The sequence below is a fragment of the Sceloporus occidentalis genome, unplaced genomic scaffold, assembly GCF_023333645.1.
Source record: "Sceloporus occidentalis isolate IW3139 unplaced genomic scaffold, rSceOcc1.0.p SCAF_3, whole genome shotgun sequence".
In the NCBI taxonomy this organism is placed as follows: Eukaryota; Metazoa; Chordata; class Lepidosauria; order Squamata; family Phrynosomatidae; genus Sceloporus; species Sceloporus occidentalis.
In genome coordinates this window covers 78986173-79274108 of record NW_028316983.1, presented here as the reverse complement: position 1 = coordinate 79274108, position 287936 = coordinate 78986173, and the positions used below count along the sequence as shown (strand labels likewise).

The following is a 287936-nucleotide window of genomic DNA, read 5'->3' as shown; positions in this document are numbered from 1 at the left end:
GTTCAAGAAGCAAAATGGAACTTGAACTAAACTAGCTCACCATACTGTTAAATCTAAAGCTGAGCTGGGGTGATTTCTCTGACATGCATTTTCATTAGCCAGAAATGTCCCTGTATTAGCCTTGCTGTTTCAATATACTTTTAATGCATGTAGTTTCAAAACAACTAGATAACAGAGTATGTTTTTGTGTAGTAACAGCTGTCCATTATTGGACCAACTCTTTTTGCAAGAATATTTCTGAATGTAATCCATTGCTTTTTGTAGATTTGTGGTGACATTCCTGTGTGTATCTGTATGGACGTAATTCCCACTGATCTCAGCTAAATTTGATTCTCAGCAAACATGCATGGGATCAGAATTCACATTTCCTCATATCTGTGTAAGACAGATCCATATTATTAGGATGTTGATTTGGAAAGCCATACGTCAGTCCACAAATTAACCAACATCACATTTACATGAATCAAACAGCTAGAAACTGTACATGTTAAGTAGCGTTTGACTTCTGTTAAGCACAGTACCTAGAAAGTTACACTGAAGTTATTTTTAACACTTAGAAAGGCATATAACAATTTCTCAGTGCTAGTTTATATGTGCCTTCAAGTTGCCTGTCACCTTATGACAACTCCTCAGTTGGCAACTCATAAGAATTTAATGCACATAATGAAAGTAAACACAATGCAAAAGGAGAAAGGAATGGAAAGGGGGAAAGGGACTCGGTCACTTCTCCCTGGAAATCACTTACAAGGGTGTGGTTTCCCACTGATCCTTTGTCTATTGGCCCATTGGAAAGGATGGAATGTGTCTCCCTTCAGCTTTGCAGTCCTGAGGCAACTAGCTGTGGTACCATAGTGTTTTTCCTGGCAGATTGGGGATTCTTAGGTTCCTGCAGCTGTTCCTTCTTTGGACAGCTTGTTCCCCTTGTCAAAATTATGCAACTTTCTTCTGAGTAAACATGTATGATTGGGCTGTACATTTTAAGGAGGACTGGAATTTGGATTCATAAAAGTTTGAGATATACAGGAAACAGCTAAACATCTCTAAAGTTATTTCAACCCTGTGCAGACCAGCCATTAAGGCCAGCCTGAGGGCGGAGTCGGAGTGTCATGTCCATATGACTCTGTCCCCAGGGCACCATGATGCCACGTGCCGCACTGCACCGCAGTGTGTGCAACATCACAGTGCTCCTCTGGTGCTGTGTCTGCACGACATAGTGCTGAAGGAACGCTGTATAGCAGGGGTCGGCAACCTATGGCCCGTGGGCCGCATGCGGCCCACTGAGGCCTAGGAACCAGCCCCAGCCCGGCCCTGCCGTAGATTGCCGCCAGGGCCTTCGGCTTCCGGCGCAGGCACGCAGGGCCTTTGCATGCGGAGCAAGCGGCAGGCAAGGGGGGCAAGTGGCGGGCAAGGGGAGGCAATTGTCTATAGAAGCCTCAGAAACATGCATTTATATTAACATTTTTTTAAAAATCAGCAGATTTTTTTGCGTGTCCTCCATTTTTTTTATTTAAAAAAGTGTCCTCCATTTTAAATTTTTGTCCTACATTTGTCCCGGTTTATTTATTTAATTTTTTTTAAGAAAAGTATTTTATTTATTTATTTATTTATTTATTTTGCTTCGGCCCCCCGAGTTGTCTGAGGGACAGCAACCCGGCCTTTGGGTCAAAAAGGTTGCCTACCCCTGCTGTATAGCCTCGGCTATCGCACTCTGGAAAGGCCAGATCGGGGCTGCAGTGTGTCATGCAGTTGTCATGGCCCCGAATCTGCACAGCCCCTTTGTTACAATAATGTTGCACACTATTCTATACAATGTTGTATTATTTATTTATTTATGGTATTTATATCCTGCCCTTCAACCCTAAAGACTATCAGAGCGGCTTACAATTATTATTTTCAATTTGACGGTTTCTTGTCCTCAGGCTTACAATCTAAAAGACACGACACAAAAGGAGAAGGGAATGGTGGTGGGAAAGGGGATGAAGTCCAGTGGGTCTGCTCTCCTTCTGAGGCCTGGACCAAGGCAGATGGACTGGAGGGAGGGCTCTTCTTCTTTAGGCTAGCCCTGGTGGAGCTGGGCTTGCCTGTCCACTCTCTCACAGGCCGAAGGATGACAGTTATATAGATGGTGATTCTTCTTGGCAATTTAAAATTCTGTTTGCTCTCATTCCTTCAGTTTCTAACCAAAGTTCTGCTTCTGTGGATTGTTTGTGGAAGGGATTTTAGTTTTCTGTCCCTTACGTCAGTTGGATTTATGCACACACTGGAGAAGAAATAAAAGCAAAATGCAGTAAATGCATGGTGTATAATGTTGTCTTTTAATTTTTTTAACAGACTGCTGCCAACTATTTATTTCAAACTTAAAATGGTATCCAGCCAGGAAAAGTTAGCATTTCAGTTTGGACTAAAACTGTATGGCTGAGAAGAACACAGTATATTTATCTCCAGAAGCAAGGTGAGTCATTTAAATTAGCTGAATTCTAGTGAATTTGATTGCATTTGAAGCTCCCCCAAAGGAAGCAATGGCAGGGATGTGGTTCAAAATGAGTAAAGAAGGAATGATGAAAGTGTTAAGCACCACTGAATTCAACCACTTCTCCAATCACTATCACTATTCCACGGACCACAACTGCTCTTTGTTGAAGAATTCTCGCTTTTTCTAGCCATTCAGATTTGCTGACTGACAATGGTAGTATGCAGGACTTAGTGCTGATATAGATTGACAGATTGCAGTGATACTTAGGTACCCTTGAAGTCCTGGTCAATAGACGGAATCAAGACCTGACATGATTGCTCCTAAATGTCCTCTCCAACCCATTACTAATTGGGCCCAATGGTATACTGGGGATCTCGCGATATGAAACGGGAAGGACGATGGATGGCAGAAAACTCAGCAAGACATGCTATAGAGAACATCTTTGTTCCTATAAGGTGGCAATACGTGCAGCAAAGAAAGCTTCTGCAAATTTGCATCGAGCCAAACTGTTCAGGGTGATGGGAGGGTTAACTCAAGCACCATCCCCCCAAATCCAGTTCTAGAACCTTCAGCAGATTGCTGTGATGTTTTGAATGGTCACTTCACAGGTAAAATCTGTCAGATAAGAGCTGACTTAGATGCTGACATTGTAGCAGAGGTTAACAATGGGGTGTCTAGTGAGTATGATTACACTGGATCAGTTTCAGTTGATGAGTACCACTGATGTGGACAAGCTGCGAGGGCAAATTTTACATTTTCAGGACTCCTAGCCACACAGTTACACTGTATTTTTATTAACTGAATTTAAGAAGTTACTATCTTATTCTCAGATTCCAGCTCCCCCAGCTACATTTTATGATTCTGATTCTTATGGGAGTTTAATTCAGTAGCTTGCGGATCAACACGAGTAACTGTTTAAAATGCAATTCTTGTATATCAATAGCTTGACTTCAGAAGAAAACTAAACCTCTATGTATTGTACCACCACCTCTATGTATTGTACCACATCTACACTCTGACAGCTAAAATAATTACAGTCGGCCCTTCTTATACACGGATTTTTTATACACGGATTCAAGCATACACGGTTTGAAAATGTTCAAAAAAAGTATAAATTTACCTTGATTTTCCATTTTTTATAAGGGGCACCATTTTGCTATGTCATTATATTTAATGGGACTTGAGCATACATGGATTTTGTTATACACGGGGGATCTTGGAACCAAACCCCAGCGTATAACAAGGGTCCACTGTAATCGATTGACTTCTAATTTTTAAATTGATTAATTCTCTTAGCTCTCAGAGTATAAAGTTTTCTCTTCAGCTCTCCATGACAACCAAAACTGACTTAGCAGGTTTCCTGGACTGTATCCGTACTGGAGAAATAATAGTTTGACAATGCTTTTAACTGCTATGGCTCCATGTTACGAAAACATGAGATTTGTAGTCTGCTGTGGAACCAGCACTCTCTGAGAGAGAAGGCTAAATATATCACAGAACTACAAATCCCAGAATGCCATAGCATTGAGCCATAGCAGCTAAAGTGGTGACAAACCGCATTATTTCTGCAGTGCAGAAGCACAGCAACTTCTGGAATTCCTTGGGTGCTGTAGTGGGAAGTGGGGGAATTGCCAGATCTTGCTGCTCTGTTATTAGAAACTCATTATTGGATGCTACTCACTATAGTCCTACAGATTTACTGCATAAAAACTACAGGCTCACAGAGGGAAAGATGTAGAGAAGTGATCCCCAAACTGGGCCCTTTAATTGATTTTGGACTTCAGCTCCCAGAAGCCTCAGCTATGTTGCCAGTAGTCTGGTATTTTAGGAGCTGAAGTCCAAAATCCTTAAAGGGCACAGGAGGACCACTGGGATAGAGGATATGCCACTCTTGGAAGTTGAACAGCTGTAAATAAAGGGATAATTGGGGGGGGGTCTATTTTAAGGCATATTACAGGATTTTTATAGATTAAACAATATTTTTTTATTTTACAAAATTAGAACATTTTAATCCAGATTTAACAGTACAATTGCACTCTTTTCTTCAAAAATATTTCTGATTGCCAAACACAAACTAGATTTCCAAAGATTTGTATGTAGTAGGAAGCCAACACATTTGAGGAGTATAAATTGATCTGAATGAGATTGGAATATGCTTGTTTCCAAAATTAATGTCCTTTGAGATAAGTCTTGGTAATTCAATTGCTGGTTCAATTGCGTGTTCCCTTTTGGTTGGTCCCTGTAGTATAATTATTCAAGGATACTAGCCAATGGGAAGGAGCCATCTGCTCTGCATCGGTATCATCGTGGTAGCTATAGTGATACTGGGTCTGGAGAACTACTAAGAGATTTCTTAAGTTGCTGATGCTACTGAAATCTTCATAGAGTAGTTTTTAACAGCCTCCTAGATATTACTATGATATCAATAATTAAGTTGATTTGCTTAGGGACTTTTTTGACAGGGCTTATATCTGGAAAACTAGCTCAAAATGCTGATAGCTCTTCCACTGGGAAAGAGAAACAGCAACATTCTGTAATAAAAGAGTATTTTAGGGAAGAATTTGATGATGGGGGTAAGTGATACTTGCTTAATCTCTGTCCCATAAAATAAGTGTTAACTTCTCAGTCTTCTTCATTTGTGTATAGTCTCCCTTATTCAGAATAATTCTATTTGTTTGATTTTCTTGCAAGTATGATATAAAAATAAAGTTAATTGATAAGTAGTTACAAAATATCTCCTATATTGCATCATTTCCTTCCGATTTACATGTGGAGAATCGTAAGAAACAGAAACATGAGAGAAGACTCGATTTTAGGAAGATTTTTGAGAGTAGAACAAAAATTCAGAGTCAGCTTGGTTATGTACTTTCTGAGTAATGCTTTACAGGGAAAATGAGTGAACAAAAGGAGTCAGCAAGTGATATATCTAGGAACTGTGGGTGTGGTATATCTAGGTCTGATATTCTCTTCTGTCGAACTATAAAGAACCGGTAACCAACATTAGGTTGCAAAGCAGAATAAAATAAAGTTTCCATTATTTCTCCTAAACATGCCAACAGATTTTGATATAAAGTTGTTTGTGTGTTCTGTATGTTATAAAAAGGCATTTGATTTAACTATCCTAGCTTCTACCTCTTTCTTTGATATTGGCTGTTAACCATTCCTATCCTCACTGCAGTTTTATATATAATGTTATAATATAGGGAGATAAAGCCAAATACATAAATAATATAATAAGAGGTTTTAATTTGTTTTGGCATTGCTTAATCTTGAAGATTTGTTTCCTAGAAACAGAGAGACAAAAATAAGGGAGGGAATATAATATGTATTTCCTCCCTTCTTCCAGTCTTTTCTTTATATCCCTTGGGAAGAAAGGCTGCTGGAACTATCCCGACCCTTTCTTCAGATATCACCTTTCTAGAAGCTTATTTTGACTAATTGTCTCCATCCTGAATTAGCCTTGCTCACACCGAGGGTTACTTAAAAAATCAGTGAGTGGAGACGTAATTGAATCAGGCATGTTGCTCACATTTCTTTAAATATTTAGCCCTACATTCAGCAGCTTAAACAGGAGATACACCAAGTAATTAATCAACATGATTGAACATGCACTGGTAGCCTCTTGGGACCATAAGCAGTTGTCTCACTATCTAAATCGGATTAAATATAAGCTTTTGTGATACGAATTTCTGAGTAAAATAATGGGGTTGTTTTTAATCAGTAGGGTTGTTTTTAATCAAATTTAATTGAAGCTTTAGCAAGAATACCTTTAAAGATTTGTTGTCATAGCTTTACACTCCATTAAAAATCTTCAAACAATGTGAATAAGAAAGTTGTAGATAGTGGTGTACAGTATGGCTGCTTTAGTATAATTATGGATTTGTCAGTGAATTAAATAAGAAGTAAGTATCAAATCCCTGTTTCTTATGTAGTTGTCGAATGGTATGACAAAGGATGTTCATACATATTGTAGTCATAAGCCTTAACATTAGTCATATTTTACATCATGTGAAATAATAATTGTTTTACTATCTTTTAATTAAAAATCTACTGCTACTTTCCCTTTTTCAGATGAATGGCAGAAACGATGGGTTCAGTCTAAACACAGATCTGATTATGGTAAATTTCGCATAGGTGCAGGAAGATTTTATGGAGACAGAGAAAAAGATAAAGGTAAAATAATACATATCTATTCTCAAGAAATTGTGAGAAAGATTTATTTGGAATATTTTTAATGCTTTGCTGTACAATATTTTCAGAAGCCTATCTAATGCACGGCTTAGGGTGAAAATCTCTTCGCAACTAAGGGGACCACAGTCTCACAATGCATATGACTTCTGAAACTGGAGGAACTTCAAAAGTTGTTCGTGATCTGATGCTGGGGTCTACTGTTCAAAAACCAGTCAAAATTTTCAAAATAGCATTTTTGTCCTTACTAAGTATCTTTCATATACATCTTTTGACTTTGAATCAAGTATTTTACATCAGTTTGATTTAAACTCATATTACATATTACTTGTAAACAAAGTGTTGGATTCTCTCTATTTTTAATGGGCTAGCGTTGTTGTTGTAATTTATTAATTTGTATCTTGCCATTTTCCCAAACTGGGGCTCAAGGTGTTATACAAAAATGTACTGTTAAACACTTACAAAGATATAAGTAAAAACATGCAAAGCGATCATTAAAACACAATTATACATTCCATACAAATAAAACCATTTAAAATAAGTGCTTAAAAGACAAAAGTCAATAAAACATTATTAAAAAGCCCTCACAGTCAGTTCCTTAAAACCTCTCAGCCTAGAATAATTTTCAGTTGACAACAAAAAGACAACAAAGACAGAGGCAACATAACCTCCCTATGAAAGGAGTTCCACAGTCTGGGATAGTCACTGAGAAGGTCTTTTTCCATGTTCCCACCAGATGTGTTTGTGAAGGTGATGAGACCAAGAGAAGGGCCCCCCAAAAATCATAGTTCATGAGCAGGTTCATGTTAGAAGATAGTCCAACAGATAGCCTGAACAAGAGCACTTTGAATCATGTCTGGAAACAGGCAGGTAATCAGTGAATAAGGAAATCATATGTTTCCTGTAACCTATCCCAATCAATAGTATAGTTACCGACCCTTTGAACCAACTGTTTCTGAGCATTTTTCAAAGGCACAGAGCATGTTGCAGTAATTCAGATGGGTTGTAAGTAAAACCCATGTACCACTATGGCTAAATGAGACATTTTCAATAAAAGATATAGTTGGCACAGTGACCTTAACTATGCAAATACAGTCTTGCCCACCACAGAAACCTGGACCCAGGGATGAATTGGGTCACAGGCACATGGCTGCGCCACCATTGGGGACAACAGAGGCTTACCTGAAGTCCTGTTGCGCCTGGTGGTGGCACAGTTGCGTGCATGTGCCACCATTAGGGGCAACAGGGGCTGTCACTAATGGAGCGGCCTCGTGCCGCTCCATTAACGAGGACAATAGGACTTTAGTATCTGTGCATTATGGTATCCACAGGGGGTCCAGAATGGATCCCCCGCAGATACCAAGGTCCCACTGTATAATGAGCCAGGAAGGGCTAGGATCTAGCACACATGTGGTGACTTTCACCTCTCCAAAGATTCTGCACACATCCACAGGCGGCATGATTTGAAAAGTATCCATTATCACAAGACAAGCAGGTGCCTGAGTTATACCCAACAGAACTTCATCATCCCTAGCCTTTCAGTCAGAACGAATCCAAGCAATCTTATGTGCAAAGTGGCTGGCAAATTCTTCACAGCAAACTATTGAGTGATCTAAATTCCCTTGTGGACCAGGTTGTAAAGGATATCTTCCTGCTCAGAATAGCTCTGCTGGATGGTGTTTTGGAGACACAGTTGAGACAGACAAAAATATTATTTTGCTATGCATACAGCTGCAGCCTAAGCCTTCAAGTAGGCAGATGTTCAGTCAGACCTGTTCAAAGTCTTCCATCAACATTATTCTAGTCACTGTCTCAGTCATCTCATCTACCATCTCCAAAGAAAACCTGGGGGCTGGTTCATCTCCACTCCATGCCATTGGTATATGAGAATGTCAAATCCTTTGTTGAATTCCATCTCAAACCTCAGAACAGAGGTCTTTGAACAAAAGAACTACAAAGGTACATTGGAAAGAGAAGCAACAGAATTGGAATTCATCCATAAACTACAGTCCCTCAGTAATGGATTGAACAGGGATAATGGCTTCCAGGCTCACTACACACATTTCAGCACTATCTAACATGCCCCATCTTAAACAGGACGTCTTACACTCAAACTGGTCTTGCCTCTTAATTTCATACACATTGGCCAGTTCCCAATGTCTTTGTTCACCAATGACCATAGTTAAAACTGAACTTACTACTTCATTTCCATACACAAAGGATTTTGAATTTTAATTGACATTCTCACATACCAGTGGCATACATATATATCTGTGCTTGGTTTCCACTCCACTAAACGCATCTGAGGAAAAAGACTGAAGTCTATGAAAGTTCATGCTGCCAACTTATTTCTTTCAGTTAGTCTCAAAGGTGCTACAGGACTTGTCAGAGGCTTTCCCAGCAAACAATAACCACCAGTTAGCAGACACTAATCCTCTTTTGCATATCCTCCTACCCGGAGGAGACCATCAACAACAGAACAAGACACATATAAACAAGACACATAGGATATAAATACCTAAATAAATAAATATATTAACATGGGAATCACTCCTCCCCATCCAGAGTCACACAGTATATGTATACGTACCCACTCTTTCCCAGGTTAGCATTCTTTGAAGATGCCAGCCACAGATGCTGGCAAAAAGTCAGGAATAAAGTCTTACAGAACATGGCCACATAGTCCGAAAAACCCACAAAAAACTGCTACAGAATCTCTCCACATACTGATTCTACAGACTAACACGACTATATCTTTCAATTCTACCCTCTTGTACTGTAATAGTGTACCTCATTCATCCAGGGACGTAGCCAAGGGGAGGTTCTTGGGGTCCGGACCCCCCCTCCATTGGAAAAATGAATGGTGTGTGCTGCTGCGCCGCCGCACCCAAGCCCCATTATAATGGTGGCACTTAGTCTGGACACCCCCCTTCCTAAAATCCTAGCTATGTCCCTGATTCATCCCAACATTGACTTAAAACATTCTATTCAGAGTTTTCACAATCTTCCTTGAATTGGAAGAAAGGTTGTACCACCCACATACTGAAGACACTACAATGATCTCTCCCACCAACTTTATATAGGTCCAAAACACACTGTGGAAATAATCCAGTTTGAGACCACTTTAACTGCCCTGGCAGTAAAATGCTAGGGAATTCTGGGAGCTGTAGTTTTTTGAGACATTTAGCTTTTTCTGTCAGAGAGCTCTGGTGGCACAATAAACTACAATTCCCAGGATTCCCTAGCACTGAGCCAGGGCAGTAAAAGCTGGATTAACTCTGTAGTGTGGATTTGGACCCTAGATGTAGGATAGCTTTGGGGATAATCTGGAACTCATAGGTACACAAGTAGACAAAGACAGGCACCATGTTTTAAGTTCCTCCCTCTAGAAAAGACTAGAACTGTCATAACACTGTACCTCCAGGTTCCACACACAGAGGCAACCCAGAAAAGATACCATAACTGGTGATATTTAAAGCCATTAAATGATTCATCAGAGAAAGAAAGTTGTACTCTTTCTGTGCAGCTATATATTCCTGTGTTTGAACCCAGAATGGAAAGGATCTGAATAAATAATTTCAAAGGGAAGAGTTTAATTTTAAAAAAATATAATATTTATACCACATTGATGCTAAAATCCTTTACATACTTACCTGGAAATATGCAGAATTGAACTCACTGAGACTTATTTCTGAGTACAAATGTATTGGATTGTAGGTGTGTTTCACTGAATGTTCTTCCTCATCAGATATTTCAGCTAAAATACCTTTAGTTATTGAAAATGCATAAAATTAGTATTTAAGTTCTTGTACCTTTTAGCCAGAAGTTCTCATGGTGTTGAAAAACATTTCAAGAATTCTCAAATAATAATTTCCCTAATAATTAACATTTTATGTATTAGTGATCCCAGCTTTCATTAGCAAAATACTTGGAAAGAAATTGTTTATAATATCCATAGCCTACATATTACTTAATTGTCCTCACAATTACATTTGTGAAATCACACAAAGAAAAATTGTGTGCATTTGTATAAGAATACAACTAAAACTTTTAAAGAGTGCCTTTATTTGGTTGTTTTACTATAATTTCTCTTTATAGGTCTGCAGGCAACTCAAGACACTAAGTATTATGCAGTATCAGCAAGGTTTCGACCCTTCAGTAATGAAGGTCAGACTTTAGTGCTACAATATACGGTAAAATATGACCAACATGTTGATTGTGGTGGTGCCTATATTAAACTTTTTCATGAAGACCTGAATCAAGAAGTTATGAATGAAGATTCACCATACTATATTATGTTTGGTAAGTTCTCTTAAGTGTCTCTTGATCAGTGTTGAGACAATATCCATTTCATGCAATTATGTTGTACAAACTGAAGAGAATTGGGATTCGTACTCTGAAATTTTTTCTCTTCCATATTGCTTAATACTACAGTATATTTACCAGTAATAATAACTGCATGCTGTCTATGTGCAAAACATATAAGAAGAGATCTTCTGGTGTTTTATTTCCAATACTGGCCAACCAGATGCCTCTGGAAAACCTGCAAATGTGGCATAAAGTTAATAGTCCTCCCCTCAATATTTCTAGCATGTAATACTAGCTGTGTAATGCTGGCTGTGAATGTGGATATTATCTTTATCTATTATAACTAAGATTCAAAACCATCAAAGATAGTGCTCATCCACCCATTTTATACCAATCAGTTCATTATGTTAACTGTGTATTGTGTGAAGAAGTATTTCCTTTTTTCCCATTCTGAATTTACCAATAAATTTAATTGGCTGACTTGAGTCCTTGTAAGAAGAACTGGATGACCTGAGTTCTTTTATTGTAAGAAGATAACACAATACAGCTCTTCCCATACTAGCTATCAATTTTAAATCCTTTTATCACATCTCTTTCTTCATTACAAGACCTCCACAAAGCCATAGGCTTTTTATGTAGGTACTGCTCCATACAGTATAATTTTGGTCATTCCTTTCTGTATCTTTTCCCAGCCTGTGAAGTCTTTTTTGAGAGAGGGATGGCCAGAAAGGTATTCTCTGTTAGTAACTACTGGTAACTGTGTTATAAATAACAAGTAAATTACAAATAAAGCTACATCATGTAACCTACATTAAAATAATGCTAATATTAATGATTAGTACACAGTATTGTTTTTAATTTATTATTTAATAATCTTCTGCTAAACCTCATTTCCACCTGCTCTCCTGCCTTATATTTTGCTACATGCGCAAGCTGCGTTGTAAGAAGCAGTATTATGTCTTGCTAGATGCATAAGTAATATTGTTGGTGAGTGCTTTTGCTTTTTTCAACTTTGGCTGGTAGCCAATAATGACTCTTGCTGATGAAGATGCATCTTGCCACAGTCTTTCACATTCTCATGACATCCAAATTAGACTACTGTAACACCCTCTTGGAAACAATCCAGAAACTTCCATTAACACTCTTTGAGCATGGTTGATAGTATGCTTCTATGTTCAGTTCGACATGCTACAAAATCTGAAATGCTTTAGGCCCTGCATACCCTATGGACTGCATTGTTCTGTATTCAATCCCTGCTGGCTCTAGCCAGCCTCCAGGTTCCTGGTACAGATCCCATGACCATTAATGGCAAGGTGGATGGCTGCTGGGAACAGAGCCATTTCAATGGGTGATACCCATACTGTGGATTGCCAAGCAGAATCTCACATGCGCCAACATTAGTCCTTCAAGTAACTTTAACATATCTGTTTATAAAGGGCTTTGACTGAATGTTTTTAATTGATATGTGTTCGATACTATTCCCTTACAAAATTTTCTTATACTGAATGTTAATCTATTTTATAAATAGTTTTTTGTGGGTTTTGGGGGCTATGTGACCATGTTCTAGAAGAGTTTCTTCCTGACGTTTCGCCAGCATCTGTGGCTAGCATCTTCCAGCCAGCCACAGATGCTGATGAAACGTCAGGAAGAAACTCTTCTAGAACATGGCCACATAGCCCGAAAAACCCACAAAAAACTATGGATGCCGGCCATGAAAGCCCTTGACTTCACTATTTTTATATGTCTGTTTCATGGGTCTTCATAATTGGAAAGGTATTCCAAAATATATTATCTGGCTTCTGAATGTTTTATTTTATTTTTGGGGCCACTTTGAAAGTGCACTTGTGGGAGAAAATGATATAAGTTTTAAAAACAAAATGTGGATTGCAGGTGATTGAAAAGAAAAGGAAATACAGTGGACCTTTGTTATACGCTGGGGTTTGGTTCCAAGATACCCTGTGGATTGCAAAATCTGTGGATGCTCAAGTTACATTAAATATAATTAAATAGCAAAATGGTGTCTCTTATAAAAATAGGAAAATCAAGGTTTGATATTTTAAATTCATACCTTTTTTTTGAACATTTTCAAACTGTGGATGGTTGAATCCATGTATAAAAAATCCATGTATAAGAAGGGCCGACTGTACTATCAGAAGAGTGTCTGTATTCAAACTGTCATGAAACACGATGGGTACAACATTATTTGGTGCAACGTTATTTGAATTTTTAAAATATTTTGTTTTCTTGTAGGTCCAGATATATGTGGTGAAGACAAAAAGATTGTGCAGGTTATATTTAACTATAAAGATGACTACTACTTCATTAAAAAAAACATCACATGCGAGGTATAATAATTGTATTCTTGCTTTCTGAGAAACGTATTAGTGTCTAAATTTATTTATTGCAGTTCTTAACTTGTAATTATGTTTTCTACACAAGCATCAGTGAAATATCTGTTATATAACAGTTTGAGTCAAACAATGGCTTTTAAACTTAATTTAATATACAGTACTAAAAAACTTTCATAGGTTACAGCCTACTTCCAATGCTGCATTCACAAGCAATACAGAAAGCAGAATGTGTGTGTGTGTGCGTGCGCTGTTCTCAGCATCTTCATTTTACAAATGTAGTAATCTCTGTTTGTATGTATGTGCCTCCAAGTCACCTGTCAACTTATGGTGATCCCATGGATTTCATAGAGTTTTCTTAGGCAAGGAATACTCAGAGGAGGACTCATAATTAACTCCCCCTCTAACTCCTGATTTCTCTCTATCCAAAGTTTCACACCTTTCTTTCTGTTAGCTCTGAATGGTTCTTAAAATTGTGTTGGTTTTGTGTGTTTGTGTGCACCTTTGCACAAACCCTTTTGTTCATCAACACTGGTGTCTCTCTGCAGTTAGGACTTGTATACATAGGTGTAAAAGATCCTTTAAAATTCCCCAACTTCTCACAGGACTCCTGATGGACTAATAAATTCTCCCAAATATCAAGGAGACGCTATCACTGTTGGCACTGCCCCCCTCCCTTTTAAGTAATACTGGAGAATCAATTCCATTAAACTCATTGAAATTTAATATAAGTAAACATACTTAGGGTTGTATTCAGCCTTTATAAAGAGAAAAGATTCCTGCTACAATCTCTGTTTAGACCAGGAATGGGGAACCTCTGGCCTTTCAAGTGTTGACAAGCTATTACTCCATCATACATCACCATTGGCTAAAGCTGATTAGAACTGAAGTTCAACAACACTTGGAGGGCTTAAGGTTTCCTATCCCTGATTTGGGCTTTGGTTGAATGGTAGGGTATGAATGAATTAAGAGCCTATCTATTAAAACACACCATCTAAGCAGCAATATACATGGCTGTTCTTTCCTAATAATAGCATATTGTCAACTTTCTGGATCTCCGTAGTATTCACTAAATAAAGTGGGGCAGAATCAGGTTATTAAATAGCTCACTTTTCTGTTTAGTTTACATGAAATGTGGCAGGCAAAGCTGACCATTAGAATACCTGGAAATAATTCTATATTGACATGCAATAATCTTTATTCTTTTTCCTTTTTGAGACCGATGACTTTACCCATCTCTACACTCTAATAGTACGTCCAGATTTAACATATGAAGTGAAGATTGACAACTATGTGGCTGAGTCTGGTAACTTAGAAGATGACTGGGATTTTCTGCCTCCAAGGAAAATAGTAGATGCTGATATGCCAAAACCTGATTATTGGGATGAAAGGGAAACGATTGAGGACCCCATGGACAAGAAACCAGATGTAAAGTTTCAGTTTGAATATCATGGTTTCACACTGTATATGTTAAAATTAGATGCCCTACCAGTCAAAGCTTTTCCACTGATATGCTCTTGTTACCTACACTGAAGCTAGTGCATATTGTACCTGTATGTGTAGTTCTAGAATTAATGTAGTTTTAAGCCTAGTATTAGATGTAACAAGATTGTAGTAGCCATAGGCCTGTTACAGACTGCCAAAATAAAGCTGGTTCGGGTCTCTTTGGAGGTATGCTGTTTAAATGATGCATGCATCCTAAGAATCCGGAAGCTGCACCAAAGCTGCACTCCAGTGTTTAGGAATGGAGTGTGGTTTTGGCGCGACCTCCGGACTCTTAGGACCCATGCATCATTTAAATAGCATACCTCCAAAGAGACCCAAAGCAGCTTTATTTTGGCAGTCTGTAACAGGCCCTAGTTACCTTTTTATCATAATTAGTTTAGTAATTTAGTGGTATTTTGTTCTTGCTTTATAGCTGTAGAAAACAGGTCTACTAGTTTACTAGTCTGTGATGGAGTTGGGATTAAACTCTAAAATCAGACAAGTGTGTTGAATTTGCACTATCTTTAATGTTTTAAATATATATATGAGGGAACTGTTTTACATGAAGTTCTTCTATACGTTGTCTTTTAACCTGTGGAATAATGATTATCTACTAGGAAACTTCTTGAAGACTTTGCCCAGGCCTCTGTTGATAGTCATTGAATTGGGACTGTTGGATTAAATGGGTCTCTTTTCTTTTTTACATAAGTAAAAGTAAATGTCAGAAGAAGAAAAAACTCTAAAATCAGTACTGGATCTTAGTGGCATTTTGGCATTTTCATAGTCAGTCTTGTATTCACTGGAATAAAGAAAGTAGGGAAAGTCTACTTGAATTGATTCAGAAACATTTATCACAGTGACAATGATTAAAATTTATTGTTGTTAATCCCATTATACTATGCGATGCTCTGGCCTGCTCAGCTATATACATGTATAGAGAGGAGGTGGATATATAGCATAAAACATCTGCAAGTTCCTTTCCTGGATCTCCATCAGGAAATAATATATAACACATTTATTATAGATCTGTTTTGTGAACCATATAATGCAACTTTATATTTGAACTAGAATCCCTCCCACCCCAAACATATAAAACAACATCATATATAGTTTGGCACTCAGGACTAAACCTATATGCAACAATGGCACTATCTATCATCAAAGAATCCAGGACTAAAATACAACCTAACTGAAGAGGCTAGGCACTGTTTATAACTGAACATGACATTCAGCTAGAGAATCTCTCCCTGCTTTCCATCAACTACCTACTCTAAAAAAGCTGCTGGTGAGACTTGCAATTCCACCAAGGTCATATATAGTGACTGAATGCAAACATTCCAGATACCACATACTGCTATGTGGAGGGAAACTATTGATCTGTGTATAAGACCCAGGAACTATTAATCAGCAATCACCATCAAAATGTTGAACAACTATTGCTAAACATTTTAATTTTGGAAGACACCACTTTCCCAAAAACTGCTATATTTCCAACAGAGAAACCCAGTGATCCAACTGTGATTGAGAAGATAAAACGTTTGGATCCACACACAGGCCTGACAACATGATGCCATATGGCCTTAGTTTAGAAGACAACCCGCTCTTGCATCCAGCACAATCCTCTGAATTCGATCTTTAGACTCTGGGAATACTCTGTCATTGGATACTGTTGATCTCTCCCAGTCCAATAGACATCACAGAAGATTTCAGAATCTAAACATATTGTGCTTTTTGTGAAGGCCTGTTTTCAATAATTTTATTACATTTTATTAAATCAACTTCAGTTTTATAACACTCTTCTAGAATTGAGCTTCTTCCTGAAAATGATACACAGCTGCTATTTTTGAAGATTTCACACACACAAACAAACCCACCCACTCACACCCACACACACTTTCCCCATAATAATAGTGCTATCAGTGGTTCTGAAAAGTGCATACATTGGGACCTTGCCATCCACGGATTTGAGCATCCGTGAATGGCAAGCCCCATTGTCCCAATTGGCATCTTGTGCATGCGGCGCCACCATTAGGGACAACAGGACTTGAGGTCCCATTTTTTTCATATCCGCTAGGGTGGTGGTGATCCAGAACAGATTCCCTGCAGATATGAAGGTCCAACTGTATTTACATGTGCCAGTGGAGTGCATAGGCCTTTACTTTAACAGGGCAAGATAACTCTTTTTATTCTTTCCCAAATGAGAATTCTGTTCACAACTAGTATACATAGCCCATGCTGCTACCTGTAGTTTTCACTGTGCAGTAGAGCAACTCCATAATTTTTCTCCTTAATATCTAGTAATAGCATGAAAGTTTACTTGTCTCTAAAAAGTGCAAGAGCTAAAGCACTTTAAAAAGAGAGGCAATAAACAGGCCTCGTCCCTTTACAGTCTTTTGAGATCATTCAGACTTTATCTCTTAATGAATCTATGGCCCATTACAGACGGGCGTAAAGTGCATCCTGGGGACATACTAGGGTTAGGGAAAGTGCGTGCCTTACGCACGCATCTAACCCTAGTACGTTCCCAGGACGTACAAAATGGCGGCGCCCGTTCCACACAGGGGCCACCATGACTACGTCATGACCGTGCCGCCTCCAAATGGGGTGGCGCGGAAGTGACGTAGTGGGGCCGCGCAAGGGCGCTGGGGCGCCCTTTCTGCAGTCCCGTTTCAGAGCTCCTTCCATGATTTGCGTCGCTGGCGCAGCCTCTACATGGCTGCGCCAGCGACACAAATGAGAAAGGGGCCAAGCGGCCCTTTTCTCTGCATCCCCGCCACTGTCGGGTGTCCTTGGGGCCCAAGGACACCCCTTTCCATGAAGCCCCAAGGACACCCCTTTCCAGGCCGCGGGGAAGCGGCCTGGAAAGTGGCGGATTGGGGCCTCAGAGGCTGCCGCTGTGGCAGCTGAGGCCCCAATCCGGCGGGGAAAGGAACGCCTACAGGCTGCCCCAAAGGGGCGGTCTGTAACGTGCCTACGATGGGAACCACCTTGGATCCCACCTCTAGAAAAAGGCGTAAAACAAATCAATTTCAAACAGGACATACAGGAAAGCTTTCTGATAGTAATTACAGTACTTTGCAATTGAGAGACGAACAGAAGAACAGAAAGGCTGGGAATAATCAGGTATATTTTAGCATTCTTGAAAGTCATCAGCAAGAGAACAATTATGATAAAGTTAGTACTGTAATCAACCAATAGTATAAAATTACATCTAAAACTATATCATTAGTCTGTCTCATCTACCAAAGCATGTGTTAGACTTAATCATCTTAATAAATATTGTTTCAGGATTGGGAGCAGCCAGAAAGAATTCCTGATCCTGATGTGCAGAAACCAGATGACTGGGATGAAGAGATGGATGGGGAATGGTCCCCACCATTGATTCCAAACCCTGAGTACAAAGTAAGAGTGGTATATGTTTACATCAGGGTTTTAAAGTGTAGCCATTTGTTTTCTTTTTGTGGCCCTCCAAGTATTCCTTAAGCCTGCAAAGCTCACAGACCCCTCAATTTAAAAAAATGCTTCAAAATGTTACCTCTATTCACACTGTAGATGGTATATTTTTCTAGAATATCTGCTCCTAATGCAATGGACCCTTGATTTCCATTGGGGTTTGGTTTCAGGACAAACTTCCCTTATGGATACCAAAGTCCATGAATAATGAAGTCCATTTTTAAACAATAGTGGTAATAAAATGGTGGCCCTGATATAAAATAGCAAAATCAAGGTTTGCTTTTTTTATTTTATTTAAAAAAAGCCATGGGTGGTTGAATTCAGGGATGCAGAATCCAGGGATATGAAGGGCTCACTATACCCTCCCTTGATCCCCAAAACTACCAAAAAGTGCCCCAACCCAGAAAGTAGAAACCTGAAGTAGACTTCCAGTCAGTACTTGAAATAATTTCAGTACAATTCAGTTGTTTAGAATTGGTATTAATATTTTTATTGTAGTCTTTTTATTGAAGTTTCTCCTGGTATTGTCATTAGATAGGTCCTGCATTTAACTGTAAATTATTCATTACATCATAATCAAATGATAGTAGCATACAGTCAGCCCTCCTTATACACGGATTTATTATACACGGATTCAAGCATACACGGTTTTAAAATGTTCCAAAAAAGTATAAATTTCAAATATCAAACCTTGATTTTCCACTTTTTATAAGGGACACCATTTTGTTCTGCCATTATATTTAATGGGACTTGAGCATACACGGATTTTGTTATACACGGTGGATCTTGGAACCAAACCGCAGCGTATAACAAGGGTCCACTGTATTCGATTTTTACCAGATTTTTTTTACTCACGTTTTATGTCAAGTAGTACCTTAATTATTCTGGGTTCAAAAAGCACTATTCAAACTAATCTCAAACATTCTTTTTTAGGGCATTTGGAAACCTCGTATTATTAAAAACCCCAGTTACAATGGCATATGGGTCCAACCAGAAGTTGACAACCCAGAATATACACCAGATCCTGATCTTTACAAATATTTTAACATCAGTGTCATTGGCTTAGAGATTTTACAGGTATCTATATTGCACTGTTCAAAGAACTCACTTATTCGGGCATTGCATTGATGGAAAAACCAATACAGTTTCTAATTTCGCCCCTTTCCTTTATGTAGGAGAACACAAATGTCAAGCAGACCACTCATTCTGAAAATATTACATAAACGGACATTTTTCACTCATATTACAGTCAACAGTGGAATGGCTGTCTACAATAGGCATATGTTTTTTTCCGTTCATAGCCTTTCCTTGCAGAAATTAGTGAATGAAGACTTCCCTCAAAATTGGGACAATGGAACATTGTGCATGTATAGTGCCATTATAAATATGTGTTCATGTGCCTTTAAGTTGCCTCTCGACTTATGGCATCCCCATTAATTTCATAGGGTTTTCTCAGACAATGACTATTTCAGAGGTAGTGTTGTCAGCTCCTTCCTTTGAAATATAACCTACAGCAGCTGGTATTCATTTGTAGTCTCCCATCCAAGTACTAACAAGGGCAGACCCTGCTTAGCTTCCAAGATCAGATAGGATCTGGTGCCTTTAGGGTATTTAGGCTCAAGCAACCATTAAAAGCAAGTTTGAGAACAAAGAATGCAGCTGACCAGAAGGGTACATTTGGAAAAATGTCTCTCTCCAAAACTGCAGCATTTTTATGCAGCGATTGATTGCATATGCATATTGTAATGACATACTGTATTTTACTGGACTTCAGTTGTGAACTGCCTTAAGTAACTGACAAGCTGGAACATATTTGATGATGTCAGATTCTGTTATAGTCTGAGAATATAATTGGACTGCATTAAGTAACTCCCTTTCCTGTTCTAATTCCAACAGGGAAGGTCTGGTACAATTTTTGATAATTTTCTTATCACAAATGATGAACAATATGCTGAAGATGCTGGGAATGAAATGTGGGGTGCTACCTATGTAAGTAACTACACTGAATCTTACAAAAAGAAAATTAATTATTAAATTGGCATTTAATAATTAGCTTACAGTTGTAAACTGCTTAGACACTGTTTAGGCGGTATGAAGCGGTATATAAATGAAGTTTGTTTTTTGTTTGTTTTTTGTAATCATTACATTCAATTTATTGGTCCTCAAAGGTGTCCACTGGTTTCATCTTTTAATAAAAGCAGCATTAAATAATATAATATGTTTACTGTTACTAGAAAGAGCTACCATATATACTCATCTACAGTAGTGTCACTGTGTGTGTGTGTGTGTGTGTGTGTGCGGACTGCCCAGAAAGGGGGGGTGACACTCTCCAGGGCCATGCAGCTTCTCCTCCGCCTTCTCTGGAGATGCACGTATGCTCCCTTCCCTCTCTAGGGCAGAATGTAGTGGGGCCTTGCTATCTACGGGCTTCCTTCAGCAGATTTAAGCATCAGAGGACAGCAAGCTCCATTGTCCCCAACCATGGTGTGTGTGTCTGCAGCCAGGCTAGCAACCACGAGCAAATCACGCTGCCATTAAGACAGTGGGTCTTGAGGTCTCGTGTTTTTTCATATCCATGGTGCGAGGGGGCGTCCAGAACAGATCCCCCATGGATACAAAGATCTAACTGTAGTTCACTAAAATTTATTGCCACAGCTGATAAATACATTGTGCTAGTTATTCTGTAACTTCTGTATTGTTATGAAGTGTGATAGAGATATGGTTTCAGTTTTTAGCTAAACTGTTCACACTGAAATTAATGGATTGTTAAAAGGAGACAAAATACTCCTTTTGTATGTACTGATAGATTTTAAGCATCAATAATTGTTACAAGTTTGAATCTATTAATTTCATATAATTTGTTCTGATAAACAGGAGAGAGAATGGAAGAGAAGAGACGGACAAGATGTTGTGTATAACAAAATTAATGAAAAACAGGAACCAAAGGGAAAGGATGCCAAGAAAGAAAAGAAGGGAAAAGATCTCAATGTTAAAGATGAACTCTAATCAACCAAAACTTTTGCTTAATACTCAGTATGTTAATGACTTGTCTTTGATTTGGCCTGGAAATAGTTCAACTTCCAAAGATCCCACTTATTTTCTATACATTATTACTGGGTCCCTGAAATACAATGGGAAAAAAGTACTTATGAACACTTTTTATGTGAATAGGTGAGTACTGATGACAGAAGAAGAATCTGGGTCATCAGAAGTAAATCCTCCTCATTTTAAAGGGGCTTAAATTTAATAGGCCTATTGTGTTTTATCGAGGAGGCTCATTAGCATCTGCTATAGACACACAGACCACATAGATTAGGAGTGCTCAACATTTTTACAGCTTTTGCTTTCCATAGTCACTGAATAACGTGCTGAATTTTGCGTAGTTTGGTGGTGATACTCCCCTCCCCTGATTTTATGGAAATTCAGCCCCAACCCCAAAGGATTCCCTGAAATAAAATTATCTCTTAATATAAGCTATTCACTCTCCAAGTTTTCAAAGGATGGTCTTGTGGCAGCACCAAGGTGTAGCCCCTTGTAGTGGTGAGTGGAGGAATGCAGTCCTCTTATTTCCACAAGCTGCAGAACCCTAATATAGATGGAGGCAAAATATTTAGTGCACAGATGTAGAGAATAACAGAACCACTAAAGGCCAGAATGATGTCCCACTAAAGATGCCTTCTCAGCAACTTGGGAGTGCGGTGTTTACATGCCGCATGCTCCAATAATGCCTGGAAGTCAGCCGGAAGCCAGCCAGCTGCCCATACATAGGCGGCTTCAAGACACTCAGGCAGTGCAGTAGTTACACACTGCACACCAATAGAAAATCTTGAAGCTGCCCTCAAAGTGAGCCAGGGCTGGGAAAGCCGGCTCTTTCACAGCGCAAATAGGAGTGGATCTTATCTGCTCCTATTTGGGCCCAGTTTAAGGTGGATTGGGGCCACAGAGTATGTTTGAGGTTGACTGAAGTAGCAGCTGTAGTTTACAACCCCATTTACAGATTGCAAGGGACCAACATTATCTCAGACTTGGGGGACAAATTGCTACAGTAGTGGGAGATATTCTTACTGAAATTTTATTTTATTTTCTTAAAAGCTAGCACTCATTTGTAAACATAGAACCCAGCTGAGAGTACCAGCAACACATAATAATAGCCTGCCAGATTGTAGAATGAAACTAATACAAATTTCTAGGTTCAGGGCAGGGGTGGGCAATTGCCAGGGGATGGGTGGTTGCATTGGACCCCGTGAGACCTTGAAAGACGACACATACCCAGTGAACTGTTCCACCCCTGTGAAAATGTTATAAATTATTTTTGGGACAAAAAGCCCTTGGCACATGTTACAAGACATGGGGACAATTTTAAACTGTTGGGAGAGGACTGGTTATTTTAGACTCAAGAAGTGCCTTGTTTAAAAAAAAGGAAGTGGTCTGGAAATCAGCTTCCACTTAATAAAAAAGGCTCCACCTATGCCTCACATGGCCCAAGGGGCCAAAAACATATCAATGTTGTTGTCATGCTGTTTTTCCCTCCAAAATTGTGACACAACGCAGCTTATGAATTAAAAGAACAGTACAAGTAAATTGGGCTCCATAGCTTCTGGAAGATGTTTGAGGGAGGAAAAACATTTCAAATCTTTTTGCGGTGTTCGGGGGCTGAAATACTTGTAAGCTGCATGTGACCCTTGGCTCCCTTTTTCCCCACTCTGATTTAGGGGTTTATTAAACCACCAAAGAGGGGAAGCCAAAGTGGGTTGTCCCTTTGGATCATGATCACAGGGTACAAATATAAGTAGGGGGAGCTCAAATAATACATGAGGACAGATAAATGTATCATTAGAGATTGTGGCTGGATGTGGTGCTGGAAGTCGCAAAGCTGTTATTAGAGTAGGACAATTGGTTACATTGGTTTGATTTTTAAAAATGTTTTTTTTTAATGTTTTTGGGATTGTGAGGCTGACCGCAGCATATTACATAGAGGAGCATTATAATTACAAAGGACAGAGGGTCTGGTCATGAGTGACAACAACACTGAATGTTTGGAAGACTATTGAAAATGCATGCAATCTTTCCCTTTCTGTTTCAGTCCCCAACTTTAGTAACTTTGGCTTTTCTGCAGTCACACTAGTATGAAAGTGTTGTGGATTAATTTAGATTGGGTAATAAGAAGGGGCATCTTTTTTCCTTCGTAACTGTAGAAGAACATGCTGAGTTTACCTGTGTTGCTACAACCTGGGTGGTAAGAGAATAAGGAGTTAAGCCTAATTCAAGCATTCTTGAAGAATGTTGTTCAAGTAGATGAAGCAGAGATGGATAGCTGTGTGACTCTTGTTGATGTTTTGCTCATATAAAAGCATGTCAGTAGAGGAGAGAGACTTCTATACCGGAGACTCTTTATGATAGCAATGGCCTGTTACAGACAGCCAAAATAAAGCTGCTTCAAGTCACAGTGGAGATATGGTGTTTCAATGATGCATGCGTCCTAAGAGTCCAGAAGTCACACCAAAGCCACGCTCCAGCCCTAAGAACTGGAGTGTAGCTTTGGTGTGGCTTCTGGACTCTTAGGACGCATGCATCATTGAAACACCATACCTCCACTGTGACTTGAAGCAGCTTTATTTTGGCTGTCTGTAACAGGCCAATAATTCTGATTCCATCCTTCTGTCTTTTAAAAAGTGCTACATAAAAACTTGAATGTGAATACCTCATGGTGGGAGCTTGAGATGAGTGGTATTCTGTTGATGTATCAACCATCCTGCTGTGTAACATTCCCCCAGGCTGAACTGACAGAAACAGAAGCTTGCAGGACGTGCACATTCTGGTTGTGTGGCATATAAAGAGTTAAATAAAACTCTGAAAACATGTGAAGCCATTTATTCAGTCCTGTTAAATTCCCTTTCCTTTGCAGTATCTTGCAAAAAAAAAAATTCCTTTGAATTTGTTTTTAAGTAATTATGAGTTTCACTTAATAAATTGATAATATTTTTTAATTTACTTACTACATTGCAATACTACCTCTCCTTTTTAATATTTCTACTTTGTTCCACTGCGGTTTCCTATAAACTTTTATTATCTAACTTCTTATGATCTTCCTTCAATTTAAATTATATTTAATTTATTAAAATATTTATTACTCATTTAACTTAATTTAATTAATTTTAATTAAATATAATTAATTAAATTCCAGTTTTATACATTTTAAACTAAACATGTTCAAAGCATGATGATTACAGGACCCGTGCATTAATATTTTTAGTACTCCATACGGTTGCAGAAGACAGCCCATTCTTTCCATTTAACTCAAAATAAAAGTATTTTTAAATTTAATTTTAATCTCTCTGCCACACGTTGCCTGTAGAATTAGTCTGACTTTCCAAGAAAATATTGTGGGCTGTTCATTTGTTTGTTTTTAAAATCAACTATTTTGGCTACTGGATTATGATCTGAGTCTGTGATGGGGTAACTGTTTGCATCCACCATAGTCTGAAGCCACAATACAAATGTCAAAATATATACCAGTAGTCTACATGAGAACATCTGTTGTGTCATAGTGAAGTACATCTCCTGGCCAACTCCCACCCACAGCATAGCTGCTCTGTCCCTGGCTTCAGATGACAACTAGAATTCACTGTTGTGCAATTACACTTTACTGAGCTCTGTGCATACTTCATGGGAGGTCGAAGATTCTTAACTACATGCAGGTGTGAGTCCTTATTTCTTTTCCAGGCTAATCAGTCCTCATCAGAAATTACAAGTAAGCATAACACAGTTAAGGAATTCAATTCCCCAAACAGATGCTCTGTCCTATTAACTCTTTCACTTTCCTGCTCTCTAATTTATGCTTGTACCACCCTACCTCCAGTTTATCCTCTGGACCTGCCTGAAAGGGGGTGTGTGATACTACTGTACTTGCTGCCAGAGGTCCTGGCCTACATTCTGAATTGCCAAGCCTGAACTACATACCTCCCTCTCTTTTATCTCCAGACTTACAGTAGCTGATGTCAGGCACAAGGGAGAGGATGGATGTCAGTTTTCTTCAGCCTTACACTGGTTGTCAGGGAGAAAGGTTGTCATGCTAGAATGCAGCAACCTTTCCTGTCCATCCATTCCCTTTTACCTTTTCCTCAATTGCTTTCTCTCTTTCCTTATTCACTATTCTTACCAGCTTTCATCCTCTCTCTGCCCTTCTGAAATCTAGAGCTATTTTCAAAGGGAAGTTTTAATTTTTGTAAAGATTTAGCATCTCGATTTTTAAAATTGCTTTTTAGTTATTTAAGTTTTAAAAGTGCTTTTGACCTGTTGTGCATCATCTTGGGTGGATAGAGTGATGATAAATAAATGCTGTAAATAAATTAATTAATAAATATTGTTCTGGCAATACTGAACACAGTATGACCATCTTCTCTCTTTTCAGATAATTAACAAAATATATTGTGCTGTAAGATCTTGTTCAATCACAAATACAAAGCTCTGTGCCAAGGCAACAAGTATTTCCTAGGACTCCAAGGTGCCAAGGCTGAAGGGGGGTGGGGGTGGGGAGGCTCTAACCAAGGATGTTTTGGAACCAATATCTTACTTTGTTTTCCCCAATTAAAATAGTATTAAAAATGTGACGATTAATTTTAATTATGCTGGACCCCTTACTGTCGTTTTACAGGATTACCTTATCCTCTGCCATTAAACTGGTATAATTTAAAAGCTTCCCTTCTGCTTATATACATAGAATAGAGAAAGTGATCCAGCTGAAATCTCCTGGGCTTATTTACAAAGGTATCTAACATAAGCATGCTTCCTTCCCTATCTTCTGATGTGTATTCTCTTGATCTGTTTAGAGATAGTACAAACCATAATCAAACAGAATAAAACAGATAACGTAAGAGCATCCAACCTGAAATTACGTATGTACTTCAATGAGTTCTCTAAACTCAGGCTTGTTGAGCCATTCATATGAGTGAAGTATAGCATTATATTCCTTCAGCCTTTATTTTCCCCCTCAATGCTACATAATCTTAATTTAGTAAAAAAAAACAACTGTGCAGTATACAAGACTAATTTTAAAAATAGCTAAGAGAACAATACAGTTGAAAACAACATGTAATAGATAATTTTGATCAAGATACTTAAAGAGTCTCCTGGTCTCCACCAGTTTTCCTACAGTTGAGTTCTCTAATTATTATGACTTTCTTTAAGTGTCCAAGGAAATATTGGTGGAGTTCAATCTCCCCCCCCCCCCCCCCAGAATCACAGGCCTGTTACAGACGGGCACCCTAGGACGGACTCAGTCCGTGCTAGGGTTAGAAAGGGGCGTCTCTTCCAGACGCCCCTAACCCTAGCACAGACTGAGTCCGTACAAAATGGTGGCGGCCGTTCCACATGGCCGCCGCCATTACGACGTCACGACCGCACCGCCTCCAAACGAGGCGGCGCACAGCCTTTACATGGCTGCGCCCAGTGACGCAGAGGAGAAAGGGACCAAGCGGCCCCTTTCTCCTCCCCGCCGTCACCAGGTGTCCTTGGGGCTTGGCGAGGCGGGGGGGAAGCGGCCTTTTGCCGCTTCCCCGCAGCCTGCAAAGCGGCGGATCGGGGCCTCGGAGGCTGCCGGTCTGGCAGCTGAGGCCCCGATACAGCAGGGAAAGGGGTGGGTGCAGGCTGCCCCAAACAGGCGGTCTATAACCCGCCGCAGTTTTCTTTTTGTTTTCTTGTTCCACTTGAACAACCTGCTAAACTAGTCATTTTGATCTCACCTCTCTCATCAACCATGTCAGAGCCTTTGATTCCATTAAAACAATCCACTTTCTAGCTGCTTAATGAGTAATGACAGAATGTGCGATGCCATCCTGAGATGCCAGGAATAAATGGGAACCCCATCCAACCATTTATTTATTTATTTTCTCACAAAATGGGGTTAAAGGCAGCTACAATAATTTTAAAAGGACACAACTAAAATATTAATTACAAAAGTTAAAAAAAAGACAGAATAGTTTAAACCATTTCTTTAAAAACTAAAAATATTAAAGCATTAAAAACAGCACAGCAATTACACATACACCCTGCATAAGGAAAATTCAAACACCAAAAGCCTGTCTAAATAAGAACGTCTTCAGCTGCGGTGAAAAGAGAGCAGGGAGGGGGCCAAACTAACCTCCTGTGGAAGGGGTTTCCACAGTCTGGGTACAGCCACAGAGAAGGGTCTCTCCTGAGTCTTCACCAATTGTGATGGTGGTGGGGCAGGGAGAAAGCCCCCCCCCCCCCGCCTCGCCAATTTTAACACTCAAGGTTGGCTTGTATAAGGAGATACAGTCCTTCAGATAGTCTGGGCCCAAGCTGTTTAGGACTTTCAACATCAAAATTAGAACTTTGAATTCTGCCTGGAAATTGACTGGTAGCCAGTGCAGTTGTTTCAGCAGGGAGCCACATGATCGCTCTAGCCAGCCTTTCAACAGCCTAGCTGCAGCAGCTCTTTGGCCCTGCTAAAGTTTTCAGTTTCCAAGGCAGCCTACATAGAACCCATTACAGTAATCCAAATGGGATGTAACCAAGGCATGTGCCACTGTAGCCAGATGTGACTTAAGGAACGAGAGCAGCTAGTGTACTACTTTTAATTGTGCAAACGCTCTCTTGGCCACAATGAAATCTAGGCATCCAGACTAAGATACAGGAACACACCCAAGTTGCAACCTGAGTATGGACTTTATCACATGGAGCCCTTACCATGGGTAAAATGTTACAGAACTGTTGCAGAAGCACGAAGGTGTGATCGTCCGTCACACTTCTCAAACGTCATTGAAGCAATCTGCTTTTCTTCTGTTGTCAAAGTGTTCGTGAAAAGCCATTTTTGGAATGACTGGATATCCCGTTATTCAAAAAATGGCTTCTCCATGAACACTTCATCGATGGGAGAGAAGCTGGTCACCTCAATGATGTTTGAGAAGCGCGACGGACAATCACACCTTCATGCTTCTGCAACAGTTCTGCAACATTTTACCCACACTAAGGGCTCCATGTGATAAACCCCTAAAAACCATCCAGAAATCCCTATTTCCTGATCTGCCTTCCAGTTGACCAGGAGCACCTCTATCTTGTCTGGATTAAGTTTCAGTTTGTTCACCCTCATCCAGTCCATTATTGACAGAAGACATTAGTTTAGTACAGAAACAGCTTCCTTGGAATCAGATAGAAAGGAGAGATAGTTGGGTACCATCAGCGTACTGATGACACTGAACTGCAAAACTCCAGATGACCTCTCCCAGCATTTTCATGTAGATATTAAACAGCATAGAGAACGGAACTGGACCCTAAGGGACACCACAGGCTACAGGCCAGGGTATCAAACAGAAATTCCCCTACAGTAACTTCTGAGTTCATCCCTCCAAGAACTGGATCCACTGTAGAGCAGTGCCTCCAAGTCCCATCCCAGAGAGGCAGTCCAGAAGGATAACATGGTTGGTGATATTGAAAGCTGCTGAAAGGTCCAGTAGAACCAACAGGAACACACTCCTCCATCCAGTTCCCTACATAGATCGTTCTCCAAGCCAAACAAAGTTATCTCAGTCCCATACCCGGAAAGGCTGTTTGGAACAGTAAGTTAATTCTACTTTAGGTATACCTCCTCTAACAAAAATTAAAAAGACAGTTTAGAACTGCTTAAGACCCAAACCATGTGAACTTCCAACCCTATCTTCCATGTAACACTGGGCCCAAACACACAGGCCAAAATAAAGCTGCTTTGGGCCACTTTGGAAGTGTGCTGTTTAAATGACGCATGTGTCCTAAGAGGCAGATGCTAAGCCAAAGCCACACTCTAGTCTTAAGGACTGGTGCACAGCTTTGGCACAGCTTCTGGCCTCTTAAGATGTGTGCGCCATTTAAACAGAATATCTCCAAAGTGACCTGAAGCAGCTTTATTTTGGCCTGTCTGTTCAGGCTCACTGTTTATTTTCAAAATTGCACAAGGACAGCAGGACCTTTGAAGGTAAAGTGTTCTTAAGAGAGTGAGTTCTGCTGTGTCTTTGTGTGTACTTATCCTATCTAATTTTAATCTAGAGTATGTGTAAGTACTGTAATTGGGGACCCACTTCAATAAGAAGTCCCTGTAAACAGTATTGGCTTCTCCAAACTTAGCCATGCTTAAAAAAATCTGTGTGTCTTAAGTTAGCTACAACTAATTTGTCTCACTTAATTAAATGTCTGAGTCTAAAAAAGACAGCCACTTTGAATACAAATTTGTGCTGACCAGGGAAGAAACTGTTTTAATCAACCATACTGAAGTATTTCTCTCCAATTCCCCATAATAGTTGAAGAAAAAGTGTTAGCTCTTGCTTTTTCTGAAGTGATAGCATTTCACACCTCTATTTCTGTCAGAGCCCTTTATTGTGGAGTGTGTAAGCAGCAGTTTCACTTCTCACTTACACATTTGTTGACTTATGGAATTCATTCATGTTTGCAGAGAGCAACTTCAGAGGGCAATCTTGGGCTGAATATGTTAACCTCCACTGCAAAGCAACTCTAATTTGTTTCAGTGTGCCTTGTTCAGCAGAAGTGAAAAATGTGTAGATAAATCCCTGGCCTAGATTCAGATGGATCATATTATCCAGCATTTCTCAGATAAAAATAGGGACAGGTTTGAGGACATGTAACACCCTTACTCATGATATCTTCCTGAGAACCCTTCCCCCACCTCCACTACTGCACACAGCTAAAGGCCCTGCTCTGACTGCTGAAGGCTGCATTAATTTACTCTGACATTAGCAGGCTTTAACTGGCTTGGCTGCCAGGCTTTTAACTGGCATAGCTATCTTGTAAAATCAGCAGTTCTAGACAGGGGAGCAAAGTGGTGGATGCTCCTCACTACCAAAGCATGGGGGCATAGTGGTAGCTTTACCAGACTTTCCTGTCTAATCTGGCCAATACAGTGGGCTCCTGATATCCATTGAGGTTTGGTTCCAGCCCCCCCCCCCCCCTCACTGAGATACCAAAGTCCATGGATGTTCAAATCCCATTATACTGTATATTATATAATGGCATACTGAAATGGTGTTCCTTATATAAAATAGCAAAATCAAGGTTTTCTTTTTGGAATTTGTGTGTGAAATTTTTTAACTGTGAATGCTTGAATCCATGGATGCAGAATCCATGGATGCAGAGGGCCAACTATACTTACTGTTTCTCTCCACTGGGTTTGAAATTAGACATACCAACCCTATTATGTCTGGTATATTTGAGGGGACAAATTCTGGATCCTCTCTCAGAAAAATGTTGGGGCTTTTGACCTACTTCTTGGTCACCAGGAACACCACTGCCCCACCTACCATTAGATTTGTGTACTAAACAGCTATAGCTTTTGAATTTGATACCAGTATTCCATCCTATAGAATATCGAGATTTGTAGTTTGAGAAAGAATCTCTGCTAAAGAGCACAAATGCTGTAGTTAAAGGATTGCCTTTCCAATTTTGTGTAACATTTATACCAGTGATGGCAAACCTCTGGCACGTGTGCCAGAGGTGGCACTCAGAGCCCTCTCTGTGGGCACATGTGCTGTCACCCCAGCACAGAGTTTGCCAGAGTTTGTTACTAGAAAGCCAGAGGGATATGGCACTTTGCAATAAATAAGTGGGTTTTGGGTTGTAGTTTGGGCACTCAGCCTTGAGAAGGTTCACCATCACTGATTTATAATCTGCTTTCCAGCCACTAAGGATGGGTTTTGTTTTTGTTTTTTAACTATTTGAAACTAAAGAATATTTAACAGAGTAGTCAAGACTATATTGGAACAGGTTTTTGCTTTTAGAAAGAAAACAACTGCAACTCAAATAAATGCTGGAAGTATTTAATTATTTATGGGGGAGCAGAGTTTGTGCCCTTTGTAGCAATAGCACATTAACTGATTTTCAAAATTAAAAGAAAAAAATTCCAAAGGCAAAACAGTTGTTTTTATCAATCAAGGACAGATGCTAGAAAGTAAAGGCTGTCCTTCATAAGTAGGTCAGTTGGAGAATATGAACAATATGAAGAGATACATACAAACAGAAGAATGTAGCTAGTACAGAACATGACTCTCGGCAGGGGGGAGGGAACTCAGCTTTAATTTTTGCTTTTAAAAGCGCATTACCATGCATTTAAAACCATATGAGCAAATGGTGTGACATCTCATAACTAGGAAGAGAGCAAAGGAGTTCCTTATTCTTCACCAATGTTTCCTGGCCCCTATCCCTAGCCTTTGCCATCTTCCCAGATTTGATTTTTTTTTTTTTTTTTTGCAAAAGTGGTGGAAGGGGTGGTCAATATACCTTCTGTAGCATAATATATATAGTAATACTTACATTACAAAAATAACAATATCAGTAAGGCACTAATTATTAAGAAGCTTTTGCAAGAACAATCCTGTTTCCTAAACTTAATCTCAGGTATCAGGTGGTTCCCTGTAAAACTCTAGTCAAAAAGAAAGAAAACCATCCAGGTGTTGATAGTAACATCATAGCACCTGATCACTGACCAGGCTAGCTGAGGCTGATGAGAATTTGAGTTCAGTATTAGGAATAGCATAGGTTTCTTAGCCATGTTGTGATCTATGAGTGGATCACATCTGGCAAAACATATTTTACTGACAAGTAGGAAACTGGGCCATCTTAGAATATGTCTGAACTTTTAAATCTACAGGTGCAGTTTAGAAATAAATGTGTATATAAAGGCTTGTTAATTATGTTTTTCCAGAGACCAATCCTGTTAAAATATGTGTCGTGATACAGTACTTTATTTATTTCTGATTTCTGTATTTCAATACAGTCATTGTTTCTCAATTCTGTATTTCTAGCACCCGAATAAACTACTTCAGTCTATCATCCAGAAATATCAGTATACATCCACTAGTTAAATTAATCCATTAATACAGCCATTATTTAGGCAATTAAATAAATTATTTATTAGTTTTAAATTACTTAAAATTATGAAATTATTAGTTTTAAAATATCCAAAGTTAATAATAGTATTAAAGGAAATGCAGAGCAAATTCAACATAGCATGTGAAATACTGAGTATCAAATCTCTCTTTCCACCAAAGATTTGCCATTTCAAAATCTCACAATGCTGATAAATACAGCTCTTTGACTATGGGTTTATTTGCTACATCCGGGATTAGAGTTTTAGAGTTGGCATTAGATTTAGACTAAGAAGGGTAGATTATTTTATCCTATATTTTTCAATCCTGGTGATCTCCAGATGTATGGAACACCAAACTGCAGAAGGGTGCTTTAGCCATTGTGTTTTGGATAATTAGTGTACATTATCTAAATGTAGAAGCCAATAATGATCTAGCTATAAGATCATGCCCAAGCAATTTCTGACTAGCTGTGAGAGTGGCACAAGTATACACTTGCCCTCTTGACCCTTGCCCATCATGGCTGACCGTCCAAGGAGGTGATGCGATAAAAACATTGCTTCAACTCATACTAAACGCATCTTTCAGGGAGGGAAAATTTCCAGAAAAACTTAAACAAGCAGTGATTAAGCTGCTTTTGAAAAAACCCTCCCTTGACCCCCTGATTCAAAATAACTACAGACCAGTCTCCCTCTTACCATTCTTGGGCAAGGTGATCGAGAGGGCAGTTGCCACCCAACTCCAAGCTGTCATGGATTATTTCTAGACCCATTTCAAACTGGCTTAAGGGCAGAATACGGAGTTGAGACAGCCATGGTTGCCTTTGTTGATGATCTCCGTCTGGGCATCAACAGGGGAAGGTTGACCCTGTTGGTGCTCTTGGACATCTCAGTGGCCTTCAATACCATTGACAGTGGTATCCTCCTGGAACGCCTAAGAGAGATGTTTATCACACTATACTCTTAAAGTGCTACTATTCCACTTTGACTCCTCTAGCTGCCTCCTGTTGCATTCTGGGATTGGCAGTTTTAAGGAGGAGTATTTAGAATTCTCAGACAGAGAAGTTCTCTGCCTGAGAATTCTAAATACCCCTCATTAAAACTGCCAATCCCACAATGCAACAGGAGGCAGCTAGAGGAGTCAAACTGGAATAGTAGCACTTTAAGAATATAAGAGTTAGGTATCGGGGGCATTGTGCTCCAGTGGCTCCATTCGTACCTCTCTGGCAGATTCCAGATGGTGATGCTGGGGGACAGCTGCTCCTCAAAAAGAGAGCTGACATCTGGCATCCCTCAGGGCGCCATTCTGTCCCCCATGCTGTTTAACATTTACATGAAGCCATTGGGAGAGATCATCTGGAGACATGGGGTGCGGTGTTATCAGTGAGTAAGGATGGCGTCTCTCCTCTGAATACCTGCCTTGAGTTGGTAATGGGCTGGATGAGGGAAAACAAACTCAGAGAAAATGGAGGTACTAGCAATAGGTGAAGGAAATTTGTTGACCTGTCCTGGATGGGGTTACACTCCCCCTAAAGGACAAAGTTCACAACTTGGGAGTACTCCTGGACTCGTCACTACAGCTGTCACCTCAAATTGACGCGACAGTGAGGAGTGCCTGTTATCAACTTCAGTTGATACGCCAGCTGCGCCCCTGCCTGGACCAGAGAGACTTTGAAGCAGTAGTACATGCACTGGTAACCTCTCGTCTTGATTTCTGTAATGCGCTGTACATAGGGCTACCCTTATGCCAAGTTCAGAAGCTTCAACTGGTTCAAAATATGGCAGCCAGATTGGTCACTGGTACTTCCAGATTTGACCATATGACTCCTGTTTTAAAATCACTCCACTGGTTGCCAATCAGCTTCCGGGCACAGTATAAGGTGTTGGTTATTACCTTTAAAGCCCTATATGGCTTGGGCCTGAGTTACTTGCAGGAATGCCTCTCCTGACACAATCCGCCCCACACTCTCAGAATATCTGGGAAAAATCTACTGGAAATACAATCTACCAGATTGCACAGAATTTCCCAAAGAACTTTTGCTGCTGCAGCCCCTAAACTGTGGAACAACCTGCCAGAAGAAATCCGTCTTATCACTACCTTAGACGCCTTTAAGAAGACAGTCAAGATGGAGCTCTTCTGGTGGGCCTACCCTCCTGAGCTTGATTAGGACATTCCCCTTGAAGAAGACTCTTTGTATATAACCACTGATGTATTTATTGGAACTGGATATATTTATTGGAACTACTGGATTTTATGATTGCACTGTATGTTTTTATCAGGTTGTAACCCCGCCTCGATTCGTAGGGAGAGGCGGGGCAATATAAACAAAAATTTATTGTTATTTATTATATTGTTTGTTTGTTTGTTTAATTTGTATGTCACCTTTCTCCCACCCAGAAGAATATTATATTGTTACTTATCAAGTACCGGTAGACAACAATTTGGTACACAGGGATTAAGTGACTCACTACAGAGTAAAAATTATGGACATTTTAAAACCTTTTAAAAAATGGGAAGGTTTTTTTTTAAATTGTACCAGAAACTGTCTTGCCATTCCTAAAGTCTAATTTTAAAACAGAACTACTAATGCAAATGCATTGTTTCTTAAAATATACTTGTGGGGGGTACTGTCCATAGTACCATGGCAGGGGGTTGGGCGAGATAGCCTTTGTGGTCCTTTCCAGCTCTATAACCCTGTGTACAGGAAAACAAGTTATGTTCATTAAAAGATGTCCAGGGGGTGTCTTATTATGCTTAGACCAGATAGCAGCCTGAATTAGATCTTGACATTAAGGAAACTCCGTAAAGCTGATGAAGTAGGACAAACATTTTATATACGATTTCTGATGTCTCTGAAGCAGAGTGAATACTAAAATGTAGGGTGTTTTGTTGTTGTTTTTGTTGTCTTTAAGAAACACCATGACCATATTTGGCCCCACTTAGATAACTGATAGTGTTCCACGTAAAGATGTTGACAGGCAGCAAACAATTTATGAAACCAATGTTATTAACACGGCCTTAGTAATTTATTACTAAGAACTGGAGCTATCTATTTAGGCTAATTTGAAATGATTAAAGGAAAATTCATAAATTTAAAAGATGACAAAGCACTATGGTTAAGAATGTGAGAAAACAAGCCATTGGTTAAACACTCTTATCAGCCACAAATTCTTATGCATTTCCAACTGTGACTATTTGTTTTGTAAAATTAAATTAGTTGAAGAGAAAAAACGAAGGGAAAACTTAAAGAAATTAGAGATTATGAACCTAATTACATTTTACTGTACATCCGATGTAAAGGATATAGGTGCTGTCCTTGAGGGATGATTAAGCAGAAACTGGTTTCACAACATACCAGAGCTCATTATAGGGACATATGATTTAGGGTAACCCAACAACTATGCAGACATGTAAATCCAGCGTATTAAGTCTACATCTGTATTTTTTTAATCAAAACAGTGAACCGGACCCACAAATGAGGATTGTTTAAAAAAATCAACCTCTTATCTGCACTGAAACAGTATGAAGCTGTACATAAAAATAATTAAAACTAAGCTTCAATCATTAATCAGAATGGAGATTGCAGTCAAAAAATCAGAAGACTAGGACTTGGAAGTGCAGCTATGAAAGAAGTAGACAAGATCCTGAAGTGTAATTGAATACTACAATTAGGATTGTATATGCCATTGCATTTCCCATTTTAATGAATGGTTGTGAAAGCTGGACAGTGAAGAAAGTGGATAGGAAGACAATCAACTAATTTGAAATGTAATGCTGGAGAAGAGTTCTGTAGATACCCTGAACTGGTAAAAAGACAAATAAATGGTTCCTAGAGCAAATCAAGCCTGAAATCTCCTAAGAAGCCATGTTGACTAAACAGAGGTGGTCATACTTTGGCCTCATAATGAGAAGACATGACTCACTAGAAGAGACAATAATGTTTAGCAATGACCACAGAGGATACATAAATTAAAACTGGATAGGGAGGAAATCAAAATAAAGATTTCTTTTTGTACCTTGGATCAAACATTGATCAGAGCAGAGACTGCAGTCAAGAAACAAGAAGACTAAGAATGGGAGGGGTAGCCGTGAAAGAGCTAGAAAAGATCCTAAAGAGTAAAGATATACAAATTAGCACCAAAGTTAGAATCGTCCAAACCATGGTATTCCCCATCACTATGTACACATATCAGAGCAGGACAGTGAAAAAAGCAGATAAAAAGGAAATAAATTCATCTGAGGTGTGGTGCTGGAGAAGAGTGCTGAGGATACCATGGACAGCCAGAAAGACAAAGGAATTTATCACACTTGAGGAATTTCTCTTAATTTCGAATGAAAAGAAAGTGGGGCCAGAACGCATTTACATGAATGCACTAGTAGCATGCATTCGAACTGGCTTCCCATTGCTCGAAAATAGCATGCCATTGCCCGAATTTGCATGTGGTGGTCTATCACGCAATAACTTTAAACCCCATGATTGCGTTCAGATTGCCATTGGATTATACTTTCAATTTCCCTTGTCTGATAACGTCCAAAGTCCAAGAAATTTAACAAGAGATACAATGAGATTCATAATCACTGGGATGGTAATGCCCTGGTGCCAATGTGGGTAGCTCAGATGGCTAAAGTTTAAAAAGCTAAAGCAAAAGAATTGGCTGCCAAACTTGGGTAGATGTACCACATTTGACCTTGGTTTTTCTGTACATAAAACACTGTCTATAATACAGTACTGAAAGAAATTGTTCAATTGTGAAGAAATTTTTTTGAGCATGACTAAGAAGCATAAATTTACCTGTATGAGAGTGTTTTTTAGCATTTATTTAGTCATGCCCTCCATGTTTCTCAAATATCCTACATTCTGCAGTGCCTTGTCCTCATTTGCCGTGAGAATACATCTGGTCACCCTGTTACTTGAGGTTACGTCCCACTGAAGACTGTGGGCTTTTTGTTGTTGTGTGCCTTCAAGTCGTTTCTGACTTATGGCGACCCTAAGGCAAACCTTGGGCAAGATTTGTTCAGAGGAGGCTTGCCATGGCCTTCCCCTGAGGCTGAGAGAGTGCAGGGTGACCAGACGTCTTCCTTTTCCACCCGGCATTTAATTACCTTCTATCCAGGAGGAATTCCAAAACGTCCTCCATTTTGAGCATGACTAAGAATGAGTTTACATTTATATGAGTGTTTTGAGCTTTTATTTGCTTCCATGTTTCTTGAATGTCCTATATTTAGCGGTGCCTTGCTCTCCTTTGCAGTGAGGACACATCTGGTCACCCTATTACTTGGGAGTAAGTCCTACTGAACACTGTAAACCCTCATAGTTCGCGTGGCCTGGGAGTCTGCCGGACCCTGTCCGACCCAAACATTTCCCAAGCAACAGGGAGTCGGGCTCTTTGGGCCAAAACACACTGCAAAAATAATCCGGTTAGAGACGACTTTAACTGCCCTGGCTCAGTGAAAGGGAATCCTGGGAATTGTAGTTTGTTGTGGAACAAGAGCTCTCTGACATAGAAGCCTAAATGCCTCACAGAACTACAGTTCCCAAAATTTTCTAGCATTGAGCCAAGGTAGTTAAAGTGGTCTCAAACTGGGTTATTTCTGTAGTGTGTTTTGGACCTTCGTCATGGCTGGTTTCAACCTGCCTGAGCCCTAATAGTTGGATACCAGCAGATAAATGTGCCTCAGTGGTCCAAAACACACTGCAGGAACAACCCAGATTGAGACCACATTAACTGCCCTGTCTCAGTGCTAGGCTAAATGCCTCACAATACTACAGTCCCCAGAATTCCCTGGAGTGGTCTCAAACTGGACTGTTTCTGCACTGTGATTTGAATTTTAATCATGAGTGGTTTGAGTAGGTTTTGGTGACAATCAGCCTGAGCCCTAATAGTTGGATACTGGCAGATAAATAATAATAATAATAATAATAAGTTTTATTTATATTTCCCGCCTCTCCCTGCGGATCGAGGCAGGATTACAGCAATAAAAATATTCCAACAATAAAAACAAATCAAATACATACAATAAAACAGTAGCATTCTTATCAATACCATTCAATTAATTAAATCTTCATATAAAACATGCAATACTAATGGAGGTGGAGTATTTTATAACAGATTTGGTGGATGGGCTCGCCAGAAGAGATCCGCCTTGAGTGCTTTCTTGAAGGCATCTGAGGTGGTAATAAGGCAGATCTCTTCCAGCAAGCCATTCCATAACTTGGGGGCCATGGCAGAAAACCCTCTGTGGGAAGTTGTTGTTAGCCTAGTCTTTTACATACTCTAATGGTTTCTTCCCAGATGTTCTGAGTGTTTGGGGCGGATTGTGTAGGGAGAGGCATTCCCTCAAGTAACTTGGACCCAAGCCATATAGGGCTTTAAAGGTAATAACCAACACTTTGTATTGCACCCGGAAGCTAATTGGCAGCCAGTGAAGAGATTTTAATACTGGTGTTATGTGGTCAGACCTGGACGCTCTGGTGACCAATCTGGCTGCAGCATTTTGAACCGCTTGAAGCTTCCGAACTTGGTACAAGGGTAGCCCCAAGTAGAGCGCATTACAGAAGTCTAGACGAGAGATTACCAGTGCAAGTACCACTGCTTCAAGGCCCTTTTGGTCCAGGTAAGGGTGCAGTTGGTGTATCAACTGAAATTGGTGCCAAGCACTCCTAGCTGTTGCATCCATTTGAAATGACAACTGCAAGGATGGGTCCAGAATTACTCCCAAGCTGCGAACTTCGTCCTTTAGGGGAAATGTGACCCCGTCCAGGACTGGTTGACACACTGCAGGAACAATCCAATGTGAGACCACTTTAACTGTCCTGTCTCAGTGCTATGGAGTATTGGGAATGATAGTTTATTGTGGTACCAGCACTCTCTGACAGATAAAGCTACATGCCCCCCAAAACTACACTTCCCAGGATTCCCTAGCAGTGAGCCAGGGCAGTTAAAGCGATGTCAAACTGGATTATTTCTGCAGTGCGTTTTGGATCTCAGTCGTGACTGACTGGTTTGAGTAGGTTTTGGTCACAACCAGCCTGAGGCCTAATAGTTGGATAAATGTGCCTCAATAATAGTCCCAAACACACTGCAGAAACAATCCAGTTAGAGACCACTTCCCAGTGCTAGAGGATCCTGGGAATTGTAGTTTATTGTGGCACCAGAGCTCCCTGACAGAGAAGGCTAAATGCCTCCCCAAACTACACTTTCCAGGATTCCCTAGCATTGATCCAGGGGCAGTTAAAGCGGTCTCAGACTGGATTGTTTCTGCAGTGTGTTTTGGAGCTTGGGAGTAATCTGAGGTCTGAAGGGAGGAAGAGACTCCGTTCCTGGGAGCCAGCGATCCGGAGCCGGGCTTTGCGGCCTGCAGGCGGGAGGAGGAGGCGGGGCCTGGCTGGGGAAGTTGCTGCTGAAGTTGGGCAGAGAGTGAAGGAAGGAAGGAAGGAAAGGGCCATCCATTTATCCCTCCATCCCTTGCCGGCGGGGCCTTCCTGGGCCCTCCCTCCCCTCTCCTTCTGCTTGGCTGGGACTCAGGATGGAAGCAGCATGGCCACGCATTTCTCCTTGACGCAGGTAACGGCCGCTTGGAGGGGGAAAGCCTAGTCAGGGTTGCATCCACACTGGACAAATAACCCGGTTTGGCAACGCTTTAACTGCCCTCTGCCTCAAGGCTATGGAATTCTGGGAGTTGGAGTTTGTTGTGGGGCCCAGAGCGGAGCTTTGCTCCGCTCTGGGCCCACAACAAACTCCAACTCCCAGAATTCCATAGCCGTGAGCCAGAAAAGAGTCTGGACAACTATTATTGTTATTAAAATGTAAAGAAATGGGATGTGCCAGGACTGTAGGCAGCCATTCCTCTTAACTGGGAATCATATACTGTCAGATTTCATATTGCAGCTCTGCTCTGGTGCCACAACAAACACAGTTCCCAGTATGGATGCCCCTAAAGCACCCTCTTTTGCTTTGCAACTACTTCCAGGCCTTTTTGCCTCTCCTTTTGCTGAAGCGGTTTGTTTTCTTGTTGTGTGCCTTCATGGTAAAGTTTCTCTCTGAGATGCCCCAGGAGGGGTCTCTACACGCCTTCCACACTCTTTTTCTTGATCTCTTGATCCTGTTTTCATATAAAACTATTAGGCTTCCTTCTACCCTTCTTGAGCCTTCCTAAAATTCCCACCTCTGTGGTCTTGGCCCGCTTGTCATCGTGGGTTTCCTGCTCTTGTACAACTGAGACACTGCGATTTTATGCTTGGGGGTCACCACAACATAAGGAACTATATCAAAGGGTCACAGCGTTAGGAAGGTTGAGAACCACTGGGATAGATACTCACGTATAAGTCTAGACATTTTAGTAAAAAAGAAATTTGACTCCCAAAAACCTTACAAGACTTACAGGTCAATGTAAGTACTCTACTTTAACTCTTATAAAAAAGGAACCATTCCCTGGTGAAAGGCAAGAGTGTAATCTGTCCTGTAAGCGTGGATCCCCTCTATCTTCTTATCTATCCAGCCTTTAGTGTGAGCAGAAATTGTTATGCCTGCTGGAATATTTTAAGTCCTTTGCATTGTTTTCCTTTCTTTCATCCATTAGCTCCTTTGTTTGTTACCCCTAAGTTTTACCTCTGACTAGGGTAACTTTGGTCCTGTGAGTTTTGCTCTCTTTTTGCAGATACATTTACCTTCCCAGGCCTCAGAACAAACTAGGTGTGCTAAGCAGAGAACAGAAAATCAAAGGTGAAATTTAGGTTTGTGTTTGTAACTCTTGGATAGTTTATTTCTCCAGTTCTTTGGAGCATGCTAGCAAGCAACAACTTCAGCTTAAGTCTCAATGATAATACAGTGGTACCCCGGGATACGAATTCACCGCGTTACTAAATTTCCGGGATACGAAAAAGTTACATTGGAAAAAACTGTTCCGGGTTACGAAGGATTTTTCGGGTTACGAAATTAATTTCGGCGCGAAATTCAAATCGGAAGCCGCGGCTAGCGGCTTTCCAGCGCCTTTTCGGGTTGCGAAATGTATCGGGTTACGAACGGCGCCGCGGAACGAATTAAATTCGTAACCCGAGGTAGCACTGTATAGACATTCTGGTGAGGCAAGAGCCCTGCTTTAGAGCTCTTAGTTCAGAGGCATACTGTATATAGCCAACTATAAGTCGACCTCATATATAAGTCGAGGGCAGATTTTGGGGCCAAAATTATGGATTTTGACATGACCCATGGATAAGTCGAGGGTGAAACTTAGATGCATGCAACAAAGAATCTGAAGGATGCAGCAAAGGAAAACAATGTCAAAAACTTCCAAAATTCCAACAGTCATAACTGATTATACTAAAGAATGGATGGATGAGAAAACAGAGCGGGGTCAATGCTTCCAGGACAGATTGCGCTCTTGCTTTTCACCAGGGGATAGTTCTGTTTTTTATAAGAGTTAAAGTACAGTACTTACATTGACCCATGGATAAGTTGATCCAGGTTTTTTTGGGTCAATTTTTGACTAAAATTTCTAGACTTATACATGAGTGTATATACAGTATGTAGAAATTATTCTTGGCGAGGAAAGAATCAGCATTTGGGGCAGAGTATGAAGATGCAAAAAGCCAGCGTGCCATAGTGGTTTGAGCATTGTACTATGACTCTGGAGGCCAGGGTTTGAATCCTGGCTCAACCATGGAAAGCCATTGGGTGACCTTGGGCAAGTCACACACTCTCAGAGAACCCTGTGAAATGTTTACTTTAGGGTTGCCATAACTTGAAGGCAGTCAACAACAACAACAGTAACAACATGAAGATTCAAAAGCAGATATGCTTTCTTTAATTTTAATTGGTCTTGCAGGTAAAAACAGGGAATGCAGTAATCATGAATTAAATAGGTGCTGTGTATTTGTGCTCTCATTATTCTGTGTGTAGCTCAGGGTGTTTTGTATCAGTGTATGTATACCACAGACAACCGAAAAGACAAACAATTGGGTGCTGGAAAAATCAAGCCTGAACTCACCCTGGGAGCCAAGATGACCAAAATGAGGCTGTTGTACTTTAGCCACATTATGAGAATCATTAGAAACTGCAGTGATCCTGGGAAAGGTAGAGGACTGTAGAAAGAGAGGAAGACTGCAAGCGAGGTGGATGGACTCAATTAGGGAGACCACAGGCTTGACCCTACAGGACCTGAGCAGAGAGGTAGAGGATAGAGAGGTCTCATTCACAGGGTCACTATAAGTCAAGGTCTAACAACAACAGCTGTATTGAAGGAGAAATTTGGTGTGTTATTTCTTCACTGTTTTAATGAAGGATGGTTACTTAAGGCATACCTCAGTTAAGAGATTCTCTGGCATAGCTCTTTTCTACAAAATCTTTTCACACCTGCCCAGAGGCCCACTTCCTTCTTGTCTCTGGAAGTTTGTTTTAGCAGCATCAGCATTTAGCAGCATCAGATGGTGAAGAATTGCTGGAGAAACACAGCCTTTCAGTGTTGGGTTGCAGCAGATGTCTGCAGCAAAGAATGCCATAGGGCTTGAACTGGGAATGAAGAAGGTTCTACTGTAGCTGATCCAAATGTAGCTTGTGTACTTGCATACAACAGGCAAGGCAAAGAACAGCTGCCTCCAGAATCACTTACTGAGCATACATAAACAGCAAAACATAGAGAAAGGAGGAAGGCAAACAAATCTGCCTCACCAGATACCACTGCATATTTCTTTTTTTAAAATAGTTCAATACATTTGGACATTAAAAATGGAAATAATGAGAAAAGTGGAGGCTGGTCAAATTAAAGATGATCCCTGAATAGTTTTTTGAGGGTTTTTCAGGTCATGTGGCCATGTTCTGGAAGAGGTTATTCCCCAGATATATTTTCTTTCAAGTGGTCTCTATAAGGTTTTAATTTTTTTTAATTTACTAATCTAAGGTTTACCAGACCTTGCTTGTCTTATTCTACATCAGCATATTGTTAATATTTAATAAAAAAAATGTTGAACCATGCTGGATTGCTCTTCATTTATGTAGTTGTTGTTGTGTGTCTTCAAGTCATTTCTGATTTATGGTGACCCTAAGGTGAACCTATCACAGGATTTTCTTGGCAAGATTTGTTGAAAGGGGGTTTGCCATTACCTTCCTCTGAGGCTGAGAAAGTGTGCCTTGTCCAAGGTTATCCAGGGGTTTCCGTGTCTGGGTGGGGATTTGATTCCTGGTCTTCAGAGTCCTAGTTCAACACTCAAACCTCTTCATCATATTGGCTCTCTTTCATGTATTGCAAGAATCTAATCTTAGTCTTCCTATGTTATTTCATCATCTGCTACGTTTTCTGTTGAAGTAGTAATGCATAGGAACACATTGACTTCATTGATTGAGGAATACCTGTACTCAGCTGAGGCATTGCTACATACCTAGCAGTAGTAAACAAACGAATTGACAAAATGAAACTTAAAGCTACCATCTTACACATGGCTATTATTGAAGAGAAACTGAATTCTAAATATATACACAGTCCTCCATCCGTTCTGGCAGTCTTCGGACTCACTTATGCATGAGGGATGAACGGAGGGGGAGTGAATGGGGCCATTCCCGCGGCGTATGCCCCCAAGCACCCGTGCCTATATTCAAACCAGTGGGGCTTGAATATAAACGAAACTGTGTTTTCACAAGGGGGTCCGGAACGGATCCCCCTTGAAAGAGAAAGGGCGACTGTATTTGCATTTCAGTTCCTGTTGATATTTCAATCTACATTCCGTCCTTGGTTTATCTACAGGTAACATATGTAACTTTTGTAGTAATAATTACATAATTATATTATTATATAACACCAAGAAGTTATCTGTAGCAGTTTTATGAATGGTCACTGTCAATGTAACCATGGGCCCTCTCCTTACGCGGGGATCCATTCCAGATCCCTTCGCATAAGGGGAAATCAGCGTATGCTGGAGCCCCATTGAAAGTAATGGGGCTCGCGCCTGCAGGGCACAACAGTGTACGTATGCTATGGGCGCACACCCCATTAGTTCTTCCAGGGGGCGCGAGGGGCTTATGCTGAAAGCCGCGTATGGCGTGCCCACGTAAAACACGGGCGCACTGTATTTAATTTCCCTCTGATCTCACTCTGTTTGTTTTCTCTCATATGCAATGTTTATATATCTGAAATTCTGGATTATGCTTAATGCATCTGATGAGGTGAGGTATAGTCCATAAAAACTTGTGCTGTAATAAACCTATTAGTCTTTATGGCACCATGGGGTTTTATGGTTTTGCTGTAACACAGTTACATACTGACTATGGAAATTACCGGTACAGTGGTACCCCGGGATACGAATGCGCCGCCTTACGAAATTCCCGGGTTACGAAAAAAAATTATTTAAAAAAACTGTTCCGCGTTACGAAAGTTTTTTCGGGTTACGAAAAAACTTTTGGTGCTTTTCGGCGCTATTTCGCACCAAATCGCGGCTTTTCCCCATTAGCGCCTATGGCAATTCGGCTTGCGAAAGCCTTCCGGGTTACGAAAAGGGCAGCGGAACGAATTAATTTCGTAACCCGGGGGACCACTGTATATTAAAAAAATGGTTAGTATTTCAGGCTCCATGGGATTCTCTGATGTGCATTAATAGAAGTGAGAGGCTTAGAAAAACTTTGTGCTCTTATCTCAGTTAATTGGAATTGAGGTCCACTCTAAACTGTGGCTTCCATTTCTGGTTTGGAGATGAAAAACGTTGTGAGCTAAGTACAGGTTGCCTCTCTTTGATGTCTCTACAACCTCTAGTTACTGTAGTCTAGGTAGTGCACAAGGAGATGAGAGAGTACATAAGCCACAACTATGTTCTCTGTAATTAGAATAGAGTGGCTGTGATATTTGAACTATGACCTCTGTTTAAAAATGGATGGAATTCCATCAGAGTAATTTGATAGCTTGCAATAAGGGAGCAGTGTAGTGCAGCAGCTAGAGTGTATGTCTTCAGCCTATGACTTTCAGTGTAACTTACTTCACAGTGTAGATGTAGAAATACCAGTTTAAGATCTTGGTTGAGTTTTTAAGCTCAGCAAGGTGGAAACAGATAGATACCTAAGTATGATGAAAATAGTTTGTCATTGCTTTGAAAACAGGTGCCTCCAAAAATATCCAGTGTGCATTCAAATTGCTTGTGTGGCATTTATATGTAATGTGTGTTCCTTGCATCCCAAGACCATTTGTTTTCACATGAGATGTGTTGAAATAGATTTCACTGTGTTCAGCTATATGTGAGTATTTAGTCTATCACCATCTTCCAGCCTAACTTCTTTCACAGTGTTACAGTGAACACAATGTTCACAGTTAACAGGCTACTTAGAAAATACGGGTGGGGTGAATAATACGAATGTTGAACCATGTGAGTTGTTAGGGCTTGGCAGGGAAAGATAACTAGTGGTTCCTGTTTCATTTGAACTTAGAGAAGTTTTCTTGGAACTTACATGCTCAGAGCTCTATGTGAACTGAAGCTTTCTCATCATTTTTTGTGGGGGGGGGGGGCGGAATATGATATTGCGAAATCATAAGGTTTGCTTTATCACTTTGAAGTACATGAGACAGATTCAATTCATATGGTGCTGTCTTCATTGAAGGCTCCCTAGCCATACAAGAACTAATAGATTCACATTTTTTGAGATGTGTCTTTATTTTTTCACAACAAAGCTATAGTAAAATGTGATTGCAGAATGAGCTAGTAATAGTGTAGGGCTGAAATGTTAGGCTTCTTCGAGTTTAACAAACATATAAAAATTCTTGGCTACATTGTTATCCTATTTTTCTATACCTAGGTTCACTAAAAATAATGTAAAGCTGGAATATAAATAATATTTTAAAAAACAAATTAACAATAACAAAGCAACATGAAATGAATTATTAATTGTATGCCCACACAACAAAAATACTTGAAAGTCAGCATGAATCTGGAAAGTTTAACTGTTCTTCTTCTGAACTATATATTATTGGTCACTATGTTTTTAAATATAGCATCCAGTGGTGTCATGCATTCCATATTTAGAAATCAAGCAGTGTATCATCAGGCTTTCCTAAAGCATCCAGAAAAGAATGTTGCAGTGAGATGTTACCTGAAACTCATAGCCACCCTGATTGTATATGCCACACAGAATCAAATATACTGGAAGAAGAGAGTGGGATGGGAGAAGGAAAGTGGCATTACATTTACAATTAACTGGGTTTTTCTTTAAACATGAGCCTTTGAGAATATAAACCCACTGCTTCAGATTCAGAACAGAATGATAGTAAGGCCTCGGGTATAAAGCATAATAATACAGTTACTGGAGTGGAATAGAATCTAATAGGATCCAGAAAGATGCAAATCATGCCCCTTACCCTAAGTTTTCAAAGGATTAGGTGAGTTGATATAGGTCTTTCAGATCTTTATAGTGGTACTGTAAAGTTAGTACTGATGTGTGAAAACAAACCTGCTTACCAAAAGTTCAAAACTCTCTTGGACTATTCCTTTTGTTACATGTGCAGTAGCAAGAACTATTGGATTAATGTATGCAGTATGCCATGAAACCATTGTCTTTGTTTATACCTCTGCTAGTTATTCAGTTCTGCAGTCTCCCTTTTTAGTCTTCTTTTGTAATTTCCATGGCCACAACCTGTGAACCTCTTACTCCATGTCCCAGAAGGTTGAATTTTGCAAGTAGTTTTTGGATATTGCCATATCTAATGTTAAATTTGTGTCCGTTTATCCTCTTGTGTAGAGACTGTCCTGTTTGTCCAATGCAGAGTGGTATTGCTAGTATAGGATAAGTGAGTATATGGAAAAATGAGTATATGCACCTCTGATATTGTGAGTGATGTCATTGGCCCCTGTAATATTGCTCCCACAATAGATGTGAAGACAGAGTTGGTGGCAGGGTCGTGTCCCTGTATTACATCTATGTTATGTATCCTGTTGTAAGTGAATAGTTTAAGATTTGGAGGCTGTCTGTAGCCTGATAAAGGTCTGCTTGCCAGAGCTTGCGAGAGGTCTATTACAGTGGGCCCTTCCGGATCCCCTCGCATAAGGGGAATTCCTTGTATGCTCGTGCCCCATCTTCAGGATATGTGTATAAGGTGTATATGAAACATAAAATAAATTTAATGTTTAGGCTTGGGTCTCGTCTCCAAGATATCACCTTATATATGTGTGAACTTTCCAAAATCTGAAAAACTCCACAATCCAAAGCACATCTGGTCCCAAGCATTTCACATAGTACATAACCTGTACTACAACTTCTGGCAAAGTCAGCTGACTTTGACTTTGATAGCAGTGAAAGTTAACTAGTCTTCTGTAAAGCCCTTGTGCAATAAACTAAGAGAATGTAGTTTAATTTTGAATATGGAGTGGCTGGCATGCTCTCTCTATAACTGAAAACAGAAGTTATGTTGTAAATCTGTTGTGAAAGACATGGGAATGCTATCATAGAGAAAACCTTGCAAACAGAACAAGCTCTCTGAACACTTTTTCAACTAACTTTAGAAACATCTTAAGAAAATCAGGACTGAGAGAACTCAGTCTTGCTCTTGGGATTTAAAAGCAAATGTCAGTTAGTAGATTGCATGAGGGGAGATACTTTGTATTGGTAGATCATGATAATCTTTATTTACAGAGTCGTGGTAATATCAAGTTAGTTTAAAATATCGCTTATTCACCCTTATTATCCCTTTGTTATACATTTAATACTGAAAATGCTAAACTTTCCTAATATAGGCTGAGTACTACAGAACAACTTCCTCATTACTAATAAGCCTTATAAAAAGACCTTCTTAGATTTCTTCATAAAACATTAAATTCTTGATTACTTAAAATGACAGGGGCTGATGATATAACAGTTTTGAATTTGGTGTTAGGTGTTTAGATAGAAACAGCAGGCTTAAACAGACACTTTGAATTAGTGAAGCACTTCCTTATGGAAGGTGAACATTTCTTCTATGGTACACTTTTATCCACACAGTTGAAGTGTAGTTTTTTCTTTCAAACCCCCCCCCCCCCAAGCTAAGTAACTAATTTAATACAAGTAACTAGGAAACAATAATCACTGGATCCTGCTCAGTAATTTACAGGCCATCTTTATCCCTGATTCCTTAAGTTATTTTTTCTATAGCTTTTAATTAATTTTTTTTGCCATGAAAATGTCTATTTTAATTTTCTTAAACTATATTTTTCAAAGGTTTTATTGTTTTGGATGAAGGCCCTGGGCAAACCTCCATAAAGGAAATATATACAAATGTAGTCCTGGTGAAAATGGACACAGTGTATGGAAACATATATATTCTGAAGCATTGTTGATGTAAATAATGCATGGATCTAATGTTTTGGAGCTATCACTGAATCTATATAATACTTCAGTGTTTCCTACCTATCATGTAAATGGCTACAGATCTGTATAATACTGTGATCAAAGGCAGAAACCTGCTTGCTATTCCTTGGTCTTAGGTTATTGAAACTTCTGCTCAGTTTAGCCATGACCTCTGTGTGTTTGTGTATGCACTCACACCTTCAGGTTGCCTGTTGACTTATGGTGACCCCATGAATTTAATAGGGTTTTCTTAGGTAAGGAACACTCAGAGGTGGTTTTGCCAGTTCCTTCCTCTGAAAAATATAGCCTACGTCATCTGGTATTTATTGTTGGGCTCCCATCCAAGTACTAACCAGGGCTGATCCTGCCTAGCCTCCAAGATCTGTTACCTTAAAGGCATACCTTAATTTAGGACCATGGTCTGTAGTACCTGGAAATGTAGTTTATTGGTACTACAAAGTCATTATTGGTCTAAATACTAGAGGTCAAGGAAGGGGCAGAAGTCTCCAAAACATTGATAGCAAACAGGATGAGGTTTAATAAACCAGAAAATACTGGGAGAAGAACAAGCCTATCAGGTTGAGGAATCTGTCCTGGGCAAGAATGGCAAAGGAACTGCCAACTTGACCATAAGCTATTAATGTTCCTTCAGTGAAGTGAAATGAAGGAGCCATTTTAAATCTTTCTTCAATGTTCACACAGCTATATATGAATAGCTACTTGAAGGAGCACCTCCTCCCACACAATCCGCCCCGCACTCTCAGAACATCAGGAAAACATCTATTAGATTGTCCAAGAGTGAGATTGTCAATAACTCACAAGAGATCATATATATCGACAGCACCGACTCTCTGGAATAATCTTCCTGACGAAATTCGAGTCTGCCCTACTTTGGATACCTTCAAGAAGACATATTTATTTCTCTGTAGTCACTATTTTTGGTAGAAATGCATTTTATTTACTGATAGATTATATATATATATATATATATATATATATACACACATACACAAACAAACTGAATGTAATTATATTCTTGATGTACACCGCTTTGATAATTGGAAAAGTGGTATATAAATAAAGTTTTATTATTATTATTATTATTATTATATATGGTCTGGAAAGCATTATAGTGAAGAATATTACTGCATTGCATCTTCATAGTGTATTATTTGAAACATCATTCTTGGAACTGACAATTGAAAATACAGTAATAAAACGACAAAACTATTAGTGTAGCATATAGAAACGAATGTATAAAGGTCGCTAGGACAGTAGAAAATACACAGATATAGCAAATTCCAAAACGGAGCAGTTCCAGTGTTTGGTAGTTCAAAAAAGTGGCCTTAATTTTGCATTGAACTGGGAGATATACAAATGGGAGGGGAAACACCTGTGATAGTTGAAAATGCAGAGCTAACCCTAATAAATTGGTATGATTTTCTAGTTGCAAAATGAAAATATGGTATCCAGTTATGAAAGGTTTACAGGAATGCAACTGTGGCTTTGCTCCTTTATATTACTTGATAACATAGAATAAAGTCAAAGTTATTGAGTTATGGTGTTTCTAAGTTGTTTTTACATTAATAATCATATGTTAATCACAACACAAAAAACACAAATACTGCTTAATTCTGTATTCATTTTTGTTGCTGTTTTATCCTTACACATCAGCTTGGATTTTCACTGAAATTTTGTATGTACTTCTTAATAGTGAATACCCAATGATAGGTTCGCCGTAGGGTCACCTTAAGTCAGAAATGACTTGAAGGCACACAACAACAACATTAATAGTGTTGAAAGGCACAGATTTATTTAGTTAGTTGCAGAGAAGGATGACAAGTAGCGAGTTTTTTAAAATAAAAATTGAAGGAAATAAAGTTTAAACATCTTGGATGTGGCTAATTAGTGAAGTTGACCAATATCTATGGGGTGCTTGACAAAGCTATGCTGGCTTGTTAAGGGGGGAGAGATACTTTCCAAAGAGAATCAAGAGACAGCAAGGATAACGAGGGAATATTTTGGGGGGAAATGCACAAGCTGAATACCAAAGAGAATTTAAGCAAAGACTTTTACTATGTTTAACAGAAGTCCTTCCCCAGCATATACCGTATTTTCCGGCGTATAAGACGACTGGGTGTGTAAGACGACCCCCACCTTTTCCAGGTAAAATATAGAGTTTGGGATATACTCGCCGTATAAGACTACCCCTCTTCCAACGCAAACCAAATAAAAATTAAAAAAACCATCAGATTTGATTTCAATATGGTAATTTTAATTCAAATGCTTATGGCATGCAGGTACTTAGCAGGAAACCTGGTTGTATACAAAGCCTGCTTGGATTGGTCAGCTCTCCCTGCCTGCCCAGCCCTCCCTGTCTCCAAGACTATCAGAGCCGTAGCTGCTTTCATACGATCACCGCGTACAGCGGGGATGTGGCCGTGGACGTTTTTGAGTTCCCCACCAACATATGCGGCGACCGCAGATTGTCCAGTCCAACTCGGAAGTTTCAGCACCTGCCCTATAAGACGACCCCCAACTTTTGAGATGATTTTCCTGGGTTAAAAAGTAGTCTTATACGCCAGAAAATACAGTATTTCAAGTTTTAATTGGAAGAAACAAGAGTTTGATTTGTTTTGTATTTCAATGATTGATAAATGGCTTTTGGAGCTGGTGACCTGCACTATTTTAAAAATGTTAGTTGTGCTTGGACAGGACTTGTGTGAAAGGCAAGTTAGTGGTTGTTAAGTACTTGAGGCTTGGAGGTGAGTGTATTCGGCCTTCCACCTATGCTTTCCTGAGAGGATGGCAAAGGCAAACACCCTCTGAACACATCTTGTGAAGAAGACCCAGAGTCTGCTCCAGCCAGAAGTGGGTCTGAACCCCACCGACCACATGGCCTGCTCCCAAGTTGAGCTGTGCTTGCTGGGACTGACCGGTGCTTCCAGGAGCCAGATTATCCCAACTCCTTTTGGACTGGAGTGCAGCCGCAGCATGGCTTCCTGCTGCTTTGGAGATGTGTGTCCTCTAATTTACATGCCTCCAAAGTGGCCAGAAGCAGCTTCTTTCTGCCTGTGTGTTTCTGCCTAGTAATAGGGGCACATTAGGATTGCCATAAGTCAGAAATTATTTGAAGGCACACAACATAATAATAATGTAGCTGTTGTGAGAAGATGGTGGAATTATCATGTCTCTGGAAAAGCTCATCTCAGTGAGAGATGAATAGTCAGTGGGGGAAGGGGATTTGGTATGTGAACTGCTATGAATGGTTGTGTATGGTATCCAGGTAAACATTCATGTGCAGTGGGATCAGGGGCTCTGAGCAGGCAGGTGGACTTGGCAGACCTCCAAGTACAGTTTTTAGGTGGTTGTGTAGTGGTAGGACTCTCTTACATGGCTTTATGGTTTGAACCATGGACCTGTTAGACCTGCATAGGAATCTGTGAAATCAGTGACGGATGTCAGAAGTTGTCATTATGATTTGGCTGCTTACTGACACTTTTTAGAGTGTACTTTTGGTTGCTTTTGCCTTTAAAAAATAGTAACTGATCTCATCCTTTTTTGTTTGAGAGTTAAAATATTTCTTTTTCTGAAACTTTTACTAAACGTATACTGCAGACTTCAGCTGTTCTGTCTGTATGAGAACAAGAGAGTACAAGAGAAATTTACTGATTGTCCTATTGGCCGTTATGATTTTTATAATAAAATGGGTTACTTGCCAGAGAAAACAGATGTTAGATGTTCTTCCAGGCTTTCCCATTGCACGGAAAATGTGACTTGCATTTGTTGTTCAGATGTTAAAGTGGAAATGATAATTCTACTCATCTTGCATATGTAGAGGCTGCTTTGGAATTTTAAAGTTGTGTTGGTACAGGATGTGAACTACAATATGTTTCTGTTCAAAAGTAACAGCAGATATGGTACGCAGCTTGGAAGAAATATTTTGAATAACAATTCCCAGAATTCCCTAGCCAAAATGAATGTTGGATGTTATATCCCCAAGCTCTGGTTTGGCTTAGTAATGTACTTTAACAAAATGATATTGCTGTAGTTGAATCAATATATGAAGTTACACATTCCTCTTTTGGAGTAGAGACTAAGTTGAGAACATAGGTATAATGGTTCAGTATGGCAGCAATGGTTTAACAGAATTGTTCCCCATTCCTGATATTCTTGACTATTTAAATTGCTGGTGGCAATAGTTAATAATCTTGGCAATCTTATAATAACACAATGCAATAGTCTTGGCAGTCTTAATAATCTTGGCAGCACTGGATAACTTGAGTCCATGTTATAGTAGCAGTTCCAAGTTATTATGAATAGTGTTTCCTAATTTTGCATTATATATTCAGATGCTAATGCTATCTTGCCACAACATTTAAAAATAATCATCAATGACAGGAAATTCTAGTTTTCAGGAATGGACTATCTGCATAGATCACTTTTTTGTGAGTCTGGTAATAAGTAATTAAATTGTTTTTGTATAGCAGGGGTTGGAAACCTGTGACCTTTCAGAAGTTGTTGGCCTCCAGCTTCTATCAGGTCCATTTAACATGACCAGTGGTCAAGGATGGTGGTTCCTTTTTTATATACAGTATATGAGTTCAGTGCTCACAGTACAGTACTTCATTGACCTGGGGATAAGCAAACTCTTTTTTTTTTTTGGGGGGGGGGTCAATTTTTTGACTAAAATTTCTAGACTTACACATGAGCATATACAGTAACTGTGTGACAAAAGTCACAACCAGTGTCTCACTCTAACAGAGAATTTTCCTATCTAAGCACCATTGAAATGGAGTAGAAAAAATAAGCTTAAACTAAGTCTGTCTTAATGAATGACACTTCTGTTTCACTCAAATTCTATACCAGAGCATTGACTGCTCTAATCTAAGGATTGAATTCAGCAGCACCATGATAATCACATGCTTTAACATAAACAGCTAAACCTTATATGCAAATTCCACAGAAGTCTTTACAAGCAGAAACAGTCCAGTGGCATTTTAGATTCATACATATAGCATGAATTAAACTGTCATGGACAAAATCTATAAAAGCTCATGTAAAAATACATTTGTGAGTCTCGTTAAGGTTAATAAATCCTATGGATAGTTTAATATCATTTTAGCAATAACTATTTATACATTTTGCCTATGCCATTGTAAATTATTTGTACTGTAATTATTTGTGCTAATTTTTGTAATCCCCCTGGAATTCCAGTTTTGGGGGAAAGACAGGATATAAATGACAATATAATGATGATGATGATGTTTTATTGTAACCCTCTCAATTGAAAGCTCTTGCCACTTAAACTTTCAAATATATTTCCATGTATTTTAGTCAGTTATGCATGTTGTCACTTCCAGAATATGCATATAATTCTACTTTTACACTACTATTTTTGACAACAGAACTTAGAAGCTAATTTATCTGTTCCCTTTTTAATTAAATATCTTATTATTTTCACATTCTTTTGCTTTTATAGCTATCAAGTGCAAATCCTGTGTATGAGAAGTACTATCGTCAGGTAAGTGTGGTTAATTTCCTGTGCATTTACATTTGTATGAAATATTGCCTCCTTCTTCGTTTATTCACGGATAGTCCCTATTTGGAGAGAAAAAAGGATTTCCTTTTATGTTGATAGGCTGTAGAGTGAAGTAAATAATTAGGATGCAGAATTACTTTGGGGATATACTATACTTTCACCCATTATTTAACAGTTCTGTTGATGACATTCATTTTTAATACAAATAATTACTTATGCCAATGCAAATGCATAGCTATTGACTTCAGATAGTTATAGCAAAAGCTAACTGTTCTATTTAATCCACCTCTCACCCCGAACAATAATGTATTTATTCTATTATAAGAAGAATATGCTGTGTTGCATTATAATGACTCCTTGTTGAACTGGATTGAATAAAAGTCCTATCAATAGCTTAAGACGTTGTTTGAATGCATAGTTTAGCTGCACTGACCTTGCTTTCTGCCTGCTAGTATGGAAAGTTTCTCAAATTTGACATAATCATCATAATATGAATAAATATTAGAATGACAAGCTTATTTCCCTTGGATTCTATGGTGTGCACCAGGATCATAATAAAGAGCAGAAGTCTGTTTTGAGTTATTTTCAGTGCAGTGTACAGAGGTTTCTATAGCCTGTATCACTACAGGACTAGCACTGGATCTAGGTCACTTTTTACTTTTGGCAGTCATTGTCATTGTTGCTTTGGTAGAATGGAAATGCCCTTTCACTTAGCTATGAAGCTAAATGGGACTCCCCTGCTTTCTTAAACATTACACAGTCTTCACTGAAATCAAAAGATACTTGACTTCTGTCTTAGAAGTTCACTTGCAGAGGATATAGAGAGTGATATATTATGATAATTGATTACTTCCTTTTAGCACAGCCTGAATGATTTTATGCTGAGGTTGTTGTTTTGTCCCCATTTTTAGATTCTCTTCAGGGATGCTCAAAGTAACATTTGGAAAAAAAGCTTTGAACATGACTTAAGGTCTCTTTCAAAATTACAGCTTACAATCAAACTATCACATGTCTGTAATTAATGGTATCTTTTGGGGAATATAAGCCCTGGTCATTGCAACCATAGGTGAATTTACACTATAGAAAATGATGTGCTTTGACACCACTTTAACTGCCATGACTCCATCCTATAAAATCCTAGGATTTTTAGTTTTTGAGGCTTCAGCACTCTACGGCAGCAATAGCAAAAGGAATCCTGGTTGTGCAAGGAGCCCTGGTAGCACAGTGATTAAATGCCTGTATTGCAGCCACTCATTCAAAACCATAAGATTGCGAGTTCAAGACCAGCAAAAGGGCTCAAGCTTGACTCAGGATTGCATCCTTCCGAGGTCTGACCAAAGCAGAAGAGAATGGCACTATTATTTCTCTTGAGCTATTGATTCAGCCTAGAATCACATTGGCTTTTTTAGCTGCCCCATCATACTGTTGACCCATGCACAGCTTGTGGTCTACTAAGATTTCTAGATCTCTTTCACCTTTAACAAGCCAAGTGTCACCCACCTTGTATCTGTGCATTTCATTTTTTTCCTGCCTAAATGTGATACCTTACATTTCTCCCTGTTAACGTTCATTTTGTTAATTTTGGCCTAGCTCTCTAGTCTGTTAATGTCATTTTAAATTCTGATCCTGTCTTTTGGATATTAGCTACCCCTCCTAAATTAGTATCATCTGTAAATTTGATAAGCATACCTTCTACTCCATCCAAATAAAGATGATGAACACCACTAGGCCCAGGACAGAACCCTGTGGCACCCCACTAATCACTGTTCTCCAGCATGAAGAACAGTGCCTGTACATCCTTTGGGTTTGGCCAGTCAACCAAATATAAATCTACCAAACAGTGACATTTTACTAGCTTGTCTGAAAGAATATCATGGGGGAACTTGTCAAAGGCAAGATACACTACATCCATAGCATTCCCTTCACCTACAAAGTTTGTAGCTCTGTTAAAAAAAAGACCAGATCAGTTTGGCATGACATGTTTCTGAGAAACCCATGTTGCCTTTTAGTGATTACAGCATTCCTTTCTAAGTGCTTACAGTAGACTCTTTCCTAGTATTGATGTCATACGGTATATTAAAAAAATAAATATATTGGAGTGATTTCAACTCCCAAATCCTTGTTTAAGGAGAGAGTCAAAGCTCTCTTGCCTGTCTAGTTATGAGGGATACAGTACTTACTATCACTATTGACCCCTTGGAATCAAGTAGCAAAGCAGGTTGAGGAACTGTCCCCAGGCTGACCTTACTCATCTAGGGGCATAAATAACTATCCCAGTCTTTATGGTATTGAGATAACTATACCACTAACCATCGTACCTTTACCACTAGCCATTGTACCTTTTTGTAATTACTTATGGACAAGTTCACAATCCTGGATGCAGTGTACAGTGCTGTTGAATTATTTACATATCTGTTAATAAATTAAAGCAAAAACTTGATGAAAATAGTTTAAGCTGTAACAGTCCTTTAAAATTATTTTGCAGCTCTTAAAGACTTGCTTTTTAAGAGGTCATCAGTATTATCTCTTACTTTGACAGGTTGATCCTGGTAACTCTGGAAGGGTTTTGGCTTCTGATGCAGCTGTCTTTCTGAAGAAATCAGGACTGACGGATTTGATACTTGGGAAGGTATTGCTTTGTAAGAGGGCAAACTGTCATGTGCTGGACTTGTTAAGAATTAAAATGGTGTTACTTGCCATAAGTGGTATCAGGTGGTTTTCCAGACTTTTGGAGAGTTAGCTAAGGCGCGTTACAGACACGCCGAAGGGGCGTGCTAGGGTTAGGAAGGGGCGTATTAGGGTTGAGAAGGGGCGTCACTTCCTAACGCCCCTCAACCCTAGTACGGGCCGAGTCCGTACAAAATGGTGGTGCCCGTCCACCCGGGGGCCACCATCTTGACGTAGTGGATGCGTTGCACATTGTACGGCGCAAATGACACCGCGAGTGCGCCATTGGCGCCTCGCAGCGTCATAACCGCGCCGCAAAGAGAAGCACCATTTTGGGGCTTCTTTTTGCAGTGTGGAGGAGCCGCACGCTTTGTATGCTGGGGCTCCTCCATGCTGCAAATGGCGGCAGCAGCAGACCGCCTGTTTTGGGCGGTCTGTAATGCACCTAAGATGCTGAGGCCTATACTTACTTATAGGCTTAGCATCTTGGATAGCCTCTTTGTAATGTGGAATAAATCCTAGAGCACATTATCATACTCCTGCCATTGTACACATTGTGCACACTCCTGCCATTCACTTCTTGGAGTGCTTTAATACACTGCATTTCTCCCGCAATTTTTAAGTCTTCCAGTTGTTAAAGGAGTTAATGTCCATGAAAGTAGCTTTCCTTGACAAATACTGTAAGAATGTTTATTTCAGTACTGGATGAAATCATTATTCAGAATTGTCACAGTCCAATGAAGAGTTAATAAAATTTCAAATAGTTGAGAGAGAGAACTTTCAGTCTGCTTAGCTCACTGATGGATGGTGGCCAGTACATTTAGTATTTCTGTGAACTGACCAGGAGCTTCAACCAATTGCAGCTGCTTAATGCAGGTATCCAATTTGTTTTCAAACATCTGACATTTTGAAATGTCCCATCAATCCAAGATGAAAATGCATGGGTTAGATTGTGTTGGTATGCTAATAGAGATCTTTGTCTGAATATTCATGTACATGTACATACAAATATTTTATATGGCATGATTGTGGAACCTCCAGCTCTCTGGATTTTGTTGAACTCCAGTTCCTATTCCTCCCAGCCAGCCAGTCCCTCAGCTTGATTACAGTGTATTTTGTACTTGGTTAAGATTGAGCTATGACAAGGGCTGTAACTAAATAATAATAATAATAAATTTTATTTGTATACCGCTTTTCCACAGATCAAAGCGGTTTACAACCGTAGAAAACCATTACAACCATAAAAAACCATTACAAAACATCTCTAGATAAAAACCAATTATACAAAATTTAATACACAGTCATACAGCAAGGTAAGGCAGGGAATCAATGGCTTCAACATACACAACTTCATTTATCAGGGGGGAAGGCTTGACAAAAAGGAAGGTTTTAAGCCTTTTTTAAAATGTTCCTTCTTCTTTAGTGAAAACTGAGTACTAATATTGCTTCACATGCTTTCTCCATCAAATTGTGTTTAGGTTTGGGACCTTGCTGACACAGATGGCAAAGGTGTCTTAAACAAACAGGTAAAAATGTGAATTCTTTAATATGGTCAATGAATCTCAAGGGTATAAGAGGGCATTTTTTACAATATATGATGAATTAATATGGTTACATATTGGTCTTGTCAGTAGCAAGATAGTCTTTGAATTTTGTGTTAATCTACACAGAGATGCATGTTTGCTGCTTTCCATCTATCATTTTTCCATTCAGTAATTCCTGAAACAGTGTGGTGTATGTATATTTCCAGGAGTAGAAAGAGTACTGAAAAGCACAAGAGTGTGTGTGTGTGTGTGTGTGTGTGTGTATAAAAAGCAGAAAATAGAAAGGAGGCAAGCCCCACGTGTTGCTAGATGGTCAACTGTTCATTCTTTTAAAAAGCTCTATGTATTTTGGCCTATACAGAAGCATATCTTCAGATCCAGATCCTCATTCAGACCTAATGGAATCAAAGAGTTGGATTTTAGAATCCATTCCACCTCTTTTATTCCTTCAAAACATTTTCATTATTATTTTAAAAATTCTGTTACCCCCCCACCCTTCTATTTTTCCCCCAAAATTTTAAAATTTCACTATTCTTCATTTTATAGGTCTTGGTGTCTTTCCACATAAAAGTTTCTTAAATGCATATTCAGTGCATTCAAATCCCTTGTAGAACTGTTACAAAACAAGAGATATCGCAAACTAATCACCAACACTGTTCTCTTACATCAACTATATGAGGATCTGGATTTACAATCCTTAATATAAAAACATTATAGAATAGCTATAACAGAATATAACTAGCTGAGCAATTGCTCTAATAGATTGCATCAAATGTCCATGTGACTGATTTGAGCACATATTATTGGTTCTGCCTAGTAAGGATTTATCTGGAATATGTATAAATAACAAACCCAGTAGACTCTGTCTTGCTAATACTTTTCCTGCCCTTTGGAGAGTATTGTGAACAGCATCCAGTGATATTTTTTAACAGTATGTATGTTTTTGAGATGAAAAATAATGCAATTTTATATGTATTTAGCATAGTCCTATATTTTCTAATATTTATATTTTGGCTTTCTATTTATTCTCTAAAGAAGGCCTGCTTCTGTATGGACTGAAACACATAGGGTTTTTTAAAAGAATAATCAGTTGATCCTCTAGCAACACATGGATCTTGTCTACTTTGTTTTGCTTATATCTGCAGGAACCTACAAACATTGTTTCTCATGTTACTAAGGCAAGGACATGGAGTGGTTTATAAACTGAGGGATGAAGAAGGATGTGAACGTTTTTTGTCTCCATCATGCAAGAAGGAAACTGAGCACAGCACAGGCAGGAAGTAAAGCTTTCCTCTCCAACTTCTTATTCCACAGTAGCATCAGACCCTCTTTGCTTCTCCACCAGATACCTGTGGCAGCTTCATAGTTCTGATAGAAGATAAAAAATGTTGCAGGAAATAATGCTGTAATCTCTTCTGGTTATGACAGCTGTCCCCTGTTTGCTCGCCATAACAGGCTGAGTAATTTCATTTGTTGTGAAATTAAGGCCCGGGACAGACGGTCTTGAAATGCTGTGCTGCCGCTGATTCTAGGGTTAGGGACCGCGCACCAACTGCACAGTCCCTAACCCTAGCACGTGATGGTGGCGGCCTAATGGTGGTGTCCCATCTACATGGGTGCCACCATCTTGACGTAAGCGACGCACAGCATATACACGTTGCTGCGCGCCGCTTACGTCACAAGTATGCCATAGGCATGACGTCCACCCAGCGACCCAAAAAGAACCTGATTTTTCCAGGTTCTTTTTGAGGCGGAGGAACGCCCGGCAGTTTGGCTGCTGCGGCGTCCCTCCATGGGAAATCAGGCTGCCGCCAGCCCAGACATTCCCAGATGTATGTACCGGGCCAGAGTTATTCAATTATATAGATAATATTTTCTTGATACAGAAACTTTTTTTAAATGTACCTTACAAGCTACAGTTAACTGCTAATGGAAAATAAATCACTTAGAAATTTAGAGAGCACTGGTTTGGGGAAGACTGCATTTAGTGTCTTGGACAGCTGAGAATACTTAGGCTGCAGGGTAGGCAACCTGACATATATAGTGTAATATCTTCAGAATAAAAGAGAAGTTGCAGTGATAGAAAGTTGCACAACACATTTTTATAATCCTCTCAGCTAAACCTTTTGAAAAATGTGCAATATTTCTAATGGAATTAGAATGCAAGAGAATGCATAACCAAGACATAATGTCCTTTTGGTTTCATTAGCTTTATGTGTGTCCCCTCCCATGCTGCTGAACAATTATACATTTTAAATACTGTTTAGAGAACCATGTCAAGTTGCTTTGTGATACTTGATTTTCTTTAAAAAATATTTCTTCAAAATATAGTATATGTCAAGAGTTTGCATCACATATACAGTATAAAGTGTGTAAGGGGAATATATTGGATTGAAACGTGGATATTTATTTGATGCAGTGTGCTTTTGGCTTTAAAAAATCATTTTTTCTGGGATTAAAATGGTTCTAATTTCTTTCTCCTCCATAGGAATTTTTTGTGGCTTTACGACTTGTAGCCTGTGCACAGAATGGATTGGATGTTTCATTGAGTAGTCTTAATTTGCCTGTTCCTCCACCTAGATTTGTAAGACATATTTTAAATTTTTTAGTTTAAGTACTTATGTAGTATGCTTGCAGAATAAATCATATAAAAGTTGGCTCACTGGAGGAGATCCATCTTAAGTGCCTTCTTAAAGGCATCTACAGTGGTAATAAGATGGATCTCTTCTTGTAAGCTATTTATAGTATTTGTTTACACTCAATACATGAAGATTTTTAAGTTTTAAGATTTTAAAACTGTATTCATTTTTTTCCTATACGTATAGAATGAAAGAGACATACAGACATCACTGTTCAATAAACTTTAGTTGCCAATGATATTAATAGTATTAGGAATATGCTATTCAAATGTGGCAGTTATTAACACAGTACAGTCAGCTCTCCACATACGCAGAGATTAGGGGAATCAGACCCCTGCAAAGTGGAAAAGCAGTGAATAACTCCCCCCATGCAGAAGCCAGTTAAAGGGAGGGGTGGGCAGGGTAAGAGGAGCAGGAGTACACTCTCCTTTCCTCCCCTTCCCTCCTGTCCCTCTACTTGGCTCCCCACCCCTTTCCCAGCTGGATTGCTTATTATTTTTTTCCTTAACAAATACAAGACTGGAAATTGTTTCCAATTAGAAGCCAGGCAATTTGTCCACTGGATGATGATGCAAAAGGACCTAGGACACATTACTAATGAAAAAGCTCTTATACAACATGATGGTAACAAAAGGAGATAGCATAAAAGACCCCTTTGAAGAAAAATGGCTTCCTTTCACTGACTATATCAAGAATGTAAAACATCACCAATATGCCATTTACGATCCTGACCGAGAACTTTGTTAACTGAATAGAGTATCTCCGTTTATGTACAACTGAGTAGATTTGTTAAGGTATGTAATTTTAAATTAAAAATTAAAAAAAGAAAAATTAAAAGTAACTGAAAATAAGAAATATATACAATTACAATGTTAATATATAGCCTTAATTTCGTCACCAAATCTACATGTATCACAGTGAATAAAATGACCAATGGAAAATTATGTATTTTTATTTATTTATTGCACTTATATCCCACCTTTCACCAAAAATGGGATCCAGTGTTGCTTGAATTATACCAAATTATATTGGATGATTAAAGAAGAATGGTACAAAAGTAAAGCAATTATTTGATTTTGCACTATTCTTTTTGAATAACCTTGTACTTGTCATTCCTATTTAAAAATAATGGTAAATAGGTCCTATAGAAAGTTCACATTTGTTTCCACCCTTCTCTCATCTTTTGCTTTTGCTATTTGTGCTCCATATCATACTTTTAGTAAAGTGCTTAGATATTTGATAATTTACATGCAATAAGAATTTTTCTGTTATTAACAAGTTCCAAGCTAGCTTTTAGAGCTTAACTTGAATTACGTGTTCCAGGTATCTGGCAACATAAACAATGGATCCTAGGGTATGCATATCCCATCCTTTAAACTAATTGTTCATCCAGTTTAATTTTTTTTAATTTTTCTCCCTCACCCCAAGTGCAAGCCTGCTAACTTTGTGTCAAATTAGTATTTAACTTGAGCATTTCTCTAATATTAATTTGATTTGACCTTTCTTGCTGAATGAAGCTAAACCAGCTACCAAAAGTACATTGCAGGTTGATTATCCCTTATCCTAAATGCTTGGGACCAGAAGCATTTAGGAGTTGGGATTGTTTCTGATTTTGGAACATACAAGTAGTGTAGTGTGCACCTGTATTTACAAGACTGGAGAGAGAGACAAGGATCTGTGAAATGGGGGAGGTGTGGATTTCCTCACAGCACTATGCTTGAATTCCTTCCATTTCACAAATCCTCAGATCCTTTGCATCTTTGCTGCCAGCCAGTTACATTCATTTTGAGGTGATGGCTACCATGCATCTGTCATGATTTTTCTCTTTCCAGCCTTGCATCTTGCTCACTTGCTACTTGTGTTGTGTATGAGATATGAGGCTGGAGACAGACTGAGAATCTGAAAGACGAACAAGCAGGAGCTCCACAGCTGCTGCCTGAAAGGCAGAAGTAGACAGTTGGTGACAAAAAGTTTCAGTTTTTGGAAGATTTCGGATTTCTGTATTAGGGATGCTCAACCTGTAATTATAATTTTATTTTCTATACAGATGAGGAAGCTAGACAGGCCACTAGTGAAAACATGCCATATATACTCAACTATAAGTTGAAAAATTTATGCCCCAAAATTGACCCTAAAATCCTGGTTCGACTTATATATGGCTCAATACAGTAATACAGCTAAGAAAGGTCATGATACAAGCAGAGTTTAGATAATAAATCTTTCCCTGAAATGTTTCTGTCTTAACTTGACATCCTTGATTACTTATTATTAACCAAAACTGGAATGATCATAAGTGTCATAATAGTCATTTGTTGAACGTTGGTGTTCTTTGATTTGAATTAAAACTAAATGTATAAACAAGAAGAATTAACAGTCTCTTGAGGACTACACTGCTTCTGTTCTTTTCATGAATCATTTTTCTACATAGGGATACATAAGCTTTCCTCACTTTTTTCCCTAAATGGTTTCTTTTCCGATGTTTCTTGAGCTTAAGATGTGGGTGGAATTAATTTTTTTATGTGAGGTTTGATGCAATTCCCTTTTCAAAAGCCCATTCAGCCCTCTCAGTTATATAATAGGACAGAGGAGCCAGGGCCCTTTCACATTGCACAATTATAGTGCTATTATTCCACTTTAGCTGCCACAGTACCATCTTATGGAATCTTAGAGTTTGAAGTCCGGTGAGGCACTGGAGCACTCTGGCTGAGAATTCTAAATGCCTCTCGTTTCCATAGGACAAACCATGACAGTTAAAGTGGAATAATATTGCTATAATTCTATAATGTGAATTGGCTGAGGTGTCATGTGGGCTGTATTTGATTTACTGTAAAACTGTTCCATCTGGCTTCAGACAAACCATTCTTTAGTATTTTGTGGGGTTTTCAAGCTATGTGGCCATGTTCTGGAAGAGTTTATTCCTGATGTTTCGCCAGCATCTATGGCTGGCATCTTGAGACAACCTTTCTTTCTCTCAGAAAGGAAGGGACAAGAGAGAGCTTTGCTCTTCTCTCCTCTCCATTAATATTTAATAATAATAATAATAATAATAATAATAATAAAATATATTTATATTTCACGCTTCTCCCTTCAGATCGAAGCGGGATTACAGCAGTAAAAACAACTTAAAATACATACATAATTCAAAAACGTCAAGCAAAGAAATAAAAATAAAAGGGAAAAGGAGAGAGTTGTTACAGTGTTGCTCAGTCATAAGGATCAAGTCATATATTCAGATGTACAAATGAGATTAGAGGAGATCAGATGGATAGGTTCGCCGGAAGAGATCTGTCTTCAGTGTCTTTTTGAAGGCTTCCAAGGAAGTGATATGACGGGCCTTTTCTGGTAAATTGTTCCAAAGTCTAGGGGCCATCACAGAAAATGTTCTACAAGAGGTAGTTTTTAACCTGTTTTTGGGGTGTTCCAATATTTTTGTGCAAGATGTTCTAAGAGTGCAGGGCGGATTATGTAGGGAGAGGCATTCCCTTAAGTAACTCGGGCCCAGGCCATGTAGGGCTTTATAGGTAATAACTGACACTTTGTATTGCGCCTGGAAGCTAATCGGCAGCCAATGTAGAGATTTTAACACCGGTGTAATATGCTCTGATCTCGGTGTCTTGGTGATCAGTCTGGCTGCAGCATTCTGAATCAGTTGGAGCTTCCAAACTTGGAAGAAAGGTAGCCCCATATAGAGCGCATTACAGAAATCTAAACAAGAGGTTACCAGTGCATGTACTACTGTTTCAAGGTACCCCTGAGCCAGGAACGGACACAGTTGGCGTATCAGCTGTAGCTGATACCATGCACTCCTGGCTATTACTCTGTGTGTTGTTTCAAAATCAATGCAACTTGATTATTTTATATCCTGCTTTTCTCCTAAATGGGTATATGCTATTATCTTATATTTTGCATGGAATTATTTCTCCTAAATGGGTATATGCTATTATCTTATATTTTGCATGGAATTATAAAATATCAATCATATGATGTTATAGAATGATTTCAGAGATAATTTAAGAGGTCTTAGTTTATAGCAAATACATGCTGTTTAATGGAAGGATGATTATACCATTTAGGCACTCTGTTTTTAATTACATGTGGTGAGAATGAATGATGAATTTGAACATAACCAGAACTGGATGACAATTAACAAATAAAATAAGGAAAGTTTCTTTTAATTTAAATTTCTTTTAAATTCTCCTTTCCATCAGAATGATTCCACTAGTCCTTTACTATCTGGGGGAGTGCCAGCTGATATCCCGTGGGCTGTTAAGGTAAGTGAATTGTAACTTTTGCTGAAGTGAACGGTTCCTAAAATGGGTCTCAACACATCCCTACTAAACTGGTTTGTATTGGGGATGACCCACTGAGACCACTCTTTGCATTGCCCATTTTAAGAATAATAGTCAATTCTTCCTCGTAGTTGTGATTTGGCTTGGTTGAGTGATTGTTGATGGGCATAGAATGCACATCTGTTTCTCATACTTTGGGTATTTATTGACATTTTTGAAAATTGGGTGTGACTTTCTTGCTTCTTGCACTTGTTAGATATTTGTATGTTATTTGTTTTGGGGTTTTTTGTTGCTTTGAAGTATGTGCTAGTAGTCTGTGAAGCATAGATGGTATCAGTTACTTCTGAACAAAATTGGAAAAATGACTTTTGTCTGTAAGAGTTTTTAGTTATGCCTCTTGGTTTCTGTTGCTACATCTTTCTCCTATGCCTTTCATCAGTGTTCTGCTGCCAAAATAATTCTCTTCATTTGTTATTCTGGCCATGTAATGTGCCTCCCTAAAGCCTTGCACTGTTTCATATCTAGTCCAAGATCTAGCAGAAATTCCTTTTCCTAAGAATTAAATTCCTGTCATGGTTGTGCCATCATATGTCTCTGCTCTTACAACCTAGGATGTTCATGCCAGTGGTCTTTTTTCTTGAAACTACATTCCAGAATGATTGTACTGACTGGCACATGCATTTTCTAGCTATGGCTCATTCATGGCACTGTGATCGATGTGCATTTGTTTGAGAAGTTTAATTTTTTGCTTTTACCAATGTTCTTAATTAAGTACTTTGTCTTAATATTATTTCTGCAACCAGGTAGAAGACAAGGCCAAGTATGATGCTATCTTTGACAGCCTGATCCCAGTAAATGGATTATTGTCAGGTGATAAAGTGAAACCTGTTCTGCTAAACTCCAAACTGCCAGTTGATGTCTTGGGAAGGGTAAGAATGGCAGGCTTTGTAGCAATGCAGAAGTATATATTGTAAAATTGAAATATATATTTCTACTTAATATATATTTAAATTTTTAACAAACAAGTCTTAAAATGAGTAGCACATCTCTAATGTGATTGGCAGGACTGTGATGATACAGTCTGAGTGATCATACATGCCTTTCAGTACAGTGGGCCCTCTCCTTACGCTGGGGATCCGTTCCAGACCCCCCTGCGTAAGGGAAAATCCATGTATGTTTGTGCCCCATAGAAAATAATGGGGCGCGTGCACACGGCTGCAGTGCAGCACACACACAGGCGTGCACACCATTGTTTTTATTGATGTGCAGCTTCCCCGTAAGCAGGAAGCCACATATAGTGCATTCGCATATGGCGTTGGCGCACTGTACTAGTAGCAGCCAGTACGTAGCTGATAATCAGTTGTTGAGGATTAGCAAAGGGCAACATTTCAATTGGAGGGTGGTATACACAGAGGCAGGAAAAAACAGCTTGGTCCTGCTTTTTCCAAAAGTGGGTTGAAACCTCACTGCCCACAAGTTGAGCCAAATATGCACTGCCCAACCACATGGCGAGGTGTCAAGCGGTGGCTAGGTAATTTTTATTGTTGCCTTCCCATCATACATGTACAATGCTGCTAAAACACACTGCCTGAGACCTCCCAGTACCTCCCACATCTGCCCAGATGCCATCCCATTGCATAACCACCCCTTTGATTGGTCACACATGTGATGCTCTGCCAGTAGAGGACATTGGTGCATCGGTGTGCAAGTGATACATTGGCAAAGCACAATCATGGAGGCCTCCCGTGCATGGAGGCCCACCTTTCACCCCTTGCCCCCCTGTTGGACAGTCTGGTTTGTGTATGCTGTAATTACATCCATTGGAGTTGTTGCACTTTCATTTCTTTGCTTTGCAACATCCCTGCACTTGTGTCAGTGCACTTATATGCAGGTCTGACGAGGTACATTTTCCCAGCCAAGCTGGAGTATCTCAGCTTTTTTGCTCCAGTTTTTAGCTTCCAGCACAGCGTCATTTAGGTTACCACACTTTAGAGGTGTGCATCGTATAAACCCCCTGCCTTCAAAGTAGTTTCCATCCACTTTATTTTGCCTGACTGTTTCATCCCATAGTTCATCTAAAATAAAGTCAGATTTATAAAGGCACCTATTTTTTATTGTGACGAAAGAAGGGTGGAATATTCTGTTTCTGCTGACTGTGTATGTTTTGGTTAGGTTTGGGAGCTAAGTGACATTGATCATGATGGAATGTTGGATCGGGATGAATTTGCAGTTGTAAGTATCCATGTATTTATTTATTTATTGTCACTTACAAAGTGTTAACTGTATTTACTGAAGTTAAGGGGGGGATAGCTACGCTATGTCACTATATACAATATATTTTGCAAGGTAGCGTAAATCCAGATACTCAGGCTTAAAAACTGAACTGATACCTTGCATCCAGGTGATTGGAAGAGTGCAGAAGCCAGGCTCATCTCCATATGTCCTGCAGTATGAGACCCTCCATGCTTGAGTCACAACCCCAGAATCTTTTTTATTGTTAGGGTTTTGCTCTGGGAAGATAGGAAGTAGAAGAGGATTCATTGTGGCTGTCAGCATCTGCAAATGTTGGTGTAAAAAGAGCAATTAGAATAGGTTGGGTTATTCTATGTCCTGTTACCCCCATCTCCCTTTTTCTTATACTTCACATAGTGTAACCACTATCACAGACTGCAGGAACTAACAGTACAAAAATGTGCTCATCTCTTAGCTGTGTAACATTAATATGCAATCCCCAAGTATATATGTATCAACATATTCCCAGTACTATTCTCATTGAAAGGGAGAGTAAAGTATGCGTACCAAAGGCATTTCTTTTTTCTTTTCTTTTCTTCTTTCTTTTTTTGATCAAATAGCTTGTGAAACTCTCAGGATGCATTTTAAACCTGTTTTAAAATTATTTGGCTGGTAGATCTAATAAAAGACAAATGGTTTGCAAGCTTTCTGAAATGATTTCGCAGAATTCAGCACTTAGGCCCAGAATAGATGATTCAAATGCGCTGTGCTGGCGCTGGTTTTAGGGTTAGGACTGTGTGCCAACTGCATGGTTCCTAACCCTATTGACACAAACATGTAATACATAAAATTAAAGTACATTTTTCTTCAAAATTATTGTAGCAGTAGGCAAGAATTTGGCAAACTTTTCTGAAGGAGTATTTTTTAAAAACTTCTTTAAATCCAATCCTACCACTTTCTTCTTCTCTGTAACTCATAAGATAATGAAATCAACCAATAAGAGAACCAGTTTCCTTGCCGCTGAGGATATGTATTCTTACAGGCTCCCTCAATTTATGTATGAAATTTAGAAGGGATAAAACACAATAATTAAACTTTTACCTACTGTTAGTTATTAAACAGTAAAATTACTATTCTTTGTGACACAGAGAATATTTTTCAGATATAGTACAGTGTGCCCACACCATACGCGGCTTTCAGCTTACACTGAAGACGTGTGACAAATAAATGAATGGTGCGCTGCAAGCACAAGCCCCATTATATTCAGTGGGGCTCAAGCGCATGCGCTTTTTGCCTTACGTGGGGAGGGAGATCCAGAACAGATCCCCTGTGTAAGTTAATGGTTCATTGTATTTTATAACATTAATAGGCTCTCTGGATTGTATTTTTTTTACTGCATGAAGATGAAAGAGATCAGCTAGGTAGGAATATGTTAGTCACAAAGAATCTGGATTTGTAAGGTAATTGAGTTTCTAGCATCAGATGTTGTTGCAATAGACTTGGCATTGAACTTGCATAATAATAAATTAATAATGTGTCTTTCTTTTGTTTCTCTTGAAAAACTTTTGTTCAGGCCATGTTCTTGGTGTATTGTGCTCTTGAGAAAGAACCTGTGCCAATGTCCTTGCCTCCAGCATTGGTGCCACCTTCTAAAAGAAAAGGTGTGAATATCCCAGGTGCAGTACAGTTGGTGCCATCTTCAACATCCAGTAAAGATTCCCATCAGTCTATACCACCAGTAGGCCTCTTGCCATCCAAGGCACCATTAACACAGGTATACTTAGCAATTGGTAGCATTTTATTCTACTATAGTTATGAAATGTGATGGAAGTACATGTGATGGAAGTACAACCTATATATTGCTTTTTCCATAGTGGGTTGTATCACCTACAGACATGATAAAATACAATGAAATCTTTCTGAAAACTGACAAAGACGTGGATGGCTTTGTCTCTGGTGTGGAGGCTAGAGAATTATTCTTGAAGACAGGTCTACCATCTGCCATACTTGCACATATTTGGTAAGTTTTCTTTTCATTGTCATTTGTGGAAGATTGAAAACTTCCATTTTCTTAGTGTTGATGAAGAATAATTGGTAATTTTGATGTTCTGGACTTATGTAGAAAATATTATTGCAGTTATTACATATATTAAGGTAAAGTATAGTTATGTATGAGAGCCAGCATGGTGTAATGATTTGAGTGTTGGACTGTGACTTGGAGGGTTAGATTTCCCGCTCAGCAATGAAAACTCACTGTATGACCATGTGTGAGTCACACACTCTCAGCCCTAGAACACCGCATGATAGGTTTGCCTTAGCGTTGCCATAAATCAGAAATGACTTGAGGGCACACAGCAGCAACAGCAGTTATGTACGCAGTGTATAGATGGTATAAGGCAAAGCTCTGTAGGGAGGAATAAGAGAATGGAGTGTTGGGAATGTGCAATGATTGGTGGAATATCCAAGAAGATTTCAAAATAGCTAGTGTATTGGTCATGGATTGATTGTTGGATCTGTCAAGATTAGGAATTAGTTGGTGTCTGTTGTGCAGCAGTTAACCCAGGGTAGTGGTGTCCTGTGAGAATATAAAATTAATGTAATCTCTCACAGAAATCATGAAGGCATTTAGGAGGTCACCACAGCTGCTGGCCACATCTGTTGAGACAGGAGGAACTCCACACATTGGTGGCTGAGGATTGATTAGAACTTGTTAAGGAAGACAGTGTGTTTTAAATTGCAGCAGAAAACACTGCTATATCTTTCTATATCCATGTCCAACATAAAAAATAAAGAAGGAAATTATATTGTAAGAATCTCCTTGTTTCATTAGACCAAGGTCTGTCTAAATTCAGGATGCTTTTTCCAAACATGACTAGCCAGGTATCTCCCAGACTCAGATTTTCCAAGCAGAGCAGAAAGGGGATTGACTGTTGATATTTGAATGTCCATAGCATCTTCTGTTGTTTTATCTTTGCAATCCTGAAGGGATTGATGTATTTGTGAAACTATTTAACATAAAAATACTATGTGCACCATGATGCCAGTGCAGAAAGATGGTGGAAAAAGCCATAACAATACCAACTATAATGTCATTAATTATCTGAATTGGTGAAATTATGTAAATTTCAAGATATCAAGTGAAAATGATCCCTGGTGTATATGTGTGCTTTAAAGCCATCTTCTCCCTGGCTTTTACAGGGCTCTCTGTGACACAAAGGACTGTGGCAAACTTTCCAAGGAACAGTTCGCTTTGGCCTTCCATTTAATCAATCAGAAGCTGACAAAAGGCATTGATCCTCCTCAGGTGCTAACTGCAGAGATGATCCCTCCATCAGAGCGAGCCACTCTACAAAAGGTGATACTTTGGGTATTTGCAGGAGGATCAAAAGTACATGGACATACATAAAGAGCAGGTTTTAAAATATCTTGTGGCTGAGCAACATTAGAGTGCATGGTAATGTAGCACTGTGCTGCTTAACAGATACAGAATGAGTTCAGTACCATTTGCTCACTTTATTGGTAATTCCTCCTTCATCACATTGGCCAACCAAGCAGACACGTGAAGAAAAGCCTAAAGGAATTTGTTGAGAATAGAGACCTGTTTGGCCTTTATAATTAGAGAAATGCTCAACTTAATCTGACACTACTGTGTGCTCATAGCTGGGATGAATGAGATTTATTAAAATTATGAGGGGAATTTCCCCTAGGCTGTGAAGGCATGTGGCAGAACTACCCCAGTGTTATACTCAAGGGAAAAGGCCTCTTGCATGCTGGAGCCTCCTGCATATGCATAGAAACTACTGGCCAGGAGGTCCAGTCCCCCCTCCCCCCATATATATATATATATATATATACATACATACATACATACATACATGCATACATACATTTTTGTACTTTTTGGCATCATTGCAGTATCTTCATGTTAAGGAGTTGCATGATTCCTAACATTTTTGTGTTTACAATATACTATAATAATTTCAATTTGATTAATCATTGAATCTTACATTTGGTGGTTGTGTTGCTTATTTTTAAACAGTAAATACTAGGTGAACAACACATACATTAAATCACTTGTTTTAATTATCTCCTGGTTTTGTTGGCACTAGAAGGTTTCTTCTTGGTTGTGCTAAGCTATATTATCTCCAAAACAAACTGAACTTCTTGCCCAGAAATGGCACTTAAAGGGTTCTATTTTCTGTTTGAATTCAGTAATATCAAGTTTATTTTTTGCATTATTTGGGGGGGGGGAGCCTGCTTTTATATCTTGCTTTACTAATATTTTTTGTATGTTTGCTTTCCTCCTATGTCTTTCCTAGTTTGGACTATATTTTCCATTCTGCACCATTCTGCTTTACATCTTTATTATACTGTCAGTTTCTTAAATCTGCCATCTCAAGGTTAGAGATTCTTCACTTTTCCAATATTGACTGTTTAATAATGAGCATCTTACTCAGTCATGTTTTCTTTGAAACAGTAGCATGCTGCTTAATTTTCAGAGTAGTGCTATTTCTCATATAGCTGTTTTCATTCAAAGGTCTCTGCTCCATCTGAAAATTATATATAGAATGGTATGCTGGGTGTTTGACCTTAATACCTATATAAAGGAAACAGTACTAGAATTGTTTCATTTATAAGTACTGTATTTCTTTAAATCTCTCTTTGTTCTATATATGTGGCTATGGACTGAATATGCCATGATGCCTCAGAATTACACTTTTGACTTGTCATACAGTCTATGAAGTGTTAACACTGTAGAACAGGGGTTGGAATCATGTAGCCCTCCAGATGATGTTGGATAGCAGCTTCCATCAGGCCTAAATATCATTGCCAGTGGTGAAGAATGCTGGGGTTTGTAGTTCAGCAGCATCTGGAGGATTGTGTGATTCCTATGGCTGCTATAGAATAATGTAATTCATAAGTGGAGTGCATTCAGCACTAATCCACTGATAGTATTTTAGTAAAGTAGACCAGAGTTACACTGCTGATAGTTAAGGGAGGAAATATTCCAAACTTTATAAGGAATATAATGTAGACTATATTGAGGAGTTTAGCAGTGCTATAAATTCTGGTAGAGTAGAACTGTAGTTATAAAATTTTAAAATTGGTTTGAAATATTCTCAGTTGTACTTTGACAATTTCATTTTCTACTCACTGCTTTCTTTTGGAGCGACCCTTGTATCTGCTGTTTCATGAGCTGTATGTTATAAATTCAACTATGGAATATGAATACAGAACTCAGAACCATTTGCAAAATTCTAACTGACATAAATGCAACAATTATCAACAAAAGGTCATTACCACATAATGAATCATTATGAAAATTATGCAATATGTTATTTGGGCAATAGCTGCTGGTTCCATCCTTCAGCAGTATACACTGGGAGCATAAAGAGAACTAGCCATTGTAACCCCTATTTAGTACCAGATCTGAAAAGCTGGTAGGATCAAAGGAAGCACATGTAATTGTGAAATCTTTACATGTAATTACAGCACAAGTGCTTGTGAGCAAATCATGTCACCCTTGCCCTTTGCTAGGCACAGGAGGCCAGGTCAGCTGCTTGCGTCACTATATTTTGGGTTGGCAGTTTTGGTAAAGATCAGGGACAAATAATGTTTTCTTGTTTATCTTGCAGAACCTGCTGGGACCAAGTCCTGTAGCAGATTTTTCTGCAATCAAAGAGCTAGATACTTTAAGCAATGAAATAGTTGACCTACAGAGGTAAGAGAGCTTTAATAAAAATGTTTTTCAGAGTTTCTGTTTAATTGCAAGTAAATTTATTATTCCTGTATCTCACAGTTTAAAGAGAAAAGGAAAAGGTATCTATGAAAGCTGCTTCTTCAATTGCTCCCCAATCCCACCTCTTCAGCTGCTTTCAAGCTATTGTTCTGTTGGGTTCTACTGCTTAGCAACAGAGAGATGATATGTGTTTCCTCCCATCCTAATCCTGATCCTTCTCCTCAGGCCTTCTAGTCTTATTAAATCTGCCAGAGAATGGACTATCCATTATAAAAATTCTGACATTTTAAAATTCAAAGTAATTCATTACAGGATATGTTAATCAGGCATTCAACACATATTGACAGAAAAACCCAATGAGTTAATAACTAGTTAATTTGCTTGTTCATTTACAATTATTTCAAAGCTCTAGTCAAGATGCTGTGTAGCTTGCTTACTTTCATTTGAAGAAAACCAGAAAATGAAGCTGGGAACCCAGTTGACAAAAGTAAATGAATTTGTTGTCATGAGCTGGACCAAATGACTCATATAGTTTCCATTCTCTTACATTTAAATTATGCTGTCTGTTGTCCATAGTTGAAATTAAATAATTTCCAAGTTTGGACTTCATAAAAATGTATTATTGTTTGGAGTGCAACCAGAATTTATATCTGACTGTAACATAAACATAAAAATAGTAAGCACTGGCAAAAAATCATTTATAGAAATTGAATGATAAGAAAAAATAACTTAGAGGCACACTGCTATTTCTCACTGCCACTGAGTTCCTGATTCAGTAAAGAGTTGGGTGCAGAGTTAATCCCCATCAGTATTTGTTGAATGTAGAGGCTCCATGTATGTAAGACTTCTTTGTAGTAGTCCTCTCTCTGCTGAATATGGTTGTTCAACAACATAGGATCATGATTCTTAACTGTACCACAGGCCTTTCTGCACAGCTTCCTCTTTCTGATCTCTAATAGTTGACTGTCTTTTCATTAAGAGTGCTTGGATTATTTGGGACAAATTGCAGACAAAAGAATTCTCCTATATATGCTGAAAGACTGCTGTGTAGTACAATATAATTTAGCAGCCACAGTACTATACATCTCAAGATATCAACTGACATATCCACTCAAAACATACAGTGTCAGATACTGATGTCTTACTACTTCCTATACCCATTATACTTTGGTCAAACTGGGAGTGGAGGAAAATGCTTCTAAGGTGCAGGGATAACGGATATGGGTGTAGACAACATCATTCAAAAGAGATCATAAAGAAGGAGTAATATTTTAGGTAAAACAATATTTTAGATAATACAATATTTTATTAGCAAATGTTTGGAAATTCAGTTTGGGAAGGGGAAGAATGATTCTGGAATCTGTAGAGTGGGAGCCTTGCAGATATTTCCTCCTGTTAGTTCAGTAGGGATAGTGTCACTTGAAGCAGTTTTAAAATACTGTAATTGCTTTTTGTGTACAGGAAAGAGCCAGCTACAAAACAGTCCCTTCTAACCATCAACTTGATAATGTAATAAAAACAGTGGTATAAACCATTTCACATAATATGGTTATTTATATTTCATACTTAACTATCTTGTAGTCATACACAATTTCTTGCAAGATGACATAAGGTTGGGTTTGGCGGATGGGGGATGGCCCCCTCCCACTCTGTATATATCTGTAGGGGAGGTTGGGATGCTAATCAATATTACTCATTTTGAGTTTAGAGTCAGATTATTCTAATAGAAAAGGCTGAAAAGGCACTTTCATAAATCTAGCCCAAGAGATTAGAGGAGGGCAAAATTCTGTGATGATGTGGAGGATTTGGAACGTGTTCCTTACGTACACCACACAGCTAGAAAGGAGCAGTTCTACAAAAGCAAGTATGTAGCATGATGTTTCTCATGAAGAAAGTCTACAGTATGTTTTGAATGTATATTCTCCTCCCCATTTAAGAAGCATCTTATCTAGAGCTTGCTAAAACTGTGAAGCTGATCTTTTCACAAACTCCCAATAAATACAAACAAAGAAGTGTGAAGTAAGGTGGAGTGTGGCAGTAGTTGTAAAGGGGGAAATAAAGCATATTGAAGATGAAGAAATAGAGAAAAGATAAAATAAGGGAATGGAGATGTAAGAAGGCCAGTTAATGAAAAGGAAATGGAAATTCAAAATAAGATTTGTGAAATTTCAGTGATGAAAACCAAAGTCAGTCAGGTGGAAAATATAAAATTAGAGAAGGAATTTGTAGTAATCTTATTAGTAGTATTTCTAACTGCATCTGATTTGAAAGGTTAAGTTGTAAGAGACCCCTTCTACCATTTTTAATAAAGGTTCTCTCTACCTAAAGATACTAGATCTTGTCTGCTCTTGGAAGCTAGACAGAATCAGCCCTGGATAGTATTTGGATAGGAGACTACCTATAAATATTTCAGGTCCAAAACACACTGCAGAAATAATCCAGTTTGAAACTGTTTTAACTACCCAATGCTAGGAAATTCTGGGAAATGTTGTTTTGTGAGACATTTAGCCTTCTTTGTCAGAGAGCTCTGGTGCTACAATTAACTACAATTCCTAGGATTCCCCAGCACTGAGCCAGGGCAGTTAAAGCAGTCTCAAACTGGATTATTTATGCAGTGTGTTTTGGACCACAGAGGAAGGAATTGGCAAAACTACCTCTGAGTATTCCTTGCTTTAAAACCCTATGAAATTCATGGGGTCACTGTAAGCCAACAGGCAACTTGAAGGCACACACATTCACAAAACTTTTAATATTTTTGCAATTCACCAGATATGTGAATTTTATTCAGTTCTTAGAATTTCAGTATGTTTCCATAATATTCTTAGAAATTGCCATGAATTCTTATATAAGAACACAAGAGCCATGTTACATCAGACCAAAAGCCTATTTAGTTCAACATTCTCTTCACACTGTGGCCAGTCAGTTCCTTATGAAAAGCCCACTAGCAAGACATGATTGCAGATGTACACTCCATGTAAGCTCCATAGCACCTGGTTTACAAAATTATATTGTTTTGAAATATGTAGTATGTATTTGATTTTTAAATTATAAATCCAAAAGAAGAAGAAGAAGAACAGAGGGGGAATGGCTTAGTGTGTGAATAAGCAGTAAGTATTTTCATTAATCCAAGCCAAGCTTATTTCCAAAAACACATTTCCTTGAGGATATTTGTAGAATAGTTGTTCATACATAGCTAAAGCAATATGATATTGACCATTGAAAAATGGATGGTGAATTTTTACCTTTCAAGAACTGGTATATAAATTTTAAGCAACAGTAAAAGCACACATGATCCAGTCACATTGACCATTAGTTAAATTTCAGGTCTCATGCATGTATTTAAAAGTACGACTGCATCTAAAAATGTCCATTTTGTATTCTAATACAATATTAATGTGCTTGTACAGATTGAGTATTCAGAATTCTAAAATTTAAAGTACTCCAAAATCCAAAAGTTTTTTAGCTACAGCACAAGTGTTGTAACACGTACCTGTTTGTACATATTTGTGAGGCTGGAGAGCAGCATGACTGGAGAGAGGCCTGACGATCTGTGGAATGGTGATTATCCATGCCTGCCAACATTTCACAGATGTTCAGTCTCCAACCTCATTATGTCTCATTAAGTATATGCTGATACAGGTATTCCAAAATCTGAAAAAAAAAAGTCTGAAATACAGTATACTTCTGGTCCAAAGTATTTCCAATAAGGGATACTGAAACTATGACACCAACCAAAAAAAGAGGTAACCACTAAACATGAGCACATCATAGGCCATAATGATGTGTTATTTGTAATGTTACTCCAATTCTGGTGGTGATAGTCTCACTAGGTGATATCCTCACTAGAGGCCAGTAAATGCCCCCTCTTCATGAATTTATCCAGTCTCTAATTTGTGAAGTTGAATTTTTTTTTTTTTTTTGCCCTAATGCACACTACTATACACTTGCTTACTTTATGCTTGCTGTAAACAGCTTATCATGTTCCAGGTAAATTCTGTTGTGCTATAAAGTACAGGAAGATAATCTTCATGTTTAGTTTGCAAAATAACTAACATTTATGCCATGAGTACATTTTCTGATAGTAATATCTATATAATGGTTTGGTATTCCACTGTTTTGGTCAAGAACATTACTTTATTTAATTTAATAATAATAATAATAATAATAATAATAATAATAATAATAATAATAATCAGGAAGAGTGTTTCATGTATACAGAAGTGATTCCAGAATGGCGGAGAGAGATGGAGCTTGTAGACTTGGTATTGCAATAATGAAACCAGATTACTTTAGAATCATGTATGTGATGGCTTGTAAAAGTAAAATTATCTTGAGTGCAATATTCTGAAAATTCCCTTCCTTTCGAGTAAGATGATTTCTGCTATTCATTCTTTATTTCCCCTTTGGCTGATCATAAATAGTCACATTAATCTTTTATTCTATTTATGGTTGTAGTCTTTTGCCAAAGAAGTTAGTTCTCTTAAATATTTTGGCAAGAGAAAAATTCATTCATTTTATCCAATAATGGACTCAGGACCGGAACAGACCGGCAAAATATGCAGGCTTCCTGGTGGCTTGGGAACGTGATATTGCTTCTCAGCCTTTTAGCTAAGATCAAGTGGGAGTGTGGTGTATGGACAATGCATGCCCCAATGGCGCTCTTGCAGCATGACGTTTAGACGCTGCATGCCACAGGAGCTCCGAAAAGCCGCAGCAACAATGGAAAGGGCAGCTTTTTTTCTAACGCAAAAAGAACAGCATTTTGCTGCTTCTTTTGGGGCCAGCAAAACACCAGTTCGAGGTTGCAGCATATGGTTGCCATGGCCTCGATCCAGCAATCAAAGGGGCAGCCTCAAGCCTCCCCTTTAGGGCCGTCTGTTTCAGCCCTCAGTTAGCTGTCAAGGGTAATGAAATACTGTACATTAATTGCTACAAAGCTTAGGAGAGCGTGTAAGGATTTTTGAACCTCTTGTTAGTAGCTTTGGAGTAGACTGAGAAACTCAGACTCTGGAATATTAAGGAACAAAGAAAGCTGAAATTCATACATGTTTGGCCTGCTTCCAAATACGTGCTGGTTTTGTATTTTTCACCCTTGGTGTTAAGGACTACTCATTTTCTGAAAATATTGCTTAATGCTGGTGGGTTTTGAATGAGGAGATGTATCACAACAATGGTGCAAGTACATGGGTCCTTCATCTCTACTGGGATTTGGGTCCAGGACACACACACCCCATCGATAACAATGTGTGTGAATGTTCAAGTCCCATTGAATAGAATGGAATTGTAAAATGGTACCCCTTACATAAAATAGTAAAATCAGTTTGCTTTTTTGAATATATATGTGTTTTAAATATTTTCAAACCATAGATGACAGAATCTGTGGAAATGGCGGACTGATTATAATAAGAATGGCTTGAGTTCATCAAAATACCATTCTACAATTGAACAGTCTGTGAGATGTACACTGTACACAAAATGGAAACTACATAGTATTTGAGCTCTGTTGAAGTGGTCTGCACTGCATGGACACTTAGGCCAAAAAATATTTGTCCTTCTTTAAGATTCCTCAAGGTTTTATTTTTTTCTTGCATCTGACTAATGGACATGACCTGAATATTTCAAAATTTTCTGTCAAGATTAAACAGTAGTATTTCCTCCTGGATTGTAGAAATGAAAAGAGTGATACTCAATCAGTTTCATTATTTCTAAATTAATAACTGCTTGATCAAAAGTATTACCCTTGGGTAATCATAATTGTTCTCAGTCTTCATAGTCGTGGTCGTGAAACTAGGAATAGCCCACACAAGTGTATGCTTTCTTCTCCCTCTTTTGAATGAATAATCTTCAGAAAGTTAAAAATTTAACTACTCTTAAATGTTATACCAGCACTGATATTACTGTTTGTATATATATTAAGGTCATGTTCTTCTGATGGGCTTGGTGGAAGAGGCTGCTAGCAAGGCACAAGGACATGTACCTGGCTTTTTGGCTCTGGGGTGGGGTGGATAGGAGTGAAGAGAAAGATCCTTTAAAGGTGTTCTTGGAGAGTGGGAAAGACCCCTACAATTCTCAGAGAAGTTTATTATATTAATTATAAAAGTAGGGTTGTTAATTTTGTGCATATGGAAGATAATAACTCTACTTCCCAAAGGTGGGAGATCACAAAGCAGCATCCAGAAAGAGAGCTGTGCACGTGGAAGCCAATAACTCTGTTCTCCAGAAGCAGAGGATTACAAAACAGTGTCCAGAAAGGGACTTGTTTATATGGAAAAGTCAGCAGAGTTAATGTTCTTGAGTGTGGCTGTCCAGATGTTGTTAGACGGCACTTTCTCTCAGCTGTAGCCAACATAGCCAATGGAGTAGAAGGCTAGGAACTGCAGTCCAGCAGCATTGGGGGGGGGGGGGGCACACAGGTTATTCTCCTGTAGAATACAAAGATTCCTTTTATGGGCAGAAAATGTCTTCTCATGCTGTAGTGTGATCTGTGAAGGAAATGAAACTGCATCCAGTGTCTTATCGCACTGGTTATAGCTCATAAGACTTGTTGAGCATATAACATAGCATTCTGTAAATGGTTTGGCTGTCTTTTGTATAAAAGCATGCAAAGCTGTTTTGTTAGCTGTACTGCTCTAGTTTGTGGCTCGGTAGATTCAACTCAGGATCGAAACCTTCTGCAGATAACTGATTCCAGATGTATGCATCCAAAATGCTGGGGGAAATGCTTGCTGTGCTATTTAGGGTTTTTATGCTTATACAAACATGCTTATACAAATACTGTTAGAGTTTTAAGAGGGAGACATAGTAGGATGGCTCGTGGCCTACAATTACAAGATTTATACACACACACACACACACACACACACACACACACACATATATATATATATACACACATAGCAGTTCTGGTTCTAGGAGGGTTAAAGAGAAGGGAGCTGATGCAATCCCTCCCCCTTTTTACCAGACACTTGCTCCATAGCAACAGTGAGATCACTGAATACAGTATTTCATTGATTCTCGCTCTCCCCTCCTCAAGCTGGTATTTCCACCTATCCATGTTTGGGAGAGTGGCTCTCTTTTGTATTTTAATACTCGGCATATGCAAAACATTTATTTGGTACAAAAAGGGACCAAAAACAATCTCCTGTAAATTTAATGTTCTGTTATGCATTTAAAAGGAGATACTGGCTTAGGAGGCTGGATAACAGTACCTGGTGTAGTGGATGTTCTTAAATATTCTTGCATTGTTTGCTGGTCATCTAGGGAAAAGAAAAATGTGGAGCAGGATCTTAAGGAGAAAGAAGACACAATCAAACAGAGGACAAGTGAAGTTCAGGTAATTACTATCTGATCCGGTAATTGAAATGTCCTTTAGTAAGTACACTGCAAGGATTTATACAGAAGCTGATACAAGTATTATAATGCTTTAGGAACTGAAACTTGAGTATGAAAATGTAGCATTTTATTTAAGCTATGTGCTCATAGGGGGGAGCTGTTAGAATTTAAGCACCATGCAGCATAACACGTTAAGGTTTTGTTTGAGAAAGATAAGTGTCCGTACTTACTTACATATCCATTAGGCTGAATCCTGGTTCTAGTTTCTTAAGACATAAGGACCATTGACCTAATTGAAATTGCCCATGCATAAGTGATAATAGGATTGTACTGTATGCTTTTAAGGAATTGTTTGATACAAGTCATAGTGAGAATAAACCTTTTAGCATATAAAATTCTAACATACTGAGCAAAAGAAGCTTTAAAAGAAAATAAATCTGCCTGATTATGGCTTTCTCTGAAATTCATTTTTAGATGCAGCTTCTTCATTTTTTTTATCAACCTTTTTGTTAGCAACACTGCTGTTTTCTGATTGGGAAAAATGAAGCTGTATCTTGTACAAAGCTATTTCTTACTTAGTGAGCAGGTCTGCTGGTATGTGATAATAAAGGACTTTTTGTTAAGCAGAGGTATTTTCTTTAGTAAAATCTAATTTGTGGATTTTGTATTTTTTACATTAGATATGAAGTCTAAAATGGACCTAAAACTGCATCCCTAAAATATTTTTTCCCTTATAATGTGAGAATTTCATGTTTTCTATTTATTTCTGGAGGTTTATCTATAGAAAATGAATCCTAGGATTTAGAAGAAGAATGTGGAGATTAGGAGTGTGTTCCATTATTCATATAATATGTCAAACATGGTTTGATTTACATTTCATGTCACAAGTCACTATCCTTGAAGTCTTTTCTCTGTCCTATGTAGTTAAATTGTATGTTTCTCCATCAGAAGACTAAAACTGCAGTCATTCCCATGAACTTGTTGGAACTCAAAATGTGTAGGTTGGCAGTATAAACAGACCAAACCTGTTGTAGAACTGATATTTTATTTCACCCAGTCAGGCAAATGTTGTATATAATTGCTTTTCTACTGGTCTTTATGTACGAGCTGGGTTCCTTGCTTTATTTCTTCCAGTTGTAAGAATGATTTAAGGCAGGTGTGAGCATTATACAGCTTGTTGGCCACATTCACCCTCCAGGCCATTTTTGCCACACACATCCTGGTCATCAGTGCTGCTACTTCCACAATGGCTTCCTTGGCCACTGCCCAAATTCCAGGGGTATGCGCATGCCTCATTTCCCAGCAGAATTGTGTTTCCAGTGGGCTGTCAGGAGTGGAATGCTGTGAAAATGAGGTGTGTACTCCCAGTGCATTCTGTTCAACATATAACTGCATGGGTTTTGATATTGCCATGACAGAAGTAGCCTCAGGGCAGTGTAATCCCAAGTGGGATTCTTGGACCAAATAAAGGAGTTTGGGGAAATAAAGCTTCCCCATTCCTTATTCAAGTGAGAGCCTGGTGTTTTCAGTTAGGTTGTATGATAATAGACACAACCATTTTTCTCCCTCCATCTTTCCTTTTTGATTTTTTTTTTACAATGAGCTACCATCAGTGGTGGAGTTTCCTTCTTTAGAGGTTGTTAAACAGAGGCTGGATGGCTATCTCTTGGGGGTGCTTTGATTGTGTATTCCTGCATAGCAGGGAGTTGGTTGCCCTTGAGGTCCCTGCCAGCTCCATGACTCCATGATTCCATGATATACAAATAGAAAAGCAGTTGAGTTCAATTACTGAGAGAAAAGCAGTGTATCAATACATATTTTAATATTTTAATGACCTAGCTTATTTTTATAATAAAAGATTAAGTATAAAAATAAATTGTACAATGAACTTCTCTGAAATAGCCTTTTGTAGGTGACACAAAGTTCATTGACTTAGGGGCGAAATAGACAGGCAGAAGGGGTGGCTTGAAGCTGCCCCTTCCAAAGACAGATTGGGGCTGTGGGGAACACACATCACGGCCCCAATCTGCCTTTTCCTTGGCTGAAAAAGGAGTGGCAAAGATCTGCTCCTTTTCCGGCTGCCAATAAGCTGTTTTTTATGCCCTGCAGTGTCTTAATGCCGGCTGCAAGGTGCTCTGGTGGTGTGCAGTGTATAAACACCATGCTTTTGGAGCATCTTGGAGCCACCCACATGTAAACATCTGGGCAGCTTCAAAACATCTTGAGGGCATGCAGCGTGCCCCCAAACCACTGGGAAGCTGACTTTTAGAGCCAGTCTGTTCTGGCTCTTAGCTAAACTATTTGGTATTACATCTGAATTATGATATGATTATGGAAACTACCTGATGGCCCAGACTCTCTAGACTGCTATTTTTTGGGAACAAAATAATAAATTGCTACTCTAGTCATTTTTTAAATAGATTGCATGATTTGATATAAAAAACAAAACAAAAACATTTATGAAAACCAAACCACTTTTAGGCTTGTGTTTTGCTGTGTAGATAATCCATGCAACCCCTCTTGGGTACCTGTTACAGAAACTTGGACCTATTGCAGTTGGCCATCCCACCTAAAATAAAAACATAAATATCCTTTGAAATCCAGCCCTATGAGTAAGATCCTGCATGTTAATCAAAGTTAATCATTGATGGTCGTTGAGTTCCTCCTAAGGAACATTTCAGTTATCTCTGGTACCTTTTGGAGAAATCTGTTACAATTCATAATAAGAATTTATAAGACCTCCTATCATGCTATGATGAATTGCAGACTTTCCTCTCACTATTTATCTGTTTTTACTGGAGCCCATATATGGAACCAAATCTAAAAGGCATGTTTTCCCCCACACACCATCGCACTTTCCCCTTTTGTGCCAGATTTGTCAATCTAGACCTTCTATTTGCAGAAATCCAGTGACCAGTAACATTCCACTTAAGAAAGTGCTAAGGATATCAACAGCTGTTCAGAAGTTTAATTTCTTATTTTGGTCATTCTGATTGTCCTATAAATTTAATCAGCCTCTTTTTTCCATATTACCTGCTGTCATCTTTTTGGATTTTCAGCTTTCCTTTTTACCGTCTTGAATTTTTTTTCTTGCCTTTTCAATGTTCTGCTCACATCATAAGGTTTAAATCCCCCATGTACATGTCTATGTACTTTTCATTAGAAAGGAATTCATTAAAATGCTTGCATTTTGATTTTTTTTTTTAAAAAAACACCACCACCACCACCACTATAAACAGGATCTTCAGGATGAAGTAAAGCGGGAGAGCAATAATTTGCAGAAGCTATTGGCTCAGAAACAGGAAGCAGAAGAAATCCTTAATGGTCTTGATGAGGAAAAAGCCAAGCTGGAAGAGCAGCTTAACACCATCCGGCAGAAATCTGCTGAAGAGGCTGATTTGGTAGGCCTTGGCACCTTATTTGCTCATTTTGTGCATCTGTTCCCTGGAAGCATAGTTGTATATTCTATATTAGGAAAAGTAACATACTAAAATAGGAATATGTAATTAATATCAGATTGTGTGAAGAATTAGTTGCTGAAGATTAGCAAGATTTATTTTAAATAAGCTATTTAAGGAATGAAATGAATGAATATAAGCCTTTCCAAATCATAAAGAAGAAATCTTGCTACAATTGTGACTTTGCTCTTGTCACATGGGTCTCTATGCCATGAGTGGAAACCATGCAGTTCTTCAGTTGTTCTTGAATCCCTCTCAGCATTTTTCATCCAGTGGCTATGGTGGCCAGGACTCTTGGAAATTGCATTCCAGCAAAATCTGGAGGACCTCCCTAGTCTGTGATATTCCCAGAATTAATTTCATTGTTATGTTTTCTGCATACATTTTGACTTCTCATGGGAACTCTATTAAAATCTTTCCATTGTATTTATTGTGATAATCTACTCAAACTAGTGTGTTTGAAGTGTATTTAGGATTGAATGGCTCTAGTCTTAGATGGCTCTTATGTTTTTGATTCTTAAATTGAAGAAATAACTTTTTTTATTTATCTACAAAAAGAAAAAAATGTCTTGCTGTAGTTAAATTATTAGCTGTAGTAATTTTAAATCTAATAATCTGCAGGATTGCAAAGTTATTATATTAGTTCAGTTATAATATTTTATATTGTGAGCAAGCAATGGTTTGCCACAGTGGGTGGAAAATGGCTTTTTAAAAATAGTTTGCTCCCATTTTTTGTTATAATGCTGAGAAATTATCAAGTATATCAGTATTTGTTACAGTGTATTAAAAGGTAACTTACAGTTAGCCCTTCCCTTACGTGGGGATCCGTTCTGGACCCTGCCATGTAAGGGAAAAACCACATAAACTCAAGCCCCATTAGAAACAATGGGGCTTGTTCCTGTGGTGTGCACCTGGCGTGTTGCTGCGGCGCACGCCCCATTGTTTCTTCCGGGGCGCAGGAGAAGTCTTTCCAGCACGGTTTCCAGCATATGCTGGAAGTCGCGTATAGCGCACCCGCATATGACGCAGATGCGCTGTATTGTATTGCTTGGGGGAGGGGTTTCATTGTTTGTTTGTTTGTTTGAGGAGCACTTTAGGATTGATGAGAGAATTGCATAAAATCTGAAAATTTCCAGTCATCTTAAAATACCCTTTATAGGTAACTAGAAACTATTACTTGTTTTGCCACTTGTCATGTTATTTTTGAAACGTAGATTCAATATTCCCTTGGGAAAGAGGGATTCGTTGATACAGGCCTATATATCACTTGTAACTTGTTACTTCCAAATTTTGGTTTGCTATTACATCTGAGGTGGGCAAACCAGTGTCTATACCAACAAGGACAGATGAAAAGATGTCACAGTGCCCCAAAAATGAACAAAGGTTTGCACAACAGTCCCTTCTACCAAACTTTGTCTTTGCAGATAAGGGACACTGTATCTGGGCCAATTGGCTAATATGAGATGGTTGGGAATAGTTTTTGTCTTCTAAATACAGCTTCCTTTTCTTAAGCACGCAGTAAAATCATAAACTAGCAGTAGGCAACCTGAACCCAACATGACTCATGATTGTGACTTTTAAGATTTGTAGTCCAGCACATCTTGCCTACCCCTTGTCACATAAGTAAAAATCATTTGTTGTGTGCTTCAAGTAGTTTCTGATTTATAGGTCCAAAACACACCGCAGAAATAATCCAATATGAGACCACTTTAACTACCCTGCCTCAGTGCTAAGGAATTCTGGGAACTGTAGTTTTGTGAGACTTCTCTGTCAGAGAGCTCTTGTGCCACAATAAACTACAATTCCTAGGATTTCCTAGCACTGAGCCAGGGTAGTTAAAGCATTCTCAAACTGGATTATTTCTGCAGTGTGTTTAGGACCATAGTGAACTCTGACTGGGTTTTCTTGGCAAGATTTGTTCAGAGGGGTTTGTATTTGCCCTTCTGAGGCTGAGAGAATGGGATTTGCCCAAGGTCACCTATTGGACTTCCATGGCCAAGCATGGATTTGAATCCTCGTCTCCAGAGTTATAATAAATAAATAAATAAATCTTTTGTTTTTATCCCACTTTTCTGTGACGAGACAATCAAAGCGTCTCACAACACATTAAAACATCCACATTCAACATTATGTCCCAAATTTCCCCCCTTAAAACAGGATTAAACATGATACAATTAAAATTGGACATTAAAATATCTATTAATAACACAATAAAAAAATATAGCGAGGACAGAGCGGTAGGCTAATACATGATGTGAAGTGCAATCATTCTGTGGCTGGACACTTTTATTCAGGAAAGACCTGCCAGAAGAGATCCGTCTTGACAGCTTTTTTAAAGCTGTCTACGCTGGCAATTTGATGGATCTCGTCCGGCAGGCTGTTCCATAGTCTGGGAGCAATTACAGAGAAGGCCCTCTGGGAAGTAGCAGTTAACCTGGTTTTTAAAGGCTACTATAAATTCCTCCTCAAGGACCTGAGTGTGCGGGGCGGATTATAGAGTTGTAGTAAAATGCTCAAACCACTACACTATGCTTGTTCTCTTATAGACAAATCTTTATTCAAAGGCAAATATCCTGCAGTAAAAGGCAATTTTCCAGTGACGCTACTGCTTGGAAGACTGCAATGAAATATGTTTCACATATTTGGCTATATGCTTCTTTTTGTAGTTTTTTTTTTAAATGTGGGAGTGGGGAACATTTTTGTGCAGTACTTACATGTTTCAACTTTGGCTCTGCAGATTGCATCATTAAAGGCAGAAATAACTGATCAAGAATCCAAAATCTCAACATGTAAAGATGATTTAAATAAAGCCCAAGAGGAGCTTAACAGGCTTCAGCAGGAAACAGCAGAACTAGAGAAGTGTGTGGAGGCAGGAAAATCTCAGCTCGAACCTCTTCAGCAGGATCTTCAAGATTCACAACAAGAAATTACTTCAGTAAGAACTTCTCTAAAAGATAATTAATTTTTCTCAGTATCCTTTCCTTTTTTTTTTAAAAAAAAATCAATTGTTTTGATTCCCTCACTTGCCATATCTTGCCTCTGCTGTGTTGAGAATAACTGATTTTAAAGCTGTAGAATTCAAAGATATAGCTGTGTTCGTCTGTAGAATCAGTATGTAGAAAGATCTTGTAGCACCTTTGAGACTAACTGAAAGAGAAGTTGGCAGCATGAGCTTCCATAGACTCCAAATGCATCCGAGGAAGTAGACCTTAGTCTATGGAAGTTCATGCTGCCAACCTCTTTATTTCAGTTAGTTGCAAAGGTGCTACAAGATTTCTCCACATACTGATTTTAAAGCTGATATGTTGCTCAGTAAGTACGAATATATGGGGGAGCTAAATTATTATTGTATTAGTTTTTTAAATTTAAAAATGTTTAAATTGTAAATTAAAATTCCCTGAAATGGGGTCCTGGATCCATGTGATACACAATGCCCAGGATAGGGGCCAGCTTTGATGGCCTCCACAGAGGGAGACTGGAGGCCTCCATGTCAGGCACACAGAGCACTAGGTCGCTGTGCATGGTGGTTGGAGTCAGAGGTGTTATAAGGCCGCCATATGCACCTTTCTTTGCAGAGCTTCACAGCTCACCCTCCTGCCCTCAGTGCAGTGAGTTTTGCTGGTTGTTTTGGGGCTGGTTATGAAATTTCTCCTCCCTATTAACTTTTACTTTTATTTTTGCCTGCACCCCACAGTTTCTGGGGGACTTGGACAATTGCCTGTGGGTGATGTTGATAAACAGGCTTTCATGTGGCAGGTAGCAGTGGGAGATTATAAGGGTTTTGGTGTACCTCTTGGTACCCTTTTGATATAGGGCAGGGCTTGGCTCCAGAACTGTCTATGTACCGTATATACTCATGTATAAGTCAACCTCATGTATAAGTCGAGGGCAGTTTTTGGATCTAAAAATCATGGATTTTGATATGACCCGTGGATAAGTTGAGGGGCAAACACTGGAGGATGTTACATAAGATCTAAAGGGGGGAGAGGGGGACAAAGCACCACTTCCCTCCCTATATCTCACTCTCTGGACCTCTCCCAAGCATCAGTCTCAGCATGGAAAAGGTCAAACAAACCTCAGCATGCGCATGCACACACACACACTCTTCCCCTTACTAGAAGCATCTCCAAGGCTCATGGCTTGTGAAAAGGAGGACTGACCCCACTGTCTCTCTGCTTGTCACCCCCAGGACTCCAAGGTTCATGGCTTGCAGAAATAATGGAGGACAAAGCATTCTCTCTCTCTCTGCCTTTCACCCCCCAAGACCCCCCAGGCCAATAGCTTGCAGAAATGGAGGACAAAGCATTCTCTCTGTCTCTGCCTTTCACCCCGCAAGACCCCCCAGTCCCATAGCTTGCAGAAATGGAGGATAAAGCATTCTCTCTCTCTACCTTTCACCCCCCCAAGACGCCCCAGGCCTATAGCTTGCAGAAATGGAGGACAAAGCATTCTCTCTCTCTGCCTTTCACCCCCAGGATTTCCAGGCAAAACGGGGTACAAGCCTGGGCATACTTTCTGTATGTTCCTTTCCTCAGCAAGTCAGCAGCAGCTTCTTAGGTCTGGCTGCGCGGGAAAGCAGAGAGGGAAACACACACACACACACACACACACACACACACAGAGGGGGAGAGGAGGAAATGAGAGCTGGTGCCAGGGCTTCAAACAGGGAGCCGTTACAAGGCTACAGAGGAAGGTGGGCACTTCTTTTTTCACAAATTTTTTTAGCATTAACTCATTGACCCTTCCATAAGTCTACCCAGGATTTTGGAGTTCATTTTGGGGCATAAATTTTTCGACTTATAGTTGAGTATATACGGTAGGTCCTGGGACCTCAGGATGGGGGAAAAGTCTGCCACTGAGATGGGTTTGCTTTAATTTGTAAAGTCCTGGGACTTTGGTGGCAGTGACCTGGGCTGCCTTCAAGTTGATGACTGACCAGGGAGCAGCCCAGTTACTGGTTTGTCCCCAGGGATCAGGAGTTTTGCCCAGGGAAGGCTGAGGAGGTAGTGAAGAAGTCACAGCTGGCCTCAGCTGAACCCTTATCAGATTGCTCTCCCCTCTTGCTCCTTCCAGGTTCATCACACATAAATAATTTTAGTAATTCATTAATTCTGAGTATGAAACAAATTGTGCACTGAACCATCAGAAAGCAAAGGCATCACAGTCTGAACCACCCATATGGAACAATTTTGGATTTTGGAATACATAGGATTTTGGAGTTCTGGATAAGGGAGACTGAACCTGTACATATAAAGAATATATTTATTGAGATTTTGGGGAGAGTAAAAGATTTTGGAAAGAAAAGGGAGCAGATTGGGGTGGAAATATTTGTAAGAGACTTGGGAAATTTGCATAGACATCTAGTTTTCTCTCACATTTTTTGTCCTGAAGTGGAATTGAAGAACTAAATCCTGAAAATTGACATGTATAATCTAAATATATTGACAGGGTTATAATATTGTGCATGCTATTTTTATTCTCTTCTGTGCTGTTAGTCTCTTTATTTTTCTTCACAGATGCAAGCAAAACTCTTTGAACTCAAAGAGTTAGAAAACAGCCAGTTGAGTTGGAAATTTCAGCAACACAACACACTACTTAATGGGAATGCAGATCATTGTAGCCTCAGCAACAGCAGCAGTGAAACTGCTAACTTTAATGAGAATGCTGAAAGAGAGAATTCAGCTGATGCTGAACAAATAGATCATGACTCTCCTGTAAGTAGTGATGGACATATCCAACTTTAATTAAACAGTTGGAATAATTCAAGCTTCAGATTTTGTGAAGACAGCAAACCCATCCTTCCAATAAAGTCAGCATTTACTTCATTGAGATGTATTTATGGATTGTTGCATTTGTTAGCTCCTTTGGTCATTTGCTGCCTATAACCAACTGATTCTTACAGATGTCAGGGAGGACTGAATGTGCCAGCTTAAGTTTTTCTCTTGTTTTCATATTAGCAGTATTAAGCATAGTATCTAGTGAGGAGGCATGGTATTTTGGTCGTAGGGCCGAAACAGATGGCCGTATAGGGGCGGCTTGATGCTGCCCCTTTGGCCGCTGGATCAGGGCTGTGGAAACTGCATGCCATGGCTCCTATCCGGCTTTTTTCCAGTGCAAAAACAAGTGGCAAAATGTTGCTCCTTTTGTGCTGGAAAAAGGCGCCCTTTATGCCACAGCTTTTTGGTGCTCCTGCGGCATGTGGTGTCTATATGCCATACTGCTAGAGCACTGAAAAGCTTCCGCAGTGTAAACAGCCAGCTGGCTTCTTGGCGGCTTCCTGCCTTGGGGTCGTGTGTACACCATTGTCCCAAGCCACTGGGAGACCGGCCGTTTTTGCAGGTCTGTTCCAGCCCATAGACTCCTACCCATTTGTTCAGAATTTCCATTCTTTTAAGTTATTTGTGTGTAGAGGAGAGGGAGGGTGTTTCTTTGGCCCTTAGAAGCAAAGTTAGTTATGTTTTACATTCATGTTCGCAGGCTTAAGAACCAAAATAACAAAACTTGTAAAATGTCTTGGATTTTTTTTGAGGGCAGGCACAAGTTTTTATCACTTGTTTATAGTGCTGGTCCACATCTAAATACATCATATCAAATAATGGAGAGTGTCTGTGACCTTTGTGACAATGTTATACTGTTATTAAAATATAGAGATTCTCTCTGTCTCCTGATATTAATTGTACAAAAATTGCACACACTCTGCTGCTAGAAAAATAAAAGCTAACTCTGCACAGAGTACTCTAGGTTTGCTTTTGTGTTTTATTGCTCCTCTTAGCTGTTAGTACAGTCAGCCCTCCTTATCCACAGATTCAAGCATCCCCAGCTTGGAAATATTTTTAAAAAAGTATAAATTCCAAATACTAAACCTTGATTTTGCCATTTTATATAAAGGACACCATTTTACTATGCCATTGTATTTAATGGGGCTTGAACATCCATGGATTTTACTATTCATGGGGGTTTCTGGAACCAAACGCTAGCAGATAACAAGGACTCGCTGTAATGTACAAGCTATTCCTTTTAAGCTTTATTTTTTAATGTTGATTAAATGAGTATGGGATGTGGTGGTTCAGGGGTTAAGATGCTGACTCAGACAGTTGCAAGATTGGCAGGTCAGCAGTTCGAAGTCCAAGTGCCACGTGATGGAGTGAGCTCCCATCACGAGTCCCAGCTTCTGCCACCCTAGCAATTCAAAAGCATGTAAAAATGCAAGTAGATAAGGTACCACTTCAATAGAAAGGTAACAGTGTTCTCTGCAGTCATGCTAGCTACATGATCACAGAGTTGTCTTTGATAACACTAGCAGTGGCTTAGCAGTGGAGATGAGTGCCGCTCCGTACACACAATTTAACAGCCTTGTCAAAGGGGAAACCTTTATCATTTAAAAAAATACTGTTGATGTAGTAAGTGAACATGTACCATACTGTGAATAGTATCATTGACTGTGATTCTAGATCAGCTGCTTAGCTATGTGACTACCTTACTTATGCATCTAAGTAAAGCTCCCCAATCCAACTGCCCTATCCAGGTTTATTGGGTGACAGCCACTGCAGGGAATAGGTCTGTTCTCCTGTTGACTGGGATGCAGTTGACTAATGTTTCCAACTCCCCTGTTGCCATTAATCTTCTGTGCGACAGTCAGAAGGATCCTTGTCATAATTCCCCCTTGCAGTGATGATCGCTTATGGAAAGGGGTCGGAAACTTCAGTCTGCTGCTTTCCAGTTGACAAGAGAACATACCCCTATTGCTTGTAAATCTGAACTGGGGGGCTTTCGCAATTCCTAGGTATGTAGGGATCTATAGAATAGGAACCAGTTAGGAATATGTAACTTCTAACTGCTGTCTTAAAATGCATTCCTAACTGCAGTCATAAATTTCAGACATTATTTTTAGTACACAAATTTCTTGAGTCTGTAAGTTGTTGAATATCATGATCTGGAAAGGATCTTCACATATGTGGTTTTAATTTCCCTCCCCAAAGGCCAGGAGCAGTCCAGAAACAACATATGTAAAAGGAGAAGAAGAAATGAAAGAGGCCTTGCCACCAGACGTTATTAAAAAAGTGGGTTTGAACATTATTTTAAAACATAGATCTTCAAAAGCGATGGAATAGTATATATATATGTGTGTGTGTCTTAATTCTACAGGGGTGGAAAGAGAATAAGAAACATGCAAAGAAATGTAGTGCTTGCCTTGGATTAACCCTTGTGAATGGAAGAAGGAAGATTTTGCCATTTCCCCACTTCCTCTTGCAGCCACCCTGCATCCTTTCATGCTTTTCTCAAATGTCCTTTAGCACTGCAGAGCAGAATTTTAGATTAATGGGGGCAGACAAAATCATTACTACCTCCCAGAGTCCATGAATGGGAGGTTATCTTGAGTGGAAATCCAGTCTATTTTACTGGTTATCTGCTTCTAGTGGCTTGGTTAATATTTGGGAAATTGTGTCCTTTTCATCTTGGGCTCCATATTCAAAATGGGAGCCATGATGGGTTTAACATGATGAATGAAAATATGTATATTGCAAACCAAAAAAAAATGTTTTTTTGTTCCGCCCTAGGAAGATCCTTTTGATGAAGAATCCCAGCAGCTTTCTGAACAGATTGCAGGATCCAATTTAGACTTCTTTGAATCTGACCCCTTTGTTGGAAGTAAGTAATTTCTCCTTCAGCAATTTACTAAAAACAGTTAAGGATGATGAAATGGAATGCCACAAGCTGAACCATTATATAGTACAAATCAGGATTCCAAAATACTTTGGAACTGATCTAAAAGAAGGGCGAGCAACATCTATAGTTTTAGGAGCCATTTCTCCCTCTGAAACCTTTAACAAGCTTTACTTTTCCACTGCTGCTTAAAGAAGAAATATGTGCCACATACACTTTCTGCCTCTGGAGCACAGATTTACTTATAAGCAAAGGGACTGGAGAGTGTATAACTTGTTGTGAAAAAAAACGGCCCTTTTAAAGGAATAGAGCATATTTTTACTGCCAATTTTTATGGCAAAACCAGTGATGGGACTCATGTGGTAAACTGTATATTCCCGAACATTTGTCTAATGACATAGTTTTCATATTAAAAAGTTAATTCATGTTCATATTGTTTCATAGCAAGTTTCTCTGAGTAGTTTACAATAAAATAGTGTAATGTACAAAAATTAGGAGTGGAAAAACTTCAGCTAAGCATCTAATTCTATCACCACTCTGTTTGCAGGCGTAGGGTGCTACTTCTGCCAAAAGCTCACTGGCAAAGAAACCTTCTTAACTGTTATTTCTGTTTTAGCTCCACTTTGCACAACTTGTTACCACCCAGATGTAAATTACAACTCCAATCATCCCCAAGCCAAGCTGGCTGGGCATAATGGGACTTGTAGTCTAACACCTCTGCAAAATACTCCATTGAGAAAGACTGCTTTTAGCCCCTATTTGTTTTTGTTTGAAGTCTTCAGAATAGATGTTGAGGCGGAATCTTCCTGACAGTTAGGGCTGTTCGATAGTGGAACAGACTCCTTCGGAGTGTAATGGAGTCTCCTTCCCTGGAGGTCTTTAAACAGAGGCTGGATGGACATCTGTCGGGGATGCTTTGATTGAGATTTCCTGCATGGCAGGGGGGTTGAACTGGATGGCCCTTGTGGTCTCTTCCAACTCTATGATTCCATGATTCTAGATTAAAAGGTTTCATGACGTTTCATGTGCACCACTGAATGGACATTGGGGGAGGGTGTGACAAACTGAACCTTTCCGTACTGACAGTGTATCATAGAAAAAATGCCTTGTTTTGCCTTTCAAAATTGGTATGTGCATGATCAGTAGAACACTGTGTTCAGGAAGGCAGATAGCTGTGGTACCAAGAACCTTGCCAGTAGCTACCATGCAGTGATGCATCATTTGGATATTTTGTACTAAAATTATTTTTGTTAAATGTTAACACACTTGAATAGCATTCTTCCAAGGCAATTCTTGCTTTATAAGAACAGTTTTGGCAAATTGATGTGGAACTGACCTTATGTTGCATGCCAGTGTATAACAAAGGACTCAGGTACATTAAAAAGGTGTGTATATTCAAACTGCAACATAAAGATCCTCTGGAAAACCATGCCATACCTTCTCCCCCACACCACACCTGAACTATTAATTTTCTTCACCTCTGAAGCCTCTTAACATTTAAAAATCAGAACATGGTGCATTATTCCAAACATTATAATGGAGTGCTGTATATAGGTTTGCATTGTGGAATTACAAAATAGTCCTGCAGAGCTATGTAGGTTAGCCACAGAACCTTGGATAACAGATAGCAATGCTTAACAGATTTACCTGCCTTTCCTCCACATAAAAGAAAGGACAAACACTTCTACTTATACCTTTGGTTTGGCACTCTGGTGAAAAGACTGTCCATTTTTTCAGACTCGTATTGCGCCCACCATTAGGATTGTAAATGGAGTTTGTGAAAAAGTATATTTAAGGCAGTAAGGAACACATAGCCTCATATCGAAAGCTATGCTATATGGCACAGGGAATACTAGTTTCAGTGTACTTCTTTAAAAAAAATACTAGATTTGTAAGCAATATTTCTTCTTTTCATGAGGCCTCTATTTTCATCTCCTGATACACCAGCTAGTAAAAAGATGTGAAAATGGATCCATATAGGAACTCACTTCTCCCAGTCCTCTGGTGTAGAAGTTCATAATACAGACTTGGGAGCTTCTGCAGCAGTTCTTAGTGAAGGTATTGAGGTATATTTCTGCTCTTTATGGCACCGGGTTAAAACTATTAATAGTTCCATAGCAGGCCTGTGCATTTGTGGTTCCCCGTGGTTGAACAGCATTAAAGAACACAGGATTCTCTCTATGTGTAAATATAATGTTATCTTTACTCTCAAAATTCTGTACAAGGGATGGGATTTTTTTTTTACATGCAGTATTTCATTCTTTCAAATAGGTGATCCTTTCAAAGATGACCCTTTTGGAAAAATTGGTAAGTACTAACATTTGTTTTTCTTCCTTTTTCAATAATTCAGGAGGAGGATATATGAGGAATTTAATGGAGAAGAGTACTCATGTTAGAAGTGATTCATACGATGAAATGCAAATAAGTAATGAGTTCACATTTGGCAGATAATACCAAATAATAGTTACCTGCATGCAACTTACATTAGGCAACAAAAAGATGTTCCATACATGTAATGGAGAATGTCATGCTTTCATCTGGAACAAGAAATGACCGGTTTTGTTGTACAGACACATAAAGTTCCTACCGGCAGAAAATGCTTGTGTCTATAAGGCCTTGAGCCCCCAAAACATTTGTTGCCTTGCAGATGGACATGACATGCTATTATTTGACTAATCTTCTGATTAGTCCCTTTCCTTTTCCACTTCCCTATCTTTTTTAAAAAAGAATATTCCCCTCCATTTACAAGTTTACTTTTACTGTAAACCTGACTGATCCATAGAATGTACTTATTTTGCATGCAAGCAGTCCTGGCCTTTTGATAGATCTTCACCTACTCTTGAACAAATAGGATAGCTTGCAAGCACTTTAGTGGGAAAAGATATGGGAAGCAATAGGCCAGAATCCATGCTGGCAGTCTGAACAACCAGATTACTTGTTAGGTATGTTTATGTGAATGTGTACTCAAGGAAGGTAAGGCTTGCTTACATTAGCTCGCCTATGTATTGTGTAACTAGGGAGATCACTGCACTACACTGTTATAGTGCTGCTATTTCCCTTTTACTGCTCTGGCTGCCCCTTTTGCATTCTGGATTTGCAGTTTAGGGAAAGGCATTTAGAATTCTCAGCCAGAGAGCTCTTAGGCCTCACTGAACTACACACCTCAGAATGCAACAGGAAGCAGCCTGGGCAGTAAAAGTGGAATAGCAGCACTATGTATAGTGCAGTAATCTACTAAATATAGGTGTAGGTAAACAATAATTGCACAGAGTTTTGTAGTTCATGGGGACATGCTTGAATATGCAAAATCATTTGGGGAGCTGTGCATATTAATAGTTTCCATAAAATATATTTCCAGTGCCAAATATGTATTCAGTAATGCAACCTTGGATTGACTTTTTTTCTCAAAGATCCTTTTGGCAGTGATCCTTTCAAAGGCTCAGACCCTTTTGCTGCTGACTGCTTTTTCAAACAGTCATCTGCAGATCCTTTTGGAAGTGCTGACCCCTTCACTGTAACCAGCAACCACAGTAATTCCACAGTAAGTCTGGGAGAAGTGTTGTACTTATTATTATTATTATTATTATTATTATTATTATTATTATTATGCTTTATTTATATAGCTTTGTAGATATACACAGCACTGTACATACAAATGACTCTATGAACATTGTGAACTTTGATATGAAATGCCTTTAAAATTATACAGTGATCTTTTCATGTCTTTGCTTCTCTGAACTTGTGTATTTCAAATGAAATAGTATATAGCCATTCTCTACAGCTGTATTGCCATCCTTTTATGAGACTTTGAAGTCAGATGGTCTGCTAAACCTTAGACAACCGTGACTCACTTAGTCTACAATGATTAGATTATATGACAATTTGAAATTAGTAAATCAAATGATAATGTCACAGTTCATTTTTGAAAGGTGGTTTTTTCTTGATAGTTATATTGGTCCAAATGTAAAGTAGCTTAATGTATCCAGCAATTTGGTTTTGAAGAAGTCCAGAGGATTTTTGGCGTTATAATAGCCTTTGGATGCATATTATCTTTTAATCAGCAAGTATCTGAAGTTTTGTTATCCTTTTATCTTTTTGTCTTAATACAACAGATGTGAAAATATTGATTTGAAAACATTTTTTGAGAAATCATTGTGATTGCACTGCCTACATTGTGCATGGTAGCAATTTTAGCTTTTTCATGGGTCGCAACACAATCACTTTCTTTCTCTGTATGCAGTGAAGGAGACATCTTCAGTTGGGTTATCTCTCATTGCTGCTCATACTAGGCAAAGAACACATATCAGAAAATTAAGGGCCTCAACAGACTGGCACAAAACACCAGCCTCGGGGCAGAGTGGGGGTGTGGTGTCCGCATGATGCATGCCCCGATGCTGCCCTGATGCTGGCGTCATGCCGTGTGCCTGACAACATGGCAGGTAATGTCATGGCACTCCTTTGGCACTGCGTCCAGATGACACACACCAAAAGGAGCATGGGAAAGTGCCGCCATGGTGGCAAAGGCGCCCTTTCCATGGCGCAAAAAGGAGATGCTTTTAGTGGCTTCTCTTTACACCATGGAAAGGCCAGATCGGGGCCATGGCATGCCATTGACGTGACCCCGATCTAGCGAGGAAAGGGATGGTCTGTTGAGACACTAATTCTCCCTTTCTGGCTTCACTTCCTTGACTCACCAAAGTTAGGTTGTCTTTCTCTCTATTCATTTGAGACCATTTGTTCCTCTGTTTTTCTATTTTTTTCTTCTATTTTCTTCCAATTCCAACCTCCCGCATTTTAAAAGAAAGCCTGCTTGCTGCTGCTTCTTTGCGCCTTTGCTTTCACCTCCCCCCTCCCCCCACCTCCCTGCTTTGAGCAAGCATGGGCAAGGTTCATAGAAATCTCTAGGAAGCCTGCTCCAAAACCACAGTGGATGGTATTGGCGGGGGCATATCTATGTAGACAGGCCCAGCCATGTGCTCTCTACTATCTCTGGCAACTCAAGCTGGTTCCTTTGTCCCCCTTCCTCAGTGAGGAGAATTAAATCTGTGGTGGCCAAGGAAGTTCACCTTAATTCAGCTGCTTCTCTGTGGTGCTGGGCATCCAAGTGTATGGTCTAGCCTCCTCCTTCTCTGGCCAAGCATCCTCCCCAGCCTTCGTCCATGTCCTCGAATAACCAGCCCTACTTCTCAAGCCTCGGTTCATTTCTTTGATGAGGGCATGGATCAAATGTTTCCAGAACCCCGACTACTACTTTAACTTGATATGCAGGATCAGGAGGGGGATACCTCTTCTCTTCCTTCTGCTCAGGTCCTTGAGGGCTCTGATATGGGTAAACTGCTCTCACAGTTGCTTGTTTGACTCCAAGGACTTTCTTCCACTTTTGTCCAAAAGCTATTCAGTCTTAGGCCTATAAGATGCCACTTCTGACAGTCAAACCTCTTCTTCTGCATCAGTCTTGCTCAGAAGACTGTTCTGGACCCCCCTGCATAAGAGAAAAAATGCAGATGCTCAAGCCCCATTCAAATGAATGGGGCTTGTGCCCGTGGCGGTGGTGCATGGGGCGCACGCCACGGGAGTGAGCCCCATTCATGCGAATGGGATGTGCCGCCCCATGCGCTCCCGCGCGGCTTTGAATATATGCTCAAAGCTGCATATAATGCAAGCGCACTGTACTCCTTCTCTTACGGCAATGGACAGGACTCCACTTGTTGATTCCATTCTCCGGCAGCAGAAAAGGAGCCATCCATTAATCACTTAATTCCTGTCACTGGCCAGGCTAGGCAGTATCATGTCACTTAAATGAATCTCTATCAGTCCTCATCTCCTGCTTCAGTTGTTCTTCATTCCTTGTCCAGGAAAGGTCATATGTCTGTCTTCCCTGTTTTCTCTGGCCATATTTCTTCAATTTAAATGTCTTTCCTCCCCCCTCCTTTCTCAGTCCTATACTTTTTTAAAAAGAAAGAAAAATGCACTTAACCTTTGGTTCCCCACATGAATTCTTCTCCCTCACTAGTTCCCTCCGTTTCTATTGTTTCTCTCCCCCTTTCGTGTCCCCTTCTCAAATGTACCCTCAGGATGAGGAAAGATAAAGCCGAATCCACTAAATTATTATTATTATTAGCTTTATTTATAAAGTGCCATAAATGTACACGGCGCTGTACACAAACATGTAGCTCTCCTTCTAGGATCTCCTGCCCAAGGCTTGTCTGGGTAGTCTGGGGTGTGCATGTGCTCTTAGCTGCCTCTCCCCAGGAGCCCCAAAGATGTGCAAACAATAACATCTCCCCTTTCCTCCATGGCAATGGCTGCCTCCTCTGGAGCTGCCCATGCTAAGAATGCTGTCCCTCCTCAAGTCCCATGATTTCTCTCTCTCAAGGTCCGATCTCTCATGCAGACTCAACCTGGCTTCACCTAGCCATCTGGAGACTGAGCAGAAATTGTAATTAAAATTAGGATACCCCTGCAGGGTAGTCTCTTCCTTGCTGGACTCTCCCTAGGCATCCATAGTCTGAATATACAAGACCATGTAGAAGGCCTTTATTCTGTTGGTGTCAAAGAAAATGTGTCAGCTCTTACTGCTTAGCATTACCAGATATATGAGACTTCTTTCAGGTTGGCTTAAGAACAGGCTTCAAACCTAATACTCTCCAGAATCAAGTGTCTGCCCTTTCTTCAGCCCTGTCCCCATCTGTTAAATACTCTATTTCTCCCCATCCTCACATAAAGGAATGACACCTCACTCGTTCCCTCCTCAGTCCAACACTGTTTTCCTACCAAAAACCTCCATTTGGTTCTCAAGGCTTTTACAAACCCACCCCTTCAGATCACTCCACAGCATACCTCTTAAGCTTCTTTCTCTTAAGATCCTCTTCCTTGTGGTGTCCAAGCTTGGGGCTTTCTCTGCCCACCCACCCTGCTGCATTTCTGAAAGAGATTCTGTCACCATAACCTTGGATCTATTTTTCATCCCCAAAATCAATTCCGTTTTTCATAGGTCCCAGTCCATCTCACCATTTGCCCTACTCTTCTCATGTGTCCAAAAACACTTGGCACAAATTAGACATATGAAGGGCTGTTGAAACTCAGTGGATCTGTTCCCTTTGACAATATGAGGCATGGTTTGTCTCCTTCCTCTCCACTTCCTTGAGGAATAGAATCATACAATCATAGAATTGGAAGAGACCACAAGGGCCATCCAAATTGGGCCAGGAAGGCTGAGAAGATATGGAATATTCCTCTTCACAGCATCTCCTCCCAGCCTGAAATGGGTTAGGGAGACAAGCTAGCTTGACGGGATGGGGAAGAGTTTCTCTGCACCACTTCCACCCAGCCCAAAATGGGTCAGAGGTCAGATAGGCGAGCCAGCCAGAAGACACAGGATAAGGGTCCCACCTGGCAAGGAGCCTTTGCCAGATCTAGTGCTCTCAATCAGGGCAATAATTGCCAGGAGGCCTCCATCATTGCCACTGCAGGCACATTTGCCTGGCAAAAGATTTGGAACCCTACCAGGAGGGCAGATGGGAGGGTAGGTGTTTGGTCTCCTCCTTTCTTTCCATCCCTGGCCCTAACAGTGAACAGGACTTCAGCAGGTGTGGAAGACTCTATTGCAGCCTGAAAAGTATATGGTGATGTCGCCAGGGCTCCTGTTGCATTTCCTTGAATTCTTGTACTAAGTTGGTGTGGAAGGAAGCAAAAGTCCATTTCCTGCTCACTATATCCTGCTCTGACAGCTGCAGCTGGAACTGATGGTGGATGCAGAGAGGGGGAGTTAATCTTCTGGCATCACATGTTCCTTGCTTAGCATGGGTGGTGATGGGAGATAATGCAACTGAAGATGTCTCCTTCTGCATACAAGAATGGACCTCCATGGTAAACACTGGATGTGCTATTCCCCTATATAGTATTTTACTATATTTACTGATGAAGAAGGCTAGCATGATATATTTTGTACCGTTTGCTTGGCCCAGTAAAGGTACCCGCTTTGATCTACCCAGGAAAAGTGGGCTACAAATAAATGATTTATTTATTATTATTATTATTATTATTATTATTATTATTATTATTACTGCAAGTTGGATTTTAAATTTTTATTTCATGGTCAACACAGCTACTGTCAACATTTTTTCTGAGAAGTTATTTCAGTTGCTTGAAATGAATAAGAATCCAAAAACAGCTAAATATTGTACTCCTAATGGCTGTTGAGTCTTTTAAAAATCTTAACAGTTAATGAAAATTAGACTTTTTAATGAAATTAGTGTAATTGTTGCGAGTAAAACAAATGTTTTCTATTTGGCAAGTGTTGCTTATTAAGGATGGCTTCAGCTATGAGCCATGAAGAAATCGAGAAATTCAGGTTAAGTATTCAGCTGAAAATATTGATTTATATCTAAGTAATGCAACAATATTGATGGACTGTGGCAAGAAATCTTAACTTTTTTTTAAAGATTGAAACAATGAAGCATAATGATCCTTTTGCCCCTGGAGGAACTGCTGTCACTACATCAAGTGATCCAGGTAAGGAATTACAGATATCTCCAAACCATAAATACATAGATTAAATGTATTAGCTGCAAATTTTATGTTTGCATGGATCATGTTAATAGATTAATGTACCATTATCTCATCAAATTTGTAAAAAATCAAGTCTGGTCATGTAAACCATTCAAGTTTAATATTTTGTGCTTTTTCCAGTTAGTAATGCATAATATATTTGGTACACAATGTAGGAAATGATCTTGGTTTACAGCTGCATTTTGGAGATTATTGTGGCTGATACAGATATAATACTGTCCATTTTTAATACATTATTAATCCTTATTTTTGTAGATGTGATCATTATAGTTAATTCAAAAGCTAGGAAGTGTTACTTTCTTGGACTGAAACTCCCAGAATCCCCTAAGCAGCATGGAATTCCATGAACTGCAATCTAAAAAGTAACTTTTCTGAGTTGTGGTTAACCCTTTGATCTTTACCAGACACTATAAATTGGACAGATTTGCCTCATATCCTAACAAAAGATATGAAACTAGCTTCAAATCCTGATTACAGGTTTAAGATGATCCATTAATAATGTTAACTATTACTAGAATTAGCTTAGGCATAATAAGTAACCATGGTTGAGGGCAGGGGAATTTCACAAGGAAAGAGATGGGTAAAAGTTTGTGATTTGACTTGTTTTCAGTTGCCTTAAATATTGTTAAGTGACAGTGATATCGGCAATGGCTTGTAGAGGCCTCATTATTTTGAAAAAATGAAAGGGCCATATCATTGTTTAAGCAGGTAATTAATTAATTGTGAAATGTTTGTCCACTTCCAGTTCTTTAGCCTAAAATGATATATGAATTGGCAAGACATAGTTATGGCCATTCTGTCTCTGGGAGCTATCATGTACAGAGACAGAAAGTCTGAACAGTCTAAAATAACTATTTAGTGTAAAAATAATTATGTTTAACCGCAGTATGTTCCAAGTGTTTGATCTCTAAATTTGTGTTAATATAAAATATGAGTTGGTGTGATATTTTAATTCAGCCTTTAGGAAAACATGGAAAGAAATAGATTGCTCAGTTGAACCAAATTTGAATAGAGTAGCACAACCTATATAAAACCATATTTTTTCAGTTCCTTTGAGTCTAAGACCTAGTTTGGAGACAATGTTGGTAATTCCACTGGATGATTTCTGTGTGAAGACAATTGAATTCTCAATAGTTTTTGCCATTCTCCTTGTCTGAGAGTTACATTGGGGAACTAGAATTTAACTTTTTCAAATCTGACTGATGGAAAGGAGTGTTTATTTCCACTAGAGCTGATCCTCCTGCTATTTAAAAAAAAACACTTTTAAAATATTTTAAAAAACCATATGAAGCTAGTGAAAGGAAGTTGGGTGTTGTCTGCATGCTGATGCTAAACAATGTCTTCTTAATTAAACACTGAAGGATGGTGTTAAGTAAATGGGATTTGAATAGACTGAAGTTGAATCTAGACCACTCAGCAGTGATGCTGGTGTTGCCCTGGAACATTTTAGGTTTGCTTCATAAAGTAGGATTACTGAAAAGTTATGAATAATCAACAGTATGTGTAGTGCCTTCAGTCATTAGCCATTAATATATGTAATTTTCACAAGATAAAAATGTCATTTCTTTTAAAACTTCATTTGAAATTGTAGTTATAACCCTTCCTTGAATTTTTCAGTTTCCAGTAAGAATCTGGTAGAAATACTTTCCAATTACTGTTTTCTAATACACTGCCTTCTACTGCTTCTCTTTAATCTAGAATGAGAGGAGGAGTATGTAGACCTCTAGTATGTGGTACACTACAACTCCCACTGGCCTTAGCCAACAGGAAAGAAAGATGGAAGTTGCAGTCCAACATTTTTCTCATTCTGGTCTACAGAAACACTTAGCTTTACACTTTAAAAAAAGAAAAGAAAATTACAGTAGTCCCTTGCTATCTGCAGGGGATCCATTCTGGACCCCCACCCCCCACACACACACACAGATAGCAAAAAAGCGGGTGATCAAATCCCATTGTTTTCATTGGGCATGCATGCACATGCACGTGACCACATGCACGCGCACCCACTTAAAGAGCCGGAGTATGCTGTCTGCGGAAGCTCAAATCTGTGGATGGCAAATTTGAGGTTGGCACAGACACACTGTATTAGGGCACAAGGAAAGAGGATTCAAGGATAGGTTGGCATTATTTAAAGAGTTTTTCTCTAGTCTTAAGTGAGGTAGAAAGAAGGGGCTTGCATGAAGTCACAAAGAGAATCAGACAATTGTAACCAAGAAGAGCATTGTATTGGATACATATTTGCACAGTTTAGTTAGCCTGCTAACTGCTGAAGTTGGCCCTTCAGGCCAGTCCTTGGATTTTGGTATATTCATCTGTTTTGCTGTCTTTTGGATTGAATTCCAGAAAGTATCTGAATTTTTTTTTAGTTTAATCAATGTTAAGCAATTTCGAGATGGGTGGCTGTTAGGCCTATCCAGGAGTTGGCCATATCTATGTAAGATTCAAAAGATGGAGTAAATAAATTGACATGCCTCTTGTTCATTTTGCTTTTGCTAAAATGGGAAATTAACATTTCTGTTCTTCTATTGGTCTGCTTATTTTAGCTACAGATCCCTTTGCCTCTCTGTTTGGAAATGAATCATTTGGGAGTGGTTTTGCTGATTTCAGCACATTGTCAAAGGTAAATTGCAATGATTTGATGACTATGGGAAAAGCATAAAATTGTGGCACTTACAGTCTTCAGCTTTATTAGAGTACAAATCAGAACTTCAGCAATATGCTTCAGTCTGTAAATCAACAGGTTTACTTCTCTGGTTGACTCCTCATTTTGAATTTGTACATCTCATTAGATGAGGGATTATTTGCTTTGTGAATTGCTGTGAAAGCACTGCAGAATGGAAAATTACACTGTCATGACTAAAAGCCAGGGATGAACCAAGCACAGCCAGTGGGTTGTATATACCTTCCCCAATACCCATCCAAATTTGTTTTTTTTTTGTTTTTTTTAATGGCTAGAAAAGCCTCAATATATTCTAGGGGTTTGTCCTTCTCCAACCATGTGGAGTTTTCCTTGGGGGAAAGGCTTTTTCCTGAGCAAGAAATTATGGAAGTCACTTCCTCGTTAAGAAAATGGTATAATCCTGCCTTGATTCACAGGGAGAGGCGGGAAATATAAATAAAATTTATTATTATTATTATAATTAAAACAGGCCAGATTTGGTCCCAGCTAAGTTTTAGAGGACAAGTAGAGTTTTTTCGCCATTTGTTTTTCACCCAGAGCCCTGAGAGGTCTGCTAGTACTTGCATAGTCTTGTGGGCTGTCCTTCTTCATTTTCCTTCCGTTAAAAAATGAATAAAGAGCAGGTGTTGTTTAGCTTGTTTCTGAAACTGAAAGTGGGTACAGCATCATATGGATGAGTGCAGTTGTGGGGGAAATTGCTACAAGGGTATGGAAGCTACTTCATTGGCAACTGTATTGCACCCACACAGTTCTATTTTCTAGTCACAGTGAGACTGCTCACCATTAAATCTTAAATATATATTAAAAGGGTTAAAATAATTAACCCGTACATAAGGCAGTAGTTGTAAGCAGAAACAAAACACCTAGCCAAAGGTACTCAGTAGAGAAACAATGGAAAGAATTTCCTTTCATCTTTGAGGATCACAAATATTTTGAAAGGAAATACAGCCAGAGAGACCAGCAGGGAAGATGTAGAATAAACATCTTTTTGAAAGAGGTGTAGAGGCACAGCCCAAAGATGGCCATGCTTCATGATGGTTGTGGAGTAGAACCACCAAGTAGATGTAGATTTCTTAAGTAGTTGTTCAGATATCTTGGACCAGATAAAGATAAAGGTCCAGACCATTACCCTGAATTGCATTTGGAGTACTTGTGTAGTATTTGATCTATTGCTTTGGGTTGGAAAATGGTGGCTTCTGGAGAGAAAATGGCAGTTTTCATTAAAACTAAAGAATGGTGGAAGCAGTAGTACACAAAATCACACATTCAGTAAACCAGAGTTGCTTTTTCTGATTATGTTTTTTAAGGCAAACAATGATGATCCCTTTAGTTCATCAGCAGCAGTCTCTGTCAACAGTGTTGTCATAACCAAAAATGTGTTTGAAGAACCTCCAGCTCAAATTGAAGATGTTCCTCCTGCTTTGCCTCCCAAAACTGGAACACCCACCAGACCTTGTCCACCGCCACCTGGTAAGAAACTGAGGAAGTATGTGTATGTGCTTTTTAAAATATATATGATTATAGCTGTGAGAGGAGTATTTTCTTTCATTGAAAGAACTTCTGATTTTATGTTAATTGCAAGCTAATTGTCGATGGGATAATTTCTACTAAATAGTTTTATGTAGCTTTTCCTAACTTAAATACATGTTTGGAGCCATAAATTGAGAAGTTGTGATTTTAAAGTTACGTGTGAATATTGCCAAAAGTGGTTTTGTTTATAGAATTCAAAACCAGAAGAAAAGATCTTTCTAAGTAACCATGCTGTCAGACCTATAACAATTAGTTAAGGTTTTTGAGGTTTGATTTGTTTTGTTTTTTTCTAAATAATAGGATGGCATGTTTCAGATGCTGTTGTACACTGGCTAAATATTTCTGCCACATTCATAATCATGCTAAAGTGATTATTTTGATGTAGGAAAAAGACCTATCAACAAATTGGAGTCTTCCGATTCCTTTAAACTGAATGATCCTTTCCAGCCCTTCCCAGGCTGTGATGTTCCCAAAGAACAGGAAGCCGACCCATTTGCTCCCACTGGTGTGTGCAAAGAAATGGACACCAGCAATTTTGCTAATTTCAGTGCTGTAAGTAAACAGGATGGGGAGGCATCCAGTTAACATTTATGACTATGTTGTAAAGAAGAGGAACTATTTCTGTAAACTTCTCAGGCTGGAAGACAATTAAATGGGTTCTGTACAGCAAAGCAGTCATATAGCATATCCTAATATTAGTTATTCCTCTCTTAAAGAATGCATTATAACATACATTTAGACCAAATTAAGCCACTTAGACATTTTGTTAGCTGCACATTAATGTTTTATTTAGCTTTACATGACTAATAGCTGTCTGAAAGTTTCCTGGTATTTTGTATTAAACAGTAATTGCATATTATGCCTTAGGGTTTTAATGTGTGTAAATCAAGTGCCGTACATAGTTTATTCCCAATGCATATGTTAATACCAGAGATAAGCAGTTACAGAATAAAAAGCACAGTTCTTTAATCCCTTACACAACTCATACATCTAAATTGATATTGTAACAAGGAAGCTTTGTTCCCCAAGCTCATTCTTGGCAATCAGCCATCTTCTGATGGAAGATTAATGTGGGGAAGGGTACTTGGCCTAGACATGCAAGAGAATGGCTTTGCAGGCAGGGTTTTCCCAAAGGTTGGGAAAATGTCATCTTGGATTACAACTCCCAGAATCCCACAGCTAGCATGGCTGGTGGCTGTTCCCAAAATGCAACTTTCTAACTTCTGTTTACCTCTGTGTATTCCTATAGCCATGAACAATGGAGGAGGATGAAGAGTGTTAGTTGTAGGACAAGTCAAGCAATGATTTGCTTTGAGGACTGACTCACAAGAGTGAACGGGCTGTCTGCAAACTACTAGTAAAGGAAGGCAAGAAATTTAGAACCTAATGGGCAAGTGGACCTTAAGACAAGGCACAGAGTCCTCCTCTCAATACACTGCAGTTGGCCCTGCACATTTGCAGCTTTGACTTTTGTGGTTTTGATTATTTGTGGATTTGATTAATATGTCTTCTAGGAATCCTTAGGTCCTCCAGAGAGATTCTGCTGGAAATTGACCATAGAGTTGCACTGGAGAATCTGGAGATTACTAGAGAAAACACTTCTTTAGGCATTTCTAGGTCCTCCAGCATGATTTTGTAGTCTATTTTTGGCAGACCATAGAGTTGTGCTGGAGATTCCTAGAGTGGTGGTCTCTCAGGTTAAAAAAAGTAGACTTTTCTTATTTGCGGCTTTTCCACTTTCATGGGGGTCCTGGGCCCCTAACCCCAGAGAATGTGGAGGGCAAACAGTACAAACTTCTATTATGTTAGTGTTGTTGCAGACACCCAAATAAGATTTGTTGTTGTTGTTAATTGCCCTCGAGTTGATTTTGACCCATGGCGACCCTGCTGATGAGACATCTCCAAGACCCTCTGTCCTCCACGGCTCTGCTCAACTCCTGCAAATTCATACCCATGATCTCTTTAATAGAGTCCATTCATCTCGCATGCAGCCTTCCTCTCTTTCTGCTTCCCTCTATTTTTCCTAGCATTATTGCTTTTTCCAATGATTCATTCCTTCTCATTATACAGTGGGCCCTCGCCTTACGCGGGGATCCGTTCCGGATCCCTCCACGTAAGGCGAATTCTGCCTATGCTCAAGCCCCATTGTAAACAATGGGGCTCATGCACAGCGGCGTGGCGCAACGGGCGCAACGGGCGCGCGCACCCATGCAATTGAATGGGATGCGCCGCCCCTTCCGCCCTGTGTGCGCCCCGTGGCTTGAGCGCGTATGCTCAAGCCGCGTAAAGCGCGCCCATGTATGGCGCGGGCGTTCTGTATGTCCAAAGTATGGCAGCTTGAGTTTTGTGATACTGGCTTCCATGGAGATTTCTGGCTTGACCTGCTCCAGGACTTTTTGGCTGTCCATGGAATCATTAGCACTCTTCTCCAGCACCACATCTCAAATGAGCTGATTTTCCTCCTATCCCCCTTCCTGGCCATCTAGTTCTCACATCCATACATGGTAATAGGGAATACAATGGCTTGTACATTCTAACTTTTGTGCTCAGTTCTATATCCTTGCATTTTAGGAGCTTCTCTAGTTCTTTAATAGCTGCCTTTACCATTCTTAGTCTTCTTCTGATTTCCTGGCTGCAGCCTCCATTTCTGTCAATGTTTGATCACAGGTGTGAGAATTCTTTTACTATTTCTATTTCTTCATTCTCTAGTTCAAATTTGTGTAGGTTCTCTGTGTTCATTATTTTTGTTTTCTTTATGTTCAACAGTAAGCCTGCCTTTGCACTTTCATCCTTGATCATTCTTAGTAGTTGTTCCAGGTCTTTGAGGTTTTCTGCTAGTATTATGGTGTTGTCTGTATATCTTAGATTGCTGATATTCCTTTCTCCTATTTTCACTCCTCTTCTGTGTCCAAGCCTGCTTTTCTTACAATACGTTCTGCACATAAGTTGAACAAGTAGGGTGATAAGATGTATCCTTGTCTGACTCCTTTTCCAATTGGGAACCATTCTGTTTCTCCGTGTTCTGTTCTGACAGCTGCCACTCCCATGTCTTTAAGGGCATTCCTAAGCCTTTCATGATCTATATAGTCAAAGCCTTTGCTATAGTCTATAAAGCACATGGTGATTTTCTTTTGAAATTCCCTGGTGCACACCATTAGCCATCATATGTTTGCAATGTGGTCCCTTGTGCCTCTTCCTTTCCTGAACCCTGCTTGGACCTCTGGTATTTCTCTCTCCATGTATGGTTGGAGTCTATGTTGTAGAATTTTGAGCATAATTTTGCTTGTGTGGGATATTAATGCAATGGTCCTATAGTTGCTGCAGTCTTTTGGGTCTCTTTTTTGTGGATTGGGATATCTATTGATCGTTTCCAGTCTGTTGGCCATTGTTTTGTTTTCCATATCTGTTGACATATGTCAGTTAATAAAATAGCTGACTCTGTCAATGTGGATTGCAGCAGCTTGATTAGAATATCATCTGTTCCTGGTGACTTGTTTTTCACCATTTTTCTTATTGCAGCTTCTACCTCGTTTTTTATGATATTGGGGATCATTTTCGTGGCTCTTCATCCCATGTGTCCTTAATTTTGTCATCTCTTTTATATAGCTCTTCTGTGTATTGCATCCAATGTCTTTTTATTCATTCCAGCTCTTGAATTGTGTTATTTTTATTGTCATATAGAGTGTCCCAGTCATTGGTTTAAATTTTCCTTTGATTTCCCTAATCTTGTGGAATAGGTCTCTCATTCTTCCCTTTTTCTTGTAGTTTTCTATTTCTCTGCACTGGTCATTGTAGTTTTCTTTATCTTTACGCACTAGCCATTGTACTCTTGCATTTATGGTTCTTAGCTTGTTCCTATTTCCTTTTAGTAATGTGTTGTTTTCAAGAAGCATGAAATAAAACTGACATGCATGAAGTGAAGCCATTCCGCCTCCTTTCCTCTGCCCAAATTTGTAAACGCTCTTTGAGTCAAGCTGTGAGGGCATGCCCAAAGATATCAGCATATGTGCCTACATGTATTCATGAACTTACTTTATTTTTATCCTGTTGTCTGCAATTATTAGGCAACCCAGTGTTTGACATTTTAAAAAGAGCAATTATAAAATAGGATGAAACTACAGTACTATCAGACATATAGAGGAAGCAGCTAAGAAATTGATGCTAATCAACTGCCATCATCCAGTAGCAGATGAAAACAGTTCGTCTGAAGACCTGTCCGAACAAAAAGCCACCAAGAAGCATGTCTCTTGCATCCCAGCAAAACAAAACTCTCACATAGATTCAACTCAGCGGACCACTCCTGAAAATCTTAATATACCACCAGGCTCATCTGGTCTTTGAGATAATGTGGCTTCATGCAGTGCAGGCAATAACTAGCACTTCAGATTGTGCCTACAAACACTTGCAGCCAAAAACCAGCTGTGATCAGCAGTCTGTTACAGTATTCTGAATCATCTGTTGTTTCCAAACACATGCCAAAGGCTGCTCCATATAGTGCATACTTCAGTTTTCACATTGAGAGGGAACTGAGGTGTCAGTCACCATGGCCAGAGCTAGTATTTTACAGAATTGGTGCACTTTATATACCAATCTCAGCATCCTAAAAACACACCTGCCCTCTCTTGAGATCTGAGAAGACCTATGAAATCTATTCTGATTTACACAGAGTTTGCATATTTAGCCATGCAAAAGTGAAACATGTTTACGGTAAATCTTGTTCTGTTACTTAGCAGTTTGTGATGATGGATAATCTGAGATACTTTTATTCTGTTGAGTACCAGCCGCTTTGATTGTCCAGCCGCTTTGATTGTCTCATCACAGAAAAGCGGGATACAAATAAAAGTTTTATTATTATTATTATATTTCAAAATGGGATGTAAGTTTTAGGATAGAGTGGAGAAACTTTAAACCTCCAGATATTTTGGACTCTGACTCCCAGAAGCTTCAGCCAACATAGAAAGGGATTATGGAATTTAATAGGATATGCATTTATTGCTTTTTTAAGCAATTTTTTTGCTGATTAACATGCATAGTGGCTATGCCAAATACCCAGTAGCCAATCTTTTTTATGGACTTTAAAAAAAAGGTAAGCTAGATGTGCAGGGCCTAAATACCTTAAGGCACCAGAACCTGTCTGATCTTGTATGGGAGGCCACCAGTGAATATTAGGTGCAGTAGTCTATATTTCAGAAGAAGGAACTGGCAAAACCACCTCAGAGTATTCCTTGCGTAAAAAAAATCTTGTGAGATTCAAATGGTCACCATAAATCAAGAAATGGCTTGAAGGCACATGCACACAAGCTAGATGCGCACTTTGAATCTGCCTTAGAAGCCATGGGCAAATAATGGTATTCTTCATCTCTTTATTTTAAAGTAATGAAATAATGAACCATGTAAATAACATATAAAAACTAAATACCTATTTACGTTCTAAGTTATGGTAACAATAATTTGAACTAGCTCAAAACAGAATCCTGTGTTAAACAATTGAACTCTAATGTGCTGTTCTTATTAGCAATTGTCTGGTTTCTCTTTTTTAGTATCCTACTGAAGAAGATATGATTGAATGGGCAAAAAGAGAAAGTGAGAGAGAAGAGAAAGAGCGACTTGCAAGGTTAAAACAACAAGAACAAGAAGACTTAGAATTAGCTATTGCACTCAGTAAATCTGAGATTTCAGAAGCATGAAAATTGCCTCAACCATTTCTCCCTTTCCCTGGATAACTAAGCTATATGTAAAGTTAATTGGACGATACATACAAACAGGGAAGTAAAAAAAGGCTTTAAATTCCTGCAAATGTGATTTTTGAGCAACTTCTTTGCAATTTCATTTTCATGTTTACTCATCTCAGCTGACTACTCTTTTAATATAACATGCTTCCATTTCTATTTATCTCAGAAATATTCTTTACTATAAACATCACACCAAAGTAGTTTATTTTAATGCAAAAAGATAGCTCTGTACTTAAATTTGAGAATAATGAGCCACAGCAATGTGTTCTTGTAAGGTCTCAAAGGGCAGTTACATATCATGTTTAATCTCTTGGCATTGATATATAAGATTGAAAAAAGTGCAGGGATGTGTAACTATTGTAATGAATACATTATGTAGCCATGATCTATGCAGATAGCTAGTCATGTGTTACCTTTCTTTTAAAAATGATTACAAAGCTTGTTTCAACTCTTGATTACCTGTTTCTTCAGAAAGCCATTTCCTATAATATTGAATTATTTTAGTTCTCCCATAAGGCTTAGCAGTGAACACATTCACCAGAAAGCAAAGCTGGTCATATAGCCAACCAACCATAGTTATACACACATATATATGTACACACACACACTTACTTACTTCCCTGGCTTGGAAATATTCAGGTGACCAAGCACTGCTGTGATAATCCTGATTCTGAAATGTTCACATCAAGTTACCATAGATATTAAAACCTATTGTATGTTTTACAGAAATGAGGGCAATTTTTACTGGGCATATGGTGTGCTTTTGTGGTTATTGTTTTCCTTTAATGATGGTTCTGCTGCTAGGCTCAATAACTAATGAGAATGTCTTAGGTACCATATGCAATAAGTGTTGCCTGAAACTTATCTGTCAATTTGCCTGTCCATGAGGTTTTTAAAAATAGAAATCCAGGCGTTTTTCTGGAAGATAGTGAAATTAGAATATTTGGCCACAGTTACTGACAGAATTTCTGATGCCCCACTGCTGATTGACCCAGTTTTTTCTGTGGAACATGCAACTAACTGGCACATTGACAGCTGAATTAGAAATGGAGTAGGAAGTATACTGCATATAAAGACACAGTTTACAACAGTCGTTGGTTGCTGTTATGTATAATTTATTGAATGCCAACTGAGAGTTGCACCTTAGACTAGTCACTGAGTCAAAGTAGGATTAAATGTTAATGAAAGTAACTTATTTCCTATTCCAGGAATGGGAATTGTGTGGCCTTCTAGATGCTGCTGGAGTGCATGTCCCAGCAGGCCTACCCAGCATCATCAGTAATGACAAATGCTGGGAGTTGCAGTCTAGCAACATCTGGAGCACAGCATGTTTCCCAATCCTGGCCTTATTCTGTGTGAAATGTTCTGTCCTGCAGAGTTTTTTTCCACGTGAATCCTTTTCCATCTTCAGTACACTCACAGTTAGGCTATAGTTTTACAGAATTGGTGAGCTTTTTCCAAAACCTGTGGTATTTGTGCCTGAGATGGTTTTTTAATTAATTTTTTTTCTGCTGCTGCCGCAAGGGAATGCATAACCACCACTGTCAGGCTGAATTCTTTCCAGTTACCTGTGGATGCTGCTGCAAGAGTCTTTCGAAAAAAATAATTCTTTTCTGAGTTTTCCTGAAAATCTTTTTGAGACTTCTTCTAAGAGGCTTTCTCTCTTGCACTAGGAAGTGAGCATTTGAAAACACCTAATCAGAAAAATAACCTAGGAAAACGTCTTGCAAGTATTAATATCCATAATTTATCGATACAAACTTTGTAACATTAATCGTACATATTGTATGTTTAACTGGACTACATAAATTTCTTACTCTTTTGTTAAAGGCATACTCGGTGGACCAATACAATATCTGTGTATATATATAATATATATATATTCAAGCTTTCTTGTATAGGATTGAACGTTCTGAGTCATTTGATGTTACATTTCATGTTACTGACTGATTACAGAACCTTTACTCGAAGGCTTCCAAATAAACCACTGCTGTGTCAGCTTCAATGGCATTACTGTTAAAATTTTAAATGGCTTTTAAGAACTTGTTCAGGTGGGATTAGCCTGTATTTATAGATCTTTGTTTAAAAATTCTAAAAATAGCCTGTAATTATGAATAAAACAGTTTAAGTATATAATCTGTTGAGTCTGTTGCCTCATTCACACTCATGTTTTTGTACTGAGTAGATCCAGGAAGATTTGATAATGCAATACCAAATTGAAGTTCCCACTATGTTTACCCCACTTGAATCTCTCCAAAGCAATTCACATCACATTTGAATTGATTTGAAATGGAGCTGCCATTTCAGTTATTCTCGGGGTTTTTTTTTAATGTCAGTTGATTGCTGCATATCTTTGTCACACAGGCTTAAATGTTTCAGAATATACTTCTCACAATGTGTATTAATACTTAGTCACATTTTCCTGTGCTCACGTTACCAAAACATACCTCTCACCCACATACTATAAAACCCATAAAAGGTGAAAGACATCCCCTGCTCCATAATTTAGTGGCATTAAATTAAATATTTAAATATAGAGGGAGAAACATTGATAAATGGGCACACATGTATTGGGACGAGCAAATAGAATGGCATGGTTGGAACAGAAAAACTGAGTCGGACAGAAAGAAGCATCTTATTTATATATAGGCAACTTCCTGGTTTCTGCATAGGTGCTCCTAGACATCAGTAAAGAGATAAAAACATTTAGGGGCAAAATAGATGGTCAAAATAAGCAGGTTTCCAACCAGCTTTAAGCTAGGGCATTTAGACAACAAGCACCTTAAAGGCAACTGAAAAGCACACCCAAGCCACGCTATGGGGAGAAAAGATGGATTAAAAGAGCTGTATTTTTCCGCTTCTTTCTGAAAAGTGTGCACCAGCACCAGAGAGTCTCTAAAGGGGTGCTGTTTCCAAACCCTAATTCTGCATGTAAACTCCCCATTGCAGGAACACATTTAAAAGGGATGGAGCTGCCGTACCCAAGCGGTGAGGGTGGCAATGCCCAAAGGAGACACTGTGACGCCTCTCATGGAGATGAGTACAACATACACAAACCAGACAGTCAAAGGATGCATGGAGTGAAGGGGGGCATGATTGTACCCTGCCAACATCTGCATGGGCACAACTCTGCTCTGATGCCCTGAGCAGAAAGACTTCATATAACAACACTTGTGTCTTGGAGACCTTGTTCCTTCCAATACAGATTCAGCCTTACCACCAATGCAGGAGACTGGTGTCAGCAGACATGTGTTAACCCTGAGGCTAGCTGATGAGCAAACAAATGGCATTGGGATTGTGCAAGTTAAAAAAAACATCTAGAGTATCTGAGTTCTGTTCTGTTTGTAGTCTGTCTCTGGGCGATTGTTTCAATCAATTAAGTTTTCTAATTCTCTCCCCCCCCCCCCCCTCTTTAAATTGTTGCTTCCAGAATTATTCTGTCATTTAACATAACTGCATCATGCACCCTATTTTATGGCTTCCTGCTTTTGGCATCTTTACAATGTATTCAGTTAATCTGATAATTCAGTTAATTCCAAAAAAGAAGGACCTCTGGTCACTCTGTACATGGCCAGCACTGGACTATGACTCTGGAGACCAGGGTTCGAATCCTAGCTCAGCCATGGCAACCCATTGGGTATGTATCACTGGCCAAGCCACACTCTCTCAGCCTCAGAGGATGGCAAGGGCAAACCCTTTATGAAGAAACATAGCCAAGAAAACCCCATGATAAGGGTCGCCATAAATGGGAAAGAACTTGAAGACACACAACAACATGGCTACCCATATATATACTCTGTGTGTGTGTGTACACACACACACATATATATTTATACATACACACCAGGATAAGCATGTTTTAAAGGACCCCAGCTCAGGTTTACCACACCCAAACGGGCCAAGTGGGCCTAGTTTTGGCTGCATCTTGACTGCAGAGATGATTCAGTTTCATACCGCTTTAACTGCCACATGGCTCCATCGCTGGAAATTCTGGGAATGGTCGTTTTAAACCCCATTTCTGAGGTAAACGTGGCCTGAAAATTGAGCCGAAAACCTTTAAAACATGCTTATCCTGGTATGTGTGTGTGTGTATCTGTATGTATATATATGTGTGTGTGTGTGTATGTGCATGTGTATGCGTATCTGTGAGTGTGTATATATGTGTGTGTATATATGTTTATGTATGTATGTGTGTGTATGTATTTGTGTTTGTATATATTTGTGCATGTGTGTGTGTGTATATATATATATATATATGCATGTGTGTGTGCATATATGAGTGTGTGTGTGTGTGTGTGTGTGTGTGTATAGATATAGATATAAATAGGTTGCCATATGTGTGTGGGGGTGTGGCTCCCCTCTCATAGACTCATAGAGTTGGAAGAGACCCCAAGGGCCATCCAGTCCAACCCCATGCTGCCATGCAGGAACTCTCAGTCAAAGCATCCCCGACAGGTGGCCATCCAGCCTCTGCTTAAAGACCTCCAAGCTCTGGTGCCACAACAAACGAATTCCAGCCCAGGGAGCCGCGTGGCAGTTAAAGCGGAATGATACCGGGTTATCCCTGCAGCCAGGATGCAGTTGGCTATTCCAAAGTGGCAGAGAGCCCGCCCTTCATGAAGGCGGCGGCCACCGCAGTAGTTGAAGTCCTGCAAAGGAACCGCCTCCAGGCATCTCTCTCTCTCCCTCCCTCCCTGCTTCCCTCCCAGGATGAATGCGCCTTTGGCTTTCAGGCGAGGAAAGGAGCAGCTGAGTCTCAGAGAGGAGCCTTTGGGAACAGACCCAGAGAGAGCTGGCCATGGATGAGGATGGGGACCCACCTCTTAGGAGCAATGGAGGCAGCAGCAGCAGCAGCAGCAGCAAGAGGAAGGACCCCAGGTACTTTGGGAGGATGGGAGGCAGCCTGGGGGAAGAGACTGACTCAGGATGCATCCACACTGGAGAAATAAACCAGTTGGGCAACGCTTTTAACTCTTTGTCTGGCTCAAGGCTATGGAATTCTGGGAGTTGGAGTTTGTTGTGGGCCCAGAGCGGAGCAGAGCTCTGCTCTGGGCCCCACAACAAACTCCAACTCCCAGAATTCCATAGCACTTGAGCCAGACAAAGAATTTAAAGCGGTGCCAAACAGGGTTATTTCCCCAGTGGTTCCCAGACTTGGATGCTCCAGATTTTTTTTTGGGGGGGGGGGCACTTCAGTTCCCAGGATTCCTGGGCATTGCCCATGGTGGCTGGGGCTTCTGGGAGTTGAAGTCCAAAATACCTGGACAAGCAAAGTCTGGACATGTCTGCTCCGGTGGTTGCCAACCTTTCCTGTGCTGCACACCCTTAGGAAATGGTTGGTTAATGTTTGCACCACCCTACATAAGTAATATCACATTTCCAAGTGACAGAGGGAGGCATGGTGCATATGAGCAGAGGCGGTCGGCCAGGGCTGAAATACCAAAACTCTTGTAATTGTGAATGTATGAATAAAATATCAACAATATGAAACAATGATTATGTCAAAAGTTGTGTTATAAACAACAAACAATACTTTGACATGCAGTTATTTACTTATATGTTAATCCTATTATTCTCTCCATTGAATTTGATTATTCTCTCGTTATCCTTGAATATGTGATGAGACTACAGTGGTCCCTCCATGTCTGCTAGGGTTAGGGGTGAAGGACCCCTGGGAATGAGGAACAACCACACAAAAACACTATTATTTTCTCCTGAGAGAACACCTCTCTAGGAATCCCCAGGTCCTCCAGTGCAACTCTATGGTCAACATTTGCCAAAAGTTTGTCATAGAATCATGCTGGAGGACCTACAAATGCCTAGAGAAGTCTTTTATTTAGGAATGTCTAAGTTCTCCAGCGCAACTCAATGGTCAATGTCGGGCAGAGTTGTGTTGGAGGACCTAGAGATTCCCAGAGAGAACATATTAATCAAATCTGCAAATAATCAGATCTGCAAAAGTCAAAGTTGCAGGTGGCCACCTGTACTATCTACGCATCACAACCACCTACTACTACTTCTCAAGGCACAATGGCAGCTGACTGAGTGATGACTTGTGACTTATGTTTCAGGGAAATAAACCACTCTTTGTTGCACCCCTGAAATCCCATTTTGCACCCCAGATTGGGAACCCCATGACTGGTCGACCCCATGCACCTGTTGTAGGCATTGCTTTGTGTCTGCTTGGGTTTCCCTTCTTTCTCACTGTAAGCAGACTTGAATATTATATCATAGGACCATGGGATACATGCATGTCAAAAGCAACATGTGGCTACACTGAAATTGTCAAGTGGTGTAACAGCCTTGCTGCTCTCCCATGCTGTCAGCCTAAAAGTATGGGAAGATGACAGAGCTCTCAGGAAGCTAAATGTTTTGGGATGGCCCTGGTAGTAGTGCTGCTGTGTGGCATTATTTTCATTTTCAGGACACATGACTGGGGGTGTGTGGGAGATTATGTTAGAGATAGACAGCTATAGCCTTCCAGGTGTTTTTGACCTACAGTGTATATCTGTTAGCACAGTAGCCAACAGAGTAAATGCTGAGTGATTATGGGAGGTGCAGCCCAAAAATATCCAGATAGTTACAGTTGCTAACTACCCAGAATAAACAGTATTCCTGAAGTATTATTTAGTCATATAGTGGGGACATTGGTGGCTAATGGCTTCCATGTCAGTGGGTTGTGAATCCATTCTGGATTTTAGCTTAAACAGACATGCTGGATCTATTTAGGGGGTAGTTTCATTACCTTGCGTAACTTACATAAAGTTCAGACCACTGGCTGCCACTGGTAGCATCGGGCCTCTGAGTCAGTTCTGGCTGCTTAGAGATGACAGTTGGTCACCATTTGGTTTCTCATTTATTATTATTATTATTATTAACCTTTATTTATAAAGCACTGTAAATTTACACAGCACTGTACATATAATCTTTTCGTTAGACGGTTCCCTGCCCTCAGGCTTACAATCTAAGAAGACACGACACAAAAGGAGAAGGGAGTGGTGGGGGGGAATGGGATCAGGTCCAGCAGTTCTCCACCTCCGAGGCCTGGACCAAGGCAGATGGACTTAGAAGTAAACCCAGGAGCCCTTTCACATTACACAGTCATAACACTATGATTCCACTATAACTGCCATGGTCCCATCCTATGGAATCCTGCAGTTTAGGGAGCTCTAGTGTCTTACCAAACTACAAACCCAAGGATTCCATAGGATGGAACCAATTCCATGGTTAAAATGGAATTGAAGTGCTATAACTGTATAGCATGGAGGGCCCTCTGGAGTTTGTAGTCTGGTGAGGCCTTGAAGTTGTCAGGTTAAAAAATCTAAATAGTCTTCCCAATACGTTGAAGTGTAATCACAGCATGTAGCTGTGTAGTGTAGAAGGGCTCCACGTGTGAACTAAGTGCAGTCCAGCAGCAACTGAACCTTATCTAGAACCAACCACTCTCTCTGTAGACCAATCAGCTGAGCTCCTTCATAGGATAAAATGTAGAGGAAGAGAATAAGATACAGTGCATTGAGCTCAATGAGGGAAAGGGAGACTATAAATTTAAGAAATACATAAATATAGCTCAGAGAGACTTGGACCTTGACTAAGTATTTTGATTTCTGGGAGCATGTTGCATTGTTAATTGAGCATGTAGAACAGGGTGAGCAGAAGGTACATCTGCCATAAATGGGAAACAATTTATATTTCCAATTAACAATAGCAGCAATAAAACTATACACATACAATATTGCTAGAAGCAGGAATGATTTATGTGTGTGAAAAGTGAGCTCCATTCAGTTTCTGAACTAAAATTCTTTCATTTTGAGTATGCATCTATTGCACTAAGTTTCCAAATTAAAAAATAAAAAATAGATCCACAAACCTGAAGTTTCTAAACCTCTGATACAGAAGGCCATTTTACTAAAAGCAAGAACAGTGATTAGGATGCAAAAGTTCTCACAGATGCATGTTTCTTAATGAGACTATTGTCCCTTTGGTTCTCATTACCTAAAGCAATTGTTTTACCTTTCTAGTGTCCTATTTGTGAAGATCTAAAAGAGAAGCCCTTCTCTCTAGTTATCTTTTACCTATGAAACAAAGATTGTAGGGGGAAAAACTGAAGAGTTTAGTTGAATCTGTACAATTGTTATTAAAGTTTAGAATAAAAAGAACCTTGACATTCATATTATAATCTGCTCTGACAAATATTAGTACAGTCAGCCCTCCTTATCCACGGAAAGTTTTATCCATGGATTCAAGAATCCACAGCTTGAAAATATTTTAAAAAGGTATACATTCCAAATAGAAAACCTTGATTTTCCATTTTATATCAGAGAAACCATGTTGCTATGCCATTGTATTTAATGGGATGTAAGCATCCATGTATTTTGTTATCCATGGCGGGTCCTGGAACCAAACCCCAGCAGATAACAAGTACCCACTGTATTTTACTTGTTTGCTGTGCTGAAAATTACCCCTTGCCACATGTATACTCACAATAGAGTGAGAAGGCTGCATTTGTTCTTATAGTCACAGCAACTTGCACATCTTTCAAGATAGTTTTTTAAATGCTGAGAAAATAGTTGGAGTGTAAAGTGGGACAGGTCTCATTTTCCATATGTTAGGACAGTTTGCATTATAGACAGAAGGTTTTTTCCCTTCTGTTAATGTCAGATGGTGACTGGGAACCCCTGCTAGCTTGCAAATGTTGCAAGCAAGTAATGTTTTCCAAGTCTCCCTGCTGTGTGTTTGAGTGGGAGAGAAGTGTCTAGAATGTACAAAATGCTCCTAGGCTCTTCAGACATGCAGAGTGTTTCTGTGTATAAATTTCTGAGTTAGATCATTAAATGCAAAGTTTCTCTAAAATAATTCCTTAAAGAATTAGATCATTAAATGTAAAGTTTCTCTAAAATAATTCCTTAAAGAATTACCAAATTTAAAAGTCTGACATATGGCCAAAATAATATCAGTTCCAGCTGCAGTTACTGTAATTATCATTAGTAGTCTTAAATTATGCTAAAATCCCTTTTATTTACACTTCTTGAAGGTAAAGGGGAACTACTGTTTCAAGTTCTGAACTACTGGTAGATTTCTCTTCTATCTAGTAGTTCATATTTAGTAAAGTTTTGCTTCTAGCTATTCATTTCCAACCTGGCTTATTAAGATCCAAGGCTAGAGCTTTTGGAGTTAAAGCACAGTGAGTTACCAAATACCAAAAGTATGTCATACAAATATTTACTATGGCGTAATAAATTTCATCTGAGTTGTTAGTGGAATAAATCAAAGAAACTTAAATGAATGAAAAACTGGCATGATACATTTTGAGGGGGGAAAGGCAAGTATATCTTGTTTGCATCTCAAAATAAAAAGTTTGGCAGACCTGCAAAGAAAATATTTGTAAAGATTCATCTTCTATTTTATTCTTATAATTTTAAAGTCTACCCAGATTCTATGCTCCTAAAATGTTCTAGTGAGGTTTTATATGTCTTACGATGTTTTAAAAAAATTCTTCTGACATCCAACTTGCATTTACTGATTCACATCTTAATTACTTTGTTCTAATTTCGATGACTTACTATATATACTCATGTATAAATCTAGAAATGTTAGTCAAAAAATTGACTCCCAAAACCTGGGTTGACTTATCCATGGGTCATTCTTTTATATACCATATTTTCTGGCGTATAAGACGACTGGGTGTATAAGATGACTCCCAACTTTTCCAGTTAAAATATAGAGTTTGGAATATACTCATCGTACAAGACTACCCCTCTTCCAATGCACACCAAATAAAAAATTTAAAAAATCAGATTTGATTTCAATATGATAATTTTAATTCAAATGCTTATGACATGCAGGTACTTAGAAGGAAAACTTGTTGTATACAAAGCGTGCTTGGACAGGATTATATACAAAGCCCACATATTCTCCAGTCTGGCTTGGAAGTTTCAGCACCCACCTATAAGATGAAACCCGGCCTATAAGACGACCCCTGACTTTTGAGAAGATTTTCCTGGGTTAAAAAGTAGTCTTATATGCCAGAAAGTACAGTATATATATATAAAAGGAGCCATCCCCTTCTCTAAGTAGAGTGGCAAAAGGCAAGAGCTTAATCCATCCTGGAAGAAACTAAAAAAGGCACCACCTCTCTCTATTTCCTTCACTGCGGTGTCACTTCTGGCCTTTTTGAATGTCTGGGTGGGAAAACAGCAGTGTACTGTCGCCTCATTTTCCTTTCCTTCATCCTTTGCATCCTTTGTTACACGACCCTATGTTTTACCCTCGACTTATCCAGGAATTATATAAAAATCCATGACTTTGGCCCCAAACATGCTCTTGACTTATACATGAGGTTGATTTATATTTGAGGATATACAGCAGGGGTCGGCAACCTCCGGCCCACGGGCCGGATGCAGCCCGCGGAGGCCTTTGGTCCGGCCCCTGGCTGCTGCCACCGCCACCGCCGATTGCGGCTTTTCGCCGCTCTGGGCACCTCCATTTTTTGCCCAAAATGGCGGCGAAGTCTCGCACGACCTTCCCCGAGGTCGCACGAGACTTCGTCGCCATTTTGGGTGAAAAAATGGCGCCGCCCAGAGGCGAAGTCTCGCGCAACCACAGAAAAGGTCGCGCGAGACTTCGGCCTCCAGGAGGCCTGCTGTGGCTGCCGGAGCCCTCAAACAGGGCTCCGACGGCGGCAGCAGGCCTCTGGGAGGCCCATTGCCGTCGCCAGGGCCCTGCAGAAGGGCTCCGACATCGGCAGCGGGCCTCTGGGCCATCAGGGGCCGGCAAAGAGGAGGAAGCCTGGCCCCCAGAGGGTGGAAGCTCCACCCCCAGCATGCAGCTCCGCCCCCAGAGGGTGGAAGCTCCACCCCCAGCACACGGCTCCGCCTCCGGAGGGTGGAAGCTCCACCCCCGGCTTCGGCCCCCCAGTTGTCGGAGGGACAGCAACACGGCCCCCGGCTCAAAAAGGTTGCCTACCCCTGATATACGCTATATATAAGCTTTCTCAGCTCAGTAGCTAATCTTTTGAAATGATAAAAAAAATGTATGTTAATGATATATTGAAAAGTTTTGACTACAGTTCAAAACAATTAGATTTCATAATACATTTTAAAACTACTGAAATAGATCTTGCATATCACAAAGCTGTTTCCAGCTTAAAACAGGGTAAACGCACCACTCAGAGAAATTCTGCTTGAGATATGAAGAACTCCTTTTCTTTGATAATTGCAGAACAATTCAGGACTCTCATGGGCTATGCAAAAGTCCATCAATATAGTTTTGTATTTTGTTACTATTTGTGTTTGGGCACTTAATTAAAAATTTTGGTATGTTGGATAATGGATGAACTAAAGTGTGTGGTATCTTCAGGATTTTTTGCAGTTTCATTGGCCACACTTGTCTACCTAGTGATTATGTATTCATTGCAAATGATTGAGCAATTGTTATATGGAACTACTTAATAAACTGTGAAGGACAATCACGCTGTATTTTTTAAAATATTCTTTATATTTACGGCAAATACATTCAGGCTTTGCTGGCTGGCGGGGGGGGGGGGATGCTATTGGGAACATTTTCCCCATGTCCTCTCCATCTCAAATACCCAAAAACTGTTTCTAAAAACTTGAAACTGCAGAATATTGTGCCTATTGCTTAATGTGTAGCTGGGCTATTTGGGGGAGGTGGGGAGGGAAGAGAAGAGAAGGCTGAACTTGCTGCCAGCTTTCTACAAAGCACAGGAGGAGATGTGGGTCTATTAAATGTTAAACAGGCCTTGATAACGGACAGGATATGCCAGAACTGATTATGGCTTTTATGTGCTTATTCGTTATTAAATTATTCATAATCTTTTAAATTGGCTAAAAGACAGAGGCAGTACATAAATTAAAATTAACAGTTGAGGGGGCTGATTGTTCATTTTCTCTTTCATTTTGCCTGTCATGAGATGGGTATTCATATTAGATTATTGATAAATTTGCTCTGCTGTTGTAAAGTCTGCAGAATACTGAAGAAACTGTGCCCCAGGCTGCCTGGCACTTGGAAGAGATAGCGATATTAGGCGTAACACAAGACTGAGTAAAGAGCAGATGATTTCTTCAAAGTTTGTGTTCATTGTTCAACTATGTAGTCTAGAATTTTCCCACTTAAAAACCAAAGAGCCACGGAGTTGCTTGTAAAATGTATTCAACTTCCACAAGGTTAAGTACTATTGGAGCTCGTATCTATAAAAGGTTTTCTTTCAGATCAGATGGAAGCAGATTATTTGGATGTGTGTGCATGCAGTAGTACTTAACACTGCAGATTACACAGCAGAAGGCCAAAAACAACAGAAGACTGAAAAACATACAAACACTTTAAAAAGACATAATCTTAGAAGTCAATAACTGTATCATTAAAACTACACAAAACCTTACTAACAATGATTTACTTACAAATGAGACATCCAATCTCCTTATAAATCCAAATGCTAATGCTGGATGTTTTTACATGTTGCCTAAAATATATACCTGTAGATCCAGCCACACAGAACACCCTATTATCTCAAGGAATAACACAGCCATAGAAAAGATCTCTCTTTATATTAGCTTAGATTTACAGTCAGAAGATGGGAGTTTTTTGTTTGTTTTTTTTTAAAAAAAACACCTCCCATCATATATGAAAGAACCAATAATTTGTTAGAACTGAGTCTTTAAATAAACAATATCAATAATGAAACTATACTAATTACCTTAGATGTTACATCCCTTTACACCAACATACTACATACTGATGAGATTCAAGCTTAATATTAATTCCTTGATGCCAGGTGTTTAAATTATCTTCCCACAAAGGTTATTACTACTTCAGCAAGGCTAGTCCTCGCTTGCAGTAATTTTGCATTCAGTGGAGAACACTACTTACAACTACAGGATACAACAATGGGTACTTGCACAGCTTCTTCTAGTGGAAATCTGTTCATGGGCAAACTAGAAAATAACATCCTTACAGAAATGGGTTACAAACCCCTCTCATATGACAGCAGTAGACTGATGACATGTTTATGGGATGGATGAAGGGGAAAATGCTTAGAAAAGTTTATGTTATATATCATCTTTATCCATCCAACAATCAAGCTACGTCTGTCAAAGTAAATGAACATACAGATACCAGTTTCCTTTGTTGAGAATCACAAAATCTTCACGATAAACTCATTGATGACCACACATAACCTAGATTGGAGATTCAACCCACTCCATGCACTGTGTACATCTACAGCACTTCATAAATAAAGTTTAATAATAATAATGCATGCTAAAAATTAAAATCTATAATTTGATTCTAACAATGAGACACATCTGTGCCACCAAAGAATATTACTATTTTAAAAAATCAACAAATTTAAACAACAGCTGCTTCATAGTATGTGCTCCTCAAATCATTGGTGACAACACCAAGATAGCAACCATAATTTTGAGAGAAAATCTTCCCCACAAAAGACACATCAGACTACAAACAACGTATTCCATACTTGGTAGATTCCTACTCAGCATAGACAATTAGGAAAAGCTATTCATTGTTAGGAAATTTTGAACATCTTGTTAGAGCCCTCAGCATACCTCCCATTATAACTTTCCACCAGCCATCAAATATATGGAGATTGCTGGAAAAAGCTGTCCAGAGAACACCAGTCAGCAATCCTAGATCACAATTTTCTGATTCCAAGAATTACATCCCCTGTATCTTTAGAAGACAGTAACTTTTAGGCTTGACTTGCAGAGCATTAATCAAAGTATCCTTTACAATTTTAATGTGATGGTTGGCTCAATTTTCTTTCTTTCTGCCTTAGGCAAGATTTTTCTATAGTATACTGTCTTTTTGTATGTTGAACAACATGTCACCAAAACAGGAAATAGGCAAATGATTATGCAGAATCATAATTATCTTATTTTTAATCTCTAATGTCTGTTGTTGCTTACTTACAGCCTCCACTTTAACAATATATTAGATGCCCTGGGCAGCTGATAGAGATCAGAGGACTTCTTTCATGGTCTTCAGCATTAGCATCCCTATCCCTGGTGTCACACAGTGTGGCGGAAGCTGCCAGGGGGAGCTGTGGCAGTGGCCAAAAGGGCATGCTTGGCCTACTGCTTCTCCACAGTAGTGGAGGTCTCCTCATGAGGAGGTCTCCTTCTCTACAGCAAAGCTGGGAGTGGCACTCTCCACTCAGCCCTCTCCTTCGCCATGGTGGCAAAGGTCTCCTCATGTAGTGGCCTCAACTGCCACAGCAAAGCCAGGAGATGCATACTTGGGCCTCTCTTTTGCCACCATGGCAAAGCCAGGCGGAGGGTCTAACGGGGTATCACCCAGCTGCACTCCCCCAGTGATACCACTTGCCCTCAGGAGTGCTGGGACCGTTACTTAGGGGCTGGACAGACTGCCCCGAAAGGATGGCCTGCAGCTGCCCGTTTTTACCCTAGATGGAGGCCGCACCAACCAAGTGGCACAGCCTCCGCGAGGAGTAAAAAGAACCCGCTACAAGCAGGTTCTTTCTGGGACGTGCCCAGGCCGCCATTGGTGCCCTCGGCATACCAATGACATACGTGCAGCATAATTTTGATGCTGTGTCATGTGTACATCATCATGGCAATGAGCCATGATGGCACCCGGACAGTACAGTAGGGATCGGGTGTGTGGGCACTCTGCTCTCCCAAGCCCTAAAATTGGTCCCAGGCCGATGCAAAGCGCCAGTCTGTACCGGACCAAAGTCCACAACAAGCTGCTTTATTGTGTCTCTTCCAAAAATGTAGGTGTTGGTTTTCACTCCAAGATATTTACAGAGTTCAGCCAGATGTAGAGCTTGTCTGTGGTTGGGCTGGCTCTTCTCAGAGCCAGTTCAGTCATTTGAGGGAGAGATGTTATAGGGTTTTTTTTAATGTCTCTCTACTGCTTCAGAAGGTGTGAAGCAGGTTGTTTCTATTCAAGTTGTCTCTTGCCAGACTCTCCCTACAAGTGTTATTGTACCAAGAGTGCAATGCATGTTATTTGCTACTAAACACACGAACATATTCTTTATTAAAATGCTGCATTCACTTTGTTAAACTTGACATGTACTCAGGGCTTGTTCACTTGCATGGCTTGCTGTTTCTGGCCTTGAAACATTTCTTTTACTTGAACACTTAATGTAATACTGGCAACCAGTATGTTGCAATAGATATTTAGGCAGATATGGATTAGGGAGATACATATATGGTTCCCCCCCCCTCAACTGTGAAAGCTCACTACCTGATCTTGGACCAGTTCTTAACCTGGCTTACTTCACAGGCAGGACCAGCAAAAGATGGTTGGTACTTCTCCTTTCTATATACAGACACTGATTAGATTGTCAGATGAGTTTTAATGCAGTTGACAAGATACTCCACTACATCTGATGGCAGCAGTGTAGTTTAGGAGGCGCAGTCAGATCAGGAGGAACCCCAGCTTTGGACTCCCAAGTTCCAAATCTTTTCTGTAATTCTCATCATTTACTCCCTGCAGTTGCCACCTCTGTCTATTGATATAAAGTCCTAGGGTTACTACGATGATACAGTTGGGAGAGGGAGACTGTGTGCGCCCCTTAAAATTCTTAAAGAAATAGCAGAATGCAGTTGACCAGTGAAATGTGTTTTCTGGATGGAAAAAAAAATGTTTCCACAAATGTTACATGAGAGACTTCTCAGTTTTCAAACCATTCACCTGCTGAGCCATGTGTCCAAAGATTGCTGAGTTAAAAACTTTCAAACTAAAGGGGCCTCAAACTCACTACTTTCATGTCAGTTTAAGAGTACCCAGTGGGTAGGGTTGCCATTCATCAGGACCTCCAAACTGGGACAAATGTAGGACAAAATTTCCAAATGTAGGACACATTTTTTTTGTGCCCAACATTTGAATAGGAGCCTTGGAGGCTTTCCCTCTCGGCCTGGGCCCCGCCCTTGGCAGGGGCGGGGCCCAAGCAAGGAGGGACTCCTCCCCTTCAGAGAGGCTTTCCCTCTCAGCCTGGGCCCCGCCCTCAGCGGGGGCAGGGCCCAAGTGGGGAGGGACTCCTCCCCTTCAGAGAGGCTTTCCCTGCAGGCCTTGGCCCAAGCTGCGAGGGAAAGCCTCCCTCAGCTTGCCATATCTCGCCCGGGGGCGGGGGCAATCCCGGGGGCGGCGCCAAACCGGGGTGGGACCATGCAGACCTGCCCCAAACCGGGAAAGTCCCGCCCCCAGGCAGGATATGGCAAGCCTACCAGTGGGCCTATCAGAAAGTAATAAATCTGTCTGCCAACTGCAAATCTCCCCGTCTCAACCCCAGTAAATGCTGTCAAAATATTGTCAAAATACTGTAGTTCATTTTGTATAGTTCCTCGATGGCCTTTTTGATTGTTTTACCAAATCTGTCCTCTATTGCTTTAAATCAAGATGAAATAGACTGCCTCAGATGGTGGTGGACTATCCTTCTTTGAAGATCTTCAGACATCCCAAATGTTTGCCATCTTTTGGGAGTGTTTTAGTTGTATATTACTGTATGCCAGGGGAAGTGCAGTGCCTTCCAGCTCTATGATTCTCTGATTGTAAGACCACATGGCAAAGCCACCCACGCCTTCCTTTCCTGAAGATGAAGCAATAGATAAAGAGAGATCTTAATATTAGGTTAGAGAAGATTTATACAAGGCCAGTACTTTGTGTAATCTTTTCATGGTAACTTTTTTTGGTAATAAGCACAGCAATTCCCTTTTGAAGCTCATTGACAGGAATTATATCTTAAAGTGCCAGAAACATCTAGACTACTAGGATTAAAACAAAACAAAAAACAAAACAAAAAAACAGCTTCTTGAATTTCACCCCTAAGAGGTTTCACATAGGTTTGCTGGCTGTTAGTTAGTAATTTATTCATAATTATGTCACTGTGTGTATAAATTAAGAAAAAACACAGGAAGATTATTTGCTAAATTATTTCATAGGTGTACTTTAGTTTACTCTTGTGCTCTTGTTTACAGTATGTACACTTATTTAAATGCTTGTGCATGTCTGTATCTGGGTGCATGCTTGATTTGTGTGTGAGTTAAAGAATCTTTAACAGATAGAGCCTGCAGATTAATGATGGAAGTAATCCATATATGCTTGCAGGAATTGATGGATATTTAAGCCCTATTCAAGCATTCAAAAATTGAGCAAGGTAAATGCTCAAAGAGAGGACAGGTAATAATTCCTTCATCTTCATAATTACTTCTGTTGTACTTTCCACATGGAGAACTTTCATCTGAAGGGGAGAGGCTCATTTATTAATGGAATCTCAAGCAGGTGGATACACAAGGATTTGTCTATAAGGTCTTTTTGCTCTACACATTTACCACACTACGCTTTTAAACTCTAATGTGAACATCTTAGGGAATCCTGGGATTTGTAGTTTAGGGGGGGACCTACAGTTCTCTGGCTGAGAATTTTAAATACACCTTTGTAAACTGCCTAGGCTTCCAAACGATGTCTCAGAGGCATCTAAACTGGAACACAGTAATAATAATAATAATAATAATAGGCACTGATTGGCACTATTCTTATCCAGTTATTTGTATATAACAGTGTGTGTATGTTCTTAAAGTGGTATCTGCTAGACAATCCAATATAAGTTTCTATTTTTTTCCCTATCAGAGAACATTTCTTCACTTGGAAGAACACTTGGAATGGTTAAATCTAATATTGTAGTATGAATGCTTAAACAAGAGAAAAATTGATTTTTTTATCTTGAATGAATAGACTGCTTTTTTATTTTAAAAAAAAGGAAAGCAATTCTTTATATAGATACTGTTGTTTCTTAACACAATAATAATAATAAAGAGTGGGACAATAATAATAATAATAATAATAATAATAATTTATATTCCACTTAATCTCAAGGGAATCCAAGCGGATTACACCAGTAAAACAAGATAAAATTAAAAGAAAAAAAGCATTACAAGTTCCAAGATCCCCATGCCTCCACTATCATAAAAACTTAATAACCATTAAAAACAGATTAAACAAAAAATAGGTTAAAAACAATAGTGTACAATAACAATTAAGATGAGATAAAATTTCAAGTGGAGACCAGGTAGAGTAAAAGGTAAAGATGGAGGATAATGAGAAGGTGGGGGGAGAGGGGAGGCAGGATTAGAACAAGGATGTTCTAATCTGGAAAGGCCTGCCGGAAGAGATCCGTTTTAATAGCCTTCTTAAAAGCTTCCAAGGTGGTATTCTGACGGATCTCGTCCGGCAGGTCATTCCAGATAGATATAAAAGCCTAATAAAGCAAGTACAACTTGCACAGGATTATAGTCTGTAGACAATTTGATAGTTTCATATAAATTAACATAATTAAAACTGATCTAATTGTGTATAGTTTTAAAAGAAATGGTATCTATCCACCAAAAATAGCATTATGAAATACTGAAAAATGGAATGAAAGTGTGAAACTCAGAATATTTGATGATGAATATTACAACAACTATACAATGTTAGGTAAGTGTCTAAACAAAGCAACACAAAGAAAAAGGGATGAGGCTGAGGAGGAAATGGAATCTATTAAGTTATCCACTTGGGCCTCTCTGTTGGTACTTAATTCCGGACCTGAATGCAGCTGTAGACCTCAGCCTTTCCGGTCAATGGCTTCAAAACCACTATTGGACTAATGCTTTATGCGTAGTATCTGTTCTGCTCTCCTGACCCAGCTCCCTAGTTCTTTTCCTCTCCCAAAATGGCTTTATCGTACACACAAAAATCATCTTCAGAATCTTGTATGGCAGCTCCTTGAAGGGGGGGGGGGGGAATGGCTTGTAATCCAGGATCTTGCAGGAATTACAATTTAGATGACTACATAGTGACTGTTATTCATATTACTTTGTGGGGAGCCATAGTAAAAGATTTTTGGGTCTTGCTCAATGATCCCTTTGGGAAAACTACTTAAAAAGTAAGTTTAACCTTTCCAATGTTTTTCCAGTTCACAAACTCTATATTAAAACAAAAAGTTTGTTGGTGCAGTGGTCAGAGTTCTTGAAAAGGAAACAGGAAGACCAATGTGGAAATTTCCAGCTAATTATGAGGTTTCAGTCAATTCCTTTCAGCCTAATCCACTCTGTGTTATTGTGTGTGGGGTGTGTGTGTATATACTACTTGGATGAAGGATGTGATATGAATGAAACAATTTTGTCTCATGAGAATTTTGTTGGTTGAGTGTCTAATCAGTTTGAAAGCAAAATGGCTGCATGTCTCAGAAAGTGTTTTCTGGATATTATTGTAACTGCTCCAACCTATTGCTTTCCAGTTGTATCCGTTTGCGAGTCCCATCAAAAGGGCAATAGGCTGGGGAACTGGCCTCTTAGCTACACAGACATATGTTGATGGGTTAAAAGAAAAAGACACTTTTTAAAATGTCCAACAACATGCTTCCAACAATAACAATTTTTTTTTAAAGGAAGCAAAAGTTGGGCAAAAAAGTAAGTCTGTCAATTTACATTGTGGCTGAAAGCAGTGGAGATGTCTGTTGAAAACATGGTTCTCTATCCAACCCCATCTAGGGCTTGACAATGCTACATGGAATGAACAAAGGCATTCCATCCTAGAGGATGAGGGGGCACTACAGCATTTTGCTGGTGGTCCTTCATGTTGAGAATGATGATAAATAGAAAGAATGTATTTCTTTTCAGATATCAAACATTATATTTGGTTCATCATTTCTTAAAATAAGAGTCCTTTCAGCTGAAAGTATTCAGTATTCTGCAACAAGATGAAGATAATGATAATGAGGTGGTTGTGCTTTGTATACTACAGGTTTACTACGAAAAATTTTTCCCTGATATTTGTTATGCTGACTGTTCATGGGGGGATTCTTTCCTGCATATGACAAGGAGAAAAATTATCATTAAGACATTTATGTTTTCCAGATTTACTACACTGGATTTGAATGTTGCTCTCAGTGAATGTATGGCAGCTGTGGATTTATTTCTAAATAACAAGTTCCAGGATGCTCTTGTTTCTCTGCAAGCTAAGTAAGCTGGTTTATCTTTCTAGTTATTATCAATATATGTGTGTATGAGATTTGGAGACAGAGGCAGGACATGATCTGGGAAACTGCAGACCAGTCAGCCTGAGTTCAGTACTGCAGAAGATGCTGGAAACAGATTCTGATGGAATTAGTACATAAGCAATCCAGGTGAAGTCCAGTTTCTAATCCAGGCCTGCAAAACTTGGAAGAAGGTAGGGGCCAAAATTAGGATCGGTAAAATAGTCTGGGCCGCCAATAGGTTTAGGTGAAATGTAGGACATTCCAGAAAAATGGTGGGCATGACCCAATAAAAACTGGAAGCATATAAATGTAGATCGATACTTCTTAGCCATGCTCAAAATGGAGGACATTGTGGAATCTCAGGAAGGCTGAGATGGGGGACATGTCTGGGAAAAGGAGGAAAAGTCTGGTCACCCTACCAAGGGGCAAGGCATCCCACCCTCCCTCCCACCCTTATTTCTTTTCTTCCTTCTTTATTTTTTTATGTTTTTCTTTCCTCCCTTCTTTTCTTTTTTCCCTGCATCCTTCCTTCTTTCCTCCCTCCCTTCTTTCTTTTTTCTTTCTTTTCTTCCTTCCTTATTTCCTTGCATCTTCCCTCCCTCCCTCCTTCCCTTCTTTCTTTCCTTCCTTCTTTCTTTCCTTGCTTTTCTTCCTTCCTTCCTTCCTCCTTCCCTCCCTCCTTTCTTTCCTTCCTTATTTCCTTGAGTCTTCCCTCCCTCCCTCCCTTCTTTCTTTCCTTAATTCTTTCTTTCCTTGCTTTTCTTCCTTCCTTCCTTCCTCCTTCCCTCCCTCCCTTCTTTCTTTCCTTCCTTCTTTATTTCCTTGTTTTTCTTTCTCTCTTCTTCCTTCCTTTCTTTCCCTGCTTCCTTCTTTTTCCCCTCTCTCCCTCCTTTCTTTCTTTTCTGCCTTCCTTCCTTCTTTCCTTCCTCCCCCTCCCTTCTTCCTTCCTTCTTTCCTTTCCTTGTTTCTTTCTTTCCTCCTTTTTTCCTTCTTTCTTCCCTCCCTCCTCTCTTTCTTTTTCCTTTCTCCAACCCTCCCCCTTCTTTCCTTGGTTTTTTTTTTCCTTCTCCACTTCTTTGCTTCTTTTTTCCTCCCTTCTTTCCTTCCTCCTTTCCTTGCTTCCTTCCTTCTTTGCTCCCTCCCTCTTTCCTTCTAGGAAGAGCCCATTGGAGTGCTGGAATAAAAGGATGCAGGAGAAAGGCGATAATAATAGCTTTTGGAAGAGAAAATATAAAAGACCTGGTCTTCAGAAAATTGAGATCAATACAAAATCTGGAATGTAATGGACAAAAAATTGAGATTTACCAAGATTTGGCATCAGAGACTATTAAACAAAGAAACTTGTTCCTTGCTTCTTTCTTTCCTCCCTTCCTCCCTTCTTTCCTTTCCTTCCTTCCTTCTTTCTTTCCTCCCTCTCTTACTTTTCTTTTTGCCGCGGCAGCAGTGTCCTCGGCAGGGCCCAGGCCCCAGAGAGGCCTTGCCAGCTTGTTGGCATCAACGGAGGCTGGGCGCAGGCCCCTGAAAGGCCTGGAGAGGCCTATTGGCTGGCCGGTGGCAACAGGGACTGGGCCCAGGCCCCGGAAGCCTTGCTTCCTTGCCGTGGAGGCCTCCTTGGGGCCCAGCCAGCTGGCTGAGCCCCACATGGCTCCACCGCCGCTGGAGGAGAGGCATTGCCACGGAACGGAGATCTCCCTCCTCGGCGGGGCTCAGCTAGCTGGTTGAGGCCTTGTGTTTCAGACTGCAGCAATGGCCTTCACTCCTACTTGATCCCAGCTCCTCCACACACAGGTGCTGGGCCTCCTTTCCCAAGCTGCCCCAACAAAAGCGCGGAGGCAGCCTCCTTCTCCTTCTCGGCCCCATTGATGCCCAATCAATGGTAAAAACACTTGGGTTTCCAGGATACCTAACCTTTGGGTGTGCTGCCTGGGGCTCTTGTGAGTTAAGTCCAGAACATCTGGATAGCCAAATGTTGAAGACCATTGATGCAGACTGCTGCGCAGATATGGTTCTATTGAATTGTGTGTACATTTATTTCTCAGTCTAGTGCCATCTTAACTTTGGAAGCCATTCTCTTTTTGTTCTCTATTTCAGAATGATAGCCCAAAAGAGTCTTAATGAAGGGCTTGATGTATCTGTAAATGAACCTTTTACTATTGTTATTTGTCTCTGAGGAGTAGTGGTAGCAGTGGGACACTCATATAAAAATACTTCATCTGAGAGCCATATGGCAAGCTTCCAGTGTCATGAGAATTTAAATGAGTTTTCATGGTCTATAAATTATCCTAAGGAAAACACTTTCTGTGTTAGGTTATCTGACAGCAAGTTAGAATTTATTCTAATACAGCTTTATCGCTCCATATGCAGAGTGTAATCTACTCTAAATTCCATTCTTGTAAAAGCGCTTTAAAATGATGGCACATTAGATTATTTAGTGCTTAGAAACCAAATAAGCAGAAATCCCATTGATGACTGCTATTTCTTTTTTGACTGTTGATGCAAATAGGAATAAATCCTGTGCAGGGAAGGTAAAGAGCTGTCAGGAAACCCCTATAGAACTATAGCGGAAAGTACAGTATTACTATGTTTTGTAAAGTAATCATATTCCTTTTGTGTGACAGAATTGTCCTTTGTACAAAAATGCTGCAGCTCCAGAACACCATATCTTCTAGGAGAAAACAAATATCTTCATTACTTGAATAATATTGATTCATATACCCTTTAAGTTTGAAAAATTTTGTTAAGTGTTTATCCAGGATTCAAGAAGTGAGGTTTGGTATAAGGCGTGGCATGAATGTTAATAGCACTGACAGATGTTTTGCTCTTAACTCTTTGTTCTTTCAGACCCTCTGTGAAAGGCTGTCAGTGGCCCCAAAATGGAACGAGTTTACTAGGGGGGGAATGGAGACTCAATGTGGGGTGTGTGTTGCTGAAAGGCTTGAAACTTATGTATTATCATGCACATTGGACTATAAGTTGACTTATAGGGCAGATTTTGGAGCCACAATTATGGATTTTAATATAACTTGTTGATAGTCCTGCCACCACATCCACATTGCTCCCTTCACCCCTTGGTGCTTCTTTGAGTAGAAATGACAGAGCCCCTGCCACAGAGGGCTTCCAGCCGCTCCCTTGGCCTCTCAGTGCTCCATGAGAACAGGATCCAAAGAGCTGCCGCATCCATACTGATCTCTCTCCTTTCCTCTTCTCCCTCTCCCGTCCCTTCAGTTTGGGCTCTCTAGCTCAAGGAGCAAGTGTTAGGTTTCTGCCAGTTTGGAAACAGAGCAGATAAACAGACCTTTCTCCTTCCCTTTCCCTGAGACAGCCTCTTATTTATGTTGGCCACTCAAGCATGTGAATAAGCAGTTCAGATGCCTACACCATACTCCTAAGAAAAAAACTCCATGTTAGTACATCAAAAATACATTATCTTGTCTTTACCACTGTTTGATCTATTCCCCAAAATTGGAAGGTTTACTTCAATCATCTATCTTAAAAAATTTATATCAACCCTCTCATCTTGCCTTTTCCTTGTTCTTTCTTTCCTCAGAGTAGCATAATGGGGTGAATATTTCAGGGAACAGAGCATAGGAGCAACAAATTTCACTTCATCACTCCTCCTGAAGGACCTCTGCTGTTGTCACCATCTTGCTTCTTGTCAGTTATTTTTCAGCTTTTCCCACCCTGATTCTTCCCCCTCCCTGGATTCATTTTATGCCTCTGCCATACTGGTCTCTCTTGTTCTTTGCGCTCTGTTCCTTGATCTCTTAGCCTTTCCCTTCCTTCTTCGTTTTGTAATCCTTAATTTATACCTTACCCCACATCATGTGTACCTCCTTTGCTGCTTACATCATGCAACTACTGTACACTTCTTACCCTTCTCTCCTTTTCCCTCCCTCCCTAATCTCATTCTTCCTCCTTTCAACTCACTGTTTCACCTCATGCCATGCCCTTACAGTATACCCTACCCTTGCTTCTTGTACTTAACCATTCACAAAGCTAGCTCTCCAATCTCATCTCTCACCACTCCTTGCACCCTTGGAATTCATCCCTCTCTTGTTTCTTGCACTCTGCCATTCACACTGTCTGCTCTCTTTTCTGTCCTATTCCCTCCATGGCTTTTCTTTGTATCCCTGTAATATGTTCCTTCCTGCCTGCCTGCACTCTGCCACTCTCCTTTCCCTCCTACTGTCTCCCTAGCCTCTCGCTTTTCCCTCATACCTGAAAGGTAAGGGTGGACTTGTTTTTTGAAGAATAATTTGACAAACCAGTGTCTCCATGTTTTAATATATACCACAAAAAGGGTCTAAATGCTTACTTTTAAAAAAGAAAGCAAACTTGTAATCTTGGCAAAAGGTTGATCCAAACAGGCACCAGGTAAACCTCAACTATCTGGTGGTATGGCAATCCTACATTAGAGTTCATCGCTGCCAGTTCATCGCTGCCATTCAGCATCTCCTTGGTGAATATGACATCTCTTCAAATATTTAAACAGGGTTATCATATCACCTCTTAACCTTCTCTTCCCCAGACTAAACATACCCAGCTCCCATTGCTGACGCTCCAAGGCAGCTTGGGGTAAAGTGGGAGTGGGAGGAGTTTTGGTGGGTGGTACTGATCCAACAAGTCTTGTGTGCATCACTAGGTTTTTCCGCTTCAGGGAATGTTCCACCATGAAATCAGTGGTGAGGAGTTAGATTGGGCTGCCTCCTCCCTCTTCTTCCCCGAAGCCTGAGTGTCACATTTGTTTTTAATCTTTTTATTCTTCCCCACATTCTGATCCTCCCCACACCCAATCAGCACTGTCTTGTTTTTATTTTTACTTCAGTGAATGGCCTGCATGCACCCCCCCTCCCCTGATCATTCATTTGCTCACTCATACGGAGATTTGCAATGTTTGTATGGGGAGAAAAAAATATAAACTAAACGTTTTATTTTTCTTGTGTGTGTGCATGCACATGCGCATATTTAAAATTCACTTACTCATTGGGGTAGTAAAGGAGGAAAAATGAAGGAGTTGGTTGGGGAAGCCTCCACAAGGTGGTCTAGATTGACAGGCTAACAATAACAGCTGTTAGTTGACAGGTTGATGCATGCTGGAAAGGCAAACAGCAGAGTGAAGTGAGTTCGTCAGGGAGAATGTGTAGCCAGTTAGGCCTGAAATCACGTCTCTGTGTTTGTTAGTGTGTGGCATTAACTGGTCACTACAGGGTCATTGTGAACTAGGAAAATGTGAAGCGAGGCTGGTTTTTTTTTCTTTTTTTTTTTTGTTTTGGTTGTGTAGTCAGCTCCTAAGTCCCTTTGTCATTGTCGCACTGTTCATTTCCTCTCCTCCCCCAGTTTTCAAAACTGTGCAAATATCTAGGTGCATGTCATTAGTCATTCTCAGATGTTGTTGATGGTAGAAAAATAAACATGGGAATATGCACGGGAAAAAAGAAATACCACATGTGGTGTAAAAGCATAGGAAGAAGCAGATGGCAAATGTTGCTGCAAGTACAGCAGACCAAATCCAACAAAAATATGACCAGGAAATCCTGTAGAGCAGACCCAACCATAAGTCTAGTTTCCTTAGTGCTTCTAAGGAAAGTGCACATTACTGGAGTGGATGTTAATACAGGAGATTCCAGTTTTAAATCCAAGACTTTAGCAAAGGAGCTACAGTACCTTTTCAGTCTGTTATAGTGTATGAAGATATAGGCACTTTGGCCTGTTACAGACTGCCAAAATAAAGCTGCTTCGGGTCTCTTTGGAGGTATGCTATTTAAATGATGCATGGGTCCTAAGAGTCCAGAGGTCGCGCCAAAGCCACACTCTATTCCTAAGCACTGGAGTGCAGCTTTGGTGCAGCTTCCGGATTCTTAGGATGCATGCATCATTTAAACAGCATACCTCCAAAGAGACCCGAAGCAGCTTTATTTTGGCAGTCTGTAACAGGCCTTTGTTTTCAAGGCTATTGCAAGGTTTTAAGTGAAGCAAAGAGCAGGTACTCTTCCTATTTGCATTATGTGAGATCTGAATTTAACATCTGTAAGATTCTTTCAGTCTTTCTTTTTAAACTCTCTCTCTCCATTGTGTGATCATGGTAGAATCATCAGAACTGAAGTTTGAAAAGTAAAGGAGTTTTAAAATAAATTGATAATATTAAAGGACAACGAGGTTCAGATTATGGAAGTATGTGGCATCCTCCTATTCTAGAGGCTGATGCTTCTAATACACATGCACTAATTACTCTTCCAAATTAAAGGCTGCTTTTATTTGCTTCTTGTGTGTCTTCTCTATTTTTCATAAATGTATGTTCTCCAACTTGTTTCCCACAGAACCAAAGTCAGTATGTATCATGCACTGATGTACGCTACTATTTTGGAAATGCAAGCCATGATGACCTTTGACTCTCAAGAGATACAGAATGCTGGGAAAACAATGAAAGAAGCTCAAGCTATATGTCAGAAGTAAGCACTGAGAACTTAGGTAACTGAGAGGAATAGCATAGGCGCCTTTGACAGCTCTACATTAGTAAGAATTATAAACACACTGGCATCACAAAGTATTAAGTGCCGTTAGTTCCCAGGCAAGGTACAGAGTGTTGGTTATTATCTTTAAAGCACGGCATGTCTTGGGTCCAGATTACCTACAGGATTACCTTCTCCCATACAATCTGCCCCAGACATTCAGGTCCTCTGTGTGACGTTTACTCCAGTGAGCCAGGACTAGGTTGGCAACTGTCAGGCAGAGGACGTTTTCTTCAGCTACCCATATATCGTGGAATGACCTGCTGGGAGAGATTTGACAACTGAATACGCTATCCAAATTTAAGTCAGCATTAAAGATCAGTCTCTTCCGGCAGATTTATTTTAAACTGTAAATTTTAAGTGATGAATTTTAAATGTGGATTGTTTAAATATGCATATGTCTTGTCTGTTCCTTTAATATTTTAACTGATATTTAACTGATGTTTTTAACTGATGTTGTGTTATTTTTACCTATTATGTATTTATTGGTGTATTGTTATTCCCCACCTTGATTCACAGGGAGAGGCAGGTAAGAAGAAATAACAACAGCAGTTGTTATATAGTAGCTGGATTCCACCATGTATAACTCTAAATCAATGTAGAGAATAGTCAGCTCTTTGTATTCATGGATTCTTTATCCATGTATTCAAACACTCACAGCTTGAAAATATTTTAAAAATATAAAAATGCCAAAAAGCAAACCTTGTTTTTGTCATTTTGTATAAGGGACACCATTTTACTATGTCATTGTATGTAATGGGACTTGAATATCCACAGATTTTAGTATCCACTGTGGCGTCCTGGAACCAAACCAAAGCGCCCATGGTATGTGGATTTTGCTGGACTGCAATTCCCTGCAAAATTGTAGCCCCCAGACACAATGGTGAGAGATGCTGAAGTAGAGGTTTAAGTCCTAGAAAGCCACATGTTCACCACCCCTGTTCTAGGTTGTCAAAATGTATACTTTTACACACACTGTATGTACAGCTTTATTCAATGTCATTTGGCCAAAATACACATTGTAAAGAAGCATACTGTCCCTATACTAGGAGAAAGAAGGTATATAAATAAAGAAATTAGGATAATGATGAATAATTATTATTTCCCACATTGGGACTCCAAGTAGCTTACAATGATTTGTTTTTAATTGTTAAAACTTCCTGTTTCCAAAAGAGATTAATACTGTATGTAGTGACTATAAAGGCATTTGTTTGGATCAAGACTTGCTGTTCTAGGACTGGAAAAACCTCTTCTGTTTGCAAGAGTGACTTGGATCAAGCTAATTCTCTGACTGCTAATTTGGTAGACAGTGAGTGGCAGACCATTTCTTCTTTTTCCTGCTTCTCTTCAGTGATGCTTTATGAACTGTTCTGGAAGAGTCTTTAGTCTTCCAGATCAGATTTTGGGAGTATTACCAAACATTGCTTCCCTGCATGCTCTCTTTATGGTTTGCTGAATTTTGCTCTGTATACCTCTGGATCTGACTCACTGAGCCCTGTCCTCCATCAGCATTTTGGTCACTTGCTAGAATGAGACTTTGAGGGCTGGAAAGTATGTTATTTCATATTAACTTAATGGAATGTCAAAAATCTAGCATTTGAGGGTGTAGGCATTTTGGGAACAGAAAAAAAGCAAGTTGCACGAACAAGCATCTGAAGTTCACTGCCAGTACAGATGATTCTGATATGATTAAAAAGGATTCAGGACAGCTGATGCATGCCAAAAAAGGAAATCAAGCATGGGTCTTCATAAAGATATAGAATTCTGCCCCTTATTGATTTTTGAAACCTAATAACTACTGTGTGTATGTCTGTACCTGTATGTATGCATGCATGTATATACACATGGCACTTGAAAGGATACAAATTAAAAACCCATATGCTGTTGTAATGTGATTACTGGACATGAGGGAGAAGGGTTTCAAGAAAGAACAGAAGGAAGGGTGCTGTAGAAAGAATATCTGTAATGACATTTTTATATACATAAGATTGTCTAACTACATTTATTTGGCATAATAGACTGTGTTGTCTTGACCTCTGAGTAAGCATTCACAGAATTGCTCAGATAGATGTAGTTTCTGTAGAGCGAGGGTGAGGAACCTATGGTCTTCCAGTTGGTGTTCAGCTGTAGTTTTCCCTCTGGTCTAGCCATTAAAGTCAGTGGTAAGGAATAATAATAATAATAATAAAATATTTATTAGTATCCCACTTCTCCCGTTTGAGGACTGAGGCGGGTAACAGCAAGGAAAATTTCAAATACAAAAGTCACAGAAAATAATAATGAAACAGTCCCCGAAAACCCTACCCTTCTATCCTCCCTCCCATCAATACAAAATAATAACAATAAAAACATTTAACTGAAAGAACATCAGTTAAAACAGGTCAGCAAGAAATGACAGCAATATGACAATAATGGGCAGTAATGAGGGAAGGATGATAGTTGCAGTCTGACGTCATCAGGAATGATAAATAAATTGTTAAGTCAACGGTTTTCAGGAATTTTTTTGGAGGGGATGTGTATTGATCGGATTTTTTACTGGTTAGTTGATTTGTGTTGCACTGCAAATATTGTTGGTCTCTCTCAATTTTCTTAGGTTTCGGAAAAAATCCACTGTAGCAGATTCTTTCACCAACTTAGTGCAGAGACACAACCTTAACCGATTAACTGAAGGTAAAAAAAAAGAGGGGGGTCTCTGTTTCTGTCCACATTATTGATTAGTAAATATAAAACTGACCACTTTAGAAATTCAGTATTGGGTTTATTGGTTATTGTAAATATTTTTGCATGCCTATCATGGGATGCCTGTGTAGAAATAGTTGATATGACTTTCTTCAGAGAAGGATTTGAAAGAATTCTGTGGCATTGTCAGTCAGGGTTGTGGCTAAAGTTTCAATTAATAACAAGTGACAAGAATAAGGGTTTCATGGTAATCAAATGCAGTCAGCTAGAAGTTGGTGGAGAAATCCAAAATCTGAGTTTATGACAACACATGCCTAGAGAAAAGGAAATTACAAGGTTTGGTAGTGCATCAGACAAGAGGAGTGGGCAATAGGATTACCAGATAAAGATTGTCAGGAAAGGAAACTTCATCTATTTTTCCTGAATTACAAAGATAAGCCTTAATGAGTTCAGTAGGAATTACTCCCAGGACACTGGGTATAGGATTATAGCCTTGGTGTGATGTGGTCCAGATGTCATGCTAAATGTTAGTTTAGATAGCCTTTTCCAACTAGAATCCTCAGGAGATGTTGGAATACAGCTCCCATTGTCCCAGCCATTGCCTACGTTGCTGGGGGAAGATGGAAGTGGTAGTCCAGCTTTGTGCCTTGCTGGGTTAAGAAAACTGATTTAGAATAATGAGAACAAGCTGTAATGGCCCTTCTCACCTTCGCTGACATAGCCACGAGGAGGAGTTCAGAGGTTTCTGCTTACTATATGGATTAATTATAGTTCCCCAAATTATCAGCTATGGTTTACTTGATACACATTGACCTCATACCAGTTATAGAACTGGATTTTTAAATAAACCATTATAAACATTAACTACAATATAGGGCTTGGACAACTTGGCAACCTGTGGTTAATTAAAAATGGAAGCTAAAGCTTTTCCTCTCCACTTTATGGTCCCACGAGAGAAAAAGAAGGGAATGTGAAAACCCAAGCCTTGCTGCAGCATGTCCTCATTAAGGAAAGAAACTGCTGTGTTGATGTGATGGACTTGCTCTGTTTGGTGATGCCATCCCTTTATTTTATTTTATTATTTTTTTAGAGGAAATTCATGCAGAAATTTGCTATGCTGAATGCTTGCTTCAGAGGGCCGCTCTTACATTCCTCCAGGTAATATCATTGTTTCTTGAACACTTGTGCGTGCAGCCACAAAAACATAAAGATGTGTTTAATTTAATCAGGGGACTCAGCATATTATGTATGGCAGGGCTGGGAAACCTACGTCCCTCCAGGTTCTGATGAACTACCATTCCCATCATGCCTCACCACCAGCCAAGCCGAAGGACGTTTTAGCCAGGCTTGTGATGAGGGTTTGGTTGTAGCTCCTCTCTTTATGGTGATGCTGTAGCTGTAGAGGATAAAGGGTGGTGCTACAACCATCACTCATGAGCCTGACTAAAACTTCCTTCAGCTTGGCTGGTGGTGAGTCATGATGGGAACAGTAGTTAATCAGAACCTGGAGGGCTGTAGTTTTCCCACCCATGATCTATAGGGAAAGCATACAGATTTTAAGTCATTAGGAACAAGTGATAAATACGCATTGGCCTATGTCAAATCATAGTTTTCCATACTAGTAATGGAGAAGATAAACCCTAGAAACTAATCCAGTGTAAGAGGAGAGACAGAAGGCCCCAGAACCTTGCAAATAACGGGGTAAGATTATAATGCAGTTCCTTTCCTAACTTTGTAATACTTGCCAGAAAGAGAGAGGAGGAAAGTCTGAAAAGGCACGGGTTATTCTTGAATTACACAATCAACCTGTGTCCATGACTCCTAGATCCTTTTTGCATGTACTGCTGTCGTTAGGTGTCAGCCATCCTATATCTGTGTACTTAATTTTTGCTGCCCAAGTGCTGCTCAAACTAACGAAATGAATTTCAACAGGGAGAAATGTAGGATACTACACTTGGGCAGTGAAAATGAAATACACAGATATAGGATGAGTGACACCTAACTTGAAAGCAGTACATGCAAAAAGGATCTAGGAGTCTTAGAAGGTTATTGCATCAGTGCCTGAAACGTTTCTATTCTGTTCCGAAAACATTTCAAGATGTAACGTTATGGGAACGGATATTATCGCATTCGAAAATGTAAAGCGTTCCGAGAACGTAACGGGAACACAATTTACCGCATTTGTCCTTATAGGAAGCGTGATAAGTATGAGAACGTTTCAATATTTGCACATGCGTATTTGTAACAGTGTATTCTTGTTCATGAGTACCACATACACAGAACAAAAGGCTTTTACAGGGAGATATTTGTGCAAACACAACCTAATCTTTTTATATATAAGATACATATAGACACACACACACACACACGTATACACACGTATACACACATATAGTCCGCAATCTATATATACAATATATATATATATATAATATGCATATATATGTATATATTGTGTGTAATATATTTATATTATATATAATATATATTTTGTATATATTACATATTTAAAATATGTATATTGTATATATATTGTATGTATACTTTTAGACACACACACACACACACATATATATAAATGTTATACATATACATAAACATAGGGTTGCCATCCCTGGGGACCTCCAAACTAGGAAAAATGTAGGACAATGTTTTAAAATGTAGGACTTTTTTTAAAAAATTTCCTGGCCAGGAAATTTTAAAAAGAAGGTCCTACATTTTTAAACCTTGTCCAGGGCCAGGCTAGAGCTGGGGAGACAGCCTCTCTCAAGTCCCAGCCAGGCTTTGGAGGACTCTGCAGTCGAGGAGCCCCATCCAGGGCCAGGCTAGAGCTTGGGAAACAGAATGCAGGGAGGGAAGTCCTTTCAGCCAATCACAACAAGGCAGAACATGGGAACGGAAGTAAGAACGGATTACATTACCACTCTGACATTTCTTGGACCGTTTTAAAAACGTTTCCACAAGCTTGGATCACTTTCTCATCCGTTCCCTCCGAGGAACACATATGGAACACTTTGAGGGGTATGTAGAACGCGATGGGAACCCGATGGGGACAAAAACGTGCGGTAAAGTTGAAAGTGTTCCATTCCAATCGGGTTCCAAAAATGTTCTCGGAACGCGATGCGATAAACTCCTTAGTGGACCACAGGTTGAACATGAGTCAGAAATGTGATGTGGCAGCTGAGAATGCCAATGCATTTTTAGGCTGTATTTATAGCAGTATAGTGTCTAACTCAAGGGAAGTAATGGTATAATTCTGTTCTGCTTTGATCAGACCTCACTTGGGATATTGTGTCCAGTTCTGGGCACCACAATTCAGGAAGTATGTGGACAAGCCAGGAAGTATCCAGAAAAGGGCAACCAAAATGGTGAAAGGTCTGGAAACCGTGCCCTATGAGGAGTGGCTTAGGGAGCGTGGTATGTTTAGCCTAAAGAAGATAAGGTTAAGAGGTGACATGATGACCATGTTTAAATATTTGAAGAATGTCATGTTGAAGATGGACCCAACTTGTTTTCCATTGCTCCAGAGACTAGGATAGGGAGCAGTGAATTCAAACTACAAGAAAAGAGATTCTACCTAAACATTAGGAAGACTGTTCAGTAGTGGAACATGTTGTCTCGGAAGTTGGTAGAATCTCCTTCTTTGGAGATTTTTAAAGAGAGGCTGGATGACCATCTATTGGGAGTGCTTTGATTATGCATTCCTACATGCCAGGGGGTTGGTCTGATGACCCTTGGAGTCTTTTCCAACTCTAGGAATCTATGATTCTACATTTGCAAAATATGCAATTTAAGCCACCTGAATTCAGAAACCTGGGATATGCTATCCTATCAGGAATGTACTGGAAAAGCTATGATAACAGAGTAGCACCAGAATCATGGTGGTTATATACTGACTCAATGATAGCTGCTGTGTTTGCTGCTAATCATGGGTCTACCTGTGGATCTATACTGTACCGTATAAAGTATTCCTAATATTATTATTTTTAACCTAATGTTTTTGAGGCAATACGGGTAATGAGTAGATGGAAGTACAGTGGGCTCTTGATATCCACTGGGTTTTGTTCTGGGACCCCATGATAGCAAAATCTGTGGATGCTTAAGTCCCATTATATACAATGGCATGGTAAAATGGTGTCCCTTGCTTTTTGGAATGTATGCATTGTTTAATATTTTCAAGCTGTGGATGCTTGAATCTGTGGATAAAGAATCCAGAGAGCGGACTGTACTGGAAGATGTCTGGCCCTTAGAGTCCATATTATCCAATTAATTTATGAGCATGAGAGAGCAAGAGCTATAATTCTGCTTAAGCAGTAATGCGTACTGCTCCATTTATTTGCTGCCTTGAATTTTTATTTTATTTTTCAGTCATGGACAAAATTAATCATGGAATTTTCACAGTTTAGTTTCCAGCATTTCATAAGTAGGTTCCCTCAACAGAGTTCACTTTTTTTGGTAACGAAATCCTAATCTTGTTTACTAGCTTCTGCCTCTGCACTATAATAATGCAAGGCTTCACTTAGGGTACTTTCACACTACCCAGTTATAGCACTATGATTCCACTTTATCAGCTTTGTGAATGTCCTCTGGAATCCTGGGGTTTGTCGTTTGGTGAGACACCTTAGCTCTCTTAGCCACCCTGTAAATCCTAGTATTCCCAGGATGTTGTTGTGGCAGTTAATAATGTAATCATAATGCTACATAATTGTTCAGCAATGTGGAAGGTCTCTTACTCAGAAACCACCTTTATTTCTCTTTCTGTTTCTTTCTTTTTAAAATTTATTTCAAATTTTATTTCTAATTTTATTTATATATTTTTCAGACCAGCTTTATGACAGACTTTATGCTTATTCTGCTGTAACTTTGCTAGTTGCTCTGCTAGTAACTTTGCAGACAAAGAAATAACTCTCAATAGTACCTTTTTGACTCTTAAGTTAGTAAGAGTGATTTTCTTCACCTAATTTCTTCACCTTTTGCTGTGGAGTTTATCAGACAAGGGAAATTGGAGGTATAATCCAATGGCAATCTGAACGCAATAATGGGGTTTAACGTTATTGCGTGATAACCCACTGCAAGCAAATTAGGGCAATGGAAAGTCAGTCCGAACACAAACATGTGATTTCACGTTATTGCGTGATAGACTGCCACACGCAAATTCGGGCAATGGCATGCTATTTTCGGGCAATGGGAAGCCAGTTCGAACGCAATGCGCATTCACATAATTGCGCTAAACTAACGACTTTAAGTGAATGCGTTCTGGCCCCACTTTCTTTTCATTCGAGAAATTCCTCCCATTTGATAAACTCCTAAGAGTGGAAGATGCAGTGCAATATAAGTGTGCACTGCAGACAGAAAAGTTATCTTATGATTCTTGACCTGCATCAACCAAAGTGGATGTTCAGATATTTAATTTTCCTCCTCTCCAATTCCAGTGCATATAACTATGCAGCTTTTAAAACATTTTCTAAAACATTATGTACTTCTACACAATTTTGCTATAATGTCTGTCAGGTAAGTTGGCTGTTTTAAATCAAATGCTGAATATTTCTCTTCACCCCATTTGCAGTGCTGGCTTTCCCTGTGCACTCCTCCACCCCACAATTTTGTTGGATCACTGTTTTGTAATTTGAACTCTGGGAACATTAAACCTGATCTGGAATGGGATCATGGTGGGAAGTTGGAGTTACACCGTACCTCCTGCTAGACTCCTAGTTCATATCAAGGGTCCTGTGCTTCCTCAAGAATAAAAGACCAAAAACAAGAAGGGAAAACTGCCTGCTACATCTTAAATGTAATGTCTGCTTTGACAACTATAATTTATAATAAATTATATTTTCCTTAGGATGAAAACATGATTAGCTTTGCCAAAGGCAGCATCAAGATCAGAAACAGTTATCAAATATACAGGTATGTAGTTATTTAATAGATGCCTTCTTGGAGAGGAAAACAATTTTGTTCCATTGGTATCTCAAACTTAATTGGTTTTGCTTATTGTATATCTCCACTTCTCATACTTCATACTGGTCAAAATTGATTTGGTCTGTTTTATTTTTTTTTTTACTTTCCTTAAAGTATATTCTGCATTTCAGAGTAATAATTAATAATAATAATAAATTTGTTTTATTTATATACCGCTATTCCAAAGATCATAGCGGTGAACAGCAAGTAAGCTAATTAGCAAGTAAGCTAATTTGCCCCCAACAGTCTGGGTACTCATTTCAGTGACCTCAGAAGGATGCAAGCCTGAGTCGAGCTTGGGCCCTTTTGCTGGTCTTGAACTCGCAACCTTGTGGTTTTGAGTGAATGGCTGCAGTACAGGCATTTAACCACTGCGCCACCAGGGCTCCTCACAAGGGAACCCTCACAAGGCAGCTTACAGCAACTAAGGAATGCAGTATCTGAAACACTAAAGGATTTTAAACATTTACCATTAAAATGGCATTGCCTAAAGCATGAAGTCAGATAAAAACGATTACTAAAAACCTGAATTGAATAAATATTTTAAAACTGTGCACAAATGAAGGATCTATACAGATTTTGTCCAAATATGTGGGACTACAACTGGAAGGACCCTGCCATGGTTCATATGTCTTAGAGCTGCTTGTTGATGCAACTTGTGTGTGTGTGTGTGTGTGAGAGAGAGAGAGAGAGAGAGAGGTGGCTTGTCACTTCCTTCATCTGAAATAAATGCTACTGCATCTGGTATTCCTGAGTTCTCCCTCATCCAAGTACTAGCCAGGCCTGACTCTATTTAGCTTCTAAGATCAGGTGGGATCTGATGCCTTCAGGGTATTAGGGTTGGTATCATGTCCCTGTTACATTCATAACAGTTCGGGAAAATAATAGTAATTAATTCTTGTCATATATTAAAATTTCTAAAATTATTATTACCTTTATACTTGGAATTATATTCTAGTTTTTGATGAGATATTTTGTTTTCATAGAGAGCTGGACAGTCTGATACATTCTCCCAACTATGTTAAAGGAGAAAACCATGCACATTTTGAAGGTGGTGTAAAGCTGGGAGTTGGAGCATTTAATCTGGTATGTTATTCAGTTTCTCTAAGGAAACAGTAAGTTTTAACTGACTCTTTGAAGTTAAGTTGAGATTTGAAGTTGAGATCAGTTTTTACACAATAAATTCATGGTGGAAATTCTTGCAGTGCTTCTTTATACTGGTAGTTCGATGCATTGGCAGTAACATACGAGATTCTCTCTCCATCAGTAGATCATCCATGCCAGGAATATGTAAGATGGAGGCTCTCTATATTATGAATATACTCATTGACCTGTAACTCAAGGACATTGTGGCTGCTGTGTATACCTGTGATTGCTCCAAAGCATTTCCAGTGGCTTTCTTGTAACAACTGAAATATAAACATTCTTATAGCAGTTGGAATGAAAACATCTTCTCTGTTGGAAGATTTGCAGGCCTAAAAGGTGGCAACAATTTACTTAAGTCTTGGGACATTAAAGAGTCTATGAACTTTAAAATAGTGGTGGGGAATGGTGGTCCTCCATATGTTTGATTTAATTCCCAGCAGCACTAGCAGCTGCCAGTATAGACATTGGTAAAAGAAAATAGAAGTTTTAGTCCAATATCTATAAGGGCACTGTCTTAACCTTTAATATTTTAATAGTGAGAAAATGCAAAACACAACATAGCCAAATAAAATAGGACTCATGGTGAATTGCTGCTTATTCATGTTAGAATGTATAGACCAGGGGTAGGCAACCTGTGGCCCGCGGGCCGGATCCGGCCCGCCAAGGCCTTCCAAGCGGCCCCCGAGCACTCCTGCCGCCGATTGCCGCCGATTTACCCCGTTTTTTTGCCGTTCCGGGCGCCATTTTGTTTTTCAAAATGGCGGCCGAAATCTCGCGAGACCTCAGGATGGCAAAGGTCACACGAGATTTCGCCGCCATTTTGAAAAACAAAATGGCGGCGCCCATGTAGCAGGCCTGTTGCAGCCCCTAGAGCACTCCAACAGGGCTCCAGGGGCTGCAGTGGGCCTGCAGCAGGCTCCACCTCGCCCTCCGCCCTCCTCCTCCCAAGAGCAGGGAAAGGAGGAGGAGGAGGCAGCAGAAGGAGGGCAAAGCCAGGGAGAAACGGAGCCAGAGCAGCAGCTGCAGCCACAGGTTGATTCATTGGGGGAGGGGGTTAGGTGGGTGTTCTTTGCAAAATGCCCTCTCAGTAGTACTTTGTGGCTTTTCTTTGCTTGCTGCCTTTTATTTTGAATTGCATTTTAGTAATCTCCATGCCTGTAACTTTAATATTAATATTATTATTTAATTGCCCTGGTGTTCTTTGCAAAATGCCCTCTCAGTAGTACCTTGTGGCTTTTCTGGGTTGAAAGAGTGCATGTTTCCTGCCTTTTATTTTGAACTGCATTTTAGTAGTTTCCATGCTTGTAACTGATTATTATTATTATTATTATTATTATTATTATTTTCACTTCCCCTTGGTGTTCTATGTGCAAAATCCCCTCTCAATGAGAAAGAGGAGGAGGAGTGTGACTTTCCAAAGTGCATTTCTGTGTATTTTTGGTGCATTTATTGCTGAAAGGTCTGCTGTAACAATGATAGCAGTGGAGGTGGTGGTAGTGATGATTATGATGATGCTTCTGTGGAAGCTCCGCCCCTGGAGGGTGGAAGCTCCACCCCTGTTATGTGGCTCTGCCCTGGAGGGTGGAAGCCCCACCCCCAGCATGCGGCTCCGCCCCGGGGGTGGATGCTCCACCCCTGTTATGTGGCTCCGCCCCTGGAGGGTGGATGCCCCACCCCTGGCATGCGGCTCCGCCCCCCGGAGGGTGGAAGCTCCACCCCCGGCTTCGGCCCCCCAGTTGTCTGAGGGACAGCAACCTGGCCCCCAGCTCAAAAAGGTTGCCTACCCCTGGTATAGACATAGTCTGACATCCAAGCCTCAGAGGGAGAGAACGGGAGGCAATTTCTGATGAATTCTTAATCTCCTTCCCCCCACTACCATCCCCTTTCCTTGTATGTCATGTCTTTAGATTGTAAGCCTGAGGGCAGGGAACTGTCTAATTATCATTTGTAAGTCGCTCTGAGAGCATTTCTGAAAGTGGGATATAAGTACAATCAATCAATCATAATAAATTTTATGCAAGGCTTCCTGTACATATGACTAATCTGTTTTGATGCATACATAAGAAGCTCTCAGTTCATCAAAGAAAATGAGGAATCAAAAGAGGCATAACAGAGGCTTGTCAGACTTGATTATAATTTATTTGTTTGTCTTCTTTTTCACTTGTGAAACTTATCTCTCAAAAGGCCAGTCCCACAGAAGCTTTAGGTTACATGATGACTTTAAAACTGCAAGTACTTGAGGAAATCATCTAGCAGTCTGAAGGCAGTGAATGCCTCAGGAAATAAAAATATGAAACGAAACAACATATGTTTGAAGATGAAGCTGATCAAGTCTGCAAGATCACCAAGAGTTGCATTTACCATACTGGAACTACTCAGATTATTGTAGCATAAGAAGCTTGTTAGTAACTGAAATGTTATAACATTCCAATCTTATTTTAAAGAGTATGTGTAGATTAGGAGTATGAATCATGAAGCTTCCAGGGTGTTACTTCTTTGATATTTGAGCTTCAGCTCTGAAGTTATTTGTCAAATTTATTGTCTACAGAACAATAAGACCAAAGCACTGCTTTGTATGTACTGTGTTAGATTGTGAACCCATTAGCCGAGTGCTTCCTACTCTATCTGGCAATTGCTCTGTGGGTTCACAGTTAGAGGTATTTTCCAGCTACCCATTATTTTTAGAGACATTAGGCATTTAGGTCTATAGTATCATAGAAGTGAAACATGTGCTATGAGAGACAGTTGGTGTTTTCTTCACTCTTCCTCTGTTCACTTGTAGTGCCTTCATACTTCAGGTTGGAACCTCTTAATATTTAGTGTGGGAGTGTTTCTCATTACAGTTCTTCATAACCAAATACCACTCAGGAAACTGCTCTATCCAACGTTTGATCCATTCTGGTGAGCAAAAGTCTATGACAGTGTCGTTCCCAGTCTTAGCAATATGGCTGAATTGTGACTTTTGCATTCTAGCACAGTCTCTCTCAAACTTTTTACCTTGGAGGAAATGTTGAAGTAATCTACAGGTCTAAGAGAATTGCTATATACAAATTATTATATCTACAGCATCTACAGCCCTAAAATGTTTGGGTTTTATTCAGTGTTGATCTCTCACAGAATCCTGAGCAACCTCTTGTGTAACCCTAGGGCTCCAGGGAACCCTGGTTAAACCATTCTCTAGCACAGTGATGGCAAACCTTTTAGAGGCTGAGTGCCCAAACTCAGTAGCATTCCTGCACCAGGTGTCACCAAGTGCCGGGGGCAGGACTTCTGAGGGAAAACACGCTAGGAGAAAATGGGGGAACTGACCAAATAAAAGTTTAAAAAGTAAAAAAAAAAACCCCACTCATATAAATATTAAATCCATGCTTCTCAGCCCTGCTCAAAATGGAGGACTTTTTGCACATTTAGGCTTCTCTGTCAGGGATCTGTGCTGCCACAACAAATGGCAAATCCCAGAATCTCATAGCATGGAGCCATGACAGTTAAAGTGGTGTCAAATTGGATTATTTCTACAGTGCCATGTAGTCATGGCAATTAAAGTGGTGTCAAACTGGATTATTTCTGCAGTGCAATGGTTTGAGCGCTGGGCTAGTATCCTAGAAGACCAGGGTTGAAATCCCAGCTCTGCCATGGAAACCCACTGGGCAACCTTGAACAAGTCACACACTCTCACCCCCAGTGGAAGGCAATGGCAAAAAAATCCCCTCTGAACAAATCTTGCCAAGATTACCTGGTGAAGTCTGGGGACTGGGAAATGATGTGCTAGAGCTGAAATCCTCGAAGGACATGCCACCCTCCCTATCATCTGCGGTGGAGAAGATGCAGCAGATCCGGTGCCAGAAGGGTTTGGTCTGGGAGCAGTGCAAGGGGATCCATTCATAAAGTCAGAGGGCTACTGAAAACAAGGTCAAACCTCCTTCATTTGGGGTTAAGGGGAACACCAAGAGCTCCCCCTCTTCTTGGCAGCCCACGCAAGATGGCACCCTCCTGTTCTATGGATACTTTAACCCAGGGGTAGGCAGCCTTTTTTTTTTAATTGAGTTTTTTTTTTTACTTTAAAGAATAACACAACATACAAATATCAACAATCACAAAAATCACATTACATAGCACTGACAGAAGAAAGAAAAAAAACATATACTGTATCTACTCACAAAAAGCTATACAAACCAATGCAAAGTAGAAAAAGAAAAAACAGCAGAAAACAACCTTTCATACATATTTAACCTCCTGATGTTAAAGTTCATTAGCCTGTGATATATTGTATAAATTTAGTCCTTAATATATTTTTATGGATTAAAATTCTATGTGCTGTTTACTTCTTGTATATAAATAAACTGTCTTATTTCATCAGTAAGAAAAGTTTCACATTACCCGATATAGAAAAAAAATAAGGAGGTTCCTAGTACATCTTTCTTCTATTTCCCCAATTTTTTTTCCCCCAAAAGAGAGATTATTTAGCATATAAATTTATCTGTTTTTCTTTCCCTTTCCACAAATTTTATTAATGGCATCCAGTTCTTTTTATGTTTGTTCCAGTCTTTTTCTCTTAATAAACAGGTAAGTTTATCCATTTCGAAGTAGTTCATCAGTTTCACAAACCAATCATTCCAAGTTGGTATGCTTTTCTTTTTCTAATTCGCAGCATATACTACCCGAGCTGCCGAGATCATGTAAAACAAAAGAACACCATGAGTGTTTTCTAGTTTTGAGTCCATAATCATGTTTAGCAGATAACATTTCGGATCTGACTTAAATTGAAATTCTAAAATCGTTTGTATTTTCTCATGAATGTGACACCAATATTTCTTTGCCAATACACAGTTCCACCACATATGTATGAAAGTGCCCGGGGCTTTTTCACATTTCCAACAACTCGGGTTACTATGTTTGTAAATTTTGGAAATTCTAACTGGCGTAAGATACCAACGGTTTTGCATTTTATGATAATTCTCTTTGATTTCTATACAAGCAATTTGCCTTAGTCTATTTTTCCAATTTTTTTCCCACTGTTCCAGGGGGATTAGTTCATTTAGATCCTGGGACCATTTAACCATTGTTGGTTTCACCGTTTCCTCAAACATTTCAAGTTTTAAAAAATATTTATAGAATAACGATACTTTTTTAGGGTTCTTATCAAAAATGATTCTATTCAGTTCCTGTATAGACAGTTTTATTCCAGTTAATTTAGTATCTTGTATAAATCTTTCATTTAACTGTCTATACAGAAACCAATTTACAAAAAAACCCTCTGCACCCATTTCTTCCAATGATTTCAATTTTGGCGCATTAGTGTTGACATCCAATTTGGTCAAATCCTTATAATTTACCCACCTCGTGGGCAATATTGTGTCTTTTTTATGAAAAGCTTCATTAATTGAGGTCCAAAAAGGTAGTTTTTCGTACATTAATGATTTAAATTTGAACCACGCTTTAATTAAGGGTTTCCGGATACAATGATTTAGAAAGGTTTTGTTTACTTTAATCTTATCATAGAAAAGATATGCATGAATCCCATGAATTAAATCATACAACTCAACATTTAGTATTTCCTTGTTTTCAAGTTTGAACCAATCAATTAACCACTCAAAACAGCGAGCATAGAAATAATTTTTTAAGCTAGGAAGACCTAATCCACCTCTTTTCCAGTCATCTTGCATCGTTTTAAACCTCACCCGAGGTTTTCTCCCATCCCAAATAAATTTACTAATTTCCCTATCCCATTGCGAGAATGGTTTTTCATTGACAATAATGGGGATAGACTGAAAAAGGAAAAGGATTTTAGGTAGTATATTCATTTTAACCGTGGCTATTTTTCCTAACCACGATAAGCCAAGTTTTTTCCATCTTTCAATATTATTTTTGATATCTTGCCAGATTCTCAAATAATTATTTTTATATAAATCAATATTTTTTGTGGTCAACCAAATTCCCAAATATTTTAATTTGTTTTTAATTGTGTAATTTGCGGTTTTTTCTAACATCATCTTTTCTTCTTTGCTTAGATTCATAGCTAATATGGATGTTTTTTCTTTATTAACTAATAGACCAGAGACGTCTCCAAATTGAGCTAGAGTTTTATTAACCTTAGATATATGTTCTATAGGATTTGACAGTGTAAGAATTAAATCATCCGCATATGCTTTAGCTTTTGTTTCCATTCCCTTAATTTTTATTCCTTCTATATCTTTATCATGTCTGATAGTTGCCATTAATATTTCCAGAACTAAAATAAACAAAAGGGGGGAGAGTGGGCAGCCCTGTCTGGTGCCTTTAAATATACTGAATTTCTTTGATCTCTCTCCATTTATTATCAGACTGGATTGTTGCTTCCTATATATTTGTCCAATCCACTCACAAAAATTGTGACCCAAATCAATCCTTTTAAGTACTTCTTTTAAGAACAACCAATTCACACTATCAAAAGCCTTTTCGAAGTCCAAAAAGACAATAGCTAATTTTTTATCATTTCTTTTTTCATGATATTCAATGATGTTTATTAGGTATCTTATATTGTCCCTCATTCTTCTTCCAGGTAGAAACCCTCTTTGTTCTTGGCTTAGCCAATCTTTAAGGAGTTTTTTTAGTCTGTTAGCTAAAATGGAGGCAAAAAGCTTATAGTCGGCGTTTAAAAGCGCAATTGGCCGAAAACTCTTTGGGTCTAATACATCTCTTTCTTCTTTTGGTATTAACATGGTGTTAGATTCAGACCATGATTCAGGAATTTGTTCATTTAGAATGTTATTTAAAGTCTGTTGAAAAGGATTTATTAATTCATCAGCAAACATCTTATAAAATTCAGCCGGGAGTCCATCCGGCCCTGTAGCCTTGGGGTAGGCAGCCTTTTTGAGCCGGGGGCTGGGTTGCTGTCCCTCAGACAACTGGGGGGCCGAAGCCAAAAAATAAATAATTAAATAATTAACCCCTTCTGGGCATATGAGGGGCCAATAGGGGATGGCTGAGAGTACATCCGTATTGTGAAGTTACAACAGTTTCATGACGCTTCAAACATCATGGGGCCCTGGGTTTTGCAGTTCAGAAAGGGAGACCTGAGATTCTTTGCAGGCAGGCTCTAGAGCTCTCCAGCACAGACCCCTGAGTCCCTCAGCAAACTATAAGTCCTGGGGGTCCAAAGGATGGAGCCAAGGGAACCAAAGTGGAACAGAAGTGGAACAGCTGCACTGGGAGGCCATGCCCCAAGGCCAGAACCTCCAACCTGGGATCCAAACCAGGGCCCCTGCTCCTGGTTGTAGAAGGGCCCCAAAGGAGAAGGCCCAGCCAGAGAGCCCCCCCCCCCTCCGACAACCTCCTATCCTCAAATCCACCTTCTTATCCTCAGGTGACAGGGAGGAGAGAAGGCCTGGGGTAGCTGGACATTACTTTCCTCCTCCTTTGAGGGTGCATCCTTGGGCCAGAGCCAGGCCTGGTGGGCGGCGGCGCTATAGGCCTCCAGTGCTTCAGTCATCCTCCTGGCCCTGGCCAGTACATCCCCTTGGCAGAGGCAGATTTCTACCACCAGGGCAAGCTGGCCAACATGGAAAGCTTCTTCCACCACTGCGGCATCTTCGGGCAGGGGACTCCCAGTGGTTGTGATGGCCCCGGTGAGCCCAGTGCACATGCCTGCTGCTGGCCCTACTGCATGTGGGGGCCCAAAAGGGATTGCCCAGATGCCCTCTAAAATGGTGGCACGGCGGCACCCTTACATGCTCTCAGAGAGACCATCACATATTCAGTCTGACACGTGTGCCATGCATTCTACAACAGAGCTCTAGCAGATGACAGAGTAGTTTGTCTCCTCAGAACAGAAGCCCCCTCCCCCTCTTCTTTCTGGTGCTGTCACTGAATGCTGGGCAGGGCTAGTATGGAAACTCTATATGCTTTGTCAGAGGATTGCATGGAGTGTAGTACTGTATAAAGAGGTAGCATGGAAAAGATGCAGCCAGAGGACATTCTCATTATCTCTGCATGATAGATACAACAGGCAGAATGTAAGGGTGAAACCTAATGAAGTAGTTCTACTGATAGTATCACTGCTGTCCTTGAATCCAGGACCAGGGGATTCTCCCTTCCAATTTTAGTCACCTGTGTGCCCTCCAAATCTGCTCTGGAGTAATGAAGTGTCGTTTGACACAGATTTTGTAAGGGTACAATGGGTTTCAAGGAAGAGTAAAAATAATGATGAGTCCTATTATGCAATTCGTTGGAGTCTGTGCTGGGTACTGGACATAGTTGAGAGTGATATGGACTAGTTGTAATTTAACTTATGTCATTCCTTTTTCCCCTTAAGCTTTCTTCTGAGATTTAGAAGTCGAAGCATGTAGTATTCACTTCATACAGCTTCTTTGATTTCTGTTTCTATAGACATTATCCATGTTACCAACAAGGATTGTCCGCTTACTAGAGTTTGTTGGGTTTTCTGGAAATAAGGCAAGTATTTTGATTTATCTATGCAATGTAGATGCTGACGATTTATTATTACACATTGCTGCTACAACTGTTAATGTGTAACATGTGCATAAGTAGTAAATATTTGGGGCTGGATGTATACTTACTATGTGTGGAGCTAGGAACACTCTGCCAGAGGAAATAGGGAGCGTATTTTTTTTTTAAATTTTATTTATTTATTTATTTTTGCTGTTTCTCCCTTCCTGGTGAAAAACCTGTCTGGAAAGTTGGGGAAAGACCTGGTACAGCATGACAGGTGAAAGTAGGGACTGCATGAATGAAAGGGAATTGCCACAAATAATCTTGCACTGTTCTCCCTCCAGCAGGTACTTCTACTGGGCCTCATAGAAGGGCATGTTTGGCTGCAACCAATAGTGCCTGGTGGTTCTGATGCCAGTGAGGCAGCAAATCTGCTCAGATTTCAGTTCTAATTTAAAGGAACTGTGCAGAGACTGAAGCATGTGTCCAAAATAAGTTAGTAATTTGGATAGTTCTTTTAAAGTTCAGATGAAAAGCTGGAGCAGCTGACATGGGAGGCATTAGTCACCATTGGATACCAGACTCTTTTCTACAATCCCTGACTTTTTGAGAATTTCTTTAGAATTACTCAGTGTGTTGTCTGCAATATACTAATATGAAACATTAAGACTGCAAGGGAAAGTAGATTAAAGGAAGCTATAATAGAAGTATATAAAATAAAGCATGATGTTTACAATATATCTGGAAGAAACTTTCCCCCGTCAAATACCATCTTGGATCATTAAAAAAAGCATCCTTTACTGTTACTGAAATGACCCATTGTGGATGGAATAGAATCACAGAACTGTTACTTTTTCACAGATATTCATTAGTTTGGAACTGTGACTGGCTTGAATGCCAAACTGTGATTTTCAGTGACTGTGATTCATTCTGCTCCTGAGCTCCAAATTGTGATTTTCACAGAACTGCTACTTTTTCAGTGACTGTGATTCATTCTGTTCTTGAGCTCCAAACTGTGATTTTCACAGAACTGCTACATTTTCAGTGACTGTGACTCATTCTGCTCTTCAGCCCCAAACTGTGATTTTCACAGAACTGCTGCTTTTTCACAGATCACTGCTGGAACTCTGACTGACTGTTATAGCTATATAAATAATCAGTGTCTTAAAATGAATAAAACACAGAAATTTAGGAGTCCTATTTGGAGTTTTTTCTCTCCAAAAAGTGACAGTATTGCAGAATGCAATTTATGTAAAAACAAGCTATCTTTCAAGACATCTAATTCCAACCTAAAGAAACATATGAAGAGCAAACATCCAACTGTTTGTATTGATGATATCTCTTCAAAAACTATTTTGAATTCTTCTGATACTGTGGTAAGAAAAATTGATTCATGCATTGGTTTACTACTAAGGGCATAGCTAGGGAGGTCCAACAGGTCCAAACCCCTCAAAACTTGTCAATTATTTTTATATTATTTAAATAACATAAATACATATTTTAATATTACACAAATTAATTAACAAATAAAAATACAGTAGTGGCCAGGTCACAGGAACCACTGAAATAACAGAAAATCACTGATTCAGTCCTTTGTAGGTCAAAGGTGCTTCCACCTATCAGTCACAAGAGTAACTACTGCAAACAATTCTGTGATTCTGGATCAGTAGCAGCAGTATCACTCGTGTACAGATCACAGAAATCACAGAAATCACAGAAAATCACAGTTTTGAATCACAGATATTTTAAAATCACAGTAACAGTTTTCACTGATATTTGTAAATCACAGTTATTCCACTCTCGGCACTGCCAAAATCTCTTTAAAACCTTTTAATCTTTTACTCTGTGTGTTACCTTGCCCACCTCTTTGTGATGGTGAGTTTCATTCAATCAACTATTTTCTCTGAGGTCGGCACAATGGTCTTTTTATACCTGCCGTAGCGTTTGGCTTATCGTTTCTTAAAATACCTCAAGTGACCACATATTGAACCAAAACAACAGAAAACTTTATTGACAATTTAGTTGGTTACAGTATCTCTCTTCTGGTGAATATTCAGAGTTGATACGGTGGTTTTGTGCTTAAACAGTTACAAAGATTCCCAGTATCTGTTACTATTTTTTATAAGTGGTCTCTAGGTTACAGTTTCACTTACGACTTTTGACTAGACCAGTGGTTCTCAACCTGTGGGTCGCAACCCCTTTGGGGGTCGAACGACCCTTTCACAGGGGTCGCCTAAGACCATCGGAAAACAGATATTTCTGACAGTCTTAGGAACTGAGACGAAATAATTTTATGGTTGGGGGTCAGCACAACATGAAGAACTATATTAAAGGGTCACAGCATTAGGAAGGTTGAGAACCACTCGACTAGATTCTGAGCTTTAAAAACTTTGGCCCTGTACAGACTAGAACTTGGTGCCAGCCTGTGGGTGGAGTCAGGGTGCAGCATCCTGACATTGGACACCCTGATTCTGCCCCCAGGGTATCATGATGCTGTGCATTGTTCCAGATGGTGCATGGCATCATGGTGCGACTCCAGCGCTGCATCCACATAATGCAGTGCCAAAGGGGCGCCATACAGCCACATTGCCACAGCTATGGCACCCTTTGGAGGGTGTAAAAAGGAGCCGCTTTTTGCAGCTCCTTTTTGTGCTCTCCAGAGGCCGGAGCCGCGGTGTGAGGTTGCTACAGTCCCAATCTGGTCAGGAAAGGGGCGGCCTGTATAGCACCTTTGTTGTTACTTTATGACCCTACTAGTCCCACCAATTCAAGTTCCACTCTCAGCCTCTTCTAAGGGCAACCTGGATATTCACTTTCAACAGTGTATCCCATCCACCCTGGCTGTTAAACTGTCTCAGGGTTTAATAAACCTCTAACTCTATCTCAGAGCTCTGTCCCTCTCCAGTCCCTATCCAATTCCCTATCTAATTCACCACACTCCTCTCTTCATATTTATACATGTTCTTTGGAGTAATCTCCACCTTTTCTTTGCTAAGCACCCATGGAGAGTTGCCAGGCTCACTTTCATTGGAAGTTGCCAACACTCTAATCTGCCTTTTCTCCACTCTCATCTTGAGAAATCTCTATAAGTTCAGGCAGTAATTAGGAAGTGGCATATCATTTTCCTCAACAGGATTCAGATATCCTTGAAACGTTGCTTTCAGCATTTGTAGTCATCTAAACTTAAATAGGCTAGATAAGCTTCACCTGTTTATAATAGCTCAGGAAAGTTCTGGCAATGACAAATGAAAACAAGTTTGGATCTAATATTTTCTCAGAAATCTAGAAAACTATTTTATAGACCTATGTGAACTTTTATGTGCAAACCGTGCGCTCATTCCTGAATTACTCCTATTGCACTTCATATTTGAAGCTGCTTTTAAAAACATTTTTAGAACAGGAGTGGGCAGCTTCTGAGGGCTAAATCAAACTGTTAATGTCAACCTGAGTAAACCTATTGATTCAGTGGGAGCTTGTTAAGTCTAAAATGGGTCTACTTCAGTTGGCACTAACAATTGTGGGCAGCTCTGAGGATTTAGAGTGGTGTAGGAGAGCCAGCATGGTCTAGTGGTTTGAGTTTTGGAGTAAGTCTCTTGGAGAACATTGGTTTGAATTGCTGTTCTACCATGGAAGTCCACAGGGTAACACAGGGGACAGTGTTTTTTTTTTTAAATTCAGAGATGGCCTGGGAAGCAACACGTGGCCCACATTTTGACAACTTTGTGAAGAGGAACATCCTATTTTTAACAATAGAACTATTCTTTAAGATGGATAGTTGCTGGGTTTTTTTAAAGTCTGTATACAAGACTCTTATACAAGATTATCTTACATTTGAATCAGGGACTTGGTAACAACAACAATGTTTAAATGATCAATTTGCCAGTAGATGTCTTGCAATGCAAATCATATTTTGTTCCAAATCAGTTATTTTTGCGTTCACAGGCAGAATGTTATTTAATCATTTGGGGTTTTCTATATTTTTAATTAAACATTTCCTCTTTCAACATCCTGCCTTCAAAGCTGCCACAAGAGGTCCTGCATGGCAGGGGGTTGGACTGGATGGCCCTTTGTGGTCTCTTCCAACTCTACGATTCTATTATTCTATGATTCTAAGATCTCTCTACATATTGTTTTCCAACAGTTGGTATTCAGAGATATATAAAAGGTTATATATAGCCATCATAATTAGTATCCATTGGGAGCCTTGCCCTCATGCATGTCTCTAATCCTCTTTTAAAGTAATTGAGGTTTATGGCAATTTTAAACCTGTAGTTTAACTGAGCATTCTGGAATGCATCCTTTTGGCTGTTCTGAATCAGCTACTATTCAGCTTCTTTATTTGACATTCCCCCACACACTCCTCCTGTATAGTCATGGGAATTATATATGTGTGTTGTTTTGACATAATTAACTGAGATTACATGCCTGTTACAAAGAGATTGCAACATCTTGTGTCCTTTATGTGATCAATATGGTGCAGCCCTTTCTGTTTGTAAGGAAAAACATGTAATTTCTCTTGCATTCCCCCCCCCCCCAAAAAACCCCACTGTCTTTGTTCATCTGGTGTTTTACAAAAGAAATGACTGATAGCTGTATGCTAATTTACAATGGTACTGTTATTTCTTGTGCTAGCTGTATTATTATTATTATTATTATTAACCTTTATTTATAAGACAATTTGACCATGTGATGCACATGTGTATTGTGGTATTAATTTCTTGATTTCACTGCAGTGAAACAAATAAAACAACTCAAAGATGTAATTAATTTATAAGGGTTTCTCTGACTGTGATGCAGGAACATGGTCTGCAGCAGATTGAAGAAGGAGCATCAATGTGCAGCTTTAGGTCTGTGCTGTGTACTATGCTACTGCTATGTTATCATACCTTCCTGATCTTTGTTCTAGGTAGGATTCAGTTTCCTCTCTCAATGTAACTTTTCATAAATCCAGAATTGAATGAGAATAGGAAAGATTGGCAAGCCTATCCATGGATTATTTATTCAAAATAGATTTGAATTCTTAGAATGTGGTTAATTTTTGAGATTTTCTTTTCTTCAAGAAACACTAGATTCAATGAGATGATTACTACCGTTGATTAGTTTGCAACAAATGATTTTAAGAGACAATAGCACTGTTGGGATAAGGCTAAGCCAAGCCATTTATTAGGCAGTAAGCCATTTCCCACCCTTTAAAGTGAGGACATACTCATGACTCTGTTCAAGAGGAGAATATTGTTCTATGTTAGTAGATAGGAGTCAATACCTCTGTTGTAAAGCTACCCTCTCCTCAGTTTATGCCTCTGTTGTTCAGAATCTAGTACAAAGGCCTAAATCCATTTAACTGTGTTGCCTTACCAAGTTCTCATTGATTTAATGGGTCTACTCTAATTGGGGAAAATAACAGATTAGGCTTTAAAATATAGCTGAAAGTTGGTAGTTATTTTTCCTGCCTGTCCCTCCCTCACTCCCTTAGTGTTTCTTTTGCTGTTAAGATTCATGCCCATTTCTGTCATGGTCATCTACTGAATAGTTCCTGTGACTTCTCTGATCACAGGTAAACTCATAATGTGTTGCTTTTATCAACCCTTTGCTCCCAAATTTTTAGCCCTGAGATCAGATACTGCTTCAGTATTTTCATGCTGAGGGTGCACAGACTGTACAACATGATTGGTCCAAATAGCCTTTTGAAAATGACCCTTCATAAATACTCCTTTGTTTACTGTTACACCATGTTTTTTTAAAATATACTTTTCTTCACTTATACTCCTTTGACTAGGAAAGAGGAGAAAGACTGTTTTGACCAGCTCTTGAACAAAAGGGGTGCAACATAGGAGTTTATCACAGGGGAGGAATTTCTCTTAATTTCGAATGAAAATAAAGTGGGTCCAAAACGCATTCATGTGAATTCTCTAGTTCAGCAAATTTATGTGAATTCGAATTGCATTCAAACTGGCTTCCCATTGCCCGAAAATAGCTTGCCATTGCCCAAAATTGCGTATGATCACCTCTCATGCAATAACGTGAAACCCCATGATTGCGTTTGGACTGACTTCCCATTGCCTGAAATTGTGTGTGGTAGTATCACGCAATAACGTGATTGCGTTCAGATTGCCATTGGATTATACTTCCAATTTCCCTTGTCTGATAACATCCATACTTCTTCCAGTTTTACACGATTCTCCTCTTAGCCTTGACAGATCCATATATCTCAGGGGTCAGCAACCTCCAGCCCGCGGGCCGGATGCGGCCCACGGAGGCCTTTGCTCCGGCCCCTGGCTGCTGCTGCTGCCACCGCCGCCGTCAGGGGCCGGCAAGGAGGGGGAGGCCTCCAGTGCTGGCGGCCCCCACCGGCTTTTTTGCCGGCCTCTGATGGGACCTGGGGCCCCGTCAGGGGCCGGCAAGGAGGGGGAGGCCTCCAGCGCTGGCGGCCCCCACCGGCTTTTTTGCCGGCCTCTGACGGGACCTGGGGCCCCGTCAGGGACCGGCAAGGAGGGGGAGGCCTCCAGCGCTGGCGGCCCCCGCCGGCTCTTTCCCAGCCTCTGACAGGGCCTGGGGCCCCGTCAGGGGGCGGCAAAGAGGAGGAGGCCTGGCCCCCGGAGGGTGGAAGCTCCGCCCCTGGCATGCGGATCCGCCCCCGGAGGGTAGAAGCTCCATCCTTGGCATGTGGCTCCGCCCCCAGAGGGTGGAAGCTCCACCCCCCCGGCTTTGGCCCCCCAGTTGTCGGAGGGACAGCAGCCCGGCCCCCGGCTCAAAAAGGTTGCCTATCCCTGATATATCTTATCTCCACTTCCCTCCGCTTTGCCATCCTCCTTGTCACATTATCTCAGCCTCACACTCTCTCAGCCTCAGAACACACTCTCTCAGCCTCCAACCCCCCCCCTCCCAATTTCCAAACCGGTCTTACATCAGATGATTGACAGGGGAGTTTAAAGTGGTGCGGCCAGTGGGAACTACAATCGTCTCAAAAATAAACAACAACCTATCACACAGGATAAGGGGAAAAAAACCTTTCATAATGAGAACTAGGGGTCTTTTGAAATCGCTTTCCAAACCGGGGCAGGAGTGAATCATGAAGCAATTCATCCTGCCAGTGAAAATGACCCCTATTACATTCCTATTCCTATTACATTCCATCTCACTCTCACAGCTATGGAAATATACCTGAGTATTTTATACCTGAGATTTTATTATAACTATACTGCATCCAAAGAAATGGGTTTATATCCGTGAAAGCTCATACAGATATTAAAAAAAAATTAATTTTAAAGGTGCTACCACATTTCTTTTTATTTCTTTTTTCTTCCCCTTTCCTTCCTCCCTTTTCCACTGCAATGGGCTTTAGGTTTGACTAACAAGTCCCATTCATTTCAATGGATCTATTCATAGTAGGGTTAAAATTGGATTTAGCCCAAAGTAAGGGAATGGGTCATATTTCATTGGATCAGTAAGTATGTCTGTGTAGTCTTCAGAATTTTATAAAATGTGTACTTCAAGAGTAAAAAAAAACCCTAATCTCCCAAATATTGGTTTTTCACATTTGCCATGAAATGGGTGAAGCTTCATGTTTCCTTGTATCACTTCAAAACAGAATGCAAAATCAAAAAGACATCCAATTTTGTTTCACTTAGTATATAAACAGAGCCTAGGCTGCCTGGATTTTCTAATTATTATTATTATTATTTTGTCTAATAAATCTAGGGACAGGAAAAGGAAATGTTGACGAAGCAGAGAAACTTCTCAAACCTTACTTGACTCGATATCCAAAAGTAAGCTAAACTGGCCTAACTTGTAGTTATATAACATCTCACTGTAGAAAGATTATCAAACATACATTTAAATTGTTGCTAATGCTTTTTCTTGGTTTTATTCTTTGTTTAGGGAGCCATATTCCTGTTTTTTGCAGGGAGAATAGAAGCAATACGTGGCAATATAGATGGAGTAAGTAATTTTCTCATGATATCTTTTGGCTTTATGATCAGATTTCTATCTGTCTGGCATGTTCTGTAAAAAAGGAAGGAAGGAAGGAAGGAAGGAAGGCAGGCAGGCAGGCAGGCAGGCAGGCAGGCAGGCAGGCAGGCAGGCAGGCAGGCAGGCAGGCAGGCAGGCAGGCAGGCAGGCAGGCAGGCAGGCCGGCCAGAGATTTGATGGGGGAGGGTTCTAGTTTGTTTTTGTTTCATTTTGGGTGCTCAGAAATTTCTCTTTTCTAAAATGTCTGAACCTACAAACCAGAGCCAGAGGCAGTGGCTCTGAGAGTGACTCTGTCAGTTTCTTTCTCCTGCTTCTCTTTGGGAACCTTTGCAAAGCGCCAAGTTTGGGAACCTCGTTCTTTGACTTTCACTCTGCTGTGTTGGCTGAAATTAGAGAAGCAGGCTAAAGAAGGGGCAAAAGCAGCCTCCATTTTGTTCCTTGCCTACAGAGGTGGACTGTAAGGTAGCCTGAGATGGAGGCATTTTGAGTTTTGCTGCCCAAACTCAAGACCACCCTTCATGTAAAGACCCACCTGTCACCAAGTCTGGTATCTGTTCTGGGCATAATGACAACCTTTTTATTAACTTTGGCATTTTAAATGATTTTGAAACCTCTGGTTATAGTTTTTATGTTGTTACTGCTTATACAATGGATGCATGTTGTTTGTATTGTTTGAATTCATATGTAAGCCACTGTGGAATCTCTCTGGACTGAAACAAATGGGTTAATATAGGTCTCAAACAGATGGACCAAAAGAAGTGGTTTCAGGCCACTTTGGTGGAGTGGCGTTTAAATTATCCATGCCCCGAAAACGGCCAGAAAGTGCACCACAGCCATGCTAATGGGCGGAAAGCTGGACTAAAAAGAAGCTGAAAGAAACCACTCCTTCCCGAAATGTGTGCACGTTTCACCCTGTATGTAAATGCCCCAAAACAAGACTGGTCCCAAAGGAGCCCTCCTTCCTAACCCTAACCCCAAAGCGGCATATAGATGCATCAGAGCAAGTGTGCATTTAAAAAGGTCAGAGCCAGTGGTTGAGGTGGCCATGCAAAAAAGGGAAAGTGTGACACCTCCAGTGGCTATAGATACAACATACACAAACAAGACAGTCCAAGTGGGGGCATGGGGTAAAGGAGGGTGAAAGGGGCATGTAGGGGAGGCAGGATTGTGCATTGCCAATGTTTTATTGGGCATACCTCTGCTCTGATGCCCAGTGGAGGGTCGCAGGTGCTACTGTGTGCATGATCAAAGGGGGCAGCCATCCAGTGGGATGGCATCTAGGCAGGAGGCAGTCACTGGTGGTGTGTTCCTGCAACAATGGTGGGGGCAAAAGTAAAAAACACAACTCAGCAGTGCAGCTTGAGGCCACCCCGTGCGGTTGTGACATGCGCGTGTGGGCCGCCTTGGGAGTGGCCAGTGCAGCTTGGAAGCAGCAGCTTCACACTGTACTTTCCTGCCTGTCTGCTTGACCCCATAAGCACCTAAAATGAATAAATGGAACAGAGGCTATATACCTCTGATGATTAGAAAGTGGATACAATGAATATTACAAACATTTAAAATTATGTGTGTAAATTGTCAGTTGGTTCCAGAACAAATGTTCTATTAGGGTCAGTGGTGGACTAGGACTTGGGCAATCCAGGTTCAAATTCCCATGAGGTTCGCTGGCAGACTTTTTCCTCAGCTTTAACTGCCTCGTGGTTGCTGTAGAGATAAAGTGCTAAATCTCATGTTCTACTAGTAAGTATCCTTTCATACCTACCTAAAACCTGCTCTAGAAAGTTTTCAAGCTTTCTGGCACAGATATTGAAGTGAATTGGACTCCTCTCAGTTCCACTGATAGAAGGAATTCAGTCAACAGAATGGCTCCTTTGGATCTCCACTCGCCATGCTCCTCAGAGTATATCAATCTTAAATTAGCTCATATGTATGGCTCCTTGCCTTTAAATATTTTTATTGATAGATGACACATATTATGTGAGACAGCCACTGACTGCTGAGTCATAAGCATACAGCATGTTACAGGGTTGCTACAGGATTGGATCATGCTACGTGGCACTGAATGATGACTCACAGCCAATACTCTATATACATGGACCAGGAGACTGGTTACATGTTCTCTTGCCAGTTGTGAGTTGAGAGTTATTGTTGGAGCAGCAGGTTGTTGCTGTGAGCCAGAGTGGATCAGTTTGGAGCTGGAGAGCAGATGTTGGAATTGACTGAAAGTCAGAGAGGAGTGTGTATATATGTACTCTAGAATATTGTACACTTTGCAACCTGAAGATAAAAGGCTCCAGAATTTTGGATGAATCAACTGTGTGTGAGGGGTTTTTTAAGTGTGAAAAGTGTTAAGGAAAAAGCCACATGGGATATACAGTAGTGAAATAAAACTTGTATGTGAGAGTCAGAGTGACTCAGCAGAAGCCAATGGAGAACCACACAGGTGTACATGGTAATACAATTAACAAGTACTGAGTGCCAAGGACAAGAAATGCATAGTGAATAATTGGACACACCTGACAATTGTAAAGTGGTCAAGGCTGAGATGATGAAATCATCTAATCTGGATAGAAACAAGAGAACCAATGGGAATGATGTACACGCCTACTGGGTGGAAACAGACAACAGTAGGTGGTGCCTTGATTTGGCTATAATAATGACTATAGATCCCAGTATGTTTTGTGGGTAGTAGCAGTGAGTAGTAGAAGATTGGAGAGTGAGGAGTTGAGTATTGTTTTGGAGCTGTGTATATAGTAGAATAAAGTAGATCTTTTATATAAGACTACTGAGTTGTCTGGTGTCTTGGGTGAAGCTACAAGAACCAGCAGGACCCTGGTGAAGAAGGGTGAAGACTTCTGTGAAAGCAAGAGTGAGAAGGCTTGGAGAGTTTGTCAGGGTCTTCAGCCTGTTCTCTGCAACTCTTGCAAAGCTTAATCAACTGGCCAAAACTGGTCAGCGTGGTGCACAACCAGGTGGTGAGTTCCAGGCCAGAGGTGAAGAGCCACAACTCCCATCATCCCTGACAAGGGTTATGGGCCCAGTCACTGCAGCACCCAGCATCCACAGAAGCTGAAAGTTCCAGAGAGTGGAAGACAGATCAGAGCAAGCTTTTTACGCTGCACTGATAAGCTCCGTGAGTAACTCCTCCTGTATTTTGATTAAGCCCAAAAGGGGTCAGCTGTGCATACTCAGAAGGACTGTGTCAATTGAGTCACTGCACAAATTAAAATGGAGATTTTGAAGTTTAGCAAATTGAATAGAAGCAACTACTCCACCTGGAAGATTTATGCCCAGTCTCTGCTAGTAAAAGAAAGTTTGTGGGACACTGTTCAAGCCGGGCTGCCTGCCGCTGCAAACGCAGCTACGAAAGAGAAAGATAGTAAAGCTAAGGCTTGTCTTTTCCTAATGTTGGAAGAAGACTTGATTAACGATGTTAGAGATAAGGAAACCGCCAAAGATGTGTGGGACACTCTGCAGAGGTTACACACTCCTTCCACTGCCTTTGCAAAAATGCTATGGTCAAAAAGAATTTATAGGCAGAAGATGGAAAAGGGGCAATGTGTAATACAGCATTTGAAAACGATGCAAGATTTATTTGTGCAAGCTCAGCTTAGAGGTGTGGAAATTAATAAAGAACAACAGTGTTACATCTTGATTGAGTCCCTAGACCCTACTTGGGACAATATCACAAATGCTCTGCAAAACTTACCAACAGAAGAATTAACGAGAGACTTAGTTGTGGCCAGAATTCTAGAAGAGAATCAGAGGAGACAGTCTGAGAGAAATGACGCAGCAACTTCCAAGACTGTGCCAAGGGAGCAAGCCAAGCCTGATGTGCGTGGGATGGTCCAGGCAGCTTCTTCAAGGGAGCAACGGAGATGTTTCTACTGCAAAAAGATAGGACACCTGCAGAGGCACTGTAATCTTTTGGCTGCTGATAGAAGCAAGCAACAGAGCAGGTGGCAACCTCGACATGACCAGAGGCAGAAGCAATCCAAGCCGCCATTTTTGAAGGACAATAAGAATAATAATAAGGGGTTTGCAACAATGATAAAGGAAAAACAAAAAGCAAACTCTAAATGGCTTGTAGATTCAGGAGCTTCGTCCTCTATGTGTAACAACATTAACTTAATTAGTGAGAGAAAGCCAGCAAATGTTAATGCCGTAGTTTTGGCAGATGGGAATGAGCTTAGTACTGTGAATCAAATGGGAACAGTTTACATTCCAGGGCTGAAAGAAAACTTTAATGATGTTTTGCATGTTAAGGAATTAGAAAACAATTTGTTATCAGTAAGCAAATTAACAGACAGAGACTATATAGTAACTTTTGAAAAGAACTTGTGTAAAATAACTTTGAATGGGGAACTGCGTGGTATAGGCTTGAAAAAGGATAAGCTTTATTTTCTGGAAGAGAATGTTGATAGTTATAAGATAGAGAATGCTAATACTATAGATAATGTTCCGTTGCACAAAGACTGCATACATGAACTGCACAGAAAATTTGGCCATGCAAGCTTTAAGTGTTTGAAGAGTTTAATAAGCATGTGTCCAGATTTGAAAGTAGCAGAGTGTAAAAATCATTTAGACTGTACTGTATGTAACCAAGTGAAGGTCAGAGCATATCCAGTTGCTAAGAAGTCTAAAAGGATTGCTCAGAGACCATTTCAATATGTACATGCGGATGTAGCCCAAGCCAATTGTTTGTCACTAGGGGGAAGCAAATATTTTCTGGTAATTGTTGATAGATTTTCAAGATTTGCATATGTAAGAATACTGAAAAATAAGTCAGAAGCTGGACAAAGTTTAAAAGCATGGGTCAGGATGATAGAAAGAAGGTTTGATAGTCAAGTTGGGACTATTGTCACAGATAGAGGTGGCGAATTTTTAAATAACCAACTGTACAATTGGTTTCAGAAAGTGGGGATAAGGCATGAAACCACCAATCCTGCTTGTCCAAGTGAGGATGGTTTAGCAGAGAGAAAAATCCAGGACATCAAAAGGATTTCTGCATGTATGATGGCAGATGCAGGCGTAGGTGAAAGTCCCTGGGGAGAAGCTACGCTGACTGCAATACATATAAGTAATAGGATGTACCACTCTGAGATTGAAGACATTCCCTACAGGGTTTTGTATGGGAGAGTGCCAAATTTCAAATATCTAAGAGTGTTTGGTCAATTTGCACATGTGTACATACCTGCCTGTTTCAGAAGGAAAGGAGAAGCCAAAAGCAAAAGGCTAATGTTCCTAGGTTATTCAGGGAACAGCTACAAGTTTCTAATGAGAGGAAAAGAGATACAGTACTCCAGGTCTGCAAATTTTGAGAGACATGCTGGCTGGGACAAGCTGCATGCCAATAAGGAAGTGTTCTTGAGATTAGGTAGCTCAAGTGAGCAGCAAGCACAGACTGAACCAACTTCAGGAAACGGAGGGGTATCAGTCAAGCCAGAAGCCTCAACCAGCAGTAGTGGTAGTATCTCAGATGAGGAGACACAAAGAAGGCCAGTGACCACTAGGATGACGGAAGACAAAAGATTTAGCAAAAAGACAACATCCACTAGTGCAGACAGTGATGAGGAAAGAGGCAGATCGACAGAATTCATACCCAGGCGAAGTCACAGAGTTAGAAAGTCACCAGATAGGTTTGTTGTGACACAGGCAAGAGCTTGTACAGTTATAGAAGAGCCTGAAAGTTTTGAAGAGTTGGAAACCTTTTCTAGGGAAGAACAAGGAAAATGGTGTGAAGCAATGGATAGTGAATTTAGTTGCTTGGTGAACAAAAATGTTTTTGAAATTGTTGATAGACCCAAAGATAAGAAAGTGATAGGTTGTAAATGGGTGTATAAGAGAAAGGAAATGCCTGATGGAAGCATTAAGTACAAGGCAAGATTGGTAGCTAAGGGTTTTGCACAACAACAGCATGAGAATTATGACAAGACATATTCTCCAACAGCAAAGCCAGAAAGTTTGAGAATGGTGTTAGCTGTAGCAGCAAGAAGGAATTTAGTAGTAGAGCATTTTGATTTTGAAACGGCTTACTTAAATGCAAATTTGGATGAAGAAATTTTTATGGAACAGCCACAAGGTTTTGAAGAGAATGGAAGTCAGAAAGTTTATAGATTGAAGAAGGCATTGTATGGTTTGAAACAAAGTGCCAGAGCATGGAATTTGTGCATCAATGATGAGCTAGTGAAGCTAGGTTACAAAAGAAGCGTGGCAGATGCTTGTGTATATACGAAAGGAGACATAGTGCTTGTGATTTATGTTGATGACTTGTGCGTGGCAGCAAAGTCAAAACAGGACATAGAGTCAGTAAAGAAAGAATTGTCTGAAAAGTTTGTTTTGAAGGATTTAGGTTTGTTGAAGTCTTATTTAGGCATCAATGTTGAGTGGACAGAAGATGGACATTGTTTGTTGAGTCAAAGGAAAAAGATTGAGAACTTGATAGAAAAGTGTGGTCTACAGAATGCTAAGACAGTTAAAGCTCCAATGACGTCTGGTTTCGTTTCTGAACCAACATCCAGAGATTTTGAGGACAAGACGTTTTTCAGGAGCGTAGTAGGATCATTACAATTCATTTCTTGCCACACTAGACCAGACATTGCGTATTCTGTGAACGTTTTGTCTAGAAGAGTTTCTAATCCTAAAATTGAGGATTGGACAGCTGTGAAACACTTGTTGAGATACCTGAAAGGAACTTTAGACAAGAAGTTGATCATAAGAAGCAGCAACGCTGATTTAGATTGTTTTGTAGATAGTTCGTTTGCTTCAGAGTCAGGAGACAAGAAGTCAGTTACAGGAATGCTAATCAAATACAGTGAGAGTCCCATAGTTTGGAGAAGTAGAAAACAGACAAATGTAGCGTTAAGCACAACTGAAGCAGAGTTTGCAGCACTGAACGAAATAGTGAACGAGGTACAATGGATAGAACAATTGTTAATTGACCTGAATGAAAAATTTAGAGTTCCAGTGGAAATTCAAGAAGACTCGCAATCATGCATAGCAATGGCTGAAACAGAAAGTTTGAAAAACAGAACCAAATATGTGGGTGTGAGGTACCAAAATGTAAGAGACATGGTTCAAAAAGGAGAAATAGAGTTAAGGTACATAGAGACACAATATAACATTGCAGATTTGTTTACAAAAGCGCTAACAGTGGAGAAGCATGAAAGGCTTACACAAATGGTTGGAATGACATTTTAAGTCACATACAATATTTTATTTCGGAGGGGATTGTTAAGGAAAAAGCCACATGGGATATACAGTAGTGAAATAAAACTTGTATGTGAGAGTCAGAGTGACTCAGCAGAAGCCAATGGAGAACCACACAGGTGTACATGGTAATACAATTAACAAGTACTGAGTGCCAAGGACAAGAAATGCATAGTGAATAATTGGACACACCTGACAATTGTAAAGTGGTCAAGGCTGAGATGATGAAATCATCTAATCTGGATAGAAACAAGAGAACCAATGGGAATGATGTACACGCCTACTGGGTGGAAACAGACAACAGTAGGTGGTGCCTTGATTTGGCTATAATAATGACTATAGATCCCAGTATGTTTTGTGGGTAGTAGCAGTGAGTAGTAGAAGATTGGAGAGTGAGGAGTTGAGTATTGTTTTGGAGCTGTGTATATAGTAGAATAAAGTAGATCTTTTATATAAGACTACTGAGTTGTCTGGTGTCTTGGGTGAAGCTACAAGAACCAGCAGGACCCTGGTGAAGAAGGGTGAAGACTTCTGTGGAAGCAAGAGTGAGAAGGCTTGGAGAGTTTGTCAGGGTCTTCAGCCTGTTCTCTGCAACTCTTGCAAAGCTTAATCAACTGGCCAAAACTGGTCAGCGTGGTGCACAACCAGGTGGTGAGTTCCAGGCCAGAGGTGAAGAGCCACAACTCCCATCATCCCTGACAAAAAGTGCACTGCCAATTCCAATAGCTATGGGTTTTTGTTTTTGTATTCTGCTATATATATCGTTTGGGCTGTATCCGGGTGATTCCCCCCCCCAGACTGTACCAGGAGTTTAGGCCTTTATCCCACCTATATAGGCCGCCTCTCCTCGTCCTTCCTCTCCCATTTCCTGAACAATAAGCTCAGGACCACATTTGTGCTTATGGAACGTGATTGGTGCTGTGTACTACTCACAGTTCCTCTTTCCATGGAGACAGAAAATGTAAATTATCCTAGTATATCAGTCATAAATTAACTCATATGCATGGCTTCTCGACCTACCTGTTGTCATCTTTGCTTAACATTTGGAAAATATATTTGAAAAATGTTTGGAAAATGTAGATTTGTAAAGTACACTCCATTTGGAAAGTATGTTTTTGTTTTGTTTTTTGGGGCTTTCTCAGGCCATCAGTAGGTTTGAGGAATGCTGTGGAGCCCAGCAACATTGGAAGCAGTTCCATCACATGTGCTATTGGGAGCTGATGTGGTGTTTCACATATAGACGTCAGTGGATGATGGCATACTTCTATGCAGATCTGCTCAGCAAAGAGAATACCTGGTCAAAGGTAAATAAGAGTAGATGTGTTGAGTGGCATATTTTATAAGAAAAGAAAATCTTACAGCCTGGCTTCATTGGGATACAGTGAGGAATTACAAATAGTCTTTCCAGATGATTTTTAAACTACTATTGAAAACCTGTTGAAGTTAAAAGTAAAACAGTGCCTGCACATATAACAAATATAGGATCTATTTAGGATAAAAGCTAATTAGTGTCCCAAAACCTTCACCAGAGAATAGCTTCCTATCCTGTAAACAAGGACACATAGTTTGCAATTCCTAGGAACCTTTAGGTCAGAGGGACCTAGATTACAGGTCAAGGTAAGTACTAAGGAAATATATATGCATTGCAGTTAATCTATTCCCCCCTACCTCAGAGGTAATCAGAGATGGATATCTTAGCAATCAAACTTACAAATTAAGACCATCTTTATCTTACAGTGACTAATCACACAACAAAGAACAGTAAATACAAAATGTATAGGTGAGGGAAGTCACATATTATGACAGATAAAAACATATTTCACCACCTGAGGGAGCACTTCTTCTTCTGATGTGCTCAGTGTACAGATCCCTTTACTTTTTCATTAGACATACGTATTCCCTTTTACATTTCTCTGTGACAAACTAAAAATGCTTGTGATCATGTCTACATTTCTAAAAGTGTGATCAACTTCATGTGTACATCTTCATTTTTTTCTGATAATGCAATTATGTGTTCAGTTTCCTGTGTAGGAATCCTCCTTCACAGATAGTAAAATGAGGAGTGGTACAAACCTCCCAAAAAGGGAGGCCTGCCAGTGCCTTTTCCCCCCTGCAGGGAAGCCGCAGCCGCCAATGGCGCACTCATGATGTCACAAGCACAGCACAACGTGTGGACGCTATACATCCATCATGGAACAATGACAGCGCCCGTATACATGGGGTGCTGCCATTTACGATGCTGTGCTGTACTAGGATTAGGAATTGTGCGGTTGCTGTGCGGTCCCTTAACCCTAGTATGCCGCCAGCACGGCTCATTTGGCGCATCTGTACCGCACCTGAATTACCTAGAAAAAAGGTTGTATGTACATAATATTTAAAAATTGTATGTGCTTAGCCTTCAATGATCATTCTGTTGTTATACCTCTCTGGCTAAAAGTCTCTTTTACTAAACTTACTGTGATACGCTTTTAGTCCAGTGAGAAATAAGACTAAATATCCCACAGAAACCTAAGTGTTAATATATATACAAATGGAATTGCTGACCATGAAGGTAAGCTTCCTGGTTTTCTTTTGTTTTGAACCATGTTATTGTCTCCATTCTGAAGTGGCTTGAGCAGTTTTCTTGAAACCAAGCATGCTGTAGCTTCTGTTAAGAACTTGGGCCAAACAGTGTAGGAGACTTGGTATTTTATACTTGGTTATAGGGTTTTTGCTATTTTTAGAGGTTTTTTACTGCATAGTTAATTAAATTGCACATTAATAAAACAATAATGAATTACAAAATAATAGAAATGATACTGAGAGACCCATCCCAATATGTTTTTCCATAGAGGAGGGTGTACTTTTCAAAGCCATCAATCAACATTGTTTTGATTTATGAATACAGTGAATTTGATCCAAGTCTCTTAAAATTTGTTACTAGCCCAAGGATGCCTTAGTACCCATTTCCCCATTAATGCTACTGTCCACATGCTAGCCTTCCAATGGTAAAAAATGGTTGTTGATCACCTGAGAACCAACACGGTTTGAGTGTTCGACTAGGACTGTGATAGACAAGGGTTCAAATCACTGCTTGGCCATAGAAACTGAGTGACCTTGGACAGGTCAAGTTCTCTCAGCCTCAGATGAATGGCAAGCCCCCTTTGAACAAATCCTGCCAAGAAAACCCCATGATATGTTCAACTCACTGTAAGATAGAAGTGACTTGAAGGCACACAACAGCAATTGGTCAGATTTCCATTGTTTTTCAGTATCCATTCTTGCAATTATCTAGCAAAAACATAATCAAGTCTTTGTTCCTCAAGAGTGTAACCTTAGTAAATAGACAACAAAAAAATTCCTAATATCATGAAAATTCTGATTTTCTTAAATAAACTCAATTTTTGTGTTTAATTACATACTTTCTTGGGGAACTGTGTTACTATTGCGTTATGGGGTGAGGTGTCACCAGTATGCAAATGACACCCAACTCTATCTCCTTTCCATCTGATTCCAAGGAAGCTGTCTCTGTACTGAACCAGTGTCTGTGGTCAGTAATGGACTGGGTGAGGGCAAACAAATTGAAACGTAATTCAGACGAGACAGAGGTGCTCCTGGTCAGTCCTAAGGCAGATCAGAGAATAGGGACATTGCCTGAGCTGGATGGGGTTACACTACCCCTGAAATCTCAGGCTTGCAGCTTGGACTCCACTCTTGAGTCTGAATACTCAAGAGGTTTCAGCAGTGGCCAGGAGTGCATTTGCACAGTTAAAACTTGTGCACCAGCTGCACCCATTCCTTGAGACATCAGATCTGGCTACAGTGACACATGCCTTGATTACATCCTGTTTGGACTACTGCAATGCACTCTACGTGGGGCTACCTTGGGAAACTGTTTGGAAACTTCAGCATGTGCAAAACTCCCTTGCTGAAACAGCTTCACTGGCTACTGGTTTGTTTCCGGACACAGTTTAAAGTGCTGTTTATGATTTATAAAGACCTACATGACTTAGGTCCAGATTATTTGAAAGACTGTATCTCCCCATACAAACCTGCTAGAGCCCTAAGATCTTCCAGGGAAGGCTTTGTTTTGGTCCCTCCACCATCACAGGCTCACCTGGTGAGGACACGAGAGAGAGCTTTCTCAGTGGCTGCTCCTGCCCTCTGGAATGCCCTTCCACAAGAAGCAAGGCTGGCCCCCTCCTTACTTGCCTTTCGTCAGCAGACAAAAATGGCTCTGTTCAGGCAGGCTTTTAATGTCTACTCATGGGATCAGTTTTATATGGGTATTGTGATTTTATTGTGGTTTTAATGTTTGTAATTTTATATTGTTTTTATCTGATGTTTTAATTGTTTTATTGCAATATGTTTTTAGAATTGTTATTGTGAGCCGCCTTGGGTCTTTTAATGGAGACAGGTGGAACAGAAAATAAATACATACATACATACATACATACATACCTGATTTCAGTACTTAGGAAATATTGCAGTTCTCGGTAGGAGTGATCAAAGGACATCTGGCAGGAGTACAAATGGCTGTAGTCATAAGAGTTGATGCACTTTTCCTCTTGGGGTCAGATATCTGCTTCTGACTTCATTTGCTTGAAACCTGGCACCAGACAGCTCTTCTGGGACAGCGTCTGTCTTCTAATCTATTGTGATGAAGTTGACCTTTTGGATACATTTTTTTCTGTTGAACTATAAACTTATGTATCTGCATGCCAATAGCTATTGGATAGAACTTGCATTATATAATATTACATCTCTCATGCTTTAGTTTTACTTCTCTTGGGAAGTTGCAATATTCTAGTGCAAGAATGTGTTTTTTGTTATGTCACTAAACCTATTATGTTTATTTAAAATTACTTTTTAAACTGTCATTAAGCGTGAAATCCTGCTGGGATGCTGCAACCAGACACAAGGTTGTGTCTCTTCATTATTTCAGCATGCTGATCTGTAGACTGCAGATGACTTAGAATATTATTTAAAGTAAAGATTCTTAATCAGGTGTCTTTTTACCTTAGGCTACCTATATATACATGAAAGCAGCTTACCTCAGTATGTTTGGGCCAGAGGATTCTAAACCTTTTGGGGATGATGAAGTTGCACTATTTAGGTAAGACTACTGAAGTCCAGCCTTTCCTTTGTGTTGGCCATTCAGAATGCAAGAAGATAGCACCAAAGGGCAATTGCCTTAAGAAATATGGATGCAATGTGTGCATTTAGCACTTCCTTGGAATTGCCCTGCCTGTTGACATTAAGCCAAAATGAGGAATGTGTACCCCTTCAAATCCGGCTGAACACCAAGTCCTGTCAACCCTGGTCAGCATGACTAATAAGGGATGTAATCTATGTATACCTGAACCACATTTTGTATTTATATTTCTTTCTTAGTGATTCATTAGGTTAGAGTTAATCCATGGAATAGGGTAGGTTAAGAGACAGACATTTCCCAAGTGAGTTTCATGGGTAAGCAAGTAGGGTATTATTATACAATGCCAGAGGTTCCCCATGCCTCCTCTGAACCCAGTGTCACAAAATATTTTTAATAGCGTTTGAGAGCCATGAAATATATTCCCAAGTTGCTAAACCCCTCTTAGTGCTGACATGTTGCAAGATGGGGGCAGAGAATGTGTACTGTAGTAATCGTTCTAGAATGATGTCAGTGCTATTGATTTCTTAGCAGCTGCATTCCAGTGCCAAACAAGGGCAAATGCATCAGGGTGGAACCAACGATATTTAATATTTAATCTTAATGTTCTTTTTGCCCGGAACTAAGCCTTAGGAGAGGCATTTTAACATTTTAGAATGGAAGGGGGAGGAATCTGAGGAATCACCACATAGTGGTATCATGGGGAAGGCCAAACAGCTGGATTTCTGGAATCCCAGACAGCTGATTCATCCCCAAGGCCTGAGGTTCCTCATTTAAGACACTTTTGCCTCTTAAATTAATCCCAATAGAAGTGTCTCCACTTGTGATTGCTGGCTGTGCACTAATTTCTTCTTATGAAATTGGGATCTTTCTTACAGGACTGTATATTCTTCCTTTTCTTATTTAAAGGAAAATAATAGCCAGCCACCCCCCAATTTTTCGTGGTGGTCTTGTATCAAGGCTCCATAATATGTAGCAAAATTTAATGGAGCATACTGGGGGCTTCTGTTTGTTTATTTTTATATTTATTTTGTGGTGTACATCTGAGTTACAAAAAATCTGTCAATTATTTTTATAGAAACCCTGTGAAAACGGGTAGGCCAAGAAATTACCATTTTCCCAGTGAATTTAATGGATAATTATGAAAGCATTTGAGTTTGGCTCTTCCTGTCTAATTCTCACAATTTCTGTATACACTGGGTTTTCTTGCCAAGATTTTCTTCACTTCTTCAGAGTTTTCTTCTCCGGAGTGTGTGTTGATTCATCTGTAGAATTACGTCCCTTGCCTGGAAAATACAAATGGTAAAATATGTACAATGGTTTGAGCATTGGACTAGGACTCTGGAGATGAGGGTTCAATTCTCGGCTTGCCCATAAAACCCATTGGGTGATCTTGGGCAAGTCACACACTCTCAGCCTCCAGGGAAGGCAATAACAAAACTCCTCTGAACAAATCTTGCCAAGAAATCCCAGTGATAGTTTTGCCTTAGGGTTGCCATGTCGGAAAACTTGAAGGCAAAAAACAACAAAAACAACAGAATATGTAAGCATGAGTTGTTTTTCCATTCTGCCTTTGGCTTTTCTCTTTTCCTAGTTTTTAAGGAGAGTACAATGTGTTATAGGGTAACCTGTTTACATTTGCCCAATCTTCTTCCTTCAGGGCTGTACCTGGTTTGAAACTGAAAATTGCAGGGAAGTCCTTGCCTACAGAAAAGTTTGCAATTCGGAAATCCCGGCGATACAGTTCCTCAGATCCTGTTCCACTTCCTGTGCCTGTTTTGGTAAGACAGGGTTTCCTTGCCCATCTATTGCATAGAGATGCCAGAATTTCTGTAGAAAGGTTTATGTACTACTGTTTAAAATTAAACATCTGTAAAAATGAATACCTGGTGAAAGACTTGAAATTCTCCCATCACTGCAGTTGGTATACATACTATGTGTATTTGCCCAGGGCCCCCACATGGGCAGAGGATGGGTGCACTTTATTGGTGCCCACTCCAGGCTGCAGTTCCCATTATCATATGGGAAAAATGAGGATAAACTATAGATTATGTCTGAGGATATTAATAGAAGCTTATTTGATTCTGTCTATGTTTATGTGATCCAGAGCTTGGGAGACTTGCTGGTGCCAATCAGAAGCAGTGTTAGAACAATCTCATGTAATATTCTGAACTGCTGGGTTTCCAGCATGAAGCCCTTCTCCAGAATAGAGAGACTATTCTGGAACCGAGAATAGAGTGAACCGGGACTGGGTGAAACTGAGAGGCAGAGAAATTGGTTTTCCTCTATTTGATGTGGTCTATCATATCAAAAGCTACAAGTCTCAGAGTTTCTTGTGCATAGACAGATGCCTGGTAGGAAGGATAAAGCAAAGGGCCATAAGACATTGGGAGGAAATGCTGTAGGATTTGCAGGCACTTGTGTAAGTGTCTAATTCACTCACAATTTCACTGTATCATTGCACAATGTCACTGGCATCTTAGACCACAGATTCAAAACTACCAATGACATTTGTATTATGTTCTGTTCAATCCTAAAGTGTGACATTAATGCTTTGGGAACTGAAAGAAGCATTTAAGTATATTCACAAGTATCCGACAGATCTTTCTTAAAATTTTCCTTTTAAAATATTGTTCCTGAATATTTCAAGTATACGTGTGCAATGCCATTTCAAGTCTCCTTTGGCAATATTCTGGTCTGGACATAATATTTGATTTAATTGTCCAAATAACAAGACAATCAGCCATAATATGTGGGGCTTTTTTGCTTCTGTTATTATCATTATTTGTGACAAAAATGAAACTATCCTACATAAAGGAGTTCTGCACACTGGCCAAATAAAACACATTTCTCCCATTTTCACGGCAATGAATCCAGGCAAAAAAAGGGCCTAATCCTCAGTTCCAGTGTAAACCAACTGTATAGCCACTCTAAAAATGTTTTTTTTAATGTGTTTCAAATTGCTGTGTTTGATTGTGTAAGATTCCACAGTGAAAATGGCAAAGACATGGCAATGGGGTAAATTGTCTGCCAGAGTTAAATAATGCAAATAATTACTGACACAGTAAGTCAGTATGAGTTATTCCCCAATCAGTGCCCTTAATTGTACTGAACTACATTACAAATCTTCCCAGCTAGAACAGTCAATGTATACGGTGGCAGGGGATGATAGGAGTTGTGGTCCAACATATCTTGAAGATGCCACCTTGGGAAGTCTCTGTGCTTCAGTAAAATATTTTCTGAACTTTACTGTCTTCTGTCTTCTAGATTGTTGTTTTATTGGTATTTTTAGGCATTAAACCATTTTAAATACCCTTTTTGAATTTGTGTTCAAATTCAGGAAAACAACCTATGCTTTTTGAAATATTTTGAGTATGATTGAGCATGTGTGCTTGTTTTCTCTACTTAAGATTAAAATGGAAAGTGGCAATGAAGGAATGCAGCAGCACTATTGAGACTAACTGGTTTATTCAGCAGAAACTTTTGTTATTACCAAACCTTTTCTTCAGATGCGTTGATTAAGCCCACTGAAATTTCTGTGATGAAGTGGATTGATTTATGTGAAAGCTCATGCTAAACACTAATTAGGTGCTGCAGGATTCCTTCATTCCCTGATACTTTTCATTTTATGCTGAGACAGATGTACATCACTCTCTCTATGAAATCTGCTGAAGCTGCATCATAGGGGCAGCAGATGGCACTCGGTAACAAGCTCCAGTCCAAAGAATTGGAAATTGGCATGAAAGTATTTATAGTAGCTTAATAGGTAATTACAGTAGGTAACTACAGTAGGGCCTATTTCAGTTTGGAGAGAAAGCACCTTACTGCTGGAAGTTTTTAATTTAAAGTAATGCAAATATAGTTTGCATTCTGATTTTACCTTTTCAGATTCCTGCTTCGCTTTTCACCATTCAGATGCATGACTGCTCAGTTCAGCAAGTTATACAGGATTGTGCTGCCACAATCCTGTGTGGGTTTGTAAGCTGCCAAAACAAGAAAGAAAATTAATCTGTAGAGGGATTTAGCAAAGAGAATCCCTAAATCAAAAGCATCTGCAAGGGAGATATAAAGTAGGATAAAATGCCTTGGTTTTTACTTGTATATTTATTCTAAAAATTCTTGGAAGTTTTGCCTGAAGGCGTGAGTGTTTATTGTCGTTGCTGTGTGGCTTCATTTGGTGATCCTAAAATGAACCTATCACAGGATTTTCTTGGCAAGATTTTCTCAGAGGAGGTTTGCCATAACCTTCTTCTGAATCTGAGAGAGTGTGACTTATCCAAGGTTACCCAGTGGCTTTCCATAGCTAAGCAGGGATTCAAACTCTGGCCTCCCAGAGTCTTAGTCCAGCATTCAACCACTATACCACATTGGCTGTCTGGGTATATGAGTGTGATTGAAATGTGGTCATTTCCTTTGTCTGGGCAAGTATGCTCCAAAATGCATAAAATAGGCTGTTGTTGTTGTTGTGTGCCTTCAGATCATTTCTGACTTATGACAACCCTAAGGTTTCCTTGGTGAGATTTGTTCAGAGAGGGTTTGCTTTTGCCTTCCTCTGAGACACAGGCGCGTTACAGACCGCCCAAAATGGGCGGTCTGCCACCGCTGGCGGTTGCTGCATCCAGGAACCGCAGCGGCCAAACTGCGCGGTTCCCAGGCGCAGCCAGAAAGAAACGCCGAAATGGCGCTTCTTTCTGGGCCCCGGAAGTGGCACTGCGAGGTGCTAGTTGCGCACTCACGGCGTCACTTCCGCCGTGTGACGTCCGGATGCTATGCATCCAGACGTCAAAATGGCGGCCCCTGTGTGGACGGGCGCTGCCATTTTGTAAGGACTCAGTCCGTACTAGAGTTGAGGGGCATCAGGAAGTCTGTAACGCGCCTAAGAGAGTGTAACTTCCCTAAAGCCACCCAATGGGTTTCCATGCTGAGCAGGGATTCAAACCCTGATCTGCAGAGTCATAGCCCAACACTCAGTCCACTACACCCCCCCACAAAAAAACCCCCAGACAAAACAAGTAGCAATATTCTCTAAAATAAACTGCTTTTAAAAAGAGTTCTTAAGTAGACACTTAAAGAAAGGAGCAGGATTGAGCAGCAAGACTGCAGCATTAATTTAAGAATAGTAAAGAAAGAAAGGCCCATTGGAAGGAAATCCTATGGAACTATGGTGGCTGAATAAAAATTCAGGAAGTAGTGAAAAACCAAAAAGAAAGAAAGAAAGAAAGAAAGAAAAGGGGTGGCAGGAGAAAGATAGAAATGAGAGGGAAAGGGCAGAGGATACAAGAGCAAAAATGAAGAAAGTGGGATTTATTTCTTGGACTACAGCTCCCATAGTCTGTCAGGATTAGCTATGCTGGCTAGCGATGAGGGCAGTTGTCGTCCAACAACCTCTGGAAGACTGCAAGTTGATCTATTCTGCTTTAGAGTCTCATGTATTATTATGTATTACTTTATATGTATTATGTATTATTTCGTAAAATGTACGCCATAGACAGGTTCATTTTTATCTATTTTACTGATTGTATGTACAGCGCTGTATAAATCTACAGAGTTATATAAATAAAACATAATAAGAATAACAACAACAACAACAACAACATGTCAGTTTGGAAGCCACCCTCCTGGCTACTGAAGATATGCCCTTTATTATAAAGATATGAAGGAACTCTGAAGAAATGCACTCTGCTGATGCTCAAAAGTTATTGTGGTTTTTCATACTCCCAGGGCTAAACTCTAGCTTACTTTTAGGCACAGAAAATAGCATTGACTTCTGGGAGTTTTAAAAACTGTGATACATTTTATTGCCAGGCAAGCCGATGCTATAGCTTTTCACATTTTAGCACTACAGTGTGGACCCTCAGTATGATATCCGTGGATTTGAGCAACCACAGATTGAAACAAAGGAACGTTTAATTTTTAAAAATCTGTGATAGCCAGTCTGAGAAACGGCCCTGGGACCACAGTAGAGGTTGCTACAGCAAGACCCAGGCAAGTTGATGCCTCCCTCCCCACCCATGGAAGTCTATCCCACCACGAAGCCAGAGTCAGAACTTAAAACTCTTCCTCACTCCTTTTCCCACCTTCACATCAGTGGCGTTACTAAAGGGGTACAAGGGGTTCAGATGACACCCTAAGGGGAGGTGACGCCACTGCTCCTAAAATGTCTGCATTTTGGCAGAAATGGGCTGTGGCATTTGCCTGTGTCTCTTTAAAATGCTGAAGAGATGGCACGAGTGGGGTCAGGCTCAGTGGGAGGAGATAGTAGAGGCCCTAGTTTTTGTTTTAAAAAACCAACCTTAGAGTTTGGGTCTCTTACACTGCCATCTCACCACTCCAGCAATCTCCAGGCTACCCCATGTCTTTGGGTATATTTTTCCTTGAATGAACAAAATTATTTCAATATCCTCTTCCCTGTTTCTTTCATGATTGCACACACAAACAAGACAAGACAATTTCTATAATGCGTTCCTGAGAGCAAATTTCATTAAGCATGATTGGATGTGCTTGTGTGTAGACCTCCATAGGGATCCACAGTATCCTAGAAAAGAAATTGCAACTTTGTTCTACCTAATATAAAGGTCCAGCATTAGGAGAAATTCACTGGTTGCTTATTCTTAGTCTGCCTCCTCAGAGCAGTATTCCATTTCCATTAATGCAATCATACACATATCTACTCAATTAGTAGATACTAATTCAGTGGGATTTGGAGTCTAAGACTATTGCCATACTTCAGAAACAATCCAGTGTAATACCACTTTAACTATTATGGCTTCATCCTATAGAATCCTGAGATAGTTTGTTGTGGCACCAAAACCCTCTGACAGAAGGCTAAATGTCTCACAAAACTACAAATCCTATAATTACATAGCACTGAGTCATGGCAGTTAAAGTGGTATCAAACTGCATTATTTCTGTAGTCCAGAGTAATTTTTAGCTAAAGATTTTTAAAATTTTACAACAGTGTGTTATATAATTTTACATTTATTGTTAATCATGTTGTGCCCACTTAAAGGCACACATAGTATTGATTTATTGTGGTTTCACCCTGTTTTTCATTATTTCCTCATTCTAGTACATAAATCTAGTACATAAAAAATTTCTCTGCTTAAAATACTGCGGTTGTGTATTCTTGCTCACTAATAACGTGTGTACTGGGCCACACCCTTGACAATGTCCTCATGTTGCCTGGTCACACCCTTTGCATATACAGTCGGCTGGCCGTTTTTGTGCAGGATCCGTTATGGACGCACACATCTCAGTGAAAATGGAAACTCACCGATATTCAAGCCCCATTGGCTTGAATGTCAGTGTGTGCCCGCGAGCGCACATGGGTGCATGCCGTGGGCACACTCTTCATTTAGTCCCCCTCCATTTGCTCCCTGAGGATACATGAAGAGCGTGGATTTCAAATCCATGAAAATGGAGAGGCGCCTGTACACTAATTTTGCTCATTCACATGCCTTATAAATCACACGTCTTCCTCTGTGAAATGTTAGTGGGTATGGTATGAGATGAGATGAGATGAAGAAATAGCAACAGCAGGACTGGTTTTATTGTGGAGCTTGGAAGTCCTAATGGCTAAAGGGAGACCAGAAATGTTTTTATTTCAGGGAACAATGTGTGGGAAAGGAATGTAGCTGGATTATTTTTTAATGGTTCTTAGGAAAAACCAAGATAGACATACTGGCAACAGAAAGAGAGTGTCAAGACAATGAGTCTGGGAGCCTGTTGGTCAGAGAAACCAAATAAGAATTGTGAATTGCAGCTGTGAGTGGAAACAACTGAATCTTACAGAAATTTAAAAACTGATAATTAAAGGAATTAAAGCAAGACTTGAGGGTTGTGGATTTTATTTTGTTTTTTGCTGTAGACATCCACAGCTACTAAAATGGGGGTGAGTGACTGTATTTCAAATGTAAGTATTTACAGATGTATTTCAGTATTTAAAGTATATATTAACTAACTAATTAATAAATCTTGTTGGCCTAAGGCCCCTGTTCTTTTCACTGTCATATGCCTGTTCTCTGTTTCCTAATCACTTCTAGGAAATGATGTATATCTGGAATGGCTATGCAGTGATTGGAAAGTGTCCTCAACTAACTGAAGGTATTTTGGACTCCTTAATAGATGCAGAAGCAGCTCTGGAAAAACACCCAGGTACCCCATGTCTAATTTCAGAAGGTGCATCATTGTAGAGGGTGCAGCCAAATGGAGATTGTGGTTATCTTGTGGAGTCCAAGGAAGTTAAACCTGTTAATCTATTTTTCTTTCTTAAATCAGTGATGGGATTATGCTTAGAGAGTAGTTGATAAAGACTGTAATAATATTTTACTTTTACTTTGTTCTATTTCTCCTCTAACTTTACTACATCTTTACATTATTTGTGATAATTTGAAGAGGAATATATTTGCAACCGTTCAGTTTTAGATTTGGGTGTACTCTTGATAGTATGCTTTTCCTGATATAAATCTTTATTCTATAGTCTTTCTGCTAAAAGAGATTGACTAGTTCCTTTTAGGAAGCTATACTGTAGTTTGTATTCATGTTATGGAGGAGTGAAAGACAGAAGATATAAGTGGCTCAGACAGCAGACAGGGACGTAGCCAAGGGGGGGGGGTTCTTGGGGTCTGGACCCCCCCCCCTTCCATTAGAAAAATGAATGTTGTGTGCTGCTGTGCCGCCGCAGCCAAGCCCCATTATAATGGTGGCACTTAGTCTGGACCCCCCCTTCCTAAAATCCTAGCTACTTCTCTGCAGCAGAAGGACATAAAAGACAAACATGTGAACAGGATGGCAGTGCAAAACCTAAAGTAATTTTATTTAGATGAGATTGTAAACTTGACTGGCCTCATTGGCTTCATACATAGCTGAGGGTTTGGCTGTTCAGCACCCTAGTACCTCCCAACTGTCCCAATGAAGCAAGAACAATCCTGATTAATCCTCTGCTGCCTCTCTTTTTCAGCTACTTTAAAAATGTCCTGGTTTCTCTCTCCTCTTCCCAGTTTTCCTAGCACACACTTTTTTTAAAATTAAATTGAAAAGGCTCCTTACTCCCTCCAAAAAACACTCTTTCCACATCCTCTCCCAGAAGGCAGGGGACTTCTTGCAAACCTGTAAGTTACTTCCTTAGGCCCTTAACATATATTACTAGTTATGTTTCATCCTGAAGCCTCTTATAAAAAGCTTCCAGTGTATGATATATCATACCATGTGAAGCAGCCATTGCTATCATTAGCAATTGAAGAGGAACCCAGAACTATGAAACTGCAGGCGAGCAAGACATAAGAACTTGGCTAGAGCCAATTTAGGTCAGACTTAAAAATCTGGTGCTCTGCTGCAGTCATCATTGAAAATAAGAATGTCTTATCAGACTCTATTTTTGGAGTCACCTGTCAGCATTTTTTCTCTTTTTGCTAGCATGATTTAACGTGCTCAATTCTCCTCTCTTCTCCTCCTTCACAATCACTTTTAAGATTTTATTTGGAACAACTTGGATCAAACCAGTTTACTCCATCCCACCTAATCTTTTAAAAAAGAAATGTAAATATTTAGTTTTTCTCTTGCATGCTGACATTTGTCTATTGCAATTATTTTTCCCCTTTGCATTCTCTCGATTGCCAAGAGTCAGCTCGGTTCAGTACCAAAATTCTTCCACACCAAAATCTTTCCCAAGGAGGGAACAAACAGTGGAAATGAAAGTAGTGATCATTATGATTTGTGTATGACTGAGGCTGTGTCTTGTCAAGACCATGTTGCACCCTGGTCTGGAAAATGACATGGATGTGGCCACTAGAGGGAACTGGAACAGAGGTTACTACAGTTCAAGTGGCAGGTGCATGAGTCTGCATTTGGTGAGCTGTGCATCATGGGAAATCTGATGCAACAGGCACAGAAGGTGAAGCCAGCCAGCAGTGCATCATGGGTAATATCCTGATGCAACAGGTACTGAGTATGAAACCAGCCAGGTTTCATTGGTAGCATGGCTATCACATGGCTTCCAAGAAGACCACCTATATAAGGGAGAAGGTGACTGAGAGAAATGGATTTGAATCAAACACATAAGATTTAATAAGAGTTAGAAACACATGAATAGAATAGAAATCGTGTTAGACTATATAAACGTATGCTATAATTAAATTACATATATAGATAATATGAAACTACATATATACATGTATATTATTATAATCAATATATCTATTCTAATAGGATTGAGTAAAGCTCAGCTGTGGCCCTTTAACTGAAAGGGAATTTTATAAAAACATATAAGTTAGTAAAAGAAAGAGTTTTTAGATAAGCTTTTTATAACACTGTTATTTATTAAATATTAAATATATTGTTTTATAAGAATAAAGGGGGGTTATATCTTTGATAATAAATAAGATACACTTATAAAATATGCTGGACTTAGTTATTTTAAATAGTATTTTTTGTCTCTGTTAAGATTATCAAAATGGCTAAGTGTTCTGTTTAAATAAATAAATAAATAAATAAATAAATAAGACTGCACCTGGAAGTCAAGGACAACTTTGCAAAGAAGGAGGCAAAGCAGTTTTTGGAGCCAACTGATAAGAGAGCTGCATCCTCATTAAATGTCAAGAACACTATTTTTTTGGGTTGGGTTACTAAAAGTCAAGAGATATCCCCTTTTGAGCATGCATAATGGGGCGTGATGAATATTGGAACACACCTATGAATCTATAATGACTAATTTAAATGGTCATGAGACGTATGATGAGATATGTTATGGGTGGGGTTTTTACCTACATGAAAAGGTGGTCTTAAAATTGATCACATGTCTAGATCTGGCCAATATTGTAACAGAACATGTCTTATAAATACTGTGTAAAACCTCAGACGGTGTGCCTCTTGCCTGAGACACCCCTTCTTGCAAGATTGTAATGAATAAATTGGAAAATGCTGCTTCACTTGTTTTGTCCTGATTAATTTGTTTTGGTGCTTTGGTACTTAGAAAAAATCTGTATCTCACAGTGACTATCTCCATTGTTGTGGTCAGTGGTTGGCGAAGCATTTTGATGATCTGTATAGTAGTGAGTATTCAAGATGGCTGTCTCATACTCAGTGTAATCTTTGAGTGAAGTCTTGCTGTCCAGAGATTCATTTCTTGAAGCTGGGAGTTCAAGGCTGCAACCTACGCGTGGGAGGAAATTTCCTGTGGAGCTCAGAGCCTTCACAGAACCTTGGCTCTTTTCATAGACCTTCTTCTAGGCTTCCTGCCTGCATGCATTAACTCTGCATGTGTGCGTGCGAGACCCAGCTAGTTTCTATGTGTCCCAACATGTATACACTGCAGAATTAATGCAATTTGACACTGATTTAACTGTCATGGCTCAGTGCTATAGAATTCTGGGATTTGTCGTTTTATGGGATATCTAATCTTCTCAGTCAGAGAGTTCTGATGCGACAACAAACTACAAATTCTGGGAATCCATAGGATGGAGTAATGACAGTTAAAGCAGTGTCAAACAGTATCTGAGGCTGTTGTCAATTCTGTAATGTGACAACAGCCTCAGATACTGTCATAAATTCAATACTATCACAATCATTATTTCTATCAATTTTTATTTCTCCCCAATATTTGTTATTGTATTTGACCTATGAGGCATGTCTTGAAGAGTACTATGGCCACATTGCAATAGTTCACTATGTTCTCCCAAATTACATTAATCCCCAATATTCAAATAATGAGACATTTGGAGTTGCTTCATACCTCTTATTTATGCTCAGTTTTGACCATATAATATGTGTTTCTTATTTAGACATGGCCAAATTAAGGTGGTTTGCATGCTGGAGCTATTCTTAAAACATCCCCCCCCCTTTGTGCACATGTTCTAATCTTCCCCATTGGGTGACTGGTTTTACACTGCAACAGATCAAGCTTAGCAGCAGTGTGAGGCAGAGAGGAACTCTCTTTGGGACCAAAGCCAGCCACTTTCAGGCCAGTCAATAGAAGCAGTTCTGAGTATCTTTGTCCCAGCTGGTGTGACTGACGCCAGAGCCTCGGAGGCACCAATTCCCACATGCTTTCATTCACTCATCTTGCAATATATCTCATTGTTTCTGTGAATATTCCAAAATCCGTAGCATTTCTGATTCCAAGCATTTTGGATAAGGAAAACTCAACCTGTACTAGAAACATAGAGCCACCATGGTGCAGTGGTTTAGGGGTTGGACTAGGACCCTGGAAACCTGGGTTTGAATCCTTACTTGGCCATGGATGACCTTGAGTAAGTCACACACTCTCAGCCTGAAAGGAAGACAGTGGCAAAACTCCCTCTGAACCAATCTTGTGATGAAACCTTCATGATAGAGTTTGCCTTAGGGCTGCCATAGGTTGGAAATAATTTAAAGGCACACAGCAACTAGAAAACTGGGAGGGCTGGGCTGGGCTGTCAACTTTTAGCTACATTTTCCCCAATTGCACCATTGGTCATCCAGCCTTACATTGAAACAATAAGTAAATTGAGAACAGTGTGGATATGTCTTTTAGCACTTTCCCCCCCTCTTATTTTCACTATACAAAATTGCTTGCTGTTTGTTTTGTCAGCCACAGATATGTTTGTCGATGACGAGTGTGTCATAAAGCTGCTAAAAGGTATATGCTTGAAATACCTTGGCAAGATTTCAGAAGCAGAGGACCATTTTACTTATATTCACTTCAAGTAAGTACTTGCTTTTAACTGAAAGATATTAGTATGATAACAAATACTATTAATAATGGGGTAGGACAGGGTCTGTGGACCTCACTGGGTGCAGGGACGTAGCCAACGGGGGGTCCTTGGGGTCCGGACCCCCCCTTCCATTAGAAAAATGAAAGGTGTATGCTTCTGCGCCACTGCACCCAAGCCCCAATATAATGGTGGCACTTAGTCTGGACCCCCCCTTCCGAAAATCCTGGCTACGTCCCTGCTGGGTAACATCCCAGAAGAGGGGTGACACCCGTCCAAGCACCCACCACCTCACCCAGCAGGGAGAGAGAATGCCCAGCGCACCCCCTTCTCCTTGCCCCACACTGCTTTACTCGTGAGTAAAGCAGCATGTGGCAGGAAGGTGAGGGTGCGCCCTTTTGGTCCTGCTCCCGAAGCCCTGCACCAAAGCACCCGCATACCAGGTGTCACCCCAGGCTGGAACACTGTTAATATATTGTACATTGTGTGGTCCCTCACTTGTGCACATCACAAGAATCCAGCTCTGTTGTGTTCATAGTTGTTGTAAGCAATTCATCACCTGATGGCCAACTTTCTGGTAAGGAGCCTCTTTGTACTTAACTAGACTGCTTTCCTGAATAGCAGGCATGTATTCTGCCACTAGGGCCATACTTGCCAGCTTGGTAGAGCCCATCAGAACTTGCACATTGATGACATATCCTTCAAAATCTTGGGATCCTCTCCACACCATAATGAAGTGGCAGTGTAAAGCTTTGTGGGGGTAGCCAATAATAACTGCACTGAATTACTGAAACCTTGGAACAGGATTTATTGCTGTGTAAATGGACAGCATGAAAAAGCATTTATGCCTTTAAGGCTAATTCAACATATTTTGGTATGACTGAATGTGCAAGTTACATGAAAAGAAAACAGATGTGGATGTAGATGTAAAGATGTATCATCAGTCTCTGTCTTAATAGACCTTATGTACGTGACTGTATCCCAGTACCATGCCGCAGTGTTGATTAAATCTGTGGCTGTGATGATTCAGTGTGTAAAAAAAGTGGACATACTGTACCACTACAATTCACACTGTGTAGTATAAATGGAGACATAATGATCATGCACAGATTCTCCCAGAAACTTATCATTGTGTACTTCAGCACAGATAATATATGTTGAGCCTGCAAAGTGTAGATTGCAGTAATGACCTGTGCAACATTTACCTTTGAATTTCAAACAGAGAAAATAGGATTACAGTAATGTACAATGCTGGTGTAATTTGTTTTCAGATTGACTTGTCGGCATATCATCAGCATCATCATGTTGTTTTAAATTAGTGCCTGTTCAAAAAATTGCTCAACACATAGGAAATATTCCATTAAAGCATAAGTCAGAAAAATACAAATCCATTTGCACTCTGAATACCCATTGATAGGCCTGGCCATGCTCTGGTTCCTTTTTTTCAAAGAGGAAGTTAACAGTGTTAAAATTTTCCCTGCAGATGCCATCTACCATTCATAGAACATAATATTTAAATCAGAGTGCTTGGCTAGTATTTGAATGTGGGATCTCCCTTACTCTACAGTCCTGACCAATCTGGAATTCCTACCAAATATAATACGCTCAAATTTAAATGTTAAATTCCTAAAGTACTATCCTGAAGGCACCAGATCCTGTCTGATCTTGAAGCTAGGCAGGATCAGTCCTGGTTAGTAGAATAACAGGTATTGTAAGCTGAGTTTCAAAGGAAGGGAATGACAAACCACCTCTGAGTATTTCTTGCCTGAGAAAACCCTATGAAATTCATGGGGTCACCATAAGTTGACAGGTGACTTGAAAGCACATGTTCACACATAAGGGAAGGAGGAGCAGACCGGGCTCTACAGGGTAATGGTTATTCCAGCTCAGACATCAGGTGGACTGCCAGGCCCAGGAAAACCCAGAGGAGTGAAGACAAGCAGCCACTCAAAGGGAAGGTATTTTTACCATACATCAAAGGAGTCACAGACAGAATATGCAAAGTGGTGAGGAAGCACAACCTTCAAATGGTTTACAAACCTACGAAGAAAATCCAGCAAATGCTTCACTCAGCCAAGGACCAGAGAGACCCTCTCACAGCTGCAGGAGTTTACTGCATTCCATGCAGCTGCAGACAAGTCTACATAGGGACCACCAAATGCAGTGTGCAAACAAGAATCGAGGAACACAAGGGACATTGCAGACTGGGCTATCCAGAAAAATCAGCAGTAGCAGAACATGCCACAAACCATCTTGGCCATAAAATACAGTTTGAAACCACTGAAATTCTGGACCATGCCAACCACTACCATGTCAGGATGCACAGGGAAGCCATTGACATCCACAAACACCTGCACAATTTCAACAGAAAAGAGGAAACCCTTAAAGTAAACAAGGTTTGGCTACCAGTCATGAAAAATAACAAGATAAAGACTCAACAAATGCAAATAAGAAATCCCCCAGCAGACAATGAGCACTAATCAAGCAGACACTAATCCTCTTTTGCAGACCCACCCACCCTGAGGCCTGCCATTAGCAACAAAACAATACACATGCAAATCACTCCTGCCTTTCCAGGTCACACAATATATATACCCAACTCCTTTCCAGGCAAGCATTTTCTGAAGATGCCAGCCACAGATGCTGGCAAAATGTCAGGAAGAAACTCTTCTAGAACATGGCTATCTAGCCCAAAAACCCCACAAAAACAGTAGACAGTAGGTTTCTCTACTGACTCCTCCCTCCCCCCCCCCAAAAAAAAAAAAAACAGCACGTCTAGCTAGCCCGGGCCTAGAACATGGCTTTGTCTGTCAATGTTTTGGATGTTGTGTTCAAGAGAGGAGTCTGAAGCTCAAGTGATGTACTACAGGATGGTTTTTTTTTTGTGCCAGAAAATAGACTGTTGAACAGCCTAGGATACATTGACACAAATTGAATTTGTTCTTGTCAGCCTCTAATTAGCTCTTTCATCGCATTTAGAGCTGTTGTTCATTGCACTTGCATTACTATTTCTTCTTTAACCTACAGTGAAAAGAAGATCAAATATGATCATTACTTAATTCCAAATGCCCTGCTTGAACTTGCTTTATTATATCTGGACCAAGACAAAAACGAAGAAGCTATAAAGATTTTGGAGAGAGCAAAGTAAGCCTGTTGATGCACCCATTTGTTCTTGCAGAGTAGATGTAAAATGGTGGTTTTAAAGTATGCAAGCATTTTGCCCAAATTGGAAGAGCAGCCCAGTTCAAAGGGAGCAAGCCCTTTCAAACTCACTTGCCCTTTAACTGGAATTCACACATCCCCTAGGTTTTGATAGATGATGGTTTGCAGTCTCCCACAGTCTCCTGCTTTGAGTGACAACCAGGTCTGCAACAGCATAGGGATTCTCCTGTACTGCATAGACCAGGTGCCATGTGCAGTAAGAACTGTTGACCTTCATGTTAGATGTTCATACCACTTGGCGAAAGGGTATTTGGAGAGCCTTTATATGGTGTCCCAACAAAGACTTAATTTAAAATAGGTTGGGCCTAATTAATGCTATCATTCTGTTATTACTTTGCTATAACTTCCTTTCTCAGGAATATTCTCTTTGTTCCTCAGTGCAATCTTATGGATATTTACTTTGCACTTAGTCCCACAGGCTATCCGGGCTGCAATGGTAAAACCACTCAATAAGAAACAAGACCCATTATATTAATGAAACCAGTAAATGTAGTATCAACTTCAGTACTTAACATTATTTTTAAACAGAGGCAGGACTTTCTGAATGTTCTCCTTCAGTATGGGATAGGCTACACATTAGGGACATTTCCTGATTAAGCCACTAAACATTTGAATGAGATAATTAGAAAATTTCTACTTGTCTGTGTTTTTGTAAAGAAGAAATAAAGCATTCTCCCAAGCTTATCACAGAGGATACAGTTCCATAATCTATAGTACAAACTATTGGACTCTATAATGGTCCATTATCTTGTTTAGTGTATGAACACTTTGTTTTGTGCTGTGACCTTAGCAAAGCTTTGGAACTCCATATATACACAGTGTTCAAACTGGGAGTTCTGAATGTGTAGCCTTCATGTTTCAACAGGTCCTAAATCTAGTCTCAGTTAGAGTAGACCCACTGAATCAATGGAGGCTCGTTATTAACATTTACTTAAAATTTCATTACTTCAGTGGTTCTACTCTAGTTGGGTCTACCAAAAAGATTTGGGTCCTGGGTGTCAGGTGCACTGAATGAAGCAAGAATGTCAGCTAGTGGAAAATATAATTGATTACCTGCTAATTTGTAGCTCATAAGATACCAATGACACTGGTTTCTAGTTTGTTTTAGGGCCCAGTTACATGGGAAGGCATTCCACATAATAGCCACAGCAGAGGAGACAACTTCACTGCACTGCAACCAAAGAAGTCTCATTATGCCTTGGCAGCGTACACAGAGCTGCACATCTTCCCTCCCTGTAGAGACCAAAGCTGACCATACTTACCTTTTAATATGTAAAGAAATAAGAAAACTCTACCTGAGATCCCAATGAGTTGCAGCCAGTCAGAATAAACAATACTGGACTAGGTGGACTAAGGCTATTAATCAGTACAAGATAGCTTCATATGTTGTTAGGACAATTTCGTGTTCAGTAAAAATACTTGTGGGTTTTTGTTTTTATTACTGCTCCCACATACTTTCTTGCTTTATTCTGCATTCCTGGAGTGAGGGAGGATATTTTAGATTTTAGATTTTCTTATTTGGAACTATGACAGAACATGAGACTGCTTTCATAAATGCAAAGTTTTAGACTTTGTTGCAATTATGGGTAAATGCCACTTGAAAGTACAGAATTCAAAGATATAGTCTGTAGAATGAGTATGTAGAGAGATCTTGTAGCACCTTTTGAGACCAACTGAAATGATCAAGTTGGCAGTCTTATTGGGACTTATTTCTGAGTAGATATGCTTAGGATTGCACTGCTGGACTACACTTGTTTAAATCCACTTACTTGGGAATAGGGAATAGTGAGCCTAGTGGGACCTCTTTCTAAGAAGAGATATGTAAGATTGCTCTGTTGAAATCTATTATGGGCTTGGTGTTTGTCAAAGAATTATTTCTTAAGAATACTTTTACACTGATAAATGCTGAGTATTGAAACTACAAATAGATAAACAAAGAGCTGCATTGTTCTAACCGTGTCTTGGTTTTAGAGGAAGCAAGAAAAGAATTTGGGAAGAACCCCCCCCCCCTTCCTAAAAATTATTCTGTTAAGCACAGCAATATAAAGGCAATGAGAAATCTGCTATAGGTCTTTCACAAACTGTCTGTTTTGTTTCAGGCAAAATTACAAGAATTATTCTATGGAAACAAGAACACACTTCAGAATTCAAGCTGCTTTGCACCAAGCCAAATCCTCCCCAGAAAATGGTGTTCATTCAGTAGAAACTGTAGTTTTATAATGTTGGTTTTTAAAAAGTGATCTTGTTTTACACTGAGTTCTTCACAAGAAGACCTTACTGGCAATACTATGAGATGTTTTTCATTTGTTACATTTAGCACTATATATGTTTAATTTTACAATATGGAGGAATTATCACTAAAAATTGTTACTTCTTTCCCTTAGGTTATATCTCAGAGCTTGGCTTTCATTTGTAATTTTTTTTGTTAAATTCTACATACCTGTTTGAGCCAAGATCCTCTTGAATTCCTCCACCAGTGTGATCATGCCAGCAGAGATAGAGGTGATAGATGTGGCAGCCAGAATCTAAGGATCATGAGTGAAGCTGCAGTGAGGGAAGGAGGGAGATATAACTGAGAACAGGAAGAGAAGACCATTGGCTTCCAGTCTATTCTTTCCATGCATAGCTTCAGGGGGTAGGGGCAAGGTCCTTGGAGACAAAGTGCTCTGGGGGACATGTCCTGGACAGTTGTCTGTCCCGTGGCACTGGTGATAGTCAAGCCAACCTTCTCAGAACATCAGAACATCAAGGACCTCACCCAGAAAGCTGTACACTGGAGGAATAGTCAGCTCAATGCCAGAAGCCTTCTTATCTTGCTCTTTCCATGAGTGTGGAGACAATAGCCTAAATGATGTTGTTACACCTAGCTAGACTAAATCCATTGAATCACTGTGTATTTCCTATGTGTTGACTCTCCCTTCAATAACAGATGGTAGTTATCACTAACTTAACAGCCGCTGTAGCAATTAGTGTAATGGACTGTTATAGTAGTATAATATATCCACAGGATTCCATCCTAAATTAGCAAAGACTAGTAATTGTACCAGATCAGTTTTGGTTGTGAATGTCAACTGTATGTTTAAAAAGATGATGAGACTTTTTTTTTTAGTCTTTCAAGTTTGGCATTCATCTTTCTGATAATGAAGGACCAAATTACATCCTTTAGAGTTTTTAAAAATATCACAATGTAGTATTGTTTGAAATCAGGAGTGGGTAAAGTGGAGCCACATGCAATCCTACAAGGCTGTATTTGCAGCTTTGGATCCCTTCAAATGCCCCAGAAGCCTCAGTAAGCAGTGACATCACTTTTAAATAGGTTGCAAGGACCTTCTGCTTTATTTAATATTTTAAAAAGTTTTCAAAGCCAGAAATAGACTTCCAGCCATCTCTCTCTCTCCCTTCTCCCTTTTTGGTCATTATGTTAGTCCGTATCTGTAGGTATTTTCTGTTTCTCTCTTCTGCCAGGTTTCTGTTAATACTGAAGAGGCTAACAAAATACTCAAAACAGTAATGCCTTTATTCAGACAATCAAAATGCACAAAAGACATGATACAAGCTTTCACAGTTTCACTGGCTTCTTCATCAGGCAAAGGTGTTAAAAATCATACAGGAAGAAAAAATGACATTGGTCACAGTTTTGTCAAGGTGTTGTTGCCGAGTTGTTCTGTGTTGAGATGTTGTGGAGGGATATCTATTCAGGCAGGGCCCTCCCCCTTTTGGCCATGTGGTGCTGGGGTCCAGGAGATAAAATTCTCTTAGCAATACAAAAAAGTACTTCCTCTGAGATCCAAGGTGTCTCTGTTCTTCGAAGTCACAACCACCTTTGTTAGGCAGAGAACATGAATCTCTCAAGACAGGCCTCCATGCTTTTGCATTAGGAAAATGTTAGGTGCTTATATGGTAAAATATGTCCAATGAAGTCCCTGTTTTTTGGGGGAAATGCTTTATCTTTGTTGGAGGTAGAAATGCAAATAGTAAAGTTCCAGTCCATTCCCTCTTTAGGTTCCCATGTACCAGATAAAATGCAGTATCTTCACATTCAGGAAACATATTCAAGGGTAGCCATGTTAGCCATTTTGCAAAGTACAATAAAATCCAAAATCCACAAAACAGTGATATCTTTATGTGACCAACCAAAATATACAATATGTGAAGATACCACACTTTTTCTCCTGGCCTCTGGGATGCTTTATTCCTAGTGCCACACTGCAAGAAGGAAGAGAGGCCTGCTTGCATAGATCTCCCCACACCATCTCAACACAGAACCACACCAACAACATCGTGACAAAATGCATTGACTAACATCATATTTTTTAAAAACGTCTTGTATGATTTTTAACACCTTTGTCTGATGAAGAAGTCAGTGGAGCTTCCAAAGATTGCTTCATTTTTTTACATTTTGGTAGGTCGAATAAAGGTATCACTGTTTTGTGGATTTTGAATGTTATTATAATTTGTAATATGACCAACACAGCTACCCCTGAATATGCTAATATACTGATAATAGAGAAATTATTTAGCAGCATGATGCTGGTGCCTTGTTACAGTGAGGCATGTGTTGTGGACTACCCCCCCACCCCTACTCCCCACCCCCCAAAAAAGAAATTAAACCTGAATCTTTTTCTGGAAGAAAAGCCATATTAGACAATATGAAAAGAATTGGATCTTTTCAATGACTATTAATTTTATTTTTCTGATAATGATATGAGTTAGATTATGTTGTGTGTATTGTGAATGTTTACAAGATATTTTACAGAGCAAAATCCAAGATCCAGCCGTATCCTTCCACAGACGAGGTGGTTTTTGTCAGTAAGAGTACTTCTGCAGCCCTTCTGTAACACCTGGACATTTTTGTTCTTCTCATGTGACCTGCCCATATATCTTCTCTGGAGCATTTCCTTTCCTCTAGAACAGGCTCTTTCACACTACACAATTACAGTTCTGCGATTCAGTTTTAACTGCTGTGGCAACATCCTATGAAATCTTGGGCTTTGCAGTTTAGGGAGGGGAATCCAGAATTCCCAACCAGAGAGCTCCTTTAGTGCCTCACCAAACTGAAAACCTTAGAATTCTATAGGACACTATTGTGGCAGTTAAAGTGGAATCATAGCGCTATCACTGTATTGTAATACAAAAGGGCACCTGGTGTTTCCGCAGCATTAATTACAGTATTCTGGATTGCAGCGTACATAACACTATTGTGATTCTTTCACGTGTTCTGTAAGCATTCTGGCAAGAAGTTGCTTTTTCTCCATCCAGATATTTCAGATCAACTGGGTGCCATTTACCCAATTATATTCCACAGAGCCGAATGAGCAACCACAAGTGAGTGTTGCACCAGTAGGTCTTCCTCAAACCCAGCTGCTGTGTATGACAAATGGTCTGTACTATCTCATGTTTCACCTTTCAAGTGTCTGTAGCGAAAGGAAACATATAGCACATGGGATTTATCTTTCCAATCTAAGGTTAACCAGGAATGTTCCGGGACTGCTGATTCAGGTGTTTGTCTGGTCCAGTACAGCTTCTGGTTCTTGTAAACCAGGCAACACTTTCCTGAATAAGAATTGGTACTTTTCTTGCAAAAATTGAGGTCAATTATTTAAAATGTATTCAGTTTCAGAGAATATGGACTGTAGAGAAACCTAAGCCTGGGGAGGTGTGTCAGTTCTGCTAGAAAAAATACTTGCACTGAAGACTATTGACTGGATGCAGAATATTCTGACTAGATGCTGAATAGACATACATGTAATGCCTCTGAGAACATAACTCCCTTTGATCTTTGTTTATTGGTCATAACATTAAATAGTTTGGTTCAACTTGAGGTATGTAACATGTCTTTTTTCTCTTTAAAATATCTTATTGACTGGTTCTTTAGCTCAATCAAAGAAAATGTCATTGCTGAATCTTTGGGGAATTACAGGTAAATATTTATTGGATGAAGCCATAAATAAAAGCAGGGCTTCTGAAGGCCTGAAATAGCACAGCAGATTCTGCAAGGAGAGGAAGTTCCCCAGGAACGTCTTTACAGTGAAGACAATGAAACACAATTGTTCCATCCAGCTGCCTTACTGCCTTTGTTTACATCATGTGTGGGACACCCAAACTGCAAGTCAGTACATCCTTTTAGAGCCAGGTCCCTGATGCTACTTCACATCCATCCCAGATTTTAACAACTCTAGGAATTGGAAAATAAAAGCAGGGCTCCTGTAGGGATGGGATTTCTGCTGGTGGGATCCACAGTCTAATTGATACAGTCACAACGGGTGTACCTTTCGCTCTTGCTTGTCCAGCAATAATCAATAATGGAAAGTGGGCACACCCAACAGTGATTAAAATTTTGAAGAAAATTGAAAACTTTCTGAAAGAGTTTTTTGTGGGTTTTTTTTGGGCTATGTGGCCATGTTCTAGGAGAGAACATGGCCACATAGCCCAAAAAACCCACAAAAAACTATGGATGCCAGCCATGAAAGCCTTCGACTTCACTTTCTGAAAGAGGTCAGCCCAAATGAATAAACTTACATGATGAAGCATTAAGTACAGAAGAATTTGTTGTTTCCTACCATGTTTGGCAGAATACACAGAAAGCTCCAAATACATACCAGGCATTGTTGGCTATACTTCAGAAGGCAATGGCAAACCATCTCTGAATATTCCCTACCCAAAAGACCCTCTGAAATTTGAGGTCACCATAAATTGACAGGTGACTTGAAGCCACGTATACATGCACCATACTAGTGAATAAGATAATCTGATTTTATCCAATAATCTGTCATTGCAGTGAAAATATGTAAATGTCAACAACAGAGTATGTAGCTTTGTTATGAAGTGAGTTTTGAAACCTTTTTATTAAAATTTGGTTTAAATTTTAGAACTAGAGGGCATAATGCAGCCAATGTGAAACACCAATTGGTAGGCTCAAGAACATTTACAAGTAGTTTTTTTCTTCTGAAAGTTTCTTCTAGGGCTAGTCCTTTGTATTTTATTAAATAATTTAATAAAAATAGGAAGTTCAAAGGATAATCTATAAAAACAGCCTAAAAACTCTACAAACTAACAACATACTTTGTCATAGCACTTTCCTCCCCTTCAGTTTGTGTGCCTTGGAAGAAACAACAATGAACATGAAAAAGGTGTTTAAAAATTGTTCATTTGCCAGTTTAACAATCCAAGGTAAAACAGAAGAATGTCTGGCAATACTTGACAAGATAGACATCAACATTTATGGAAAACAACACATGGAATGGTAAGATAGTATGGTTTACTATTAAAATATTGCACAACTTCATTTCTTAATCAAATTTACTTCCTGCAACTGAGAACAAAAGAATTAAGGGTTGGGGAACTGTGAAGGGTTTCTTGCAGAAATGTAAATAATCCTAAAACTACTTGCTTTAAACTGTTTTCTACTGCAATCAATGCACCCTTTTGACTGTAACAGCTGTGACCTCCGTGGGAACTGATCTGGAGTTCATGGTTAACTGTCTCACCCCAATTCAGTGATCTATTCCAGGTATATTGAAATTATACCTATTCCAGGTATACTGGAATACCTTTTAGCACGCTCAGTCTGTCCTGTCCATTAAAATGAAAGAGAAAGCCTGTTTTCATAAGATTTGTGTGTATACACTGGCATACATACTGAGATATGCATTGAGGCATTTTAATGATAATCTACAGTGCCTTTTTCTGCAGGATAATAAATAAGACATTATGCAGGTTTTTGCATACTACTAAGTAATCTTGCAGAAATTACTGACATGTCATTGCTCTATACTGTTAAGCATACAGTCTTCAGTGGAGTAGTTTGTTTAAATACATTTCTTAGAATCATGTAATCAACCAAAAACAGTCCTCAGTACAGTATACTGCAGTTAACTAGAGCCTGCATCTCATGCTAAACTAAAAAGACTTTGCAATTTATTGGCTTTAAGTCAAATGTATAAAAGTTACATTAAAGAACATTTAAGAAGACAAAAACCCACATGCTAAAAGGATAAAAAAATATTTCTTTACAACTACACTTTCTTTGTATGACTGTCTACCAAGTACTTTTTTTAGTTTCAAAAAATTTACATACTTGGAACAGCCTTCACCAGCTGCAGATAACTTGCTTGATCACTCCTATGCAGTTCTGTGCCAAATACGAATTTTACGTTTTTGTACAAAACATAAAATATAGATTTTCACATCTGCCTTATAGACTGTTATACCAGCCAGCAGAATACAAAACATACATTTAATACAGACTGAGATACAGTGTGGTCTTGAGAAACTAGGAACTACAAGAATGAGAGATGCAGTATCCTTTTTTATATGGCCCAAGAAGGAATTAAAAACTAATTTTGTGTGTTTGTGATAAGTAATCTTTATCTTGTCTTCATCTGTATCCTGCTTCATTTTAACTTGATAAATGTAAAATCAATTTGGATATATTTGATTCTTGCAAGCTATTTAGGCAGAAAGGAAGTGGTAGAAGAGAAATCTAGAAAGTTAAACACTGTTTTGCTTTCTGATTTATTTAATACCCTCACATTAAAATGTCACATAGAAAAGAGATAGTGCATCTCAAGTTTGCTTATAAACTAGGAGATCTTTTTTGAAGTCCACATAATCCTGACTGCAAACAAAATATAGCACTTTTATAACAGGTTATAAATAAACTTGTTTTCAAGCATTGAGCCAGCCCAAACATAAGAATACACTATTTAAAAAGACCTAAGGCAAAATGGATTCCATTTCTCATGGATAAAAAAGAACTGTGCAAACAAGCTTAAAACTATTTTTGTGCCAGTGTTATAAAATGTTGTTGTTGTTTTTGTAAGTAGAGCATTGACCCAGGAAATACCAGGAAACTTGTGAAGCAAACCAGACAAAGATTGCACCTTCTTTAGGAGAAAGGATACCTCAACATCTTTTTCTTTTCCTTTATAGTGTGCATAGCTGAGCACTTTGTATCACTATGCCTTTTTCCTCCTGGTAGCACTCTAATTCATTTCATTGATGCTTAACAAAATATCTTCCTGGTGGTTTGAGTCCACCAACTGTGTCTTTAACATCTACTAGTACTTACCTATTTTAAGCACTGGATCAAGGCCTTACAAAAAATAACACCCTATTATTTCTATAATCCCTAAAACATATTTCTTCCTCTCTCCCTCTGTCAATACCTGCAACTATTCAGGATTTTTTCTTCTTCAATTGTTAGGAAACAAGCTTTTATTGTGCATGATTTTATTTCCTAATCTCTGATTCTTTGGGCAGAATGACAAAGGACAAAACCCATCAAGCTGGATGTTTTCCAGATCAGAAGAGAGGTTCTGGCTCAGTTAGTCTCGTAGGATGACAATAATGCTGCATCAACTGGCTCCATGCAGGAAGGACATGTGAAAGATCTCATCAACCAGTCATCTATACAGTCCAGATGGTAAATATGCATGCATGGCAGGAATCTGATAGGGTCCCCATAAACAAAGTCCATCATACAGATCACACATCTAGAAGGGAAAAGGAAAAGAAAATGGAGAAAATCTGAACTCAACTGAATTATTAATCGACAAGTGGTCCAACTTCCATGAAAGCACGAAGAGAAATACTGAACTCCCAATACTGGTAGAATTCTGGTGGTACTGTAGAATATTCTGCTACAAGTATACACTAGTTAATTTAAATGAATGTAAAACTCAGAAATGATTCCATAAATGTTCCAGTTAATATTATTTATTTATATTTACCATAATATAATTTATTAAGGCAATCATTCTGTGCAGTTACATGTGATAAAGCTTCATTGCACTTATGAGTACATATGAATGACAGGACTATGTTGTAATATAACTTGTATATTATCATTAAGATACTGTAATAGAAGTTACATCACAGCTGACAAAACACTCCCTTTATTTTATATTTTTCAGATTATATATTATTTTGAATTCAAACAGTTTTTTAATATTTTTTGGTTTATTGTTTGTTTTAGGGATGTTGGCTTTTGAGTACGCTTACATATTCATGAGCCATTAGGAGTCAGTATCATCCAAAATTCACAAAACAGTGATACCTTTATTGGGCTAACCAAAATGCACATTGCTTGCAACATATGTAATATGCATTTTGGTTGGCTCAATAAAGATGTTACTATTTTGAGGATATTTTGTGGATAATCATCCTTCCTGCTGCAGTGGCAACAGACAGTTTCAGAATGGTGGGCTGCAGAAAGAAATCTTCCATAGTATTTTGTTGTGTGCATTAAAGTCGTTTCCAACTTATGGCAACCCAATCACAGGGCTTTCTTGGCAAGTTTCATCAGAGGATGTTTGCCACTGCCATCCTCTGAGGCAGAGAGAATGTGATGTGCCCAAGGTCACTCAATAGCATAGGGCAAAAATGTAAGATAAGCTGTTTGGGCAAAAGATGATGAGAAAGCATCAGGTGAGAAAAATGGAATGGCAGGTATAAACGTGATAGTAAGCGTGCTTTCAAACGGTCAGCCCCTAGTGCAGTGGTTCCCAAACTTTGGTCCTCAAAGTATTTTAGACTTCAAGTCCCAGATATTCTAGCTAGGTTGATACAATACCTAGGAATTCTGGGAGCTGAGGTCCAAAATATCTGGAGAACCAAAGTTTCGAAACCACTGATCTGGAGTTCATAGCGCTATCAAGTAAAATTGCTATTCAACCTATTCCTGCTCAATGGATACTCTGCTAAGAACCCCACCCCAAAAGTGGTGGGAATACAGGGAAAGGAGAAGATGTGGCCATCCAGAATTTCCTTTCTGAGAATGAGGCACTGTACTTGCACCATAAAAATCTTGGCTGAAACTTCCCATAATATCAGAAAACATCTGGGAATAAAAAACTGTTTGTTCAACAAGATTTTCAAGTCTATGACACCAATCTCTTAGAGGAAGTGAGGGGTGATTTATCATTAAGACTGGCAGAGAGCAATGTCCACCCCCCTCTTCTCCTGTTCAGCCACCCTGGAACAAACCAAATTGTTGCAGCTCACTGGTTCTAGGCATCTTTCCTGTCTGCCTTATGACTCTGGACTCTGCATGCAAATCAGGCATACTCAGGATCCTAATATACCTATTCCAGGCAAAAGAAGGAAAGTTCTATCTATGTCTCCTGTTCTGCCTGGCTTTCCTAGAAAAAAATATATAGAAGAACTGAGAGACCATTTGCTGACACCTTCTTCCTCACTTGAGTGGTAAAGGAATTCTGAGCACAGCCACTGGAGTACAGTAGAGCCCAGTGTTGTGAGGTATCAGAGGCAAGCACATACGCCTTATCCACCTGTGGTGTGACAACACTGAAACCAGCAGTAAACAGGTAGACATTTTAAAAACATTTAGGAGTTTACGTTACATGTTTTAAAATTTATGATGTATGTAGGTATACTGCGCTTGAGATGTATATTGGAATGAGAAACTGATGTGATTTTTTTAAAATAAATAAATAAATAAACTTTTTTCCTCTTTTCTGAAAAAAACCTGACAATTTGGAGAACAGAGGAGCAATTTTATGTATGGAAGGATGCATGTATGTGTGTGTGGTGTTGAGCCCCCTCCCCGCTTTCTGTCCTCCATTTGTTTTGGACTTCAGCTCCTAGAAGCCCCAGCCAATCTGGCCAAAAGTCAGGAATTACGGGAGCTGAAATGCAAAGCACTTGGAGGATTAAAGGTTGGGAACCAAATGGGCACTAGTCAAATAGACTCCAACTGCTACTAGGCAAAATTACCATAAAAACTGATATGTGACTCACTCTCTGATTTTTTTCTCAGAACCATCTCTTCCTGGGTCGTAGACTCCTTTCGGCAGATGCTGTATAAGGCCTATCCGTTGCGCTATCCTAATTTGTTCCTCTTCTGTGAGCTGTGTTGCTAGACGGGTCTGGCTAGGAGTCGGATGGTAAACTGGAACTGGAACCTGTTCCTAAAATTAAGAAGGGCACAGAGAAGAGAAGGAAAACAAATAAATTTCTTTTTCAATTTTAAGTTCATGGTGGAGAGAAAGTGCAAAGTACAGGAAATTATATTATTCATATTATTTTCTGGCAGAAAATTATTTATATGACACTTCCACCTTTGCCTAGTTTTATGAATTAATTATACAGAACAGAATAGAATAAACAACCATGCCAACTTCTCTGGGAAGCTGGCATAGGTCTATTTTAGGTTGTTTTCATCAAATAATATTTAATTTTGTCTCCAGGAGTTCTCTACGGATTAGTTAAACAGATGTATAAACTTGACATGAGAACTGGCAAATTAGGCTTGCATGCTTTGGCTAATTGACTGACTTATACCTGCTAACAAAGAGAAGGTGATGGATTTCAGCTTGTAGCTTATGAAAGGGGCCCCAACATTATCTACTTTTTAAAAAAAGCAGTAATCTGGAGTTTATTAAAGATTTAACTAGCCAAACACAAGTTCTCGCTAGCTGAAAACAGACGATAGTTGGTGGCTCCCATGTCAGTCCGGTGGTGAATTCATGCCAGATTTTAGTCCAAATTTTGAAGGAGCTGGAGTGGATTCACTGCTCCGCTGACATAGAAATCACCAGTTGCCACTACACACACACACACACACACACACACACACACACATCTCCACAAAATTTTTAGGCATACACTTACTTAAAGTATTAAATAAGGGTTTATGCCTTGTAAATATTTGATTCAGATAAGAGTTTAGGTAGAACATGAAATTAGCAAAATTACTAACCAATTAGTACCCCTGTTGAACAAGTTCATGTGGAGCAACTTTAAATATTTTACATCACAAACTTACAGTGTCTGTAGAAGTAAGAGATATAGCTGTGTTAATCTGGAGTATCAGTATGCAAAAGGTCCTGAGTGAAAGAAGTAGTAGCATTAGCTTTTACAGACTTGGGCTACTGCCTCAGATGAGGAAGTAAACTAAGATCCCTTTGCTTACAATGTTTGTGTTCCCTGTGGAAAAGAGAAGAAATAGCTATGAAGTGGATGGAGAGATTCCTTGGTTTGATAGCTTGTATAGGAGGATGTAGGCTCTCCTATTTCTAGGAAAGCTTACCAAAACCTCTGACAGATAAATCAGAGGAAGACAGACAACTATATTGAAGTCTGGTACCCATGTATGAGCTTTAAAAGGCAAAACAATCATAAATGAAGACAGCACTGTAACATCAATTGGAATAAGTCAAATACTATGGGAAAAAGTCATTTAAAAACATTTACTACTTTAAAACATAGTTAAAAACTAGTTATATTGTGAGCCGCCTTAGGTCCCTTTTTGGGGAGAAAAGCAGCATAAAAATAAAATAATAAATACATTAATAAAAAACCTGTAGGCAGAACTATCCTCATTAGTTGTCTTAAACCTGTTGTTAAAACGACCTTCTGTTTTAACTTGTTAGTTGTTTGTATATGTTTAACATGCTGAAAAAGAGTATAGAATGTAAACAACATTCTATTGTCTTCTTTTTTAAAAAGAATTTGGGAAAATATGTTGGTCCCAGGCAACTTGCTAGATCCAGATTGGATAATTCATGAATTGAAGGCAGCAGGATGGAAGAAAGGGTTAGAACAGTGGTTTTCAAACGTTTTACCTTCGTGACCTCCCTTTACACCTACATGCAGACATAGAGCTCCTCCCCAATGCATGGGAATATATGAACAAAAATATTTTGTTTAGTGTGTATACTTTCATTTGCACTTTCATATTTATTCATATCTTAACATTTTTTATAAGGAAATAATATTCAAATGAAAACAGATTTAGTTAAATTAGGTTCCCAATCTTTTTGACTCACTGAGCTCTTATTTTTATGGTGGAGCCTCTAAGAGGCCTACCCTATGTCTTACAAGTTAATGGTGTTTAGGAGTATATATACAAATATATTAGTATTCTTTAATTTCATTCAATTTTTATTTCTTTCATATTCCTGGAGCTGCTGTGGAGCACCTGGAAAGTGCATGCCGAGCCCTAAGGGCTCCTCCAAGCCAAACAGAGCAATCAGACTGTTTTAAAAACACAATCGAAACAGCTGTGTCATGCTAGTATTAAGTTGCCAGGTAGCATCTTTTCATGGGTATTTGTTCTTTCATGTAAAATGCAAATATCACCACAAGGTTAGGCTTGCCATATCCCGCCTAGGGGGCGGGACTTTCCCGGTTTGGGGCGGGTCTGCACAGTCCCGCCCCGGTTTGGCCCCACACCTGGGATTCCCCCCCCAGCCAGGCCCTGGAGGCGGCTCCGCAATCGCAGAGCCTGCTCCGCGGTCGGGGAGGAGGAGGAGGCTGCTTGCCATCGCAATCGCGCAATGACAGGCGGCCCCCACACTCCTTCCCGGCCTGGGAGCAGGCCGAGGCTTCCTCCCAAGCTGGGAAGGAGAAGGAGGACAAGGTTTTAAAAAAAGGTCCTACATTTTTAAACCTTGTCCTACATTTGTCCCGGTTTGGAGGTCCTCAGCTATGGCAACCCTACACAAGGTCTACCTGAAACTTCCAAGCAAGACTGTTTTTTAACATCTAAATACTAATAGACTGGCATCCCTGTTTCATTTAAATAATGCTTTCCCCTCCTAAACTAGAAACAGATGGATAGAGGAAAGATGCCAGATGGCCATCTATTAATCTACAGAGGAAGGGGCTTACAGGCTTCCCCATTTTGCTCTTGACTGTGTATCCTTCAGTTCTCATCCAGAAGTGCTCCTTTATTGTAGGGCAATTTAGTTTTGTGATTAATGGGGGGGGGGGGGGGCTAACTGTATGAATATCCTGACATTTTCTCTATTTGGCATCTTTCCCACTGACAGGTTAGAAACAAAGTTGAAAGAACAAGAATACTGTATTCACCGATAAGGCCCAAACCTGGGTGCAACAGTGGCAGATCCATTTTCTTAAAACAGAACTTGGACAATTTGTTTTAGGACAACAGCTTCCACATTTGCCATGGCTACTGGGCACTGAAGTTTTTAAAAAGATAACTTTTTCAAGCTCCTTTTCAAACTCAGCGGAGATCAGGAGATGTGTAGCATGAAGGAACTATATTACTTCTCCTTTTCCACCCACCCCCCCAAAAAACCCCCACCTTTTATCAGCCCTTCTCCCATCATGGGCATCTACTGGCCAATGGAGGATTGGGGTATCAGAATTGCATCCATTTATGTTTCTATAGGACAGGTATATAGAGACAAGGCATTCTCTGAGACTTCTTGGGTGTCCTCTGGAGGTCCCAGTGGATGACATTATTGAGTGTGTTCTGCTATAAGAACATAGTTGGGCTTTCCACTGTCACCTCTTTCTCCACTAACCAGCTGAATGGTCATATTGAGAGGGCTGCAGCAGGTGAAAGTAGGCAGTTTAGTCATCATGCAAAGTTGGTTGAAAATTCCAAACTCCACAACAACAAACGAATCACTTAACACAGGAATAAATTGGACTAGTGTCTGTGTAAGCCACGAACAGGATGCTAGCTCTCATTTTTATATTCAATGGGTTGGAATTACAGAAAGTATAAGGTATGATTTAGGAGTAAAAGGCTGGGGTGAGTGGGCAAGGCCACATAATGCTATATTAATTTGGAGCCGTTCCCCCACAGTCTGCTATGCCAAGTACTTTCCCCAGAAATGGTATCACTTCTGATACTGTATCCTGGCTGAAGGAAAACAGACTTTCAGCAAAGTCTGTGAGGAAGTAAATTACAAAATGGAGGAAAGGGGTCAGTTTTGCTCATCAGATTGCCCATTTTGCTCACTAGCGTGCCCCTAATGTTACTGACCCATGCACCCTCAGAAATGGTAGTTGATCCTGGTTTAAACACTCAGATGAGCCACCATCATATTTATCCACCTAGACTGTAGGTTTTATAGACAATAACTCATCAACTGTGCAGCTGGTTCTGCCAATTCATTAAATATTATACTTTAAATTTAAAGTTAACAGAAATAAAACGAATAATTGAAGCCTATTAAATGTTTAGAAAGAAATCCTCTTTTCCCCTAAGCTAAATAAAGGTTAGCTTCTCACCAATCTATGCCCTTGAACCCATCATTTTTATGTCACGAAGCAAGCAAGTATTTTGTTTTTGCTGTTATTGAACAAATCTGGATCTCCATTAAGGTGTAAAATGGTGATGCTAGTGAATGCTTTTTATACACAGAGGTTGTCCACTATGGATATTTATCTCCCTGCAAGGAACTAAATATTCTAAAGACACCAGATTCCATCTGATCATGAGTGGGAGACTACCAATAAATACCAGGTGCTTAGTAACTGGCAAAATTTCCTCTGAGTATTACTTGCCTAAGAAAACTCCATGAAATTCATAGAGTTGCCATGTGTCAATAAGTGACTTGAAGGCACACACAAGCATGCAATCTATTCTACCCAGTAAAGAGAAGCAGAAATGTTTTAGCACAAGGATAGGGAAATATGCCCTTCCCAGTGTTATACTGCAGCTTTCATAAACTACAGCCAGTATAGGCAATGGTGACTGAAACATCCTTGACAATAAAGCTGATGGGAGAATATCTGGAGGGTCACAGTTGCCCCTTCTTAGTCTTAGTCATGGGGTCCCAGGTTCACCCTCAGCCACTACAAACAAATCTGTTGTTTGAAAGCCTAGGCAGTGGAAACCAATCTTATTGTACTGTAGAGAATACTGAGCCACCTGGACCAACGTTCTGATTCAGTATAAAAGATGTTCCTAATGAACCTGATTTCCCCCCAGCTTTCAAATGCAAAACAATTTCATTTATGTACTGCATGACTAATGATTCCATAATACGCTGAAAACAGGTCAGTGTTAGCTCGGGAACTCGTAATCCTAGGATAAAGATTATCTGAAGATTACTTTACTCAATATAATAAATTGATATAAAATTATGCATGTTTTTTAAAAAATAAATTCACAGAAGTGTTCAATTAGCTGCTCAAAGAGCTTCAGCTAGCAATTAAAAAAAGAAGCCCCAATCAAAATAAGACACTCATTTCCATGTTTTTTTAGATAATGTGTCCCCACCTTCTGCACTCCAGATAACAAAGGGATGTATGGGTTTACTTTGCCTATCATGGTGCTGTGGAACTGGACATTCCAGCCATTCCAGGAATTGAAATAGTAGTAAACTACAGAGAAACTCCAGAGATGCCTCAGGGGAAGGTAATGGCAAACCTCCTTTAAACAAATCTTGCCAAGAAAACCCCATGACAAATTCGCCTTAGGATGGCCAGATGTTGGAAATCACTTGAAGGCATACAACAAGAACAAGAGAGATGCCTGAAGCTAGCTGTATTCAGAATCATACCAGGGTCATTTAAAGTGCTCATTAACATGATAGAAATCACAGGCAAAGTGCTTTTATGCTAAACAATATACCTCCAAGCTTATTATGGATGGTGAAAACATGTAGGGGTAGCTATGCTGGCAATTTAACAAATCCAAACAAAAATCCATCAGTGATACCTTTATTGGCCAACCGAAATGCAGAATATACTTTGTTGCAAGCTTTGGAAGCTCCATGGGCTTCTTCATCAGGCAAGATGTTACAAACCAAACAGGAGAAAAAACAATTGGAAATGTTATTCAGATGATTGCATGTTGTTTCAGTCCTTAGTAAAGATGTTGTGCTGGGAGGATATCTTTTGCAGGCAGGCTCCTCCACCTTATGGCTATGCATAGATCTGAACCCTCAGCATGCCTAGTGATACAATGTCACTCCAGGCTGCCATTTTAGCCAATTCTGGATCTATATTTTTTTCTTTTGTCTGTTTTGGGGAGGTTTGTGGGAAGTGGGAGAAGTTACGGGAGCAAACTGTTATCTGTTCATGTGATTTTGAGAGATTTGGGGTGCTTTCACAAATGTTGGTGTTGGTCCAAAACAGTTTACTTTGCAGGGAGAGAAAATACAGGACGTTCCTGAGGACATTTTCTTTCCTTAGAAATAAAACAAAATCACCCCTAAAATACTTTTTAAAATACTTGTAGGTTTTGAGGGGCTTTGGGACAGGGGAGGTTTCCATGGGCTTCACGAAGCCCAGAGTCTATACTCTGCCCACCCATGTCCTATATGTTCAGTCAAAATGAACAACTACATAACAGTTTAAATAATGCCATTACCTAATTTCACCACAGATAAAATTAATGCACAGGAATCCACTGCATGCTGTTGGGTTTGTGTGTCTTCACATGGTTTCTGACTTATAGTGACCCTAAGGCAAATCTATCACAGGGTTTTCTTGGTACAATTTGTTCACAGGCGGTTTGCCTTTGCATTCCTCTGAGGCTGAGAGAGTGTCACTTGTCCAAAGTCACCCAGTGAGATTTCTATGGCTAAGTGCAGATTCAAACTCTGTTCTTCAGAGTCATCATCCCAACACTCTCTCCACTGCGTATCTTTTTGTTTATCTCTAAGCATAAAAACTATCTTCAATAACATCTTGTATTTTCTCTCCCTGCAAAGTAAACCAACTGGACCAACATCCATCCTCTCCATGATTTTGCCTTCATTTCCCACTTATGGGGACCCTAAGGTGAACTTGTCACAGAGTTTTCTTGGCAAGATTTGTTCAGAGGGGGTTTGGCTTTGCCTTCCTCCAAGGCACACTGTTGTTGTTGTTGTTGTTGTTAACTGCTCTCAAGTCAGTCCCAACTCATGGCAACCTTCTGCTTAGGCCCTGCAAATTCAGGCCTGTGATCTCCCCAAATGAGTCATGTTTAGCAGAGCTGAAATATACACAATTGGGGTTATGTTGGATTGTACTCTTATGCAATTGGCTGTGCAATGGACACACCAAGGCCTTGAAATCAACCTCTCTACACTGGTTGATTAACTCACCATTCACCAAGTGAAAAGAGAGAGGGGGGGGGGAGTGTGCTTACAAATGACCGGTGGCACTAGGAAGAGCCTTACACAATTCTGAGGAAGCACTCACTTACACAACTATTTTAATGCCAGTGTGGTGCCTGAACAGGATTTCAGCCATAATTTTAAGCTTAAAGTAGAATAGTTGCTTGAAAATAATAAAGTCCACACTATCTATGTGTATTGCTGCTCATACAATATGCATAGTTAGAGCAAACCTTCTTAAATTATTGCATTTCAATGTAAAGTACCCCAGTATAGCAAATCAGATGGGTTGGCTGTCTATCTTTCCACTTAAAAATACTGAAAACCAGCATAAAAAGATTAAAGAAAGGAAAAATAGTTTTAATGAAGCATAAAGCTCCTTGATACAAGCAACTAATTTTTGCACTTCAATTATTGCACAGCAGGCCCCCTTCATGTCAGGATAATCTCCCGGGGTGCATTTTAGCCAGATGAGTTTTCACCCTCCATTGCTCATCAGTGCTGCTCTTCACTTGGTTCCTGTCCCTACCAGGTGTGATAAGTTTCATTTTATCTGGCAAAAATCCCATGTCAGGCCTCACTGGAAAAACACATTCAGCAACATAGTTAAGATTCAAACCTCCAAGAGGCTCCACATGGACAATCCCAGCTTGTGCCTCTTTAATGAGGCAAAAACTTTTGTGAGGAATATATGTGTGTGTGCCAGGAAATGGAGTGCAAACAGTGATAGATCACAGGATGCAGTGTGGCTTATCAGAATCAACTGCATAATCAGAAATTCTGGTCTGAAGGTACCAGAATTTACTCATTGACATCCCAGTCACAAGTAGGCTCTTATGTTGACTTTATTACATCCTTAACTGTTATCATACACCAGATCAAAAATTTCCTTCATTATTCATATATTCATATGTTTACCTTACATTATGATTCATTGATGTTTACCTTTCATCTTGGCTTTATGCTCATTATGTGCCCCACCTTTGTCCCTTAACTATGCTTTAGGATCATCACTGAAACTGAACTTATCACCCCATCACCATACCCACATGTTGTGCATTTCAGTGAAGTAGACTGAGTTTACCAAAGCTTACTCTACAAACTTCTTTCTCTCAGTTAGTCTCTGAGGAACTGCAAGATAACTTTTCATATTGTTACAGATTAACATGGTTATGTCTTTGAATACTCTGTTGTTGTTGTTGTCGTTGTTGTGTGGCTTCACATCATTTCTGACATACTGTGACCCTAAGGTGAATATTGTGGGGTTTCTGTGGCTGAGAGGGTTAACACCCCAAGGTCACCCAACAGATTTCCATGGCAACATAGTTTGACAGCGAAGCATGGTTCCCCAATTGCATTTTCCCCCTCTAAAATAATCCACTTGTGGTTCACATTCATGCATGAATTGATTTAAAATGGACCCGCTCCAGCTGACCAAAGGGCAAATTTAAATCGATTCCGATCCACATCTGGTTCACACTTGCACGGAATCGATTTATTGAAAACGACACGGAAAAGATCTGCGTCAAAAAGATGTGGGTTGAATGGGTCTGGTGCATGCCCCCCCCCCCCAAAATCGCTTCACCGATTCAATTTAAGTGGGAACTAGGGTCATTTGAACCGGTTTAAATCAAATTGTGATCCGGTTTAAAAGGTAGTGGGAATGAGGTCCTGGAGAACCCAAGGTTTGTCTCTGCACTGCAGAAGAACAGAAGAGTAACTGGAATTATCATTTTCTTTTAATCCATCATGTCATATGTTACTGTTAGAAAAGTCTTTCCTAACAAAAATTTAGACGGAGAACGGGATATATTTGTGTATTGGTACAAGTAGAGGAGATGCATGGCCTGCTCCAATGGGACTAAAACTGCAAAAATAATTAATTCCTCTAAGAAACAATGAAAATTATCTATGAAAACTGATGTGATGTTGCTTACTCCCCTCACTGCCATTCCAGCAGTCTGTCTATGGCGATTTGTTCATGTTTCCACCATCTCCATTATTAATAGTACATTTGTATCAGAAACAGATTATGGCACAGACCATGAAGTACTAATACCAAAAAATTAGAATAAAGCTAAGGAAGAACACTAAATCAACCATCATGCCAAAATACAACCTGGAGAACATCCCTGTAGAATTTCAGCCAGGGACATTGTAAGGGAGGTATGCCAAAGGGGGAAAAAACACTATCTGCAGCCAAAAAGAAAGAGAAGTCTCAATGGATGAAAAATGAAAATTTCAAGCAGTTAAGGACAGAGGAGAAGCAAAAGTAAAAGGTGACAGAACCAGAGTCAGAACTCCAACTTCAACTGTTCAATGACTGGTGCTCAGGGACAATAATCAAAGCAGAGAAATAGAAAGTGACAACAACAAAAAAGGGGGAGAACAAGAGACCTCTCCCACAAGAACAAAGAAATCACTGGGAACCTTAAACCAAATGTGGGGATGCTCTACAATTAGCAGGGCAACACATTACATGACCAAGTAGAAATAAAAAGACAATGAAAACATTACACAGAAGTACTATATAAAAGAGATAAAAGGATGACAGATTCATTTGAGTAAGAACCATATGAAGATCAACCTCCAGTTTTGGAAACCAAAGTGATAGCTGTACTCTAAATAATTATAATAATAAATTATTATTGTTGTTGTTATTGTTATTATTAAACAGTGGAAGAAATAAATAACCAGGAACAGATGGCAGACAAACAGAGCTGCTTCAGGCTCAGACACAGAATCTATTCTAGTTTTAATTGAAATCTATCAACATATATGGAAACCAAAACAATGGCCCACAGATTGAAAACACTCAATATATTGTCGAAGGCTTTAATGGCTGGCATCCATAGTTTTTTGTAGGTTTTTTCAGCTATGTGGTCATGTTTATTCCTGATGTTTTGCCAGCATCTGTGGCTGGCATCTTCAAAGAATGCTAACCCGGAAGAGAGTGAGTATATATATATATACTGTGTGACCCTGGGTGAGGTTGAGTGATTCCCATGTTAATCTGTGTATTGGAGGACAAAACATCAACAATTTAAAATACGGCGATGACACCATACCACCAGCAGAAAATAGCAAAGACTTGGAATGATTACAAAGAAGAAAGTGGAAATGCAGGTTTACAGCAGAACTTTAAGAAAACAAAAATAATGAACACAGATGATTTACATAACTTTAAAGCAGACAATGAAAGCACTGAACTAGTTCAAGATTTCCCATACTTTGACTCAGTCATTAATTGGAATAGAGATTGCAGTCAAGAAACCAGAAGACGACTAGGATTTGGAAGAGCAAATGAAGGAAATAGACGAGATCCTGAAGTCTAAAATATACAATTAAATACTTCAGTTAGGATTGTTCATGCCGTTGTATATGGACAGTGAGGAAAGCTGATAGGAATAAAATTAACTCATTTGAAATGTGGTTCTGAGAAAGAAAATAAAGTGTGGTCCTGCAGAAGAAATATAGATACTGTTCTATGGACTGCTAAAAAGACAAATAAATGGGTTCTAGAGCAAATCAAGCCTGAACTCTGTCTAAGAGCCAAGATGACTAAACTGAAACTGTAATACTTTGACCATAGCATGAGAAGACATGAATCACCAGAAAAAATAATGCTTGGTAAGTTAGAAGGCAGTAGGAAAAGAGAAAGACTGCCTTCCAGATGGATAGACTCAATAAAGGCAGCCATAGCCCTGAGTCTGCAAGACCTGAGTAGAGTTGTTGATGATTCTGAGACTGGGAGGTCTCTCATTCATGGGGCTGCTATAAGTCAGAAATCAACCTAAGGGCATTTAACAACAACAACAACAAAAGGTTCCTTCTGGGATGGCAGAAACCACTCGACCCTTCTTACATATGAATAGTTGTTATTAACTGCCATCTAGTTGACTTCAACTCATGGCAACCTTGTGGATGAGACATCTCCAAGACCCCTTGTCCTCCACTGCTCTTCTCAGGATCAGTTTAATTTCTTCCTGGGCAATGACAGCCATTCCTATTATAAAAGTCTTGCCAAGGCTACACAAAATATTCAGCAGAGGAAAAAAAACAAGTACTGGCTTGTTGTTGTTGTGTGCCTTCAGGTTGTCTCCAATTTATGACGACTCTATGGCAAATTTATCATGGGTTTTCGTGGCATGATTTGTTTAGAAGAGTTTTTCTTGCTGCTTTCCTGTGAGGCTGGGAGAGTGTGATTTGCCCAAGGTCACCCAATCGGTTTCCAAGGCTGAGCAAGGATTCTGACCATCTAGAGTTCTAGTCCAATATCCAAACTACCACATCATACTGTGGTAAGTAATGGCAACCTGGGCTTTAGGTAATAAATAAATTTGCATATGAAACTGCATATAGCATGCTTAACCTTCCAACTATGTCGCTCCAATTATTTGTCTTGATTGGCAGTTGATGCCCACAGAAGGAATGGTATTTTGATTATTATTGATGAGTAATTAAAGCAAAGTAGTTAGTTAATAATGGTCCAGCAAGGGTCTACTTCCTCTCACTTTATAATAAAACCTCCAATATACAAGAGAGAATGGACCACTCCAATTATGCAACAGAGCAATAAGGTTGGCAAAAAAGTGAAAACATTGCTGTAGCCTGTTACTTCTATGTTGAATAAAACCTGTTTATGGCAACATTTCAAATGAGAGAGATGCCATACACTCCTGTTTGTGAGAACTGATGGTTTGTCCCTGCAAACAGTGACAGTGCATTTTCAGATCCTAGGGCATTAAGCCAAGAGTGATTTCATTCCCATCTTAGCCACCTCTAATACAGGACAGACATTTGCAGGAGGGATACAGGCAAGAAACAGAAGGATGTTCACTGCGGACTGATGATACAGCACACACACACAAAAAAAAAAACCTCACAAAAAATCTTCAACAGCATAAAATTTTTAAAAAATGAAGTTTGCTTTGGTTATTTGTAAAATCTTTTCATATACAGATTGTTCAAGTTCAAATAAACTTTTGTTCGCTTTGTGTTTGCTATCAAGAAACAAGTGCAGCATAAAAACAAGGACTGTAAAATTCCTAGTTCAGGTTATTGCTGTAATAATACTGTAATATTGCTGTAATAATAACCATCTACCTCACAAATTTAGCACCTCCATCCACCACAATTCCCTCCCTAAACTGCTCACCTGCTCAAAGACTAGGTGCTGGCTGCAGGAACTAACAGGCATCCTGCTAGACCTCCTGAGATATTTTCACAAACATCTGAGCATGTGTATGGATAATACGAACAAATGTACAGTGAACCATATGAACACCCTTCACTGTACAGTACAACAATAAGGACTAATATTGGCCTTTTTGTTGTTGTTGAACAGCCAGTGTAACATAGTAGTTCGAATGTTTGACTCTGCAGACCAAAATTCAATTGCCCGCTTGGCCATGAAACTCACCGGATGACCTTAGGCAAGTCACACCCTCTCACAGTCTTAGGGGAAAGCAGTGGCAAATCTGCCAAGAAAACCCCATGACAGGAGGGTAATAATGACTCACCTACACTCCCCTTGAGGTTTCAGGAGGAACGACTGATCTCCCCCTCCCCTGGAAAAAAAAGGAGGGGAAATGGGAGTTTGGGTTCTCCAGGATCTTGGCAGGCAGATGCAGCCTGCCCCCAAAGTGTGGAAGTAGTCCACTCCTGCTGTACAAGTTTCTAGATAAAAATGGTATTGCATTCAAAATGTTATGTTCTGATCAAACACAAATGCTTTTAAATTGATTTTATTTTTGGAAAATAAATTGTTTGCTTCTGATTTTACGCTGGCGTTAAAAATATTGCTTTGAGTTCACAAAGTTATTCATTGCCAACTAGTAAGAAATATAATTAAGACATTTTTTTCAAATGAAAAGGACTATAGGGATAAATCTGATATGTGTGTGTGTATATGAGATCCAACAATATTTTGTTAACATCTGACAAGTTGGACTTTTTAATAACTGTGGACTTGATAAAGTTTTTTTAAATTTAAAAACCCACACACAACTATTTTATAGTTATATATAATCTAATTAGAGATCAGAATTGCTATTGTTACTGCTTAACATTATAAATCGAATTATAATGAATATTTAAATTGTAAACACTATCTGTAGCTCTACCATCTGTAGTCATAAGAAATATATGAAGAAGCTGTAATAACATCCTATCTGCTAACAGAGCTCCAGCCATACTTGATTTAATCTAATTTCAACATGCTTGTTTTTCTGATCAATGGATTTGTATCAGTTTGTGTGCTGGCCAAATGGCCGTAATAAAGTTTTAATAAAAAGTATCACAGTTTGGAAAAACTGATTCTTTGGATTATAAATCCCAAAATTTCTTAGAGTCCCCTGCCATGCTGTTTGGGAGATTTTGTACACTGTAGACCAAAAACATAATTATTGCAAGCTTTGACTTAAATAAAATTAAGTGGAGAAAATATTCTAACAAAGGTAGTATTCAAATAGTTTTCTTACATAATCATACTCTGAAAAATGCATCTTGTAAAATACATATAAGGAAGTCACTGTAGTGCTTGGTATCACAGCCCAGCTCTTTTGAATGCCAGCCCATTGCCCTGCTGCCTGGATTAATCATGCTAGACTGGCATAATACTGCACGACGAAAGCATTCTTTCCAAAGTAGTGACTGCAGCTTTATCTGAAGGAAACTTAAAATAACTAAAGATGCTGATTGTTCACACTAGTGTAGCACGTAGCTAATATTGTGTGTTCCTTGGGGTATTATGCAATGCTTCCCATAGATCAGTTAGAAAAGTACAGGCTCCTCAGAAGCCAACTACCAATGAAGCCCTGCAGAACAATCTGTCATGCCACTTGACATCTTGAGGTCAGAAGGCAATCAAGAGATCATAAAAACAACCTCCACAGTCTGGCAGAATCATCCATATATTCATGACTCCTGCATATACACAATCTGCATAAAGAAGACCAAGAAGTACCATCCTAAAGGATCCCAGAGTCATGCAGCTCATGAATCACTGACATGTACTAATTCAAAAAAGGCACTGGTTATGTCTGGAGATACAGAATTCACTTGAGGCAGTCCTCTCAAGCACGAAATACGAAACATGAGAGAAATCTCTGTTGCAGCTGCCACTTTATGTGCCATCAGCTCCTTGGCACGAAGCAGCATTGTCAGGACAGGTTTTAGCAGTTATATCTGACATGTTATAAATAGGCCATGGCTATGTAATACAAATTACTTTACAAACAACAACAAAGAATCCAGTATTCATTAATACCCAAAGATAGGGCAGCAAACCAGTTTTATGAATACTACTCTGGCTATTCGGATCTACTACAGCCACTTTGGCACCATCCACCATGTCCCTCTCCCCTGTGTGAATTCCTGCCACCCCCTCCTTGTTTGTTTCTCCTGTCCACCAACATCTGTTTATGAGTGGGGATGGGGGTGGACAGAAGTAGCACTTTGTCCCATACTCTACATACTGGACTTTAAATGCCCTTATACTCAGAAAGAGGCTAGCCAATACAGTGACCATAATTGTTATGTGTGAAGAAAGAGCTATACATCTTGGTCATTAGAGCAGAACAGTATATTTCATAGAGTGCTATATGTTACAGCTGCCAGAGTATGTACAAATACAATGAGACTATTACATCACAAACCAGGAACCAGTGCACCCCATACAAACTATTGCCTGATTTAACCAGCTTCCCAAGCTTTTTGGGTACACTTTGTTGTTAACTGTTGTCAAGTCGACTTCGAGTTAGAGCAACCCCATGAATGAGAGACCTCCAAGTCACCCTGTCACCAACAGGTCTTGCAGACTCAGGACTGTGGCTTCCTTGACTGTGTCTATCAATCTGGAATTGAATCAATCTGGAATGCAAGCTTCCTTTTTTCCCCTATTGCCTTCTGCCTAACCAAGCATTCAATTTCTTTGTATTCTGAGGTAACCATAGCCTCTTGTCTTAAGTCAGTATTTCTCAAATAGTGGGGCGGGCCCCCCAGGGAGGGGCGCGAGGCTCCGTAAAGGTATGTTATACAGAGGTGTACTTATAACAATTTTATAGACAAATGATACTATTTACAGTCATGCGGGGGGCGCGAAATGTTTTCTTCTTCCTGGGGGGGGGCATGACAGAAAATAATTGAGAAGCACTGTCTTAAGTACAGGTTATACATCAGGACAATCAAATGTTGTGGCACACCCATTTCTTTAAAAGCAATCCATAGATTTTTGTGATCAATATAGTCAAAGGAAGAAAGGTCATCTTTTATCCTTGAACTGAAGCACTTGGGCACCAATCAGAAGCAGTGTAGTTTAAAACACAATTTAGATCCAGTCACTTCTCTGTAGCCCACAGATTCAACTATTTACAGCTTGAAAATAAATATTAAGTTTTTTTTTACAAAAACCAAACCTTAATTTTGCCATTTTATATGAGGGACATAATTTTACTGCTAGAACCTTAAAATTTTAAATTGGCATTACTATCTTAGCTTAAGCGTTATGATACAATTACAGTGGGCTGATGTATTTTTAAATAAAATAGAAAAATAATATAGAAAAACAGCTGTTGTTTCAAAATGCTACAAGCTACAAGTATTTTGAAAATAAAATGTATTTAAGTAAGATATAGAAGATTTAATTAAAAGAAAAGTAAGTAACTTTTGTAAAGAAATATAAGAGTAATTAAAGGAAAGTCATAATATGTGAAATATTATAAATATTCAGCTTAAAGGACGGGAAGGTCATGTTTTAAATGTGTATGGTTGTGTATGGTCCTTTTCTTCCTATTTTTCTTTTTATTTTTGACTTAGTTTAGTTTTTTGTGTGTATACTTTAGTATAAGTTATTAGGTATTATGCATAGTGTAATACAGAATGTGTTGTGTCGAGGTTATTTTTATTTTATTTTTTCTTTTCTTGTTTTTATGTTTAATTCGTATGAGAGTTAATGGTGTTTGTGTTGTAAATAATTGTATTTGATTTTAATAATAAAATTTATTAAAAAGAAAAAGAAAAAAGAAAATAAAATGTATGAAAACAAAGCAGCACACACTTCTGCCCACCACAAGCACCAACAGTTCTATCACTGTGCTATTTGTCAAACTTATTTTAAAAACAAATCTGCAACATAATAATAGGCAGACTTGGGAAGAAAGAGAAACACAATGAAGGCCCTGTCCACATGGGCTGGGATACTTAGGGGGCAGATGAGAATCCTGGCCCGCAGCTGCCCTGACCTGCCCCAGTTACCTGGCTCTTTGCTCCCATGCCACAGAGGCTGTGTGAGTCTCCCAGCGTTTCCACTGCTGTTGCAGGTTGCTCACTTCTGAGATCAGAACAAGGCATTCAGTGTTGTCTTGAAAACTTGCACCAGAACCAGGGTTTGGAATGTGCACCATCTGAACAGGATGATGCCGGAATGGAGGAGAAATGGGCCTTGTGGCCAGTACAGAGAAGGCCAGAATTCCATGAGAGAAATAAATTGTATTACTTCATTCTGCACATCAAAGTAAATGCAAATATCATCTAAACATCTGTTACTTACATACTGATCATGAGATAACACATCATATTCCAGACAATCAAATTCTTGCCTCTCAAGATCAGGCCCAAAAAATAGTGCTATTTTCCACTACACGGTTACAGAAATCTTTTATTTGCTGCTGTGTATGTCACATAGCAAAAAGACAAGAAATTATATACAGCAACTGCAGAACAGAGATGTGAGAATTATGACTGCCTAGATGTTGTTGGATTATAATCCCCATCATTCCTTATCATTTGCTGTCCTGATAAGGGTGGATGCAATTTGTGGTCTAGCAACAATCCTAAGAGATACAAATTGCCCACCCCTGCTGTAGAAAGAACACTAATTTGAAGGAAGGAACTGAAATCTGTTAAAAAAAACAAACTTAAGAGTTGTTGCTCACATTTGCCCCATTCAGAGAACGACGACAGGGGAAATTGTAATTTTTCATCATGAATAACTTGGTAAGATGATCATCTGCCAAGTAGTAAAGGACAATCCTGCCAAAGAATCCTAGGGAGACAAAGGAGTGGTAAGCCTCCTCCCCTATTATACTATCAGAACATTGGTAGCATAAAATAGATAATCAGTGGTTGCATGCATACAGTGGTTGTATATATACAGCACTCAATTACTACTTGGCAAACATTCAGTTGTATTCATTGAAATACATTGTATCAAAGCTGAAAAAAATATCTGATATCCTGGTGAATTACATTGGATTTACATATGTTGTGAGTTGGACAATCACAACTCATTTTTTGGTTGTTGATGTCATCATTCTCTATGACAATACAGTGACCAAAATGTTCCCCAAACCCAAACATTTACTGGTTGGTAGTATGCAAGGGAAGTAAAACAGAATCATCCAGCTATTTTCCTAGAGCTAGGTAAAGAGCAATGACATAATCCACTGCTGTCCCACAGGTCCATCCTTGCAAATGCCTGCCAATGTGCATCCAGCTATAGGAAAATAGTTGGATGCTCCACCCTGCTCTCCATTGACCAGAAAATGGCCAGGTTTGGGGAGGGGGCTACAACTTTGAAAAGATGGGTTTCAGGGATAAATGGAAACATTGGCCCGTTACAGACCGCCCAATTTCTGAAGAAATGGTACAGATCTTCAGTGTAGATGGTATAGTAAGAGAAAAGGAAAATCCATAATAAACAGAACAGGACTTAAGACAGCCTTAGATCAGGGAAAAGCAACTGTGTATGGACTAAGGCCTCCTGTGGACTGCACACACACACACACACACACACACCCCAAGCTCAAATGCCTGTTTTCCTCTTCAGGCTCTCTAAAAATGATGACAAGAAGTGGCTCTGTATCACTTCTTGTTGGCTTTTTAAATCAGTGCAGAGAAAAACAAAGATATCTGGGGACAGTACAGAGTTCTGGGCTGCTTGTAGGGTGTGTATGTGCATATGCATGTTTTAATTCATTTTGGGGGATTTCTATGTGGTTTGTGGGCAAAAACTAGCCAAATATGTTAATTTTTTAAATGGACGTCTAGGATCTTGGCTGTTATATACAAATAACACAGGTAATTTGGCAGACTGATGGGGCCCTTCAGAAGCCAAAAAAAGTATGTTGCAGGGGCTGCATATGACCCAAAGCACATACTATGCCCACCTCTGGTTGAGCTTAATAGTTAGGACCTCCCCCCATGCAAAGATTAAACAAAAGAGAAATTCTTTTTCACCTGTAAGAGGGATAAATCACCTGCATTATATGTGTATATAATGAATGGTCAAGATGCTACATCACATTTGTAACTCTGCTTACATAAAGGTACTCTGAATAAATGTAGTTTCAAATGACCTATGGAATCAAATGATAGAAAAACAATGGTATCTGGGGAAGCCACTTCCAAGTGACAGAGGTCTGGAGTGTGGACAAGCTTCAAGATTATACAGCCAGTCCCCTTCCTGCCCTTGAACCATGAAAGTTTAAGGTGTGTTCCAGGTGGGGGCGGGGGGGATATTTACGATCATGGCAATAGTGTCTAAAAACAGAGTAGTTACGGATTTGTAATTCTAAGTTATGAATTTGTATGAACCTCTGCAACCATCTCTTAAGAAATGGCCCAGGATCTTATAGAAAACCCATTCAGTTGGCAAGAAAGAGGAATACATATGGAAGTATAGGATCTAGTCAAGGTCACCAGAATGTGACTTCTTCCATCGCCATGAAGTTAGCTGAATTGGAACATCTACAGAAATGTCACATTTATAATACCAGACAGTTTCAAATCTCATAAAGTTGTACATTCAAAGTACAGATGGGAACAACAAATACGTGGATACCTGCCAAGTATGAAACAAAAACTACTTTCTGAATCACTTTCTTCTCCTTGGGAGTTGATAAATTTAGCATGATCAAAAGGAACTTCATTAAACAATGAACAGGCACAGCCTGAATGGGAGCATTCTATGTAGAGAATATTATATGCAGCAATGATATGTCTGAAAAGTCAACCCATTTTACTTACTAAGTAACATAAAATTAGAGAGAAGGGAAATGGCATGTGTATGGTGGGTCAAAAGCAGAGCCTGGAAATGTTATTCCCAGTATCTACCAGCCAAAATGGCCACAGAACATTTCCAAGCTCAAGGCAAGATTTGAAGCTGAAGCTGTAACATGGGGCTCCAGTTACTAAACCATCCACAGAAAACAATGAAACCAATTGAAACAGGCCAATGCAAGCATCCAAAAGCAAAATATTATTCTTCCCCCATCCTCAAATACCTGTTTCAAGCAGAAGCAAAGGACTGATTATGATTGCTCAATTGTGAAGGCTATCCTACCTTATAATACAGGTACCTGCCACATGATTATGAAAGACACAGAATCACTCTCTTATGCCAGCACCATATTGTCATCATTTTAAGAGACTGGCTGGCATCCTGTTTGTGAATTGTGATGTTGCAAGTCTAAGCAGGATCCGCCCTGGTTAGTACTTGGATGGGAGACTGCAAACAAATACCAGGTACTGTAGGTTAAATTTCAGAGGAAGGAACTGACAAAACCACTTCTGAATATTCCTTGCTTAAGATGCAGCCACTGGCAATTAATCCTAAAGGAACAGGGCCCGTGGAAGAAAAAATAATAGCTTCCCCATTCAAACATAATTATATTGTGAATCTGAGCTCTAGTCCATGGAAGGAGTGGCAAGTATCTAGCTGAACCATCCCCTGTACATGAAAAGTCCTGATCAGAGCAAGTCATGAGGCAACAACCAGTCTTTGTGTGAGCTGACAAATCAGGCACGTCTGTTTTATTTAAAGAACAGAAGAAATCACCTCTTTCATTCCTGATGGCATAGACTAGTAAGTATTAAAGTGTTACCACAAGATATCTTTTATTTTGATACAGATAGGTTTATACAATTATACTTCCTCCCAACATCTTGTCCAACAGGAGAAGCTCCTGTTAGTATCTGTACAACCCTCTGGCGAAGATGCATAAGTATATACAGTTGGCCCTCTGCATTTGTGGATTTGATTATTTGAGGTTTTTATTAATATGTCCTCTCTAGGAATCTCTTAAGTCCTCCAGCGCAATTTTGCTGCAAGTTTACCACAGTGTTGTGCTGGAGTACCTAGAAGTTCCTAAAGAAAACACTTCTGTAGGCATTTGTAGCATGATCAACATCTGGCAGATGTTGACCACAGAGTTGCACTGGAGGACCTGGAGATTCCCAGAGAGATGATCTCTTAGGTAAAAGAACAGTATTTTTTTTTATTTGCGGTTTTTCCACATTCATGAGGGTCCTTCACCCCTAACTCCAGTAAATGTGGAGGGACCACTATATTATAAAACAGAATCACTTTTGATTGTCCAGAAGGGTTAGCTGAAAAGGCCTCTTCTAGTCAAATCTTGTAGGTAGTATCTATACTGAATTCTATTAATGCCAACATTACTAAATGTGAAGTGAAAAGCTTAAACTATTGAGCCACAACTAAATAACCCCCAGACAAAGATCTATCTTTCCTATCATGTGGCTCTGTAGGGTATAGACAGGACATGCCACTGATAGCAAATGTCATCAAGGGTGATTGATTTAATGCTTCTGTGATGTCTTCCTTAAGTGACTGCTTGTCTGAGGCATTATCACCTTTTGTTAAACAAAGTACCTCTCAGGTAATACCTCTTATGAAGTCCAGGTGGACACTCTTTGTTATGGGTCACAGAAGTCAATCTACTTCTATAGGAGTCATGCCAATGAGTAGTTAGAATGATTTCCATGCTATGGTTTCATAATGCTAGTTATTTATTTACATGGAGAGGATGCTCATCAATACAATCATACTTAGGTGAATCATAATAAATAAGGCAAGTGGTATGTTTTCATACAGCAAAATTTGAAGCTTTCAGCCAAACTCAGCAGTTAAGAAAAGATAACAGTAAAATACAAATTCAGAAATGATTAATCTATTTTATATATATATATATATATATATATATATATATATATAGAGAGAGAGAGAGAGAGAGAGAGAGAGAGAGAGAGAGACTATACAACTTGGCATGTGTTCCGTGTCAGATATTTAGGCTATAATCTTAAACATACTTAACAGAAAGTCCAATGGAATATAGTGGGTAAACCAAACTATTTATATTTATTGAGTTCCTTATTTCAGAGTAATCACATAAAGGATGTAAATATTCTCTGAAATGCTAGAACAATGGGATATTTGGTGTTCAACCAATGCAGCCAGTGCAGCCTTCTTCAGAGATGTGGGGTACAGACATAGGAGAGGGTCTTCTTAGTGGCTGCTCCTAGATTACACAATGGCTTTCCAAAGGTTAGGCAAACCCCTTCCTCCACGGTTGTTGCCTGTCTGCTGCTGTCTTATGTGCTGAACTATTGAGTAGTTTACCACTTATTTTGTTTTAAAACTGATTTAACTATATAATAAATGAAACTTATATTTGAAAATGTTTATTTTATTCTGTTTTATTGGAAACTTTTTGATTGTGTTAGAAGCCCCTTTGCAAACCAACTCTGGGGAAAGGACAGGCTGTAAATAAAATCAATAAGTAAATAATCAAAGTATTTTCTTGATTTTTTTTTCATGGATTAGTAACCCCTAAATCACACACCCCCCCCCAGTCATCCTGGTGCTCTTTTCCTCCTACATACCTGCTTCTTGCCTATCAGGCATTCTTATTCTCCCTTTACCCATCTACCTACCTCATGCTCTTTCTCTCAAGGTGCCCTCTTTATTCCCATATTAACTCACCCCACGTCTAGTGGTTTGAGTGTTGGACTAGGACTCTGGAAACCAGGGTTTGAATCCGCACTCACCATTCAAACCCACTGAATGACCATAAACAAATCAACCTCTCTCAGCTTCAGAGGAAGGCACCCCCCCCCCAATAAATCTTGACAGGAAAAAACTGCCTTAAGTCAGAAATTACTTGAAGGCACTCAACAAAAACCAACCTAGCCAAGGCCCCATACAGACTGCCAAAAAAGCTGCTTTGGGTCACTTTGGAGGTATGCTGCTTAAATGATACATACATCCTAAGAGTCTGGAAGCTGCACCAAAGCTGCACGCCAGTCTTTAGGACTGGATCATTTAAACAGCAGATCTCCAAAGTGATCTGAAGCAGCTTTATTTTGGTCTGTCTGTATGGGGCCCAAGTGTCATTTCTCTACTCTTATCCTGGTGCTCTCTGTCCTCTTCCTGCTTCTTTGGGTGCATCTGCACTTATAAATATTTTGGTTTAACACTTAAACTGCCATGGCTTCATCCTACAGAACCCTGGGATTTGTAGCTATGGCAGAGGCTAAAGACCTTATAAAACTACAAATCCCAGGATTCCACAGGATGGAACTACGGCTACAGCATTGTCAAAATGCATTATTTCTACAGTGTGGCTGCACCCTTTCTCTCCCTCCACTGCAGTGTTCACTTAGCCTTTCATAGAATCATTGAGTTAGAAGAGACCTCAAGGGCCATCCAGTCCAACTCCCTGCCATGCAGATATACACAATGCAAGTGTGCACACGCGCACGCGCACACACACACACACACGATAGATGGCCATCCAGCCTCTGTTTAAAAAGCACCAAAGAAGGAGACTCCACCACATTCCAAGGGAGTGTGTTCCACTGTCAAACAGCTCTTACTGTCAGGAGGTTCATCCTAATGTTGAGGTGGAATCTCTTTTCCTGTATTTTGAATCCATTGCTCTGTGTTGTATTCTCTGGAGCAGCAGAAGACAAACTTGTCCCATCTTCAGTATGACATCCTTTCAAATATTTAAACAGGGCTATCATACAGTAGCTCCCCTAGGGTTGGTATCCTCCCCCCCCGATTCAGTAACTCCATTGAGTCTCTCACACACAGACACCCCGCACTGACGTCTCCTCATTTCACACTATACAGAATCCATAGTAATGCTTTTTTGCACCAGTTACTCATTCCCATATACCACTGAATGTCATGCTAATAGTTGTGGCATAAACAATTAGTAAAATTAATATTATATTGTCTAATTACAATACCATACGTACAACCTAAATGTATTTACGTATACATAGTGAAGATTTGGTTAAAATGTATTGTTTTTTTAAAAAATAAAAGAAAAAATTTAAATTAAAAAAAATTACAGCGGACCCTTGTTATACGCTGGGGTTTGGTTCCAAGATCCCCCGCGGATAACAAAATCTGTGGATGTTCACATCCCATTAAATATAATGACATAACAAAATGGTGTCCCTTATAAAAATTGGAAAATCAAGGTATGATATTTGACGTCTACAAAAGCTCATGCTGCCAATTTCTTTCTTTCACTTAGTCTCAAAGGTGATGCAAGATCTCTCTACATACTGATTCTACAGACTAACATGGCTATATCTTTGAATTCCGTTTACCTAGACCAGGGGTCGGCAACCTACGGGAGGCCTAGGATCCGGCCCCAGCCCAGCCCTGCCGCAGATTGCCGCCGGGGCCTTTGGCCTCCGGCGCAGGTGCGTGGGGTCCTTTGGCTTCCCATGCAAGCACGCGGGGCCTATGGCCACCGGCGCAGGTGCGCGGGGGCCTTTGCGCACGGGGCAAGCGGCGGGCAAGGGGGGCAAGGAGGTGCAAGTGGGGGCAAGAGGCAGGCAAGGGGGGCAAGGAGGTGCAAGTGGGGGCAAGAGGCGGCAATTGTCTATAGAAGCCTCAGAAACATGCATTTATATTAACATTTTTTTAAAAATCAGCAGATTTTTTTGCGTGTCCTCCACATTTTTAATAAAAGTGTCCTCCATTTTAAATTTTTGTCCTACATTTGTACTGGTTTAATTTATTTAATTTATTATTATTATTTTTTTGCTTCGGCCCCCCGAGTTGTCTGAGGGACAGCAACCCGGCCCCCGGGTCAAAAAGGTTGCCTACCCCTGACCTAGACACTATACTTCTATTGATGCAGCTTAAAATCACATTGGCCTTTTTAGCATCTACATCACACTATTGACTCATGTTGAACTTGTGGTCTACTAGGACTCCTATATCCTTTTCACACGTAGTGTTGTTAAACCAGGTATCTCCCATCCTATATCTTTGCATCCTATTATCTATCCTATCTCGCTATCTGTATCTAACCTTTCTTTCTGTGCATTCTTTTTTCTTGCCTCTTATCACATCACAAGACCTTTTTCTCTGTCTCTCTCTTGACTTTTTGAAATGTTTGCAGAAGTTTGCATCATGTGAAGCTGCTTAAGAGACCCCCTGGGGAAATAAACATCTAAGGCTTGACTGAAGCTTTCTCCCTGATGGTTAAGGAAGGTTAGAGGGACCTGATGACTGAAGATGGTCTTTCAGAGATAGATTTTGATTAACTAAAATTTACTAAACAATTTTAAAAATAAAATTATATTAGTCATGCCCCCAGTATGCCAAATTATGAGTATGTAGCTGCTATAGACTTGGAAGTTTGACAGAGATTATTGTTGTTGTGTGAGATACGCTTTTCTCTTTAGTATTACAACAGATTGCCATTTCTATGATCAATTCATAAAAAGAGAATTGGGGGTGGGGTTGTCCCTGAATTGTTTTAACTGAGTTCTACAAGAAAGGAATTTAGATATGATATTAAATAACAGACTGCATACTTTAACTATTAATACAGTAATATTTAAAATTTACATAAGTAACATGATTTGAAACATGGAGAGGAGAAATTTACTTGATTTGATATTCTGGAGTTAGGTAAGGAATGAAACTTTCAGAATCTCCCATACATGAAAAAACCCTCCTTTTTTAAAATGGCTATTCAACATTTCTTGTAAGTGTTAAAAGAGGAAAATGTTATTTTAAAAAGTGATTTTTGCTTTACAGTGCAACATTATGTATGTTTATTAAGAAAACTTCTTGAGCTCACTCAGAACTAATCTCTAATGCAGTGGTCTCCAAACTTTACTCCTTAAGGGATTTGGGGATTCAGCTCCCAGAATCCCAGACTATTGGCCAACATGGCTGAAGCTTCTGGGAGCTGAAGTCCAAAATTAACTAAAGGACACAGTTTGGGGACCACTGCTCTAATGGATGTTCAAGGACTACAGTCTTTAACCCTGTTCCCATACATGTTTACCTGGAAAGAAGCTTCACTATGTTCAGTTGAGCCTATTCTCAAATACATATGTATAGGTCTGCAGCTGTCTAGAGGTATTTTGTGTATGTTTTACTCAGATGTCCTATAAGGGTCATTGGGATTTACTCCAAAACAAAAGTACACAGGAACTGCAACTGTATCATATAACTTTGTGCATGCTTACTTGGAAGAAAGACCCATTGTTTTTAGGGAGGCTTACTCCCAGTAAGTATGTCTCAAGAAACAATTACCAAACAACTGCTCTGAGTTGGTAAGGCCTCTTGGAAGCCTCTTGTTCATAGGATTGTCATAAGTTTAAGTTAACTTGATTGCACTTAACAACAGGAGAATAAAGCCCATTAAATACATTGACTTACATCTCTGTAAAGATACACAGGGATTTAAGTGTGTAACAGCTCAACATTCTTCCCTTCTTCTGCAGTTCAAAAACATTTTGACTAACATATAATTATCTTATAAAATATATGTAGATGACTCCATTACAGTAAACGCTTCCTGTAATTTTGTTAGCTATGATTGATTAGAAATTTGAAGAATTTTTTAAAGATTCTAAAAACACAGAAGCAAGTCCATTTATAAAACTGGTTTGCACACTGCTTTGGATCATAGCTATTATAGCTATGATCCAAAGCAGTGTGCAAACCAGATTTATAAATGTACCAAATTATAAATTCTTTTTTGAATAAAAAAAGGAATTTCAAATGCAGTTAAGAGACTGAAGCATTGAGGAAAAGAATGAAAAGTGCCAGATGCACTATGTCTTGTGCAAGCAGAAATGACTTCACTGGACAATGACTAGTGTTTTTAGGAGCCTTACTCCATCATACTACATTGCAAGGTACCAATGTTGCAGTTGGTCATATACTTACTTAGAAACGTGTTTCAGTGAACTCAATGAGGCCTACTTTTGGGTATATGTTTAGGATAAGGGTTCAGGTGAACATTTAAGATTGGCCATTGATCAGTGGCTTCACAAGAAAACATCCTTATTGTGTATCCTGAAAAAATGATCAGTTTTCACAACATGGGGGGAAATGCTAGGAGTAATTTTTTTAAGCCTTAATGAAATATGTAAACATAATTGTTTACATTTTCAGAATATATTTGTTTGCTCCTCTTCTACTGCCACAGGATAAATCTTGGTTATTCAATCTAGGTTAGGAGTTTAAACACAAATTCATATAACACATAAACAAATTACATATAGAACAAGATCACTGCATTTTTCCTAGCCACAACATGAATGAGAATACAGGGCTGGATCCAAAATGGCAATTCCATGACTGGAAAGGCTGTTTTCCATAGCACTGAGCCAGGGCAACTGAAGTGGTCTCAAACTGGGTTATTTCCGCAGTGTGGATGCAGCCAAAGCCTGTGTTGCAGAGGGTCCATTTCTGCTATAGGAAGATAATGAGAAAAAAGCAACCCCAGACAGTGATGTCACTGCATTCAGAAACAAAGGAAGCTGCACCAACCAGAAAGCCTCTCCTGGGGGCCTGAAGGAAGAGAATCAGGGCTGCGACCATCACTTTAAACACACACACACACACACACAAATCAGTAACTAGGTCTACAAAACAACCACCACCAATACAACCTTAAGCATACTTACTTGATAAACCACACCAAAATGAAGAGTTTCCTCCCAAAGGGGGACAGTTACAATCCAAATTCAATTAAAAATAAATAAATTAAAAATAAGGTGTTGTTGTGTTTGATTTTTGGAGGGGGGGATTTATATTTTTCCCAGTATTTCAGGCTAACCTGGGAAAGCTGTCTTTCCACAGCTCTCTGCCTTTTCAAAAAAGAAACTGGGTGACCAAAACAAAACATCAACACACTTCCAATGTCAATGCTGAAAAGCCACCAGGATAAAGGGAAGGGGAAAGAAAGAAAAGCAGCAAGCCTTCCCCCATCAGGCCACAGAGAGAGGTTCAGCTGAGAGAAGGGGCTTTGGGCTGAATGTCAAATTTCAAACCTTAGAAGAGCAGAGGAAGAAGCAGCATTTTAGAGGGAGGTGATGGAGAGGGGATCCCCTAAATGGAGTCTGTTGATGTTGTCGTTGGAGCTGATCCAATTCCAAGTCAGGATGACAGTCTGTGGCTGCATCCGCACTGCAGAAATAATCCAGGTTGACACCGCTTCAAATGCCCAGTTCAGTGGAATTCTGGGAACTGTAGTTGATTGTGGCACCAGAACAAAGCTTGGCATGGCTTGTAATTAGATAAGCAGAAACACACATTTACTCCCATAATAAATAAATAAATAAATAATAAATATCTTCAACTAGTATACAACTATAATATCTCCAGCTATAACAATATCTCCACAAATATCTCTAACTATAACAATAATATCTCCAATAACATTCCCAACTATAATAATAAAATCCCCAATAATATCTCCAAGTGTAACAATAATAGTAGTATCTCTAACTAGCTTTGTTCTGGTGCCACAACCAACTACCCTTTCCAGAAGCCCATAGCAAGGAGCCAGGGCAGTTCAAGCGGTGTCCAACCGGATTATTTCTGCAGTGTGGACGCATGCTAAGAAGCCAATTAATTGTGTGTGGCTTCCTCCAAACCGACCCCCCCCCAGATGCCTATTCTGTGCACCAGGCAGAGGCAGGGAGGGAGTGGGGGAGCGCCCGGCCTGGCCCTGCTCCCTCCTCGGCCTGGGGCTCATGCCTGGGCCCTGGGGTTACCTGGTAGGGCGGCGGGGGCTCCTGGTCGGCCTCGGTGCCTTCCCCATAGCTGGCCCGGTCCGACTGGGACTCGTGGAGGAGGGAGATGTCGTCCGAGGTGGGAGACTTCAGGCAGTTCCCCATCTCCTTCTCCCTTCCTTCCTTCCTCCTTCTTCTTCTCCTCAGGGCGCCAAGGGCAGCTCCTGGCTTCCCCTGGGCCTTCTCCTTCCCAGGCCCTTCATGCCCGCTCCCTCCTTCCTGCCTAAGCGGCTTAGGAGGACCCACGGAGGCCTCTCCCTCCTCCTGGGCTCCTGACTCCGAGGAGGAAGGCCTGGCTGGGCCACAGCGGAGCCTCTCTCGGGAGGAAGGGAGGAGGAGCCCAGCCTCTAGGCCTCGCCTCCCTCTCCGCGGCTCTTCCTCTCGGGACAGGCCCCGTTTCCGCCTTCATGCTCAAAATGGAGGAGGCTGCTGGTGGGGGCTTGTTTCGTTTTTTGCTTCCTCCTAGGCTGCATCCACACTGGAGAGAGAACCTGGTTTGGCACCGCTTTAACTTGTTGCCTGGCTCTGCTATGGAATTCTGGGAGTTGGAGTTTGTTGCGGGGCCTTCCTTCTCTAAGCTCCGCTCTGGGCCCACAACAAACTCCAACTCCCAGAATCCCATAGCAAAGAGCCAGACAAAGAGTTAATTCTGGGAACTAGTTTATGGTGACAGAGAAAGCTAAACATCTCAATAAAACTACACCTCCCAGAAACCCACAATATTTGATCCATGACAGATAAAGTGGAGTCAAACCGGATTATTTTCACAGTGCAGATGCAGCCTAAGATAAGTGTACTAGGGCCTGTACAGACAGGCCAAAATAAAGCTGCTTCAGGTCACTTTGGAGGTATGCTGTTTAAACGATGCATGCGCCCTAAGAGTCCGGAAGCTGCACCAAAGCCACGCTCATCCTTAGGACTCTTAGGACGCATGCATCGTTTAAACAGCATACCTCTATAGTGACCCAAAGCAGCTTTATTTTGGCCTGTCTGTATGGGGCCATAATGAAGTAATATGCTTAAAAGGTATACCAATCCTATGTGTATTTGCTCAGAAGAGGCATTAAGGTTTTGTGTGACAGAACAGTGTATTTGTGATTGCAGCATTAATACCACAACATGGGAGTACTTCCCTCTTTTAGCACCAACAGGATTGTTAACACTGCAGTCCAACTTCTGTCTGAGAGCAAGCACCAATGAACCCAATGGGACTTGATTCAATAGAGCAGAGACTGCAACACAGAAGTGGGACAAGAGCACATTTCACCTGATAGTTATGGGAAGAAGGGAGTGGGATACTCTATAAATCAAGTTATTCCTAGTAATGTGTAAAATGAAGAGGTGACAATTACTGATTAATCTGAACTATACAGTGTGACACTTAAAAATATGCTTTTCTCCAGAGCATTTGAAAGTCATCACCCATAAAGAAAATAAAAATCAGGATCTTGGGAAATTCAGGTTCAAAACTCCATAAAACCGTAAGATTCACTGAGTAACCATGCCCCAGTCATTCAGCACAGCCTACCCTATAGGCTTGGTAAAAGAGAGGAGCCTGTTGTTCTACCCTTAGAATCTCTGGAAGCGGAAGACATAAATGGAAATAAATATGGATTCACTTTCTCTAAAGAACATGTCAAAACTAGTTTTTATTTCTAGCCTTCCCAGAGAACCAGACTACAAAAAAATTAGGTTCAACTTGACATACAATTATATACTGGAGCCATTCTGGAAAATCACTAGAAGCCGCAAAAGGTAACACAAAGAAAAAACTACTTTTTGGCAAGAAATGTGTTGCTTTTTTTAAAAAAGTAAAACTGGTGATGGTACAGATTGTGTCCTCTTTAGCTGCTGCAGAAGCACCACAGAAGATGTGCCTTCTCCACCGGGAAGCCTGCTGGAGAAGGCACAACAGAATAATGCAGTCTGTATGCTCCTGTGATAAAGAACTATAATCTAATGGCAATCCAACCCAACTAAGGCCCCTTGGGTTTAGCAGTTGCTACGTCTTCTGACCCCTGTAGAAAGTATATCTGCACATTGTGCCTCACATTTTCCAGGACTTTTTTGTTGTATATATAAAACCCCTTTATATATGTTTTTAACAGCAGAACAGGTTTATACAAAAGATGTCAAGATACACACAGGAACAAGTCCCATAATCAAACCCTATCTTTAAAACCTTTTTTTTTTAAATGGTGCCTGCAATATTTTACAGGAGTCAAAATAACACACTCAGTCTTAGAAGTCACAGGTCTAACATCAATGAGTACATCTGTAGCCTGTGACCAACTAATATGACTCAATCTTGTTGAGTTAGTCTTGCATTAAGCACTTGTTTATGCTTATTGTCAGTCACAAATAGTAAGTGAACAGGCTGGTAGAGGAAAATGGAGCTCTACACTCAGCATAGAAACCAGTGAGCTGCTAGACAGATGCTCCTTCCAGGTATGGAAATGTTGCTCTCCATCACTCCTGTGCCACAGGAGGCTAATAAAAAAGTTGAATACTAGAAAACAGAAGGTGGTGATGGTAACTTACAAGACTCATTAGTCTATATTAAAGATGACTGTTAGAACTACTATGGGTTTTCTTACTCAAATATCCTTTCCACTAGATGTACATACACCAGCCTTCAGAGCATTGGTAGGCCCCTATAACAAATCCTTTGTCCTGTTTTTGACCTGCATTTTTCTGTTCCACACAGGAGGGCAACAGTGTACCACTGGTCATATTAATAGTGGTTAGGAAAAAGAATCATCATTAGCCATCATGTTTTCCATGTCAGTAGAAAGATCTCCCCCATTATGATAATTTAAAGTTGTGGCCCTAAGAATATTAATTATAAACATGAATAATAATTGGCAAGTTTGAAAGAACTTCCATGACACATGAATTTATGGTAAGCCTATGTAATGCACAGACAGCAATACCAAAGATAGCAGGGGGGGGGGGGGGAGAAAAAAAACCCAGATAGTTGTGTTCCATCAAGGAAAGAAAATAAAGAAAATAAATGAGTAAAAGCAAAACATCAAAGTATCACACACCACCATATGCTGAGTAGCTGATACTAGTTCCACTAGTGAGGCAGCAACAGGCTTTCACTCAAACTGCTACTGCATGAGCAGATATTTCACAGCAGCAGTTAAGAAAGCCACAAGCCAGAATGCCACCAGTTTGAAGCTGATGAGTCCACTCTAGTGGCCTTGAACTTTTTATGTAGCTTTAAGCAAGCTAGTCTTTAGTCCATCTGCAATAAGGTCATTGTCTATTTTGCACAGTTGTCAAGTATTATTTATTTGAATGCTATAAGCAAAATAAAATAGCCAAAGCCTTTCCATAAATGCTATTTATGATGATCATATGTTCCTACTAGAAACTGCTTCTTTCATAAAGGTGTTATAATAAATTATATTAACATCTGAGAAAAAAAGTACTGTTTTTTCTCACAAGTTTTTAAAATTGAAATGCAAGTCACCAAAAATTGAGTATTTGATCATCCATCCAGATCTACTATCTTATAACAGTGAAGGGAAAATCCAAAGATTTTACTGAATACCAAAATTACTGAATACCAAATTAGTTACATCCTCATACCCAAGTTAAAATAACACTGAATATATTTAGTCAGACTCAATTTATGAGAAATAATGTTACCAAATATGTATAATACATTTTTTTAAAACTGATGGGATGCATTTCTACTGTTCAGAACCTGTTAATTTCTTCATCTTTCATGTAAGCATATTTGTTCAAATAATTTGCTGTCTGGAGGGAAATTAGAATCAGCATTTGTGATATTCAATGAGACATACAGATACTGATCACGGACACCTGTAAATATAGGTCAATGACTGGGATGCACATGACATTCTACTATAAGAAAATCTTATATCAGTTTCAGATTTGGACTTTGTAATGGATTTCTTCTTTAGTGAATCATCACTAGACGTACATTTTTCCTGATTATGACATAAATTGTGTTCTGGCTGAGTTACAACAGGAAACAATTCTTTTTCTTTTGAGGTAGTGGTAGACAGATTTAAGAGCTCATTTTCTATTGTGATTTCGCCAAATAAGCAAAGTTGTGAAGAATCTTTTGCTTTCTTTAGCTGTGCTACTAGATCACTAGAGGTACATGGTTCTTGGTTATTGCATAAACATTCTGGCTGAGGCACAACAGGAACTATTTCCTTTTCTTTTGGGGTAGTGGTAGACAGATTTAAGCACTGATTTTCTACTGTGATTTCACCAAAAAAGAGTTGTGAAGAATCTGTTGCTTCCTTTAGCTGTAGGAATCCATCATCAGAGGTATATTGTTCTTGGTTATCACATAAAGAGTCTGGCTGAGGTACAACAGGAAGCAATTCTTTTTCTTTTGTCGTAGACAGATCTGAGAACTGATTTTCTATTGTGATTTCACCAAAAAAGAGTTGTGAAGAATCTGTTGCTTTCTTTAGCTGTGGTAATTGATCAGTAGAAGTACATTGTTCTTGGTTATCACCTAAACTTTCTGCTTGAGGTACAACAGCTACTGGTTCATTCTCTTTTGGAATAATTTTGGATGGGTTTGAAAAGCGATTCTCTGTTTTGATTTCATCTGATAAGGATACTTGTGAAGAGGAAATATCACATAGATCATCTCTGAATGATCTTACGCTTTGATTGGACAGAGAAGGAGAAACATATGCTCTGGATCTTACAATCAAACTACGATGATCAAGTGACACTTCTGAACTGACTTCCGAATAAGAGCTGCTATAAATTTGTTTTATAGTAACAAAATCAGATTCCTCTTTGGAGTAAGCTTCAGTACCTGTAAAAAAAAGTTTAATATTGTTCATTGGAAATGTATGAATTAAAAATATTATTATTTATAAAACCTGTTTTTCCCGTGATATAAGATACTGTTTGTTTTAGTTATAAAATCATATATATCTCAAATCACAAAACAGTAAAACAAATAAAAATATTTCAAATCATACTATAATGATAAAACACTAAAACAACAAAATGCATTCAGCTAATTTAGCAACAACAAGAATACCTAGGATACCTTTGGGACCAGGTATATCTGTACCAGCATATTCACTCCCCAAGATTTGGTAACACACCTATGGTGAAATAATGGATTGTGTAATATGGTATTTTCCATCACAGCTTCCAAATTATGGAACGCTCCATTAAGTTCAGTTTGTTCCTTTCTTTTGTATCTTTCACTATTTAATAAAGGGGAGGATTGTTTTGTTTGCCTTTTCAAGATAGATATAGCGCTTTTGTGAGATTGATTTGCTTTATCGATTCAGCTTGTCTCTATTTTGTGTTGGGTGTTTTAATACAGTTGTTAATTAAAAGCCATAATGCTTTATTTGTTATAAACCACCTTCAGTAATATAGGTGTGGAGCAGATGGCCTGGAAGGAGTGGCTAGAGGCTGCCCTGGTCACAATTGGGCCAGGACCACAGTGACCGCACAGCTTGCTCCCAAAACGGGCTGCCACCTGTGTTCCCAAGCAGCACCATCAAGAGTTGGTTTAAACCAATTCCTTTTTGATCCAGTCATTTGGACCTGAGGGCAGCATCAGAGCAGCTTCCGGCCGCTTTGAGGGCATGCATCATCTAAACCCCACATCCCCAAAGCAGCCAGAAACTACTTCTTTTGGCATGTGTGTTCCAGACAGTTATATTGGAAGGGTGGGATATCAATTCTTAAAACATAAATTAACCAGAAACTACAATGGCAAAAGTATAATAGTATATAGCCAGTTGGTAAATTGTCACTCATAACTGGGTTTGATCCCAAACTAAAGTAAATTGTTTAGTGTTAATTTTAACATCGACACCCATATCATAATGGCTACTTGTGTGAGAGAGTTCATCAAGGCAGGTGTAAAGATAAGTTCCTTCTCCACTTTTGTGTCTCATATCAAATTACCTTTATCAGCATATTGTGACAAAAACTCAGACCCCAAAACCTTGGGTTCTTGCAACCCACCTTAGCCTTTCTCCCACAATAGCCTTATTTGGATTCCAATCAAGGCCTAATTTACTGATTTGGATCCAAATCGATAAACAGCTCCAAGCCATTTATTTGGAAGTGAGGATCTGTTTGTGTCAGTTCAAAGATAGTGGGTGTCTGTGATCAGACTGTAGAGATTCCAAACCACATATTCAGGCCAGAGGTACCAAAACAGAAAAAAAAATTATACAGGAAGGGTAACTTTGTATCTTTAGATGGGTTTCCGGGATCACTAAGAAATATTAAGTTTACAGAGTAACATTCTTTTTCTTAAACAGTATCATTCAAATTTGGAGGAATTTGGGGGGGGGGGGGCATCCTACATCACCCAAAGAGACTTTCTGCTGTGCTTTCTGCAACCGGACTTGTTTATCTCGGATTGGCCTTTTTAGTCATCAACGCGCTTGTAGAAAGCGTGGGATGAGTCCTTCCTGAATCTTCGTTCGTGAAGTAAAGCCAGAGAAAGATCATTCAAATTGCTGGATAATTTAAACCTCCATCTCTCCTCATTCCCTATTGAATTCTTTCTTTCTAACTTGCTTCATTCCCTACCTGGCTCTCTCCACACCTCCCTTTCATTCCCTATCTCTTTACCTTCCACTGTTGCAGCCTTTCTGAACATTCTAAAAGCTCTGATCAGCTGCCTTGTCTCCAGCCTTCCTCAGCAAATTTACACATCATCCAACGCTAAAAGTTGTGAATATTTTAATTACGATGTTTCTGTACAGTTAACCTTAGTTACCTATATTGTTACTGTTGTGTGCCTTCAAGTTGTTTTCAACTTATGGTAACCCTGTCATGGGATTTTCTTGGCAAAATTTGTTCAGAGGTTTGCCTCTGTCTTCCTCTGAAGCTGAGTGTGACTCACCCAAGGTCACTCAGTAGGTTTCCATGGCAGAGCAGGGATCTCAACCCTGGTTTCCAGAGTCATCGTCCAATGCTCACACAACTACACCACACTGGCTCTCCAGTTACAGATATACTAATACAGTAAGCTACAGTACAAAAACTTAATCACAAGATTTGCATTTGCATAAAATTGTAAGCCAGAAGAACACAGGCAATTGATACTTGAACAAAAGGCATAGAAGGACTAACTAGACTGCAGCAAAAACCGTTAGAAAAAGAACAAAGCCACAGGTGTTCACAAATTGTTGATTTAAATAGTGTTCTATGCATTTTTAATATAGCTGTACATTGGGAACAATGAACACATTGAGAACACAGCTCTTTATATCTAAGAACAATAACTCCTCAGTATTCTAACTTGAGAAGCATCCTGTATCAGATCTTTCAGTAAACTGAGTAAACTTTCTTTAAAAACTAATTATATCTTGGGGAGATTTAACTATTCAGCTCCCCAAAAAGTTGAACTGGTATCAATACTGGCAAAACAAAAATATGAACCATTACTACTGGTTTACAGATCTGGAAGGAGAAACTATAAAAGCTGATTAGGCAATGGATGAAATAATCTGAGTTTGGCACTGTTTTGACTCTGCAGTTTGGATTCATTAAGAAAGTTAGCAGGCATGCATTAAACCTGATCAGTCAAGGGGAAATTATATACAACTAAATATGATTAAATTTTATGTGATGAAAGTCAACTATGATTTATGGCAACCCTATGAATAAGGGACCTCAAAGCCACTCTATCAACAAGGTCTGGCAGACTCAGGGTTGTGGCTTCTTTGCAATCTGAAAGGTGGTCTTCTTCCTATTGCCTCCTACCTCACCAAGCATTATTGTCTTTTCTAGTGGTTCATGTATTATCATGATATGGCCAAAGTATGAAAGTCTCAGTTTATATTAGCTTTTAGAAAGAGTTTAGGCTTGATTTATTCTAGGCCCCATTTATTGGTCTTTTTAGCAGTCCATGGTAGCCATGGAAATCTTCTCCAGCACCACATTTCTAATTAATTAATTTTTTTCCTATCAGCTTTCTTCACTGTCCAGATTTCACAACCACATATAGAAAATGAAATATGATTGCAAGGGCAAGCCTAACATTATTATTCAATGATATATATTTATATTGTAGGATCTTATCTAATTACTTGGTAGCTACCCTTCCAAGTCCTAGTCATATGATTTCTTGATTGCAGTCTCCATTCTGACTAACGACTGAGACAAGGTATGGAAAATCTTGAACTATTTCAATGTGCTAATTATCTGCTTGGTTTTTTTCTCTTCAACTGAAAATTGGCTGTTTAGCTTACCTCGGCCCAAAACACACTGTAGAAATAATCCAATTTGAGATCGTTTTAACTGCCCTCGCTCAGTATTAGGGAATTTTGGCAACTGTAGTTTTATGAGACATTTAGCCTTCTCTAAGAGCTCTGGTGCCACAATAAACTACAATTCCCAGGATTCACTAGCACTGACAGTTAAAGCGGTTTCAAACTGTATTATTTTCTGAAGTGTCTTTTGGACCACTGTGTGCCTTCAAGTTATTTCTGATTTATGACAGCATTTTATGTTTGTAATGTTTATTTACTTTATTTATGTTTATTTACTTTATTTGCTTATTTTACATTTATATGCTTGCTTACGGACATGGATAGGAGCATATTGTATTGTCAGTGAGAAAATTTTCAGGAAAATGTTTTTCTCTTCATGTAATCTTTCTAGTACAGTCAGTCCTCCATATCCACGGATATTTTATTCATGGATTCAAGCATCCATGTCTTGAAACTATTTTTAAAATATATAAATTCGAAATAGCAAACTTTTATTTTGCCATTTTATCTGAGAGACACTATTTTACAATACCATTGTATTTAATGGGATTTCAGCATCCACTGATTTTGGTATCCACAGGGGATCTTGGAACCAAACCCCAGCAGATACCAAGGGCCCACTGTATTTGAAAAGGAAAAGAGAAGACTTCTGACAGTACAAACAGACCTATACCTAACTAAAATAAGATATATGCCTTTATTTCAATGCAATTAAAGACATACTCTATATTTAAATTTGAATTAATTAAGAATATGTGCAAGATGCCATTATCTCTTAAGATCTAGTTATAAAAAAAAGTTATTTCAAAAATTATGTAATCACATTTTACATACCCGTATTTTCCGGCGTATAAGACGACCCCTAACTTTTCCAGTTAAAATATAGAGTTTGGGATATACTCACCCTATAAGACTATCCCTCTTCCAACACACACCAAATAAAACTTTTAAAAAATCAGATTTGATTTCAATATGGTAATTTTAATTCAAATGCTTATGACATGCAGGTACTTAGCAGGAAACCTTGTTGTATACAAAGCCTGTTGGACTGGTCAGCTCTCCCTGCCTGCCCAGCCTTCCCTGTCTCCAAGACTATCAGAGTGGTATCACAAACACGGCTCTTTTTTCCATACCCTGGGCATCCCGGACACCTGCAGCTTGCTCCACCCTTCACTTATGCCTTCCCGGTGAGGCGCCCCCTCACCTCATCATTGGGACCACATTAAGTCGCTTCTTTCCACGAATCCTGGTGAGTGGATTTTCTTCTACTGTACTTGTACAGCACCACCCCTGCTGCTTTCATACGGTTGCCGCATACAGCGGGGATGCGACTGTGGTCGTTTTTGAGCTCCCACCATCATATGCGGCGACCGCTGATTCTCCAGTCCAGCTCAGAAGTTTCAGCACCTGCCCTATAAGACGACCCCCGACTTTTGAGAAGATTTCCTGGGTTAAAAAGTAGTCTTATACGCCAGAAAAAACAGTATTTACTTCCCTTTATTTTGTAAGGGCTTTCAGCAATATACCATTTTCAGTTTGTAAAAATAAACATAAAAATAAAAATAAATACCTGCTGCCAATGCTGACTGATTCCTTCTTGTTTCCTATTAGAGATTAATCAAAAGATTATCAAAGCACTGATACTATAATCTTTAAATGTAATATATGATACAGTATTTTATAATAAAAATGTTCTTAATGCTGTAGCTAGCATGTGCAACTTGTCCTTTAATATAACAAGAAAAGATTCCAATAATTAACAACAGTTGTTTTGTTACAGATCATCACTAAGTAATCATGTTACAGCCACAAGTATTAATTTTAAAAACTTCATATTTTTGAGTTCAGATAGAACATAATTAAAATATTTGATAAAAACTGACAAGACTTAACACTTTTAGCCTTACGTCACCTAAAATGTGTGTGTGTACTTACACTTGCATTCTTTCTTCACTGTGTTAAGAACTGAATGTGTAGTTCATATTAGAATTAGCACATGCTGTTTTGTTTGTTCCAAGAATGTATCCATGAGAAGAAACAGTCATGGTTTAAACTATCAATCTCTAATTCCAAGATGAAGGGTGAAGAGTGTACTATAAGTATTTCAAATCCCAGCATGGTTCCTTGTTACCACCACCAACCCACTGGTACTTTCTGGCTTTGGTATATCATATTACACAGTGGGCATCATGCTAAACTGCACAAGTAAACCATAATACTCCACCTGGACAGCTGTATGTGGTCCCTTCCACCCCCAAGCCCCACCAAAGAAAGCTTCAAAGGCTGAAAGGACATTGCTTGGCTGGGAAAGGATAGGAGGAACCTGGCTAACATCCAGCAACATTACTGGAGATCAAGAGAGGCAATGATAACAATTTTCCCTTGCTGGACACCTCTCACCCTCCTCAGCCATTAAATGACCATGGGAACATATTCCAGTCCTCTTAAATTGCCTTTTGGTAGGAGAGGGGAATGCTACACAAGGAGGCATTCAATGCTTCCTTCCATAATGTGCCAACAAGGAAATAAATTAGCATAATCCCAGATTGTGTATTTTATTTATTTCATTTCTATGCTGCCTTTATCCCAGAAAGGGACCCAAGGTGGCTCACAGATAAAATCATTTAAAAGATTTTACAATTTAAAAACAATTAAAATTTTAAAAACAATTGAATTAAAAACAATTAGAATTCCAGTCAGTATTGTAAGATGTACGATATTATGTAGTTAAGATATCATTCTCTTTTAACTTTATAGTACGTTTATACAATTCCAATATGGATAAGGACCAGCATATGTGGGTGAAGTCAGTTTAAACCTCTTGCCTCCATCTGATTTTTATGCTCTGTAGCCTACTGCTTACAGCAGGGGTAGGCAACCTGCGGCCCGCGGGCTGGATGCGGCCCGGCGAGGCCTTGGGACCGGCCCCAGCCGGGTCCTGCCACCGATTGCCGCCGGGCCTTTGGCCTCTCGCGTGCAGGGGCAATTGTCTATAGAAGCCTCAGAAACATGCATTTATATTAACATTTTTTAAAAAATCAGCAAATTTTTTCGCGTGTCTTCCACTTTTTAAAAAAAGTGTCCACCATTTGAAAATTTTGTCCTACATTTGTCCCGGTTTATTTATTTATTTAAATTTTATTAAAATTATTATATATTTTTTTTTGCTTCGGCCCCCCAGTTGTCTGAGGGACAGCAACCTGGCCCCCGGCTCAAAAAGGTTGCCTACCCCTGGCTTACAGTTACTTAAAAAATGGTACAAATATGTTAGGAACTGAGGTAACGGTGATCTCAAAATGTTGCACAAAGAGGCATTCGTTACTTCCAGTCTAAAGAAATCCTAAATGTATTAGACATTTCTGCATCATACTTTCATCTGTATACAGTACCACAGCCATACCCGCATCATGCATTCATCGTCCACTAATATTAAAATATTATATTTTACCTGTGCTTGTCCAAAATGAAAATTTTGTGAAAGAGATGCATGGCTTTTAGAACCAATAGATTTAGAGGTTTTTCTAGATTTTCTAGATTTTCCATCATTCAACACTGTGTCAAAAAACTGACCAAGCTGCCTGAAATACATTGTAACACACAAAAGTTATATATGTACAAAACCATTTGATTTTAAAGAACTAGCACATGTAACCCCAGAAGCAATTAGTAGTTTTCTATGTTTTGCTAGTAAACATGGAATGTGCTGGTCAATGTCATACAATGATATGATCATTGTACTGCAAAAATTATATTGATAGAAATTAGTACCCTTTATACAGTAATCAACAGACCACCCCGACAAGGCGGGCTGGAGCCACCCGTTTTTACTCCTGAGGGAGGCTGCAGCAGCCAAACCATGTGGCCTCCCTCCGCAACAAAAAGAATCAGCTGTAAGCAGGTTATTTTTTATGTGCGCGGCAGATGCTATGAGTGTGCCACTGGCGCACTGTCATGCATCAATGACGCAAGCATGGCAGCATGATGTGTGGATGCTGTGTTTGCATCATCATGGCAGCCCCCATATGAACGAGGCAGAGCCAAGATGGTGGCACTGCCGCGCGGCAGGGCTCTACAAAATGCAGTCACTCCGCATTCCTGAACCCTAAAATCAGCCCCAGACTGCCGCTTTCAGGCAGTCTGTACCGGGCCAAAGTAATTCATTAAGGAACTCTGCATTGAATTTCAATGATGCCATATCACTGATCTGAATTTTCCAATAAATTAATTCATGAAAGTAGGGTAAACCCCTAACACCTACTTCTGTATGATATATAAAAGTTAAATGATTTCAATGGGGCTATCTTATCTACAGCGGGCCTCTCCCCATAGATTAGCACCATAAAATGGAGGCTAAATTTATTTATTTGAAGACAATTTCTATTAAAATCATTGACTGAAGGCCAAATCCAATGTGAAGACAGAAGTTCCATATATTTAAACACAGACTCGTCTCTCATGTATTGTGGTAAGTAGGTGTATGGCAAGTTACCAGCATAAATGGATCAAAATTAGCAATCTTAGTGCTGAAGGCTGATGGAGATGCATGTTAGATCAGGACTGAGATTGTACATTATGCAGCATCAATTAATGCTTGGCTGTCAACACAGCCAAGGCAACAGTACTTAATGAATGTACAAGGTTTGGATCATGATGCTACTCTGCACAAGTCCAGAAGAGTAACATTCTTCATAAAAGTGAGCAAAACTGTCATGGCTTTGGTGGAATTGTTTAAATGTGTGAAAGGAAGCTTTGCCTGCTGGTAACAGGGTCATGGTTTCTACTACCCACTAAGCGAATGCCTGTGAAGACAGATTCTAAGTACAAAATGACAAAGTCTTTGAGTGTCTCAAAATCAGTCTGAGACTAAAAACAAGTGATGTTTCTGGATTGTGACGCACAACTCAACATGGTGCACTAGATGGTGGAAACTGCAATACAGAGACATTTGGAATAAATTATCAATAGCCAACCATTTATGTAGGGAAATACAGCTATTCTTAGCTGTCAAATCTCAAAAGCCATTTAATGAAAGCCTGTGATGCAGTTGCTAACCTGAAGGGAAGACTGCAAAACTGAAAAGACTGTCCGTAAAGTGGAGAAACTTTTAATGAGGTTGAATAGCAGTATCTAAATGAGTTATTTTAAATCTATGTAAGTAAATTGAAAGAAAGGAAAGTAAACTGGACAAAATAAAAGATACTAATGAGTTAGAATATCTGAAAATGCAAAGTTGTAATGTCCATACTTCTAAAAATGGGATGAAGACCACCATCCCTCTTTGGCAAGGCACAGCATCTGTAATGAGTTGTGATCCTTTTTTTTTGGGGAGGTTCAACTGAGCCCCTGATTTTCTTGATTCTCCAATGGGGGAGAAGGGAATATACTGGAATGGAAACAACTGGGAACATATCAAATTCTATCTTATAACTGGGCTGAATAATAGAAAATACTCATGGACCAATTGGTTGTGGAATGCTAAGCCAAGAAGAAGTGAACTCGATGGTCTTCAAAAGTGGTTTGATAAGGACTCTCAGACTGAGAAGAGGGGGTAGGTGATAGCAGGAGTCAGCCAGAGATGGCATTTGCAGTCTAAAGAATCACAACAAGAAAAATATTTTCATTATGAAGATAAAGAGGCAGATCTCCTCTTTGCAACTGATGCCTGATTCTAAGAAGTTGATGATATCATTATAGCTCTGACCATGAAAGCCATCTTTATCACTTTTGGTGTTAAAACTAATTAGTTCTCTCAAAATACAGGCCCTAAACTTTGATAAAGAGATTAAGATGGAAAGCTGTGGAACAAAGCCAAGAATATTTGTGCATTGTAACTGCCTCCAGGAATACTAATACACAATCAGCTGTGTTTTCTATACTTGATTTTCTCCTGGAAACATTTCCCACTGTAGGAAAAAAATAATTGCACCACCGCTATCTTGACAATCTTATCCTATAAGAAAAGGTGATAGTGGCTCATGCTTGATGACTGGCAATCATTAGAGATACAGCAGAAATAGTGGATGCCTTTTCTTCCATGTTATCTAACCTTTTTATCTGGAGGAACTGAAGAGGACTTACTCTCTGAAAAGAAGCCTATTAAAACTAAAGAGAAGACTATACTTAAAGTAAAAGTTTGTAAAGTATCATTGCTTTTGAATAGACTCATCTATCATTAAATTTAAATCATGTTTGATCAGAAATTGTACTTTTTCCAAGTTACTTTGGCTGGAATCCTGCTGGGTAGTTGTGAATGTATAACCTAGAGTTACACACTCATGACTGTTTTGTATTCATGATCCCTATGTAGTCCTAGTCATAGCAATGATGAAAGTCCCCAAATCCCAGTTTACCAAGAAGCAGCTGCTGTCACTGACAGCAGTCTGTTTCCCTGTCATTCAGGAAGCAGTTGAGTCATATTTCCACCCTCCCTTTTATGAGCAATCTCTGTTGGTGCCTATCACTACAGAGATTGTTCACAGGATGGGATGGGAATTTTGGTCAGCTGTTTCCTGAATAACAAGGGAATGGACTTAGTTGATCACAGTGGCTGGTTCCCAGTGAGAGTTTTGGGGACAAGCTAGAATTAAGTGTGTAGCTCTGTTACACATTCAAAACTGTCCAATAGGATTTAGGCCCTGATGAGTTAGGATCAGGGTCATAAGGTGATGTAGCGGGGCTTTAAACTTTGCAAACTGATCATTTATAATCATTTATCGCAGTAATATATAAAAGTCATCTTTCAAAATATTTTTAACAAGATGAAAGCATAAAACCTACTTTAAACCTACCTTCTTTTACCATAAAGGTAACATGCTGCTAATGCCAAAGCAAAGATAGCTATTCCAAAAATAGTAGCACCTGCTATAAGAGCAGAGGTTAAACGCTTCAAAACATCTAAACAGGAAAAAAAATTAAATTAGCATATAAAAATTATACATTCAACATTCATTTTATACTTGGAAATTTAATGAACATATATTTTTCCAGTGTTTCGCAAGTACACATCTACATTTCTACAGTATGTGATCAATGAAGATCTGCATTGCAATAACCCAGCGCAATAAATTGAAGTAGAGCAATTTAAAGCAGGTAAATGGTTGGAAAACAGGTGACAGACACTTTACCCGTCTTCTATTTTTACCACAGCGATTCTTCATCACTGCTTTTTTCTCCAACTGGACTTCAGTATCAGAAATAAAGACCAGCTGGGTGATATGATGTTGTTGTAGGAGTGTATGATGAGGACGAATGTACTGGAAGGGAAAGGGTTCAACAGATCTTTCTCTCCTTCTGCTTGTATAAATCATTTTGAGAGTTGTTTTACATTGGTGGAGCTGTTCCAAAATAACAGAGTCAGATGCTGTCACATGAAATTTGGGGTTACTAAGTGCCATCAACTGCCCTATAATTATTATATATGTATGTACTTAGTCTGTATTGGATATATAGTTTTATGCATTTTATTAAGATATACTGAATTAAAGGAACATGCTCCCATACAAGTGGGTATTTAGATTTGCTGATATCATGAACTTTCTATTACAAGGTTTGTATTACCAAACTGCATGTGTGAGAGTAAGGGCTGAAACAGATGGCCCCAAAATGCCGGATTGGGGCCACTGCAGAGCCACACGCCATGCCCCCAACCCAGAATGTTCTTGGTGTCTTGGGGGAGTGTATCATGCGTATGCCATGCCATCAAACCGCTGGGAAGACACCGTATTTTGCCTGCCTGTTTTCCCCCTAAGTTTACTATATTACGAGTAGATATCCTTTTTGTTATTTGTACTTTAATTAATTAATCTATTCATATAATTATTTTCCAGAAACAAAAGTCTAAACTGAAATCAATAACCTTTATATATGTTAACTAAATCTACACTAAAGCCTATGACAAACAATGTGTTTTTTTTATGCAAGGGGATTTTGTCGAACCTTTGAGGCTATGTAGACATTGTAGCATAAACTTTCGTAGACTTGGGGGCAAAACAGACGACACAAAAGGGCCATCCTGGGACTGTGCAGGGACTTTTTGTGCCGGGGCTGTAGCAGCTGCATATACCCAGCCCTGATTCAGGGTGCTACCACAGTCCCCAACCAGTCCACTGAAAAGGTGCAGATTTTTCTGCTCCATTGCAGGCTGGCTCTTTAGAAAAGGGAGGCGCCTGGGGTGCAGCCCAACGGCAGTCTTTTTGGGCTGTCTGTTTTGAGACCTTGCAAGATCCCCTTGCATATTGATATCCCAGACTAACAAGGCTATGTCTCTGAATTCTACCCCAATGTGTTTTTATGTTACTTTTGGAATCTGCTTGTGCTATCAAAAATATGACAGTTCTGCAACATGGAATACATACTTAGGCCCTAAACAGATCAGTATAGTCGGTCCTCCTTATACGCGGATTTGCCATGCGCGGATTTGAGCATACGCGCATGGCAAATCTGGAAGTTGTCCACTCGGCCCCTGCATCGAGGTGCAGGCGCAGGCGGCGGAGAGGGGGCCGAAGAGGCCTCTGGCGCTCAGCCTCCTCCTCCTCCTCCTCTCCACGGCACCGCCACCGCTGCCAGGAGAAAGGCCGGGTGCTGTTCCTGGAGGACTCCAGGAGCAGCACCAGGCCTTTCCCCCTGGCTGTAGCCGTGGAGGGGAGGCCTCTGGCGCTGGAGGACCAGTGCCAGAAGCCTCCTCTCTGTCGCCACGGCTGACGGGGGAAAGGCCGGGCGCTGCTCCTGGAGGCCTCCAGGAGTAGCACCCGGCCTTTCCCCTGGCAGTAGCCATGGAGGGGAGGCCTCTGGCGCTGGAGGACCAGCGCCAGAGGCCCCCTCTCCGCCACCATCGCTGCCAGGAGAAAGGCCTGGTGCTGTTCCTGGAGGCCTCCAGGAGCAGCACCAGGCCTTTCCCCTGGTTGTAGCCGCGGAGGGGAGGCCTTTGGCGCTGGAGGACCAGCACCAGAGGCCCCCTCTCCACCGCCATTGCTGGGAAGGAAAGAGTTGGGGGGAGGAGAGGGGAGGGAGGGAAGTTGTCCCCAATGGCGGCGTGCGTGCATGTGCGCCGCCATTGGGGACAATGGAACTTGAGCATACACGGATTTTGGTATACGCCGGGGGGGTCCAGAACGGATCCCCCGCATATACCAAGGACGCACTGTACATTGTGCCGGCTTGGGGCCAAAAGTAAGGCTCAGTAGGACTGGGCGTCCACACATGCCGAGCCCTACTTTCGCCGCCCATGCGCCATGTTGGCACGTGCCTGTCCTCACAGGTTACACCATGATAACGCAAGGACATTGGAGCGGCCAAACAGCACTGCGTACAAGGGACATCATCATGGCACGTGAGCGCCATAATGGTGGCCCTTCCAAGAAGCTGCTTTTGGCAGCTTCTTTTTGCTCCCAAGAGCAAATTTCGCTGCAGCAACGATCTGGGGCAAAAAGGGGCAGCTGCAGGCCACCCATCTGTCAAACCCCTTAGTGGATGAAGTGTTTGAATGTGGTACATAGAGCATCTTTTTAAGAGGGTATTTTTTCTTGACCCTGACAACTGTAAGTGAATATGGAGGGAGAATATCTTTTTAAGATAATCTTTCTCTAATCCACAGAAGAAATAAATTCTGAGCCTCCAATGAAGGACATGAATCTTCTCTTGGATCTTCTTTTTAATTCAATGTAAAGCATAAATTATAATATACGAGTAGCAGTAGTACTAGCTGTAACTGTTCAAACATTTCTAGACTTAGGATCTCCTGACAATAATCGTTCGTCAGTCTGACAGAATCTTGCCAATTGATCTGTTAATTTGACTGAAAAATTATCACCAAATGGTGCTGGCAAATGCTACTGCTGGTCACCTCTACAAATAGTTGGTTCAGACATAAAATGGGACCAACATTTGTTATGATAACAAACCTTAGTGACCAGGAAGAGATAAAAGACATCAAGCATTACAACCATCCCTTGACATTCCCAACTATTCAAGGTTTTGACTATTTGCAACTTTGTAGCTGCTGCTACAAAGCGATGACAAAATGAAAGACACATGGAACGAAGAGCCATATGAAAATAAACCCCATATTCTAAAAACTGAGGTGGAAATAGCAAAAAACAAATCACAAGAGACTGCAGCAACTATAGGACCATAGCACTGATTTCCCATGCAAACAAAATCATGCTCAAAATTCTGCAACACAGACTCCAACCATAGATGGTGTAGCCAAGGGTCTGATTCGGGGAATTTATTATTATTGTTATTAGCTCAATATTGCAAGAGGGGGGCCTGCTACGACTACCCTGCAGAATCGCCCTCCCGTTGTGTCTACCAAGAGACCAGGAAATTCCAATAAATGGAGCTGAGACAGATATAATAATTAGATGTTCAATTTATTAAAACAGGGGAAAACACGCTCAATGTGCTTACACACACACACTCATACAAGGCTCAGAAAAATCAGAAATTAGCATGGAACAGGATTTCAGGCTTCACTAGGGTGATACGTACCAGAATGTAGACTCTGTCCGGGAATCGAATGGGATGCGTGGTTATGGGACAGTTCTGCTCCACAGCATGGGTTTGAGCAGAAATGCCGGTGTCCAAAGCAGAGGTCTGACTGATGGCACGCTGACTAGCAAAAGTCAGGGCTTTTTATAGGGCAAAAAAACTTGCCTCTGGCAAAGGTGTTTAATTACTTTCTTTTCACCTGGATGTTCCTGTCTGATTGTCTTAGTGGTCTTAAGCTGCTCAGACAACAGACCCAGGGAGGGCATAAGACCCTCAGGGTAGGCAAACATTTGCTCTTCCTGCTCCTATGATAATCCTCTTATGCAACTCCCTAGACTACCTAGATATGGTAATGAAGGTGTCCGCTCAGGGGTGATGTACATGTCTTAATGGCGGACAGACTGCCAGAGTTCATCTAGGGGTCATTAAGGGCTATCATTTATACCAAAATTTATATGGAGCAGCTAGGGTAACAATGGAGAGAGAAACCCCAGAGGTTCAAGCGAGGTTCAGGAAAGGAAGAGGCACTAGGGACCACATTGGAAACATACAATGGCTAATGAAGTGCACCAGAGAATTCCAAAAGAAAATCAGCATGTGCTTTTTATAGACTATAGCCCTTAAAGACATGGGAGTGCCAACACATCTGATAGTCCCGATGAGGAATCTGTACTCAGGACAAGAGGCTATTTTCAGAACAGAACAGGGAGAAACAGAATGGTTCCCAATTGGCAAAGGGGTCAGACAAGGCTGTATCCTTTCACCCTATCTGTTCAACTTATATGCAGGACATATTATTAGAAAAGCAGGCTTTTACACAGAAGGAGGAGTGAAAATAGGAGGAAGGAATATCAACAATCTAAGTTATACAGACAACACCATACTACTAGTAGAAAACCTCACAGACCTGAAACACCTACTAAGGAAAATCAAAGAAGAAAGTGCAAAGGCAGGCTTAAAGTTGAACATAAAGAAAACAAAAATAATGACCACCAAGGACCTTCACAAGTTCAGCCTAGACAATGAAGAAATAGAAATAGTAAAAGAATTCCCATGCCTGGAATCAAACATTGATAGAAATGAGGACTGTAGCCAAGAAATCAGAAGAAGATTAAGAATGGGGAGGGTGGCTATGAAGTGCTAGAAAATATTCTAAAATGCAAAGATATACAACTGAGTACAAAAGTTAGAATCATACAGCTGGTACTTGGAGATATGTGTCCTTTAATACAATTATTTATATGTGTCTTTATTTTAGAATTTACAAGCCACTTTCCCATCCCAGAAGGACCTGCAATGTGGCACATAATAGGAACGTGAAACAATAACCAAAATAAAAATCAACAAAACACTGAATAAATACCATAAAAGACCAAAGTACCAGAACAAAGAGGACCAAAATCAACAGCAAGTGTAAGCAACCTCAACAAACAACCCAGTCAGAGAAGAAAAACAGCCAATATAGAAGGCCTGTTGATATAAGACAGTCTTAACTATCAGAAGATCAATAAGGGGCCATATGAAACTCCCAATAAGGGTGTGCTGGGAGTCTCGCCAAGACAACAAAATAGGCCCTGTCCCCTTTCACCTAAACAAAAAACTCTGGCAGGAGCAGCACTAACCAATTACCATACATATTCAGCTCTTAAATCTGGTTTGGGAAGATTGATTCCAGAGAGTGGTTGCTGCTCTCCACACCACCAAGGCCAGGACAGCCAAAATCACCACTAAGGCAGCTGTAGAGAGACCCTTCCTGCAAAGATTCTAACTACTGTACTACATGCCAGCTTTCTGTTTACAAAAAATTGTGAAAAGAGCAGCCCTTTCTAATCCAAACAGTGCCATTACTTCCATATTAGCATGCAAGCCTAGGGAGAAAGTTGCTTTGCACCCCGCTACCAAAGCTAAGCCAGAACCTTAGAACCCTTTTCTACATAAAAATAAAATAATTGCATTTCTTAAGGCAGTAGGATACATAACAAGACCTTTACCAAAAAGGTTTTGGGTGGGAGACCATGTGGAAGCATTTTAGCAGCTTGGATTCTCCTTTTCTGTTAAAAAAAATAGTTCTTTGACACAGGCCTTTCTCACTCCTCCTCCCCTCCACAGCCCCCCAAAATCCATTCCTGGGAATAGAGGGAACATTGGTAAAGGTATAGGACAAAATGCAAGTTTCTGGAAAAGAGAAAATGTGCCTAGAGACAAAACTTAGGATCTTAGCCAATGATTCAATTTATTCAAAACAAGAATTCATAGTTCATGGCTTATTACTGTCATTTTCCTACATCAGGGGTGAATCAATATAGAAACTCACTGAACTAGCAATCCTTATGTGGGCTGGCATGAAGAATGAACTATTTCTAGATAACATGAACCCAGTCCCTACCCTTTTTAGGCTTCATATTTGTGAAGGCAATGAAAGAGATGCAGAAACAATATGTACGTATTTTAGAACATAATGTTACAAGAAGACCTTATTTGCTTTCACAAAGAAAACAGAACATCAATGAGATCATTTTCTGTTTTAGTCGTTTGTATTTTTTAGTTCTACAAATACAACTCTTTAACATTAAGGTAATGATTCTTTATAGGTCTATCACCAGCTTTTAAAAATCCTACACTACAATCCAATTTGCATTCAGAACTAAAAAAAACACACAATGTTAATGTGCTTCATCTTATTTACTCATAGCGAGTGAATTAATCAAATTGGTTTTGACCAATCGACAAATCAATTAAACATTTATACAATTGCACAAGACTCAATGTTTTTGAAGAAAAAGCATCCTTTCAAGATTTTTTTCATAGAATGTATATGTAAATTGAACCAAGCATAATCTCAGAAGGATTTCCTCCTGTATAACTATGAATAGGGAACGTTCCTTCAAAAATGATGCCTGCCATTTTGTTTTGTCTAAGTTATTTACACTTACAATAATTAGCATTTTTCAATCCACTGGCCAATTAATTAGCAAGTCATTTTTGTCAACTGAAACTTTTTATCCTATGAATCTATGGTAACTAACTAGTTTATTAAATATTGTAGCCTTTATACTTTGAAAGTTATTGCTCAAAACACACCGTTTATAACTAAAAGAATCCCAAAATAAACCTACCTACAGATATTGGTACAGTTTCTCCTTCTGCTGATCGTTTACTTCTTTCAACAAGCAATGGACTATTAGAAATGCATTTACAGAGATATAAAAAGGTTCGGAAACTATCTTCTGTATCAAGATGCTTTCTTACCATGAGTGCTTTTAGACTTTTCATTCTATGTCTCTTCTGAGTAACATTAAAACATTTTTTTACTCTCTGTAAGGTCTGCATGAGATGTTTCAGCAATTTAGTCATATGGAGTGATGGTTTTCCTGGACTGAATTCTGAATTAAATTCTCCATGGTACACTCCTATAGCTATTTCAATAGTTGGAATGGCAGAATGTATTACAGAAGGTTGCATTTGCACACTGATCCATTTTCCAATTTTGTTTCTGTACATTTTTCTTTGAAAGGCAAAGAGGTTTTTTCCTTGACTGTTAGAATGAACCATTTTATGTGGTGGGAACTTCTTCTGTACTTCATCTATATTTCTTTGATAAACAGATGCATCTACAAAGGGAAACTTGCAATTTTTAGTTAGTGTTTTCCACTTCCACACCTTTGTCTTTTCTCTAATGAGAAAGCTTGTGCCCCACGGAAAACTCTGAGATAATAAGCCATATTTATCGAATCCCATATACTGGCCTTTTTTCTCTGAATTGAATGTTTTTTTTCTATCAGCAAAGATTCCATAATGAAATTTATCATAAACATTTCTGTTCTCTCTAGACAATTCTCTCTCTTTGTCACAAAGTAATATTGGATCATTATTCTGTGTATATCTTTTCTTTTGCAGCATTCCAGTTTCAATAAGTTGTTTCATCTTTAGTATCATTTGTTGTAACTTCAATTCCATAATACTTTCCAAAACCTCCTGACTTTTTAGGACACATCTTTCCTCACCTTTTAATACCATATTTGCTTGAAGTGCTATATAACCCAGTGATGACTCAGTTTCTATGTATTTATTTTCAACGTATATTTGTAACTCCTTTTTAACATTAAGTATACTGTAGCAATTCATTTTCACTTGAAATTTTCCATTCTTCACAATATCCTTCCACATTTTTCTTGACTTCATTTCTCCTGCCAGAATAAGTTTAATTGTTTCTAGATGCATTTTTGAATTGTGCATGCTTATGCTTTTAATTAAATACAGTTTTCTTTTATAAAAAATTATACATTTTAGCACATTTTTTGGTTGACCGTTCAGACAACCATTTTTCCTAGTTGTTTCTAAATATTTTCTGAAACTTTTTAAAGATCTGATGCTCCTTCTCTGTGCTGATTGGTCTAAAATCATATTCACTGATGTTTTGTATGCACCATTTTTAGCAGTTGCCACTGACACTTGTTGATACTTTACTCCACGTCCTGCAACAAAGCAAACAAAAACTGATTATTAAAAGACCAGTAAAAAGGCTAGCTTCTGTAGCCCCTTCTTAGCGTGACGTTTATCAACAGCTCCCAACAGTATTACATTTAAGACCAGCATTTTTACACATATAAATATTAAAAATATGAAAGCCACTTGATGAACCTTGTCTGTCACATTCTAGTATTCTATAGGCATCATGTCACCATCAACAGGCCACGGCTTTGTGAGTTATCTCAAGACTTTCCCTTTCACTTGCCCCCTAAGGCAATAGCAACATTCCCCTTACCAAACTCAATGACAGTATAATAGAGTAGGAATGGGTTTGGAAATTTTGACTTCAGGGTCCTACTGTGGCTTGCAAAAGGGCTGGAAGAGATTGGCATAAAACTTTCAGTGTTGGAGACCTCTAGAAAGCAGAGCCACCAAGGTGTTTTAAAGGGAGGAATCACTTCCGATGAGGAATTAGGAGGCCTACAGATGGCAGAAGTAGCAATGGAGGCTGCACATGGCCACTCTTTATCCATTCCTGCTTTAGACAATAGAAGTGTAGTGTACAGGATTAAAGTGTTGGGCTGAGGCTTTGAAAATCCAGATTCAAGCCCCACGGTATCATGAAAACTCACTGGGTGATTATAAGCCAGCCACTGTCTCTCAACTGACAACCCTCATGAGACTGCTGGGAAAAGAAAAGGGGGAGGTGGAGAAGAACCATGTATGCTCCACAAACTCTGGAGAGGGAAGAACCTGTATAAAATTAGGGATGTCAGTCATACTGTCATGCCAGTTCTTCTTATTCCAGATGCAGCCTCCTGCTGGTTATCCTTGAAAAGGTTGTATCAGATTTGGAGTGTAGAATATTGTTTTATTATTTAATAATTATGACAGGAAACACTTGTGATGTTCAAACCTCTTAAATAACATTAACCTTTCTCTGAACATCAACAATCTAAGATACGTGGATGACACCATATTACTAGAAAAATATCATAGACTTGGAACAATTACTAAGCAAGGTCAAAGAAGAAAAAGTGCAAGATGACCACAGATGATTTACAGGGCCTAAGCAGAGCAGTGGAGGATAGTGGGCCTTGGAGCTCTATCATCCATAGGGTTGCCATGAGTAGGGGGTTGAATGGAGGGCAGGTAACATTAATCTGATTCAGATAATGTATCATTATTATTATTATTAAGATGCAGAATGTATTTGGACAAAAGGAGACATTATAAATGTATAAGGGATGTTTGGCTGCCTGTCAGTCACATCTCCAAGACCTGGACACCAAGACATCTGAAACTGAGCATAGTCAGCCCTCCATATCCATGGATATTTTATCCACAGATCCATGCATCCACAGCTTGAAAATATTTTTTTAAATATACAAATTCCTAAAAACAAACCTTGATTTTGCCATTTTATATAAGGGACACAATTTTACTATGACGCTGTATTTAATGGGACTTGAACATTTGCAAATTTTTAAAAAGTAACTTTTTAAAGCTCAAATCAGAAAAAGGCCTGTTTTAAGATGAAACAATGAGTCTTTTAGCAAGACCAGCAAGTTTCATTTGGCATAGGTTTCTGTAAACTCCAGCCAGCTTCGTGAGATGAAACGGAGGGAATGGATTGGGGTGCACAAACGCTTGTGCATTTGTGCCCCCAGTGTCTTTATGTTTTTCACTGCAACAGACTAATGCAGTGAAATCCACCCTTAACATCTTTTAAGGTGATACTTGCCATTGGCAGATTTGAGCATTGTAGTCACATAAGACATAGACACATAACTCTAGTGTATTTTAGTCTATTCAATTTGATAATAAATGAACTTGACTTTAAGGCAACAACTTGAGAGTAAGCCCACCAGCGAGTAAGCCTTACTGAACTCAGTATTTAGAAATGCAGTGAAAATGCATAATGTACAGGAGTGCAGCGTAAATGTTGCAGAAATTGTCTATACACTGACTTCCGTATCTCCAAATAAACAGTTCTGTTCCTGCTTACTGCTTCAGGATGTCAGTGCTAAGGCCCCCACCTGGTGACCTCCAAAAGTGATGGAAAGAGTTAATTGAACATTGAGGCTGGGGAAGATGAGAGGAATAGTTCAACACATCTGGATAGTATTACCTGGAGAAGGCAGAATTAATGCATAGTCTCATCTAGGTTTCCTAATGTGTAGTGGATTCTCACAACAAGCTAGCAGAGCCTTTAATTTTTGACTTGGCCTTTGTTTTTAGTTTAGTTGAGAGCTTAAACCTCCTTGGAGCAACTAAAAGAAGCACTGACCTACTCTCTCATCCATCCAGCCTTTAGGGTGAGCACAAGCAGTTATACCCGCTGGACTTTTCTAAGTTCTTTGGCATTGTTTTCCTTTGCTTCATTCTTTATATCCTTTGTTACAAGCCTCTGCGTTTTGCCCTTGACTTATCCACAGGTGATATCAAAATCCATAATTTTGGCCCTCAAACCTGCCCACAACATACACGAGGTCGACTTATAGTTGAGTATATAGAGTAATCAAAGCTTGAAAAGGCTACTTTTTGGATTACCACTCCTACAATTGTTGGTGTTCTTGTGCACCTTCAGCAACCCTAAGGTTTTCTGGGCAAGATTTGTTCAGCGGGGGTTTGCCTTGTTGCCTTCCTCTGAGGCTGAGAGTGTGTGACTGGCCCAAGGTCACCCAGCGGGTTTCCATGGTTCAGTGCAGATCTGAACCTGTTTTCCAGTCCTAGCCCAACACCCAAAACACTACACCATGCTGGCTCAGGCTCCCCCAAAGTCATTTTTCCAAGTTCTGGTTTTAATATAGTGCCATTTAACAAACTCCAACTCCCAGAATTCCATAGCCTTGAGCCAGGTAGAGTTAAAGCGGCACCAAACCGGGTTATTTCTCCAGTGTGTATGAAGCCTCTCTCTCTCTCTGATCAACCCAGACCCCCTTATAGCTCTCTCTTCCTCACCCGGCCAGCCTTCCCGAAGCACCAGGAGGCGGCCGAGGATGATGGGAGACCCCGCCACCGGCCCCAGGAGCAGCAGCAGCAACGTAGCCGCCATCAGCCCCCTCAGCATGGCTTTCCCCCAAGCGGCACCGTTCCTGCCCCGCCCCGCGCCATGATGGAAGGCGGCCCTAACGGCTAGAAACGCAGAGAGAGAGAGAGAGAAAATGGCGCCAGGAGGCCCCCAGCGGCGGTTGGGGAAAAGGCGCGCGGGCGGGCGCGAAGAGGAGAAAACAAATTGGCGGGCTTCGTTCTAGGCTCCGCCCCCTCCTCCTCTCCTTTATAGGAAACTTATATAGTAGACTTAACGGTTCCAGAACGCGGCGTTCGAATATGCAAAAGAGGCGCGCGAGAGAGGAGGGGGGAGGAGGGGAGGCGGGAGCGCGCATGCGCCTAACTGCCTCCCCACAGAATTACCTCAGGGTTCCTTTTTCCCCCGTCATCCCAAAGGGATATATTTTTCAACTTTTCCCTGGCATCAGTGTGGCATCACTTTGTGTGGTGTGTAGGGGAGACACACCCTAAAGTGGTGTGTATATGTGTGTGTGTGACTCCACTGTTCCTCAAACACTATATTATGGGCAAAAAGGGGCTCTGTGTGGCATTCACCTGCTTCCCTTTTGAAGACAGACCTGCCCGACTTGGCAGTAGGAAAGGGCCAAAAGTAAAACAGGTTAACTCCTTTGGGCCTCAGATAGGTTTTTAATTAAATATTAATAACTGTGAGTTCCTGCATGGCAGAATGGGTTTGGACTGGATGGCCCTAGTGGTCTCTTCCAACTCTTATGGTTCTAATTAATAATTAGAATCATAAAAGTTGGAAGAGGCCACCAGGGCCATCCAGTCCAACCCCATTCTGCCATGCAGGAACTCTCAATCAAATGATCCCTGACAGACGGCTATCCAGCCTCTGCTTAAGGACCTCCAAAGAAGGAGACTCCACCACTCCCCAAGGCATTGTGTTCCACTGTTGAATTAATATTATTAATACTAATTCCGTCCTCCTCCTCCTCTGCCCGGCCTTTTCCTCAAGAGAAAGCCGAGCAGCAGAGGAGCATTGCAAGTGTTCACCCATCCTCATCTTCCACCCAGCCTTTTCCTCAGGAGAAAGCCAGATAGTGTAGGAGCCTTGCTTGGCAAGCATTTGACCATCCTCCTCTTCTTCTGCCTGGCCTTCTCCTCAGGAGAAGTCATTCCACATCCTTGTGTGCCACCTGAAATCCTTTGGCAGGCCACATGCGGCCCTCGGGCCATATGTTGTGCTTTAAGAGATGGTGGGAGAAGCTCAGTGGGAGGAAAAAGGAGAGGCCCCAGAATTTTTTTTACATTTCAGATTTCAAAATTGTAATTAATTTGTTTAAAATAAATTATTCTTTTTAAAATTTCTTTTAAAAAAATCTCATTTTAACCCAATCTTCGCTATGTATATGTAAATACATTTAAGTTGTGCATACAATATTGTAATTTGAAGATACAATTTTAATTTTGTTTATGTCACAACTGTTAGCATTTACATTCAGTGGTATAAATATGGGAGTTACGATTTACAACTAAAGCGAGTGCAAAAAATCATGACTAAGGATTCTGTATGGTGTGAATGGGAGGAGGAGGTCAATGGGGGTGACACTCATAAATGGTTGCACTCATAAATCATAATTCCCATATATCACTGAATGCAATAGTAATACCATAGTTGTGACATAAACAACCACCCAAATTAAAATGATACCTTTGAACCACAATATCTTATCCACAGCCTAAGTGTAGTTACGTATACATAGTTTCATGTGGTTCAAGTGAACATTTGGTAAAATGTGATATTTTTCAGGAATTTTTTTAAATTAAAATTTTGAAATTTTAAATTTAATTAAAAAAACCCGGGGCCTCTCCTTTCCTCCCACTGAGCCTTGCTCCACTCACACCGTTTCTTCAGCATTTTGAAGAGACACAGGCAAACACCACGGCCCATTTCTGCCAAAACTCAAGACACTTGAGGAGTAGAGGTGTCACCCCCTTTTAATAATAATAATAATAATAATAAATTTTATTTATATACCACTTTTCCACAGATCAAAGCGGTGTACAGACAATTGAAACCATACAATTACAGGACTCTAAGCACAATCATTCGCCTTCAAGGGTAAGCAGGGAATTGATGGCAACAGGGTAGATAACTTCATTCTTCAGGGGGGAAGGCTTGACAAAAAAGAAGAGTTTTAAGCCTCTTTTTGAATGTTTCTAGGGGGGTTGTCAGACGGAGCTTCTCAGGTAGATCATTCCACATCCGTGGGGCCACCACTAAAAAGGCCATCTGGGATGTGGCAACATATTTGGAAGGTGGAATTACCAGTAAGTTCTTCCCAGATGTTCTGAGTGTGCGAGGCGGATCATATGGGGAGATGCGGTCTCTCAAGTAACTCGGGCCCAAACCATGTAGGGCTTTATAGGTAGTGACCAACACCTTGTATTGCGTTTGGAAGCGAATGGGCAGCCAGTGAAGATCTTTCAAGATAGGTGTTATGTGGTCAAACCTGGACGCACCAGTGACCAATCTGGCTGCCATATTTTGTACTAATTGAAGCTTCCGGACTTGATACAAGGGTAGCCCCATGTAGAGCGCATTACAGAAATCTAATCGAGAGGTTACCAGAGCATGTACCACAGTTTCAAGGTCCCTTTGGCCCAGAAAGGGCCACAGTTGGCGGCGTATCAACCGAAGTTGATAGCAAGCACTTCTGACCATCGCATCTACTTGAGATGTCAACTGCAGAGACGAGTCCAGAAGTACTCCTAAACTGTGAACTTCGTCCTTCAGGGTGTCATCTGGTGTATTCTGCACACACACACACACACACACAATGACTCCACTGCTTATGAAATAAAAAGAGCCTTACCTGCAAAGTGAAATTTTGAAAGGTTCTAGTAGTGGAGAGGGCTGGTGAGCTGGCCACCTGAGGTAGCTCAAAACATGAAAGAAGCTGTTGCTAAGTTGTTTAATGAATTTTTATTGTGATTTTACTGTTGAGGGAAAGAAGGGTTACTTTTTGGGGGCGGGGGCGTATCTGTCTATGGCCCAAGACAGATGGGCCGAAAGGGGTGTGGCATCGGCAATACTAGGGTTAGGGACCACGCACCAACCGCACAGTCCCTAACCCTAATACGTGCAGATGGCGTCCTGATGGTGGCCTCCTGTCCACACGGAGGCCACCATCTTTACTTAAGCAACGCACAGCATCTGCACGTCGCTGCGTGTCATTGGCGCACTTGTTACGTCCGCCCAGTGGCTCTAAAAGAACCCATTTTTTCTGGGTTCTTTTTACTCTGCAGGGACGCCATGCAGTTTGGCAGCTGCGGCATCCCTCCAGAGGGAAATAGGCCACTGGCAGGCTGCCCTTTTGGGGCGGTCTGTTCTGGGCCTCAGATTCCTAAACCATCTGGTTGATACTATGCAACTTGACTAGGGTGGGATGGGAGGGAAAGTAGGTAGGGGGTGGCATTTACCTCTCTGTCTGCTTGGTCACGTAAACCCATTGGGCAAGTCACACTCTCTCAGCCTCCGTGGATGGCAGTGGCAAACCTCCTCTGAAGAAACTTGCCAAGAAAACCCTATGACATGTTCACCTTAGGGTCGCCATAAGTCAGAAACGATTTGAAGATACGCAACAACAAACTGTATATTTCAATCTTTGAAATTATAGCAGCATGGCACACATACTGTATACCATTCAGAAAGGCAGTGCAGGAATGGGAGGTTTTCCCACCAAACCATCTTTTCAGCCTTATTATTATTTTCTTATAGTCAGCCTTTCCGCTTGAGTCTGGGGACTCAAGGCAACAACAGCAGATTTAAAATAATACAATTTAAAAACAATAGTTGGCCCACTTCTTATGCAGGCTTGCCTTCCTCGGACTTGAGCTCATGCGGTGTGTGCCCATGGCGTGTGCACAACAGCGCACCACAGGAGTGCGCCCCATTATCCTTAATGGGATTTGAGCATATGCTCAATTCCCCTTACGCGGGAGGGCCAAAACAGATCCCCGTGTAAGGGGCGGGCCAACTGCACAACATTAAAATTTAAAAAACAATTAAGCCATTTTGAATTAAAAAGTTATGAGTTAAAATATAATATGTTAAAAATACAAACTTTAAAATTTCATTAGGACAACATTCCCAGCCCTTATCAGTTTGCAAAGGCCTGCCAGCACAAGAATATCTTTTTCTGCCGCCAGAATGACAGCAGGGATGAGCCATCCTGGCCTCCCTAGGGAGGGAGTTCCAAAGCTTGGGAGCAGCCACTGAGAAGGCCCTCTCTCTTGTTCCCACCACACGTACCTGAGAGGGTGGTGGGACTGAGAGAAGGGCCTCTCCGGATGATCTTAATACTCTGAGGTGCTCGTACAGGACGATACGGTTCTTCAAATAGCCTGGACCCAAGTCGTATAGGGCTTTATAAGTCAAAACCCGCCCTTTGAATTGTGCCTGGAAACGAACTGGCAGCCAATGTAGCTGTTGCAACAAGGAAGTTGTATGCTCACTGTAGCCAGCTCCAGTTAACAGCCTGCAGCTCTTTGGGCCAGTTGAAGTTTCTGAGCACTTTTCAAAGGCAGTGCCTTACAGTGTGCGTTACAGTGATCCAGAAGGAACGTCTAACAAGATTTCAGTCCTTGTATTGTCATCTGAATTGTAAAACTGTTTGTCTAATGCAAATGACATAGAAAAGCTAAAAGAATCAGACTGTAGCAGCATATCAAACATCTTTAATAACATCTTCAATAAGTCTGTTGTAAGGGGAAATTTCATGCAGGAAAAATACTTCCAGCTCAACAGCAGTCTCTGAAAAAAAGCCCTCTAGTCCCCTGAATTAAAAGAGCAGTTGGCAATTCATTGTGGCCTACCATATTGACACAGGCTATTAGCAAACAAAATCTGAGTATTCCTTGCCTAAGAAAACCCTATGAAATTCATGGGATCATCATAAATTGACAGATGACTTGAAGGTACACACACACATATTTCCTCTTCAATTCTTTGGATTTCATGGTGGTTTAGATTTTTTAGAAGTGGGTAAATCCTGCATATTTATGTTGAACAGTAGTGTGCTGTTTCATTGACTAACATCAGTATAATAGAGATTTCTTCCCCCACAGGTGTGTATACATGTCAAGCTTTTAATCCTAAATTTTGAACATAATAGGTTTGTCCCAGTGTAAAAATGACAGAAAATAAGATGTTCACTAAAGGTAGGTTTCTTATTTCTTATTTCCAAAAATTATCAAAGAGGAATTCCTGTTGGGTAGTTTCTTTTGAAAACGGATTATAGCAAAAAAAATACAATTTTGTCCTTTATTGTTGTTAACTGCATCAAGATGACTGGGACCTATGGTGACCCTGTGGAGGGGAGACCTCCAGGTCACACTATCTGTCATCAAAACCCCTGCTCAAGTCTTGCAGACTCAGGAGCTGTGCACACCGGCCATAAAGGCCAGCCGGGGGCAGAGTTGAAGCGTGGTGTGGCATCCACGTGATGCACAACCCAATTCCACCCCAGGGCGGCATGATACTGTGTGCCGCTCCACACGGCATGCACAGTCACAGCACTCCTCTGGCGCTGCATCCGCACAACGCAGCACTGAAAGAGTGCCTTGAAGCCGTGGTTATTGCGTCCTTTCCAAGGTGCAAAAAGGGAGCCACTTTTTGCGGTTCCTTTTTGCGCTCTGGAAAGGCCAGATTGGGACCGCGGCGTGCGATTGCCGCATCCCTGATCCAGAGAAAATTGAGGTGGCTGCAGCTTCCTTAATTCAGGCTATACATCTGGAATGCGGCTTTCCTCTTTTCCTACTGTTTTCCACCCAACCAAGCATTTTTAATGAGCCATGTCTTCTTATGATATGTCCAAAGTATGACTTGTCTCATTTGAGTCATCTTGGCTTCTAAGGAGAGCTCAAGCTAGGACCCACATTTGTCTATTTAGCAATCCACACTATTTGTAGAACTCTTCTCCAACACCACATCTCAAATGAGTTTATTTTCTTCCTATTTGCTTTCTTCATTGTCCACCTTTCATAACCATACATAGAAATGGGAAATATAATGGCATGGACAATCTTAACTTTAGTATTCAGTTTTCTACCTTTACACTTCAGAGCCTTGTCTAAATCCTTCATAGCTGCCTTTCCATTTCCTAGTTATCTGATTTCTTGATCGCAATCTCCATTCTGATTAATGATTGAGCCAAGCTATAGACAATCTGTCCAGTTTAAAGTTATGTAAATCACACCTCCTTCCTCTGAGTCTAATCCTGTTTTTGTTATGTTTTTTGTCTTGGTACCTAAATGGTTTTAACTGGTGAGAAATATAATACTTGTCATCTAGAATTTGGGTACAATTGTGTACATGCTTTATAGGTATCACACTCAATAGCACCACTAAATATACATGTATTGGATATCTGCCTGTTTAGTTTCAACACTCCGAGCCTAAGAAACTGGAAAACAGTAAACTTCCCCATTTTCTCTGTTGTAAAGAGGAATAAGGGTACATAGCTTCAGGATCAGGAATTCAGTTAAAGCTAACACAGGCTCGTCGTACAGCTCTGTTACTTTAAATATAATATATACTATTATTTCTAAAACATTATAAAACTAGTTATTGTTATTTTAATTGGATCCTACTGGGCTTACATAATTTAGTTGTTTTTTAATTGTCCACAAGATGGTGCTCTCTCAAACAAATTAATAAAATCTATTTGTATATTAGAAGTATCATACATTGTCAAGATTGTGTTTTACTTTTCATAAAGAAAAGTATTTGATTTAAATTATTCTTTAAATCATCAGCAGATACCCTGATTTTAGTCAAGGTTTTGTACTATTACATTATGTGTTTAGAAAGCCTTGTTGTATAAATTATTGAATAAGATATAAATGGCAGCTGTGATCATACTAATTTGATTTCTGTCCTCAATCAGTCCATAGGTTTACTAGACAGCTATTTTAAAAAGTAAAATGCATGGTGTGTAGAGTCCAGATACTTGTGACCAGAGAACTAAAGTGATACTCTGTCTAACCAAAAAGTACCTCCTTGAAATATATATTTGGGGGGGAAGTGAGTTCCAGGATGGGAAGCAGTTGCTTTATAGACACACACACTGTCTCTTCATCAGACATGTAGATTATAATGAAACATAGGAGGTGGCCTCCATACTACTTAGAAATATTGGACTAAAGCCAGTGCTGATTCTAAATGAAATTGACCTATTGTCCAATAAGTTCCATTCATTTCAGTATCAAAATCTGTGAATGCTCAAGTCCCATTAATTACAACGGCATAGTAAAATGGTGTCCCTTTAATAAAATGCAGAATCAACATTTACTTTCTGGAATATTTTTTGAATATTTTCAAGCCATGGATGCTTGAATCCGTGAATAAAAAATCTGTGCATACAGAGGGCCAACTGTACCAAAGTTTTTAAATTGGTTAATGTTCTGGCTCATCATGGCATTTTTATTATGGTCTGTTGTATAACTGTGTTCTATAGGGATCTGTTGTGTAGTGATCAGGCCTGATTCCTTGTATCTGTATTTGATACATGGATGGTTGGTTACCATTAGAAATCTTCTCCATCAGGCTTGTTCTCAATTTTAACTGTCTTTCTGCTGCCTTATGGGTCTTGTCTCTCTTTTTCTTTTTCTTTCTTTTTTTACCTAAGCCTGTCATCTCCTTTTTTAGCTGTTGTTTTTTAGTTACACAATAAAGTTGAGTATTCATTTTACCTTAATAGTTGGACATGTGTTAACTGTTTCAATACTCATACAGCTTAAGTACAACATAAGTCAGGGCCAGAACAACAAAAAAGTGTAAAAAGAGACAAGATTCCAGTAAAAAAGTGATAAGAAGACTGGCCCAGTGTCTCTGCTCCAAATCTTGCATTATCACCAGTAATAGAAAGAAAGAAAGAAAGAAAGAAAGAAATCTGACAGGCCTTTGCCTCTGGGCTACACCCTGTGTAGTGTCCCTACAGATTGGTCTCATTCGTTGGCCAGGCCCCAGACATACATCTAAGGCCAGAACTAGAGTAGAGGCAAGTTTCCTGCTCCTTCAGTAAGATGGCAGAATGCAAACCCACAGATGGAACTGCAGAAATTACACCTCAAGCCTCTATGGTTTCAGAAGGCACAAAAGAGCAAGTGTATTGACTCTCAGAACTCAGTAAGCATATGAAACTGAGAAAGATCAGGAACAAGAGGAGTCAGAAAGGGCTCAGGGCAAGGTAAAAACAAAATATGCATGCTATCACAAGTGCTACAGAAGAATATGAGATTCAACAGATTATGGCTCAGTTAAGATCCAATTATTTGTGATGCTGACTGCTGTTTGGCAAATATCTCTCAATGAAACTCAATATAGATTCAAGTTTGAGAAAAAAGTGCCATTCAGGAGACTATCAACCAGGACAGAGACAAAATTGTTAAAGCAGTTATTTCAGAAACAGAGATCAGTTTTATTTTTAAGACTGTTTAAAAAGTTTGAATTTTAAAAAATAGTGGTTGTAATCTATTTTAATGTATTATTGGTCTCCCACCCTCATCCTGTTAGTTTTGTCCTTGTATTTTGCTCACTGATTTAGATAGATTTGGGTCAAAATGTTTAAATAAATTAAAAAACAAATCATTGTTCTGGAAACACCCTATTTTTTGTAAAGTACCCTTCTTCCATAGTTCCCCTTGCTAGAATTCCCTGTTGAGGGCTATAATTAGCCACAACAGGGAGAGAGAGAGAGAGTTATACTGTAGCTTCATGCTGCATACAGTAGCATGTAAATTGACCTGTGTGGGTCTAAAGGTGGTGGTGGTTTGCTGTGCTTTGTATATTTGATACCTAATCATGTAAACACAGCAGTTGTAAATGGAAGTGCAGCTATGATACCCTTGCTCTCCCTTTCAGTTAATGAGAACAAAGTTTGTTGTATAGGTCTGGGGATGGTATAATATTGCCCTGTAGCTGTGGTATGTCAATGGATTGAAGGGACATAGATTTGTTATGTGCGTGTGCTCCTCTTCTGTGCTGTCCACATTCTTCACACATGTCTGTCCTCCATTTTAATTGTTCCACTGACATAACTGTCATGATGGCACTGTATCTGCTATCCCAGAGCACAGTGGCAATTCTTCTAAATTCTCTAGCACTACAGTGGACAACTATAGATGTCCAGAGATTTTTAGGCTGGAACTCCCAGCAATCTGGTGCAGCAGATCCAGTGGTAACTGCTGTTCAAAAACATCTTGGGGGTGTTCTAGCCCTTCAGGTTGTGAATCATCAATACAGGATGCAAAGAATTACGTATTAGTATTAAGAGTTAATAATGGTTAGATTATTGTTTTGTACTACCTTATTTTTCATAATTTTTATAGCTGAACTCAAGAGTCTGTGCTGAGTATAAAACAAGGTGAATCAGCAAAAAGTTTAGGGGAAATGGACACTTGGCAATTTTATTTAAACAGTATGTTGCACTAAAATGCAATGAATGTATTTCAAAAAATGTTAAAATACAAAGCTAGCGATCTATAAAAAGTAGTTCAGGCCTGTGGGCCACACCCTACAGACATACACGTATAAAACAAGAACATAAAGGATACATACACATTGCTAACAGGAAGGAATTTAGAACTGTAGTGGTATCCTGTAGGAAGTATATATTTCAATCTGATATATTATGATTTACAGAGAACCTCACTCCCAGTTCTGTGTTCTTGTCACTGTGGTATTATGATTACTGGTATTACATCTAAACACAGGAAATAAGTACAAGTACTGTATATACTCAACTGTAAGTCGACCTTATGTATAAGTTGAGGGCAGGTTTGGAGGCCAAAATTATGGATTTTGATATGACCTGTGGATAAATCGAGGGTAAAACTTAGTGGCATGTAGCAAAGGATGATGCAAAGGAAAATAATGCCAAAGAACTTAGAAAATTCCAGGAGACATTAACTGTTTGTGCTGATTCTAAAGGCTGGATAGATGAGAGAGTAGAACAGATCCATGCTTCTTTTAGGTGCTGCCAGGATGAAGTAAGCTCTCGCCTTTTACCACTCTATTCAGAAAAAGGGGGTGGCTCCTTTTTTATCTATATAAGAGTTAAAGTACAGAACAGTTGCCCCTCCTAAATCGCAGATCTGAGATCCATGACCTCGAACATCTGCGGAGGGGGCGACATTTTCGATTTTCAATAGTGTGTGCACCTGGTGCGCGCACCAATGCCACACGCACAGGGGCGCACCCCATTCAAGCCTATCGGGCTTGAATATGCACGAGCCTCCATTTTCGCAGGGGGGCGGAGGCAGAACAGATCCCCTGCGAAAACGGAGGACCAACTGTACTTACATTGACCTGTGGATAAGTGAACCCAGTTTTTTGAGGTCAATTTTTTGACTAAAATTTCTAGACATATATACAGTAACTGTTAATTTACATGCCAAATTTCTGTACAACTGCTAAAAGATACAGAAATGAGAAATGCTATCCTTTGTTTTACTATTTACTTTTTCATCTGTCTTTATTAATATCTTATTTTTACCTGACATTTTACCTTGCCACTTTCTATGGAATTTTCTGTTCAGAGCCAATTTACACACTAACCATTCTAGATATATTTATTCATGCATAATTCTATCTTACATATATCTTAATTATTTTTACTCAATAAAATCTGTAATGCATGCCTTGGCACCTTAAAGTTCTTACAACTGAAATGTCAAATCAGGTGGCAGTTAAATATATTAATTGTTTTCCAAAGTAAAATGTACAGATCCTTGTCTAGAGTCTAACAGTCTAAAAACATGATGTAGAAGGAGAAGAGACTTAAGAGGGAAAAGAGAATTCTCCCAGCTCCCTTAGAGGCAATGTTTCACCATTCCTTTTCATTCCAGTGCAATGCATCCTTACTCAACTATAATTTTTAATATGTGTGAAGAAATTGCAACACATGAAACTTAGTGCATTCTGGATTGCTATTTATAATAAATAGACTAGAGTTTTTGAAGCAATGTTCAAGCATTGTTGCAAGTTGAACTTTATGATACCAAGATGATATTAAGAAAAGCAATTTTGTACCTATGTTTGATAACTGAGGAAATCAATGGGAGTAATAATGTATCAGACTTGTATTAATGTTATGCAACTTCACTGGCATTCAGTAACTTAGCAACAGGTACTGAACTCAGGAAATGACCACTTCTTTATTCAGTTACCATTTTGGTGGCCAAACTTTACAGCTCTATGCTGGAGATGGCTAGTTTGGCAGATTTCTGTTTTCTTTATTTCTGTTTTGCTATGCACCCATAAGGGATTGTGGAAGCAGATGGTGTTTACCTGGCCTGTTCTAGGCAGGCATACACAGCTACAGGAGCATCAGCTGGCACAGAATATCATTATCTTTCAGCTCAAGCTTTATTGCATTGATCACTGAAGACAAGATGTTGCAATCTGATTCCCAAAATCTGTGCTTCTCTATTCCTCCCTTGCCATCCTCCTAATGGTCATGCTGATTTTAAAAATATATATTTTAAATAAAATTTTAATTGAGCTTTTACAATAAAATTCTGTATAACAATGACAAAAATAACAACAGCAATTAACTACAAGGGCTAAAGGTATGTATCCGATGAATAATAATTCTGTAGATCCTTGTCCAGAGTCTAACTGTGGATCAGTTTGCACTTTAAAAATTAAAAATTAGACTTTTTAATCTTCAAATGTGATATTAGGGGTTTTTTTTTTTTTGGGGGGGGGGTGATCATTAACCAAACATTTCCTAGGGGTGTGGAGCATAGAAAAGGTTGGGAAGCACTGAGTATAATGGACAGCAAAGAGGAAAAGCAGGAGGGCTGGACAGTAAAAAGATTTTGTAAAAAGAAGCTTCTTTGACAGAGACTTTGTTAACTGAGTTCCTAACTAAATGAATTAATTTAAGGTTAATCAAATCAAGGATATTCTGGACATTCTCACCCGTATGCCTTGGCCTCATGCAGAAGAAAGAAAGAAAGAAAGAAAGAAAGAAAGAAAGAAAGAAAGAAAGAAAGCTGGAGGCAATTTCCCCTGGTTTACTTGGAAACTAATCCTGGTGAGCTTTCACACAAAATGAATCCTATTTAAGAGATATTATTGTTGTTGTGTGCCTTCATATGATTTTCAGCTTATGGCCGTCAGGTGGTTTCCAACTTATGGTGACACTGAGGCCAATCTATCACAGGGTTACTAGTGAAGATTTGTTTAGAGGGCAAGTGTTTTTGCCTTCCTCTGAGGCTGAGAGAATGTGATTTGCACAAAGTTACCAGTGAGTTTCCATGGGTGAGTGAGGATTTGAACCCTGGTTTCCAGAGTCATAGTCCAATCCTCAAACCATTACATCACGATGGCTCTCAAGGGAAATGATTAGTAGAGTTAATGCAGTGAATCAATGAGGACTTAGCAGATCAGCATGTAAATTCTACAGAGACAACAGATCATCCATACTTGGTACTAGCAATTATAGTCGTGTCACTTGAAACTGCCAACTCATATACAAGCCAGCCCACTTGAGCATCTGGGCAGTCTCTCCCCCCCCAATATCCATGTTGGCAGAGAAAATGTTGGTTGGGTCAGAGAAGATGCCCCGTTCATGCCCTTTTCCAGATTATGAAATTCTCTGTCACAAGAATTCTACTTGGCCCCTGCTTTCTTGACATTTTGTAAGTCAGTTAAGGTCACTAGAAGTCTTTTGGCCTGCTGGTTTGAAGAGTTCTCAGTATACTGCTGTCCTGCATGAGAAGTTTATACCTGAAGTACTTTCCCTTGTGTGATATTTTACTTTCTTTAATGTTTATGTTACTGTTGTAATTTTAATTTCTTGCAGGCCTTCATATTACTGTTGCAATAGATTGGTAGGGCATCCAATAGGAATAGTACGTAGTGATAGCAATAGTTCAAAGTAGGTGTTAAGTGACAGAGCAGAAGTAATAAAATTACTCACTTTGTTTATCCAGCATCTCCATATAGCAAGTTAGAACCATCTGTGGTTTACTGAGGCTTACAATAGCTGTGAAATATCTTGCAAGTCAAACTGTAATAATAATACTTTCTCCACCTCTACTGTATCTATACAGTGTTTAAAATTGGGAAATATGGGCCCTGAGGCAGTATGGTGTAGTGGCTTGAATGGTGGACAAGGGTCCAATCTACATTGCAGAAATAATCCACTTTGACACCACTTTAATTGTCCTGTCTCAGTGCTAGGGAATTCTGGGAAATGTAATTTTGAGAAACATTTAGCCTTCTCTGTCAGAGAGAGCTGGTGCCTCAATAAACTAAAACTGGATTATTTCACTTTAGGATCACCATAAATCAGAAATGACTTGAAGACACACAATAACAACAATGTGTGCCTCCACAGGATATTGTAACTACAAGAGTCTGCAAGCACAGTCAGTGAGTAGCTTTTGCCAGCACAGCCAATGGTGAGGAATGCTAGAAGCTGCAGGTCAGAGAATCTATTTTTATCTCCCATTATAGTAAAAAATGTTTAACTATTTGAATTACTCTCCATTTCATATTTTCAGTTTACAAGTTATAATTTACAAAACAATCTACCAGTTTAATTATCAAATTATACTTATTTTGATCTTTATAAAACAAAACACCATATATTAAAACACTCTTTGTATGTCAGACAACACAGTTATTTGCTTGCTCTGAGGAAATATAAACTAGTTACTATATGGCTCTAGTTGGTGTTTATTGTTTTTGTCACTGATTCGCAAGAGCAGTTTTCTTCATCTGAAGCAGTTGTCAAAGAGAAGACAATTGTGTTCTAGAGATTATACAATCCAGGCAGACTGTGTGAAATCGTAACTTTCCTCTAGGTTGTTCAACATTAGTGGTTTAATAAGCAACTATATTGGTGTCTCAATTCAAGTAGAAATGTGTTTTATAATACAAGGAAGGGGAAAGGGCATATTGTACACAGTATTTGCTTTATTGCCCTCCAGAGCAGCCTTTCTCAACATTTTTACCCTGAAGGAATCCTTGAAATAATGTCCAGGTCTCAGTGTACCTCTGCATAAACATTATTATATCTACAGCTAAAAAATGTATTGTTTGTTCCAGTTACGAGCTCTTGTGGGCCCCCTACTCTTGCAGAGCCACAGGGTTCTGGGAAACTGTAACTGAAAAACCTGCTCCATTGTGTTCTTAAACACAGACATAATATAACCGAAATATATATAATTTTAAATATATATATATATATAGATATATCTATTGTTGTTGTGTTCCTTCAAGTTGTTTCCGACTTATGGTGATCCTAAGGTGAACCTATTGTGGGGTTTTCTTGGCAAGATTTATTCACAGAAAGTTTGCTTTGCATTCCTCTGAGGCTGAGAGAATGTGACTTGGCCAAAGTCACTCAGTGGATTTCATAGCCAAGCAGGGAATTGAACCCTGGTCTCCCAGTGTTGTAGTCCAATACTCAAATGATTACATCACTCATAAAGGCTGAAATCCAAATTGCTGGACCCAACTAAAATAGACCTGCTGACTCCATTTTTGAATATTACTCTAAGCCAACACTTATATAAATCCATTGATTCAATGGGTCTGGTCTAGATGGGACTACTGTGTAGTTTAGGCCAATATTTATCTATTGTAATATATTTTGAATTATTAGAAAAGCAATGTATTTCTGCCTTAATGCCATATATGTCTCTTACAAGAGGCCAAAAATTAAGTATTCTCCTGTGATTAGTCTAAGTAATATTAACGTCTCAAATGCCTTTGTAGTGATTAGTTAATGTAGTTTGTTATTGTAGTTAATTCTGACAGAAAGGCAATTGAGAAGTATTACCATATATTAAAAAGAGGAAAAGGAAACATTACTATAACTAAAATCATAAAATTTAACCATCTGCCCATTCACAAGGGGTCTGTACAGACTGCGGGGCGCCATAGCCACAGCAGCGTGGCTTTATGATGCCCCTTCGGTGCTGCATCATGTGGATGCAACACCAGAGGGGCATTATCATGGCGTGCACCGTGTGGGCCAGTGCACGCCAAAATGGCACCCTGGGGACAGGGTTAGGGTGTCTAGCATGCGGACGCTGCACCCTAACCCTGCCCACAGCCCGACACAAAGTGCCCGTCTGTCAAGCCTCAAAGTAATTAAACTCTATTAACAAAATCAGACACTTTTTTGTGTATATAGCAGAACAGATAAGATTTTACTAGCAATTCTAGAAATCAGCAATGAAGAGGCTGGGTGGGGGTCTCTGGAAGGTGTACTAGAGCTATAATAAAACAACTCTATTCCAGGCTGCCACAGAATTTTCCTTTAACCAGTCAGATAACCCTGAAGATCTGTTATAGGTCTGGTATATAAGAAAGGACTTCCTAAGGCAATCTTCTCCAGTGTGATTTACTCTGGAGATTTTGGGGCTACAATTCCCATCAAACCTTGTTTATATAACTATGTTGTAAGGTATACTGGGCCTGTTCCAGCTGATGTATAGAACACTGGTCTACAACAACACTTAAAGCTTTATACGTCAACTGGAATTAAATCCCACTATTAGTTGACATAACAAACACAAGTAAAAGATGGCCATTTTAGTACATTAGGCATTTGTTGCATAGGAATTTCATATCCAGTTAACAGTGTATTTTACAATGTAGTCTGATATAGTACCTATCTGTTGTTGTTGTGTGCCTTCAAATGATTTCTGACTTGTGGCAACCTTAATGAGAACCTATCATAGGATTTTCTAGGCAAGATTTATTCAGAAGGGGTTTGCCTTCACCTTCCTCTGAGGCTGAGAGAGTGTGACTTGTTCAAGGTCACCCTGTGGATTTCCATGGCTGAGTGGAGATTCAAACCCTGGTCTCCACAGTTGTAGTCCAACACAAATTAATGGAGGGGGTCACTGAAATCCAAGCTAAGTGATTATAGGATTAGAAGCTTAATACTCCAAGGTATGTGGGTTGATCGTAAATGGTTAAAACAACATTTTAAATTTCTTGTCCTTCTATTCCTGTCTTTCTTGTGCTCTGTTTATTTAAGTAAAGGTCAGTTGTTCTTAGTATGAAGTAATTTGTTGTTGTTGTTAGCTGCCCTCGAGTCGGCTCCGACTCATGGTGACCCCATGGATGAGACATCTCCAAGAATCCCTATCTTCCACTGCCTTGCCCATAACTCCCCCCCCCCCCGATCGAGTCTATCCCTCTTGTTTGTGATCTTCCTCTCTTTCTACCCTCTACTTTTCCTAGCATTATTATTTTTTCTAGTGATCCATGCCTTCTAATTATGTGGCCAAAGTACGATAGTCTCAACTTGATCATCATTGCTTCCAAGGAGAGCCCTGGTCTGATCTGTTCAAGAACCTGTTTGTTTGTCTACTTCGCTGTCCATGGTATCCTAAGTACTCTTCTCCAGCACCACATTTCAAATGAGTTGATTTTTTCCCCCTGTCTGCTCCCTTCACTATCCAGCTCTCACAACCATAAATGGTAACCCCGTTTCGACCCTATGGGAGAGGCGGAGAAACATACATAAAAATTTATTTATTTATTATTATTATTATTATTATTATTATTATTGGGAATACAATGGCCTGAACGATTCTGACTTTAGTGCTCAGTTGTATGTCTCTGCTCTTCAGTATCTTTTCCATTTCTTTTATAGCTGCCCTTCCCATTCCTAGTCTTCTTCTTATTTCTTTACTGCAGTCTCCATTCTGGTCAATGTTTGATCCTAGATATGAGAATTATTTAACTATTTCAATTTCCTCATTGTCTAGATTCAATTTGTGTATTTCTTCTGTGGTCATTATTTTTGTTTTCTTTATGTTCAGCATCAGACCTGCCTTTGCACTTTCATCTTTTACCTTCCTTATTAACTATTCCAATTCCTGAATGTCTTCTGCTAATATTATGGTGTCGTCCACATATTTTAGATTCCTAATGTTGCTTCCTCCTATCCTTACTCCTCCTTTTTCTGATTCTAATGCTGCTTTTCTTATGTTGTTTTCAGCATATAAATTAAACAAGTAAGGTGATAGGATGTAGCCTTGCCTGACCTCTTTGCCTATTGGGAACCATTCTGTTTCCCCAAATTCTGTTCTGACAATGATCTCTTGTCTTTGATACAGATTCCTCATCAAGACTATCAGATATAGTGGCACCCCCATGTCTTTGAATGCATTCCATAGCTGTTTTGTGATCTATACAATCAAATGCTTTGCTGTAGTCTGTGAAACACATGCTGATCCTTTTTTGGAATTCTTTGGTGTGCTCCATTAGCCATTGTATGTTTGCAATGTGGTCCCTAGTGCTCCATCCTTTTCTGAATCCTCCTTGCATCTCTGGAGTTTCTCTCTCCATGTATGGTTAGAATCTATGCTGAAGAATTTTGAGCATTATTTTGCTTGCATGTGAGATTAGTGCTATTGTCCTATAGTTGCTGCAGTATTTTGTATCTCCTTTCTTGTGAATTGGTATGTATTTTCAGCATTTCCAGTTTGTTGGCTACCTCTTTGTTTTCCATATTTGTTGGCATATTTCAGTTAGCACTAAAGTTGCATCTGTCTGTAGGCACTGTAGCAGTTCAATTGGGATATCATCTGTTCTTGGTGATTTATTTTCCCCCATTTTCTTTATTGCAGATTCCACTTCTTAGAATAAAGTACAAAATATTTTAGACAAGATAAAAGGAGGGTGTCTAAAATATTTTGTGTTTTACTGTTACAATAATAAGTAAATAAATAAAGCTTTATTTCTTACTCATCTCTCTCCAAGACTCAAGCAGGGATACAATATACAGTGGGCCCGGCCCTTGGTATCCACTGGGATTTGGTTCCAGGACCCCCAGTGGATACCAAAACCCATGGATGCTTAGGTCTCATTAAATATCATGACATAGTAAAATGGTGTCCCTAAAAGGGCAAAATCAGTATGGGAATTTGTATATGTCAGGGACGAAGCCAAGGGGGGGTTCTTGGGGTCCGGACCCCCCCTTCCATTAGAAAAATGAATGGTGCGTGCTGCTGCGCTGCCGCGCCCAATCCCCATTATAATAGTGGCACTTAGTCTGGACCCCCCCCCCCTTCCTAAAATCCTGGCTACATCCCTGTATATGTTTAAAGTATTTTTAAGTCATGGATGCTTGAATCCATGGGGAAAAAATCCATGGGTAAGGAGGGCTGACTGTATTTAAAATACAATATATAACTAAATACATGAATCCATTTACACACAGATTAAGTCTCATAAACATAGAATTAATATGACCATTACACATTAAAACCATCCAGACTTAATATTAAACATATACAAATTTAAAATTCATAGTTCAAAATTTACTGAATAGTCCTGCAGGAAAAGATAGGTCTTGAATACTGTTTTAAATTCAGACAGCATATTTAGCTGTCAAATCTCTCTCGATAAGTCAGTCCATAGTCTAAAGGTGGCTGACTAAAAGGTCCTTGGAGTGACAGTTGCCAGTTTATTCCTGGCTACTTAAAGTAAATGTCCCACAGATGACCTGAGTGTATGGGGCAGATCATACGGAACAAGATGATCCCATAGGAAATCTGGACCCAAACCATGCATGGCTTTAAAGGCCTGGCAACTAACTGGCAGCCCATAGAGTGATTTTAATATTAGTGTGATAAGCTCACTCCTAGGCATACCAATAATCATTCTGGCAGCCATATTTTGAACTAATTGAAGTTTCTGAACTTGGTACAAAGGTAGCACAATGTGCAATGCATTGCAAAATTCCAGCCTTCAAGTTACCAGTGTGTGCACTACCATTTTTAGGTGTTCCAATTCTCGGAAGTGGCATAACTTTATATTGAAAACTACCCTTGCTTAAAAAACAGAGAATAAGAAGAATAAGAAAGAAGGACGGGGAAAAAGGTGGATGTGTAGGGCCTAATAACCTAAAGGCACCAGACCCCATCTAGCTCTGGCTAGTACTTGGATTGGAAATCACCAACAAATACCAGGTGCTATATGCTATATTTCAGAGGAAGGAACTGGCAAAACTACTTCTGAGTATTTCTTGCCTAAGAAAACCCTATGAAAAATTCATGGAGTTGCCATAAGTCAAGAAGCAACCTGAAAGCACATACACACACAAGGAAGGTATGCTTTTATAAAAGATGTTGAAGATGGCTTCTGCCATTATTGGGATTAATGATATTATACCATCCACAAGCAGACACAACAAAAACTGATTTCTTCTTTATTCAATTTATTTTTAAAGCAATGTGGTTTTGCATCTTCACAGTGGCATAGGAGTACTGTACAGGCTCCATTCATTTCAGTAGAGGTTTCACTTTCTATAAGAATTAATTAAAACTCTGTAACATATTTGAGTGATCATGCATAATTCTTTTCCAAGAATTGTGGATGCTTGTGTTCTCAGTAACACAAATTATATGATGTATATTTTGTTCTTTATTCTAATTTATATTACTTAGCAGCTGTTGAGGGAATATCATAGTAATAATCCAAATACCTTTGTCTTGAAATCTGAATTCATCCAAAAGCCAGTTCTGTTGTTTTTCTATATATTGATCCCCTTAAATATAATATAAGTAAAAAGCTAACAGCCAAGATAGAAAATGCTGGCTTTTTTAGTAGATTTTTTTAATCAGGATTTTTTTTCATGAATACACATTGGTACAGTATATTATGATCAAGAAACATTTGTCCAGATTACAGCTGGCTTTAGAAAGAGTTGCCCTTTTAAAAGTAAGTAAAATGGATTTTATAACTAGATGTCCAAATGTAGAAGAGATGCGAACCTAATAAAATCCTGGTCACAGTAAAAACAGTCAGAGAAGAGACATAATAATTTGATTTAATCTTTCAAATTGCAATGCAAAAAAGCTATCTAAGGGACTGAGCAACATTACTTTGCATACATGATATGGAATTGGTTTACAATGCAGTTTTCCTTAATACTTCAGCACAAACTCAGGTCATGAACCAGAAATGCACATTGCAATGTGAGCTTGTTTGCAACCTGAGCTCATGGTAAAGCACTCTGATGACAGAAGTACTTCAGGCAACACTATGGTACTGCCTGCAATAAACTCACACTCTGCTGTGCTTCTACAGTTGTACGAACTAACCTTTAATTCCATATACATGTATTTTGAGATTGTGTGCCAAATAATCTTTATGGTTGTTTTTCTTCCTTTTTTTAGATGTAATGCAAACATTAACACCTGTGTGCCATAAGTTAGGCACCTGAAACCATGGTTGGCAGCTAAATAAAAGCCTGATTCTTTACTGTGTTTCTTCACAAGCAACTCTTGTAGCTTTTATAGGAAGAGATCATTTCAAATCAATCGTGAGCTGCTTCACAGACTCAGCAATTCTCAGACTTAGGAGTAAGGGACTGCCTAATTAGTCCTGGCAGAATTCATGGCTTCATAGTCTGTCCTGGTTGAGGTGAAATGCAAGCTCTCTTGCACACAAATACCAAGTAGATTTTTCTGGCTAATATGAACTAATAAAATTCTGGACTTTCCTGGGATTAGGAAATTTGGTCACTATGGGCCCAAACAAACAGGCCAAAATAAAGCTGCTTCGGGTCACTTTGGAGGTATGCTGTTTAAATGATACATACATCCTAAGAGGCTGGAAGCAGCGCCAAAGCCACTCTCCTTAGCTTTGGTGCAGCTTCTGGCCTCTTAAGATGCATGCATCATTTAAACAGCATACCTCCAAAGTGATCCAAAGCAGCTTTATTTTGGCCTGTCTGTTTGGGCCCTTAATTGATGAAAACAGAGCCAACTAGTGGTAGACATACCTCTGGATGAAGCTGTGAAAACTTTTTTTTTCATTTTCACTATTATTGTTGTGTGCCCTCAAGTCATTTTTGACTTATATGAACCAAATGGTGAATTTCTCACAGGATATCTTGGCAAGATTTGTTCAGAGGAGGTTTGCCATTGCCTTCCTCTGAGACTGAGAGAGTGTGACCTGCCCAAAGGGTCATAAAACAGAATGTTAGGAGTCCATTCTCAGCCCAGTCAAGTATGAGACTGCAGTGAAATCACTGAAGAAATGCAATATAGTAATTATTTAAAAAACAACTACAACACATTAAAAGGATATGAGGAGGAAAAATAACGAGAGCCAAATTATAAACCATAGTTTACAAGCTGAATTCCTCCATGCCCTGACCCCTAAGTTTAGTAAAAAAAAAATTTAACATGGCTAATACAATATTCTGTATCTTGGATGAGTTACACTTCCCATAAACTTAAAGTTATAATGGTGATCCAGTTGAATGTTGCTTCTCCATAGGATAAAAAGAAACAAAGAGGGTAGGGTCTGCATATAATTTGGTGGCCAAGATTCACAGTAAGCAAACTTGGTTATCAATATGCCATTAATAGGGTTCAAATGTTAATTTTTTTTAATGCATAACAAACAGCCTTTACAAGTATCTTCCAAAAAGGGGCTACACCTCCAAATATTTGATGTTGATGAGTAGAAAAAAATACTAAATATTATTTATATCTGTTGTGTGCCCTTAAATAATTTCTGACTTATGATGACCCACAAGTGAACTTTTCACAGCGTTTTCTATGCATGCAAATTGTTTTTTTTAAAAATAAATGCATGAGGTTGCATCTAGCTGTATGATTCTGTCTCACCCACATTTATACTCTAAACTGAAATAACATTGACACAGGCCACATCTCTTTTCCCAACAGTCTTGCCAGGATTTTGTTCTGCTTCCCATTACAGTGATATATAATGAAATGCAATGGCACTGAAGGCTTAGGCAATCTTTAGACTTGCCTAATGCAAAAGGCAAAAAATATTTGCCCAATAGATGTTATCACCAATAGGGAATAATTTTTTTGACATGTCAAATTATCTGAAGCTCCCCTTTCATACTAATACAAATCTATACCTGCCTACTCAGAACTAAGCCCAGTTGAGTTCAAGAGGCCATACTCATAGGCAAGTGGGTGTAAGGTACACCTAAGACTCTCTGTTGAACTTTTAGACCCACAAATACAACATCACATTCTAGGGTTGCCATAATTCTCTACTAAAAACCGGGACAAAATGTAGGACAAAATTTAGACTAAAATATAGGACAATTGTAGGATAAAATTTAGCCCAAAATGTCGGACATTTAAGGTCCTCAATTTTTCTTAAATGTCCTACATTTTGGTCTAAATTTTATCCTACAATTGTCCTATATTTTGGTCTAAATTTTGTCCTACATTTTGATCCAGTTTTTAGTAGAGAATTATGGCAACCCTACATTTACCAAACAAGAATCACTTCTCGCCTCGTTCTGTTTGAAACACTAATTTTAACTTGATGTTTCTGGGGATTCCCACGGAAAGATGGAGTGTTAAGAAATAATTTGTTAAGCAAGAGCACTCCTTTCTTCTTTAAAGGAAGCTGGATATGCTTAGCATTCCTAAGCATACATATTGCAACTCTACATTTATATGCAGTGCTTTTTGGAGGAGAACTTTGCAGTGTTTTGAGAAACACATGCTTAAGGATTTGCTTTCAAAAATGTTTAAACCCTCCTGGCAGAACCTCTTTTTTTTTTGCTCTGAACAAAAAAAGTTCTGTTACTTTGTTATCTTGACATTGCATATTTCTGTATTATGCAGTAGCTAATAACTGCAAATCCTGTGTACAAAAAGAATAGGCTACTTTGAATCTGTGGAAAGTTTGACCTCAGGGGCATAGAAACTGTTGACTCATTGTTTTTACTGCATATACTATTAGTCCTTTGTCACATTTTGAGAATGACATCATCTTCACTGCTATTAGTAGCAGGTAGTGGACAAGTAAACGTTTTTTGCCTTACTAGATTTAATAGTATACTCATATTCATATTACAGCTCTTGTTCCATGCCTTTAAGCTATTATTCTTACAAGTCCTATAAGAAAACTGTTGCAATCAGAATAAGGGTTTCTGAGAGCCTTCCCCTCCCACCTCCCTCACACTGTGTACCCTATTGCCAAGAGTCAAGCTTCCAGGCATGTTGCCAAGGAAGACAAGGACTGGCAGATGAGTGCCATTGTCAGCACTTGCCCCTGTGAGAGAGGGTGGGCTTTGAGAGGCGTGGGATGGGGTGGGATCTGGGTCGGAGGGGACTGTGTCTTTACACTCCTAAATTAGTTATGATATAGAGCAACTTGACATCTGTGGAAAGACATTGCACTTTGGAGTTTCAATGCTTGCAAAGTACATAAAGAGCTCAACATCATGGTTTGCCCTTCATTTAATGTGGTATCTTAAAGTTACATTACAAGTTTCCTAGTTAAAAAATGGGTCAAGATATGAAATGTCAATATTATGGTTTTCCATAAACCCTGAATACATTTATATACTATACACACTTACTCTGGAGAGCTGGGTTCAAATCCCACTCAGTCATGAAAATCCACTGTGTGGCCTTGGGCAACTCACACTCTCTCAGCCTTAGAGGACAGCAATCACAAACCCCTTCTGAAGAAACCTGCCAAGAAAACTCTGTGATAGGTTGCTTTAGGATCGTCATAAGTCTGAAATTACTTGAAGGCAAAAAACAGCACTACCATGCACACTTCATTGTTGTGTGCCTTCAAGTCATTTCTGACTTACGGTGACCCTAAGGTGAATCTATCATGGGGTTTCTTTGACAAGTTTCTTCAGGGGGGTGGGTTGCTATTTCCATCCTCTAAGGCTGAGAGTATGTGACTTGCCCAAGATCACTCAGTGGGTTTCTGTGGCCAAGCAGGGATTCAAACCCTGATCTTCAGATTCATAGTTCAATGCTCAAACCACCACACCATACTCATGCTCCCCCACACACATACTATATATTATGCAGTGTGCACGCTTACCTGGGAATCCAATTGAATTTGGTGGGTTTTACAGTAGAGCATAGAACTGTTTGTCTTCCTGGTATAATTTTATCCTGTGTACTTTGAGGTTCAGAAATTGCTTGATTAAGAAGTCAGATCTGGCAATGTAAAAATCATAATAGGCAGGGACTGATACTAAGTCATTGCTTATTTATAAAGGGCTATTTTAATGGAAATAATCTTTTAAAAGATTAAATTTCAGCTATAATAGGGCTGTAAAAGCTCTATTACAACTTTTTGTTCAATGCTGAATCTTAAATGCTTAGGATATCTTTTTGCACTGTGGCAATGTTAACGATATATTGTTTTTGGCGTGATTCCAGTATATGGTATAGCTTATGATATCATCTTCTCTGATGTTCAGTTAAATAATTGTACACAAATTTTGCAACCTATATTATTGGGGATAGAAAAAGAATCTTGTTGATGACAAGAGTCTGCAAAGGGCCTGAATAAACACTTTCCTTAATTATATAATTAACTTCCTGTTTAAAAATAATAGAGACCAACTGTGCATGTGTAAATGTTAATGTAGCAATTATGCTTCTTCATCAGAGCGGTAATGTGAAGAATATTCCAGATTAGAAAGTAAAACCCTGCTCACTTTAAAATTTAAGAACATAATTTTGCTTCCTCTATCTTGAACATTGAGACCTACTCAGCAGGCTTTGGAGAGTAGTTTCCTTCAGAGGAGAAAGGATAAAAATATTACACAGTCTTTGAAAATCAGTTTTATTTACACATTGGCAAGTAGGTAGATTATCATTAGAAAACAGCATTAAACCTATTCTGTATCTCATATTTAGTTCTTTAATTTGACTTCTGTTAACTCTATAAACATTCCTTTTCTCACTTGCCAAGCAGAGGAGATTTCTCACTTTAAGAAAGTTGTTCTGCATTGGTTCAACAGCTTTCCTCAACACAGAAGTATTGTGGTTTCATTTGGGTGTCCTATTTGCAGCATAACTGATGCAGTCATAATACTGTTTTTAAGACAAGTAATTAATGTTGAAATGTTCCTTAGTTTACATGTGTGAACAGAAAAGAAGAATATACAATTGGTATAAAATTAAAATATCAACATAGAGACATTATTCCTATCTCTTGCAGAATGCTTCTGCAACACAACAGGTTGTAAATTATTCATAAATATTGACATGCTGATAATTTATTTATCCTTATCTGTTTATTAGGTTCAAGACCTATTAAGACCGTGCAAGACCTCAGTACACAATTATTCTCAGAGCAACTCACAGTAACAATTAGAGAACAGCAAGAATCAGCAGAAATGACATAACATACAGTATAAGCAAATAGCTAGTTTTTTAGTGACTCAAATCCTTGTGAAAACAAAACAAAGTGGCAAAAGAAATATAAATGCTAGGCAAGTCTTCCAAAACTAGGCCCATGATTACAACCTGGAAGTAGAGGGGACACCAAGGGCCTCACATTGCAGTCCCAATGACAGAATTTAGGGCTTGTGTCTTTTTCTTTCAGTTCAGGTGATGGTGTTAGTTTGCTGAGCCATTTTATGGATGAGAGAGAGAAGGAAAACTGCTCTGCCTTATAAGGGATCATTGCTAGAAAAGAGTTTGACTCAAATACATGTATTTTTGTTTGCAGTAAGGTATTAAATGTGGACTAGGACTATATAAATAAAAATACAAGGTAGACACTGAAAATGGATCTCACCCTGTATCAAGGGATGGATGGCAGTGCATGCCATACTATATTAAGTGCTCCTGAGCATACCGTAATACATTACACGGGGCAAAATGGCACACAGATATCCATTGGATCCACTGCCCTGTCATTGTAGGCAGTACCAACCATCAAGACAGGCAAACCACTTATTTACACACACACAAACACACTATTTTCTTGTGTATCTCTGATTAAGACATATAAATGCTATTTACAATAGCAATAGAAAGTACATTTCTATACTGCTTACTGATGTACTAAGTAATTTACAAAGTGTAAGTTAATTGCCCCAATAAGCTGAGTACTCATTTTAGCAACCTATGGAAGGATGCCAGGCTGAGTCGACCCAGAGCCCCTGACTGGTATTGGGTAGCTGCAGTACAGGCATTTAATCAGTGTGCCACCAGGGCTTACAATGTGCTTTCTGGGCAACTGGATAGGCCTTTGAATATTGCTGTGAATTTCCTGCCCATTGCAAAAATGAAACTCCATCCAATAATCCTGAATTATCACTCCTGCACATGGGTTGTTTCATACATCCAGATATATTGGGAATTAATGTATAGGCATTTCATTATAAATAACATGTTTTGTGTGACTTCAAGTCATTTTCAACTTGATGAATCCTGTCATGTAGTTTTCTCAGCAAGATTTGTTCAAGAGGAGTTTGCTACTGTCTTCCTCTGGGGCTGAGAGAATGAGACATGCCCAAGGTCACACAGAAGGTTCCTATGAGTGAGAGTAGATTTGATCCTGGTGTTCAGAGACCTAGTCCAACACCCAGACCACTACACCATACTGGCTTGTAAATAACATACATTAGTACAATTACCAATCAATTAGATTGCATTTTGTGACAGTTAGGTGCACAGGAGGATAAAGTAATATCTATCATGAAATGGCTCTACTCCTTAAAACTTACTCCACCAGAATCCATTTTGTGGAAGAGCAGACACAAGTATTTTGTATATAAGGCACTACTGCAAAGCTCTATCTATTTGGTTCCAACAAATGGTATAAAGCCCTGCTGCAAAGCCTATTTGGTTCCAACAAATGGCATCTATTTTCATGCAAAATGGGGGGGGGGGGGGATCAAAATGGATCTAATGCCAACAGTAGTTTTATTTCCCTTTCTATGAGCATATTTAAACGAAACACTTATTTTTGCCTTGTAGATGCAAATTAACGTAAATTAATAGATCTAGTTGTTTGCCATCTAATTTCTTTATTCTTTCAATAGCCTGGACCTATATCCAATTAATAGGAGGCAGATCCCACTTATTTTAAAGAGAATTTCTTTAAAAGCAGATATGCTTAAATCTGCAGCCTAAATTAGAATGTTAGTAGTAGTCAAACACTGTTCACTTTTATCCATTTTAACTAGTACTACCAAATAAAGACAGTCTTCAAAAAGTCATTCACTACATTTAAAGATTCTAGGAATCTGAATCCTTAATGTTCCTTATACCTTCTTTTGTTATGTTTGGTCATTGCCAAGAGATTATAAAGTAAGTAGAACTGAGGAATCCTGAAGTATTTTTGGTTAATTAGGTTTTTCTCAGATAACTGTTTAAGAATGGGCCATATCAGATACTGAGGAGATTTTAATTAAAAATGTGATCACTCTGCTTTCTTTCTTCGACAACATCTTTCATTCCTTGTATGGCAGCATCCAAAAATAGAAATAACACTTTACTTGAATATATTGCTAAGATGCACTTTCCATTATAATTCTAGATTAAAGTTGTAGGCATAAAAATGATGCTGCATCACTTTTGTATTAGCGCACACGCCAAATAAAAATGTTCTTGGCAAGGACCTAATGTGGACCTAAATGCCATGTTTTTGCCATTTAGAATAGGAAGTAAGTTCTGCAGGGCCTGAAATGGTAGTTCCTACTAAAATGCTCCACTAAAATGGCTTCCAAGGGGTAGCACTGGTAGTCTGCTGCAGCAAAAATTGCAAAGATCTCTGTGGCACCTTAAAGCCTAACAGGTTTAGTATTGCATGAGTTTTTATGGGTTTTTATCTGCTGTCCAGAATTTTAGGTACAGACACGGTGAAGAGCACAAGGAAATGAAATACAGAAAGTAATGACAATAACAATTACAATGACACAATCAGCAACTTCTGTAAATGACTAGTGTTAATAATATTACTACATTTGGTCCACTTCACATGCTGTTTGATTTTGGAAAAGGGAGGTAAGACAATTTGAGTTGTATATATTTCACTGTATGCTTATCTAAACTTTGAAAAGAACCCCTGAGCAGCTGCTGGTTTCCACCTTAAAGATAGTTTTCAGCTGTAAAGTTCTTTAGATGTCAAGTAAAACTGCAAGCATAATGTAATGTTTTAATGTAAATCAGCCTTCTCAAATAGTGACCTGTTTCCTCCTATGTATTAATCCAGTATCTCTTGAGGAAAATGAGGGATATAAATAAAGTGATTGATGAATGATTATCTGAAAATAATTATGGATTGCAAACTGTTAATTCTGAAGAGTGGTTGATCCCCACCCATCCCAAAATTATATATATGGTGCCTGCCTTTATTGTTCATATTATTGTAATAAAAGAGAACTACAGACTTTTTCTGTGCTAGAGGAGCTAGAAAAAAATCTACTGCCCTTTAGGATTTCCTTGGATAAAAGTGAAATATAACTAGGATTCCAGAGATAGACAGTTAAGCTTTCAAACTGCTTCTGAGTTTCAATATGGCCGATTAGCAGGAAAAAATAAATAAAAGAGAAAGAGATGTTGAAGTGGATTTCCCTCTCCCATATTCTTTATAGTTTTGACTGTTTTCCTCAGGTGTTCCTATTAGCCTTGCAATAGTTACTACATTGTGCTTGAAAGGGGAGCAGAACTTTTAATTAAGATCAAGCAGAACTTACATTTCTGAATGTTTTGTTAGGAGCAACTTCCAGCAATTGGTCTGTTTTGAGCCTCAGAATCATTAAGGGATGTGAAGACTTGCACATGAGATAACTTCTCTGTGTTAATATTATTTCTTCACTTTAAAAGAGGATGAAAAATTAAACCTTAGTTATTAGACACCCCAGGCCAACTACTGACACAAGTTTTTCTAGACAATTCAAACTTGGACTGTCCTTTCTAGGTGTTTTGAAAATAAGGTTAGTGAGGGCTCCTCAGGTTTTTTTAAGCAGCTTCCATTCTTTTCCACCCTCAACTGTCTCCTAACATGAGACTGCTGTCTTCTTGGGAAGGTGGCTGGAAAGACCACCCATTTCCTCCAGCATTTGAAATGAAAGACCCTCATCCCAGCCTGGATGAGAAAAACTGACGTTATCTACATCCAGGGATAGCCCTGTCGGCCTTGTAGAAAAGGACAATAACATCCAAAATCCACCCGGCAGTGATATCTCTATTGGGCCAACCAAAATACACAATATACATGTTGCAAGCTTTAGACGCTCCACTGGCTTCTTTGTCAGGCAAGGTGTTCAAAATCATGGGGGGGGGGGATGAAAAATGTTTGTAATAGGCCTGCATTTTGCTGTTTTTATTCTCAGTTCAGATGGTATAGAGGGGGATCTCTCACAGGCTGGCATGTTGAAGGTATTAGATGTTAGGAGAGATACCCCTCTACACACACACACACACACATTGTGTATGTTTTATTTATATATATAATCTAAAACATACACAATAAAGTGTGTGTGTGCAGAAGGGTATCTCTCACAGGCTGTCACCTAACATCTAATACCTTCAACATATATATATAATATCTTCAACATATATACAGAGAGAGTTGCATGATGGCATCTAACATCTAATACTGTATCTTCAAGATGCATACATACAGTGTGTGTATATATATATATATATATATATAGAGAGAGAGAGAGAGAGAGAGAGAGAATGAATATTGAAGATACATATATGGAGGGTGTATGTTGAAGATATATATATACACACACACACACACACACACACATATATATATATATATATAGAGAGAGAGAGAGAGAGAGAGAGAGTTTGTATGTTGAAGATATTAGATGTTAGGTGACAGCCTGCGGGAGATACTCTTCCAAATGTATATATATTGTGTATGTTGAAAATATTATTTATATATATATATATATATATATATATATATATATATATAATATCATAAGCATATAGACTATATATATATATATATAGTGTATGCTGAAGGTATTCGATCACTTCAGTGGTGTGCCTTTTGACTGGCCCAATAAAGGTGGGTTTTGGATGCTGCTGGATCTGAGCCTGTCTAGTTCGCCTGCTTCCCAAAAGGCAGTCGGTGCCTCTGCGGCTTCTGGAAAATGAAGCAGGGCGAGATTATTTTTTTGAAAGAAAGAAAGAAAGAAAGAAAGAAAGGAGAAGGAAAGCTAAGTGGGAAAGAACCGACG

General features: G+C 39.5%; 5 protein-coding genes and 1 long non-coding RNA gene across 14 annotated transcripts; 4 read left to right on the top strand and 2 right to left on the bottom strand.

The window, feature by feature from the left end:
* Positions 1–2361: 2361 nt before the first annotated feature.
* LOC149316275 (calreticulin-like) lies at positions 2362–23653 on the top strand (the record flags this gene model as incomplete). The annotated part of the gene is made up of 9 exons (XM_089518300.1): positions 2362–2452; positions 6545–6646; positions 10760–10963; positions 13220–13314; positions 14536–14745; positions 18091–18204; positions 19189–19332; positions 20152–20244; positions 21130–23653. Coding segments are annotated over 9 exons (1185 nt in total), but the record flags the coding sequence as incomplete, so codon positions are not given.
* Positions 23654–39353: 15700 nt separating this feature from the next.
* On the top strand, positions 39354–113168 carry EPS15 (epidermal growth factor receptor pathway substrate 15). 3 transcript variants are annotated; one of them, XM_089515121.1, is made up of 25 exons: positions 39357–39688; positions 53895–53936; positions 56494–56583; positions 58100–58147; positions 60654–60749; positions 65013–65075; positions 65897–66022; positions 67266–67325; positions 68899–69099; positions 69200–69345; positions 70524–70680; positions 72962–73047; positions 80326–80398; positions 83637–83798; positions 86593–86790; positions 89372–89569; positions 91835–91915; positions 92414–92504; positions 94791–94826; positions 95930–96060; positions 100964–101033; positions 103634–103710; positions 105078–105240; positions 105686–105852; positions 110841–113168. In XM_089515121.1, the coding sequence occupies exons 1-25, from the start codon at positions 39662–39664 to the stop codon at positions 110985–110987; spliced, it is 2736 nt and encodes a 911-aa protein (XP_089371247.1). In that variant the 5' UTR covers positions 39357–39661; the 3' UTR covers positions 110988–113168. The 3 variants fall into 3 exon arrangements, with proteins under 3 accessions (XP_089371249.1, XP_089371247.1, XP_089371248.1); XM_089515123.1 differs by lacking the exon at positions 105686–105852 and having other exon boundaries at positions 39354–39688; positions 110841–110932; XM_089515122.1 differs by lacking the exon at positions 67266–67325.
* A 24204-nt stretch (positions 113169–137372) lies between these two features.
* Positions 137373–194995, top strand: TTC39A (tetratricopeptide repeat domain 39A). The gene is made up of 16 exons (XM_089515119.1): positions 137373–137504; positions 140158–140234; positions 141334–141401; positions 146086–146150; positions 147188–147287; positions 155712–155777; positions 160572–160680; positions 163473–163540; positions 163653–163712; positions 172094–172255; positions 175955–176046; positions 177743–177863; positions 184125–184236; positions 188648–188762; positions 191796–191912; positions 194090–194995. The coding sequence occupies exons 1-16, from the start codon at positions 137386–137388 to the stop codon at positions 194208–194210; spliced, it is 1572 nt and encodes a 523-aa protein (XP_089371245.1). The 5' UTR covers positions 137373–137385; the 3' UTR covers positions 194211–194995.
* Positions 194996–199118: 4123 nt separating this feature from the next.
* RNF11 (ring finger protein 11) lies at positions 199119–232018 on the bottom strand. Of its 7 annotated transcripts, XM_089515113.1 has the most exons (6): positions 231665–231752; positions 230939–231173; positions 220753–220862; positions 220073–220258; positions 203751–203920; positions 199119–201484 (listed from the first exon to the last, which is right to left on the bottom strand). In XM_089515113.1, the coding sequence occupies exons 4-6, from the start codon at positions 220166–220168 to the stop codon at positions 201313–201315; spliced, it is 438 nt and encodes a 145-aa protein (XP_089371239.1). In that variant the 5' UTR covers positions 220169–220258; positions 220753–220862; positions 230939–231173; positions 231665–231752; the 3' UTR covers positions 199119–201312. The 7 variants fall into 7 exon arrangements, with proteins under 7 accessions (XP_089371239.1, XP_089371238.1, XP_089371240.1 ...); XM_089515112.1 differs by lacking the exon at positions 230939–231173; XM_089515114.1 differs by lacking the exon at positions 230939–231173 and having other exon boundaries at positions 220073–220221.
* A 2935-nt stretch (positions 232019–234953) lies between these two features.
* CUNH1orf185 (chromosome unknown C1orf185 homolog) lies at positions 234954–258056 on the bottom strand. The gene is made up of 6 exons (XM_089515111.1): positions 257863–258056; positions 253545–254903; positions 246729–246834; positions 243389–243518; positions 241511–241544; positions 234954–236498 (listed from the first exon to the last, which is right to left on the bottom strand). The coding sequence occupies exons 1-6, from the start codon at positions 257969–257971 to the stop codon at positions 235507–235509; spliced, it is 2730 nt and encodes a 909-aa protein (XP_089371237.1). The 5' UTR covers positions 257972–258056; the 3' UTR covers positions 234954–235506.
* A 254-nt stretch (positions 258057–258310) lies between these two features.
* Positions 258311–285915, top strand: LOC149316270 (uncharacterized). Its single transcript, XR_016280697.1, has 5 exons — positions 258311–258427; positions 259968–260038; positions 269871–270020; positions 271329–271415; positions 285575–285915. It is a non-coding gene; the product is annotated as an uncharacterized LOC149316270 (long non-coding RNA).
* The last annotated feature ends 2021 nt before the right edge of the window (positions 285916–287936 follow it).

Excerpts from the sequence above, each read along its gene's own strand:
- EPS15 (XM_089515121.1), top strand. The coding sequence starts at position 39,662 with ATGGCCACGCATTTCTCCTTGACGCAG. Across the intron at positions 69,100-69,199 it reads CCAAGGCACCATTAACACAG|TGGGTTGTATCACCTACAGA; the intron begins GTATACTTAGCA and ends CTTTTTCCATAG. Across the intron at positions 69,346-70,523 it reads GCCATACTTGCACATATTTG|GGCTCTCTGTGACACAAAGG; the intron begins GTAAGTTTTCTT and ends TGGCTTTTACAG.
- TTC39A (XM_089515119.1), top strand. The coding sequence starts at position 137,386 with ATGTATCATGCACTGATGTACGCTACTATTTTGGAAATGCAAGCCATG. Across the intron at positions 137,505-140,157 it reads GCTCAAGCTATATGTCAGAA|GTTTCGGAAAAAATCCACTG; the intron begins GTAAGCACTGAG and ends CAATTTTCTTAG. Across the intron at positions 191,913-194,089 it reads AAGATTTTGGAGAGAGCAAA|GCAAAATTACAAGAATTATT; the intron begins GTAAGCCTGTTG and ends GTTTTGTTTCAG.
- RNF11 (XM_089515118.1), bottom strand. The coding sequence starts at position 231,787 with ATGGGGAACTGCCTGAAGTCTCCCACCTCGGACGACATCTCCCTCCTC. Across the intron at positions 203,921-231,664 it reads AGCCCCCGCCGCCCTACCAG|GAACAGGTTCCAGTTCCAGT; the intron begins GTAACCCCAGGG and ends TCTTAATTTTAG. Across the intron at positions 201,485-203,750 it reads TCTGAGAAAAAAATCAGAGA|ATGTGTGATCTGTATGATGG; the intron begins GTGAGTCACATA and ends TTTCCCTTCTAG.
- CUNH1orf185 (XM_089515111.1), bottom strand. The coding sequence starts at position 257,971 with ATGCTGAGGGGGCTGATGGCGGCTACGTTGCTGCTGCTGCTCCTGGGG. Across the intron at positions 243,519-246,728 it reads TACCTTTATGGTAAAAGAAG|GCAGCTTGGTCAGTTTTTTG; the intron begins GTAGGTTTAAAG and ends AATGTATTTCAG. Across the intron at positions 236,499-241,510 it reads TCAGTCAGCATTGGCAGCAG|GTACTGAAGCTTACTCCAAA; the intron begins GTATTTATTTTT and ends TTTTTTTTACAG.